The sequence below is a fragment of the Kogia breviceps genome, chromosome 12, assembly GCF_026419965.1.
Source record: "Kogia breviceps isolate mKogBre1 chromosome 12, mKogBre1 haplotype 1, whole genome shotgun sequence".
Classification (NCBI taxonomy): domain Eukaryota; kingdom Metazoa; phylum Chordata; class Mammalia; order Artiodactyla; family Physeteridae; genus Kogia; species Kogia breviceps.
The window spans coordinates 22,915,263-23,159,055 of record NC_081321.1 but is presented as its reverse complement, the minus strand read 5'-3'; the positions used below and the strand labels follow the sequence as shown (position 1 = coordinate 23,159,055).

The 243,793-nt window shown below is 38.7% G+C and overlaps 1 protein-coding gene and 2 pseudogenes across 23 annotated transcripts; all 3 read right to left on the bottom strand.

Annotated features, from left to right (window-relative positions):
• Positions 1-232: 232 nt before the first annotated feature.
• Positions 233-129,087, bottom strand: FAR2 (fatty acyl-CoA reductase 2). Of its 23 annotated transcripts, none has more exons than XM_067008991.1 (15): positions 128,984-129,051; positions 52,398-52,626; positions 43,484-43,720; positions 35,818-35,970; positions 35,288-35,323; positions 30,086-30,261; positions 26,112-26,291; positions 18,726-18,903; positions 16,924-16,968; positions 14,821-14,939; positions 13,555-13,622; positions 10,730-10,901; positions 5,679-5,808; positions 3,055-3,182; positions 233-2,181 (listed from the first exon to the last, which is right to left on the bottom strand). In XM_067008991.1, the coding sequence occupies exons 5-15, from the start codon at positions 35,315-35,317 to the stop codon at positions 2,019-2,021; spliced, it is 1,389 nt and encodes a 462-aa protein (XP_066865092.1). In that variant the 5' UTR covers positions 35,318-35,323; positions 35,818-35,970; positions 43,484-43,720; positions 52,398-52,626; positions 128,984-129,051; the 3' UTR covers positions 233-2,018. The 23 variants fall into 23 exon arrangements, with proteins under 23 accessions (XP_066865092.1, XP_066865091.1, XP_066865093.1 ...); XM_067008990.1 differs by having other exon boundaries at positions 128,930-129,046; XM_067008992.1 differs by lacking the exons at positions 16,924-16,968; positions 128,984-129,051 and adding an exon at positions 128,314-128,608.
• A 37,865-nt stretch (positions 129,088-166,952) lies between these two features.
• LOC136792212 (tigger transposable element-derived protein 1-like) lies at positions 166,953-168,675 on the bottom strand (annotated as a pseudogene).
• A 48,443-nt stretch (positions 168,676-217,118) lies between these two features.
• On the bottom strand, positions 217,119-218,289 carry LOC131766831 (WD repeat-containing protein 82-like; annotated as a pseudogene).
• Positions 218,290-243,793: the final 25,504 nt, after the last annotated feature.

Below are 243,793 nucleotides of genomic sequence, written 5' to 3'. Positions count from 1 at the left end.
GCTAATGTCACGGGTAGAACATGCTTCAACATGTAAAGGTAACCCTATTAATGATGTCTGAAAAAAATGAAGCGTTATGGGTATGTGTTAATTTATATTCAACTGGTAGTTTCTTTAGATTATGTCATTTTTCTAGGGAGGAGGCAGGAGATCAACTGCAGCAGTCAGCAGTTAAACACTAGAAGAGAGGAAACCATTTTTTAATTCAAATTTTCATTTAATCAAGTCAAAATGTGAATACTTGATCAGTGAAATTTATTGAATTGGTGAAACATAAAATAATCAAAAGATAGTAAATTCTTAGAACTATTACGTTTTGTCCAATTTCATTGAATTGTATCTTGATTTCATTTTTATCATTATCTACAGTTTGTATCTTAATCAGTGTAACTCAAACATGTCATACAGACATCTCAAACTGAAGACAACCAGGTACTTTGTTTCAGAACTGGGTTGTCTGCCCTGGGAAGTAGTTCCCAGAACTTAGATGAGATTGGGAAAGACACTGCCCAGAAGAGTTCCCCCCCAAACGCCCTTTATGGGGTTCAGAAAAATCTCAAGTAATATTGGGCTAGAAGTCATCCTCCTGGCCCTAGTATACTTCGGCCACCTAGTGTGCCTTTCTGAGTATTAACCAATTATCTCAGAAAGTGAGCATAAATATAACTGTCATTAACATTTTATGCTCATGTAATTTTCAAGTAGTTGTGATTATTTTTAGTTGCTTAGGCCCTAGGTACTATATTTGAATCATAGTCCATGTTTTTAACATGAAATGCTGCAGTCCAACGTGCACTCGTCTCTCAAATATGAGGAAAGTTGGGATAACAGTTACATTATTAATATAGAATTGAGATTAGTGTTTTACTCACTCATTTGCATTATACATAAAATATTTTTAAACAAAACAACACCTGTTCTCTAAACTTAGAGTCACTTAATGAAGTCTGTCCTCTTCTGCTGCACATTCCACAGGTAACACTCTGCAACTGGAGTGATCAAGATACTAGCAAATCCTGGTGAAAGTAAACTTCCCCACTTATAGAAAAAGCTAAAACTAGCATTTAAAATTTTATTTGAAAGTTTGCTTTCCTCAATGGCAAAGATCAAGGAAATGGGTTTTTACATGATTCTAGCCTAGGACCTTCCTCTAACATTAGTCACTCTAATCTCTAATCGAGGCCTGAGCAATATAAACTTAAATATAAAGGATTTGGAGACTTTAATGAAGAAGAGGGTAACCCTTAGGAGGTTATCAGGAAAACTGGTGATTCAAACGATTTAGAAATAATAGATGTCAAATTCAAGTTACGGGAACTAATTTTTACTTAAAAGCATAATAAACAGTCCCAGTGAAAATACCCTTGAGGCTTCACTTTATACATAATTATTTACACCTCTTGGTTTTATTTAGGTTTCAGAAGTGGGTATAGTTAAGGAAAACGTTAAATGTGAACCCACTTTTCTAATTCCCCCAGCCCTCAACCAGGACTCCATGGTATAACAAAAAGAAAGCAGAAACCTTGGCGGCAAATTATTTCTCTAACAGCATTTGTGAAGATGTTGAGACCTTCCTTTCTCTACTTAGCTTGATTTTAAACCTTTATACTAAGTACACTAGAATGGTTCAAAGGTTAGAACTGCCTTTCTTTAGCATATCTCAGCTTCTACCATGTGTTCTTCCATGTTGATTGAGTTGAAATTAGTCCTCTCAAGGAGGAAAAAGCTAACTGTGGGAAGATGGGTGTACTTTGGTGTTTATATTCAAGAGCATAGAATAGAGTGTTAGGAAACAGGAAACAATTTTTTTCCTAACATGTATGATTATAGGCTAGGATATGACTTTCCTTCTCTCACTGAAATAAAAATGTATAGTTAAGAAATAAGGATGAATACATGACAGCACATTTGACAGGTAATGACTTGGACATATTTGTTACTACCTAATCTTGAGAACCACAGTTACTGTTTTAGAGGTATCTGAGAGGTTCCAAACAAAAGGAGATCGCCAAATGTTGTCAGACCTTGAGTGTGCTGGACGCCCTAAAGTAGGAGAGGAATTTGTAACAGAAGCTCACGATGAAGAACCACACATTCCGAGCCACCTGAGATCTTGCAATGAGAAGGCGCCAGGCGATGAGGAAGAGGGCAGTATTAAAGAGGTAGTGAATATTTCGGAGCCTGGAAACAGACATATATAACCAACGTCAAAACAGTACCAAATACCCAACTATGTTATTTGAAGCATAAATGTATCTTTTCCTGGCTATGACCAGCAAATAACTAAGTGCTTAGGTATGTGGCACTACCTGATGGCCTTCTGATTTTGATATCTTTCATTTCCACCACATGCCTTCTGAGTAATCATTTCTATAGTATTCCCTGACTAGTTTCCCTTTCTCATACCTGCTTTAACCTGTCTTATAAACATGGCTAATGTAATCTTTCTTAAATATACTTTGATATTACTATATATCACAAATCTTCCCTGGTTCTTGTTCACTGGAGGGTAAGTTCTCAACGTTCCTCTCAGTTTGCAATTACTTTTCCCATCCTTATCATCTCTGCATTAAAAGCCCTTCGCTTCTACCAGAATTATGTCAGATTACTATAATTCTTTGTCCCTTAGGGATTAATTATTGAAAAATTGCAGGCAGTCAGAGGTCTTGAAGAGTGGTTAACTGATTTGCCCATGTTAAATAGCACAATCAGGTTTCCTGCCTGTTGGATGTTCTTTCTCTATACCACATTATGACAGGATGCGATAGAAGAAAACTTGGGTTCATATCTGGCTCCTGCACTTACCATGTGTGACTTGCCCACTTACCTTCTTTGAGCTTAAATAGCTCTTTAATAAAAATGGGATAACAGAAATAATACCTGCCTCACAGGGATGTGGTAAAGTCTAAATGAAAGAGTATATTACAGGGTATATAGTATAAAGGCTCAAAAAATATTAATTCCTCTCTTCCCCTGCTCATATTTCATGTCTGGTATAAAATCAGATACACATGGTAATTGCTCAGTAAATATTAACTGACCGATTATATTTACCTTTTTAAGTGTTGCTTTGCTTCTGGGATCCCAGCCATATCCTCTTTCAATAAGTACTTCTTAACTCCTAAAACATAATTTTCAATGTATTCCAACCAATTCAACTGGCGCACATCGAAGTTGAATACCTGAAATGCAAGAAGAGATTATGGATTGTCAGAATTGCACTGCTGGAGGATCACTTTATTCATTTGATGAAGTTTCTTTTACCTAAATGAGTGACATTCAGTTTGGAAGATTTAGGTTGTACCCCTCCAAATGAGATGATTTGAGTTGTTATTTTAAAGGCAGTAACAATATGGATTACCATTTATATATGAATATTTAAACATGGATCAAGCACAAATATTTGACCTTTAGGAAGTCTTGGAAATTTAAAGGAACTGGTATTAGTATGTTGAAGGCTAATTTCATTTCAAGTAAATAGGGATTCATTATTTTTTAAAAGAATAAATATGTTAGTGACCAAAACAAATTATATATGTCTTTTTCTTTTCATTCTTTTTTTTTTTTTTGGTGGTACGCGGGCCTCTCACTGCTGTGGCCTCTCCCGTTGCGGAGCATAGGCTCTGGACGCGCAGGCCCGGCGGCCATGGCTCACGGGCCCAGCCGCTCCGCGGCATGTGGGATCTTCCCAGACCGGGGCACAAACCCATGTCCCCTGCATCAGCAGGCGGACTCTCAACCACTGCGCCACCAGGGAAGCCTCTTTTCATTCTTAAATTTTGGTGTTGTCCCCTTGCCCTAGCACCCTTTCCTGAAATATCACTACTTCATTATGCTGATTAAGGTAAACTTTGGACTTAAGTTTAAACCAAAGGCTTAAATCAAAGCTTTAAGGACTAACTTAGCAGAATTTATATTCTATCTTTGCTTTTGAGATGTTATCCATTATGTTTCTTGGTGTGCCACAAAATGAAGCCCTTCAGAAACATTCAGAGCGGTAAGAAAAGCTTTGCTTCTCTTAGAACACTAGTGTATTTTCTTTTCTTAGACAAAGAATGCCATGAAACTATATTTTCTTTTCACCTTGCCACCAAAAATCTTAAGAACAAATTTCCTGCTTAATTGCAGTGACTTAGTAGGATCTTATAGACTGCATATGAATGTTCTGTTTTTCCGTTCTTACTCTTGATTTCATACTTTAGTACATATTTTTCCTGGTTTGATGTTTTATTTCTGTTTTGTTCTTTTATTACATGTATTTATTGCAAGTTATTCCAAATCTTTGTGAAATAAGTTGGAGTATTAACAAAGAAGGCAAAATGTCAAAAATGAAACTCTAAGCTTATTACCTTTTGAATTATTTAGATGGGTAAATTCCATGGAGAAAATGCAATAAAGATAAGCCTATATAACATTTGATGCTAATTTTAAAAATAATTTCTAATAGCCTGAGGGGTTTTGAAAAATAAGCTGGTTTGATCCATGCATTTTAAACACAGGTGCTTAGAAGAATTTTGTCTATATAGGCATGTAAACATTTCTGAAAAAAAATAAGCTCTATTTCATGTCCATTTTAGAGGTTCACAGCAATGATTTCAGTTAAAGTACCCGTCTAAATCTCAACTGGTATATTTAACATTGTGTCTGACTGCAAGTAACCCTTAGTTTCCATGGTGGGAAGTAATTTTAGGACTTGGATTTGAATCATGCTCTATGTGGCTGGTATGTACGAGCTAGCAGGTGAGGCTAGCTAGCCATCTAACATTTACTTCTCAGCATGACTTGGTTTATTCTACATGCATGACTTGGTTTCTTCTACATGCTGGCAAGCACAAGATAAATCAAGAAATTTCTTTCTTTTAAAAAATTTTTAGCAGAAAATGTCAAGAGTGAAATCTTTAAAGCTTAATTAAAAACTAAGGATATGCTCAAGGAATAAATGACTGAGAAAGTGAAGCTAGGGATGTACAAAGTACAGAAGATTTGTATATTTGTGAATTTCAGGACAACATTTGTGACTGCTAAGAAGCTAATATATAGAAATAAATGGCACTGATCCTGAGCAATTAAAGTGAAGGCCTATCTTGAGAAATAAACGTCTGAATTGTCAAAGAGAAATCATTATAGGGAGGAAGACTGACAATGCTAGAGAGAGGGCGATGCTGCTGACGGGAGGTCTTAGCTGGGCTAGAATGCAGAGGTGGAAGGGTTAGCTTATCTAAAAAGATAAGAAGGAAGGAACTGCAGCTTTGGAGATGCAGAACAATTTTGATTTGACAAGAACAGTGGATGAGAGAGTTCCTGGCCAGTAAAATTATTTTTCATTGCAGTCATATGTTTTGGAGGTTAGGGGGGAAAGATAGAGGTACTGAGGATTTGTTGAAAAGTTAACAGCTATGGAAGTTGATCAAAGGGTTGAAACAAAGTATATGAGACCTGACCTGCAGAACAGCAGTGAGAAGCTAGCCAAAGGCTAAGAACCTAGATCTCTTACCTACATTAAACTTGCTTCCTGAAATTGTGTTGATGGCATTCACTGATTTTCTTAGCCAAAAAAGAAAAAAAAATAATTCTGTGTATATAACAAAAACACCCTTAATTCATCAGCTCTCCAGGTCAAAGAATTCTGAATTCTGAATGGGTAAGGTTTTCCTGTCGGTTGTCAGTGCTGTACTCACTCTTTGGTCTTCAGGACTCAGCTTGGACATCAGCATTTCTGTATTGTATGTGCTCCATTCCCAACTCCGGTTGATGAAATACTCCAGCATGGAAAGGGTTCTTAAAAGCCGATTCATGAGTTTTGTCATCCTGAGGTAAAGATCACATAGGAGCGAATATCAGTGCACCACAGATGCTGCTTCCCTGCTACTCTGTAGGGATATATGACAAATTGTGTTTGAAAAAATATAAAAATGATTTCTTCCCACTTTTTCCAATTCCACATTAAAACTCTTATTTTTTCCCCCTTCCATGTTAACACTCTGTTGCATGAAGGGAAGGGGATGAATCTGAAAGTGCTTGTTCTATCAGGCATTTTAATACCACTAAACTTCTTTTCCTCTTTTCTACCATCTCTTTCTCAAGAGTTGCAAATATTTTAAAAGCCTAGCCAGGTATCCACCCCTGATGACATACTGTTCATTCTTTGAATTCTGAGGTAGACAATAAGAAAACTTATTTCTCTTTCTTATTGTATGTTCTTAGATTTTTTTTAAAAAAACATTGATTCGAGGTCTTATTATATAACTTATTATATAACATTATATAACAGAAGTGGTGACTGTATTAGCGTCCGATGAACCAAAAACAGTTATTAACTGTAATGGAGATTTAAGGGGAAAATAGTTTGTTAATAATTTACTCAGGCATAGTGCTGATACTTTAAAAAAATATTATCTCCACTAATTCCCATAACATCCCTGTTAGGTAGGTATTTATCTGCATTTTTATGTAAAGTAAACTTAAGAAAGATTAAGTGGCTGTGATAATACAATGTGTCAAAGCCAAAATTCCAACTCAGTTTTGATGGACTTCAAAAAGCCTCTGTAAACTCATCCCCTGTATCCCATTGCTTGAGATGGATCACATCTTCTAACCCCATGGTCAGGACCTGCTGTTTGAACTTCCCAACTTTATAACAATTTGTAAAAAAAACTTTTATATGCTTTCTTATTTGATCCTCACAGTATGATTCTGTGAGTTAGTTAGGGTCTATACTGTTTATCTTCATCTTACAGACGGATTAATAGGTTCAAGGTCACATGGCTAATGCTCAAGTCTAGATTTTCTGGTTACAGATCACCTTTTGCCTATAGAACATTCGATTTTTATCTTAATCAGTTAGGCTAATCTTGGTAATAGTTATTACTATAGTTGACCTCATAAAGACTTATGATGCTATTTGGGGAGTTTGGTCTTATTTCTGGTCAAATCCTACTGGCCATGTCCCTGATAACTCATGAGGTACTTCTCTCATGGTATCATGGGAAATTCTTAGGCAAGGAGGTAGAATCAATACAAGCATCATAATACGGTTCCATTTGCTATTGTTATCTAACATCTTGGCTGTAGACTGAATACTTATATCCTCCCACAATTCATCTGTTGAAACCTATTCCTCCTAATAGTGATAGCATTTGGAGAATGAGTCTTTGGCAGATGGGTAATGCCCTTATAAAAGGGACCCCAGAAAGCTCCCTTGGCCCTGCCAGCATATGAGGACACAGAGAACATGGCTCTCTAGGAACCAGGAAGTGGGCCCTCAGTAGATGCCAGATCTACCAGCATCTTGATTTTAGACTTCTTAGTCTCCAGTACTGTGAGGAAATAAATTTCTATTTTTTGCAGGATCTCAGTTCCCTGACCAGGGATTGAACCTGGGCCATTCCAGTGAAAGCCTGGAATCCTAGCTACTAGGCCAACAGGGAACTCCCAAATTTCTATTGTTTATAAGCCACCCAGTATATGATATTGTTATAGCAGCCCAAACAGACTAAGGCAATCTTTATCCATTTTACAACCCTGACGTAATTGATATGATTTCAATAGATTTAATTTTTAAAAAGAATCATTGCACAATGATTATATAGTATATATAATATATATACATTGTATATATAATACTGTATATTATATATACAATGGTGTAACGTATATACAGGACTATATCAACATAATAGTATTTTTTTAGAAAGAAAGAATACATTTTATTACTCTCAGGTAGTAAAGATCTTCTCAATGCATACAAGGCAAAAGCTATAAAGGGAAAGTGATTCATTTTATCACATAAAATGTTTAAACTTCTTTGGTAATAATAGTGACTACTATATTCTATGCAGTCTTAAGTAAAACCCTATGAAATAGGTATGATTACAGTCTCCTTTTTACAAGTTAGGAGTTAGAGAGGTTAAGTAATTTAGGGGTCATTTGGATAAATTGGTGAAGCCAGGATTTAAATATGTAAGTCTGACTCCAAACTCCATGCTCTTAAGACCTGCATTATATACAGCTTCCCTTGTATTAAAAAAGCTTCATAATTAGAACTACAATATAAGAAACTGACTTCAAGTAAATACATGAAATATATATTTACACACACACACAGAGCTTCCATAAATTAATAAGTATAACCCAATAGAAAAAAAGGAGTATTACTCAGCCATAAAAAGGAATGAAATAGGGGCTTCCCTGGTGGCGCAGTTGTTGAGAGTCCGCCTGCCGATGCAGGGGACACGGGTTCGTGCCCTGGTCTGGGAAGGGAGCGGCTGGGCCCGTGAGCCATGGCCACTGAGCACGTGCGTCTGGAGCCTGTGCTCCACAACGGGAGAGGCCACAACAGTGAGAGGCCCGCGTACCACCAAAAAAAAAAAGGAATGAAATACCATTTGTAGCAACATGCATGGACCTAGAGATTATCATATTAAGTGAAGTCAGACAAAGACAAATGTCATATAACTTATATGTGGAATCTAAAGAAAAATGATACAAATGAACTTATACAGAAAAGAAATAAACTCACAGACATAAAAAACAAACTTATGGTTACCAAAGGGGTAAAACAGGGAGGAATAAATTTTAAATTTGGGATTAACAGATACACACTACTATATATAAAATAGATAAACAAGGACCTGAAAAAGAATATATATATGTACATGTGTATATATGCATATATGTATATCTGAATCACTTTGCTGTATAACTGAAACACTGTAAATCAACTATACTTCAATAAAAAAAGAAAAATTAAAAAAACAGGTGAGAAATAGAAGCAAGCAACTCATACCAGAGAAACCACGGAAGTCCAAAACAAATGAAAGCCCAGCCCCTCCAGCAATCAAGGAAAATGCAAATCAAAGTGACAAAGAGATGCTATTCCTTGTCATTAGTTTGACAATTCAAAATATTGATTTTTGCAAAGTATTAATGAGAGTGAGAAAGAACAGACTTGTACTCTCACTTGCTGTTCTGAGGGTGTAAATTGACAGAGCCTTCCTTTAAGGCAACCTGGTGGCAGTCATAAAATCCATATACTCTCCCATCTAGCAATCCCACCCCTAAGCCTCCTCTCCACATCTAGAGGCACATTCTAGAAAAAAGCATGTTTGTTGCCCCATTGTTTGTAATAGCAGGGGAAAAAGACAGCACTAGCAGAATGACCTAGATTTTCATGGAACATGAGTGAAAAAGTTAAAAGTATGTACGATTGCTTTATACATACACAGAGATTTATACATACACTTACCTCAAAGCAAAATTGTATATATGTCCATATATGGTTGTAAATACATAGACGATTACACACAAACACACATGGGGAAGGAAAGGGTCCAGAAGGATTCTAGCATTTTCTGCCATAAAGATTATTCTTAAGATTTCTATCACATAACAAACCTAACCATTTTCCATGAATATTACAATTTAATTTCTTACAAACAAAATACGTAAATATTTCTATTGGGCTCCTTCCTCCTGTGTTTTCCTTTTGTACTTACCGAACTTTGCTCTTCAACCAGGTCTTCTAACTGATGTATTTGAAAGGCTTTAGCGTTTCTGCCAGGAATGTTTGGTTTTCCTTCTATTCCCATCGTTATTTAATAAACCCCTCATACAAATATTTTCCCACAGACACAGTATCCCCTTTTTCACCTTGCTCAAGAAGAAACTGACAATTGAGTTATGGACGCTAAGATCTCTGAAAATTTGGATAAACTCTACATTGCCTAAGTTTCAGTCATTTGCTCTGTTAATAAGGATGGAAATAAAACACGCTGAGAGAGACTTCTTTCTTTAAAAGGAGCTAACATCATGCTTCTGAGGCTTGATGGCAGGGATTGCCTTTGGTAGTTATGATTATGACACATATAGTATTATTCAAGTGAGACAGGGGTACGAAGGGCCATGTCCTAGGTCACACAGCTGGAAGGTGACAGAGCTGCCTCAGCATCAACATACTTTCATTCGACCTTGTTCTCATCTCCAGGTGGCAGTAAATCCAGTTCTGGTTTCTCCAGATCTTTTCTCTGTCACTTCCTTTGAGATTACTTAAAATTCTTCCTTTAGCTTCCATTTCCTCATTTGTAAAATTGGGATGATGAGAATATCCTCCTTGGGATGTTGTGAGAATGAAAATAAGATCATCATGCACCATCCCTTGTGTGTATGTGAGGCTGTTACCATTGTACATTTTTTTTTTTTTTTTTTTTTTTTTGTGGTACTCGGGCCTCTCACTGTTGTGGCCTCTCCCGTTGCGGAGCATAGGCTCCGGACGCGCAGGCTCAGCGGCCATAGCTCACGGGCCCAGCCGCTCCGCGGCATGTGGGATCTTCCCGGACCGGGGCATGAACCTGTGTCCCCTGCATCGGCAGGCGGATTCTCAACCATTGCGCCACCAGGGAAGGGAAGCCCCACCACTGTACATTTTAAGATCATCTAACAATTTAGAAACTCCCAGACACAGAATCGCAGTTGCTTTTCTTTGTAGGTGAATGATTACCTGCTGAATTCATCAAGCAGGGTCCTTAACATATAACTTCCTTTATTATGACAAAGGATCTCTAAGGTAGGCTTTTCACTACTACTGCTTTGGTTGTCCCCTTATATATACAAAACGATAAATATATATGATTCAGTTGTCACCTTTCATCCCCAGGTGACGGGAGGGCTAAGGACTTGGGGCCCTAAACTTCCATGCAGAGACACTTCTAAAGCTACTGTCTCAGCTTCTTACCTGGGCTTCCTTCCCGTGAGCCGCAGATAGAAGTCATAGATAATGGCAGGGGCCCGGTGGCTGACTGCATTCCAGTACTGGGTTGTGACGTTGTTGGTTGTGAAGTCAGCCTTTGGCCTCCTGAAAGCTCTCTCAAGCGGGATTTTTTCAAAGGTTGCCAAGACTTGGATCCCTGGGGGGAAAAAAAAAAACAACAGAATAAGTGCTAAGTCTAGGAGCATATAAACCCACTGTGGTGGATGGCATTTGCAATGGGTCAAAACAATAAATAATAAGGATTTGTTGTGTAGAGTCATGAATCAATTTCTGAGAATAATATTAAGACTTTTATGCCGGTCAAGTGGTCACCTGCAAAATCCAACATTTTGAATAGGTTAAGAATTTGGTCCTTCTCTTGAAATCTTTACTCTAAAACAACTTCTTGGGAAAATAGTTTTAGTCAATACAGTGAAGTATTGCTCAGAAAAACTTAAATCCATCATTCAATTTCAAGGTTATCTAATCTATTCTAAAGCCCAAGACAGAGCCTAAGGGTGTTATTTCCTTGGTTGGATCATTTACTTGAAGGAAAATCAGGAAAGTTTCTTGACATTTTACTTAAACTTTTTTTTTTCAGTACGGGGGCCTCTCACTGCTGTGGCCCCTCCCGTTGCGGAGCACAGGCTCCGGACGCGCAGGCGCAGCGGCCATGGCTCACGGGCCCAGCCGCTCCGTGGCACGTGGGATCCTCCCGGACCGGGGCACGAACCCGCGTCCCCTGCATTGGCAGGCAGACTCTCAACCGCTGTGCCACCAGGGAAGCCCATACTTAAACTTTATAAAGATTTAAGTAAAAGAGAGAATATAAAAGCAGGACTCCTTCGTGTCGGTTCACTTTAAATACCAGTCTTTTACTTTGGTATTCCTTCTACTCTGAAATACTTCAGACTCAATGGTTTTACTCTTGTCTCCAGAGTTTTTAAAAATAATAATCTTAAAAAAATTATTACTTATATAAAACCTAGTTTAAAGCTTTTAGTGTACATTTGTAAATCCAATATGTCTTTTCAAAAGGTATTCATTCATTTGAATTCAATTTTGATTTTATGTAGAATTTTCAAAGAATATGCCTAAGTTCATTACTCAGTTATGTTGAAGCTATCAATTATTATGGTAATATGATTACTGTCCTCCATAAAAGATACTACCTAGAAATCTGTATGAAAAATACATACCCTATACGGAAAATATTATCAAGAAACATCTGATTCCTGGGTCTTTTCCTCCCAGAGGGATTCATATTAACTTTTAGGAATTCCTAGTGGGTGGTCATTACACATTCAGGAGACCTGTCTTCTATCAATACTCCTACATCAGGCTCCAGCTCCCCATATGTACTGAATAAATCATTAACTCTCTCTGGGCCTTGTGTGTCAAATAAAGTGAGCACACTAGATTATTTTTAAGATCACTTTCAAATATTATTATTCCACAAAACAGATAAACATTTTCAGCACTGAAGAAGACTATTTTGAATCTCAGGAATGGATTTTACATGTAGCATCTTTTTATTTAAGAGTTTAAGTATCTTGGGGACTTCCCTGGTGGTGCAGTGGCTAAGGATCTGCCTGCCAATGCAGGGGACATGAGTTCGAGCCCTGGTCCGGGAAGATCCCACATGCTGCGGAGCACGTGCGCCACAACTACTGAGCCTGCGTGCCACAACTACCGAAGCCTGCACACCTAGAGCCTGTGCTCTGCAACAAGAGAAGCCACCCATGAGAAGCCTGCGCACGGCAACGAAGAATAGCCCCTGCTTGCTGCAACTAGAGAAAGCCCGCGCACAGCAACAAAGACCCAACGCAGCCAAAATAAATAAATGTTTTTAAAAAGCTGTTTTTTTAAAAAAGAAAAGTTTAAGTATCTTGGTTGCTTCTATTAATGCCTCTTTTTATAGTGATATCTTAGTTCTGTTACTGAGGTAGAGGAGATTTATTTTTATTTCCGAATATTGTCAGAATTATTTAGCTATATGATCTAAATAACTGGATATATTAGCTAAAGAACTTTGATGGTAGTAGATAATTTCATTTTACTTTTATTGAAGTAATAACTTTGCAAATAGAATAGCAGAGCAGAGTGCACTGAATTGGAAATCAGATTCTAACAAATTAAGCACATTTGATTTTTTTTCAACATCTAGTAGCTAAACAATTAGATGATCTAAAAGTTTCAAATATTTGCAAGAAAATCAACTTTGAAACTGACAAAGGAGAGTACAAGATTGGTTAGCCAATTTTCTATTATATGCAGGATTAATTCAATTCAACAGGATACATTCAAGGTTACACTATGGCTGACAGCATAAATTAATAAAGAGTATCACTGACTCAATAACAGGAGTTAACATTATTGGACTTTTCTAAATCTACTTGGCCATTGATTATGTCACACTCTCAGTGATGTGGCCAGGGTATGAGGACTGTGTTCATGAGAGCAGTGGCTCAGCAGAAGGAGTATTTTATCACTGACATTGCTTATAATTGCTGACTTTTACTTGGCTTTATTTATTTTTTTAAATGTCTATAGCCAATGGGCCCCTTATTGCTTACAATCATGCAGCTATCCCACTGGCCCCTTTCTTTGGTATACCACAGTACATCCTAATTAACTCTTACACATTTACAATTTGCAATTACTTTAATCTCTTTACCTATGTTTTGTCTTTTCCCCATTAGACTCTAAGCTCCATGACACACTTTGTCTATTTCTTTCCATGTGGCAGACCCTAATCGTGAGTGAGCAAACTCTCATAGTTATACAGGTACATCGTTACAGGCACTTACCCATTTTGCCCCAATTACAGGGATTGAGGTTGCCAGATGTACAGTGGTAGATCAATGTTGACTTAGGTCTGGAAAACAAAAGTTAGATAAATACAACAAAATGGAGAACTAATGAAAGAAAGATAAGGGAAAATAACATTTAAACAAGGTTTCTTCAATAATTCCCTTGACTGAGGCACCCCACTCAACACTTCCATCTTTTGTTCCTTCTTTGGGTGAATAAGCAAAATAGAAGAAGAGGAGGAAAAGTGCAAGTGTGTGTGTGTGTGTGTGTGTGTGTGTGTGTGTACATGTGTACAAGGAAAAAATCCCAATAGGTTGACATATTTATGGACCAAATGGAGGTAGCATGACCATGAGAAAGCAGATCATGGTCTGATCTGCAAAATATGGGCAAAAATATGGGCCATGTTTTTTCCTAAATCCAGGGAAGCTCTGCTGGATTGGAAAACATCTGAATATCTAACTTCCAATAATTAATAAAAATTAACTTTGTTTACCTTTTACTAACAAAGGTAAATATACAAACAACCTATTATTTTTTCCTTGTACTAGAAAATCCCGCCCCCCACCTCCCCCTGCTACACACACGGTGATCTGAACTTTTGGCATTTATTAGGGACTGAGGAGTTAAAAAAAATATGCTCTCATTTCATCCACTTTCACCTCCTTTGCCTTAAGAAAGGAAGCTGTATTTTAGACTACTGAATAGAAAGACACGTTTCGGTTATCAAGAATTAGATGGTTAAATGATTTGAAGAATTTATTACTGTATGATCAAGCAGTATTTATAAAGCAAGTTAATGCATATATGATGGCATAATTGGAACTGTGAAATATTGAAATGGACACCCTCTCACATTTGGGGTCTTCCACAATAAAATGCATATATATATATATTTAAATTAATTAATTAATTTATTTATTTATTGGCTGCGTTGGGCCTTCGTTGCTGCGCGCGGGCTTCTCATTGCGGTGGCTTCTCTTGTTGTGGAGCACAGGCTCTAGGCGCACAGGCTTCAGTAGTTGTGGCTCGCGGGCTCTAGAGCTCAGTCTCAGTAGTTGTGGCGCACGGGCTTTGTTGCTCCGTGGCATGTGGGAATCCTCCCGCATCAGGGCTCGAATCCATATCCCCTGCATTAGCAGGTGGATTCTTAACCACTGCACCACCAGGGAAGTTCCAAAATGCATGTATTTTGAAAAGGTGCCTAACACAGTCACCCTCCTTCTCATCAATTCTTTGAAAGCTAGCTTTTGCATCCACACCTGTGAACTGCCGTGTACCATCCTACAGCCAAGGTGAGATTGACGACTATATCTGCTGGAATTAAATCTGCCACAGCCATTGGAGTAGCTCTTATGGACCGAAGAAACCCCTTCCCAGCCTGCACAGGAAAAAGGACATAAAATATATATTTTTAATTTATTTATTTGGTTGCGTCAGGTCTTAGTCGCGGCACACGGGCTTTAGAGCGCAGGCTTAGTTGCCCCACAGCATGTGGGATCTTAGTTTCCCGACCAGGGCTCGAACCCTCATCTGCTGCATTGGAAGGTGGATTCTTAACCACTGGACCACCAGGGAAGTCCCAAGGACAAAAAATATTGAACCAGATCTTAAGTAATAGCCGGGATTAAAGTATACATCAGACAGGTAATACGAATGCTGTTAGTGATAACGGCCAGCACTGATCACTGCTTACTAGGTGCCTGCGCCGAGGCTGACTGCTCTCAGCCCATCCAACCTCCCAGCCGAGTTCATCTTAAGTGTCACCATTGCCAAGAACCGCTAGGGGTCCTCAGGCTCCTTTCAGAGTGAAATTCCTCAAACTTGTGAGAGGTTTAATGTATTTGGTTAATTAATAAAGAATAAGAATTAGGGTTCCCAGATTCCCCATTAATTTAGCTTACCATTTCTTAAATGATGTTGTTTTCTGCTAGTGCCTACTAATTTACAAGCAATAATAGACACTAAAAGTTTAAGATACATTTTTTAAAAATTAATAAAATTCTACTACTTGACAAAACTTTTTTTATCACTTGGGGAAAAAAACCCACCATTATTTACTTTTTGTTCAGTATCTTTGTTTACCTCACAGATCACTGATGTTATACAGATGTAAGAATTGGGAATCGTTCATGTTAATAAATGTTGTGTCAATAAATAAAGAAGTCAGTTAATAAATTAAAAGTCACATTTAGTGACTTTATAAAGTGATTGATTATTTACACCCTGTATGTTTCCAACATCAATTTGCTGTGGTTGGCACTTTCTTGTGTTCCTAATTTCTGTTTTCTTGTAACTGATTTCCCTTCCTTTGGATATAGGCAATCAGTCTGGAAAATTTTAGAAAATTTGAATTAACGTGCAGCTTTGTAAACAATGTAATAAAACTCACTCTTGGATCATGTTAAAATAGTTATGTTCTAAGTTACCAAATGTTCACCCCCATCTAAGCCTCAAGAGTTGAAGGCAGATAGGGAACAGAAAAAGAAAGAAATCAGAAAGAAGTTCATTGTCATTGTGTTTGACAAGTACTTAAAATTCACTGTCTTATATTTGTATTGTAGTTCATGTTGGATCTAGTTCTGAGAATAACAAAGGCACAGTCTGAAACATGAGATCCCTAATAAGATTTAAACTCATTTAAAGAGTTGAAGTCCTGTTCTTTGTCCTAAAGAGTAGAGTCGTGGTTCTGGCCCTAAAATGCTTCACTGTGAACTGGGAAGCACCACAGCTCACTGGATCAGTCTCCACTGCAGGAAGACACACACACAGTGCTGCTGACCCAGAGGAATGACTGATGTTTCTCCTGGTCTGTGACAGTATTATTGCTAAAAAGTGTTTCCTATAGTTATCAGTTTTTATATTTGAAAAATTTGCTCCAATTGGTAGTTTTCTTTCTTGTATCTATTAAGAAATTGATGTTGATATATTTTATGAATTTATATAATTTCTATCCACATGCACATAAATTTAAAAATCGTTGGGGGTATGAGTTCTATTGCATCCCTGATTCAAGCTACGGTTAAAGAGCGAAAAGGGGGAAACACCCCCATCTTGTGTTAACTAAGGGGAAATACAGGCATGGTACTAGATGTTCAAAAGCGTTTCCAAAAATAAAACTCCTAAGTAGTAATTGATGATATCACAGTATTTCTGTTTTCCTGATAATGATATCCACAGATAATTAAAGTAATTTCATTCTGCCTCTATTTTCCAATCAGCAAAATTGAAATAAGTTGCATCAATTGTGGTTAGTAAAGTAACGCTTATGGTTTTGCGTGATGAAGAAGCTAAGCCAACACTAGTATTTTGTTACTATCCCTCCACTACTTTTCAACTAATTATTTCCACACCATTATACATACCGCAACAATGAGCCCAGTAGGTCCATTTATGTTATCAACCCAACCCTAAAAAAAAAAAAAAAAAAGAAAAAAAAAGATCTCTAATTGGTTCCACATGTCAGAAAATCCTAGTATCTTTGGAACATCTGCAGTCTAATCTTAATAAACTTCAAACAAGAGCACTGAGACCCCAGCCGATAGAACTGTCTGATGCAGTATTTCTAAGATTTCAAACAGAGACCAGTGAGAAAGCACTGGATATTTTCTGCACTTGGTTTGTGCAAGAATTAAAATTCTGCCAGCATTTATTTCATAGCAGGAATCATGGATGGTTGCAAGTTGTTTATGACATCTTATGAACTAAACTGGATCACATCTTAAATATCATAATCTGCTAACCAATTCATTTTCCCCACCTGGGCCTGATTTTAACTCCTCAGGGGAACATTTCAAACACAGTTTGTAGGAAATGTCCATTTCTTGACAATTGTAAGAGTCATAGCATCTTTCGTCCTATCTATGTGTGTATGTATCTGTCTGTCTATCCAGCTATGTATCTATCTGTCTAGCCATCTGTATTAGCTTGCCTACAGATGTTAGAGGAAAGATTATATCTAGGAGCAGTTAGAGACAAATGTCTCTTTGAGTTTGTCTCCTAAGCCCTAAGCAAGTCAGTTGACCTCATTATGTCTGTTTCTTTATCTGTGAAAGTCAAAAATGTGTGTGTAAAATGGGAGAGAAGAGAGGAGAAGTTGAAGGGATTAATATTAGTTGAGCCTTTTACTAGGGACCAGGCATTGCACTAAGCACACCTCATACATCGACTCATTTGATCAACCCTCCACAGTGGGTGCGGTCAGCCCAGTTTTACAGATGAGACAGCTCGAAAGCCTGCATGTCAGTAAGTAATGGAGCTTGGATTTATCTGGTGCAAAAGCTTTACAGAATTGCTTCAAAAAAGATGGTATAATTCAAAGTACTTTCTAACAGATATAGCAGTATACAGAGATAAAAATTATTATTCCTAAACTGAGGAAGAGTGTGTGTGTGTGTGTGTGTGTGTGTGTGTGTGTGTGCGCGCGCGCGCGCTAGGCGGGCCTCTCACTGTTGTGGCCTCTCCCGTTGCGGAGCACAGGCTCCAGAAGCGCAGGCTCAGCGGCCATGGCTCACGGGCCCAGCCGCTCCGCAGCACATGGGATCTTCCCGGACCGGGGCACGAACCCGTGTCCCCTGCATCGGCAGGCGGACTCTCAACCACTCCATCACCAGGGAAGCCCCTAAACTTACCTTTTTTTTTTTTTTGGTGGTACGCGGGCCTCTCACTGCTGTGGCCTCTCCCATTGCAGAGCACAGGCTCCGGACGCGCAGGCTCAGCGGCCATGGCTCACGGGCCCAGCCGCTCCGCGGCATGTGGGATCCTCCCGGACCGGGGCACGAACCCGTGTCCCCTGCATCGGCAGGCAGACTCTCAACCACTGCGCCACCAGGGAAGACCCTAAACTGAGGACTTTTCTCTGAGCTTCACGATTCCTATTTAGCCTGGCAATTGTAATACTACCAATTTGGCCAGCAAGAACATTCTGCTATATTTAAACTGTAGTGGGGAAGCCAAGAAATAAAACTATTTCCCATGGCAAGTTTGAGACGAGAGTTAATGGGAAGCTCATCTAAGACGCCACCCAACCCTATCGTGGGTTCACATTTGATTTGCTGTACTTAGCTATACATACTAAAAAGAAAAAAAAAAAAGACATCAGAGAGTAATTGGGCTGGAAGGCTGCTGGTTTGGAAGCAAAGTGTGGAATCCGGGCGAGTGGGCTTACTGGGAAAGGCTCCTGCCAGGTCGCTCCCACGATGGAGGGCCGTATGATGGCGATATTGAGCTTGCCGCTCTCCTGCTGCACCACCATCTCTCCCAGGGCCTTGGTGTAGGTGTACGTATTGGGCCGGTCCCCGATCAGCTTGGGTGTGATCTCATCAATGATAGCGTCGTCTAGCCACCTGAAGGGAGTCAGAGCACAAAGAATTCTAGCAACATACGCTAGACGACAGACCAGAAAAGAAACTGTGAGACACCGACAACCTAACAAAACTTCCCCTTTCTAGCTTGAGCTCTCGAATTAGGAACTGCCAGAGGACACCAAGGCTTGAGTGTATACCTGTCCAAATGATGCATGACGGATGAGTCCTTTGCCCTCCACACTGCTCAGCCCAATATTACTAGTCGAATCCGACGGCCTCCTGCCTCGATAGATTCATCCAAGAGCTATGCAGTCTGCTACTTGATTATATAGACTCAATCTCTATCTTCAATTATTTTCTCTCAGCAGGAATGTACCTATGAAGGCACATTCAGTGAATGCATTGCGGGGGCCAGTTGGGCACCTGGCAGCGGGCTGGCTGCCCTGGTCGTGGGCTTCAGAGTCCGTCCCCCGAGGCTCATCAGTGGCAGCCCCACTCATTCACTGTTGTGCAGTTAGAACCCATGGCACCCATCCTGAAACCTTCAGCTTTGATTTTTTAAAAAATTCTACTCAATGCCTCAAAAAAGAAAAGCAACTACACTTAGCAGACTTACAACATCTCAGCAAATCTATGCACTGTATTTTGAAGGTCTGTTTAGAGTCTATGCTAATAACTTGGTAATCATTTCCAGAGATTTCCAATGAGTTCTGAAGTGCTCTTATAACTACTAACAGTCTGTCAAGTGGAGTGAGAATAGTACTGTGAAGCAGCTTTAATAGAGTGATTATCGAATACCTTCACTTACACGAGACCTGTATCACGAATAAAGACATTAGAACCATTTTGATAATCCCAAAGTCGATCTGATCTTCTCTAAGAAAGCAATCAAATTATTGTCGATTAAATACTGAAAGTTTCTCTTAGCTGGTAGATCTATTTGGTTAAACGTTTGATATAATATAGTTTTTAAAAATTAGGCTATATGTCAGTGTGATTTTTATAATCCATGTGTTTGGTACATTTATTCCTATTTTATCGGACCCAGCGCAATCATACTATTTTGATTGCAGAAAAATCTTATTAGAGGTTATCGTCTTCCTCCCATGACAAATTGTTGAGTATTTAAGATGTGCTTAATGCCAACACTTATTCAGAAACACAACTCTCAATTTCAGTAACTCTCCGATATCGGAGAGGAACATGAGTACTGCCTGGGATGGTTTGGTTTCCCTTGCTTTGCGGCTACCAGTGCCGAGTATTTTCTAGCCTAGTATCAGATGCCTTCTAGTATCAAATGCCTTCTGATTTACACTGAAAACAGAAAGGTTGAGAAGTTCCCAAAATTAAAAACAACTCCAAGTACTTAGAAAAACAGAAGATATTTCAATTATATAGTCACCCGAGTGTTGGGAGAGAGTGAGGGATAATGCAGGCACTTCTCTATCTTTCTAATAATGTTATCTTTACCTCATCTTATTTGTGGGTCAGCAGTGGATTAACTGACCTAAGACCATCTTTTTTTTCCACCTGCAAAAACATACAGGTTACAAAAACGGGGTCAGAAGAAATACAGCCTAATTTTATTAAGGCTGTAAAAAAAACAAAAAACAAATTTAAGACAACATCAGAAGCCAGCAATGCTAGGATTGTATGTCACATGGCTGGTAACATGTGCTGTTATTGCTGTTGGTGTGCATGGAAAGGATAACACCTGGAGGCTTCCCCGAGTTTGGTGAGTTAGCTCGTCTCAGAAAATATTGGTTTCATAGGTTTCTAAGAACACAAAGCAAAAGAAGTTGTCGTGTTCTGTAGATGGTCTGCCTCTACTATTTGTAGCTCCCCCATATTCTACTATATCATCTTCTGTTTCCTCCTTTTTCACTTATGAAAAAATGGCAATAGGGCTTCCCTGGTGGCGCAGTGGTTGAGAGTCCGCCTGCCGATGCAGGGGACACGGGTTCGTGCCCCGGTCCGGGAAGATCCCACTTGCCGCGGAGCGGCTGGGCCCGTGAGCCATGGCCGCTGAGCCTGCGCGTCCGGAGCCTGTGCTCCGCAACGGGAGAGGTCACAACGGTGAGAGGCCCGCGTACCACCAAAAAAAAAAAAAAAAAAAAAAAAAATGGCAATAATTGTATCTGTTCTAAATTTTCAGGTTATATGAGGACAAACAGGAATATTTACAACTACACTTAGAGCTATTTGATAAAACAAAATGAGCCAACAAATCTAACACATTCTTATTTTTAGTAAAACAACCAAGAAGGATATATCTACAAAGGTAATCGTTGGTTTAACAATATCTTTTCGAAAAAACAAACAAACAAAGAAAACAGTATCTTTTCGAATACAGCCAAACAGACCATATCTCATCCAGCCATTTCCCAGGTTTGAAGAAGAGATTAATGTAACAAATATGCACAGCCATTGGTTATGTGATGTCCTTTTCAGGACCCCAAATCAGTTCATGCTCTTTTTTTTTACCAAAGTTTGAGTTGCTGCTGTTGTTTGTTTTCGATCAGTTTTTAAAATAGCGAATAAGTTAGCATGGAAAAAAAGACAGCATATAAACCAAAGAACATTTCTGAAATGAAAGCCAATGTCCTTCAGTGTACTCAAGATGTCTGGACCCATGGGTTCCAAATACTAAACCTGTACTCACATAGCTTCAAAAGAAGCAAAAAGTTATTGAAGACTTCCGAAGGCTGTGTGTGTCACACACACACACGCACACACAATTTCCACTAAGTATTACTTTTTTGGTTTGAAACTTATTTATTCAACCTCCTAATATCATTAATTTCATAATTTACACATTTACTGAATGAAATAGCAAGAGTAATATGTATTTTTCCTCCTAATTTTCTTATGCAATAAGCAGGGCAAGCTAGATATACCTAGAGGTATCTCGGAAAAGGTGTCTGGGAGTAAATACTGGACACACTGCTTCGTGGTAGCCTTTGCTCTCTTTTCTCTCATCTGGATTATGTTCTTCCCTTGATTATCACGCCGTATGTTCTCGCCCATGTGTCTGTTTCCCCACTTTACAATGAGTCCAGGAGGGATTATGTTTTTTACGTCTCTTATCTCTGTGTCCAATCACCTTTCTGCCCCCAGGAACGAGCTACCTTATTCAGTAAATGTGTGTCCTCCCACAAGACAGTCTTGACCGGCCAATTTATGTGCTGGCAAAGGTTTGGGAAGCTGAGATGGATAATGATAGGACAGAATGGGTGAACTCAGAAGGAGGTGGGGTTGTAGGGAGCCCGGACAAGTAAGAGAGGGAATGTCTTTGCAGAGAATGAAGAAAAATTGGAAGTTAATGTCCAGCGGCAGTGGTGAAAAGGCCTGGGAAGCTGAAAGGTTACAGGCTTCAAAGTAAATAGGAACCTTTTATTGGGGAAAAGGGTGTATCTGAGCCTAATGCTGGTGGTGACTTGGCCTCTGTATTACCCTATAGACTTTCGCTGAGCACCTTTTCTGGCTCCAGTGACCTGACAACATGAACATTATTCAGTCTGTTTAAGAAACAATTTAACCCCGCTCTGATTCGCATTAAAGCGTGGTACACAGAAATGACAGTGTTTTTGTCAGCTGCTTAGATGCCATCCTAATGCTGTACAATCCTGACAATAAAAGCCCAAATGCTAAAATCAGCTTCTTCCTTTCCCCTAGAGTAGATAAGCATTCTCAGTGCTAACAATGCACTCTTCAGCATGAAGGCAAAACTACTTTCCGACATTTGACCTCTTTTTGTATTTCCCGAAGGGCCGTTATCGAGGCTGCCGTGACCTCAATTTCCCCGTTTCTCACACTCTCTATCTGCAGCACAAGTGCCATGGCTGACTGCAATTCGTGTTTGATCAAGAAACAACATTTCCCTTTCACCTGGCAGATCAGCTGTGTCTTCTGGTGGCCAAGTAGCTTAAAGTATGATTTTTAATAGGTACAAATCTATCAGGAACTTTGGCTGGATTAGAGCATCTAGGAATTGAAAGACAACACAAAGTGAAGGCAGTGGGAAATTGATCATTTTCCTGTTGTCTAACTCCTGCTTCCTTTTTTTTTTTTTTGGCGGTACGCGGGCCTCTCACTGTTTTTTTTTTTTTTTGCGGTACGGGGGCCTCTCACTGCTGTGGCCTCTCCCATTGCGGAGCACAGGCTCCGGACGCACAGGCTCAGTGGCCATGGCTCACGGGCCCAGCCGCTCCGTGGCACGTGGGATCTTCCCAGACCGGGGCACGAACCCGCGTCCCCTGCATCGGCAGGCGGACCCTCAACCGCTGCGCCACCAGGGAAGCCCCAACTCCTGCTTCCTTTAAAAAAAATGAGGACCACTGCAGTACTAAGAACAATGACAGAACCCCATGGGGTTACTGTTAGTAAAAATTTCCAAGGGAGATAGAAACCTAAAATTCTTGGAAACTAATTTTATTTTAACTACAGTTACTACAATTACAAAACATAGATGAAATCAGAGAAAAATATTTTCTTAAAACACAGCAATCAAACCTGGATTTAGGTGCACTAATGTTTATTAGGAATAACTTTAATGCTATGTGTCATTCTAAAATTTAATGCTATTTGTTATTCAGAAAATTCCATCTGATGCAGGAATTGTTGAAACAGTCGTGAACAATGGTCTAGTTGGTGACGGGCTGCTGGGATTTATTCCAAACTTAACACGTAGGTTTTATTCAAAGTTGAAGAAGAAAAGAAGTGCAATCCGAAAGAGGGATGAGATGTGGGCGTATAGGTATTTTATACACAAGACTTCACATCCCCAAATTTCAGCTTGCTATGGAATTCTGTCATCTATTCTTGCTTTGTCGAAACAAACAAAGAAACAAGAGCAAAAAATACCAGCTGGAGTGGTATGAACAACAGTCATCCAGTTCCATCAAAAAGTGTTCATTCACTCAGCAAATATTTGAGGTCCTACTATGTGCTGGCCCTGGAGAGCAAGAAGGAGCAAGAGCTACTCTCCTCCTTTGAGAAGCTCATTGTTCACTGGGGAATACAGACGAATAACCAGACATGACCAGAGAATGACCTGTGCTAAGTGCAGTGATGAACATGAGAACTCTGGGAGAACCAAGAACGGCCACCTGAGCCCGTGGGCTCCGAGGGGAGAGCTCTGAGGTCTGGATAGGAACTCACCAGGGGAAGCGGAGGTGGAAGCAGTCTCTAGAAACAGAACCAGCTAAGCAAAGGCAGAGAGGTGAGAGAGAGAGAGGGGTGAGTACTTCCGTGTGACTGCAGCACACATGTAAGGGGAGGGCTGAGAGGGATGGGCTGGACAGATGGTCCTTAGTATAAAATTCTGAACAAATAAATTGTAGTAATGATGTTCTCCCTGTTTTTTTTTTTTTTAAAAAAAACCTTTATTTCCTTAATTGCATTCAAAATGAATTCTGTTGAGATAAAATATAATTGTATTCCTAGTTCCATTTGGCTATATATATATATATATATATATATGTTTAAAAATAATTGTTCTCCTCTGAGAGCAGTACAAGACAGACAGACATAAATTTTGTACCCATGTCAATTACAGTTTGATCATCAGTCTTGTAGCCATTACCTGCCTTTACCAGCTGACATACAGTGGGGAGTATGGGAAGTGCCAAATGCCTGACTGTAAATCAACTCCTCCTCTGGGAGGTGAGCTTATTCTTTGAAATCTGGGGTTTTTGAGCATCTGGACACAGTTTGGGAGGGAGGAAGTGGTATGGAATGGGTGAACTGAATCTCCATTTCCTAGCTCTCTTCTCTGGTGACCTCTCAGAGGTCCCTCCTCAAATCGTGCTAAGGTCTGTCAGGGGTTAGGGGGTTAACAGTGCAGTGAGCCTCTGGAATCTCAGTGGCAGGGTCAGGAATCAAAGGGGGCTGTGCTCCTTTCCTGGGCTTATCACATCCATAAACATCACATTTACCCAGAGACAATGCTGTCAGGGGGTGGGTAAATGACAAACAAATCAATTCCATCCTGAAAACATGCCAAGGCTTTAGACATCGACTTTCCTGCACCGACTTTGGCATCAGTGTCTTCTCCAACTATCCTGACAAATTTTGGACTCTGAAACTTTCCCTTCCACCAATTAAGCAAATCATCATTTATTAGCAACTTAAGCAACCTCTGGCTCCTTTAGATGACTTGCATTTTTCTTTGTCCTGGATATTTTAAAATGACAGGTAAAAATATATATTATCAGAGCTGTATGAGATAAAAATGTTTGCCCTGAAGGGAATAAACTCTTGATTTAGCTAAAGCTTCATTTTAAAGAGTATATCTTAAATAGAAGATACAGTATTATAAGAAATTAAAATATGACAAATTTGCCAGGAAACAGTCTATTTTCTCTGCTATAATACTTTTTTTTTTGCTATAATATTTTTTATGCAGAGTCTTTTTAAAAAACAAACAAAACAAGGTAATCTTGGTAAATGGAACAGAAGAATGAACAGGCAGAACGAAAAGCATACTTATTCTGAGACCAGGGCCATGTCCTAAAAAGTGGATCCTGTTAGTTGGCAAAAAGAGAAAAATGCTAGACCTCTGTCTCTCATGCGTAACAGTACAGTAAGAAAAGTGCCTCTCAGCTGAATAGAGCAAGAGACCTACACTTTCTGCCAGATTTGGAAGAAATTTCTCTTCTCTATTTGTTCTTCTTTATTAACCTTTTGATTAACTGCTATTAAACACTCCCTAGCACTGCAATAATTGCTTTATATAACTCATTTTGTCATCACATCTATAAGGACAGGGACTATTATTAGCCCCATTTTACAAATGAAGGAACTAAGGCTCAGAGAGGCCAAAGAACTTGCTCAAGGTCACACAGCTAGTAAGTTGCAGTACCTTTGCCAGTCTGATGCCAAAACCTTTCTTCTGAACGTTTATACTATGTATGATACTTCCCTTATCTAGTAACAATGCTGAGTTCACTGAGAATTGAGAAACCGCTTCCATGTAAAGTACTCTCAAGTACTTCATGCAATCCTAAACTACCCAATACAACTTTTCTGTAGAACCTTTCTACCCCTATCCCTGCTCCATCACCAAGCACTATATTCTCCACCGGGGATGGAGGGAAGAGCAAGGACAGGGAGTTAAAGCTGGCACCTTTTCGAAGCATTTTGCTCCAAGAGTGTCTCACTTTGTTACCTTATAAATGAACGGCTACAAAGAGCCAAAGAGAACAACAGTCTGCCCACCCTTCAACCCCCCATTTAACCCAACTTACTCCATGGAGTCGATGATTTTTTTTGGCTCCACAGGGCATGGATAGATGACTTCATCAATGTGCTTCAGGTTACAATTTGAAAAGGCAGTAGAGATATGTATGAAGGCTTCCAAGTTTGGCATCTGACTGGCCATGAGCAAGAGCTGCTGGGTGGCAGTGACGTTAAGCTGCACGGCATGTCTGGAGAAGATTAGACAGAAGGAAGTGCAGTGAGGCAACTCACATCGCGTTTTGCTGGAACTGCACCCACTCCAGTAACTGGCATATCCATCTGAGTTTTGTGGCTGCATCAAAGGACCAGGAAGAAAAGCACAGGTCATGGCCACAAAGTTATGTGATACTTGGAGTGTGTAATATGTTGATGATGTTTTCTGTGCACATAAATCCTATGGTGAATGTTGCATGTAGAGGTCACGTGGTTCTAAATCAACCGGAAGGAAGAAAAATCGCAATCCTCTGAATTTATAACGGGGCTTCTTAAGCAGCCATTAAAAGAATAAAAAACATAAATTAGAAAATTCAAATAAATTGGAGGAGAGCAACAGTGAATATAGAATGAGAAATATGTTTCTATGGCAAAGGTACAGGTCAGACATCAATAATGATGTCAATAGAGAACAGATGTGGTCGCCAAGGGGGGGTGGGGGAGGGACAGATTGGGAGTCTGCGATTAGCAGATGCAAACTATTATATACAGGACGGATAAACAACAGGTCCTACTGTAGAGCACAGGGAGCTATATTCAATATCTTGTGATAAACCACAATGGAAAAGAATATAGAAAAGAACATATATATATGTATAACTGAATCACTTTGCTATACAGCAGAAATTAGCACACCATTGTAAATCAACTTTACTTCAATTGAAAAAAATTGATGTCAAAATCCTAAATTTTACCTAATAGAATACAAAGCTATACAAACATGTGATGACAATGAACTAGTTCTTTCTAGAAATACATGTTTCATACAAAATCAGGAAACCTATTAATCTAACTCAAAAAGAGAAAAAAATACATGATCATGTATATATATATATATATATTTTTTGAAAAGTTTAAAAACGACATTCAATATCCATTTCCAATTCAATGTTTATAAATTCACTGAAAGAGGAAGAAAATGATTTAAAAATGTATATCTTGATTTGCTAGGCTGTGTCATGCTTAGTGGTGAAAAGTAAGGAGCACTGATTTTAAAGCTGGGCTAAGAAGAATGCCAACGATCACTACTGCTTAACACTGCTCTGAAGTTCCAGACTTATAATTAGAGAGGAAAATAAAATTAATTAATAAGTACAAACACTGCAAAGCAATTCAGAAATGACTATCAGATTATATCATTGTACATCTGGAAAACAAGCAGCTGAAAAAAATGGAAGGAACAATAACATAATTCAGTAAGGTGTCCACTTATACAAGTTATATAAAAAAATCATGTTTTCCTATATAGAAACAAAAATTAGAGACTATAATGGAAGAAAGGCACATATTCAAAAAAGAACATTTAAAACATATATCAAATTAATAATAAATGAATAGGCTCTATACGAAGAAAATGATAAAACTTCATTAAGGGTCATAACAGAAAAACTGAATAAGCTGAGACATATATTGTTCTTGGATAGGAAGAGTTTTAAATATGTTGTTTTTCTAAATCAACCTGCACATTCAAGGTAATCTCAGTCAAACTCCCAACCCTTGAAAAACCTTGGCAAATTTATTCTAAGTTTTATCAAGAGGTGAGAAGAGTCAGGAAAATTCTATAAAAAGAGAAAAATGTGTGTATAGTTGCTTAATCAAATAAAAACCATAGTCATTAAAATACTGTGGTACTGGAAGAGAAAGCCTAATTAATGGAATAAGAGTTCCGAAATAGGAATTTAATATACTATGAGAGTTTCCTTTCAAACAAAAAGTGAAAAGAAATCATCTAATAAATGTTGTTTAAAAAATAACCATCTTTTGGTAATAAAAAATATTGTACATTCACACCTACATCGCTCTTCTTTTTATGGAATTTTCCTATTATTCTTTATAGCTAGATAAATTTTAAATGGGTCAAAGATTTAAGTGTAAAAATAAAACAATAAAAATACTGGAAGAAATTATGAAAAACTGTGTAAATAATAAAATAGAGCTGAGGACAAATGATAAACTGTTAAAAATATTTTGAGCCTTATAAAAGACAGAGTTAATAAGCTAAATCTTTCAAGAAGTCCTAAAACTGACAAGAAAAAAATGTTTCAAGAGAAAAATAGGTGAAGAACATAAACAGGCATTTCACAAAAGAATAAAATGCCAATCGGCATGTAAACATGCAGGCATGTAAACACCTCTGATTATCAAAGAAACAGAAATCAAAATATGCAGTGCTATTTGCATTATAATATTGACAATGATAAAAAGAATTAAATAATTATAATATGGTACTGTTGTGGGTGTTAGAAATGAGCATTTATATGCACAAGAACAGCGTAAATTAATACCACCTTTTTGGAAAGCAACTTAGCATTATATGTCAAAATATCAACTGTTCATAACCTGGATACATCTAGTATGCGTCTAACAATTCTACTTCTGGGAATTTACCCAAAGGGAAAAAAATGTATTCGACACAGATGTTCACTGCAGAGCTGTGTGTAATAGTGAAAAGCTAGAACACTCTAAAAAACATCCACCAATACAGAGCTGGTTGAGTATATTATATACATGTACAATGGAATGTCATGTAGTCGTTACAAGTTATAACAGAATATCAATTGACAATGAAAGATATCTAAAAATAAAATTGAACAGGTTGCAAAAAACATCATTCTCAATGTGATGCCATTGTTTTGGTGAAATTGAACATAAATCTATTCTATTATGGATGCATAAAGAAAAGCTGAGGGACGTCCCTGGTGGCGCAGTGGTTAAGAACCTGCCTGCCATGCAGGGGACAAGAGTTTGATCCCTGGTCCGGGAAGCTCTTAGTTGCCACGGAGCAACTAAGCCTGTGAGCCACAACTACTGAGCCTGCGCTCTAAAGCCCGCAAGCCACAACTACTGAAGCCCGCGCACCTAGAGCTTGTGCTCCGCAAAAAGAGAAGCCACCACAATGAGAAGCCCGCTCGTCACAACAAAGAGTAGCCCCCGCTCGCCGCAACTAAGAAAGCCTGTGCGCAGTAACAAAGACCCAACACAGCCCAAAATAAATAAATATATTTTTTTAAAAAAAGAAGATGAAATGGATGCTCTTCACAATATTAAACGGCTAACTCTGGATGGTAAGATTTTGGAGAAGTTTTACTCCTTTGTATTTTTTTTTTTTCATTGAGAATATCTCTTTAAAAAAAAAAAAATGAGGGCTTCCCTGGTGGCGCAGTGGTTGAGAGTCCGCCTGCCGATGCAGGGGACGCGGGTTTGTGCCCCGGTCCGGGAAGATCCCACATGCCGCGGAGCGGCTGGGCCCGTGAGCCGTGGCCGCTGCGCCTGCGCGTCCGCAGCCTGTGCTCCGCAACGGGAGAGGCCACAACAGTGAGAGGCCCGCGTACCACAAAAAAAAAAAAAAAGAAAGAAAGAAATCATAGGGACTTCCCTGGTGGTCCAGTGGTAAAGAATCTGCCTTCCAATTCAGGGGACATGGGTTCAATCCCTGGTCTGGGAACCAAGATCCCACATGGTACCGGGCAACTAAGCCCATGTGCCACAGCTTCTGAGCCCATGCACTCTGGAGCCCGCATGCCACAACTAGAGAGAAAACGCGTATGCCACAGCTAGAGAAGAGAAATCCCATACACCACAGCTAGAGAGAAGCCCTCGCGCCGCAGCAAAGAGCCCGTGAGCTGCAACTAAGACCCGACGCAGCCAAGAATAAAATAAATAAATAAATATTTTAAAAATAAAATAAAATGGAAATCGTAGAGGAACTTACACACACACGCGTGCACACACATGTATAATACAAGTCATGAGAGGGGAGTGGATGTACCTCAGGTGGTCATCAAAGCGCACAGTAGCCGCGCAGTGGAAGATGATGTTTGTGTAGGAGAGAAGCTCCTGCATGTCTTCCTTGCTGATGGCGAAGTCATTCTGATTGAGATCTGCAGAAATAGCTCGGATCTTCTCGTGCACATTTGGACAAACTTCTTTGACTTTTTCAAACAGCTAAAACATAAATATAAATCATCAAAGATCATCAGCACCATCACACTGTTCTTGTTTTCACCGACTTGTTCCATTATAATTCTCAAAAACTGGTTTTAGTTGTAATAATATGACTCAACCATTTGCCGTATTGCATGCAGTTCAAGGTCCGTTTAGCGTAATTCCTGCTCCTCTGAATTTGATAAAACTTGAAAAAGTCCGTTCCAATAACCCGTAAGGAGTGTAGTTTGAACTTTTCCTGCAGGGTGAAGGAGGGGTAGTAAGTCATCCATATCCTGTGCCGTCCTCTCTTCCCTTCCGGGGCAGCTTCAGGTTTACACGTGATGATTGTTTCCATTTCTGCCTGGGAAATGCTGTTTTCAGGGCAAAATTACCAGCCTTTACACAGCCTTGACAAATTACCAGTAAAATCACCAGCCTTTAACAAGGTCTCATGAGCACAGGTTCAAAACAATTTGGTTAATTGTACCAGATTAACAAGATGTCTTAGAAGCACAAAGATAATTAGAAAAAAACAAATCAAGACAACTTCTAGTGGGTAAAACAAATAAAAATTTTATATAATCTTATTCTAATATAAATGGCAGTTATTGTCTAGTAAGAGGATTACAGGAGCTCATGTACTTTTTATAAGATTTTAATTGATTTTTTAATGTTCTAATTTATTTATACAGGGAAAAGGAAAGAGCACTGGCAGTTTTAGCTTTTATTACAATTATTCAGATGAAACAGAGTCTCTACTTTCCCCTCCACACAGAAGTTCTCAGATTAAATTTTATTTTCCATTTTCTCAGAAAATAACAATTTTAATGAAATGATCTTGGCTCCAACCTACTTTGATAAAATAAAATTTTATTGTAGTATTGGCATGGTATGTTAACAGTGAGGGCGAGAAAAGTAAGGTTACATGTTTAGAAAGGTTAAGAGCAGAGAAATTTAGTCTATGTTTTTAATAGTAATATAGTAGTGGAGACGAACAATCCTTTTCTCCCTTTTAACCCCAAAAGAATGTTTTCATCTGTTGCTTGGTCCTTAGCAGAAGTTTTCTCTTCCCCATTAGAGAGCTACCCAAGGCTTTTCTGTTGGGTAATAAGAAGTTGATCTCAGGTGTTCAGAGAAATCATGTCTCATTTGTATCAGGCAAGACCATGTTCAGAGGCACATGGAAATTTAATGAAGCCAAGTAGGAAAGGGAATGAAATCCATGTACTGACCTGGCAAGATAATATACTTCTGTCTTGCAGCTATGATTTTCCTGCACTATAAGGTTGGCCTTTTTAGTGAGTGTTACTATAATTCTGAAAATAATTCAGAAGTTAGGTCAATCCTCAATGCTTTTTTGACATCTGGGATTGAAAAGTATCTCAGGGACATTCTCAAAAAAGGTCATTCTGGTTCTTGCAGAAAGACAGTTAATAGCTCTCCAGGCATAATGGATCATAAGCATGCTAGTATTTGCTTTTCCAGTCAAATGTTTTCCTTTGTAGTTGGTGTTAATTGTACAACAAACACAGGTAGGATATTTTTGGATAAACTTATGTAACATTTGTACAATTACCCCCCTTTTTAATAACTGCATTTGTAGAAGGCTCTTTTTTGAGTCATGATAGATTTTATTCACAAGAATTCTATTTAAGCTTCTGTGGAGTCTGACTTTGGCCTGTGATGACTTCTGGCTGCTTGAGAGCAAGACGTGGAAAATGACGTGTGTCCATCCTTCTGGCAATGGGGCTTCTCACAGATGATGCAAGCTGCCATACATAGATTTTCTGTTGCCTTTGGTTTTTATGACCTTAAAAGGCAGAGGATATTGTTATACTGTATTGTACTTTCAGACCACCTGTGCAATGTTGAACAGCACCAAGATACACTTACAGCATTACTATTTTAGGAGATAATTACTATTTGGGGAAATAATGTCCCAATCTACATCCTATTTATGGATTTATATTTTCAAATGAGAGGGGATATCTGAGTGAACAGAGTATAATTTAAAGAGAAGTTTAAGTTTTCTGATCTAGTTTGTATTGATTACAATCAGCTGAAATAAATCAATGAATTGGCTGCATTATCTCAAACCACAGTGCTAAATTAGGGTCCCATTTTACTATATTAGCCAGGCTTAATAATATGACTTGCTTTGTCTGGAGTCTCAGCATACAGCTATAGCTTCTAACAAAATAATACTCCTTAAATGTTGGTACATCCTAAATAGAGTGCTAGAGATTATAGCCAACTGCCAGTAACAGGTCAGTGCCTTTCAAAGTGTTATCCCCCAAGTGAACTGCATTGAAATCACTAGTATGCAAGAAGACCCAATGCAGCCATAAATAAATAAATAAATAAATAAATAAAAGAGAAATCACTAGTATGCATCTTAAAAATGTATATTCCTGGACCCCATTCCATAATCACCAAAAAAAGTATATTCCTGGACCCCATTCCCAAATCACCAAGTAAGAAATCACTGGGGCATGCCCAGGAGTTTGCATTTCACATAGTTTCATAGTTGATTTTAACTGAACCCAAGACGAAAACTTCTCTAGTTAGATTGTTAAATAACTGATGAACAATTGTGTATGACTCATTTCCCTTTTTAACTGTCCAGGGCAGTTACAAGACCTCAGTGGTTTTCAAACTGTGCTGGCATAAGAAAAATCTAGGGACCAATCAAAAATGATGTCCTTACTCCACCCTCAGAGATCTTGACTCAGTAGGCTTGATATGTAGCCCAAGAGTTGTATTTCTTAACCATCTCCACAGATAGGTCTGATGGTCCAGGTCCGTAATTAGAGAAACAGTGACTCCAAAAATTCATGTCCATTTTAAAATTCTCATCTTAAATTTCACCCTCTGGCTTGTAAACTCCTTGATTCTCTTATATCTCTTTATGCTTGACAGCACTCAGTTCATTGAAATGACTCAAATTTTGCTTGTTAAATTGAAATTAATTACTGTAAGAATAGTAATAGAACCATAAATGGGAGCTTCATTCCTGAAATTGGTTACCAGCTCTTTTGTATTGGTGGAATAAAAGACAGCAGGTAACTACTGCTAAAAGAAGACACAAAGTGTTCCCTTGGGTCCTCTGTATTAACTGCCAAGGTGGGGGGGGGGCATGGAAAGGCTCAGAGCAGATCCTTTTCTTTTGTAATAATGACAAGACTAAATGATAGATGAAATGATGCAAATGGATCCTCAATAGATACCAGCCCTCCTGAAAATTTTTTGTTTGTTTGTTTTTCTGGATAAGACATTTATTAAAGACAAGAAAAGATACGTGGAATAAAAATGAGTTAAGGGGCTTCCCTGGTGGCACAGTGGTTGAGAGTCTGCCTGCCGATGCAGGGGACGCGGGTTCGTGCCCCGGTCCGGGAGGATCCCACGTGCCGCGGAGCGGCTGGGCCTGTGAGCCGTGGCCGCTGAGCCTGCGCGTCCGGAGCCTGTGCTCCGCAACGGGAGAGGCCACAGCGGTGAGAGGCCCGCGTACCGAAAAAAAAAAAAAAAAAAAGAGTTAAGAAAAAATAAAATTTCAAAAATTTCAGTGAAGGCCCACCAATAAAGAACTTAATATAATTATTTTAGATTCTAAGAGTTTACCATCGTCCTTCTCATATATTATTTAATGGCATAGGACTGAGATGGTAAAGCATTGAATAACTACTTGCTATTTTTGAACACTCAAGACTGCTGCTTTTCCATTTTAGGAAACCATGTTCTTGACAGGAGGAAGACATTTCTGTGGTCACTGAAAGATAACAGCTGGGAGGTGATCTAAGCATTTCAAACTGATAACAAAGCAATACATTTTTCTTGGAAAGTTTAGGAGTGTTCCATTGATTTGACATTATACAGGCAAGTATTTCTCTATCTTTCAATTTATTTTTTAAACATGAGAGACTATTATGGCAATAGTTACTTATAGTTCAGAGGCAAGAGAGAAACTTTAAAAATCCTAAGTAAGAAAATTGACAGAAAGAGAACTTTTTGGATTCAATAAACTCCTTAGGTATGACTTCTGTGGCCAGAGACTAAGACTGCATTTTTATTAGAAGCAGGAATTGGGCAAGGAGTGGAGGGCATGACATTTATATAATGCTTTTGAAACAATGTACAGGCCCTGCACTTGGACTTCTACAGTCAATTTGTTATCCACATGACCTAACTTGGGAGGCATCTAGGAGTCACTACCTCCTGAAGACTATTAAATGTAATCATTCCTTTCTAATCATGTCTTTGATCTTTATTCAGTTTACTGATTCCCTCTCTTCAAATATAATTATATTATTTAGTCACAATAACCCACCAAAATTTGCTTAGTATTTTTATTTTGTGAAAAAAAAAAGTTAGGTCCCTTAAACTAAAGTGCAATCTCTATGGAATATCTGTCATCCCAATGAAAAAGAGAGCCTGTAAGATTTATCATAGAAATTTTAGAGTGCTGAGTAAAAGCAAATCAATGAATTTTGCAAGTTAGCTCTTGAACAAGAAAGACATTAAGAAAGGCTATATATAGTCTAAGTTGAGAAAAATTAAATACAAATAAGTGCATGTAAATTAAGGCAAAAAACCATCATACCTAATGTAAAGATTCACAAACTTCACAAAACATTAGGATTTTGCTAGTTCACTACTAACTTCCGTAAGATATGAAGGAATAACCTAGAAGTTTTTACTGCTTTAGTGAGGACCACTCTATAGGACCATAGGCAGTCTGGTGTAGTACTAGGTTGTCAAATTTTTGCATACAGTAGGGTTGCTTGAGAAGTTGTTTAAAAAGACAAAAAAAAAAAAAAAAAAAAAACCCAAAAACCCAGATGTACTGACCCTAGAGATTCTGACTGAGTTCTGAGTTGAAGCTTGGGCACCTGGAGTTTGTACAAGCTCTATAATGAGTCTGATACACACTGAAGGTGTGAACCATTGGTGTATTAGAAAGATCTCAGGCTCTTTAGAGTCAGAAAGGCCAGGGTTTGAAGCCTAGTTCTACCATTTATTAACTGTGTGACTGGGGTAAGTTACTCACCTCATGGGGCCTCTGTGTCTTCATCTGCATATTTATCTAAAATGTCAAGCAAAGGACTGTCTCATTCTGTGATCTCAGAGAACTAATAATTCAGTACATATTCTGCTGTTCTTTTTTTTCTACTTTTCTTTTTTCCCCCAGTTTTATTGAGAAATAATTGGAATACATTACTGTATAAGTTTAAGAGGTACAGCATGATGGTTTGATTTACATAAATTGTGAAACGATTACCACCATAGGTTCAGCTAACATCCATCTTCTCATATAGACACAATAAAAAGAAAAGAATGAAAAAAAGGAAAAAATGTTCTCCTTGTAATGAGAACCCTTAGGAATTACTCTATTAACAACTTTCCTGTATATCATACATATTCTGCTATTCTTGAAAACAATTTTGCATTTAACAAAATTACAGTTCACTTTACATAAGAATCTATAATAAATGCTAGAGGTGACACAGTTCATCATCTTGTTAAAGCTCTGTTCCCATGCCAAAGGCCTGTTTCACAGAGTTCTTTGAGAATAAGTACCTGGTTAGAGGAAGCAATTTCCTAGGGGCAGCAATGCAATTCAGTGGGGAAAACATGGGCATTGGAGATAAGAGAACTGCATTTACAGTCCGCTTTTTCACTACCTTGGTACTTCCTTGGAGAGGTGACAACTTTCTTGGAGTAATTTCTCGTCTGTGAGGTAGAAATAAGGCATGCCACAGAGCTTTGTGAGGATTAAATAGGGTAATAAAAGTCAGACGCCTAGCATACTGGCTACCACTTAGTATGTTTCTAATAATAGGAAAACTTCCTTTCTGCTTCCACAGAAATAGTCCATTTTCAAAAGCTGCTAATCAGACAGCTATGTGTGTATGTGTGTGTATTTGTGCGTCATCCCAAGGTTTCTGATTATACCATGTGATCCTGATACCTCTGAAAACCGAATATTTTCCAGAGTGTCGACTTAAAAAAAAAAGGCACAAAGTGAGAGTTGTGAGTTAAGTTTTATTTGGGGCAAAATGAGGACTGCAGCCCAGTAGACAGCACCTCAGATAGCTCTGAGAAACTGCTCCAAAGGGGTAGGGGGGAAGGTCAGTATATATGTGATTTTGGTGAAGGGGGAGTACATGCAATCAAGCACATATATATTTTTTAAAATCTTTATTGGAGTATAATTGCTTTACAATGGTGTGTTAGTTTCTGCTTTATAACAAAGTGAATCAGCTATACATATACATATATCCCCATATCTCCTCCCTCTTGCATCTCCCTCCCTCCCACCCTCCCTATCCCACCCCTCTAAGTGGTCACAAAGCACCGAGATGATCTCCCTGTGCTATGCGGCTGCTTCCCACTAGCTATCTATTTTACACTTGGTAGTGTATATATGTCCCTGCCACTCTCTCACTCTGTCCAGGCTTACCCTTCCCCCTCCCCGTATCCTCAAGTCCACCTCTAGTAGGTCTGCATCTTTCTCCCGTCTTGCCCCTAGATTATTCATGACAATTTTTAATTTGTTTTTTAGATTCCATATATATATGTGTGTGTCAGCATACGATATTTGTCTTTCTCTCTCTGACTTAGTTCACTCTGTATGACAAACTCCAGGTCCATCCACCTCACCACAAAAAACTCAATTTCATTTCTTTTTATGGCTGAGTAATATTCCATTGTATATATGTGCCACATCTTCTTTATCCATTCATCTGTCGATGGACACTTAGGTTGCTTCCATGTCCTGGCTATTGTAAATAGAGCTGCAATGAACACTGTGGTACATGACTCTTTCCGAATTATGGTTTTGTCAGGGTATATGCCCAGTAGTGGGATTGCTGGGTCGCATGGTAGTTCCATTTCTACATTTTCAAGGAAACTCCATATCGTTTCCCACAGTGGCTGCATCAATTTACATTCCCACCAACAGTGCAAGACGGAACCCCTTTCTCCACACCCTCTCCAGCATTTACTGTTTGTAGATTTTTTGATGATGGCCATTCTGACAAGTGTGAGATGATATCTCATTGTAGTTTTGATTTGCATTTCTCTAATGATTAATGATGTTGAGCATCCTTTCATGTGTTTCTTGGCAATCTGTATATCTTCTTTGGAAAAATGTCCACCCAGGTCTTCTGTCCATTTTTGGATTGGGGCGTTTGTTCTCCTGATAGTGAGCTGCATGAGCTGCTGGTAAATTTTGGAGATTAATCCCTTGTCAGTTGCTTCATTTGCAAATATTTTCTCCCATTCTGAGGGCTGTCTTTTTGTCTTGTTTATGGATTCCTTTGCTGTGCAGAAGCGTTTAAGTTTCATTAGGTCCCATTTGTTTATTTTTGTTCTTATTGCCATTTCTCTAGGAGGTGGGTCAAAAAGGATCTTGCTGTGATTTATGTCATAGAGTGTTCTGCCTATGTTTTCCTCTAAGAGTTTAATAGTGTCTGGCCTTACATTTAGGTCTTTAATCCATTTTGAGTTTATTTTTGTGTATGTTGTTAGGAAGTGTGCTAATTTCATTCTTTTACATGTAGCTGTCCAGTTTTCCCAGCACCATGTTTTGAAGAGGCTCTCTTTTCTCCACTGTGTTTCCTTCCCTCCTTTATCAAAGATAAGGTGACCATATGTGTGTGGCTTTATCTCTGGGCTTTCTATCCTGTTCCATTGATCTGTATTTCTGTTTTTGTGCCAGTACCATACTGTCATGATTACTGTAGCTTTGTAGTGTAGTCTGAAACCCGGGAGACTGATTCTTCAAGCTCCGTTTTTCTTTCTCAAGATTGCTTTGGCTATTTGGAGTCTTTTATGTTTCCATACAAATTGTGAGATTTCTTTTTGTTCTAGTTCTGTGAAAAATGCCAGTGATAGTTTGATAGGGATTGCACTGAATCTGTAGATTGCTTTGGGTAGTAGAGTCATTTTCAGAATGTTGAGTCTTCCAATCCAAGAACATGGTATATCTCTCCATCTATTTGTACCATCTTTAATTTCTTTCATCAATGTCTTATAATTTTCTGCATACAGATGTTTTGTCTACTTAGGTAAGTTTATTCCTAGATATATTATTCTTTTTGTTGCAATGGTAAATGGGAGTGTTTTCTTAATTTCACCTTCAGATATTTCATCATTAGTGTATAGGAATGCAAGAGATTTCTGTGCATTAATTTTGTATCCTGCTACTTTACCAAATTCATTGATTAGCTCTAGTAGTTTTCTGGTAGCATCTTTAGGATTCTCTATGTATAGTATCATGTCATCTGCAAACAGTGACAGCTTTACTTCCTCTTTTCTGATTTGGATTCATTTTATTTCTTTTTCTTCTCTGATTGCTGTGACTAAAACTTCCAAAACTATGTTGAATAATAGTGGTGAGAGTGGACAACCTTGTCTTTTTCCTGATCTTAGTGGAAATGTTTTCAGTATTTCACCATTGAGGACGATGTTGGCTGTGGGATTTTCATATATGGCCTTTATTATGGTGAGGAAAGTTCCCTCTATGCCTACTTTCTGGAGGGTTTTTATCATAAATGGGTGTTGAATTTTGTCAAAAGCTTTCTCTGCATCTACTGAGATGATCATATGGTTTTTCTCCTTCCGTTTGTTAATACGGTGTATCACATTGATTGATTTGCTTATATTGAAGAATCCTTGCATTCCTGGGATAAACCCCACTTGATCATGGTGTATGATCCTCTTAATGTGTTGTTGGATACTGTTTGCCAGTATTTTGTTGAGGATTTTTGCATCTATGTTCATCAGTGATATTGGCCTGTAGTTTTCTTTCTTTGTGACATCTTTCTCTGGTTTTGGTATCAGGGTGATGGCGGCCTCGTAGAATGAATTTGGGAGTGTTCCTTCCTCTGCTATATTTTGGAAGAATCTGAGAAGGATAGGTATTAGCTCTTCTCTAAATGTTTGATAGAATTCGCATGTGAAGCCATCTGGTCCTGGGCTTTTGTTTGTTGGAAGATTTTTAATCACAGTTTCAATTTCAATGCTTGTGATTGGTCTGTTCATATTTTCTATTTCTTCCTGGTTCAGTCTCAGAAGGTTGTGCATTTCTAAGAATTTGTCCATTTCTTTCAGGTTGTCCATTTTATTGGCATATAGTTGCTTGTAGTAATGTCTCATGATCCTTTGTATTTCTGCAGTGTCAGTTGTTACTTCTCCTTTTTCATTTCTAATTCTATTGATTTGAGTCTTCTCCCTTTTTTTCTTGATGAGTCTGGCTAATGGTTTATCAATTTTGTTTATCTTCTCAAAGAACCAGCTTTTAGTTTTATTGATCTTTGCTATCGTTTCCTTCATTTCTTTTTATTTCTGATCTGATCTTTATGATTTCTTTCCTTCTGCTAACTTTGGGGGTTTTTTGTTCTTCTTTCTCTAATTGCTTTAGGTGTAAGGTTAGGTTGTTTATTTGAGATATTTCTTGTTTCTTAAGGTAGGACTGTATTACTATAAATTTCCTTTTAGAACTGCTTTTGCTGCATCCCATAGGTTTTGAGTGGTCGTGTTTTCATTGTCATTTGTTTCCAGGTATTTTTTGATTTCCTCTTTGATTTCTTCAGTGATCTGTTGTTTATTAAGCAATGTATTGTTTAGCCTCCATGTGTTTCTATTTTCTTCAGATTTTTTTCCTGTAATTGATATCTAGTCTTATAGCATTGTGGTTGGAAAAGACACTTGATATGATTTCAATTTTCTTAAATTTACCAAGGCTTGATTTGTGACCCAAGATATGATCTATCCTGGGGAATGTTCAATGAGCACTTGAGAAGAAAGTGTATTCTGTTGTTTTTGGATGGAATATCCTATAAATATCAATTAAGTTCATCTTGTTTAATGTATCATTTAAAGCTTGTGTGTCCTTATTTATTTTCATTTTGGATGATCTGTCCATTGGTGAAAGTGGGATGTTAAAGTCCCCTACTATGACTGTGTTACTGTCGATTTCCCCTTTTGTGGCTGTCAGTATTTGCCTTATGTATTGAGGTGCTCCTATGTTGGGTGCATAAATATTTACAATTGTTATATCTTCTTCTTGGATTGATCCCTTGATCATTATTTAATGATTTTTTTGTCTCTTGTAATAGTCTGTTTTAAAGTCTATTTTGTCTGATATGAGAATTGCTACTCCAGCTTTCTTTTGATTTCCATTTGCATGGAATATCTTTTTCCATCCCCTCACTTTCAGTCTGTATGTGTCCCTAGGTCTGAAGTGGGTCTCTTGTAGACAGCAAATATACGGGTCTTGTTTTTGTATCCACTCAGGCAGTCTATGTCTTTTGGTTGGAGCATTTAATCCATTTACATTTAAGGTAATTATCGATATATATGCTCCTATTACCATTTTCTTAATGGTTTTGGGTTTGTTATTGTAGGCCTTTTCCTTCTCTTGTGCTCCTGCCTATAGAAGTTCCTTAGCATTTGTTGTAACGCTGGTTTAATGGTGCTGAATTCTCTTAGCTTTTGCTTGTCTGTAAAGGTTTTAATTTCTCTGTCAAATGTGAATTATATCCTTGCTGGGTAGAGTAATTTTGGTTGTAGGTTTTTCCCCTTCATCACTTTAAATATGTCCTGCCACTCCCTTCGAGCTTAGAGAGTTTCAGCTGAAAGATCAGCTGTTAACCTTATGGGGATCCCCTTGTGTGTTATTTGTTGTTTTTCCCTTGCTGCTTTTAATATTTTTTTTCTTTGTATTTAGTTTTTGATAGTTTGATTAATATGTGTCTTGGCATATTTCTCCTTGGATTTATCGTGTATGGAACTCTGTGCTTCCTGGACTTGATTAACTATTTCCTTTCCCATATTAGGGAACTTTTCAACTATAATCTCTTCAAATATTTGCTCAGTCCCTTTGTTTTTTTTCTTCTTCTTCTGGGACCCCTATAATTCGAATGTTGGTGCATTTGTTGTCCCAGAGGTCTCTGAGACTGTCCTCAATTCTTTCCATTCTTTTTTCTTTATTCTGCTGTGCAGTAGTTATTTCCACTATTTTATCTTCCAGGTCACTTATCTGTTCTTCTGCCTCACTTATTCTGCTATTGATCCCTTCTAGAGAATTTTTAATTTCATTTATTGTGTTGTTTATCACTGTTTGTTTGGTCTTTAGTTCTTCTAGGTCCTTGTTAAAAATTTCTTGAATTTTCTCCATTCTATTTCCAAGATTTTGGATCATCTTTACTATCATTATTCTGAATTCTTTTTCAGGTAGACTGCCTATTTCATCTTCAGTTGTTAGGTCTGGTGTGTTTTTATCTTGCTCCTTCACCTGCTGTGTGTTTCTCTGTCTTCTCATTTTGCTTAACTTACTGTGTTTGGGGTCTCCTTTTCGCAGGCTGCAGGTTCATAGTTCCCTTTGCTTTTGGTGTATGCCCCCCATGGCTATGGTTGGTTCAGTGGGTTGTGTAGGCTTCCTGGTGGAGGGGACTAGTGCCTGTGTTTTGGTGGATGAGCCTGGATCTTGTCTTTCTGGTGGGCAGGTCCACGTGTGGTGGTCTGTTTTGGGGTATCTGTGGCCTTATTATTATTTTAGGCAGCCTCTCTGCTAATGGGTGGGATTGTGCTTCTGTCTTGCTAGTTGTTTGGCATAGGGTGTCCAGCACTGGAGCTTGCTGGTCGTTGAGTGGAGCTGGCTCTTGGCATTGAGATGGATATCTTTGGGAGATTTTCGCCGTTTGATAGTATGTGGAGCTGGACCACATAATATTGTTCTTGTGGACATGATATTGGTCACGTGGACCAACGTCCTGAACTTGGCTCTCCCACCTCAGAGGCACAGCCCTGACACCTGGCTGGAGCACCAACAGCCTGTCATCCACACGGCGCACAATAAAAGGGAGAAAAAAAAGAAAGAAGAAGATAAAATAAAATGAAGTTATTAAAATAAAAAATAATTTTAAAAGCTTTTTAAGTAATTTTTAAAAAAGAATAAAGAAGAGAGCAACCAAACCAAAAAACAAATCCACCAATAATAACAAGTGCTAAAAACTATACTAAAAAAAAAAAAAAAGAAAAAAAAAACTGACAGAGAGAACCCTAGGACAAATGGTAAAAGCAAAGCTATACAGACAAAGTCACACACAGAATACACATACACACTCACAAAAAGAGAAAAAGGGAAAAAAATGTATATATCGTTGCTCCCAATGTCCACCTCCTGAATTTGGGATGATTCATTGTCTATTCAGGTATTCCACAGATGCAGGGTACATCAAGTTGATTGTGGAGATTTAATCCGCTGCTCCTGAGGCTGCTGGGAGAGATTTCCCTTTCTCTTCTTTGTTCGCACAACTCCCAGGGTTCAGCTTTGGATTTGGCCACACCTCTGTGTGTAGGTTGCCTGAGGGCGTCTATTCTTCACTCAGACAGGATGGGGTTAAAGGATCAGCTGATTCGGGGGCTCTGGCTTATTCAGGTCATGGGCAGCGAGTGTTATGGAATGTGGGGCAAGCCTGTGGCGGCAGAGGCCGGCGTGATGTTGCACCAGCCTGAGGCATGCCGTGCGTTCTCCCGGGGAAGTTGTCCGTGGATCACGGGACCCTGCAGTGGCGGGCTGCACAGGCTCCCGGGAGGGGAGGTGTGGAGAGTGACCTGTGCTCGCACACAGGCTTCTTGGTGGCGGCAGCAGCAGCCTTAACGTCTCATGCCCATCTCTGGTGTCCGCGCTGACAGCCGCGGCTCGCGCCCATCTCTGGAGCTCCTTTAAGCAGCCCTCTTTATCCCCTCTCCTCGTGCCCCAGGAAGCAAAGAGGAAAGAAAAGGTCTCTTGCCTCTTCGGGAGCTCCAGACTTCTCCCGGACTCCCTCCCGGCTAGCCATGGCGCACTCGACCCCTTCAGGCTGTGTTCACGCCGCCAACCCCAGTCCTCTCCCTGCGATCCAACCTCCGAAGCCCGAGCCTCAGCTCCCAGCCCCGCCCACCCAGGCGGGTGAGCAGACAAGCCTCTCGGGCTGGTGAGTGCTGGTCGGCACCGATCCTCTGTGCGGGAATCTCTCCGCTTTGCCCTGCACACTCTGTTACTGCGCTCTCCTCCGCGGCTCCGGAGCATCCCCCTCCGCCACCCGCAGTCTCCGCCCGCGAAGGGGCTTCTAGTATGTGGAAACCTTTCCTCCTTCACGGCTCCCTCCCACTGGTGCAGGTCCCGTCCCTATTCTTTTGTCTCTGTTTTTCCTTTTTTCTTTTGCCCTACCCAGGTATGTGGGGAGTTTCTTGCCTTTCGGGAGGTCTGAGGTCTTCTGCCAGCGTTCAGTAGGTGTTCTGTAGGGGTTGTTCCACATGTAGATGTATTTCTGCTGTATTTGTGGGGGAAGGTGATCTCTGTGTCTTACTCTTCCACCATCTTGAAGCTCCCCTTCAAGCACATATTTTTTGTAGAAGGTTTCTGCTGGTCTCGTGAAGGTTACGCCAGTCATGAGGAACAGATGTCACCATGAAGAATTTTAGTGTTTTTCTAGATATGAGGAGATACAAGAATTGGGCTCATAAAATCGACTCCTGAAAATATCTAACTATCTGAAGACCTGTTGTGCCAGTTTTTCCCAGAGCACAGAGATCCTCAATTCAGCTCTCCACCCTGAACACCTTTCAGGGAGGTGTTGAAAATCAGCAGCTGCAGCAGCACATGAGTTAATCCTTGTAGAGGTAGCTGGCAAGTGCCAGTGGCGAGTGCCAATTAGTTGACAAGAGTCATGTTGAATCCTGTGGTTTGGTGACTTTTTTGAGTGAAATCAGTACAGGCAATGTGAATTGTTTAAGAAAAAGACTTGATGTGATTGGAAGAAATTTAAAAAGAAGGAAAGAAGTTGGACATGTGAAATCATGCCAGTGATTGAATTAACTAGTGAATGGTATTGTAAAAGAAAACAAGAGATTGAGAAATAAATTGTTTCTGTTTCTGGGACCTTAAAGAATATCCCCAGGACAAAATCAATTTTAAAAGTTTTTTTTTTTTTTTTTTTTTTTTCTTAAAAGGAAGGAAATGGCCCACAGGGGAGAGGCTTAACATGCTTCAACTAATCTGAGTTGAGTATCTGTCAAACTGAGAATGTTATACTCTTTCAAAAGTGTGTGTGTTTGTTAATCATGGGAAATTTTAATTCCTGGCAATATTCCCTCAAGTTGTCTCAAGTTTATAAAAGCCTCTTGCTTTCTGTGGGACCATTAGTTTCTTAGGAAAAATAAAAAGGAGTAATGGAACAAAACTGACTTTGGGAATTTAAAATACAAACTTCTGGTTCTAATTGCCTTTGCCTTATATGGAGATTTAACAGAATCATTAATATCAATCAGAAATTCATCTTCTTTTGGAAGTTGTGGACAAGCAGCTTTTACACAGGGTAGCCTGAACCAAACATGAAAATGCTCTTCTTCTTTATAAAACAGTCTATGAAAATTAACAACGAACTTTTACATAAAATGTAAGTAACTTTTCTGTTGGGTGCTTCTTTTTTTTTTTTCGTGGTACGCGGGCCTCTCACTGTTGTGGCCTCTCCTGTTGCAGAGCACAGGATCCGGACACGCAGGCTCAGCGGCCATGGCTCACGGGCCCAGCCGCTCCGCGGCATGTGGGATCTTCTCGGACCAGGGCACGAACCCGTGTCCCCTCCATCAGCAGGCGGACTCTCAACCACTGTGCCACCAGGGAAGCCCTGTTGGGTGTTTCTAAATACTCCAGTGATGGCAGAGTGTTGGCCTTTTCTTTGCAGATGTTATTTGGTTGGAAGTTAATTTGTTTAAACACATTATTTTTCCTCTTAGGGATCTAATGTCTTCTAAAAACTACCGAACAGTGATAGTGTTGCAAAATGATTCAATAAACTATTTCATAAAATGTTGCTATTGTCTATTGTCTTAAATCTAATCAGTTCTATGAACTGAGGGCCCTGTGTGTGACCCTGCATGATTCATTACCCAAAACTCTCCAGGGTATTTCAAAGTTGATTTATCTCAGGAACAGCTGAGAGCTTATTGAGTAATTCACATTTTTCCAGAGAAGTTGACTTAAAATATCCAGTGCAACCTGCCAAGCTCTGCCTTTGTTTATAAATCTGCTTCCTGGTGACATCATACAGGATGGTCCCTCCCTGGAAGCCTTGAATTTTGCCTGGTCTTCTCAGATGCTGCATTCTAAACCCAGCACAATCTCATTGTAACCCTTTCCTTACCTGATTACTCTAACTTAAGAGGAAATGCCCAACCATTTCTGGTATTCTCTCAATGAAATTTTTTTTTTTTTTTTTTTAGAGTCTGACCTCACTCTTAATTAACTACCTCACTCTTAATATAAATTCAACGACTTGTGGTTTTCAGGTATGGATATAGTCTTCTTGATGTTTTCTTAAAAGAGTTATTCAGAGTAGATTATGACCAACTTAAGAACCTAAATGGATATAAATGGGGCATGACCGCTGTAAAAAGGGGCACATCTTTAAAGCACTGAAGAACCTCAAAATGCTGTCAACACTTTGAGCTTCATAACTGAATGATTTATTTGCAACTAATTATCTCTTGTCGTGGGGAAAAATCAGGTCTTTAAGCAAAGCCACATTCTAGATAGCAAAATAAATATCAATTTCGCCACTGAAAATTGTTCCTGCTACCTGGAAAACTAGTCGGTTCATACTTAAATGAGCACATTTTTCATAATAAGTGACCAAGCAGTCAGCTTGGGATTCCTGGGGACCCACAAGTGGGTCTGCGGTTAGCATGTTCACATGTCAACATGGGAAATTTGACTTATTCTCCTTAGAAACTTCTCAGATTTTGTGAAAGGAATTAGGAGAGTTTTCTTAAAAACGATTTTATAGACTTAGAATCATATTTCTTTTTTTTTTCTTTGAGTCTTACTTTTATTTTTTATTTCATTTTTTTTAACATCTTTATTGGGGTATAATTGCTTTACAATGTTGCATTAGTTTCTGCTGTATAACACAGTATATCAGCTATATGTATACATATATCCCCATATCTCCTCCCTCTTGAGTCTCCCTCCCACCCTCCCTATCCCACCCCTCTAGGTCATCACAAAGCACCAAGCTGATCTCCCTGTGCCATGCAGCAGCTTCCCACTAGCTATCCATTTTACATTTGGTAGTATATATATGTCAATGATACTCTCTCACTTCGGTCAAACTATTTAATTCTGATAAAGTTGCAAAACTAAAAGTAAGCTGAACTTATATCTGATGACATAATTTTGGAAACTTGTGATTGCTTTGCTGTCTTATTTATTTACTATCTTAAAAAATGGGCTTTTTCTCCCACTATAAAAATAAAACATCTTGGGCTTCCCTGGTGGCGCAGTGGTTGAGAATCCGCCTGCTGATGCAGGAGACACGGGTTCGTGCCCTGGTCCGGGAAGGTCCCACATGCCGCGGAGCAGCTGAGCCCGTGAGCCATGGCCGCTGCGCCTGCGCGTCCGGAGCCTGTGCTCCGCAACGGGAGAGGCCACAACAGTGAGAGGCCCGCATACCGGAAAAAAAAAAAAAAAAAAAAAAAACATCTTCATTGTAATTACCTTTAGAAAATTCTTTTGGAAAAACATTATTGTTCTGGTTTTCCACTACAAAAAACAGTGGGTTTTTTCCCTCACGATAAAAGTAAACATGCTCAGTAAACATATTTGCACATTATTTATGTGTCTCTGGTTGTTTTCTTAGAGTGCCACCTTAATTATCTTTGTGAGAAAGTCCTCAAGGATCTGCCATTAATTCAGATACCTTTCCCTCAATTGATATGTTCCTTTAAGTGGTCTGAAAATACTTAAGGATCTTAGTCATATGTGAGGAAACTGATCCTCTGTTCTGATTCTTGAGTCCCAATTCTATGTGGCCAAAGGATTAAAAATAACCTTCTTTCCAAAGTATTTCCTACTTAATTGTCTCTCTCTGAAGGCACGGAAACAGGAAGTGAGAGGTAGTTGCTGTCCGTACTGTGAAAGGAAAGGAATGAAGCTGATGAATGAATTTTGATAGATATCAATAGAACGGATGTTCTCTTGACCATATTTCCTGGGGACACAGTGGGAGTCAAAGGCAAACTGGTAACATTTTTATTCATTATGTTTTAAAGAAAGTTTCCAAGCCTCGCATACCTGATACCATTAATCTACCTTCAAGCACACTGTATTACTTAAGGTGGACTGGAATTCATGCATTGTTTTGTGTGACAGGAGGCAAGTACTGAGTAAAAGTAATACCAGGCCCTTCTTAGGAATAAGGCATGGAGGCATTTAAATCACTCTGTCATGTCAAAATAAAGTTCATTGGCAGAATCTAGACTGGATCTTGATTCATATAAGATATTTAATAAGTATTTGTAGAATCAGAGGCCTTCCAGAAGAAACTCTAACCCAGACAGGAAAGCTCTTCTGAGTAAGAATCTAGGGTGAGAGTGGTCATACAACAGAAGTAAAGACTGGCTTAAAGAACTGGAGTACATTAAACTTGTTCATTGAACAAATTTGGTTGATTACCTACAGAGTGTCAAGCACTGTGTCAGATGTGGAAGACACAGTGGGAACACACAAGAGAAATAAAGAAAAGGCCCTAGTTTAAAAAAATTAAAGGGAAAAAACTGGGATAATAAATGTGTTATTGGTTTCGGCAAATCAAATACTTTTGAGCAAATGGTGTATTATTTGACAAACCTGAGACCCTTCTCACTGAATCTGAAATTAGGAAAGCATAAAAGCAGACAGAATTACTAGGAAACCAAAGATGTCTGGGTATATTCCTTTAAGTATAACCCTGTGTTGGAAAGTTGGTTGTGGGGACCCACATGTTTGGAATAACCGACCTGCAACGTTTCCCTCCAAATTCTAACCGAATCGAGGAAAACTAGACTTCATATGGAATAGTTTCACTTTTTAAAGGATACGTTGCAAAAATATTAAACTATATCATTCTCTTTTTATGAAGAAGCCCAGGCCCTGTCTTTCTATCTGACCACATAAGTCAAAATTTATGGAAGTATAATTAATGCCTTTGCTGCAAAAACCAGAAATAGAGACTAAAGAAGAAATGTCCATATTTCAATGTCTTGAGCATTTTGGTGCTATAGTAATTGTTCCCTTTTAAAATACTCATTTAGACATATCTTCAATAGTGTTACTGTAACAGCAAAGTCTCTTTGAGGCAAAGGAAAGATTTTTAATGACAAAAGAAAAATACTGTTTATTCTGAGGTTGAATTTAGGAGCCCATGTGAAGGAAGGCTTAGCAAAGGGGAAGATAGGTGAGACTGACTGCTCATAGGAAGCTAACTTTGTATGCTGCATTTGATTCTATTAGGGCTTTTTTTTTTTTTTTTTTTTAAACATCTTTGTTGGAGTATAATTGCTTTACAATGGTGTGTTAGTTTCTGCTTTATAACAAAGTGAATCAGCTATACATATACATATATCCCCATATCCCCTCCCTCTTGTGTCTACCTCCCACCCTCTCTATCCGACCCCTCTAGGTGGTCACAAATCACTGAGCTGATCTCCCTGTGCTATGCGGCTGCTTCCCACTAGCTATTGGTTTTACATTTGGTAGTGTATATATGTCCATGCCACTCTCTCACTTGGTCCTAGCTTACCCTTCCCCCTCCCTGTGTCCTCAAGTCCATTCTCTACATCCATGTCTTTATTCCTGTCCTGCCCCTAGGTTCTTCAGAACCATTTTTATTTATTTATTTTTAGATTCCATATATATGTTAGCATATGGTATTTGTTTTTCTCTTTCTGACTTACTTCACTCTGTATGACAGACTCTAGGTCCATCCACCTCACTACAAATAACTCAATTTTGTTTCTTCTTATGGCTGAGTAATATTCCATTGTATATATGTGCCACATCTTCTTTATCCATTCATCTGTCGATGGAGACTTAGGTTGCTTCCATGTCCTGGCTATTGTAAACAGAGCCGCAGTGAACATTGTGGTACATGACTCTTTTTGAATTATGGTTTTCTCAGGGTATATGGCCAGTAGTGGGATTGCTGGGTCATATGGTAGTTCTATTTTTAGTTTTTTGAGGAACCTCCGTACTGTTCTCCATAGTGGCTGTATCAATTTACATTCCCACCAGCAGTGCAAGAGGGTTCTCTTTTCTCCACACCCTCTCCAGCATTTATTGTTTCTAGATTTTTTGATGATGGCCATTCTGACTGGTGTGAGGTGATACCTTATTGTAGTTTTGATTTGCATTTCTCTAATGATTAGTGATGTTGAGCATCCTTTCATGTGTTTGTTATATCTTCTTTGGAGCAATGTCTATTTAGGTCTTCTGCCCATTGAGCTGCCTGAGCTGCTGGTAAATTTTGGAGATTAATCCTTTGTCAGTTGCTTTATTTGCAAATATTTTCTCCCATTCTGAGGGTTGTCTTTTCGTCTTGTTTATGGTATCCTTTGCTGTGCAAAAGCTTTTAAGTTTCATTAGGTCCCATCTGTTTACTTTTATTTTTATTTCCATTTCCCTAGGAGGTGGGTCAAAAAGGATCTTGCTGTGATTTATGTCATAGAGTGTTCTGCCTCTGTTTTCCTCTAAGAGTTTTATAGTGTCTGGCCTTACATTTAGGTCTCTAATCCATTTTGAGTTTATTTTTGTGTATGGTGTTAGGGAGTGTTCTAATTTCATTCTTTTACATGTAGCTGCCCAGTTTTCCCAGCAGGAGAAGAATTTTTAAAACTACAACTGGAGGACAGCTGCTGACTAGAAATGCAAAGTCCTGAGCATCCAGGAATTTAGCAAATGGCTGCTGACTGCAGTTTTCTTGGTTTTAAGATACCACCGAGCTCCAGTTCAGTTATCTCTGCATTGGAGATGACAAATTTATGGGTATGTTTTGGATTAGTTAAAATACAAAGCTGATTATTTTATAGTTTACATTAACAAAACTCAGAGAAATTTTATTTTTCCTTTTTAATGCATATGTCAGCTTGGGTCTCCCTATAAACTTAATTAAATTATGATTGATTATTCCTTAACTTAAGATTCTCTGTAAGATTATTGAGAATTTCCAGGTGGCCAGTGATTGGCTTAGATCTGAAATTTCTGAACAAATCAGTACATGGCATACCTCAGGCCACAGAGGTTGGTTCAGAAGTTGATATATAACCTAACCCAGGCTGATGAGATGTAAGGAAAATTTTGCAGAGGGTATCCAGAAAAGAAGTTTCATCGATCTTGGAAGAGAGCTTCAGGGGGAGCCAGCTCTCCTCATCCAACGATTGCCATAAATGTATGTGAGCAGGATATTATTATCCCATTTTACAGATAAGGAAACTGAGGCTCAGTAGAGTACGTATCTTGCCCACTGTCCCACGGCTAATAATTAGCAGTGCTGAGATTCAAACCCAGGTCAGTCTACCTCTGAAGCCCATGCTCTTAAGCACCATCTGATAGCAACAGATAGTTCCCGGGTGATATTGATGCTGCTGGTTGGAAGACCACAGTTTAAGGACCACTGTTTATAAGAGTCAACAGCTGACCGTTGTAAATAGGCCAATAGTGGAAACAGGTAAAGATTTGCAAGCCAGTTTCACAAATAAGTTATTTATAGTATAATCAAGATTTCCATACCAAAAGAATTGTTGCTGTGTTATCAAATACAATGCATTGAATATAACTATAGGTGAAAATTATGCTGACCACAGGACTCTGGCAAAATATTTATCTAGAAATTCATAAGCTGGCTACAAAGCTAAAGAGGCATGTCTCCTGCATGATGACAACAGTCCATTAGGGATGTATAACTGAGCAAACTGTACGAAGAAGGATCTGAGAGTTTCTTCTCAATTTTGGTTTTATGTCACATCAACCTTTTTTTCTCATTCTTGAGAACCATTAGTTACAATGCAGGCAGTGTAGGGTATAGGCAAGTGCGCTTGCCTTAGAGCCAGACTGGGGGGTGGGTGTCTGAAGTCTGACTCTCTCATTTACTAACTGGGTGACCTTTGGAAAGTTAATACTTCTGGTCTCATTTATCCATCTGTACAATTTGGATATTAATTCTTACTTCACAGGGTTGTTGAAAAATCAACGAGGTAAGGCTCATTTGAATAGTGTCTGCCACGTAACTAAGTACCCAGTAAGTGCCAGCTATTATTATTTGTCCCACTGCTGAGTTAAGCTATGAGATACACGAGAGGCTTTTGTGATTCTCCTGATGATGGTTTATACCAAAATCTCATGCTGGTGCCAGAAGATAAAATGTAATCATCAAGCTTATGGGGTGTCTATAATGTGCTGTGCTATCAGATACACAACTCCACTAGATGTTAGCATGCCTAAACACTGGAAAGGAGACTTTGTAAAAAAAATTTCTTATTTAAATCTTCCTTTTGCCAGCCCTAAGTGACCTTGTACTTTCCAAAGGGGTCTATGAACAAGACACGTACATTTAAATTAATTCCCATGGCAATCCTAGGAGCTCATTGTTGTTATTATTCTAAACATTGCAAGCTGGAGGGTAAGAGGTATAAAGTGACAAAAAACTGATAGTGTGTTTGAGATGAAAGCCTTCAAATTTATAAATCAAGACATGAGATGACATTCATATTTTGGGGGGAGGGGCGTGAGAGAGTTTGATACCCAAATGCTCATTCACACAGGTTTCATTTTCCCTTAGAAGAACTTACAGGATAATAGAAATATAATGGGATAATAGAAATATCAAGTTATCATAGATAGAGTATACAACTTGTGGCTTTTACACAACTGAAAGTATTACTGCATGGCTACTTAGTAATCATATCTGTTTCTAATATGATATGATGTAATAGGTAACAGACTACCCAAAAATTTGGAGGAAAGCTACCTTAAATTTAAATGAAAATTAGGGAAGAGTTTGGATGACCTCGTGATAGATTTCAAGCCTGGCGAGTCCACTCTGCGAGCTTTAGCACTTTGATTCTTACTCGGTAATTTGCAGAATATAGATTACCCGCTCACCTGTTCTGGACAGGGTCTAAGCACTCTTTCCCCTCTTATGGGAAAACACCACAGATTTCCATGAGCTGCTGCTTGCTGTTTTGTCTCCTTTCCTCTACCTGCCCAGATATCCTGGCCCCCACCTGCGGTTTGGGGCTATAAGGGAACACTGTAGTGAGTCAGCACGCCCTAAGGCTCTTCCCATAACGCATACCTTACTATTCAGGATCTGGAAAATCCTCTGCTGCAGGGTCTGGCCAGCCTTGGGCCTCACAAGGATGTAAATGACTCTCAGGTCTGGGCTGGTGCGAAATAGCTTCTCCATCAACACTTTGCCCAAGAAGCCTGTGGCCCCAGTAATGAGAATGGACTTGCCACCATAGAAATCTGCAATCATGGACATGGCTCTTCCCTTTGTCTTTTATAGCTTCGGAAAGAGCTTCCTGCAAAGAAAGAAAAATAACAAAAGATTACATTCGGAGAAGTGCTAAAATGCAGTCATTTAAAATGTTGCTGGTATTTCCAGGAGTTTTGAATACAGGAAAACGTCAGACAGAGCGATAGCATCATCATGGTTTATTGGCAACACAATTCATTTCAATCAATGTTTACTGAGATTACTCTCCATGCTAGACGTTATGCCAGGAACTGTGGACAAGAAATGAGTAAGACATGGTTCCTGCTCTCAAGGAATTGCCTGTAGTCTGATGGAGGAGATAGATACCTAGAGACCGAGAAATATAATATGGTAATGCTAAAACCAAAGAAAGCACAGAGGAAGGGTGCATAGCAGCATCTGGAAATTTCAGGAAGGCCCCTATAGGTGGTGACACCTGCGGTCAAACTTGAAAAGAGATAAGGGCTGGGGTAAGGGCATTCCGGGCCGAAGAAAGAACAAAAGCAAAGGTCCAACGTGTGGTGTGGGATGCTGTACGGGGGAATAATACAAAGAATTCAGTGTTGTAAGAATGTGAATGATAAGGTTGAGAATAGCCCCAAACCTGTGAAACCAAAGATTAGAACAGGATCAAATTTTAAACATTATGATGTAATTAGTATTTCACTTGCAGTTTTATTCGGAGAAAATCATTTCCAAGAGCAAATCTGGTAGTGGGAAGCCAGATGCAGCGCTTGGATGCTGTGACTTCCAAGAAAAAAAAAACACCCCATGCAACATGAAGTGTTTTGTCTTTAAGCCTGGCCTCCAGATTGTTGATTGGAAGCCGCGGAGCTTTGAAGAAGGCAAGGCCATAGTGTGGGAGCAGACTTCCCTTTCTGTCACTGACTTTGCTGCCTGCAGCAAGGCTTGGGCTGTCTGTGTGGATGGGATTTGGGTGGATCTTGCAGAACACAACTCCAGGGACCAGCCCTGACATCAGAGCTTGAAAGAAGAACAACAACAACAAAAAAACAAGTGAAAAAGCCAACACCCTGCCTTTTTCACTCCAGTCAAGTCAACTCCAGTGACTCCTTAACAAAAAATGATTTTTCAAAGTCCTGATGTATAAATTCATTATAATTTATAGTTTAAAATTATAGTCATAATTTATACTTTGAGTATCTTGAGGCTACGTTCTTGGGCAGAACTCTTTGTCTTTGGAGGATTCATTCATTCGTGGATTTACTCAAAAAATAATTCTGTGCACTTGCCATGCCAGATTCTGTGCCAAGTTCTAAAGGTAAACGGTTGAATAAGGCAAACAGATCCTCGCTGTCACTCTAGCAGAGGAGGCCAGTGATACACACAGAAGTAAATACATAACCAAGTTAATTACAACTGTTACAAATGTAAATAAAACAGGGATCAATGACACGAATCACAATTATCAGTGCTATACTCTAGGAAGTACTATGGGTTTCAAATGTTAGCTATTTTCATTGGTTGTTTAAATCCCTTTTATTAAGGGTTGATGTGAGAAACATTATTTTGGAGAACACATTTGGACCTTGTGCAAAAGAGCAATGAAAGATGTTTTTTGTCATGTTACATAATGTTACTCACATTACAATCTATCTAATGATTTTCTCAAGAATTTAGCACTTGGGAAAAGTATTGATTATTTTTGCTTTGCCTGCCTTGAAGCTCAGAAAAGTAGTGTCACCAAGTTTGGAAGGCAGTAAAGTATCCTAGTTTAGCACTCAGATTCTAAGCAAGACTGAAATCAAATACCAGTTCTACCACTTACTAACTCTGTAATCTCAGGCAAATTATTAATCTTTCAATGCTGTAGTTTGTTCATCAGTAAAATGGGGATAACTAAAGTATCCACTTAATAATGCTGTGGTAAGCATTATGTGAGTGAATACATGTAAAACCCTTAAAAATATAACTTACCTATAGTATTGGCTTATTCATATGGTCACTGGTTCCACATTTTTCGTCTTAATGGTTTCTGGCTTTTTCTTTTGACAGTTATTATTTTTTAAATAAATTTGTTTATTTTTGGCTGTGTTGGGTATTTGTTGCTGCACGCAGGCTTTATTTTAAATGTCCTGTCTTATGCATTTTATATACCCTCTTTTGGAAATATGAGGAGATGATTTATAACTGTCATCAAGTCAAATAAAGTGTTTTCCCCAAATGCAACTCTACTCGATGGTAAATCTTTCCAACGTCTTTATATATAAAAATGTTTACGCACCATATACTCCTCTAATAGAATATTAGGCATAAATGACCATGGTTAGCAAGAAAATACAGATGGGAAACTGAGTTTGGATAGGGTGACTTCCCAACTTCATTGGTTCTGAAGATGTCAGATGCTTGTTTTGTAATAACATATGCTTTCCTGGAGTTATATTTTCTAGAACTGCAAAGATACTCTTCAGATTTTTGGGCCCCAGACAATTTTGCAACGTGTGATGAAAAATTTTAGAGAGCAGGTTACATATCTCTAATGAGCCAATTTCTTGTGGGACAAAGGAAGGCTTAACGTGTCCCCAAAGAATGGAATGTGCCTGCTCTGTCCGAGTCCAAGTATTTCTCAAACACAACAGAAACCAGCACAGTACAATGAGTGCTCTGAGAGGAAAGCAAAACATACGCCAGTATCTCCTGGCATTCACTACCCACTGTCGAAAGCAGGTGGCAGGGGGTTGTGGCCAGGACTCTAATTAAGGCAAGTGATTCTGAAAAATGTCAAAGAGAAGTCCTTATCCTCAGATCAAAACTTCATCAGAGATGTGCCTTCAAACTCTTGCTTCTACTCTCAAGACATGGCTCGGTTCCTGGACCCAGAAACTCCCATACGAAATTTGGGCCCCGGAAAACCCATTTCATATGTAATAGATTTGCAAGGTCCAGGAATGGTTCACCCTTAATATAATTCATTAAAACTATTAAATTGTTTCAAAAATTAAAATAATTTTACACTCAGTAATGGAGGATATGCAACTCTAGAAGGAAGAATAGGTTTAGAACAGCTGGCTGGATCACGGCTTACGTTTCATACAGTCTCAGATTACTCATGCAGAGAGCAAAGCCCAGTTACCTATCCCTCATGCTCATAATATGGTCTGTGAGAAGCCTGAACTACTTTGACAATCTCTGAACCATCCTGTACAATGCAGGGTCTCTGAGGCTTGAAGGAAAAAAAGATGGGACCCCTGAGAGTCAGCCAATGTTTTTTTTGTTTTTTGTTTTTTTTGCGGTACGCGGGCCTCTCACTGCTGTGGCCTCTCCCATTGCAGAGCACAGGCTCCGGACGCTCAGGCTCAGCGGCCATGGCTCACGGGCCCACCTGTTCCGCGGCATGTGGGATCGTCCCGGACCGGGGCACGAACCGGTGTCCCCTGCAACGGCAGGCGGACCCTCAATCACTGCGCCACCAGGGAAGCCCAGACTGCCTTTTATTTCAAATGTTCACACGGGAAGGAAAGGAAGGATTTTTTATTTCATACTTTTTTTTGGGAAAAGCAGCTCAGAATACATCAAAGGAAACATTGTCAGGTTGCAATGCAGTCTGCAAAAAAAACACCTCAGCATGTGAAATTAAAAAAAAAAATAAAACAAAAAACAAATATAGAGATTGAGCTGGAGAGATGAGAGGAAAGGGAGACCAGACTTTTTAGACATTTTTTTTTTTCCTGAAGAAAAGGAAGGGAAATTGAGTAGAAATACACACAAAGGTAGAAACCACAATTTGCAGACTACTTGGGTAAAATAAATTTAAAATTTACAGAAATTCCTCCTTCATTTTCTTGAGAAGGTATTTTTAGATTTCTGTCAAATATAAAGAAAAAGTCACAGTAATACTAAAGGACAAAAAAAAGAGAGGTGGAGAAGAGCATTTTAGCACATATTTACATAGATACACACATATCCATATTATACATGCATACACACAGATACACCCATATATGTAGCATATACTTAACTTTTCTTTAGTACAAATTCAGAATGACATTTTTAAAAATGTCCTTTAAAAATACAATAAAATTCCTAGCACTAAAAAAAATGTGTAACTTTCCTCTGTTAATAATTGCACAGTTTAATTATCCTTTTCAGTTATATCACCTCCTCCCCTCCTCCCACCAAAAATAGTATTTGGAATTGGTGCTGGCCCAGATATTATTGGAAACATTTTTAACAGATACAGTCTCTTCTCAGTAAAAGCTTACAAAGAAAAAAAGATAATACTAATAAAATGTAAAGTGATGATATTGTACATAGAGATTTGTAATTCAAAGCTAGGAGGAAGGCAGAAATCCTATTATACAGATCATTTCTTTTTTTGTTCAGGAAAGTATGGGCATGTTTAGTCATGTTTAGTCAGGAGAACCATCACATCTCACCCCCTCCACATGACAGGAAGTATATACACACACACACACGTATATATATATATATGTATATATACACACACACATATAAAGGGAGAGAGAGTATTCCAGAGAGAAAGGAGAGGACCTGACTGCAATGGTGGGAGCTCTCTGAGGAAGAAGGAATGCAAACAAAAATCTGTGCTGTGGATAATGAGGCAGTGAAATAAGTATAATGAAGTAAAATTTTTTAAAAATTCCCATGTTGTGCTGTAATCTCTCTGTGTTACCCCATGCCTTAAGGAAGTGTCCGCTATCTATGTTAGTGGTACTCTTGGTAAAGGGAGCCATGTCTGCCATCAGAAGTGGTATGGAAAGAGCAGTCACAACAGGTGATGAGCAAATAAGCAGAGGAAGGAAGAATCCAGCGGGAACAGGAATTCAGAATGAGAGGTAATCAGGAGAATATATATAAGCCTGCTAGGCATACTTGGAAATCTCTCAAAACGCATGGGATGGGAGGCTAACTTATGTTATTTGCATATTAAGGAAAGGTTGATTCCAGCTAGACACTTGGGATAAAAATATGAAATTTTACTTTGTATAAGCAGTGGTAAAGTGAATTTTAGGAGGTGTCCTGGCTGGAAGCTGGAGTCAGGAATATGAACATTTGTCTTCTTGATAGAGGAGGGGCAATTTTGGATGTTCTTGGAATGATGGAATAGTTGATGGCTAGAAAATTGAGGCAGGAGATATCTCAAATATAGGATAAAAGGAATATTGGAGGTAAGATCGAGACAACTAGCTAGTCATTGTTTGACAAGAACTAATATAGTGAGGCAATAATTCCTAAATAACCTTTTGGTTGAAAGCTACAAAAAGCTATCTGTCCCTCTTTCATAGCAATAATCAATGAAATAGTCAAACTATAATGTGAGACTATTCTGTGTCATTAAAAAACAAGTCAATGGGGGTATATAATAATGATCTATTCAGAAGTGTTTTTCAAAACCTGAACTTGTAAGTATAAAAGATTTGTCAAATTTTACATCATGAGTATATATTGTTGAAGGATAATACTTCTCTGCCTTTGCTCTTTGAAAAGTTATGCTATCTTTGGTTTGGATGGCTTTCGTGGACGTTTTCATCTTGGCCTTCCAGCACCTCTTTCTCCCTTCTACTTTTCAAAACCTCCTTTTGGGGCAGCGCCTCTTTCTCTACTGTGGATAGTCTTTGTGGGACCATCCTTCAATGACTTCATGTCCTTCAAGACTCTCTGCCTCACTTAGCCAAGGGGCAGGATTTTAAACTTTGAGTAACGGTACACAACGTTAAGAAAATATGGAGTTGATTCACCTAGTGATGACATGTTGACTACATAATCTAGTCAACATTTGTCCTCTTGATACAGAAAGCAAGTTTTTGATAGCTTTTAGGAAATGGAAAAGGGCTTCTTGCCCTTTCCAAGGCTGGCGTTTCAGCCATTCCTTTGATTGTGTGGCTACCTCATTTACTTTCAATAAATTCTCTCTTCATTTACATTGCTATGGAAGGCAGAACCCCAAAATGACCCCCAGTGACCCATACCCTTTACATCCCCTCCCCTTGAAAATGGGCAGGTCTTGTAATTTGCTTCTAACCAATAAAATGTGGCAACGGTAATGGCTTACACTCCCATGATTATGTTACCTTATATAACAAAGGTGTAATGAACGTCCTTAATTAAGTGAAAAGGGAGATTATCCACAGTGGGCCTGCTGTATATAAAATACATAAATAAAATTAAAATTTAAAAAAAAAGAGTGACAAGTTCCATGGGTTCTAAAACTGCATGGAAACTGTGAGATGATAATTGCATGTTGTTTTAAGCTGCTAAATTTTGAGTAATTTGTTACACAACAATAGAAAACTAATTCAGTTGCCTTAGTTGACTTCCATTGCCTTCAACCAAAGAACTCTGACTGATGAAATGCTGGATCTCTTTAAAAATGCCTTGGCTGCAATCTGTGAAGCATATTTTAATCAATAAACAACAAAACCAGTTACATTTCTCTTGGGATTAAATGTCACAAAACATATTGGTTTCTCTGTAGCTATAGTTTAGCCTAGGTAGAAGAGTCCTTCTCTCACTAGGATCAGCTAAACCACTTGTTCTCAAACTTTTTTTGTCTCAGGATCTCTTTATACTCTTAAAATTATTGAATATCCCAAAGAGCCTTTATGCGGTTATGCCCACCAATACTTCACATATTTGAAAATAAAACTGAGATTTTAAAATATTTATTTATCATTTAAAACCATGATAAGCACATTAAATGTTAACAGAAATAACATGTTTTTTGAAAAGTGACTATTTTGAATAGTGACTGATATTTTCCAAAATTAAAAAGTCTATATTGTGAAGATTGGCACTGTTCTACATTTTTGCAAACCTCTTTAGTATCTGCCTTAGTAGAAGCAACTAGACTTTCATATCTCTTTCTTTATTCAATCTGTTGTATTATTTTGGTTGAACATATGGAGAAAATCTGGCCTCACACAGATATGTAGTTGGAAAGGGAGGGATATTTTAAAAGCCTTTCTAGATAATTGTGGATTTTTTTTTTTGATATTATACCAAAAACTTGGCAAATTATAGTTTCTTAAAGCTTAGTACAATTTGGAACCTAAAACCATATCAATGAACTTTTCAGATTCTGTTACACTAAGATCCATTGGCCTATCTCACTATCTAGATGGAGCTTTTACTCGTGCATAATTTTATAACATCATGCATTGGTCACCTGGAAAATGACAATTCACTGAGTTACACAGGTCTTACAAATGGTAACACGTTTCATTATATAATATTAAAAAATCATATTTGTTAATATCTAGTCAATCTTATCAGGAAAGTCTTTAAGTACTGAGAAGCTGTCAAGCTGATAGAAGTCTTACAAAACTCTATTTTTCATTTGAAAGCTTCAAGTTCATCATTGGCAAAAACACTGCCAGTTGTTTTCCTAAGCGACAAATTCACTTAGTTTATTTTGAGGGAATGTCTGCCAAATACTCAAATCTGAATAGCCATAGCTTGTCTATGAGTTATTCTTTCAGATAAAACAACATTCCATGAAAAAATCGGCTAGTTCAGCTCACAACTCAATCACACAAGTGCTTGTCTTGGAAACAACTCTGGTAGGGAGCAGTTCTTTATATATTTTACATTTCACCACACAAAATATTAAAGACATGTAAGCAAGGATTGAAATATAATTATTTTTAACTGCTTCCTCAAGGACATTCTTAAATGAAATGGGTTTTTTTCTTTTTAAGCTTTGAATACAATGACTACTAGTAGAGTCTGGGCTCATTGCCTTGATTCGTGCTAAGTTTAATACACTGCATTTATATTTTCATTAGTGCAAATGTTAGCACAGTAAAAAAGGCAAATAACATCTTAAATTTTTTGACCCTGTGGATCCCTGAAAGTATCTTCGAGACCTCAGAGGTCTGCAGACCACATTCTGAGAACAACTGGTCTAAACTATTATTGGAGGGCACGATACCAACCATTTCTGCACTTAGCTCAAAGTGGATTTAATAATACTTCCCAGTTTGGGTTTAGAACTTTTTAGGTATTTTCAAGCTGCAAAGAATTGCTGGTTCTGTTCGTGAGCACAGAAGTCCTTCTCTTTAACTTATTACACAAATGCATTAAAACAAGGTAGGAAAAAGAGTTTCTTTATATTTTAGATTGAGCTAGTAATTAGCAAGTGTTAGAAATATATTCATTCTATCATGACCAATCTAACCAGCTTAGTTAAAGCTAAAGATGATAATATATCACTAGTTTAACATGGTTGATATTCTGTTGCTCTGGTTTTCTTGTTTCAAAAGTTTGGGCATCTTTGATTTGTTGCTTCCCAAACCAGGAACTAAGACCCAAACTTATGAAAGGAGGCAATATCCCTCTTTTTCTTAACTACACGCTGGTTGCTTTTTTTTAGTTCAGGGTGTAATTTGGTATTTCAAGAGGTTAAGGGCAATTCTTTCTGAACATTTAGAGCTTTGGTAACAAAAGCACATCTGTTCTACTAGCTGTCTCTCTCAGTCAGCTGACTGATTCCACAAGAGAAGACTTCTTCTTTTTTTTAAACTCAACCTAGAATTCACTGAAATTATTGGAGAAGCAACATGGTATTGGACTAGCAGCACTTTATTTCCTGACAAAAATATAACCCTTGTCTTATTTGCTCCCATCACCCACCACATTTTTTCCCCCAGAGCTGGACACAGCCGCCGGGATAGCACAATGCTTGGCCCATTGCAGGTACCCAGTGATGCGGGAGGAACCGACTGGTACCTGGGCCAGGGCACACTCAGGAAAGGTAACAAGTGGTGAAAGGTTCTGGCATGGCTTCCAGATTTATTCCGAGAGAAAAAGCCCAACCATTAGTAAAAGTATATTGACTATAGATTTATTTTCTTTCCACTGCTGGACTCCTCAGTGTATATACTCTTGTTTGACCACACACTTCAGGACTTACTGGAGGAAGTGACTCAGTAATAGTCAGTTTTCAAGTGGACGAGTCTTATGGAAAAATACTGAGAGGTGCATAAAGGTGCATTTCCACAATGCAAGGCTTCTAAAATTGCAGCCCCATCATGTTCTACAGGGAAAATATGATGAGATATTCTAACTTGCACTTTAAAAATTCCAACACCTGTCATCCTGACTCAGATCTTTATTTTCATTCTAGTCTACTAATCTTACCCAGCTTCTCTATAAACATCTTTCCTACTGCCTAAATACTGTAGAACTTTGATAGAGAAATCCTAAAGAGAGATGAGAGAATTGCAAATGCAATCCAGAGCCAAGTTCAAGAGTTAACGGAGGTGAGACATATACTAATTTGGTGTAAGTATAGATAAAAGCATGCAGGTACCCTCCTGAAAGGATAAATTGACAGAGTTCCTATTTTAAGGCTTCCATTTCCTTTTGAAATAGGAAGGGAAGTCATGAGCTGAAAATGGCATGTAAAATTGTGGGTTAGAGGGTTTGAGGAGGATGGTAAAGAAGTGAAGGAGCTGTTATAAGAATTCTGAGGAGATGATCAGGGCAGGCAGAGTACTGTTGAGTAAGAATGAGGGTCTAGCCAAAATCGGGAGATCATTACTGCCACCAATCTGCACACATGTACAATTCTTCCACAGCTGTGCCTGGTGGTGCATGAACAGGTGCAAAGAAGTTGGACGTTAGAATTCTTCCAGGACTTGGATTTTGGAGGTAAAGTATGGGAGACAGCAAGAGAATGGAGTGTATGGTTTAAGAAAATGGTTTAGGACAATGGTTAAAAATTACGTAGTCTAGTCTGATTAGGGGTGGAAATGAAGCCTGAAAAGATGTCTGGAGGTATAATGTTTAGGACTTAAAAGAATGCTGAACATCCTTCTGAACATGGGAAAGAATGAACAAAGTATTTGAGATAGCTCCCAATCGGATATTCAAAGTTCAGTTAAAGCAAGGAGGTAAAGATGTAGAGGGCCTCCACAAACATTATTGGAAAGAGTAGGGTGGAGTGCTGCAGGGGAGAGAAAAAACTATGACGAAGGGAAGAAAACACAAGGGAACCTGATGAGAGTTTGGGAAAGGACGGGTGACTGGAAAGGCTTGCAATTTGGATGTTAGCCAAGGGCGAAAAGGATGGGACCAGGCTGAAGCTGGTTCGAGGTCAGTGTAGACCCCTGAAATTGTTGGAAGCTTGATGACATGAACAGTCTGAGTCCTTTCCTCTAGTTTTCAATGAGAAATTGGATGAGATAATGTCTTTGAAGAAATCTTAGCCTAGAACTGCAAACAATTAGTTCAATCCTGGGACCCACGCCTTGTGTTGGAAACAGCATTTGTCTCTTCCCAGGGATAAAACTGCAAAATCTGAATTCTTGGATTCAGGGTCTAAACCCCCTTGAGATATGCCTTTTTACAGCATCATGGGTCATAATATCGTACCCATCTCTTCTCTGACTTGTGAAAAAATCTGTGTCCCCAAAGTGCCAGGGTGTATATCCAGCCACGGCAGTACTCCCATGGCTCTCATAAACTCTCTTCTGTTGCTATACTGTATAATCTCTCCTATTTGACCGAGAGATCCTTGACGGGGAAGGTTGTTTCTTTTTTATTTCTGTATCGCCAGCAATTTGAGCTGTGCGTGGCACATGACAGGTGCACAATGTATGTTTGTCGAGTGAGTGAGGCACACAAATGAATCTTCTTGTATCTGTGCCCATCCTTGTCAATAGAGGGAAAAGCTGCCTCTCTTCCTATACGGGGCTCATCTCTCTATTTGCAGTTGGGGTTCACCTCCTCCACTCTTCTCTGAGAGCTATATTATTGGTTATCCCTTCCCTCTCTTGCACATCAATCTGCCACACTCAAAACTATCCTTCCTTTCAACTTTGGAATATCTCTCACAAGTTAATCTTTCCTGCCTAGACCCCATCCTTGAGATTCAAACACGGTACGCAACAGCTTACTTGACATTTCCACTTGAATATCACAAAGGTACCTTAATCTTAGGATCTTTCCCTTAAAGACTGGCTCTTATTCCAGTTTGTCCTATATTCTTGAATTAAATCACTGTCCATCCTACTGTATAAGCCTGAAGGCTTTGACACTTCCTTCTCTCTCACCTCCATGGGCACTCGTTACCCAGTCCTGACAGTTGTCTTCTGAACTTGTCTAATCGCCTGCCTTTCCACGTCCACCATCACCACATGACCTAAGCTACCAGGACATCTTTTCGGGACTGTTGTGTTTACTAGTAAGTTTCCCTGCATTCACTGTTACCCACATCAATCCCCAACTCCAATAACTTTGCCACACTGCAGTCAGTTTCAGTTTGGAAATGAAAATCGGATGCCCTTAAATATCCCTAAATAACTAATGTCTTCCCATTGCTTTTAGCATGAAGGCTGAAATCTCCAAGGAGACCTTGCAGGTCTGATGTGGCTTGGCCGCAGCCTGCCCCACCAGCACACCAGACGATATGTCTCTTGTACTAGCTTTGTTCACACTCACTGTCTTCTTTCAGTTAATCAAACATGTCAAACTCCACCCACCACAGGACTTGGCACAAGTCTAAGAGCATCCACCTCTCCCAACCTGCTTCTCTCCTAATCTTCTCCATCTCAGTGGATAAAAACTTGATTCTTCGTGTTGCTCAGTGCAAAGACATTGAGGCATCCTTGACTGTCTTTTTCTCACACTCTACATCCAATCCTCAGCAAATCCCATCAGCTCTGTCTATAAAGTATATTCAAGTTCTGACCACTTCTCACCACCTTTGTTTGTATGAAATTGGTTCAAACCATTATCGTAACAGCCTCTAAGTGGTTCTTGCTTCCCTTACCCTTAATCCACTCCACTAACAGTCTATTCTCTATAGATTAGCTTGAGCGATCCTTCTCAAAGGCATGTCAGGTCTATCACACCTAGGCTTAGACTCTCTAAAGGCTGCCTTTCTCATTCACATAAAAGATGCTGAATGACTTGGCCCCATTACCCCTCTGATGGCATCTAACGCACTGCACCCACCTTCCCACCCCACACATTTAGACACAGATCCTTCAGCTCCTAGAGCATGCCCAAGGATGCTCTACCCCAGGCCTCGGCTCTCATCCTTCCCCCTGCCCAGAGAGGCCTCCTCCACCCATAACTGCATGACTTGCTGCCTCGCCTTCCCATTTCAGCTCAAGGTAGCTTAATAGGGAGACCTTCCCCCAGACCCTCCCCTAGAAAATATCCACCTCACCTCCATACCTGCACTCCGTATTCAGCTTACTTTGTATTTTTCTTCTCAGCACTTATAACCTCCTGACAACATTTATATTTATTTTGTCATGTTTATAGTCTGTTTCTGTCCCCAGTCAGCCCCGCGTGGGCAGGGAATTTATTTTGTTCACTGCTGTATGCTCAGCACCAAGAATAGCCCTGACACATAGAATGACCACATGATGAATGCTGTTCACTTTAATGGCATGTTCTCCAGCCCATCTTTGTCTTATCGACCCTCAGTCATCCTTCAGATGTCAGTTCAGTTGCCTCCCCCACTGAAAAGTCTTCCCTGACCTTCCATATTTAATCTAATCTGTAATTTAACTCTTTCCATGTACCTTCCTCTGTTAGCACTTATGACAGCTGTAACTGTACACTTATCTGTAAGATATATTGATTAAAATTGCCCCCGAACTAGGCTTTAAACTCCCTGAGGGCAGAAATGCTACCCGCTTCTGCTCAACGCGGTATCCTTAGAATTTAGTGCAGAGCTCAGCGCTTGGTAGGCACTCAATAAAGATTTCTTGAATGAATGAATGAACAAATGAATATGGTCTCTTTGAAAAGTTTCTGGAGAGGATGTGGAGAAAAGGGAACTCTCTTACACTGCTGGTGGGAATGTAAATTGGTGCAGCCACTATGGAAAACAGTATGGAAGTTCCTCAAAAAACTAAAAATAGAGTTGCCGTATGATCCAGCAATCCCACTCCTGGGCATATACCTGAGAAAACTCTAATTTGAAAAAGATACATGCACCCCAATGTTCACTGCAGCACTATTTACAATAGCAAAGACATGGAAACACCCTAAATATCCATCAGCAGATGAGTGGGTAAAGAAGATGTGATATATATACACACACACACACATACACATACATATAATGGAATACTACTCAGCCATAAAAAAGAATGAAATAATGCTATCTGTAGCAACACGGATGGACCTGGAGATTATCATACTAAGTGAAGTAAGCCAGACAGAGAAAGACAAATATCATGTGATATTGCTAATATGTGGGATTTTAAAAAGATGATACAAATGAACTTATTTACAAAACAGAGATAGACACACAGCCATAGAAAACAAACTTATGGTTACCAAAGGGGAAAGGGGGGGGAGGGATAAATTAGAAGTTTGGGATTAACATATACATGCTACTATATATAAAATAGATAATCAACAAAGACCTACTGTATAGTACAGGGAACTATAGTCAATATTTTGTAATAACCTATAAGGGAAAAAGAATCTGAAAATATATATATATATATACATATATATATGTGTGTGTATGAGTATGACAGAATTGCTCTGCTGTACACCTGAAACTAACACAACATTGTAAATCAACTATACTTCAATTAAAAAGTAAATAAATAAAATGCTCAAAAAATTTTTTTTAAGTTTTGACATCTTTACTTCATTAACCAATTTCTTTTCGTTGCTCAGGACTACTTTATTTTTCATTGTATTTTCTTTAAGTTGAGAGATGTAGCTGTCAGCAGGTACAACATTAATTTATAGTAGGATTGCTAGAATAGTGATACCCATCTGGACCACTTGTAGGACTTGGACCTGAGTTCTTCATTTGAATCTGTAAAAATATGCCAGATACCTCTCAGGAACCTCACACTTTATTTTGTTTCTCATCATTAGAAGAATTAAAAACAAATTACAATTACAAAATATATCAATTATCATACTCAGGTAAACCACAAAGGAAAGCTCAGCATGCCCTACGCAGTGGGGAAGATGGGCTTTAGATTATATTCAATCATGGGTGGAAACGTTTTTAAAAACAACCATTGTTGACCTAACTGCAAAGAATGTCAAAACTAAGTAACTACAGAAAGAACATTGCTGAGTTTCTGCAAATGAAGAAAGAAAACCTTAATAGTCTCTGTGTTTTTGTTCTGCTCAAGATAAAGACATTCTTTTATGAGTTTCACTCTAAGATGCTGCAGATGCCAGCCAGGGATATCCACACACACACACAGGAAAGATTAAGATTTTCTGCCAGAATATGATGGAAAGAAATTGGAATGAATCACTACAAAAATAACCAAATTTTATAGTAAGTTTCTCAAAGTTTTTTGATATTATAATACTTAAAAAATAATAACTTGTTTAAAATTTAAACCTTTAAAGTAAATGTAATCCTGAGAGAGGGTGCCACTTTTCAGAATAAACAAAAAAAACCAGATATCACCCCAATATTTTAAAACTAAAAATCTTGACTATTTTGTTTCATTTGGAAACAAAACAACCAATATCAAAGTTGGAAATGTAGAACTTTTATAATATTTTCTGAGGAGAATGTAAATTAGGTTAGTAAAGGTAATGAGGTTTGAAAAACCCACTCTAAAAGAAAACAAAATGGAAACCAATTTTAATTGACCTTAGCAAAGTATAACAATGAAATATACACAGTTTGTGGCTATTATTCTGTCCTAGTGTTAAGTGTAGAACAGGGCAGATGTTAATTTCCCTGGAAAACTAAATGCACCATAAAAATTCTTAGGAAAAGACATTTTTTCCTGCAGTCAAGAAAATGCCGCTTTTTCAGATGTTTCCTTGGCTGACACTAGAAGTTCTTATTTCATAGTGTTTTTTTTTTTTTTTTTTGCGGTACGCGGGCCTCTCACTGCTGTGGCCTCTCCCGCCGCGGAGCACAGGCTCCGGACCCGCAGGCCCAGCAGCCACGGCTCACGGGCCCAGCTGCTCCACGGCATGTGGGATCCTCCCGGACCGGGGCACGAACCCGCGTCCCCTGCAATGGCAGGTGGACTCTCAACCACTGCGCCACCAGGGAAGCCCTTCATAGTGTTTTTGAAAAAATGTTTGCTTAATAAAGCAATCTGCCCAGATAAAACTGCCTAGAGACAATCAGTTGTAATATCCCTGTGTAAAAGGTAAAAAAACCCAAAAAGGATGATGCAGAAAGCCTGGGGGCAAATGCTACTAATACATAGAGTATCTGCTCAATAGAGAATCAATTACAAAAGAATTTCTACTACTTGTTACTCATACTTTAAAATTATCCTTTCATTGTTCATCAGCCCTGAGAAAGATGAAAAGGAGAATGCATGTTAATTATCAGGAGTTAAACAGATAATAAGAAACCATTGTACTGGAGATACTAGATAAACCATTATCCATTTATATTGACAATGTTTTGTCTCAGAGATCCTCATTATAATGTTTCTATTTTCTTTAATTTAAATTCTCTCCTTAAAATTTTCTATTAACTCCTTTTTAATATTGCCAATCAAAATGTCTTCAACTCTTAGCAACTAAGAGGCCAAATCTGTTGACAAACACCGGAAATCAGATTTTATAACAATTACAGCACACAGGGTGCCCTGAAGGAATCTGGGCACTGCCACGCTCTGAAGATCTTGCATTCCTCACCAAGATAGAAAAAAATAATCTCTTTATAAAGGGGGAAAGTCGCGTTTGCTTTAAATTTTATTTTCTAATCTTATTTTGTAAAGATCTAAGCAAAATAAGTTTTCAAAAATAATTCAGTATGTTCTATGTTCTTTCAAATAAGCTGCCCCATCATGCTTTTTGTATGGAGCTCTGCTTGGTTACCTCTGCCATCTTCCCAGATGGTGCCATTTTTCTCTAAAATAATGTCATAGTGTTCTGTATCATTATTCAAAATATCTGTTTAGAGGAATTTAGAGGCTCCACCCACTGGCTCCAAACCAGAATGGGACTAGGACTAAAATGATTTCAAAGTGGAATGAAAAAAAATGTGAAAATTAGACAGATATCCAAACTCCCTGAAAAGATGGGCAGAAAATATATCTCTATTCCACAACACTAAATTTAAATGACTTTGGATGGATTAGAATTTCATTTTAGAAGAAACTCACCATCATAAACATGTTTGTGAAAAAAAAAAAAAAAACATGTTTGTGTTCCCACAATAATTTGGAAAATTTTAAATCTTTTTCCAGAGGAAGATTTGCATATGAACTTTTGCCAATTAACACCTTACAGCTACTTTAGTAACAAAGAGCTTGTCCCAGTCCTTTCTGAACCTTCACCATTAGAAGTGAAAAGAGCAACCATGTAAATCCTGAAGACAACTCTCAAATCCTGTGCTATTAAATTGATAAATGAAGCAAGTCCAGAGGCTTGTCCATGGGTTTTGAGAATAAGACTTCTAATTTCCCTTTCTCCCAATTCCCTTACTCTGAGTCAACTTAACTCATAGAGGAAACCATGTAATAAAACCAGAATGATCTCGAACATCTGTTAAATTAACTAAACAAGGAGGCCATTAGACTGAGGTGGCTTTAAATGCTTAGTAGCTTACAAAAGCAAAGCAAAACTTCAGCCCTTATTGCCTCGAAGTTAGAAACGCACAACCTAAGGACAACCAGTCACAAACAGCCAACTAGGCTTTCTCAAATAATGCAACGGCTTAAGCTATAGCGTCCAACAGTTCCCTTGCTCTGCTTCCACCTCTTGTCTATCAAAGTCTTTCCCCTACGCGCCAGTTAAAGGAGGGCTTCTAATCACTTATGCTTTGGTGCTGCCTCATTCTACTTGATTTTTGCTCAAATAAACTCTTAAAAGTCTAATATACCTCAGGTTTTTTTAAACACTGCTCAGTGCAAATATCATCCAACCTAAGAAATAACTGGATCACTAACATTTATTGAGACTTACTGTTGCAGAAAACATCCCACGTGCCATGCAATTATTTTTTCAAATAATCCTTACAATAACTACATGAGGTGACAAATGAGGACTCTCATCTCAGGGAGCTTAAGTAACCTGTGCAAGTCTGATAATAGGACAAGAACAGGGATTTGAGCCCAGGAGCTCTGTCTCCAGAGCTTGTTTCCTTCTGCATGAAACTAGTAAGAGGCCCGTGACTACGTTCTCTGGGGTAAAGCATGTGCATCTTCACCTTCTCACATTATTCCGTTTGGAAATAAGGGAAGCTGCAATTATTCTGGGAGTTGACATAAGGTGAGGCCTTCAGGTGCCTGAAAGTGCACGAATGTGACAGTTGCTGAGCAAAGCTGTGATGGCCCCACTCCAGGGAGAGTATGATTGCCTTCATTAACTCTTGCTGCTTATCTTACAATTTCCACCTCAGCATTTGTCCTACATTCCTACTGGGTAGCCAGAAAGGCCAGAGTCCTAGGTGAGTTCCCACTGACATTATTATTATAGAGCATTCCTAGAACCCCTCCGTCCAATTATCCCGCTGGAAAAAATTTATGCTAATTGCTTAGAGTATAATATAACTGGAGCTGTTCTAACAGCCTGCACTTTGCCTAACAATAGCAATAGCAATAATAACGATAGCTAAGACTTTCTGTGCCAAGCCTTCTGGTAAGGGCTCCACAGGTGTTATCCCATTTCATCCTACAACAAGCCTTTGAGGCAGGCGTGATTATTACAGATGAGAAAACCGAGGCTCAAAGAGGGTAAGCAACTTGCCCCAAAGTTTTTTATTTACAGAGTTAACTGATTACTTCTTTTTTTTTTTTTTGGCGGTACGCGGGCCTCTCACTGCTGTGCCCTCTCCCTCCGGATGCGCAGGCTCAGCGGCCACGGCTCACGGGCCCAGCCGCTCTGCGGCACGTGGGATCTTCCCGGACCGGGGCACGAACCCGCGTCCCCTGCATCGGCAGGCGGACTCTCAACCACTGCGCCACCAGGGAAGCCCTGATTACTTCTTAATTAACATTATTTTTATATCCCTTTCCTTCAAAAAAGAACATGAGGCAACTAAGCACTCAGTTGGTGACCCTTCAGTTAGTCATTACAATCATACGTCTCTCATACTATTGTACTAATTCCACTTTGCAATTTAAATATACTATTAATATCCTTTTAAAATGCCACTTAAATCTAATAAATCATTACTTTGGTATGTATACAATTTGAACGTGTCCCACGGAGAAGCCAGTTGAAGCAAAAAAGTTGGTGACATGTTTATAGAATGAAGGCCCCAGTCCAATTCCCCCATACTCAACAGAGTAGAACAAGCAGCCTTTTGAGCACTTTGGAGTTGCTTATTTAATGAAAACACACACGCGCGCGCGCACACACACACGCACACACACACAGATCTATTGTCAGGTATGAGCTGGAATGAATAACCTCTCTGCTCTGAGTCTGCAAATTAAATTTTTTAAATGATTTTTTCCAGGCAAATTCAATAAAGTAATCAAATGCACCTGAAATATCATATTGCTTCCTGGAGCTCTCAAGTTCCCTGCTACTGTAATTTATGTTCGAACCCCATATGAAAACTCTTAGACTATAAACCTGCACCAGATGTGCCAAAGTGACACTTGGTAATGAACACACTCAGGCCAGAAATGAATTTCAGAGACTTGGAAAGCCATCCTCACCCCATCCACCCATCCCCAGCCTCCACAAAAAGTTCAGCATTTCATGCCATGCAGTCATAGTGAAAAGCAATTTTTCTTCATTCAAACGCTTAAATGACTTGCAACAATTGTTTGACTCCTACTTCACAGCCCCAGGTGAACCAAGTACTCAAGTTTAAGCAATGTACAACATTGCAGGCCTATTGATTCTACCTCACAGGAAATTAGCCATTGATTTCTCAGGATAAATGAGTTCTGAGGAGCTAGAGTGGAGACCACAGAAAGTGAAAATGAAATAAAAGAACCAGTCTGTCACCACAAGACTCGTTTAGCTTGTCACTCCTACCAATAACTTTAGCAACATCTGGGACTTCGTTCATTTCTTGTTTTCCTCTTACATTTTTGTCTTATTTCTCTGGCTTCAGGTTTCTCTAGGGCAAGAAGGTATGAGTAAGAGCTGAGCAGGAAATGTGGCAGAAGAATTTAAATCAGGTCTAAAGAGCAATGGTAGATTTCAGGGGGAGATCTAAAACCTCAGGAGAGAAAGGTCCCTTGCACTGTTATATCCATGTGCCTGAGGTCCAGCTCCCCCCAAGCTGACACCGGAAGACTCTGTGGGCTGGGCTCCCATGGACAGCTGCAATCACCTGTGTATTTTGAAATGCAGAAAATGCCTTCTTGTCCTAAAATGTGGCCATGGCAGCCCTAGGTGTGCCAGAGTTTGAGAAACATAAATTTGATTATCTCACTGATAATCAGGAACTGAATATCGTCTAGAAATTTATTCAATCATTGTTCATCCAACAATAAAAATTACCAGTGACCTGCTATGTTAAGCACTGCACTAGGTGGTAGACAGAAAGTGTTCTGAGTGTGAAGACTGCACCAAAGTACATGGACTTCCACAAATATACACCCTTCCACTGCCGCTTCACCCAACACCCAGTTCTCTGTGTTTGCTTGGGGAAAGAGATTTCACAGGAGCAGGAATGCACGGCGGTTAAGAACACCATCTCAAAAGTTATGTTGCTGAGGTTCCAATCGCAACCCTGACATATTTTAATTAAGTAACTTTGGACATGTTTTATAACTGCTTCAGTTTCTCTGCCTGCAGTCCTGCGGTGAGGATAATAATAGTACTTACCTCAGAAGATTGCAGTGAGGATTTACATGATTAATTTACTTAAATATTCCAGGGCAGTGCCTGGTAAATAGCACAATGTAAATATTACAGATATTCTCATCATCCTCTCAGGTTGATCAGATTTCCTACATTTCATTTGGAACAAATTGTCAGTGTGTGGGCGGTTGTGCTAAAAGACTTTGTGCTACAGGGAGATCACCTCTGTGCTTTGTGACCACCTAGAGGGGTGGGATAGGGAGGGTGGGAGAGAGGGTGATGCAAGAGGGAAGAGATATGGGAACATATGTATATGTATAACTGATTCCGTTTGTTGTAAAGGAAAAACTAACACACTATTGTAAAACAATTATACTCCAATAAAGATGTTAAAAAAAAAAAAAAAGACTTTGTGCTAATGAAGACCCTGGTTCCACTCATCTATAATAGCATTATGAATGATAATGGAGCTTATTTTCCAGAGATATAAAAGAACTAGCACAGTATCGGTAGCATTCTAAATTGGGCCTTATTAGTGGGTAAACCCAAATGTAGAAAGGTTATGGTCACAAAGACTCCCTCCTTGACCAAGCCTGACTAAAGTCAGCCTCCTCTGAGCCCTCTTCTTGACCAGGTCTCGACCTTGACCTGCTGAACCCAGTTTTAGAAAAGAATTCTGCTTAACCAGTTTATTGAGAATCCTCCCCACTCTTGAGATCCAATCAAGCTCCTCTTCCTCCACCTTGATATCTAACTAAGTTCCCTTCCTCCTCCCCACCTTAATATATTAACAAGCTCCTCTTAGTAATTTGCCCTCCTCTCCCTCATCCTGTTGCCAGCTATGAAGTCCTACTCATCTCATTTTGTACTTGGAGTTGAGTTCAACCTCTCTACCCTATTGCAAGGCTCTGGAATAAAGTCTTCCTCGCCATTTTTAACAAGTGTCAGGATAACTTCTCTTTAACAATGGAAACAATGAAATATCACTATAGTTGAATTATGATTCAGCCTCTACCCAGGGCAATGGGGAAAAGTTCAAATAGAGTAAAAGAGTTTATGATGATCAGAGACAGGTTTTCTTGACAGTTGGGTGATGCAGGTGAACAGGGGCAGATAATAAAAGCAAACATAGAAAACTTAAAAATACTTCCCTGAGTGTCATCTCTAGTTTTTTTTTCCCCCATTTAAAATAAAAGGTTACTACTCACGTTGATCCTAAAACAAACTCATTTTCTAATATTGGTGGTAACAGTAATGACATATTCTTTATACAGAATAAAGACAGACATATACAGACATATCATTCTTTTTACATATCTTCTAGCCTGACTGTAGGGCTAGACAGGGGAGAAGACTGGCTACAGGTAGACCATAAAGCAGAAACAAAGTGTCTAAAATAATTTGATAGAGTGGAAAGCCAAAATAAGTAAATAAAATAGAAGGGGTATTTAGGGCAGTTAAATTTCAGCTCAGCTTGAATATATTTTGAAGAGATGGAATTAATAGTTAGGATATTTGTATTTTTCTAATTGAAAACAGTCACTTAGTGTTCAAAATATACCAGTCAGTCTCCAGAAATCCTAATTAGGAGATAGGACAGAGGTTAAAGAAAGGAAATATTGATGCATGGAGAAAAAAATGTGCACTTACACTAGTCATAAATGATTTTTTACTTTTTAAATAGGTAAATCACCATTTTCCTGAAGGAAGTACTAATAAATAGTAAAAAGTCCTTGATTTTAAGTTCAAGTTGTAGAGTGCTCTCAAAGTCATCCATTAGATGAATAGAGAAATATAGCAAGTCATTTATGAGAACAAACTCTACCTCCCTTTAGGATTACTGCAAATCTAAAATCTTCCCTATATGCTCAAAGAAATTTACCCGTAGGATTCCTATTACTTTCAGTTTATGGGAAGAAACTAGTCTAAGCTTTCCACTGTTTTCCCCAACAGAATACTGCTCTTGATCTAACTCTATGCCTGACATCCATTAGCAAGGAAAATCTAATAGAGAAAGGGAGAAAGTAAGGGAGACCTTTAAAGAAAAACTGCCAAGGCCAGAGTCCATTAAAAACTAACCTTGAATGTCAAAGAAGAGCCCTGAGTTCTAGCCCTCGCTCTGTTTCCAGTTAGCACTGTAATCTCACTGAGCGCAGTTTGCTCATTTGTAACGTGCAGGCATGACGATCTCTAAGTACCCATCTAGCTCTAAAACTCTCTTGATTTGTAATGAGTAGTAAGTGCCATAATAATAAATGATTTGATCCTAAACATTCCAGACTTCTAGGTTTCTAAATCTGGCTTGAATGTTTAACCCCCCAAAAGGAAAAAAAAAAAAGTTTTCTGTATCTGAATGATAAGAAACACTAAAGCTTTTAGGAAAAGGGGAACCAAATGATGCTATTATATTCTTCCGTGGGGTCTTTTGAAAATCAAAGGACTGATATCTGCACTACAGATATAAGCATTTGCAGAATTATTTATATCTCTGTAAATAACCCAATTTCAAATTTTAAGGATTTAAATGGGTCTAAACTTTACTTATTTGTCCTCTTTTCTTTCTTGTTTACATAGTGGCAACATATACATTACAAACGATTTTCAAGAAGAGATTTTCTCATATCCATGGTGTGAGCTAATTTACAGGTTATGGAGGTACTCTTCTAGGTGCTGAGGTACACAGTGAACTACACAAATTCCCTGTTTTTGTGGAGCATATCTTCCATCAAAATTGTCTTGTTTTAATAATATTAGTAGTGCATGATTATAGAAAAATATGAAGAAGAAAGTAAATGCCACCTGAGTTACAATGTTGTCCCATTTGTTTCAGGCAATTTTTTTCCAAGACAGATTGTAACGATTTACAGTTCCAGCTGCCATGTAGTTTTTACTTTACATAACAAACTCTTATTTAGAATGTACTCTGTGCCAGATACTATTCTAAGTGATTTAGAATATTAACTCATTTAATTCTCATATCAGCCCTATAAGGTAGGTAATAGTGGTACCCATTTTGGATATAAATTCATTGTTTCTGAGGAGTCAGTTGTTATTCTTACTGTGGTTTTCCTGCATGTAACTTTTCCCGCTTCCAGCTGCTTTTTAACATTTTTCTCTTTACCTTTGTTTTATAGAAATTTTCTAGATGTCATTAAAAAAAAATTAATCCTTCTTGGGGATCTGAAAATAGATGAGGGCTGGACACAAATTTGGGGGTCAGCTGCATGTGGAATAGAATAAACAGATAACTTTGCAAGTGACAGCAAAGAAGACATAAGAGAAGAAAGCACCTGAGTAACTCTACGTATAAAAGATAAAAGAATGGGTCAGAGAAAAAGCAGCTGGAGATGTGAAATAGAAACAAAGAGTAGAGGTCACAATCAGAACCTGGGTTTCTGATAAGTCCTAGTTCTCCTATTTCAGTGGACCAAGTAGCAGGGCTCAAGTCCCCACATCACTGAGGTTTGGGCAAAAGACTGCCCTGTCTAGCCTGCGGCTGTTCAATGCTAAGTGGAGTGAGAGTAATGACAGAAACCGAAGCGTCCGGCACAGGTCACAAGTGCCCGTGGTCTTTAAACTTCAATTCAGAGGAAGAAGCACAGGAGGAGGATTCCAGCTGCTTCCAGGATATGTGTGTGTGCATATGTGTGTGTTTTCCCCTATACACCTCATAAACCTGTCCAAAGCTCTTGTTCATCCAAAAAATGCTAAGCTTCTAGCCAGTTTTGAGGCAGTACATTGAATGCTAAAACACAAACTTACTTAAAATTGTCTTTTAAGTTATATGAATAAGCAGAGATTCATGGTTAATGTGCTGTGTTCAAGTTTCTGAATAATTCAGTGGTATAAAATTGATCTTCTCTTAAGATCCAATAGAATTTTATTTGCAAAGAATCTTATTAAACGCCAGCTGGAATCTAACCATTTCCTTCACATGAGGTGGCTTTCTTTAACTAGCTAGCGAGCTAGCTAGGTAGCATCCGCATCTGTGTGATTCAGGAAGTACCAGTGCAGAGTCTCCCCGGGTCCCAGGTGAACAGCATGAGAGCACAGGGTGGTTACCCTGTTGGGGACGCTAGCTTTGCTGCCTCAGGGGTGCCTCCTGCTGGCTGCTACTCAGGGGAATCCCACACTGCAGTGCTTCTCTATGAATCACCACATCCCCATAGGGACAGCCGGAATCCTGTATCTGAGAGAATGAGAAAGTGGTGAAGTATTAGCACGTATCTACACTTAATTTCTCTCAAACTTAAGCTTCCAAGCAGGGCGTGCAAGTGGGAAGAGAGGAGTTATGTGATACGGAGGAATTCTAATATCCTTCTCCAGCTGTGAAAGTCGGGTGTTGCGGCTAAATATACCCGGCTATCCTAGGCCAAATATGTTTCCAAAGTTCCTTGGCCTGGCCCACAAGATTATTTAAAAATCAGATGAAACCTGGCTTTTCTGCCTTCTCTCTTTTTTCTCCTCCGACACGGACTTTTTATTGCAACCAAACAAGCCTTTTCCTTCTCATAGCACCCTCACTCCTCTTTCACACCTGTCCTGGATCTCTCACTTGGCCTTCTTTAAAAACCTCTCCAGATGGCCCTCACATGCAGGAAAGGTTGAGAACCTCCCCAGACGGCCTGCCTGACCAGGAAAGGTTGAGAACGACTGGCCTCTCTTCAAGGTCCCAATCAAATTTGACTTCATCTATGAAGCTGCTCGGGCTACCCTGGGATCCAGGCACATCTCCCTCTACTGAACCCCTCAGCTACAGTTTATGTCAGTCCTTGGCACATAATAATGATTTCCCTTATGTCATTTCATGTTACGATCTTCGTTTATTCTTATTTAGCACTTTTACCGTTCTCTCCCTTCCTTAAAAGTCTGTGTGTCTTAATCCCTCAATTAGAGGTGGAAACAAAGAGGGTTGAATCCCACTGTACTTTCCATTTAGTTAGGGGTCAAGAAATATGTTGACTGCCTGAAAGGGGTCAAAGACACCAAAGCAAGGCCAAACCATTATTTAATCCGTGCAGCCGAAGACGAGTTTTGTAGGAGAGCTGTGTGCCCCTCAGTGCCATGCGGATGCTGCAGCTCTCAGGGTCTGAGCCCTCGTGCCAAGTTGAAAGCAAACCAATGTTTATGACATTGGGCACAGTTTCTCAGTCAGTCTTAGTTCTGATGAGGCAAGAGTCTGTGTTAGGTAAACTTAGGTGTCACTTTTTGAATATAGTGTCTTAATGCTCCGAGTCTCAATCCTTATAGGAACGCTGCGACAATCTGCAAGAGTTCAAAGAAGCTGTGAAAGTTACTGGGATCCAAGACTCAAAATGTGATGAAAGAAAAGCCCTTGGTCCAATTCTGCACAAGGGTGAGGACTGCTGGATCCTTTGGTGATTCTCCCCCAGTTCTTGGGAAACAAGTCAGGCAAACAGGTGGTGTGGGACTGTTCTCATTGGGTAGAGGGAGGTGTTTTCATAAAGCCTGCTTTCCCAGTCATGCCAAGTATCAAAGTGTAAATTTAAAGGAAGCACCGTACAAGAAACTGCATCATTATTAAGCTTCTACTTCCAGAAGATGCTATCATTAAGATACCATCCCTGGGCTTTAATCAAAGCAAAGAGAATTGAGTTTTTTTAAAAAAATAAGCTTTTCATAATGGACATTTAGTAGCCACAAGTCAAAAAATAAAATACATTTTAAAAGACAAATCAAAATAAGAATCAGTAAGTTCTAGAACTCTCTCTACTTACAGCCTCCTTTAATGTTCAGCTATGTGGCATAGCTGTTATTTCCTAGAGACTGAGATTTACAAGAATTTCACGGGTCTCTGAGACCCTTTTAGGCCTAAGGATGCCTTGTGTTCTCCCCTCTATGTGAGACCCTTTGCATTTGGCCAGTATCATTACTTCATTCAGATTTCAAGAATCATATGGGGCTTTTTCTCCATTTCATTGGCCTCCTTTTTCTGGCATCACTTGGCTATTCTTTCTCTACATACTTAACAAAATAGTAAGAGTTTAAAATATGGCATAGATTTTAGTGTCCATATTTCATTCATCTTTTTTTTTTTTTTCTCATCTAGTCATTCAGTAAACACTGTGAAGCAGAAATTTTGTGCCTTCAGATCAGCAGAATAGGTTGGGCAAAGGTTTGAATAACACATCAGTCCACTGAAAATTACCAGGCCTGTTCTTTGCTGAGATCAGGGAAAATAAAATTTCATTCCGATTTTACAGATCTTTCTCCACTACCCCTGAAAATATGTGTAATGATTCCGATCTAGTAGGGGACCAATGAGGAACATTTCCTGAACGTAGTAAATTACATAAACTTTTACTACCACGTCCAATCACAGGTACATGGGATGATTGTCAAAGCCTGAAAGAATGAATACTTCCAAACCATAGGTTTCACTGTATGACCATAATTAAATGGAGAACCTCAAATTTCTCCATGAAAGCAACAATATAACAAATATTTATGATTATTATAATATTATAAAGGAGTCATCAGTAGGATTCTGTCAAGAAAAAAAGATCTTGGGACTTCCCTGGTAGTCCAGTGGTTAAGACTCCATGCTCCCAATGCAGGGGGACTGGGTTCGATCCCTGGTCAGGGAACTAGATCCCACATGCCGCAATGAAGATCCTGCATGTGGCAACGAAACTCCCATGTGCTACAACCAAGACCTAGTGCAGCCAAATAAATAAATAAATATTTTTTTAAAAATGAAAAAAGGTCTTGTGAAAGACTGTAGCAGCTGTGTAGCTACATAAGCTCACCTCATGGCCTTTGCACAGGTTGTTCCCTCTGTGGAGAACACAGTTCACAAAGCTGGTTCCTGCTTTACCCTTCAGGTGTCAGATTAGATGCCACATGCTCAGAAAAACCCTCTTGAACACCCCACATATAGTAAATGAGTCTTTATTTTTCCTTCTCTCGGATTCATGTAAATTTTCTTCATGGAACTTGTGACAATTTTTTCAATTTTTATTTTTTATTTTTTTGCGGTACGCGGGCCTCTCACTGTTGTGGCCTCTCCCGTTGCGGAGCACAGGCTCCGGACGCGCAGGCTCAGCGGCCATGGCTCACGGGCCCAGCCGCTCCGCAGCATGTGGGATCTTCCCGGACCGGGGCACGAACCTGCGTCCCCCGCATCGGCAGGCAGACTCTCAACCACTGCGCCACCAGGGAAGCCCGACAATTTTTAACTGTATCATTTTGTATATACTTTTGTCAGGTATCCCATTGGAATATTAGGTCCACGTGGGCAGGGACCATTTCTTCATTGTCTCTCCAGTGCCAGCCTAGTCCTGGCTTCGAGGAGATATTTAGGAAAAAAACTAGGGGAAAAAGTAAATGACCTGCTTTTATATGAAGAACAAATTCATTTCTTCTTTTACAAATGGATATGTTTCTCATTTGCTGCTATGCCCATGAAACAAACTGCTGTGAGATGACTGTGCTGTTTGTCAAGTCATTGATTACAAAATCAGGATGGGCTTTACCACTTTGATCCTACTGAAAATTACATTTACCTCTGATATATTTTCTATCTAACTCTAAGTCTTCTGAAATTTGTAACATGCTAGTGGTGATCAAGGCCCCACCCATTTATAACCTTCATTCCTGCACTGACACAAACAGTTTTCATGAAGGTAAAACAGTACTGTGGGAATTGAATGGCTTTCATAACCTCAGAGGTGGATGGTCATATACACCTAATACAATTGCCATGACTTAGAGACTTTCTTGGGGCCCAAGCATAAGTATGGAGACCCTTCCCACTAACTAAGATTAACACTAGGAGCTTAACTCTTCGGTGATTCTCCCATGGAAATCTAAAAACTAAGGTTACTTCTCACGTAGGTAATAATTCTTTGCAAAGGAGGGTAGATGTAGAGCAAAAATGTACACCATAAATTTCCCGCAAAAATGATAAAGACATAGTAGGGGATTTTAACACCCCACATTCACCAATGGACAGACCATCCAAATGAAAACAAATAAGGAAACACAAGCTTTAAATGATACACTAAACAATACGGACTTAATTGATATTTATAGGACATTCCAACTAAAAACAGCAGATTACACTTTCTTTTCAAATGCCCATGGAACATTCTCCAGGATAGATCATATCTTAGGTCACAAATCAAGCTTTGGCAAATTTAAGAAAATTGAAAATGTATCAAATATCTTTTGCAACCACACGCTATGAGACTAGATATCAAGTACAGGAAAAAATCTGTAAAAAATACAAACACATAGAGGCTACACAATACACTACTAAACAACCAAGAGATCACTGAAGAAATCAAAGAGGAAATCAAAAAATACCTAGAAAAAAATGACAATGAAAAGAAGACAACCCAAAACCTATGGGATGCAGCAAAAACAGTTCTAAGAGGGAGGTTTATAGCAATACAATTCTACCTCAAGAAACAAGAAACATCTCAAATAAACAACCTAACCTTACACCTAAAGCAATTAGAGAAAGAAGAACAAAAAACCCCCAAAATAAGCAAAAGGAAAGAAATCATAAAGATCAGATCAGAAATAAATGAAAAAGAAATGAAGCAAACAACAGGAAATATCAATAAAACTAAAAGCTGGTTCTTTGAGAAGGTAAACAAAATTGATAAACCATTAGCCAGACTGATCAAGAAAAACACAGAGAAGACTCAAATCAATAGAATTAGAAATGACAGGGCTTCCCTGGTGGAGCAGTGGTTGAGAATCCACCTGCTGATGCAGGGGACACGGGTTCGTGCCCAGTCTGGGAAGATTCCACATGCCGCGGAGCGGCTGGGCCCGTGAGCCATGGCCGCTGAGCCTGCACGTCTGGAGCCTGTGCTCCGCAACGGGAGAGGCCACAACAGTGGGAGGCCTGCGTACTGCAAAAAAAAAAAAAAAAAAAAGAAATGACAAAGGAGAGGTAACAACCTACACTACAGAAATACAGAGCATCATGAGAGATTATGACAAGCAACTCCATGCCAATAAAATGAACAACCTGGAAGAAATGGACAAATTCTTAGTAAAGCACAAATTTCCAAGACTGAGCTAGGAAGAAATAGAAAATATAAACAGAACAATCACAAGCATTGAAATTGAGACTGTGATTAAAAATGTTCCAACAAACAAAAACCCAGGAACAGATGGCTTCACCAGCGAATTCTACCAAACATTTAGAAAAGAGCTAACACCTATCCTTCTCAAACACTTCCAAAATATAGCAGCGGGAGGAACACTCCCAAACTCAGTCTATGAGGCCACCACCACCCTGATACCAAAACCAGACAAGGATGTCACAAAGAAAGGAAACTACAGGCCAATATCACTGATGAACATAGAGGCAAAAATCCTCAACAAAATACTAGCAAACAGAATCCAACAGCACATTAAAAGGATCATACACCATGATCAAGTGGGGTTTATTCCAGGAATGCAAGGATTCTTCAATATACGCAAATCAATCAACGTGATACACCATATCAACAAACTGAAGGAGAAAAACCATATGATCATCTCAATAGATGCAGAGAAAGCTTTTGACAAAATTCAACACCCATTTATGATAAAAACCCTGCAGAAAGTAGGCATAGAGGGAACTTTCCTCAACATAATAAAGGCCATATATGACAAACCCACAGCCAGCATTGTTCTCAATGGTGAAAAACTGAAACCATTTCCGCTAAGATCAGAAAAAAGACAAGGTTGTCCACTCTCACCACTATTATTCAATGTAGTTTTGGAAGTTTTAGCCACAGCAATCAGAGAAGGAAAAGAAATAAAAGGACTCCAAATTGGAAAAGAGGAAGTAAAGCTGTCACTGTTTACAGATGACATGATACTATACATAGAGAATACTAAGGATGCTACCAGAAAACTACTAGAGCTCATCAATGAATTTGATAAAGTAGCAGGATACAAAATTAATGCACAGAAATCTCTTGCATGCCTATATACTAGTGATGAAAAATCTGAAAGTGAAATTAAGAAAGCACTCCCATTTAGCAATGCAACAAAAAGAATAATATATCTAGGAATAAACCTACCTAAGGAGACAAAAGACCCATATGCAGAAAACTATAAGGAAGTGATGAAAGAAATTAAACATGATACAAACAGCTATACCATGTTCTTGGACTGGAAGAATCAACATTGTGAAAATGACTATACTACTCAAAGCAATCAACAGATTCAGCGCAATCCCTATCAAAAGTGCCTATCAAAATGGCACTTTTCACAGAACTAGAAGAAAAAAATTTCACAATTTGTCTGGAAATACAAAAGACCCCAAATAGCCAAAGCAATCTTGAGAAAGAAAAACGGAGCTTGAGGAATCAGGCTCCTTGACTTCAGACTATACTACAAAGCTATAGTAATCAGGAAAGTATGGTACTGGCACAAAAACAGAAATATAGATCAATGGAACAGGATAGAAAGCCCAGAGATAAACCCATGCACATATCGTCACCTTATTTTTGATAAAGGAGGTAAGAGTATACAATGGAGAAAAGACAGCCTCTTCAATAAGTGGTGCTGGGAAAACTGGACAATTACATGTAAAAGAATGAAAGTAGAACATTCCCTAACACCAAACACAAAAATAAACTCAAAATGGATTAGAGACCTAAATGTAAGGCCAGACACTATAAAACTCTTAGAGGAAAACATAGGTAGAACACTCTATGACATAAATCACAGGAAGATCCTTTTGGACCCATCTCCTAGAGAAATGGAAATAAAAACAAAAATAAATGGGACCTAATGAAACTTAAAAGCTTTTGCACAGCAAAGGAAACCATAAGCAAGACCAAAAGACAATCCTCAGAATGGGAGAAAATATTTGCAAATGAAGCAACTGACAAAGGATTAATCTCCAAAATTTACAAGCAGCTCATGCAGCTCAATATCAAAAAAACAAACCACCCAATCCAAAAATGGGCAGAAGACCTAAATAGACATTTCTCCAAAGAAGATATACAGATTGCCAATGAACACATGAAAGGATGCTCAACATCACTAATCATTAGAGAAATGCAAATCAAAACTACAATGAGGTATCACCTCATACCAGTCAGAATGGCCATTATCAAAAAATCTACAAACAATACATGCTGGAGAGGGAGTGGAGAAAAGGGAACCCTCTTGCACTGTTGGTGGGAATGTAAATTGATACAGCCACTATGGAGAACAGTATGGAGGTTCCTTAAAAAACTAAAAATTGAATTACCATACAACCCAGCAATCCCACTATTGGGCATATACCCTGAGAAAACCATAATTCAAAAAGAGTCATGTACCAAAATGTTCATTGCAGCTCTATTTACAATAGCCAGGAAATGGAAGCAACCTAAGTGTCCATCTGGATGAATGGATAAAGAAGATGTGGCACATATATACAATGGAATATTACCCAGCCATAAAAAGAAATGAAATTGAGTTATTTGTAGTGAGGTGGATGGACCTAGAGTCTGTCATACAGAGTGAAGTAAGGCTAACACATATATATGGAATCTAACAAAAAAAAACAAACCCAAAAACATGGTTCTGAAGTACCAGGGGTGGGACAGGAATAAAGACACAGATGTAGAGAATGGACTTGAGGACACGGGTAGTGGGAGGGGTAAGCTGGGACGAAGTGAGAGAGTGACATGGACATATATACACTACTAAATGTAAAATAGATAGCTACTGGGAAGCAGCCGCATAGCAAGGAGATCAGCTTGTTGCTTTGTGACCATGTAGAGGGGTGTGATAGGGAGGGTGGGAGGGAGATGCAGGGGGGAGGAGATATGGGGATGTATGTATATGTATAGCTAATTCACTTTGTTTTAAAGCAGAAGCTAACACACAATTGTAAAGCAATTATACTCCAATAAAGATGTTAAAAAAAATGATAAAGGCAAAACAATTGCACTCTTGTGCAAGAGTTACTATGTTTTCATTTTTTGTGTGTGTGGTTTAAAGAGGAGATTCCTGGCTTGTTAGAATATCACACAAACCAAAGACCACAGCTTTATACCAAACCTTGAACAAAATTAAATTTTGTTATATGTTTCTCTTCTCTGCAGAATACTAAATATCACGTATCAGTTCTTTCTTCAAAAGTCATCTATAAAATGAATTGCAAAATCATTTATACTATCTTGTTTCCATGAATTCTCATTGTCTAATGTATAATTTAACCAAAAGAGCATCCATCTTCTGGAAAAATATCACTGAGATTTATTTCTTTTATGCCTCTCAGCTTTTCCATGAAGATATAACTAGAATGGATTTGGGATCACTGTTCCACTAGAAAGTTACTGATAGCTCCTGCAAGAACTTGTTTTTTGATGGTAAGGAAATAAATTCAACTCTCAAGTTCTTAAAATAGTATGTGACCACCAAAATATTCATCAGCTAAACAAATAAATGTTCATTTGAGAATACAAATAATTTCTTGAAGGGTCTCGAAGGTTCTGTCATTATCTTCTGAGTACACCAAAATGACCATCCTTATTTTACTTGGATAAAAAATGTAACCATGTGGTGATTTTCAGAAGGCATCAAATAGTAGACTTTGGACCAGACAGACCTGAGTTTCAATTTTGATTCTACCATTTGCCCTCTCTTAACCTTATTTTCCTCATTTGTAAAATGACAATGATAACATAGGATTAGTGGAGATTTATTAAGATAGTGAGTATAAAATACTTGGAACACTAAAGATGTTGATTGGAAGTAAGTTCCCTTTCTTAAATTATATCAAACAAAAACCAAACAAAAATCCTCTATGTAATACAATATAAATTGTTTATTATTGCTGAGAGACTCATTTTTTCAAAGTCACCATCAAAAATGGTAAATTAACAGGAACAATCAAACACTATTCTGGAGCACTGTTGTCTAATAGAACTTTTTATGATGTAAGAATGTTCTATACTTGTGCTGTCCAATATGGTAGCCACTAGCAATATGTGGCTACTGTGCACTTAAAATGTGGTTAATATAACTGAGGAACTGAATTTTTATTTTTATTAAATTTTAATGAATTAAATTGTAATTAAATTATTTTTAATTGATCAATTTTTTTCTTCCAGTTTTATTGAGATATAATTGACAAACAGCACTGTATAGGTTTAAGGTGTACAGTATAATGAATTAAATAAATAAATAATTAAATTTTAATAAATAATTAAATTTTAATTTTAAATATCCGATGTGGCTAGTGGTTACTGCATTGGACAATACAGTTCTAGTGGAATAATGAGCTCAAATTTTGCCAAATTGATGTGGACATATCAAAGTCAGCATTCACAATTAAAAAAATGAATACTAGTCTACATGTAATTTATGACTAACCAGTTCATCTTAAGTCTCACTGTGATAGACATTAGAAAGTGGAGTTCTTTTCTTGATGAGTCTATTTCTTGACCTCTGTTTCTGCCCCTAACTCCAGCTTACATATAGATGAAAAGGCAGAAATCCCATTTGACTTTAAGAGGCCAGAAGGTTTGGTATGCCTATCTCAAATCAGGCTGATATGTTTCCTCATGCAAAAAGATGATAGTAAATATAAGACCTCACCCTCCCTTTTATCTCTTGTTCAGAAGACATCTGTATTCAAATATAAATTTGTGCTCACAAATACATCTAAAGGGCCGTAGATGTCTATGAGAATTGTGACCAAAACTGATATATATATATATATATATATATATATATATAGTAAATTGGGATATAGTTGTGTTACAATGTTGTGTTAGTTTCTACTGTACAGCGAAGTGGAGTTCCCTGTGCTATATAGCAGGTTTTCATTAGTTATCTATTTTATACATATTAGTGTATATATGTCAATCCCAATCTCCCAATTCATCCCACACCCCCTTTCACCCCTTGGTGTCCATACATTTGTTCTCTATGTCTGTGTCTCTATTTCTGCCTTGCAAATGAGTTCATCTGTACCATTTTTCTAGATATGTTTTTTTAAAGGGAAACTGAGTGTGCTGGGTAAGGTGGAGGTGAAAGCGGTTGTGAAAGGTAAAAGGAATAAGAACAAAATTAAAATGTATCAAGATCCAAAACAGGAGAAGAGAAAGTTCTCAAAGCAAAAGTGAAAGCATGAGACAGGAAGATAACATGTGGGGTAGGCAGATGGTAGAGAGGGTGGAAGCAGAACAGTGTCTGGGTCAAAGCATCTGCAAGACACAGGAGCGAAAGAACATCCAAATTCAGGAGACTAATCCAGAGCTGAGCACTCCTCGGAACCCATCGTCACTGAGATCAGCTGGCCCATGCTGAAAATTTGCAGACCACATTTACCTGACTTCTGAGTCACGGTTGGTAGGGGTGGTGCTGCCTGCTCTTTAACCTTGAAACTCTGTCCTTGTTTGTTCCATACAATTGATTTCTTCTTATCTGCCTAGAGGCTGCTTCTCCGTCTCCTTCCCAGCTGATTTTTTTTATCTCCACTAAGAATGAGAAGCTCCTCAGTTTGGCCTCTAGCAAGGCAGTACTTCCCTTTGCGGGAGACCCTAGGCCCTTTGCTGTTTTCTTTCTTTTTTTTTTTTTTTTTTTTTTGCGGTACGAGGGCCTCTCACTGTTGTGGCCTCTTCCGTTGTGGAGCACAGGCTCTGGACGCGCAGGCTCAGCGGCCATGGCTCACGGGCCCAGCCGCTCCGCGGCACGTGGGGTCTTCCCAGACCGGGGCACGAACCGGTGTCCCCTGCATCGGCAGGCGGACTCTCAACCACTGCGCCACCAGGGTAAGCCCCTAAACTCACCTTTTTTTTTCTTTTTCTGCGGTACGCGGGCCTCTCACTGCCGCGGCCTCTCCTGTTGCGGAGCACAGGCTCCGGACGCGCAGGCGCAGCGGCCATGGCTCACGGGCCCAGCCGCTCCGCGGCACGTGGGATCTTCCCGGACCGCAGCACGAACCCGCATGCCCTGCATCGGCAGGTGGACTCTCAACCACTGCGCCACCAGGGAAGCCCTGTTTTCATTCTTAATGTAGATACTGATGACCTTATTCATACATACAGCTTCATCCACCACCTATATGGCTCTTAAACCGTTGTATTATCCACAACCAGACTCCGCTCCAGAACCCTAGACGCACCTTCTAATGGGGTTTTTACACAGTTCTACTCAGATATTTCGGTGGCACCAAAAATACAACACATTAAAAAGATGAACTGATCCCCAATCCTGATTAACACCACCAACAACCATCTTGTAACTCAAGCCAGAATGTGAGAATTATCTCTATCTCACTTACTCCCCACAAAACATCAATCTGTAAATCCTGGAGACTCTGCCTCAATTAACTTCTTTCACATCTGTCCCTGCTACATTCTCAGTGCAGTTGTTTGGGGACTCTCAATGGCCCTCTCCAATCACCTGTCATCTTTTCTGTTAATCTGGTGCATTCTGCATCCAGTTTCCAGTGGGATATTTGCATATATTACCATGTCACTCTCTCACTGAAGCTTCTTCAATTGTTATATCTTGCTAATGCAATTCGTGATGAAATCTGAATTCCCAGTTGTGGGATATAACAAGGCACTACAGCTGAGCTGGTCCCGGCATGCTTCTCCATTTTCAACTTCCACCACTTGTCCTGACATATACGACACTGTAGACATACACGTTACCCTTGGCTCCCTTAACAGGCCCAGCTCAACCTCTGAGGCTGGGTCAGTGGTCCTTCCTAGAACTCCAGTGGTATTTAGCAGAGCACATTGCAATAGTTTCCAAATCTGTCTTTCCCATGAGACTGCAAGTACCTTGAGAACAGGGAAATGATTTTATCTTTGTATCTCTAGTACTTGCTACTCAGAATAATTGACAAGTCGATGGGTGAATGCCTAAGTCAAAGAGAAAGGAAAGGGAGGAAATTATAAACTTCAAATTCTTCTGAAAGATCAGGAAAGGTGAGGAGCATAAGGAGGTAAGGTAGGAAAGAAAACAGTGGCTATGATGCAGTCCGTATCTCTAGATTTCAAAATCACTCAGCTTTTTCTAACTGCGTAGGTAGAAGTGTAGCATTGAATGCAGCATTATTTCACAGAGACACCTAACATTTTTATGCTTCATTTAAAAAAAAAAAATCTTTAAAAGGGGCCAAATTACTTCAAAGCAGTAATACCCTATAAAGTCGTTGTCAAAGCTATGGATACTGGTGATAAAGCTTAAAGGAAAGTTGCTATGATATTTAAATGTAAAAGAATAATGGGAGAGAATAGAAATTGCCTTTACACAAAGCTATTTCAAAACAGTAAGCATAAAAGGAAACTCTCAAGCATATTTTTTCTTCTATTCTTTTTTCTTTTAAAAAAGTTTGTTATTTTGAAAGTACATAGATGTTCACAGCTATAAAGAGGCAGCAGTGTCACACCTATTTGAAGTACATTTAATGTCACCATTAGGCTGTATCAATTACTTTGTATATGTAACAAACAACGGAGATGAGTTTTTGGCTTATAAAAATTATCTTGCATTAAGTCTGAGGTTTTATTTTGTTTCAAGTTCAAATATCTGGGGTATATCTATCTGTTTGAACACCATCATCAACAGAGACTTATGATGGAATATATCATTTCCTAAATGAACACCCACAGAGTTTTAGAAGAAGTCAACTCTCCACACCATTAGTTAGAGCTATAATTAAACCATAATGCTGGCAACTACATGTCATAATTTCAAGCACAGACATTTTAAAATGCGGTTAATTTAAAAAATTTTTTTTAGTTTTAAGTTTACTGAGTCTATGTTTTGTTTCATTTGTATCTTCCTTTATAGTATTAGACATTCAAAAGGTGCTCAATAAATACTTAGACAAATTATTAAACCTTCTAAGCCTCATTTTTACTCATCAAAGAGATGGGATGAATACCCATATCATAAAGTCATTGGAGGATTAAATGAGATAGTGCTTTGTACCGTGCCTGGTACATAGTAACCATTCAATCAAAGGTTGCTATTATTATGTGCATGTCTGATCCTTGTAAGTCTGGTTGAGAGGCTGTTTTATCCTCAACACTGTCATCTTATATTTCAGCTCTATAAGTAGGGTAACAGTTGAGTAACAAAGCACAAAGCCAGGTTCAGAGACAAACTGGAAACTCTAAATGTACATAGCCAGCCAATAATGAGACACTGAAGACTAAGTAGCTTATGAAACAAACTTTTACCCTTTGGAATGATTTTTTTTATCTGCCACATAGCATAAAGTTAGTATTGAATAACTTAATGCACATTATAGGTCAAATGCAAATGGTGCTTCACGTGAGTTTTCTCTCCACCAAGGATTTTCATCAATTCTCCACAGGCCTATGACTCCAAGCAGACCGAGAAGCACTGACCTAGACCTTTGCAGGCACGGAAGGTACTCTGTTCTTCTTATAAGCACATTTGGCGGTGCGGTATGCAGGATCTTAGTTCCCTGACCAAGGACCGAACCCGCGCCCCCTGCATTGGCAGCGTGGAGTCTTAACCACTGGACTGCCAGGGAAGTTCTAAAAATAAACTTCTAAAAGAGGGTCTTTTCTGACTCTTCCCCATTTTTGCAGATGTTTTTCAGGTGTTATTCTGAATACTCTCTGTTTCTCTTTGAGTGTATTCTTTTGATCTCTCCTCAGCAGAGACACAGAACTGTTGGCCCCAGTCATTCAGAATTGATCTCAAGTTACTACTTTACTCTTCCTGCATTAAATAGTCATTTTATAGGACTTTTCTCTGCTTTTACCAACATTCCACATTATCCATATTATTTCCCTTTTAAATGATGATATGGGAGAATAAGATCAGTGTTCTACATGCAAGATGAGACTTCATAAACAATAGAAGGAAGATTCACTATCATCCAGTTTAGAAAAAAATTGAAAGTGGTTGTAGATTGTGGACAGTATAATTTCCTTAAAACACTATGAGTTAAAATAGTTTAACTCTACCCACAACAGATTTACTGATCTGAAGAAATCACCAAAAAAGATATGTTGATTCTCAGGCTAAAAAATCAAGAAGGACTTGGGTTGGTCAGAAACCTTACTGAATTCTCTAATATCAAAGAACGTTTCCAGGGAAAATCTCATGAACAGAAGTAAAGAACAAGAATTTGTAGATATTTTTCCCCAATAGTGATCAAAAGATGGGGACATAAAAACCTGACATTCTGGAAGCCCGAGGGGCTTGTGCTGTGGTGAGACAGGATTCTGCTTAGATTTCACTGCCATATTTTGTGTGAGCCATTTCAAGAGTATTCACTGCATGTTGCACTAATTCCATGTTCACTAAACTATCTTTTTTGGACCCAACATAATAGTCTGACTCCATCACTTGGTGTTTGACTACAGACATCTTTTACGCCTTACCCCTCCCTCTTCCCCTTCTGTCTCACATCTGGGCAAGCTGATAAAAACCTAGGTGCTTTGTCACCAACAGCAAGTTCAAATCGTGCACTCAAACCCTCACTCCAGCCTCAGCCCCTAACCACCATAAAAACTCAAAGGGAATCTCCTTTTGTCCTTTCACAGTTCTTTCAAGCCATTTCACGTCAGCTTGAGAGGCCTGTCCTGCTCTCCCCAGAAAGCTTCATTATGGGAATAAAAAACCTTTTCATACATTCTTGGTGTGTGTGTGTGTGTGTGTGTGTGTGTGTGTGTGTGTGTGTGTGTGTGTGTGTTTGTGATGATTAGTTTCGAAATCCAAACCAAATTTTGGGTGGGGAATCCATCCCAACTCTGTGGACTGGACAAAGCACCCAGTCACCAAGATACTGGAAGGACGGTCCCTTGCAATGAAGACATAATAATTTTAGTACCTAGGAAGAAATCTGCATCCAAGAGTAACTTAATAAACTGAGACTCTAGTTCAGGTGTCCACAATCCCCTGGCCGTGGACCGGTATCGGTCTGTGGCCTGTTAGGAACCGGGCCGTGCAGCCTGAGGTGAGTGGCGGGCCAGCCAGCGAAGCTTCCTCCGCCACTCTCCATGGCTCCCCACCGCTCCCCATCGCCCCCCCATGGCCCCCCATGGCTCACATTACCACCTGACCCATCCCACCCAGCCCCCAATCCGTGGAAAAATTGTCTTCAACAAAACTGGTCCCTGGTGCCAAAAAGTTTGGGGACCGCTGCTCTAGTTCATACATCAATTTTTTGTGAGTTCATATACTGGGAATCCATTCCATTGAATCTAATCAATGTTAACATGATGTCAAGATTCAATTTCAGAAACTGAGAAGCTGAAGATTAGTCTTTGGAATTCGGTAACCTTTCCAAGAGATCACACTTCATTTGAAGGAACAGTTCTATTTTATGGAAGGGAAACTTAAATGCCTGCAGGGGGCAGTAGGTAACTTAAATGGAGCAGGCAAGAGAAAATAGACATGCTAAGCTTTGCATTACAACCCAGAATAATCTGGCTCTATTACATTGCCCATTAAAACCCTTAACTGTGCTTTAAAAGGCATTGTGCAGTCAGATTTTGACCCTCTGCTGTAACTGCTAATGTTGAAAAGTTGCATAAATAGAAATAGCAGCATTTTAACCCCTTTGTTATTAAACAAAAACCTCTTGGTATGGGCAATGTAGACACTAACTTACAGGAATGTATATAAACCAGAGAAGAGTGCCACTGAAGGATTCAAGGCTTTTGTTTCAACAATCTCTTGCTTTGCATTTCCACTTTCATTTTTATTTTATTTTGACCAGACCCTTATGCTTCACTAATTGTTATAAAATCTGAGGCTAAATAAATGGACATTACTCCTGAAGTAAATCCAGATGTTGACTTTGGTATTTCCAAACACTTTTTGGAAATACCAAAGTCAATATTTTATGGAATATTTTATGGAAACTTTGAGCTATTTGATAAAAACATAACAAATATTATTCGCTGAACTAGAAATCTGCAAAAACATAAGATGTTTTTATAGAATTCTGGGATTTTGGAATTATCCAGAACTAGGTTCAAATAATGGCTTCACCAGTTACTAACTGTGTGACTGGGGAAAGTTCATTACCCTCAACAGTCCTGTGGAATGTTGTGAGGACTAAATGAGATTGCATACATAAAGCATCCATCATATTGAACAGCACAGGAAGTCCTCCATAAATGTTAACCCCTTTCATTTCCGAGCTAGTCCACGTAAAGTCCTTTTGGGCTTTGGTACTGTGAAACCTTGTAGGGGCTTCATGAGCCTGATGGTTCATATTTACTCACAATATTCAAACCTGCATAATCATAGAGGATAGTTTCATTGATTTAACTTGTGGAGGTACAATAACCAAACAATGGCAGGAATTACTGTGGTGTGTTGACTCATCCATATTTGAACTTGATGTGATAAAGAAGGTGAAAGAATTAATGATGGTTACTTCTCACTTATGGCTACTCACAACTATTGCTTTTCTTCTCTTGCTTTCTGACAAGCCACAGGAAATCTACCTGCTGTGCAGACAAAGTTTTAATCAACGAACACAAATAGCCAAGCAACCGACTTTCTGAAAAATGAGTCCACTATTTACTTTAAAGGAGTAGTCTCCATATGGGAATTCATTGCCTGTCCTCAAAAAGCATGGTTACACACTGATTCTACAGAAGTAAACTCTGACGCCAGGAGTGGATGAGACTCTGAAAGAAATCAAGCTTTCTGCTTTTTCCCTCCCAGAGGATCGTTTCAAGTTAATATCCCTGAAAGCCTAAAACAAAGCCACTTACAGACACAAGGTAAATGCAAAAGCCTGTTAATATAATGTTAGGGTTGAACATGTAAATATATCAAAGGTCAAGTTTCAATTACAGTTCCCATAGCAATTGGAACTTAGCCACTTAACACTTCAACTGTAACAACCCAGAGCATCCACAACCAGAGAAAGCATTTCTGCAGCAGCTCTAGGCCTGTCATTGAAAAGTTTTGGCTATTATGTTGCATTTTGTTTTGGTGTGTTTATTCACATTAGGATTTCAAACGCATTGCATTTAGGGTTTACTACTGAAAGCTCTTCAAACTGGTCTGTTTCACATTAATCCTAAAATTGTCCATTTCAGCCAGTGGTATTATAAATTCGTGCTTACACTTATTATTATTTTTTTTGTCTGCGTCGGGTCTTCGTTGCTGCATGCAGGTTTTCTCTAGTTGCGGCGAGCGGGGGCTACTATTCGTTGCGGTGCGTGGGCTCTAGGAGTGAGGGCTTCAGTGGTTGTGGCTCACGGGCTCTAGAGCGCAGGCTTGGTAGTGTTGGTGCACGGGCTTCGCTGCTCCGTGGCATGTGGGATCTTCCCGGTCCAGGGCTCGAGCCCGTGTCCCCTGCATTGGCAGGCGGATTCTTAACCACTGTGCCACCAGGGAAGCCCCATCCTATACAGAAACATTTATGATAAATCCTCCTTGGAAGGCTGTTTTTATGCTATAGTGTAAGTCAAAAAATTTAAGTGTTCGCCATGCAGCAAATGAATTCAAAGTGCGAAATATGTAAAAATTAAGGGCCCAAAGCCAGGAAGCTTCACCCAAAGCTGAGGGTGAAGTAGTTTTATGGAAACTACTAAAATAAAGCAACAACAATGTAAACTTTGGATAAATTTTGTTTTAAAAGCAGAGGTATAAATGATTTTTATTATACACATAGCAGGAAATAAAGACAACAAATATAGTTTCATAGTCAGATGAGAATTAGTGATCTCTGAACCTGTCTTCTTTGTATTCAAAGCTCAGTGTAACAACTCAACATTATGCCAGAATCATGATGTGAGATCAAATGGCTAGCTTATATAGTCAAAGTAAAGTGAGTAATTCTAGAATATCTAGAACAAGGGCCAACAAACTATAGCCCATAGGCCAAATATAGCCTGAGGTCTATTTTTATAAATAAAGTTTTATTGGAATATAGTCAAACCTATACCTTTATATACTGTCTGTGGCTGCTTTCATGCTACAATGACAGACAGATGGAATGGTTGTGATAGAGACTACTGGGTTGGCAAAGCTTAAAATATTTACAATCTGGAAATCTAGAGAAAATTCACCCAAGAAGCTTAAATAAAAGCAGCCATAAAGATCCACTCCCTGGATAAAGGTCCTACTGTATAGCACAGGGAACTTGTGATAAACCGTAATGGAAAAGAATATGAAAAAGAATGTATGTATACGTATGACTGAATCATGTTGCTGTACAGCAGAAATTAACACAGCATTGTAAATCAGTTATACTTCAATAAAATAAATTTGAAAAAAAAAAAGATCCATTGCCTGAAATACACACCTTTCTGTATTTGGTTGAGAAGTTGACAAAAAAATGCATAGACTAGAAATGAATATTTATTTTGTTCACTTTCAGGCCATAAAGTTACCAAATTCCAACTAAAATGTGGATAAATCAGAGTTTCAGAAAAGTTGATAATTTGCCTCTTTTTCATAATCTAACCATCGATGTACAGACTCGATACATTTAAAAATCTATGTCCTGCTGGATTTAAAGCTTTAAAGTTCAAATGTCCTGCACTTCAAATCCAAATATTAAAAAGTATATTTATGTTTTTTTACTTTAGGGGTATTCTTATTGAAAGTCAAGTAGAAATAGACTACCCCAAGCAAAATACTTATCATTTAATAACCAAGTTTTAGAGAAATGAGGAAGAATGGACAAAATAGTTATACTCGATACAGAATGAAAGAATGCCAGAAGGAACTTAGTGACATGTAAAACTGATCTTGTAAAAAAAATGGGTAAGAAATAGATAGTTTTATTAGCTGGAGGAAACATGGGAATATTTATGGAAGTTTCAGCAAGGGAAATTTAGGCGAACTACTATTAAAAAAAAAGAAAGAAAGGCAGGAGCCATAAGAAAAACCAAGCTATATACAATTCTGACAAGAAGACTGGAAATTCGTGTTCATGTAATATCATGAATAATGAAAGCAATTATGGAAAATGGCAAAAAGATTGCATCTTTTTCAGAAAAAAGTTAAGCCTGGAATTATAAAATGGTCGATTTAGCTTCAAACCTAAAAAAAAAAAAAAAAATACTCAAGTGACTCATCCAGAAATCAATTTTCAACTGCTTAGAAGATCAGGAGGTACAAAATAAGAACCACCACGGCTCTGGCTTTCTGAAAAGCACATTTGGTCACACTGATCTCATTTCTTCCTGTGATACAGTGACCATCTTTCACTCAGTTGCTTATATGACATGCATCTTGTAAGAAAGACAAAGACGGTTTAGAAACACACAGACTGTCCTAGGGCTGCAACATGGAAACCACTAGCTCCAGGTGTGGCCACTCTACACTTGAAATGCAGCTAGTCTGAATTCAGGTATGCTGTTAAGTGTAAATATATGACAGATTTTGAAAACTTAGTACAAAAAACTCATACCGATGATTACATATTGATTATATATTGAAATGATAATGTTTTATGTATTCTGGGTTGAATAAAATATATGATTAAATTAATTTCACCGGTTTTAAAATATTTCCATGTGACTGTTAGCGAATTTAAAATTACACATAGTTTGCATTTGGGCTCAACAATATTTCTACTGGGGAGCACTGTCTGGAATATGGATGCTAAACCCAGTCGATTGTGGAGAATCTTTTGTCTTTTGTGAGCATCATTTTTTCCTATGTAACAGAGGGTGGGAAGGTTGAGAGGCTGGAGGGTAGGATGGGGGCGGGAGAGTTCTTTGTTGGGCTGTTGGACGGTGTGTCCCCTCTGTTGCTGTGTGGCTAGCATTTCTAGGCCCCACCCACTCATGCCTCCCCGTCTCTAGTCATGATGGCCCAAACCATCCTTCCCATGGTTTCCAAAGGCCCCTAGGGTGATATCCCATGTTGAAAACCAGTGGGCTAGGAGATCGCTCATAGGGTCCTTTTCAGCACCGAGTTTTTATGATTCTACAGTGTGATTTTTATAAAACTCCTTTTTTTATTTTGGTTTTATGAAAATTACTTTTTATTGATATATGAACCTACTGTCTAATGACGGCCCACTTGAGGGCTGAACACACGACCATTCTTAGTGTTTACCCTGTACAGTTTTCTAAGTTTGTATGAAGTGTATTCATCTAGCATTCTAGCATAGCACCTGCTGCTTTTTATTTCATTCGTGTACATGTCTTGTGCTCCAAGCGAGATCATAAGCTCTGATGGCAGGAAGTTTCTTATATAAACTTTCTCTCCCATAACAAATGAATAATAGATACCAGTGAAGTAAATGGATCCAGAGGTCAGGATAGCTTTCTGGATTGAGTTAGAATATGGTGTTATTTAATATTTTCAGCAGTGACTATGATGGTTATTCATTTGAAACTTAACCATATGCTGCCTTAGGCAGTATAAAAATTTGATGGTCCAAATTTAATAGAATTCTTTGAGGACAGAGAATTATGTGTTACTCTGGTAATAATAATATTTTAAAATAACTGTGATATCATATTCATTTTCTAATTTAGGAATTGAAAGAACCTTAAAAAGCAGACATTGTTATCGTCTCCATTTTACTGAAGAGGAAATCTTGGTTTAAGGAAGTTGAAAACCTGATGACAGCGGTGCCAGGATTTGAAGATAGAACTTGAATTCAGGTCATCGGATGCTGGACTGATGGTCTTTGGGTCACTCTACAACACTGTAATATTCCTTCCTTGGTATCTGTCCTAGTTTGGTTTTCCATAGAAAAGGATTTGAGTGGAAGTTTGGGGAGGTGCAGGGAAAACCTGAGGAGTAGGGAGGTGAAAAGCATCCAGTAAGGAGTGATATTAAGTCACTATATGCAAATGGGCCTTAACATCTCAGGTAAAACCTGGCCATGGAGATATTTGGAGCATTTGGAGATTGGGCCTTTATAGAGGTGATTAAGCTAAACTGAGCATGTTCGAGTGGGCCCTAATCCAATCTGTCATGTCCTTGTAAGAAGAAGAAATCTGGACACACAAAGAGACATCAGGGATGTGCACACAGAGGAAAGACCACGTGAGGACACGGTGAAAAGGCGGCCACCTGCAAGCCAAGGAGAGAGGCCTCAGAAGAAACCATACTTGCCAACAGCTTGACCTTGGACTTTTACCCTCCAGAACTGTGAGAAAATAAATGTCTATCATTGAAGCCACCCAGTGTGTGGTATTTTGTTATGGCAGCAATTGCAAATGAATACATGATGGCTCAGAAATTTCCCTCCCAAGTAGTAAGGGAGCTGGAATAAATGTTCTTCAGTTTCACACTCTGTACTCACGGGTCTCATATGGTCTCCTTGTCAACTCAAAGCCCCTGGCTAGGGACTCTGACCTGTGAACCACCTGGACTGTCCTCACCTACTTCCTGTTTTTGCCTCCCCACCGCCATCCCTGTTCTGCTATTTTTCCAGTATTGCTCACAACTATGCATAGACAACACACCCACTTCCATCTGAATAGGACATTGGAGAATCAGCCTTCCCAGCTACCACTCAGGTAGATGGGTATTTTGGAAATAGCATTAGAATTCAAAAGGAGTTAGAAGCACTGGAATGAAGTACACAAAGTGAATTTTAATAGCAAACACACATAGAATTAAAAACATTTCAGAGAGACAACAGCCATCAGTTATAGCTAAAGATCTTGAATTCAAACTGAATTCCAATGCAGAATATAGCACAATAACACATTATCAGTGTCATTATTTTAAGTAAAGAGCACAGGGCTGATACAGAGCAAGTGAGGTACGGATGCGAACGCACATTTTAATTCATTGCACCGGTGGTGTTTGATGATATTATTATGTATCTAGAGGACAAGAGGATATGGTGGAAGAAGAAATTAATTTTCCATTACACATCTGGGTAAAAATTATATCTAGTTTGGAACATTATGAAATGATATCTAAAGTGGAAATACTGAAAAGAGGCAGGAAGTGAAAAATAGAGATGGTTTGACATTTGTTTAGAAATCTTTGAGGAAAAGCCTGTGAAATTTGGAAAATGAAGATCAGCAACAATACGGAAGTTTCTGAAGTGGTATCTGGTGGATTCAGATCAGTTATCTATTTAAAAGAGATTTAAAAGAGAAGAAATGGATATTAAAAGATGAAGGAGAGATTTAACTGAGCCTCACAAACCTTGAGGGTCAGAGTAAAATATTAGAAAATGCCACCAAAGGTTAAAAAAATTTCCTCTCCAGGGACCTGTAAGAACAAGGATAATCGATCACACTTTACAATGGATCTTGGGAACCAGGCCACACAATTTATCACAGTGAGAACAAACAATTTGGAAGTATAGCTCTGAGAACAAATAATTTGGAAGTACATTTCTTGGACACTTGAGTGGTATTTAAGAATTCAGTGACAATTTACCTTGCCTACAACCTCTTTATTTAAAGCCTGATCTAATCTCTCTCAGAACTACAGGTTCAAATTGATTTCTGTGGCCTGGATAGACACTTATTCTGGTGGAGTTATGTAAGGTTCTTTTATAAAGGAGGGAGATGAGCCTCTCAGAGATTTTTCTATCTTTGTGTTGATTTTTTTTTATTGAGATGAAATTCACATAACATAAAATAAACCATTTTTAATGCGTTCAATTCAGTGGCATATGATATATTCACACTGGTACAAAACCATCACCTTGATAAAGTTCCAAATTTGTGTTGATATTTGCAGTTAAGACAGTCTTCAGTGTATTTCTTTTTGAGGTTCCCTAATAAAATAACAATGTGGTACAGAATCTAGAAATCTGAGGGGTTTTGGTAAACTTTCATTTGGAATTAAAACAGTCACTTAATACATGAAAGATACATGTTTGTGCTTGATAAATGAATGATAATAAAATAAGTTAGAGTGCTATTAACCAACAAGATAAAATGCTGATTAGAGAGTGTCCTGCTAATTAGCTTCAGGAGAAATATGAAAATGTACTACACCCCAAAAGGCACATTTCAGATAAAATCTGATGATTGTTAGCTGTAGAAAATTCAATCTTTAGTGGGTAAATTTGCGTATGAACTTCAGAAACACTAATAGAAAAGTCTGTCCCTCTGTGTTTGCCAGCTGTTACATGATATAGTGGAAAAATGTTAAGCATAATGGCAAGATAAACACTGGTCACTGAGACAAGTAAAAACATGCAGTATTTTATAGATAAGTACATAGGAATTAATGAACATTTAAGAGTAATAAAACTAGATACAACAGGCTTTGATGATGTAAAAATATATATGCTTAGAAAAGAGAAGGGGTGGCCTTCCCACTCTCACTCCAACAAGGTAGAGCGAAGGTATGTGACAAGCTGATGTTCTTTTTGCACACAGAGGATTAAGACATGAGAGAACCAAATGTTCTCTCAGGAAATCCAGAGATTTCTGGCCCTTTGTATTTTACTTTGTGAGTGGTTTTTAAAGATAGATAATGATAGATAGATGACAGATAGCTAGAGAGCTAGACAGATTCACTGAATAATACATGTAACCTTAGGAAAACACATGTCATTTGAAGAGAGGAAAGATTCCCCAGGCCAAGTACCTCTTCCTAAAAGTCCTCCTTGGGGCCTGAAAACAATCGCAGAAGACAATACAATTTTGGGTTAAACTGTATATATGTGCTCTGAAAGCGGTCACATATCAGATAGTTACAGCATCTCTCCAATTAGCTTAAGAAACTAATTTAGTAGGACCAGTAGTGACTGAATAGATCAGGATGGAAGAATTTCCTCAAGACTAAGGATGTGAGGTTAAGGACTTCATTGGGAGAGGGTAGTTTGGGGGACCTGACCCAGAGCATCATGAGGGCATTGGAAACCCATCCTGAAAGAAGTGAAGAACTCAGAGGCATTCTGAACAGCCTTGACTGTCTTTATGATCTGGTCTATAATTGGTGGTACTGGGCTCTCACAGAGAAGCCTTCTTAATACAGTCAGTATTCATTATTTCTCTGCAGAACATTTAGGGTACAATAAATAACATTTCCTGTATTGGGAAGCGATATCTTTTTTTTTTTTTTTAAATCAAGAAAAGCGATATCTGCAGCTTTACATAAGCATCCTTTTATTTCACCAACAGTGCATCTGCCTGTGGGTTAGTTGCACCTATCACACTTCGCCGGTAACGCTGAGCCTTTGAAGGAAGATTTTGTTGTTTGGTTCTTCTGAAGCTGGCTGATTTCAGTTTTTCTTGACTGATCTTGTAAACTACTTAACTGTCCCCAAATTCCTCTTAAAGAGAAAATTTTCCATTGCAAATATGAGATAAACAACAACATCTTCAATATTAACATTCCTTAGCCCACCTACTTGGAAAGGCATGAGTTTTTCCATCACTCACTTTTCTCTTCTTGGCAGCAGTCATAGCAAAGTTTTAAATTTTATGTGGAAAATGGTCCATTTCATTCCCATCAACAATGCTCCCCGCTGCAAACCTCCATATCTGATTGACCACAGACTAACTGCTTCGGATGACAAATACCTGAAGTAGAGGAGACAGATAGGATGGGTTTGGTTCTCTCTGGGCCTCAGTTTTTCCACTCAAAGCAGGAAAAAGTTCCTGAAATTAGAGCATACAAGTTGGAATGACCATGGTTTGCCTATCAAGGATCTGAGTATACAAGGTGTCACTCCGGTGTCATGAAGAATGAGCAGAAGGGATTCTGAGTCTTATACTCCTCTGCGTAAATGTCCGCTCCAAAAAGCACCTATCACTTCAATTCTGTCTTCTTTTAAGCAGGAATCATGTCTGGCTTGAAGCTTTGTTGTGAGGATTCAAAAGAATGCACATAAAGATCCTGGCATGGGGTAAGTACGCAACAGGTGGCTACAGAGGCATTTAAAGTCTCGGAACTACCTATAGCCTAGTGCTCCACACACAGGAGAAGCATAATAAATGTTGGTTTCCTTCCTCTTTCCCTTTCTTATTATGTATCTCAGCAACGGCCTGGATTTTGGCATCAGGATTCAGATGCAATGCAGTTAAGATGTTGACATGGACTGAATTGTGTCTGCCCCCTCCGCAAATTCATATGTTGAAACCTAACCCCCAGCACCTCAGAATGTGACTGTACTTGGAGATGTCTTTAACTAGGTGATTAAATTAAAATGAGACTTTTTTTTTTTTTTTTTTTTTTTGCGGTACGCGGGCCTCTCACCGCTGTGGCCTCTCCCGTTGCGGAGCACAGGCTCCGGACTCGCAGGCTCAGCGGCCATGGCTCACGGGCCCAGCCGCTCCGCGGCACGTGGGATCTTCCCGGACCGGGGCACGAACCCGCGTCCCCTGCATCGGCAGGCAGACGCTCAACCACTGCGCCACCAGGGAAGCCCCAAAATGAGATCTTTAGGGTATGTCCTAATTAATCTAACTCACGTTCTTATAAGAAAAGGACAGTTAGATACCAGCGCTGTGTGTGTGAGTGCATGTGCACGTGTGAGTGCATGTGCGTGTGCACACGTGTGTGCGCACGGACACAGCAAAGATCATGTGAGGACGCGGCAAGAAGGCAGTCATCTGCCAGCCAAGGAGAGCGGCCTCAGAAGAAACAAAACCGGCTGACACCTTGATCATGGACTTCCAGCCTCCAGACTGTGAGAAATTAAATGTCTGTTGTTTAAACCACCCAGTTTCACTGTTTTGTTATGGCAGCCCTAGCAAACTAACACAGAGGTGAATATATTTCTGAATATGTGCATCTGATGATATGTACAGCTCCCCCCAAATTTTTTAAAAAGTAGAAAGAAAGGAGGGGAGGGGAGGAAAATTCCTGGTGTTAGGACTGAACTGTGTCTCTCCAAATCAAACCCTGAATTCTTAATCCCCAGGACTTCAGAATGTTACTATATTTGGAGACAGTGTCTTTACAGAAGCAGTTAAGCTAAAATCGGGTTATTAGAGTGGACCCTAATCTAATATGATTGATAGTCTTATGAAAATAGGAAATTTGGATGCAGTCAGTGTGAAGACAGAGGGAAGACGGCCATCCACAAGCCAAAGAGAGAGACCTGGAGCAGATCGTTTCCTCACAGCCCTCAGAAAAAGCCAGTCCGGCCAACACCTTGATCTCCGGCATCTCGTCTCCAGAACTGTGTGAGAAAATACATTTCCCTTGTTCAAGACACCCAGCCTGTCTGTGGTGCCTTATTTTGACAGCCCTAGCAAATTCATCAGTGAAATAACATCTGCAAATCCAATAAGCAAGTAAATCAAGCCATACATTGTCAGCAAAGAAAGCTAACTTTTCAATAAGTTTCTAGAATAAAGTTTCTCTAGTTGTTATATCTTATAGTCCAAAAAGCAATATCAAAAAACCTGGGCCTCACACCATGCTAGAAAAACAAAGCTGTCCTTCCATTTTATCCTAAGAAAAACATTTATTTTACAGGCATACTTTTAAAACATTTATAACGATGTAAATTTGAAGAACATAAAAGAGTGGCAGTATTAGAAATCAATGTTATTGAGAATTCTCTTTTATAGTTATTTTTATTGTTGTACTTATGACAGATTGGCATCCATTTAGACCACTATTTCTGAGGGTCATTAATTTTACACTGACCACCAGATGAAAATCATTAGTTTAGCCTCCCTGTAGCAGACCATGAGCAATGTGTCTCACAGATGTCATTGACTGCACTTGAAATTTTGGAGACGAGGTGTGGATTAACCACAGTTTTTGTATTGCCAGATAGCTCCTTCATATCAGCAGTATAGGTAAACTCAACTTTCCTTACTTCTTTTGGCCATGGTTCTTATTCATAAAGGCAATTGGTTTCCTGAACAGAAATATGGTGGCTGAATTTTTCTGGCTTACATTACAATTGCTATTTAATTATAAAGTTAAAGATTACACATAGTCTTGGGGAAATTTGGAGACATAGCTACAAAGTGAGGATAATAATACCTTCTAGAGCCCAGAGCAAGTGCCCACCTGAGCTTTTGTCGAGCACTGAGGTACATGAATGTGTGAATTTGATCACAGCTCAGCTTCTGTGTAATGCCGTTTCAATGCTTTCTTCAACCCAATGCCTATTTTTTTTTTTTTTTTTTTTTTGCGGTATGCGGGCCTCTCACTGTTGTGGCCTCTCCCGTTGCGGAGCACAGGCTCCGGACGCGCAGGCTCAGCGGCCATGGCTCACGGGCTCAGCCGCTCCGCGGCATGTGGGATCCTCCCGGACCGGGGCACGAACCCGTGTCTCCTGCATCGGCAGGCGGATTCTCAACCACTGCGCCACCAGGGAAGCCCCCAATGCCTATTTTTATCATTTGCAAGTATCTTCTTACCTTATCCAACTGTTGGAGAAAACCCTAGGATAGCCCCCCCCCCCCCCATATTAGCCACAGAAGCGTTGGTTATATCCCAGTTTTTGTCTGGAAAGATGCCATCGGGAGGTTAACAGTTTCCCTGGCCGAGTTCTAGTGGCATCATTCTCCCATCCACATTTTTCCACACAAGCATTTATACAATAAGATGTTCTAGTAAAAGCATAAATAGAAGCAGGAAAAAAACCTCCCTTAAAGATCTCTAATCAAGACCACAGCCACAGCTAGCTCTGTTGTTTGCTCTGCAGATTTCTTGGAATTTATGCAACACTCTCAACCTGTATTGTTACCCTGGATCCAATGCAGCCAAAAGGACTGAAATAAGACAGAGGAGATTTGCATCAAGTGTCTGAAGGTCTGGGTGCCCAAGGAAGGCCCTCAAACATTATCTCGAAATGCTCTGGCTCCATTTATTGTTGCGTTAACCATAAACATCCTCAAGCTCTTAGCCTGGGTTATTTTCAAGTGACTCTGCCCTTCGGAAAGCTCTTTGGCTCTCGATAAGGTTGACCACTGCTTCATTTTGTGAGGTCAGTCCTGTGTGTAGGTCTGTCTTGCTTAAGCAAGTTGACGAAGGATAGGAGCCCAGCATGGCTAAATACAGTTCACTGGTCCTTTGTTAAAGAATAACTTAACCTACAGTTTCTACCCCTCCACAACAAAACCTATTACTTTTTCTCTGAAAAAGCATTCTGTTATGTACAATTTCCCTTTTCCATTTTCTATGGCACTGACATAGGTAACAGCCCAAGTGAACATAGAGTGTCTAAGGCAGAATCAAAACAGCCTAAATGATTACACACTGAATTATGATCTGGGGCAAGGGCAACCTATATTTTATATACATAATATTTGTAGCATCATTTCTTTAGCTCTGTTGTAGCAATTACCTATTTCTGACTTTCTGTTCAATTATCACAATTGTTAATATAAAGGTGACCGTTTTAGCTGTATTTCTTATTTCATTTTTCTCTAGATGATCTTTGAATTGCTTTATCTAAACTTCATTTTCTTTAAATTAAGAGTTTTTCAGAAATTACTTTTTCTTTTCTAGGTTAAAGAAAATAATGCAAACTAAATAAAAATGTTCAAAATCCTGTCTCTGCCATCGGCAAATTACCTGTCTGTTTTTGCTGTTCTCATCCAAACTCAGCTGGAATTCCAATAACTGGTATATCAGAGCGCTTAGTGGCAGGCCAGTAGCCCTGATGAGATGATGTACATCAGTCAGTAAACTGACTAAGAAAAACAAATGCACACTTTGCTTTAATAGCAATGATTACCTATTGCAATTATTGAAAAACAAATAGCTTTTATCTATCAGTAATTAAATCTTCACTTTAACAAAGTTGTTGAGCATTTTCCTGAAATTTTCATATGAGGAAAAAGCGAGCTGGGGAGCTTAAAATTAAATTTGATAATAAAAATCATAAAAAATGATCTATACTTAGTGCTTTTGAAAACTTAAGTAACATAGTTTTACAAAACTAAAAGAGTGCAATATTTAAATGTACTATCCTTTAAAAGTTTCATAAACTGAAGTCACCTAGTTTTTACTAACCATGTTAAATTTTGGTATTTTGCTTTATTTCTCAATTTTTACTCGGCATTTTTATAAGATGAATATTATGTTATAATTATTTATAGTTTGAATTACTTTCTATTCATTTCTTTCTGAGCTTCATCTTTAGAAATGAGATTTTGCAGCAACTAGACATGCACTAAATTAGTATCCCTAAGGGTCCTCATCCATCAGCAATCATACCATTCTATACCCCCAGAAATGAGCTGACCAGAAATATCATCAGGGTAACCTGACACTTGCTAACAGTAAAAGGTACCCCATGTCCCCTCACAGCATCATAAATCTCAGTAATTTCTGTCAACAGAGGAGGGCTCATCTAATTGCACACTCTCTCCTTTCATGGAGCAAGAACCAAAGTTCAGCAACTCTCAACTGGTCTCTGGTTTCAAGGTAGGATAAACCATACAGAAAAGGTTTCCCCTGACATCTGTGTTTACTTCTGAGTGACACATTATCAAGAACTCACCCTCTGGTACTTTCTGGAATCATGAGTGCAAAAACGATTTGTAATTCATCTATGAGGATATGCACATTTATTTTGACTGCACTTTTTTTGAGGCACCATTTCTCTAAGAATTTCATCTCAGTAACTGATAACGAGGGGTCTTTATTTCCCCACAATACCCATTACTATCCTTAAAGTTCTCATTTCCTCCATGAGGTCCCACGGTTGGTGCTCTGATACCATTTCCATTCATTGGTTAAAGCAGCAAGTTACATGCACATACTCATCCAAAGCAAACATCCTTACTGAGTAAAGTGAAAGGTCAATACACAAGCAGAAAGTGACTAAATAAAGCACCAAATTAAGTGTCAGAATAATTCATGAACTGTCTTTGATCATAGTATTTACATGACATTCTGGACAGATTACTGAATTAGAACGGCTAGTGTACATTACCTCTGGCAGAAGTTCAGCCATAGGAGGAAAAGTGATGTAGGTGACTGGGTAGCAATAGAAGAAGAGAATGACATAAAAATAAGGATGGGTTGGGGAATTTCATTTGTTGGTGAAATGGGATGTTTGAGAATGTGCAGAATCTGAGAGGAATTAGAAAAGAGAGAATGAAAATAAATGTAACTGAGGCTCTAGAGGAGCTCAGAGGGCATAAAATTAATAGAAAAGATAGAGTTATCAGCACTGAATACAGGAAGGTCATTTCATCCTCTGAAAAGGAGGAAAAGAGGTCGGGGGTGGGGGAGGTAGATAAATGTAGGTTAGAGCAGAACCTGAGATAGATCTTTGGTTATTTCTTTTTTTCTCTAAGGAGTATAAGGCAAGATCATATTTTGCTTATTAAAGAGCTAAAGGAAGGTGCTCCTGGAAAGGAATAAATATTCATAACCACAGCTCTACACGGGAAAGAAAACAGATCAGAAACCAGTGAAGAAGCTGAAGCAGCAGAGTGTCCAGCTGAGATTACAGATGGATTTGTACTACCCCACTTCCTACAAATATTTACCTGCTTTTCTCCAGTAACACTTGAGTGCCCATGGTTGGAGCAGAAAGGATAGATAGGTGGCAAGCTGCAGACTTGGGGGTATAAACAATGGATTTAGGGGAAACAAATGGAAAAGGTCAGGAGTAGAGGAAGCTGGCAAAGGAGTAAAGTAGTGGACCTAGGTGTTCAGAGAGGGAAGTACCTCTCATGAGAGGGAGCTCACGGAATCGGAGAAAGTGTGTGTGTATGATGCGCAGAAGAGCCAAATGACTGGAGGTCCTGCCAAATTGGAACAGTAGCTCTGGTGGGAGAAAGAAAACCAGAGAGCTGGAAGTAAAGAATGTCACTGTCCCAGTGTGAACTGTTAGATTGAGAGATTTTAGATACAGCAGGCTGGAGCAACATCCAAGCCCAGGGATTGGCCTTGGAAGTTGTCTTCTCAAAATAGGGTGCTTTAGTGGGCTTGAAATGAAAGCTGAAGGAGATGTGGGATCAGGGCACTGCACTGCTGTGTGCTCCTCCACACGGATGCTGAAGCTTAGGACACGCTCAGAAGCTGGAAAGGAATGGACATTTGTGAGTTATGTGTTTGACAGACAGAGAAGGATCTGGAGGTGAAAAGTAATAGCAACAAGGACTGGCAGAAGCTGCAGAAATTGTGAAAGAGGAGAGGCTTGCTTTTGGGGAGAAAACAGGGACCTGCATGTGCAACATGGAAAGGTAGGACGACACTTGGCCCAACTCACAGGGCAGGCTCATATGAAGTCATGGATAGAAAAGTCCTCCGTGGGGTGTAAAATATAATTTAAGTTGAAGGTATTATTATTACTATTTTTGTACAAAATTATATATAGACACGGATATTGGAACCTATACAACCCCCCCCACACATACACACAGTTATCAGTCATATGCTATCGTTAACATTTTAGCAACTCTTGTAATATCTTACACCTTATTTTAACAGTTCTGAGAGCATTTCATGTGCACATTTCAGTATTTTCTCACCACAATCCTGGGAGGTAAATAGTAGATACTATTATCCATAGATGTGAAAACTGAAGAACAGAGACAGTGAGTGATTTGGCTACGGCCAACTTTTTTTGGGGGGGGGGATTAAAGAAAGTGAAGTCTTCTAACTCCCATAGGTAATGAGAAAAAAAGCTTTTCACCAGGTGTTCACTTGCTTCCTGCTTTCCCCATATAATAACATCTGGGACACACGTACAAGTGATAACTCTCTGTTCTGTATTTTTTTTCTTAGCCACTGCACATCAGAATATTAAAACTTTAGGGGCTCAAAGGTATTGAATTTGCAAAAGGTGATTCTCTCCTCAACAGCCAGTTTCCTGTCTGAGGCTTCACACATTACCTGTTGGTACAATTATTTTCCAAACTGTCTCTTGATAGTAAAGACAAACCCACAATTCTGTTCCTTAGACACTGTCCATCAAAAATGAATATAGAATCATTTTTCATTGATTTTCAGGAAAATAGGACCCTACTCTCAAAGCAAATATATCTACTATATCCAAACCATGGGTGTTTCAGTACCAAAGGCTTCTTTTGACTCACTCTCAAAATAGATTTTTGAGCTGGAATTGTCTCTCTTAACTGAAGTTATGCTTCAGCAATATTTTTACATTAATGCTTGCCTAATGACTGTATTTTAAATTTTGTGGGTCTCAGTTTCCTCATCTGCAAAATGTATAACCTCCAGGTTTGATGGAATAGGGGTTTTGTAAAGTGCTTAGCACAGTGCCTTGACTTAAACATTCAGTAAAAATAAGGGTGATTTCAATCAGCCATGATTTATTATCCTGCATTTCATTGGTAGGAGAGTATTTCCTTCCTTTGTGTGAATTGTATCATTGCATTGACACCAGCCAGAGGAAATAGACCAATTGCAACCTTGAGTCTGAAACCAGTCTCGCTAAGGAAGAGGTTTACAAACTAATCAGTTAAAAAGCAAAACAGACAGGGAAGGATCTCTTTAAACAAAACACGAAAATCTCGGTAAAAAGAGAAAATGCTTGGTAAATTCACCAACATTAATAGTTAGAACTTCTGTTCTTCAAAACACACCAGAGGGCTTCCCTGGTGGCGCAGTGGTTGAGAATCCGCCTGCCAATGCAGGGGACACGGGTTCGTGCCCCGGTCTGGGAAGATCCCACGTGCCGCGGAGCGGCTGGGCCCGTGAGCCATGGCCGCTGAGCCTGCGCATCCGGAGCCTGTGCCTCGCAACGGGAGAGGCCACAACAGTGAGAGGCCCGCATATCACAAAAAAAAAAAAAAAAAAAAAACACCAGAAAGAAACTAAGAAGACAAGTCACAAATGGGGACTGATATCAATCCCACACCGTGAACCATGGTCAATACACGGGTGACAATGGGCAATGATCATAAACAGTTTTTTAAGGAACTGCAGCTGGTACTGCTTTTACTCAGGAAAGACATGCTTTTCTCTTTCTTTTCAAGAAGAAAATGTTCTTTTTTTTTTCGTTACTCCTCTAGCATCCCTCAGTTACCCCGTCTTTTGGGCCTCCACTCAGGGCCACTCTTAGATGTCCCATGCTCCGTTTTCCCTCCCTGCGGGGCCAGCCTGGTGTCTGTAATGTCAAGGGGCCTCCGAAGGTGGACGGTCTTACACCCTGAGAGAGATGGAAACTGTGCCCATGGATGCCAAGGGCCGGGCTGGGGAGGGAGAGTGTAGTTTGAGAAGAGGGAGAGGAAGCCAGTTGCAACCCAGGAACTTTGAGGTTAAATTTCCCTTTGGAGTAGCAACCAATGCCTGTCTAGATGAAAGCACTGGAAACAAGCAAAATGGCGGCAGGAGCCATCCTGAAAGTGAATACAGCTGTACCTTGGTGGACTAATTGCCTAACCAAGGCCTCACACCTGCCTGAACGTAAGGATTGGAAAGAGGCTTAAACAGTTACATTATGCAATGCGCATTGTTCTTGCCAAATTAAACTTGGTGCAATAAATTTTGAACAAGCAAAAAAAGGTTTAATTATAAGGGAAAGATTTCTATGGCACCTTATCATGTATCGACTGCTGCCTTTATACTGTGGTGCATATGAACTCATTTATTTCTCAGTCCAGCCCCTTAGAAAGTGTCTGTTACTAGGTTGAAGCATGTGAAATTGCCAATGTTCAACCATTTTGATCTACAAATGGCCACTGTGGCTGGTTCAGCCTGCATTTTCTCTGCATTTTACAGATGAAGAAATCTAGGTGCAGAGCACTTATGTAACTTTCCAGAAAGTGTCAAGCCTGGGCCCTGATGATCGAGCTTCTGTTTCTACAGTCATTGTGAACCACTGAAATATACTGCCTCTCTGCTACACTGAATTAAAATGACAGAAATGGTTTCTTCCAACCTAAAATTTCTATGCATGAATCTGTGCTACATCGTTCCCAGTCTCCATACACCAATCTCTTCATGCCTTGCCTATTTCTTTTGAAATGAATCAGCGCTCACCCAGTCACTAGCTGGAAATCTCAGGATAGAATTTTCTTTTTAAATTTCTTTACCACCAGAATCCAAATGATGTTTATTAAGTCCACCTCAGCAGGAGCCACGGAATTATTGGGCATGAGAGCTAGAAGGGATTTCAGAGATAATCCAGTCATTTTTCTAGTACAGACATAGTCACTGAGTGAGCAGGAAGCAGAATCAGGACAAGAGTCTGGACTCCTGGGCCTGTGTCTGCTCTTCTCTCTATACCTCTGTTCTCACGTTGGACTCACATGCTACAGATAATGCCTCTTTGCTTCTCTGCAGGTTCAGGACCCATCGTAACTCTCTAACCCTTGCCCACGACAATAGCTCAACTCACTTTGCCAATCACTCTTCTAAATGTCTTACATGTATTAACTCATGAATCAGCACAACAACTCCATGATATTTACTATTATAAACCCCATTTTACAAATAGGAATCCAAGGTACAGAAAAATTAAAGTGATTTACCCCAGGTCACACAGCTTGTAGACCAGCGCCAGAGGCCATGCCCCCATCATGCAACCATATGCCCTTTGTCCTGCCCTGCCCTTCACTGAGCAAAGCTTACACTCACTTCTTTTGGGAAGCAGTTCTCAATTCTCCCCTCAATCTGTTGAAAATCATATCTGCCAAACTCTCTGAGTCCCCACGCAACACCACCTTATATGGAATTGGCTACTTATTTGTCTGTTTTGTCTGATGGCCTGAAAACCCCTTAAACATAGTGACTGTGTTTTACTCTTCCTAATAGTCACAGGATTTGACACAACACCTGACAAGATGTAGATGTAGAGTATGGACTTGAGGGGGAAGGGGAAACTGGGACGAAGTGAGAGAGTGGCATGGACATATATACACCACCAAGTGTAAAATAGATAGCTAGTGGGAAGCAGCCGCATAGCACAGGGAGATCAGCTCTGTGCTTTGTGACCACCTAGAGGGGTGGGGTAGGGAGGGTGGGAGGGAGATGCAAGAGGGAGGAGATATGGGGATATATGTACATGTATAGCTGATTCACTTTGTTATACAGCAGAAACTAACACACCACTGTAAAGCAATTATACGCCAATAAAGATGTTAAAAAAAACCAGTAAATAAATATTTGTTGACTGAATGCATGAAAGAATGAAGGGCCACCTAAATCTTTCTGTCTTCAATTTCTCCTTATTCCACCTATCTTCCATCCTGAAGTGAGTTGGGGAAACTAGTGAGACATTAGTGTGTAAGTTCCATGGAGGCTGGTAAACCCTTTACCTATCTTCCTTAATAACCAAAGATAAGTCTTTTGATTGTTCTTCCCTAAATGTTTGGTCATGAACTCATCACACTACTAAGACAGGGATTTTCTTCATCCACAGTAACTATATCTGGGGCCCAAATTTGTTTTAAATTTTATACTTTGACTTCCAAGTGTGAAATAAAATAATTTATTTCACTTAATCCATTAGACCAGAAATTAGGATCCTACAAGTAGGTAAAATAAGTATTTTGATCTTAACATGGAAGGACCTAGAACATTCATTCATAGTCACAATGGGCTTCAGAAGTCATTACAGTGAGATATGTTTTAAATGACTTCATGTTTAAATGTGTTAGTTCTAACTGAGGTGTCCAGGTTACTACTGTGTCCCCTGATTTGAAATCATATACATAATTCTCATAAATGATCAACTGGATATCCAGATGGAAATGCAGTTTTTATTTCCCAAATCAAATAAAAAGTTAATTGCACATGGATAGCAGATTTTAGTATGAAAGGCAAAACAATCTAGTCTTTAGAAGAGAACAACTTCCTGATCTGTAAGTAGGCAAAAAGCAATAACAATAAAAGACTAATACTAATAAATTGGGCTCTATTAAAATTAAGAATTTATGTTCATCAAAAGAAAAAATTAAGAGCATAAAAAGGCAAGCCACAGATTGGGAGAAGGCATTCACAATACCTATATCTCAGGATAGATAAAGTATATGCACAAATCACTATGAAAAAAAACAGAAACCCAATAAACAAATGGGCAAAGACTTGGGCACATCTCAAGAAAAGATATCCAAATAGCCCATATACAAAATGGTGCTCCCCTGTCAGTTACCAGAGAAATATAAGCAAAACTACTATGCCACACAACTACTCTCCCACTGAAATGACTAAAATGAAAAGAACAGACAATGAGGAGTGTTGACAAGTGGAATAAGTATAACCTCTTGACTACTGCTTCTGGGAGTATACGCTGTACAAAGTTTCACTTTGGGAAACTCTGGCAGATTTTATTAAAGCTGTCTACATAAATCAGTTCCACATGGAGGTATACTCAACGGTAGTATGCACATATGTTCAACAAAAGACATTCATAAGAAAGTTCTTAGCACTACTATTCCCAAGTTCTTAGTAGCACTTGGTAGCGGAAACTACCTAACTGTTCATCAACAGTAGAACAGATAAATTAAATGTGGTATATTCAAAGTATGGAGTACTAGACGGAAATGAGAATGAATATACAAAAAATTCTTTTCTTTTAACATTTTTATTGGAGTATAATTGCTTTACAATGGTGTGTTAGTTTCTGCTTTATAACAAAGTGAATCAGTTATACATATACATATGTTCCCATATCTCTTCCCTCTTGCGTCTCCCTCCCTCCCACCCTCCCTATCCCACCCCTCTAGGTGGTCACAAACCACTGAGCTGATCTCCCTGTGCCATGCGGCTGCTTCCCACTAGCTATCCATTTTATGTTTGGTAGTGTATGTATGTCCATGCCACTCTCTCACTTTGTCTCAACTTACCCTTCCCCCTCCCCATATCCTCAAGTCCATTCTCTAGTAGGTCTGTGTCTTTATTCCCTTCTTGCCCCTAGGTTCTGCATGACCTTTTTTTCCCCTTAGATTCCATATATATATGTCAGCATACGGTATTTGTTTTTCTCTTTCTGACTTACTTCACTCTGTATGACAGACTCTAGGTCCATCCAACTCACTACAAATAACTCAATTTCGTTTCTTTTTATGGCTGAGTAATATTCCATTGTATATATGTGCCACACATTCTTTATCCATTCACCCGATGATGGACAGTTAGGTTGCTTCCACGTCCTGGCTATTGTAAATAGAGCTCCAATGAACATTTTGGTACATGACTCGTTTTGAATCATGGTTTTCTCAGGGTATATGCCCAGTAGTGGGATTGCTGGGTTGTATGGTAGTTCTATTTTTAGTTTTTTAAGGAACCTCCATACTGTTCTCCATAGTGGCTATATCAATTTACATTCCAACCAGCAGTGCAAGAGTGTTTCTTTTTCTCCACACCCTCTCCAGCAGTTATTGTTTCTAGATTTTTTGATGATGGCCATTCTGACCGGTGTGAGATGATATCTCATTGTAGTTTTGATTTGCATTTCTCTAATGATTAATGATGTTGAGCATCCTTTCATGTGTTTGTTGGCCATCTGTATATCTTCTTTGGAGAAATGTCTATTTAGGTCTTCTACCCATTTTTGGATTGGGTTGTTTGTTTTTGTTATTGAGCTGCATGAGCTGCTTGTATATTTTGGAGATTAATCCCTTGTCAGTTGCTTCATTTGCAAATATTTTCTCCCATTCTGAGGGTTGTCTTTTGGTCTTGCTTACAGTTTCCCTTTGCTGTGCAAAAGCTTTTAAGTTTCATTAGGTCCCATTTGTTTATTTTTGTTTTTATTTCCCTTTCTCTAGGAGGTGGGTCAAAAAGGATCTTCCTGTGATTTATGTCATAGAGTGTTCTGCCTCTGTTTTCCTCTGAGAGTTTTATAGTGTCTGGCCTTACATTTAGGTCTCTAATTCATTTTGAGTTTATTTTTGTGTATGGTGTTAGGGAGTGCTCTAATTTCATACTTTTACATGTACCTGTCCAGTTCTCCTAGCACCACTTATTGAAGAGGCTTTTTCTCCACTGTATATTCTTGCCTCCTTTATCAAAGATAAGGTGACCATATGTGCATGGGTTTATCTCTGGGATTTCTATTCTGTTACATTGATCTATATTTTTGTTTTTGTGCCAGTACCATACTGTCTTGATTACTGTAGCTTTGTAGTATAGTCTGAAGTCAAGGAGCCTGATTCCTCAAGCTCCGTTTTTCTTTCTCAAGATTGCTTTGGCTATTCGGGGTCTTTTGTGTTTCCATACAAATTGTGAAATTTTTTGTTCTAGTTCTGTGAAAAATGCCATTGGTAGTTTGATAGGGATTGCATTGAATCTGTAGATTGCTTTGGGTAGTAGAGTCATTTTCACAATGTTGATTCTTCCAATCCAAGAACATGGTATATCTCTCCATCTATTTGTATCATCTTTAATTTCTTTCATCAGTGTCTTATAATTTTCTGCCTCCAGGTCTTTTATCTCCTTAGGTAAGTTTATTCATAGGTATTTTATTCTTTTTGTTGCAATGGTAAATGGGAGTGTTTTCTTAATTTCACTCTCAGATTTGTCATCAGTAGTGTATAGGAATGTCAGAGATTTCTGTGCATTAATTTTGTATCCTGCTACTTTACCAAATTCATTGATTAGCTCTAGTAGTTTTCTGGTAGCATCTCTAGGATTCTCTGCAATCAGTGACAACTTTACTTCTTTTTATTCTTTATTTCTTTACTTCTTCCTTTTATTTCTTTTTCTTCTCTGATTGCTGTTGCTAAAACTTCCAAAACTATGTTGAATAACAGTGGTGAGAGTGGGCAACCTTATCTTGTTCCTGATCTTAGTGGAAATGATTTCAGTTTTTCACCATTGAGGACGATGTTGGCTGTGGGTTTGTCATATATGGCCTTTATTATGTTGAGGAAAGTTCCCTCTATGCCTACTTTCTGCAGGGTTTTTATCATAAATGGGTGTTGAATTTTGTCGAAAGCTTTCTCTGCATCGATTGAGATGATCATACAGTTTTTCTCCTTCAATTTGTTAATATGGTGTATCACATTGATTGATTTACGTATACTGAAGAATTCTTGCATTCCTGGGATAAACCCCACTTGATCATGGTGTATGATCCTTTTAACGTGCTGTTGGATTCTGTTTGCTAGTATTTTGTTGAGGATTTTTGCATCTATGTTCATCAGTGATATTGGCCTGTAGTTCTCTTTCTTTGTGACATTCTTTGTCTGGTTTTGGTATCAGGGTGATGGTGGCCTTGTAGAATGAGTTTGGGAGCGTTCTTCCCTCTGCTATATTTTGGAAGAGTTTGAGAAGGATAGGTGTTAGCTCTTCTCTAAATGTTTGGTAGAATTCGCCTGTGAAGCCATCTGATCCTGGGCTTTTGTTTGTTGGAAGATTTTTTTTTTTTTTTTTTTAGCATCTTTATTGGAGTATAATTGCTTTACAATGGTGTGTTTGTTAGTTTCTGCTTTATAACAAAGTGAATCAGTTATGTTGGAAGATTTTTAATCATAGTTTCAATATTACTGCTTGTGCTTGGTCTGTTCATATTTTCTATTTCTTCCTGGGTCAGTCTCGGAAGGTTGTGCATTTCTAAGAATTTGTCCATTTCTTCCAGGTTGTCCATTTTATTGGCATATAGTTGCTTGTAGTAATCTCTCATGATCCTTTGTATTTCTGCAGTGTCAGTTGTTACTTCTCCTTTTTCATTTCTAATTCTATTGATTTGAGTCTTCTCCCTTTTTTTCTTGATGAGTCTGGCTAATGGTTTATCAATTTTGTTTACCTTCTCAAAGAACCAGCTTTTAGTTTTATTGATATTTGCTATCGTTTCCTTCATTTCTTTTTATTTCTGATCTGATCTTTATGATTTCTTTCCTTCTGCTAACTTTGGGTGTTTTTTGTTCTTCTTTCTCTAATTGCTTTAGGTGTAAGGTTAGGTTGTTTGAGATGTTTCTTGTTTCTTAAGGTAGGATTGTATTACTATAAACTTCCCTCTTAGAACTGCTTTTGCTGCATCCCATAGGTTTGGGGTCATTGTGTTTTCATTGTCATTTGTTTCTAGGTATTTTTAAATTTCCTCTTTGATTTCTTCAGTGATCTCTTGTTTGTTAAGTAGTGTATTGTTTAGCCTCCATGTGCTTGTAGTTTTTACAGATTTTTTTCCTGTAATTGATATCTAGTCTCATAGTGTTGTGGTCAGAAAACATACTTGATATGATTTCAGTTTTCTTAAATTTACCAAGGCTTGATTTGTGACCCAAGATATGATCTCTCCTGGAGAATGTTCCATGAGCACTTGAGAAGAATGAATACATAAACATTTGAATGAATCTTACGAACATAATGTTGAGTGAAGAAGGTGGATACAAAATAATGCACACTGTATGATTTTACTTACATATAAAACTTCAAAAACCGGCAAAGCTAATCTTTGTTTGAATGACAAGATGGCAGCTTATGGGATGCTGGTAATGTTTTATTATTTTTTTTAAGTCTGGAAGCTGAAATCTGAGAGCTACTTATTATTGTATTTATGATATATTCACTTTTCCACATGTAAGTCATACCTCATAAAAAATAATAAAAAATCACATGGAGAAGAAACTCTTGGTGAAAATAGTTATTACTTATGTTCATTATTAACCTATACCTAAAATTTATAGGTTTTGGTTTTTGTTTGCTTTTTGTGGTTGTTTTGTTTTGTTTTGTTAGAGTAACACTGAAAGCGCCTTGTAGTTTCATCACCATATTCCATTGCGGTAAGGAGGAATCAAGTATTAGTTTCCTGGGGGTTATGGATTGAATTCTGTCCTCCTAAAATTCATATGTTAAAGTCCTCAACTGCAGTATCTCAGAATGTGACCTAATTTGGAAATAAGATTATCGTAGAGGTAACTAATTAAGTTAAGATGAAACCATACTAGAGTAGGGTGGACCCCTAATCCATTATGACTGGTGTCCTTAAAAAAGGGGAAATTTGGACACATAAATATGCGTAGAGGGCAGGGGAGGTAAAGACACAGGGAGAAGATGGCCATCTACATGCTAAGAATAGGCCTAGAACAGATGTTTCTCTAACAGTCTTGGGAAGGAACCAACCCTGCCAACACCTTGATTTTTCTAGTCTCCAGATTTCTGAGATGCAGGAAAGGAGGGTGATGTTAAAAGCTCTTCTGCATTAGGGACCCCCCCACCACACACACACCTACCTCAACTAGCATCTCACACACTTGGCAAGGTTGCTCTAGGAAATGGGGAGCAGTGGAAGGTGTTAGGCAAGGGAACGACATGATCCTTTTTCTGTTTTGGAACAATGGAATGTTCTGAATCATGTGACACACTGAAGATGGATCAGGAAAACCTAAGCATCTCAAACAGTTCTATGATCCTTGGGAAGAATCCTCAGAAGGGATCTTTCCTGGGTCTGGAGGTCTTCAGGGAAGTAAAATAACCACTTGATTGTTCCGAAAACAGTGGTTTGCCATGTTGTTTTGGAAACGACCTCTTTGAAACTCTGTTGAAAGCTATAAATCCTCCCATCAGACAGATACCCATACTCATCCAGATTTAAGAGTACAGGTGAGGATTTTTAAAACAGAGTATTGGTTTTTGATCTCACTTGTAGAAATAAAGATGGATGGCTGAAGATAATGGGGTTTCCACTTGTCATCACATAGGAAGCCAGCAACTAACTATTAGCCCTATGCCGAGACTCAAAGGTACCGTTCTGGAAACTCTGTCACTTTCCCGCGTTGGTTGCTTTTGCTCTTCCCCTATTTCTTTAACCACAATGAATAGCAGTTACTTGAATCACAAAGAGATTGTACATCTATCTTTAAGGGCAGAAAGGAAAGGGGGAAGCATGAAGATTGAACCCAGTCCACAGCCAGGTTTGGGGAAAGAGTGAGTAACTGAGAGGAGGGCGGCACAGGCTAATTTAATCCTCGGGATTTATGGTGAATAAAGGAGAACGTTGTTTCCTTGGGGAGAATTTTCATTATCTTCCCTGTGGACTTTAAGTCATTTAAATTCCATTTCCTATCACACCCTTCTTGGTGTTAACTATTCAGGGTTATGGGAAGCTAAATCACTGACTGGGGCTGGATTGGAGGGGGAAGAATGGGAAATAAAAATATTCGAGTATTTTTTTTTTTTTTCTTTGCGGTATGCGGGCCTCTCCCGTTGCGGAGCGCAGGCTCCGGACGCGCAGGCTCAGCGGCCATGGCTCACGGGCCCAGCCGCTCCGCGGCACGTGGGATCTTCCCGGACCGGGGCACGAACCCGCGTCCCCTGCATCGGCAGGCGGACTCTCAACCACTGCGCCACCAGGGAAGCCCATCGAGTATTTTTGATTTTCACACTGAGGATCTTCGCTGAAAGATTTCACAAACTCCAACGTTTTAACTGGTCAGAAATTGCCCAATGAATAGGGGGCACTAGAGCTTAAGGGGAGGTACTATGACTTGTTCACCACTATATTTGCAGAGCTAAACACCTGGCCTGACACATGGTAGTAAGTTGAATGAATGAATGAATGGAATAAAATGCTCATGGGATTTGCAGTCATAACATTTGGATATTATTCTACACTTAAATAGATAAGTGACAAGTCCCTTTGTGTTTCTGGGACTGACTTTTTCTTTTCTATAAAATAAGGGAATCAGATCAAATATAGATAAGGTACTTGAACATTCTACAATTTAGAATATGAATAGAGTTAGTGAAGGCAAAGCTATTTGCAGTCACCACTATGTGGCGTAGATAAGATGGTGCAATACGTATGTATGTATATAGTATGTCTAAGAGTTTAGGGAAGGCTAATTTGAGAAAGTTTCACTCCGTCCTAAAGGAAACTGAGACCTAAATTTACCTAAAGTGCAACCCTGTGATCAGCAGTGCACTCAGCATCACTTGCATAACCATTGCTTCAGGCAGGACTGGACCAAAATAGTTAAGAAGAAAAGGAGGAAGAAGCAAAGTCACAATTCTACTAAGGAGAGAGGTTTGGCAACTGCAGGTGACCAAGAAAGAAGGAAACTGCTTATTTGGATGAGAACTATTAACTCTTTCAAACTCTCCTGCAGCTTGGAGAATAGTTTTGTAAGTGGATCTTAATGTTCTCCAAGCTTCTTGGTATGAGAACAAGTGTCCATCCTTTAGATCATACACTTATCTCCAGAACAAATAGGTCCTAAACGTCTCACGTAAACAAATACAAAGGAAACGAGTCAATTCAGAATGAGACAACAGTTACAGCATAACAGAAATAAAAATACACAGACTGACATAAAATTGATTTCATTAATATTTATCAGGGTATCTTATTTACACTTATGTTTCATGTGGAATTAAGTGGACAGCTTCTCTTAAGTTTTAGACAAATACTTCTATTTTTATTAAATGAATGCCATCTATCTTTGAGATGCTTTTATTACTGGATAAAACTATGCTGCTACTATCCACACACCTTTTAGTATTAAATATCCTTTCTTGAAAATAATAATAAAAAATCTTTAATACATGCACACACAGTGAATTGTTACACAGAGCTTCTTTTGTTCAGGTTATCAAATTCTTCTGGGCAGATTCTTCCAGTTTCTTGACAATATCGTGCATTGGTGGATCTAACTCTGCTTGAAGCGCTTAAGTCGTTTCAAATATGTTGGGACCAGACACATAATTTAACGATCTTCCTAATTTCCAACTATCCTGCCCTCAAGAATACTGGAGTTTGTGCTGACTTTTGTGGAATGTGTCCTCTCACTGACCTATGATAAATAATGCACCATTTTTCTAAAATGATCTAAAATGTGGAGCATTTTCACAATGACTTTTTCTCATTTCTTGGCTCAGGAAATATTATTCTTCCTGCCTATGGTCATCCTGTTATTCACCAGCGAATGTTACTGACCCAGCACCTCCCAGCTGAGGTGGATGGATGGCTAAGTGGATAGAAGAGGCTGGATTTTTGCCTTTTTTAAAACAGATTCACAAGGAAGAGCTTTCCCTTCTCCTCTTCCCCTCAAGTGCGTGTTTCAACACTTTGGAGCCATCTCTGGAGGAGCCTAGGAAGTTAAAATGAATTAAAAACAAGGTAATAGCATGTCCAAAAGCCAAAGGGGACACATTGTCAACTGCAGCTGGAAAGGGCTTTTGCTGGACTGCAGAGGTTAAGTTTACAAAATTATCTAGGACTTTAAAAATAAACCACAACTAAAGCAAGAGACACATCTATTTTCAGTGTCTGCCAATTAAAGTAAGATGAATTTTTTACACTGTCTACTTAATCATGTTGTTCTCTACAAAAAGAAAGCTATAATATTTTTTGCCTTGATATAGTGTTGACTAAAGCAGAAAAATGGCTATTGAATAAAGATCTCACCTGAAACCAATTTTTTTTTTTTTTTTTTTTTTTACTTAAAGGCAGGTCTCTGAATTAGTCATGGAAAGTCCCCTGATGAATGTGCCTGGCTGGCAATCTGTTCGATTCCCACAGAATACTGTGCCCTGGAGAGATTCTGTGATCACAGCGATAGACCTAAGCACAAGCCTCTGTCTCTCATCTTCTGGTTCTAAGTCCCATGGAAGCACCTACACCAGCTGTCCCCACATTTGTACCTGTGCTGTGCTGGTTATGTATGAAGTACCTGGGGAGTCTTGTACCAAAAATACAGACTCAAGGAGGGTGTGGAGAAAAGGGAACCCTCCTGCACTGTTGGTGGGAATGTAAATTGATACAGCCACTATGGAGAACAGTATGGAGGTTCCTTAAAAAACTAAAAATAGAATTACCATATGAGCCAGTAATCCCACTACTGGGCATATACCCTGAGAAAACCATGATTCAAAAAGAGACATGTACCACAATGTTCATTGCAGCTCTATTTACAATAGCCAGGACATGGAAGCAACCTAAGTGTCCATCGACAGATGAACGGATAAAGAAGATGTGGCACATATATACAATGGAATATTACTCAGCCATAAAAAGAAATGAAACTGAGTTATCTGTAGTGAGCTGGATGGACCTAGAATCTGTCATACAGAGTAATGTAAGTCAGAAAGAGAAAAACAAATACTGTATGCTAATGCATATATATGGAATCTAAAAAAAAAAAAAAAGGTACTGATGAACCTAGGGGCAGGGCAGGAATAAAGATGCAGACGTAGAGAATGGACTTGAGGACACAGGGAGGGGGAAGGGTAAGCTGGGACGAAGTGAGAGAGTAAACTGACATATATACACTACCAAATGTAAAATAGATAGCTAGTGGGAAGCAGCCACATAGCACAGGGAGATCAGCTCGGTGCTTCGTGACCAGCTAGAGGGGTGGGATAGGGAGGGTGGGAGGGAGACGCAAGAGGGAGGGGATATGGGGATATATGTATGCATATGGCTGATTCACTTTGTTGTACAACAGAAACTAACACAGCATTCTGAAGCAATAATACCCCAATAAAGATGTATCAAAAATAATTAGTAAATCAATAAATAAAATACACATGGGGTGGGGATGACAAAAAAATGTATTTGTCACCCCAAACTTAAGACTGTCACCCTTAAACCATCACTCTTCACAAAAAGGATGCATTAATAGAAAATAGATTTGCTTTATTGAAATAAAAATCAGAGGTGACTACTCACAGAGGATCCATGCTTAGAGGTAGCAGACTTCAACAGCTAAGTAATATTGGTGTTAATTACCCCCTCTACCTCTTAGATGCTGGGTATGTTTATCTGAGGCCCCATCCTTTACATATGAATTCAAATGTTTGAATACCTTTCAAAAGCTATCACCTGCAAGACTATCTTCTGCACCTCACATTGGCAGCTAACACTAGCTACACTACTCATCCACAATAAATGGCATTGTCATGACTCCAATGGTAATAACCTTTGAGGAGCTTCTAGACCATCAATTTACCTATTTGTATTTCTACCTTGACATGGACTGCATGTTTGAGTCCTCCCAAAATGTGTATGTTGAAATCTAGTCTCCAATGTGATGGTGTATGGAGGTGGGGCCTCTGGGAGGTGATAAGGTCATGAGGGCAGATCCCTTGTGAATGGGATTAGTGCCCTTATAAAAGAGACTCCTGAGAACTCCCTTGCTCCTTCCACCATGTGAAGTTACAATGGAAAGAAGGACATCTATGAATCAGGAAGTGGTTCTCACCAGACAGCACATCTGCTGGTGCCTTCATCTTGGACCTGCAGCCTCTAGAACTGTAAGAAATACATTTTTGTTGTTTATAAGCCACCCAGTCTCTGGTACTTTGTTACAGCAGCCTGAACTAAGACTACCCCTAATATATAAAACAAATCTATTAAAATTATCTATGGCCAGTGAGTTTAGTAGCCTAGAGCAGGGGCCGGCAAACATTTTATGTTAACGGGCCAGATGGTAAATATATTAGGCTTGGCAAATCACAACTACTCATTACATGGAGCACCAAAGCAGCCATAGACAATAGGATGAAGAGGTGCACGGCACTGGCTGATTTCCAATAAAACTTCACTCATGGATACTGAAATTTGAATTTCATATAATTTTCATTTGCCAGAGAAGATTATTCTTCTTTTGACTTTTTTCAACCACTTAAAAATATAAGCACTGTTCTTAGTCCAAGAGATATACAAAAATAGGCAGGATTCAGATTTGGCCCTCAGGCCATAGTTTGCTAACCCCTAAGCTACAGCACCAGGTGGATGAAGCTGTGGCCAAAGTCCACAGCTGTTTGAACTTGTCTCTTCTGCTCTGCTCTGCTGGTTATTCTTTGGTCATAAATCGCACTTCTGCCTCCATCCCACCACCGTGCAGATGCACTGGGGACCGGTAAAGAAGACGTATGATATTCAGTGCAAAATCATTGCTCCCACAGACGTCCTATGTATTCACACTGTGTTGCCCTGCCGGGGATATACTATGAACATCAAATACGGCTCAGATCTCCCAAGGGACACGAAAGGTCCTGTGAAATCTTCCCCATTGTCTATGCTTCAGCTTTCTCACGTGTGCATCTAGACTTGACAGAATGTACCTCTGAGAGGTCCTGCATAGCCTTGTCAGGGAAGCAGAAGTTAAAATTTTTTAAAAGTTGTTTTTAGTTAGACTGCAGATCTTGCTTGTGAATATCGCTTCATCTATTATCCACATGGTAGAATTGTTTTCATCATCAACTCAGAACTTATTAACAGAGTCAGTTCAATTCCGGTCTTCTGCTTCCTTCCAACTAAGCAGTAGCATGAACGACATGAGAGAAGCTGATGGTTAATAGACAGCTGTGGATGTTAAAAGGTTTAATCTATTAATATAGGGCAGCATTTCCCAAAGCGTGTTATGCTGAATGCTGACTCTGTTAGATGTTCTGCCAAAAAAAGCATTTCAAGGTCAAGTAAGTTTAGGAAATGCAGCATAAAATATCTCTTCTTTCTAGATGATTCTTAAAGTGCATTATTAGTATGTTAGAGGCTTTGAGGATTCCCACAATAAGACTGCTTAACTAGGTTAAATTAAGTGTTTCTCAGGCTTATGTGATGAGGGAAGCTTTTTTTCCTTCACTTGACTGTTATTACTATCCCGAGAAACTAACGGTCCGCAGACTACATGTGGGGACACTGATACAGACAAGGTGGAAGAACGGAAAGCTTCGAAGCAGGGGAGTAACTTATGTTGTAGAGCAATCACTTTGGTGGGGATCAGACTTTTCTCTCCAGGTTTTCGTCATTTTAGGAGATTACCCCCTATGCCCTCAGTGTGCTCAAGTCAGAAAGACAGAAGTCATATTTGTTTTGGTGGTAACCTCTTAAAAATGATAAAGTTCGTGCACAGTTCATTAATCATCTCAACAGCAGAAATGATAATATGAAAAGCATATTATCTTCTACTCTCTCACCTCTATCCCAACAGCCTGGCACACTTTCCAGAGATACCAGGCAGCGTTATCAGTTTCCATGTCACTTTTCAGCTCTTCTGTGGCAACTCTAAACCTTATGCATCAGGAGGCTATGCTTGTGGATTATAAACATACAGCAGTATCTACTGGAGGAATTTATTATCACACTTCTTTGCTTAGCCACTTCTCATCGCCAATCTATCACCAAGGTCTATCAATTCGACTTCTGAAATGCACTTCAAGTCTGCTCACTTCTCTCCATCTTGTCTGTCCGCACCATCACCAACTCTGTCCTACTTCCAACCCCGGATCCAGCTGGTCCAATTCTCCTAATTGCAGCCACAAAGGTCTTAAAATTTAAATTAGTCTCTGGCTTCGAAGTCTTCAAAAGCTTCTCATTAAAATAAAATTCAGAATCTTTATCAAGATCTGTGAGGATCTACATGACCAGGCTCCTGCCTAGCCACCCCCCAACACACACACACACACACACACACACACACACACACACACACACACACACACACGTATGTCCGGCCTCTCAGCAACTCCCTCACCAAAAACACGTGCCTTCTTTCTGTTCCTTGAACACTTCCAGGTTTTTCCTTTCCTTACAGTCTTCCTACTTGCTATTTCCTCTGCCCAGATTGCTTTTCCCTCCATTCTTTTTTTTTTTCTTTTTGCCAAGTTAATCCCTATGCTTCCTTCAAATATCAATTTAAATCTTTCTTTATCAGAGACCTTCACAAACCACCAAATCTGAGTCAACCCCTGGTTTCTTCATTGCACCTGTTATTCTCCATGCTACTTCCAAAATTTTCTTATTCTATGTTTATTTTTTAAATGCCTGTAAGATCCAAAAGGATAGGGGACACATCTGCTTTATTCCACACTAAATGCAGAAAAATTGGCATTGTGTCTGGTCACAGAATGGGCTTAATAATTATGTATTACATGACTGAAGCTAACCAGTGGAAAGTTCTCTCTGTTTTATCTCCTGCCTTTTCCTTACATGAAACTTTAGTTCCTTCCAGATTTTCACCTTTTGCACAATTATCACCCAGAAGGTTCATTCATTCATCTCTATTAGGAGTGGAATTTTAAGGGCCATCTCGTGTAACTCTCCTCTTAAGCTTCTCTAACCATTTCAGTTTATTTTATTCTCTTCTTGGGAACTCATTGCACTTATTTTCTGTACCATTCATTTGGTGCCTAATCTTACATTGCCTCTCAACAATGTATCTGTTACGTTAATCAACACCTTATATTTACATATTTCGTCTTGCCAATGACGTCATAAATCTACCGAGTACAGGACTTGGTACTTCATACCCTAAAGCTCACAGCACGTCTCTGCACAGAGTTAGCTGCATGAAAGGAGTCTCCATCCACCTTCTCTGGTGCCCCTATTTTAAGACTTTGATACGGAAGTTTGACCCATTTCCTTTTACTCTGTTTTCTTCCTCAACCCTTCCGAGTGTGTTGCCATCATACTGAGAATGAAAGCTGTGGAAAGGATAAGTTCTGAGGTCAGAGAGAAGCAATAAAGGGAGGAGTGTGGGGAAAGAGGACTGGAGCAAGGTTTCTAAGTTCCTCCCCCAATGGTACAGCAGGTGAAGACAATTTGGCAGGGGACTAGGTGTACTTTATATTGCCAGGTATCTCCCAGAAGATTTGAAAGAGTGCCTTGCTCAAGGTTTTGAAAGTATGGATATTTAAAAGTTAAACGAGGCAAAAAGGATACCTTCTCAAAAATTTCAATCAATGACTCAGGTTTTCACTGTTCAATTTTGCATGAACTCCACCGAAACATCAATTTCATTCAGGAAGTATCTTTGGGATACAGGAAGGTATTCTGTACTTTTAGTTGCCAGTTCCAATCTTGACCAAATAAAGACTTTTAAGGAATATTTAAAATACCACAAACCGTAGCTACTTTTTGTTTTTTCTCCCACCAAAATACACGAGTTATAAAGGTTCTGCAACCCTTTTAATGTACTTAACCGGCCTTCCTCAAGCTACTTCTGAAACATGGATTAGAAAAGTTAAGCCTGTGACAATACTGTCTTTGTTAGTATAGTACTGTTCAAGGTAAGTCCACAGTTTTACAATTATTAGCTCTTTTTACCTCCCTGTCTTCACAACGACTCTTTAAGATGAATAGAGCAGTAGATATTGTCTGTTATCTTTATTTTGTCAATGAGGAAATAGGGCGTAGAAGGACTTAATACCAGAAGCATGCAGCAGCTAACTTTCTGTTTGTGTCAGAGAATTCACCTGCAGTGTAGGATGCCTGAGATGGGGTTGTTATTCAGGAAGTGACAGAACAGGCTTGTGAACCTGGCCTCAGGACTGGCTACGGAATTTGCAGGGTCTAGTATAAAATGAAACTTTGGAGCTCCTTGTTTGAAAATTACAAAGACAGCTGACAATGACAGTAGTACATTAAACCAAGTGCAGGGCCTTCCTCTAAGTATTGGGCCCTGTGAGCTGGCCCTGCCTGAGCCTCTTAACCTCTAACATCTGGGTGATTAAGTATCAAGGAGGCTGTGAGCGCCTGAAACTGTAGGCAGAATTCTGTTAATATGTATATGCTTATTTTTCATGTTCCATAGCTTTTATCAGATCCTTAAGTGGTGTGTTAACAAAATAAAGCATTAAGAATGCTTCTTCAAGAGTAATAAATGTTCTCAAAGAGACTAAACACAGAGTCACAAGAGACTGGCAGGGACAGCATGTGCATGTTCCTTCAGAGACTATTTGTACATGCGTGAGTTTTCATGGGTGCACAAGTATTAATGCAAAGACAAAGAATTCTTAAGGCTGCCCAGATGTTGCCAGAAAGAAATAACATCTGAATGTACCTTCAGAAGATATAGGAAAGGGAATGGTGAGACATTCAAGAAGATGATGTTCTTCACAAACCCCAAAGTGATACCCAAGTATGAGCTATTTTATTTACTTTTACTCCCTTAAAGGGAGCTTCTCCCTCTTCTTCTGTAATTAGATGTCACGCTCCCTCTTTTAAGTTAAGGAGAAATGTAAGATTTATCAACTCGTGCTGATTTATATCAATTTTATAGACAATTATAACCCAACGTTAGAAATAGGAGTAAAGTAGGAATTCGTTAACAAAGCAGGTACAGAAGATGCCCTCAGAAACAGGGAAAGAGTGCTCTGAAGACCCGCATCCCGAGAAATACTACAGAAGAAATGCTGCAACTCTTGAGTCTGGCTGGTAAAACCCCACGGCCATCTCCTAGAAGTCTCACACACAAATATCCCTAATAGCGGATTCTGCTGAAAGCCCTGCTCCTTCATCTGAGTGGCTGCCTTAAAATTTTATTTAGTCTCTTTGCCCTTTTAGACTAAATATGCTCCTCAGCCAAATCTCCAACTCATATGAATGGGGATACAGAGAGATGGGTAATTGAAACAGCAGGGAAATTCTCAAATTTCCATTTGCACAGAGTGTCAAACTTCTCTTGATGCAGCCTCTAACAAGTAGAAAAGCACGATTCACTTGAGTTTCCCGGTCAGTCTGCTGTCCCCACTCTGGTCCCTGTTCATGGCACAATGGGGCAAATCTACATGATTCAACCAGCCGCCGAAGCTCTGGCAGATCCAGAGAGAACCTTGATTGCTCACACCTGGTAACTCATCCCTCGAAGAATAAGTGTTCGTAATTCTACCCATCCCACCAGGTGAAAAGTAGGAGGTTTCTAGGATGAAGTCGGTCATTAATTCTTTTAATTGAATGGTATTGCCCCGTGGGTAATCGCCAGGGGTGCCAGCAGCCTTCCCGCAAGCCATCTACACCAGCTGGAATCTGGTACCTGCACCCCTGCTACCTCCAAGACGCCCAGGGCCCTCAGGAAGAGGTGGAAAACTTCGGACGGGGACAGACCCCGCCCCGGCCGCCCCGGCCCTTTTCAGCCTGCGGCTCGGTACCCGGCGAGGCCCGGGTGGGAGGGTCCGGGCGTACACAGCCCGGGGTGGGACTAGGGGCCGGAAAGCTCGCCCCGACAATCCAGGGCGCATGGAGGGCGGCCGCCGCGCCCCACGTGGCCCTGCTCTCTCCTGGAACAACCCCGGGGGCCGAGGAGGCCTCCGCCAGACCCGGCCGGCGCCTCTGTCTCCCCGGGCCCGCGGCCCCCAAGTTAGCCCGTCTGCCCCTTCCCGACGCGCGCGCCCTTCCCGCCCCCACGCGCCCCACCTTGGCGGGCGGTGCCGGCGCCCAGCGCGCCTAAGCCGCGGCCGGATGGCCGGGGGGCGGCCGGGGGCAGCTCCGGGGCAGAGCCGCGGAAACCGCGCGTCTCCCCGCCGGGGCCCGAGCCCACCCTGCCGCGGGGCCCCGCGGCTGCCTCGCCCTCTCTGCAGACCCCGCCGAGCCCTGCCTCCCGGCCACGCCGGCCGGCTCCTCGCCGGCTCCTCGCCGGCGGAGGCATGGGCGCTCGCGCGGCCCGGCTGCGACCCCGAGTACCTGCTCCTCCGGCGCGGGCGGGCTCAACTAGTGGTCCTCTAAATCCCGGTCCTTCCCCGGGGCTCCGGGAAGTGCTCCGGCCACGAGGAAGCTGCTCTCGTCTTTCGGCTCCCAAACGTGACACTCTATATATCCGGCTCGGAGACTGGGTGTGGGGCGGGAGGAAACCACCCTCCCTCCGACCTTCCCCTCGGCCGCCGCGGCCTCGGCGTCGGGCGCGGAGCTGGCGGCGGCCTCTGCCCGGGGCGGGAGGAGGGCGAGGGGCTGGCGAGGGCCCTACAGGCCGCGAGCGGACCGCATCGTGGGCGGGGTCGCCGTCCGCGCAGGCCCGCCCCGCAGCTTCCATTCATTCAGCTCCGAGCAGATCCCCTCGCTATTACTCCCGGCTTGGATTTTTTCCCCCATTTAAAAAAAAAACAGTGGGTGAGGGGCAAGGGAACAGAAAAGGCGCCCCTCTCTGGTTTGGAAAAGGAGAGCTCCTACACCTTGAGAGAGAGAGGGAGGGAGAGAGAGAGAGAGAGAGAGAGAAGGGGAGAGAAAGAGAGACAGAGAGAGATGGGGGGCAGGGGGGAGACAGAGGGTCACAGGTTCTACCGTGAACGCTTGGAGGACACACCTTTCCCCACCCACCCTAGCAGAAAAGGCAGCCAAAAATCCGAGTTTACTCAGCTCGTCCGTACTGCACGCCCAGTGGGAGGGATGCTCTGGTGTCTGCTCCAGACTGCGGAGGCGTCTGGCAGTGACCGGCCAGGGCAGTGTCCTTTTAGAAATCCAGGAGGGGCTGGAGGCGCGGTTTACTCAAGTCCAGGGTGTGGAGGGCAGAAATCAGCCTCTGTCTGCGTCGGGTGGGAGTGGGTAGGTGGCTAGGAAACTAGAAAGGATCAGAGATGCGGCTGCAAGAACGCAGCCGGCCAGCTTTGCTCATCAGAGCTTCTCATCAGATTAAAAAACAAACAAAAAAAAAACCCAGGCAAACAAAAACCACCACCACCAACAACAAAAACGTTTTGTTTATAGGCCTGGTAGCTCAGCTTTGGGGGGATTTGCTTTGGTCAGTGTTACATTTTAAACGGGAAAACTGGACCGTCGTCAGGGAAGACTTGTAGAGGGACAGAGAGGCACGTGAATGGAGCTGTCACAGTCCTCAGCCAGGACGTGCTGAAAAACGGCCAACGCCCAACCTAATTTCTTGCACAAGGTGGAAGGTAAATTCCCAAATAAACATGCTATGTTAAGAAAAGCCAAAAAAGGAACATTGCCCTATAAGTTGTCTTCATTCTCCTCATTACAACAATCGACATACAAAGAAATAAAATTTAATTCATGCAAGTTGGAGTTAATATGAGACATTTTTTGCATTAAAAAAAAATTCACACCCATCTTGAATTCTCTTCTGTTGGACTCTCTTCAATTGAATGTATTAAGCAACGTGTAGCCTAAAGTCACGGTGGCTAATTTTCTCCGGTGATTACCTGAAAGCAGAAAAAGTTAGGACCACATAAATATACTCTTCGTTATCCCTCCTCCCCCTCGAGAATAAGTCTGAATGTGTTCCCCAAACAACGTGTATGTCAGCACTTGAAATGATACTGTCAAATGGTGGTGAGATTGAAGTCACTGCTATGTGATGAGTGTTGAAATCACTCATCACATAGGGGAAAAGGTAAATTGTTACAACTCTTTGAAAAACAATTGGCAACAAGTTTCCAAGGCTTAAAATGTTGAGTCGCTCAAAAATATTTTTATTGTTCTGAATCTTTTGATATAGGATTCTCATTTCTTAGAATATATCCAAAGAAAGTAATTCACAAAAGAGAAATGTCTTATGGACAAAGTTCATGTTTATTACAACACTATTTATAAAATAGAAAACATACTGTCAGTGGAGTGTTGATAGATAAAATGCAACATTATTATAGGTGACAAAACCATAATTTTATTTTCACCGTTTAAAATAATATTTATGTATGGATAATGTATTCATTTGCTGGAACTGCCTTATCAAAGTACACAGACTGGGTGGCTTAAACAGAAATGTATTATCTCACAGTTCTAGAGGCCAGAAGTCCAAAAATCAAAGTGCTGGCAGGATTCTTCCTCTGAAGGCTGTGAGGGAGAATCAGTTTCATGCCTCCTACCTAGCTTCTAGTGGTTTGCTGGCAATTTTTTTTTTTTTTTTTTGGCTTTTCTTAGTTTCCAGAAGTATAACCTTGATCATTAGTCATATCAAATTAGGGCTCACCCTAGTGGCCTCATCTGAATTTATGACATTTGCAACAGTCCTATTTCCATATAAGGTCACATTCTGAGGTATTGAGGGTTAGGACTTCAACATCTGAATTTGGGGAGGGGGGATGTGGAGGAAGGCACAAATCAACCCATAAACATATAATAGCAAAAAGAGGCAGTGTAGTTGTTACCAAGTCCAAGTTCATACTACTTACTCTGAGACAGGCTAATAAATCAAGAGAGGAGTTGGTGGGGAAAGGAACAGTGACTTTATTTGGAAAGCTGGCAGACCATGAAGATGGTGGGCTTGTGTCCCAAAGAACCATCTTGCCTGAGTTAGAATGCAGCCTCTTTTATACTAAAAGGGGAGGGAGTAAAGTCAGTCATTTCCTGGTTTCAGTCAGCCTCCAGAGGAGATGTGTTAATTTCATTCTTCCTGCAGTCATTCAAATGTGGGCCTGGTCAGGATGTTTTCTGTGAGCCAGACAAAGTTATTTTAGCTTAATGCTCATTACCTGGAGGCAGGGTTCCCAGAGATGGACCATTATGTATAATTTATGTTTATAGACAACATCCCTTTAGTGATTAACTTGTCATAGAATACAAAGTTTCTTCCCTATTACATAGTGGGTTGAATAGTGGCTCCCAAAAGATACATCCTGGTGCAAATCCCTGGAACCTACGAATGTTACCTGATTTGGATGAAAGAGTCTCTTTATATGCAATGAAGTTAAAGGTCTTCAGAGGAGATCTTCCTGGTTTATCCAGGTGGGCCCTAAATCTAATGGCAATTGCCTTTGTAAGAGAAAGCCAGAGGGAGATTTGAGACATGTACATGTTGGTTAAAGTGATTTGAAGACAAGGCAGAAATTGGAGCAAAGTGGCAAAGAAGAAAAAGAAAAACAAACAAAGAAAAAAACTCAGGAAAGCCAAGGAGTGCACATGGCCTGCCAGAAGCCGGTAGAGAAGGAAGGATTCTTGCCTAGAGCCTCCAAAGGTTAAGGAGCATGGCCTTAACCTTGAGATCAGACTTCTAGCCTCCAGAGCTCTGAGTGTATAAAATTCTGTTGCTTAAGCCACCCAGTAATTTATTATCACAGACTTAGGAAACCAAATCAGGCAGTTTGGGGTGGAATTCTATGCATTTACGTTTTGGTTTTTTCTTGAAAGAGTGATAAATGATTCAAAACCATTTCAAGTGAGTATTTTACTAGAAATCTTAAAATTCTCATCCACTTTTGAAGGGATGGGCGGAAGACATGCTGATGATTTTATCGTTTTGCAAAATAAACTCTCCACTAGGCACAAATGCTGATAAAGCTGCAGGGGGTTCTGATCCTGTGAAACGGGTCAGGTGGTTCTGCATCCTCACACATGGTGTACATGTGACTCTTGTTGAGACAAATTCCGCTCCGTGCCAATTTGATTAGAGAATAGTCTCCAGGGTTGTGTCTTAAAACCATGGTTGCTCATGGTCAATATTGAGAAATAGATTATTATAATTACTGACCTCTACTTTGAAAGTCTTCTCTCCCTCACTATTGCTCAGTGACTTACCATTTTATTCAACCCCATAAAATAAATGTTTCTCTGTCAATCTGCCTGGAAGTTTTTCATTTAATATGCAAAATACTTTAAAATATGCCATATCTAAAATAATATGTCAGATCATTCTAAAGACACCTTAAATTTGGAGCTTGTGAATACACTCAGGGTTCCCAAAGAGCACTGTCATTGCCCAGTGCTGCTGAAACAACCCCTGTTTCTGTTGACTGAGAGGAGAATCATAAAAATACAGTGTTCTAGAACTCAAAAGCTCGCCCTTTGGGCCCACTATCTTACTTGATAGTGGTGAAGACTAGGCTTTATATCTTGTCTAAGGTCACTGAATTAGTTTTCTGTTGTTGCATAACCAATTACTATAACCTCAGTGTTTTAAAACAATACCTATTTTTTATTATCAAGTTCTGTAGGTCAGTCATCAGACATGGAGTAATGGGTCCCTTCCTCAGGGTTTCACAAGGCTAAAAATCATAAAGTCAGCCCAGGCTCCGATCTCACCTGTGGCTTGGGGGTCCTCTTCTGAGCTCTTTCTTGTTTGTCAGCAGGATTTAGTTCCTTGCAGCTACAGGACTCAGGGCTTCATACTCTTATTGACTGTTGGCCAGAGTTTGCTTCCAGCCCCTACAGGCCATCCTCTGGTGGGTGCTAAGCATGGTTGTGTGCTTCCTTAAAGTCAGCAGAAGAAAATACCTCTTTCTCTCTTCAAATCCCTGACCCTTTTTAAGGGCTGCAACCCAATTATATGAGGGCCACCTAGGAATAACTCAAAATCAACTGATTTGGTACCTTCACTTTCTAGAGAAATGAAGTTACAGGGCAAACTGCTGCCACCAAAACTGGAGAAACAGACAAGTGGATGCAGAAAATCACAACTGACAGGAGCAGAAACCCATAGCAGAAACCTTCAAGTTATCAGTGTCACAGTAAAAAACACCCTGAACTGTAATAGACGAATCGCTGGAGCCTCAGTGTGGACAACTTTGAGAGTTACAAATTCCAGGAGGACAGAGCAATGGGGCAGGAGTGGGGCACACTTTTTTGAGTTTTACTTCCAGGTCTTCTGCAAGGTCCTCACAGTGAAAAATCCCCAGGTACTTCCATCAGGAGAGGGGGAAAAAGAGCCATTTGAAATAAGCCAGAACATTCTGTTCTTCTTAACAAGGCTTGATGTCAAGACAACCTATTTTACTAGCTCCTAACCTGTTGGGGTTTTATCAGAGCCCAACATAACTGCAGAAGGGGAAACACCTGACTCCAGCCCCCTCTTCCATCTCATTCCACCTAAGGGGGGAAAACTAAGAAGAACATTTGAAGTTCACAGGCCAGGGCCATAGGCTCACCAAAAGACTGAGACATAATCGTAGGACTAGACAATGCTTCCCTTCTTCACACCTAACCATTACATTACTAAATGCCTATTTATTGTAGTTACTTTTACCCAGCACTCATGTCAGCTTTCAACAACAACAAAATTACAATGTATACTAAAGGCAAAAAACACATTTTGAAGACACTGAACAAGTATCAAAATCAGAGTCAGATATGGAAGGAATGTTGAAATTATCAGACCAAGAATTTCTTAAAAACTATAATTAAGATGCTATGGATTTTAGTGGAAAAAGTGGACAATATGCAAGAACAGATGGGTAATATAAGCAGAGAGATGTAAATTCTAAGAATGAATAAAATGTAAATGCTAGAGATCAAAAACATTGTAGCAGAAATGAAGAATGCCTTTTGGGCTCATTCATAGACTGGGCATCACTGAGGAAAGAATCTCTGAACTTGAGGGTATGACAATAGAAACTTCCAAAGCTGAAAAACAAAGAAAAAAAAGACAGAAAAAAATGAACAGAATATCAAAAGCTTGTGGGACAACGACAAAAGATGTATGCAAAATGAGAATACCAGAAGAAAAAGAAAGAGAGAAAGAAACAGAGCAATATTTGAAGCAATAATCATTGAGAATTTACCCACATTCATTTTAGACACCAAACCACAGATCCAGAAATCTCAGAAAAACAAGCAGGATAAATGAAAAACACAAAAATAGAAACCAAAAACTACAAAACCCAACCCCCAAACCCACACCAATCTACAAATGTACACCTAGGCATTTCATATTCAAACTTCAGAAAATCAAAGATAAAGAAAAAATCATGAAAGAAGTCAGAGTAAAAATACACCTTACCTATAGAGGAACAAAACTCAGAATTACACTGAACTTCTCCTCAGAAAATGTGCAAACAAGAAAAGCATGAAGTGAAATATTTAGTGTTGAGAGAAAAAAAAGACCAACAACCTAGAATTCTGTACCATGTAAAATTACCCTTCAAAAGTAAAAGAGAAATAAAGACTTTCTCAGACAAATTAAATTTGAGGGAGTTTGTTGCCATTAGAACTGCCTTGCAAAAATGTTGAAAGAAGTTCTTCAGAGAGAAAGAAAATAATACAAGTCAGAAATTTGTATCTTTGTAGAGAAAGGAAGATTACCAGTGAATGAATAATTTAAAGTAAAATAAAATCTTTTATTTTTCATATTCTTAATTGATCTAAAATATTATTCAAAATAATAGTAACAATATATTATATGTGCTTGCATATATCTAAGTATATCTATATATACATGTAGATGAATGACAGAAATGATACAAGATTTGGAAGGGAGGGAAATTTTGTTATTATACTTTGGGAATATTTTGTTATTAAAAGGGAATATTTTAGGGCTTCCCTGGTGGCGCAGCGGTTGAGAGTCCGCCTGCCGATGCAGGAGACACGGGTTCGTGCCCTGGTCCGGGAAGATCCCACATGCCGCGGAGCAGCTAAGCCTGTGAGCCATGGCCGCTGAGCCTGCGCGTCCGGAGCCTGTGCTCCGCAATGGGAGAGGCCACAACAGTGAGAGGCCCGCATACCGCAAAAAAAAAAAAAAAAAAAAAAAGGGGAATATTTTATTATTATAAGGTACTTATGTTACCTGTGAAATCGTATAGTGTTATTTGAAAGTGAACTTGGATCAGTTATAAATGTATATTCCAAACTCTAGGGCAATCCTTAAAAAAGTAAAAGAAGAAAGTATGATTTCTGTGATAAGAAATGAGAGAAAATGGAATCTCATAAAATGCTTAATTAAAAGCACGAAAGACGGAAGGGGACCTTCAAGATGGCAGAGGAGTAAGATGTGGAGATCAACTTCCTCCCCACAAAAAAATACATCAGAAACACGTGGAACAACTCCTATAGAACACCTACTGAAAGCTGGCAGAAGACCTCAGACTTCCTAAAAGGCAAGAAACTGCCCATGTACCTGGGTAGGGCAAAAGAAAAAAGAAAAAATGGAGACAAAAGAATAGGGACGAGACCTGCACCTCTGGGAGGGAGCTGTGAAGGAGGAAAAGTTCCCACATACTAGGAAGCCCTTTCACTGGTGGAGACAGGGGAGTGGCGGGGGTGGGGGAAGCTTTGGAGCCACTGAGGAGAGCGCAGTAACAGGGGTGCTGAGGGCAAAGCGGAGAGACTTCCACACAGAGGATCGGCGCCGACCAGCACTCACCAGCCCGAGAGGCTTGTCTGCTCACCTGCGGGGCGGGCGGGGGCTGGGAGCTGAGGCTCTGGCTTCAGAGGTCAGATCCCAAGGAGAGGACTGGGGTTGGCTGAGTGAACACAGCCTGAAGGGGGCTACTGCACCACAGCTAGCTGGGAGGGAGTCCAGGAAAAAGACTGGACCTGCCTAAGAGACGAGACCATTGTTTCAGGGTGTGCGAGGAGAGGGGATTCAGAGCACCTCCTAAACGAGCTCCAGAGATGGGAGTGAGCCACAGCTATCAGCCCGGACACAAGAGAGGGGCATGAAATGCTAAAGCCGCTGCTGCAGCCACCAAAAAGACTGTGTGTGAGCACAGGTCACTCTCCACACCTCCCCTCCCGGGAACCTGTGCAGCCCGCCACTGCCAGGGTCCCATGATCAAGATACAACATCCCTGGGAGAACACATGGCATGCCTCAGGCTGTTGCAATGTCATGCAGGCATCTGCCACTGCAGGCTCGTCCCTTATTCTATACCCCTCCCTCCCTGGCCTGAGTGAGCCAGAGCCCCATAATCAGCTGCTCCTTTAACACTGTATTGTTTGGTGGCAAACAGACATCCTCAGACGACCTACATGCAGAGGCAGGGCCAAATCCAAAGCTGAGCCCCAGGAGCTGTGCCAACAAAGAAGAGAAAGGGAAATTTCTCCCAGCAGCCTCAGGAGCAGTGGCTTAAATCAGCTTGATGTAACCTGCAACTCTGGAAAACCTGAATAGCCAACAAATCATTCCAAATTTGAGGCGGTGGACTTTGGTAGCAACTGCAGACTTGGGGTTTGCTTTCTGCATCTAATTTGTTTCTGGTTTTATGTTTAACTTAATTTAGCATTTAGAGCTTATCATCAATGGTAGATTTGTTTATTGATTTGATCGCTCTCTTTCTTTTTTTAATGTATATATATTTTTTCGTATTCTCTTTTTGTGAGTGTGTATGTGTATGCTTCTTTGTATGATTTTCTCTGTATAGCTTTGCTTTTGCCATTTGTCCTAGGGTTTTGTCTGACCTTTTTTTTTTTTTGTATACTTTTTAGTGGTTGTTATCATTGGTGGATTTGTTTATTGGTTTGTTACTCTCTTCTTTCTATCTTTTTAAATTATTTTTATTTTTAATAATTGTTTTATTTTTTAATAACTTTATTTATTATTTCTTTTAAATTTTTTCTTTCTTTCTTTTTTCTCCCTTTTCTTCTGAGCCATGTAGCTCACAGGGTCTTGGTGTTCCATCTGGGTGTCAGGTCTCAGCCTCTGAGGTGGGAGAGCCAAGTTCAGGACATTAGTCCACCAGAGACCTCCAGGCCCCACTTAATATCAAACAGCGAAAGCTCTCCCAGAGATTTCCATTTCAGTGCTAAGACCCAGCTCCACTCAACGACCAGCAATCTCCAGTGTGGGACACCCTATGCCAAACAACTAGCAAGACAGGAACACAAACCCACCCATTAGCAAAGAGGCTGCTTAAAATCATAATAAGGTCACAGATACCCTAAAACACACCACCGGATGCGGCCCTGCCCACCAGAAAGATAAGATCCAGCCCCACCCACCAGAACACAGGCACCAGTCTCCTCCACCAGGAAGCCTACAAAAGCCACTGAACCAACCTTACCCACTGGGGGCAGACACCAAAAACAACAGGAACTATGAACCTGCAGCCTGTAAAAAGGAAACCCAAACACAGTAAGTTAATCAAAATGAGAAGACAGAGAAACACACAGCAGATGAAGGAGCAAGGTAAAAACCCATGCTCATGGAACAGTCTCCAGGATAGATCATATCTTGGGTTACAAATCAAGCCTTGGCAAATTTAAGAAAATTGAAATCGTATCAAGTCTCTATTCTGATCACAATGCTATGAGACTAGATATCAATTACAGGAAAAATACAAACACATGGAGGCTAAACAATACACGACTTAATAAACAAGAGATCACTGAAGAAATCATAACAAAATAAAAAAAAAATGCCTAGAAACAAATGACAGTGAAAACACAACGACCCAAAACCTATGGGATGCAGCAAAAGCTGTTCTAAGAGGGAAGTTTATGGAGATAAAATTTTACCTCAATAAACAAGAAACATCTCAAATAAACAACCTAACTTTACACCTAAATCACTTAGAGAAAGAAGAATGAAAAAAAACCCAAAGTTAGCAGAAGGAAAGAAATCAAAAAGATCAGATCAGAAATAACTGAAAAAGAAAAGAAGAAAACAATAGCAAAGATCAATAAAACTAAAAGCTGGTTCTTTGTGAAGATAAACAAAATTGATAAACCATTAGCCAGACTCATCAAGGAAAAACGGGAGAAGATTCAAATCAGTAGAATTAGAAATGAAAAAGGAGAAGTAACAAGTGACACTGCAGAAATATGAAGGACCATAAGATATTACTGCAAGCAACTATATGCTAATAAAATGGAAAACCTGGAAGAAATGGACAAATTCTTAGAAAAGCACAACCTTCTGAGACTGAGCCAGGAAGAAATGGAAAATATAAACAGAACAATCACAAGCACTGACATTGAGACTGTGATAAAAAATCTTCCAACAAACAAAAGCCCAGGACCTGATGGCTTCACAAGCAAATTCTATCAAACATTTAGAGAAGAGATAACACGTATCGTTCTCAAGTTCTCCCAAAATATAGCAGAGGGAGGAACACTCCAAAACTCATTCTATGAGGCCACCATCACCCAGACACCAAAATCAGACATGATGTCACAAAGAAAGAAAACTACAGGCCTATATCACTGATGAACATAGATGCAAAAATCCTCAACAAAATACTAGCAAACAGCATCCAACAGCACATTAAAAGGATCATACATAATGATCAAGTGGGGTTTATTCCAGGAATGCAAGGATTCTTCAATATATGCAAATCAATCAATGTGATAAACCATATTAACAATTTGAAGGAGAAAAAAACACATGATCATCTCAATAGATGCAGAAAAAGCTTTTAACAAAATTCATTACCCATATATGTTAAAAAGCCTCCAGAAAGTAGGCATAGAGGGAACTTTCCTCAACATAATAAAGGCCATATATGACAAACCCACAGCCAGCATCGTTCTCAATGGTGAAAAACTGAAACCATTTCCTCCAAGGTTAGGAACAAGACAAGATTGCCCACTCTCACCACTATTATTCAACATAGTTTGGAAGTTTTAGACACAGGAATCAGAGAAGAAAAATAAATAAAAGGAATCCAAATCAGAAATGAAGAAGTAAACCTGTCACTGTTGCAGATGACATGATGCTATACATAGAGAATCCTAAAGATTCTACCAGAAAACTACTAAAGCTAATCAATGAATTTGGTAAAGTAGCAGTATACAAAATTAATGCACAGAAATCGCTTGCATTCCTATACACTCATGATGAAAAATCTGAAAGAAAAATTAAGGAAATACTCCCATTTACCATTGCAACAAAAAGAATAAAATACCTAAGAATAAACCTACCTAAGGAGACAAAAGACCTGTATGCAGAAAACTATAAGACACTGATGAAAGAAATTAAAGATACTAATACATGGAGAGACATACCATGTTCTTGGATTGGAAGAATCAATATTGTGAAAATGACTATATTATCCAAAACAATGTACAGATTCAGTGCCATCCCCATCAAATTACCAATGGCATTTTTTACAGAAGTAGAACAAAAAAATTTTAAAATCTGTATGGAGACACAAAAGACCTGAAATAGCCACAGCAATCTTGAGAAAAAAAATGGAGCTGGAGGAATCAGGCTCCCAGACTTCAGACTATACTACAAAGCCTCAGTAATCAAGACAGTATGGTACTGGCACAAAAACAGAAATATAGATCAATGGAACAGAATAGAAAGCCCAGAGATAAACCCACACGCATATAGTTACCTTATCGTTGATAAAACAGACAAGAATATACAATGGAGAAAAGACAGCCTCTTCAATAAGTGGTGCTGGGAAAACTGGGCAGCTACATGTAAAAGAATGAAATTAGAACACTCCCTAACACCATACACAAAAATAAACACAAAATGGATTAAAGACGTAAATGTAAGGCCAGACACTATAAAACTCTTAGGGGAAAACATAGGCAGAACACTCTATGACACAAATCACATCACAGCAAGATCTTTCTTGACCCACCTCCTGGAGAAATGGAAATAAAAACAAAAATAAACAAATGGGACCTAATGAAACTTAAAAGCTTTTGCACAGCAAATGAAACCATAAGCAAGATGAAAAGACAACCCTCAGAATGGGAGAAAATATTTGCAAATGAAGCAACTGACAAAGGACTGATCTCCAAAATTTAGAAGCAGCTCATGCAGCTCAATATCCTAAAAACAAAAAACCCAATCCAAAAATGGGCAGAAGACCTAAATAGACATTTCTCCACAGAAGACACAGATTGCCAACAAACACATGAAAGAATGCTCAACATCACTAATCATTAGAGAAATGCAAATCAAAACTACAATGATGTATCACCTCACACCAGTCAGAATGGCTATCATCAAAAAATCTACAAACAATAAATGCTGGAGAGGGTGTGGAGAAAAGGGAACCCTCTTGCACTGTTGATGGGAATGTAAACTAATACAGCCACTATGGAGAACAGTATGGAGGTTCCTTAAAAAACTAAAAATAGAACTGCCCTATGACCCAGCAATCCCATTACTGGGCATATATCCTGAGAAAACCATAATTGAAATAGAGTCATGTAGCACAATGTTCATTGCAGCTCTATTTACAATAGCCAGGACATGGAAACAACCTAAGTGTCTATCGACAGATGAATGGATAAAGAAGATGTGGCACATATATACAATGGAATGTTACTCAGCCATAAAAAGAAACAAAATTGAGTTATTTGTAGTGAGGTGGATGGACCTAGAGTCTGTCACACAGAGTGAAGTAAGTCAGAAAGAGAAAAACAAATACCTTATGCTAACACATATATATGGAATCTAAAAAAAAAAAAGAAAGTTTTTGAAGACCCTATGGACAGGACAGGAATTAAGACACAGATGTAGAGAATGGACTTGAGGACACCTTGGGGAGGAAGGGTAAGGTGGGACGTAGTGAGAGAGTGGTATGGACATTGTGTACCGGATTTAGACACTTTGAATATAGAGACACATAGAGATGAAAAATAAAGGGATGGAGAAAGATATACCATGCTAACACTAAACAAAAGAAAGTAGAATTACCTATATTAATTTCAGAGTAATCAGACTTCAGAGCAAGGGAAGTTATTAGGGGTAAAGCGGGGCATTAGTTAAAGATAAAGAGATGAATATCTGAAGAAGGTATAATAATCTTTAACCCTTAGGGTCAATCTTCTAAGAAGACATAGTAATCTAACAACAGAGTGTCAAAACACTTGAGGTGAATCCTGGTAGTACTACGTGGAGCAATAGATCAATACTCTGTTACAGGTGGAGACTTTAACATCTCTGTATCATATATGGACAGATACAGTAGGCAGAAAATCAGCAATTGACATCTACATGCTACTTCATCCAACAACAGCAGAATACATATTCTTCTTAAGCTCACATGTAGCATTCACCAAGATGGACCACATTCTTGGACATAAAACACACTTAACAAATTTAAAAGAATAGAAACCACACAATTTCTCCTCTCATACACCAGTGGAATTAAAGTAGAAATCAATAACAGAAAGAGATCTGAGAAACCTTAATATACTTGGAGATTAAACAACCCACTTCTAAATAGCACATAAGTCAAAGAAGAAATTTCAAGAGATACTAAAATTATTTTTTACTAAATGAAAATACATCCTATCAAAATTTGTGGGATGCAGCAAAAGTAGTGCTTAGGGGAGGTTTTATAACATTGAATACTATTTTTAGAATATAAGAAAGCTCTAAAATGAATTAAGCTTCTCCCTTAGGAAACTAAAAAAAGAGGGTAAATTAAATTCAAATTAAGTAGAGAAAAGTAATAATAGAAAATAAGCATAAATCAATGAAATTGCAAACAGAAAATCAATAGGAATAATTTTAAGAATCTTTGAAAAGATTAATAAAATTGATAAAATTTTAGCCAGGTTAACTAGGAATAGAGAAGTCACAAATTACTAATATTGGAAATAAAAAATGGATATCACAGCAGGTCTCATGGACATAAAAAGGATAATAAAAAGATATTATGAATATCTCTAAGCTCACAAATTTGATAACCTAGATGAAATGGACCAATTCCTTGAAAGACACAATCAGCCAAAACTCACAAAGAAAAATAGGCAATCTGAATATGCCTATATCTAAAGGCATATTAGATATGGAATCAATAATTAATGACCTTCCAAAACAGAAATCACCAGGCTTAGATGGGTTCCCAGATGAATTGTACCAAATATTTAAGGGAGAAATTATACCAATTCTTTAGAATCTCTTCCAGGAGATAAAAGTAGAGGGCATACTTCCTTAATCATTTTCTGAGGCCAGCATTACCCTACAACCAAAAAACAAGGTAAAGCCATAAGAAGAAGAAGAAGGAGAAGGAGAAGGAGAAGGAGAAGGAGAAGGAGAAGGAGAAGAAGAAGAAGAAGAAGAAGAAGAAGAAGAAGAAGAAGAAGAAGAAGAAGAAGAAGAAACCCCACAGACCAGTATCCCTCATGAATGTAGATGCAAAAATCCTCAATAAAATATTAACAAGTTGAATCCAACAATATACAACCAAGTAGGATTTATCCCAGGTGTGAAAGGCTGGTTCAACATGCAGAAATCAATTAATGTACTCTATCACACCAACAGGCTAAAGAAGAAAAATCTTATGGTCATATCAATAGATACAGAAAAATCATTTGACGAAATTCAACATCTATTCATGATTTTAAAAAAAACTCTCAGCAAACTATGTATATAGGGACACCTCCTCAACTTGATAAAAGAACATCTACAAACAACCTACAGTTAACATTATACTTAATGGTGAAAAACTCAAAGCTTTCCCTCCCAGATCAGAAACAGGCAAGGATGTCCCCTCTCACCACTGTTAACATTGTACTGGAAGTCCTAGCTAATGCAACAAGACAAGAAAAGGAAATAAAAGGTATTCAAATTGAAAAGGAAGAAATGAAATTGTCTTTGTAGAAGACATAATTATCTAGGTAGAAAATCCAAAAGAATCAACAAAAAATTCCTGGACAAATAAATGATCAGGGTTGCAAGATACAAGGTTAATATACAAAAGTGAAACCCTTTTTTACATAGCAGCAATAAACACGTGGAATTTGAAATTAAAAACACTTTTCCATTTATATTAGCATCTCCCCTCCCCAATTAAATACTTAGTTAGGTATAAATTCAATAAAATATGTATAAGATCTGTATGAGATCTATATGATCTACAAAACTCTGATGAAAGATATTAAAGAAGAACTAAATAAATGGAGAGAGATTCTATGTTCATGATTATGATAACTCAATATTGTCAACATGTCAGTTTTTTCCAACTTGATTGTATATTCAACAAAATCTCAACCAAAATTTCAGCAAAGTATTTTTGTGGATATTGACAAACTGATTCCAAAGCCAAGTCAATGTTGAGAAAAACAAAGTTGGAGGATTGACACTGTCCAACTTCAAAACTGACTATGATGCCACAGTAATCAAGACAGTGTGATATTGGTGAAATAATTAACAGACAGATCAATGGAAAAAAATGGAGAGCCTAGAAATAGACCCACATAAACACAGAGTATAGTCAACTGATCTTCGACAAAGAAGCAGAGGAAATGGAGCAAAGATAATCTTTTTAACAAATGTTGGTGGAACAACTGGACATTAAAAAAAAGAATCTAGACAAAGATATTATTCACTTCAAAGAAATTAACTCAAAATGAATTATAGACCTTAATGTAAAACTCAGAACTATAAAACTCCTAGAAAATAAATAGGAGAAAAACCTAGCTGATCTTAGGTTTGGCAATGACTTTTTAGGTACAACACCAAAGGCACAATCCATTAAAGAAATAATTGATAAGCTGGACTTCATTAAAATTAAACTTCTGCTTTGCAAAAGACAATGTCAAGAGAATGAGGAGTCAAGCCATAGACTGGGAGAAATATTTGTAAAAGACACATCTGGTAAAGGAGTGTTATCCAAAATATACAAAGAACACTTAAAACTCAACAGTAACAAAATGAACAGCCCAGTTAAAAAATGAGCCAAAGACCTAGACAGCCACCTCACCAAAGCACATATGCAAATAGCAAGTAAGCATATAAAAAGATACTCAACATCATACGTCTTTAGGGAATTCCCAAGTAAAACAATATGATACCATGACACACCAATTAGAATGGCCAAAATCCAAAATACTAACAATACCAAATGCTGGTGAAGATATGGATCAATAGAAACACTCATTAATTGCTGAAGAGATGGCACAGCCACTTTGGAAGACAGTTTGGCAGTTTCTTACAAAACTAAATACCCTCTTACCATGCAATCTAGGAATCATGCTCCTTGGTATTTACCCAAAGGAGCTGAAAACTTATATCCATACAAAAACCGAACATGGATGTTTATAGCAGCTTTATTCATAATTGCCAAAACCTGGAGGCAACCAAGATGTTCTTCAATAGGTGAATAGATAAATAAACTTGTACACTCCATCAGCCAATGAATACTATTTAGTGATAAAAACAAATGAGATACCAAGCCAGGGAAAGACACAGAAGAAACCAAATAAATATTACTTCATGAAAGAAGCCAATCTGAAAAGGTTACATACACTATATGATTCCAACTATATGACATTCTGGAAAAGGTAAATCTGTGAAGATAGTAAAAAGTTCAGTGGTTCCTAGACATTGTGTGGGAGCAAGGGATGAGCACAGAAGATTTTTACGAGAGTGAAGCTACTATGTATGATATTACAGTGGTAGACACATGTCATTATACACTTGGCCAAACCCATAGAATATAAAACACCAAGAGTGGACCTAATGTGAACTATAGACTTTGGGTGATAATGATGAGTCAATGCAGGTCCATTGATTGTAACAAATGTACCACTCTGATGCAGGATGTTGATAGTGGGGTAGGTTGTGCATCTGTGAGGGCCGGGGGTAGATGGGAAATCTCTGTACTTCCCACTTAGTTTTTCTGTGAACGTAAAACTGCTTGAAAAGTAATGTTTCTTGATTGAAAAAGAGAATGCTGGTGGACTGGCAGCAGGTATGAAGAAGATGAGTATGTTTAGTTGTCAAGTGTAAAGTGAAATCAAAGATAGGTGTGGAAAGTCATGCGCTCTGGGGACGAACAAAAAAAGTATAACTGCAGAATCTTGAAGCAAGAAGATTGGTGGCTCATCTTTTATTTTATCCTCCTCAGATAAAGAAATTGCTTTAGAGTCTAGGAGAAAGACTTTGTAATAGTAGCTAGAATCAGATGGTTATGGGGTCACTGAAGGAAGCTGCCTTCATGTCACGGGACAAAAGAGTGTGCAAATTACTGTACCTCAAAGAACAAATAATTATGTACATGGTACTTTGTCTCTGTGCAACTTTAAATCAACTTAGCTTCCATGTGACCACACTGTACACAAATATAGCACTGACCAGTAGGGCAGGTCTCTCCCCAATATTGAATCATGATTCTGTGAGTTTTTATCTTGTTCCCATGGTTTGTCCGAATCTGCTAGCAAGGCTTACAGCCAGTTCTGTAATTAGAGAATCAGAGAGTAACAGAGGAAAACAAGTAATGAGAAGAGAGAGGTTATAAAGAGGAAATCATAAATGCTACTCTGCCTCTAATATTAAGAGACCTGTTGCAAGAGTCAAATGGAGTTTGACTGAATATTGACTAACTTCTACAGTCTAGATATTTAAATCACAGACCAAACGAACACATTGTTATATATCTTCTAACCTTCTATCTTGACAAATATAGCTTCAAATGACAAAATAATGACATGTGTGTAAAGCCAGGACTTTTAGGACTAAAAGTTGCCAAAGTATCAAGATGACTCAATATAATTATTGCATATACGTGAATGTACATTTGATGGGCTGACAGTGCTAGGGTGAGTAATAAAGATGTACATAATTCACAAATTATTTCTTATTTATTCCCAGAAATGATTTTTCTTGCCTGCATTTTAAGAAATCGCAAATTATAATATTAATACCAAGACAATAGCACAATTTGTATTGATTTTAGATTAAAATTGATTAAAGAATCAAGTGAGATTATATTTAAAAGAGATAAAGTTTACATTTTTAAAAAATGGGGATTAAATTAAATGCAAAGTTTGAAAATAATAAAAGTATTTTTAATGTTGTTTACTAAAACATTTAAATGATCTATTAACACCAAAAGTCAAACTACAAATTAAATTATTGAATATCAAAGTTTTCAATAAAAATTAAATTGTTTTGAAAAAAATCTAAAATATCATATTAAGAATTTTTATACAAATAAAATTGTTTTCAATTCTAGTGTTCAGGCTTCCTCTAGTTGCCAATGTAAGAAAAACAAAAAAAATCAAGCCGGTAACATGTTTCATAGTATTACATTGAGATCTACATATATACAAGTTAAAGAGTAATATGAATTGTTTGCTGTGGCAAAAGGGTCCTGAGCCCTGAAAAGCAACTGTTTCAAATACTGCACTAATTTGGAATCAGATTGAAAAGAACACAAAGAGAAACAAGACACTTGACTTTCAGCATTACTAGGAAAAGGCACTTTATCATGCAGGAGTTTATTGCATTCATAGTATCTGAGAAGCAGGATTTCAGGTTAATTATTTTGCCTTTTCTGTTACCTATGTGCTTCTGTCACTCCAATCCTCCTCATACACCAAAGCAGCCTCCCTCTCTGACATTAGCAATGGCACAACCCCAAACATTCATGGCATTCAGATGCAGTCATGTTGTGTTTTTAGGATAAATGGCAAGAGAGACAGCGTTTCCTGGGACATGATTGGTATTAATGATGAGAGTGGATGTTCGGTATGGTGCATTATGTTACCACTAAGGAGTGACAGAAACATCCTTGCATACATTTGTGTGTGTGTGTGTGTGTGTGTGTGTGTGTGTGTGTGTGTGTGTGTGTGTGTGTGATATGTGGACCCCTCTGGAGAGCAGATCCAAGGGTGATCACCTGACTTTAGCTAGATCAATCAGATTTTCCCTTCCAGGAATTTGGAATTGTTGACTGAAAAGACACAGGCTCTGAAAGTTTCTCGAAGCTCAGTAACTCTAGACTGCATTCTAGAAAATCCGTGAATTTCTGCTACTGGGTACTCAGAGCTTCCTAAATTCCTGTACTTTCCAAGACCCTTTTACTCTCTCCTGGATTCTGATAAATATTTCAGTATTCCCATAAAGTTATTTATAATTATTATTTTGCTCAAGTTAAGTAGACTTCATTTACTTTTATTTCAAAAACAAAACAAACAAAAAAATCCCTTAACTAATGTAATTTATCAGTTGATAATTTTCTGCAGTGGCTATTCTTCTATTTTGTTAGTGCTTTTAGAAGGCTAAACTAAAGAATAAATATAGAAGAAAGATGAGTTGAGAGGATAATAATTTTAATGGTATTTCTGATCACCATTTTTGCTTTGTTGAACAAAGAAGCTTTGAAGCTTTTTTCACGGAGCTTACTGGGTAAAAGAGACACTCTTCTCAACTGATAAACTTAGATCCTTAAAAAACAAGGATAACGCTCAACTAAATCTGGGAAGTTAAAGAAAAATGTTAGAAATTAGATAACTTTTCCTTTTCCCCTTTTTGTTGCTTCAGTGAGATTTCTGGTTGTAACAGAACAGTGGCATTGTCAAAAGTTCTGAGTGTTTTTAAACAAGGAGACACATGTCCCAGAAAGACTCTCCATTAAACCTTAAATCAACAGGCTCCAAATTGTTAGAGCTAAGTCACGTTAAAACGCAGCACTAAATCTTTGCTCTTTGGCAGTCCTGTACTCTCATTCTTGGAAGATTTGGGGAGTCTGGTGGGAAGGAAAGACATCACAAACCAGGCATTTACCAGGGGTAAGCAGAGTGGATATTCTCTGGGAGGTTCTTAGAAGACAAGGGCCTTGGGAATTCCCTGGCAGTCCAATGGTGTTAACACTCTGAGCTCTCACTGCTGAGGGTCCCCGTTCAATCCCTGGTTAGGGAACAAAAAAATCCCACAAGCCGTGTGGTGCAGCCAAAAGAAAAAAAAAAAACAGACTAGGGCCTGAAATCAAAAGAAATTTAAAATTCAAAACAAAGCACTGCATTATCCCAATTATTTCATTGTTAATGTGGAATTCATCATTTATGAAAATGTGGGCAAAAAACTATTTACAATGTAATATGATCTTCTGGATTCAATATTATAAGAGAAGCAAACATTTCTAGTTTCTCTTTTTCTCCTTCTCTCTTGCTTGCTTGCTTTTGTTTTCCTCCTTGTTCTCATTCTCTCTCTGTAATTACATGTTAAGTGGGGATGATATTGCTAAACTTATAAGCTTGCAATGAGAATTTAATGAGAAAAATGTATATAACAGTGAAGAGGATAGTACGTAAACCATAGTAGCTTCTCAATGAAAATTTCTTTCTTTTCTTTCTGGTCAATTGAAAACTGTATGAAATAAATTGCATATATATCAATTAGAAGAATTACTTTAGGATCAGAAATTGCACATCTTATAGAAAAAAATCAAAGCTGATGCTTATTATCAAACAGAAGATTAGCCTTTGGAAATAAAGGACATACACAGCAACTGATTTTGTTAATAGTTGTTTCTTCACTTTGAAAGATGTTCTTTTACTGTTGATTGGTGGCCTTATTAGGGACTACACCAGAACAAGATGATATTTTCCTCCCTACAAGTAACCTTAAAAACTAAATATCCAGGGCTTCCCTGGTGGCGCAGTGGTTGAGAATCCGCCTGCCGATGCAGGGGACACGGGTTCGTGTCACGGTCCGGGAAGAGCCCACACGCCGCGGAGCGGCTGGGCCCGTGAGCCATGGCCGCTGCGCCTGCGCGTCCGGAGCCTGCGCTCCGCAACGGGAGAGGCCACAACAGTAAGAGGCCCGCGTACCGCAAAGGAAAAAAAAAAAAGAAGGTGAGATTAGGGGCTTCCCTGGTGGCGCAGTGGTTGAGAGTCCGCCTGCCGATGCAGGGGACGCGGGTTCGTGCCCCGGTCCGGGAAGATCCCACGTGCCGCGGAGCGGCTGGGCCCGTGAGCCGTGGCCGCTGCGCCTGCGCGTCCGCAGCCTGTGCTCCGCAACGGGAGAGGCCACAACAGTGAGAGGCCCGCGTACCACAAAAAAACCCAGAAAACAAAAAAAACCCTCTAAATATCCAGTGTAGACACAACTGCTCATTCCCACAGATTCACTGGGGAATGTATGTCCTAGCAGTCCTGGGTAAAATTGTTAAATAAACCAAACTGAGAAAACTTAACCCCAAGCTTAATCGAGCAATTTGCTGGTCTTGGTGTATATCTGGCAATTGGTTAACTTTAGTTGTGATATGTATCATAAGCTACACAATATCTAAGAAGGGAGAAATGGGCTGATACCAGTCAATTTTTTAAAAAAGTAAATAGTTTATTTTTAACAGCCATCTGAATAATGTTTACTATCTTGCTGGTTGTAAGGACATCACACATTTAATTCATTTAGTCCTCATCACAGCCCCGTATGCCAAAGGTACCAAGGTTACCCCCATTCTGCAGATTAGGAAAACGAGGCACAGAGAAGGGATTTGGCCAGGCCACTGCTGAATGAATTTTGTTGGGGCTCCTTGTTAGGCTCCTCATTGTCAGTCTGCAGGATCTGATTCCTGTGCTGGCTCACGATTCAGTTTTGTTCCTGGAATTTGTCTATGTTCGAACCTCCTTGGCTCTGTGCCTCTGGTTTCTGATACAACCTTGTCCTTGGGCTTCCCTGGTGGCGCAGTGGTTGAGAGTCCGCCTGCCGATGCAGGGGACACGGGTTCGTGCCCTGGTCCGGGAAGATCCCACATGCCGCGGAGCAACTAAGCCCGTGAGCCATGGCCGCCAGGCCTGCGCGTCCGGAGCCTGTGCTCCGCAACGGGAGAGGCCACAACAGTGAGAGGCCCGCGTACCGCAAAAAAAAAAAAAAAAAAAAAAAAACCTTGTCCTCACGCTTTGGTCTTCTGGCTACCCCAGTGAAACGGGCCTTACCTCACCTATAGCCTTTTAGGTTGTATGGAAAAGACCTGCTCATGTTATATGAAATGGCAGGGGCTTGTAGGGATTACCAAAAAGTGAGAAAGCAACAAAACCCATCTTAGCTGCTGCAGGTTTAGGCTGAGTCCCAGGGATTCCGAGGCCAGAGGGTACTGACAGCAGGTCTGAGGGAGAACTGTCGACAGCTCATTGTTAAACAAGATACAACAGCTCCCCAAGTGATTCGGTCATCTTATTGTTACCTCAGAACAGGCAGCTATGAATCCCTGCTGCTTTTGGACTAAGGGCATCTGATCACCTTCCCACACAAAGAGTGGACTTGGGGACCCAATCACTTCTCTGCTAGTTGACCTCCTTCACTAGAATCCATAGCTGCTTTTGACCTGGGCACCAATTCCTGGTTCCTTCAGTCATGACTAGAGGGACAGGCTTTGCAACTTTACAACGACTCACCGATGAGCTTTTCTCTGAGGGGAGCGCTGGGCATGGAGGATGCTCAGAGGTTCACACACTCCTGTACGATGCACATCTCCACAGCCTCATGTTGATTTCATTGCCCAGCGGGCTCCTCCAAAACAAAGGACTGAGTTTGGTGCCTGGCCACATAGTCTATCGTTCCAATGGATTTTTGGAATCTCTCCTCATGATTGTAACAATCCTGTGATGATGCTTCCATTTATACCTCTACCCAAACTCCAGATTTCCTGGGCCCACACTAACCTCAACATCATCTTCCCCCAGACCTACCCTTCCTCCTGTGTGACCCATATAGGCGAATAGCATCACCATTTTTCTAGCAGAGAAGGGAGAGAAACTTTTAGGTTAATTATTTTCAATGTTTATTCAGCATTCCCTCCATCTTCTAAATGGCTGTCAAGCCAGGCCCTCCTGCTCTGCTCCCACTGTCTTCTCCATAGTTCATGTCACCATACTTTCTAGCCTGTGATTACAGTAGCCTCTTAAATACCTCAGTCTTGTCTCTTCCAAGAGTTACTTTTCCTCAAACAAAAATGTTTGAGGAAAACGTTGCTAATGATGCATCTCTAGAATTTTAGTTATTTTAGGCTTGTACAGAACAATTCGTCAACGTCTGGCCTTACATGGCTTTTCTGGACCCTTCTCCTGCTTTTCTTCCTCCTGCCTTCTTTGTGCCAGCCCCGTGGAGCCCCGTGGAGCCATTTGCTGTGAGGATAGCATTCCATGCCTGCCCCTAGGGCCTTCACAAATGCTTTTTCCCTTACCGGAACGTGTCCTCTAACAGCTGGGTCTCCTTCACCTTGATATCTTCTCATCAGAGGGTAAGGCACTCATCTCAGGCACAAAATCTAAGTTTAAAAAATCCAGAATAAACAAAATATTAAAACTTGAAATAAAGACAGAAATTGATCCTGCATTTCCACGACCCTGCCTTACCTCACCCAAATGCAGCCCCTGTTCCAATAAAACTTTATACAAATAAGCAGTCAACCTGCAGGCTGCAGTTTGCCAATTCAACTTTTTAAAGCATTGCATTAAAATATTATTTCTGTTAGTTATTGAGTATTTTGGCCCCCTTTAAATTTTGTGCCTGAGGCGAGTGCGTCGCTGTATCACCCTAGGCCTGGCCCTGTTGTAGACACTGTTTCCCATGAAGATTAAGCTCAGGGCTTCCCTGGTGGCGCAGTGGTGGAGAGTCCGCCAGCCGATGCGGGAGACGCGGGTTCGTGCCCCGGTCCGGGAGGATCCCACATGCCGCGGAGGGGCTGCACCCGTGAGCCATGGCCGTTGCGCCTGCGCGTCCGGAGCCTGTGCTCCGCAACGGGAGAGGCCACAGCAGTGAGAGGCCCGCGTACCGCAAAAAAAAAAAAAACAACAAAAACGGTGAGTTTAAGGGCTTCCCTGGTGGCGCAGTGGTTGAGAATCCGCCTGCCCATGCAGGCGACGCGGGTTCGTGCCCCGGTCCGGGAAGATCCCACATGCCGCGGAGCGGCTGGGCCCGTGAGCCATGGCTGCTGCGCCTGCGCGTCTGGAGCCTGTGCTCCGCAACGGGAGAGGCCACAGCGGTAAGAGGCCCGCGTACCGCAAAAAAAAAAAAAAAAAAAAAAGATTCAGCTCAAGCAACACTTCACTTAGGAAACCTGTCCCCCCCTCAATCTGATGTGCTCCTACAACTCTACCTCTGTTAGAGCATTTTTTACACTACGTGTAACTGTTAGCTTACTTGTCTGCCTCCCAGCTAATTGGTGTGTTCCTGAAGTGTAGAAACACCTGTCTATGTTGGATTACCTCCCCAATTTAACAATAATAACAGCTATTTTTAATTGTTGAACACCTTATATGTATCATACACTGCACTAAGCACTTTGAAATTTCACCTCTAATCCTTACAATGCACAGGGTAGAATTCTTACTCTCATTCAGTAATTTGGGAAATGAAACACACAGTGATTAACTAATATGCAGCTAATAATTGATGGAGCCAGCTTCCAAACTGCCCACCTCCAGTTCTCATGTATTTCCCGTTAAACAATGTTGCTCAGTGTATCTGTTCAGAGGGGCAACAGCATAAAGGTTCTACAGATGATGGGGGCTTGCAGACACACCTCAAGGTCTGTCCTCAAAATTTTACCCCAGAAAATTTTTGTGCCATAATGGAGCTGATTGTCTAAGAGTAAGATGGTATCGCTGCCCGGTGGGGACAGTCCTCACGCTGAGCTGGCAAGCCCCTAAAGAAGGTTGTCAGATGACAGAGGCCACTTTGAAGGCACATGGGGGCAGGAGCTACAGTGTGTGAGCCGAAATACAGGTTTGCCCAGGGAGCAGAATCCCCGCAGCTTTCACTTTCGTTATTTTTTTCATTGCTCTTGAGAAACTCTTTTTTTAATCACCAAAGTCAAATATTCTCGTTTGAAAAACTTAGCAAATACATTTCGACAAAGGAAACCCCACCAGGGGTTGACCCCACCACCCTGAGATAAATTCTGTGAACATTTGCTCCATGCCCATCTCAACATCTCTCTGTTGCTAAGCTTGGCGCTGCTGTCAGGATACTGGCTCTGCCCTTGTCCCCTCACCAGGACTGCTTGCTTCTCCTTCTTACCTGCAGTGTTTCAGCCTGAGACTTGCGCTTGTATGACAGCAGCCCCTTTCTGTCCTGGGCACACTGCTAGGCTCTGTTTCTGCCAGCTTCCATGACACAGGATGCAACAAGGATTTTGATGCACAATCACATTTTATTCTTTTGTGTGTGGGTATTGTGGTATGAAACAGGTACTATTAAGAGAATCTAACATGTTAAAATTTCATATAGTTCAGGCGATTTCAGCATGTTGAAAAGCACTCAGTGACCCCACTGGGGGTGCTGGGGCAGCTCAGATACTATGATTTAAGCAATTTCTCCTGCTCTCCCCTCCCTTGTGTTTCTAAGGTAGGCCCTGCTCTCAGCCTGTTCTTAGCCTGTGTGAGTTCAGATCACTATCTCACATTCTCCATGTCTGCATTCTACCTGTTGTCGACAGGTTCTGACCTTCTTCCACTCCTCAGTTTTCTGTCACCTACCTCTTTTTTCTCCTTTTTGATACTTTTCTATTTCCATCCTATGGTACCACTTCTACATATCTCTGCCTAGCTAATTAGGTCCAGTTCCTCTCCCTTTCCCTTGTTCTATACTCCGTCATCTCTTGGTCTATTCCCCAACCTCTATTTCCTCTGTAGGCCTCCAATTAGCTTAATTGAGTCTAGGTCACTTATGCTTTAGAATACCATCTTCATAGTACACACATTCATTTTCAAAGCAACACAAAGAGACTTTTGCCACTTCCAAAAATAACTGACTGCTTCTCACACACACTTAAAATTCACCCTAGACAACTCTAACATTCTTGCATAATCATCTTTTTATGGAGATGAGTTTTTTTTATAGTACTCGTACTCCTATTTGTGACTGGTAAGTTTGGTTTGGTTTCTTACAGCTCGTGCTTTCATGCCACCTGAATTGTGGACATAAATTAGAGGAAATGTCTGACTTCTACAAATAACATAGCTTTGGGATGAATAATAATAGCTAACCCTTAGATAGCGCCTACTATGCACCACATCACTGTAAGTGCTTTTTATATATATGTTCGTTCAATTCACACAACCACCCTAAGAAGTCGGCACTATTATTATCCCACTTTACAGCTGAAACAACTGAAAAATTAATCAGAGTAAATTACATTTAGGAAAAACTTCAAAATTGATGACAGTGGAGAATGGTAGTAGTATATTAACCTGAAATTGTATCTCTCTGTGTGTGTATGTGTGTGTATAAATGTGAGCAAAACTGTATTTCTATATCCATGGCTGTGACATACTTGTTCTTTTGGAAAATGGTGTAACAACTTTTCTATTTTTTTTTGTCTTTTTTTTTTTTTAACATCTTTATGGGAGTATAACTGTTTTACAATAGTGTGTTAGTTTTTCCTTTACAACAAAGTGAATCAGTTATACATACACATATGTTCCCATATCTCTTCCCTCTTGCATCACCCTCCCTCCCACCCTCCCTATCCCACCCCTCTAGGTGGTCACAAAGCACAGAGGTGATCTCCCTGTGCTATGTGGCAGCTTCCCACTAGCTATCTTTTTGTTGTTGTTGTTGTTGTTCAGTATTTTTTTTTTTTAATCTTTATTGGAGTATAATTGTTTTACAATAGTGTATTAGTTTTTCCTTTACAACAAACTGAATCAGTTATACATATACATATGTTCCCATATCTCTTCCCTCTTGCATCACCCTCTCTCCCACCCTCCCTATCCCACCCCTCTAGGTGGTCACAAAGCACAGAGGTGATCTCCCTGTGCTATGCAGCAGCTTCCCACTAGCTATCTAATTTACATTTGGTAATGTGTATATGTCCCTGCCACTCTCTCACTTCGTCACAGCTTACCCTTCCCCCTCCCCATATCCTCAAGTCCATGCTCTAGTAGGTCTGTGTTTTATTCCCATCCTACCACTAATCTCTTCATGACATTTTTTTTTCTTAGAGTCCATATATATGTGTTAGCATACGGTATTTGTTTTTCTCCTTCTGACTTACTTCACTGTGTATGACAGACTCCAGGTCTATCCACCTCATTACAAATAACTCAGTTTCATTTCTTTTTATGGCTGAGTAATAGTCCATTGTATATATGTGCCACATCTTCTTTATCCATTCATCTGTTGATGGACACTTAGGTTGCTTCCATGCCCTGGCTATCATAAATAGAGATGCAATGAACATTTTGGTACATGACTCTTTTTGAATTATGGTTTTCTCAGGGTATATGCCCAGTTGTGGGATTGCTAGGTCGTATGGTAGTTCTATTTTTAGTTTTTTAAGGAACCCCCATACTGTTCTCCATAGTGGCTGTATCAATTTACATTCCCACCAGCAGTGCAAGAGGGTTCCCTTTTCTCCACACCCTCTCCAGCATTTATTGTTTATACAGTTTTTGATGATGGCCAATCTGACCGGTGAGAGATGATATCTCATTGTAGTTTTGATTTGCATTTCTCTAATGATTAATGATGTTGAGCATTCTTTCATGTGTTTGGCAATCTGTGTATCTTCTTTGGAGAAATGTCTATTTAGTTCTTCTGACCATTTTTGGATTGGGTTGTGTTTTTTTTGTTATTGAGCTGCATGAGTTGCTTATAAATTTTGGAGATTAATCCTTTGTCAGTTGCTTCATTTGCAAATATTTTCTCCCATTCTGAGGGTTGTCTTTTGGTCTTGTTTATGATATCCTTTGATGTGCAAAAGCTTTTAAGTTTCATTAGGTCCCATTTGTTTATTTTTGTTTTTATTTCCCTTTCTCTAGGAGATGGGTCAAAAAGGATCTTGCTGTGATTTATATCATAGAGTGTTCTGTCTATGTTTTCCTCTAAGAGTTTGATAGTGTCTGGCCTTACATGTAGGTCTTTAACCCATTTTGAGTTTATTTTTGTGTGTGGTGTTAGGGAGTGTTCTAATTTCATACTTCTACAGGCAGCTGTCCAGTTTTCCCAGCACCACTTATTGAAGAGGCTGTCTTTTCTCCACTGTATATCCTTCCCTCCTTCATCAAAGATAAGGTGACCATATGTGTGTGGGTTTATCTCTGGGCTTTCTATCCTGTTCCATTGATCTATATTTCTGTTCTTGTGCCAGTACCATACTGTCTTGATTACTGTGGCCTTGTAGTATAGTCTGAAGTCAGGGAGCCTGATTCCTCCAGCTCCATTTTTCATTCTCATGATTGCTTTGGCTATTTGGGGTCTTTTGTGTTTCCATACAAATTGTGAAATTTTTTGTTCTAGTTCTGTAAAAAATGCCAGTGGTAATTTGATAGGGATTACATTGAATCTGTAGATGGCTTTGGGTAATAGAGTCATTTTCACAATGTTGATTCTTCCAATCCAAGAACATGGTATATTTCTCCACCTATTTGTATCATCTTTAATTTCTTTCATCAGTGTCTTATAGTTTTCTGCATACAAGTCTTTTGTCTCCTTAGGTAGGTTTATTCCTAGATATTTTATTCTTTTTGTTGCAATGGTAAATGGGAGTGTTTTCTTAATTTCACTCTCAGATTTGTCATCATTAGTGTTTAAGAATGCCAGAGATTTCTGTGCATTAATTTTGTATCCTGCTACTTTACCAAATTATTGATTAGTTCTAGTAGTTGTCTGGTAGCATCCTTAGTATTCTCTATGTATAGTATCATGTCATCTGCAAACAGTGACAGCTTTACTTCTTTTCCTATTTGGATTCCTTTTATTTCTTTTTTTTCTCTGATTGCTGTGGCTAGAACTTCCAAAACTAGGTTGAATAAGAGTGGTGAGAGTGGGCAACCTTGTCTTGTTCCTGATCTTAGTGGAAATGGTTTCAGTTTTTCACCATTGAGAACAATGTTGGCTGTGGGTTTGTCATATATGGCCTTTATTATGTTGAGGAAACTTCCCTCTATGCCTACTTTTTGGAGGGTTTTTATCATAAATGGGTGTTGAATTTTGTTGAAAGCTTTCTCTGCATATATTGAGATGATCATATGGTTTTTCTCCTTCAATTTGTTAATATGGTGTATCACGTTGATTGATTTGTGTATATTGAAGAATCCTTGCATTCCTGGGATAAACCCCACTTGATCATAATGTATGATCCTTTTAATGTGCTGTTGGGTTCTGTTTGCTAGTATTTTGTTGAGGATTTTTGCATCTATGTTCATCAGTGATATTGGCCTGTAGTTTTCTTTCTTTGTGACGTCTTTGTCTGGTTTTGGTATCAGGATGATGGTGGCCTCATAAAATGAGTTTTGGAGTGTTCCTCCCTCTGCTATCTTTTGGAAGAGTTTGAGAAGGATAGGTGTTAGCTCTTCTCTAAATGTTTGATAGAATTCACCTGTGAAGCCATCTGGTCCTGGGCTTTTGTTTGTTGGAAGATTTTGAATCACAGTTTCAATTTCAGTGCTTGTGATTGGTCTGTTCATATTTTCTATTTCTTCCTGGTTCAGTCTCAGAAGGTTGTGCATTTCTAAGAATCTGTCCATTTCTTCCAGGTTGTCCATTTTATTGGCATAGAGTTGCTTGTAGTAATCTCTAATAATCTTTTGTATTTCTGCAGTGTCAGTTGTTACATCTCCTTTTTCATTTCTAATTCTATTGATTTGAGTCTTCTCCCTTTTTTTCTTGATGAGTCTGGCTAATGGTTTATCAATTTTATTTATCTTCTCAAAGAACCAGCTTTTACTTTTATTGATCTTTGCTATTGTTTCCTTCATTTCTTTTTTTTTTTTTTTTTTTTTTTTTTTGCGGCATGCGGGCCTCTCACCGCTGTGGCCTCTCCCGCTGCGGAGCACAGGCTCCGGACGCGCAGGCCCGGCGGCCATGGCTCACGGGCTTAGCCGCTCCGCGGCATGTGGGATCTTCCTGGACCAGGGCACGAACCCGTGTCTCCTGCATCGGCAGGCGGACTCTCAACCACTGCGCCACCAGGGAAGCCCCCTTCATTTCTTTTTCATTTATTTCTGATCTGGTCTTTATGATTTCTTTCCGTCTGCTAAATTTGGTTTTTTTTTTGTTCTTCCTTCTCTAATTGCTTTAGGTGCAAAGTTAGGTTGTTTATTCGAGATGCTTCCTGTTTCTTAAGGTATGATTGTATTGCTATAAACTTCCCTCTTAGAACTGCTTTTGCTGTATCCCATAGGTTTTGGGTCGTCATGTCTCCATTGTCATTTGTTTCTAAGTATTTTTTGATTTCCTCTTTGATTTCTTCAGTGATCACTTCGTTATTAAGTAGTGTATTGTTTAGCCTCCATGTGTTTGTATTTTTTACAGATCTTTTCCTGTAATTGATATCTAGTCTCATAGCGTTGTTGTCAGAAAAGATACTTGATATGATTTCAATGTTCTTAAATTTGCCAAGGCTAGATTTGTGACCCAAGATATGATCTATCCTGGAGAATGTTCCATGAGGACTTGAGAAAAATGTGTATTCTGTTGTTTTTGGATGGAATGTCCTATAAATATCAATTAAGTCCATCTTGTGTAATGTATCATTTAAAGCGTGTGTTTCCTTATTTATTTCCATTTTGGATGATCTGTCCATTGGTGACAGTGGGGTGTTAAAGTCCCCTACTATGATTGTGTTACTGTCGATTTCCCCTTTTATGGCTGTTAGTATTTGCCTTATGTATTGAGGTGCTCCTATGTTGGGTGCGTAAATATTTACAATTGTTATATCTTCTTCATGGATCAATCCCTTGATCATTATGTAGTGTCCTTCTTTGTCTCTTGTAATAGTTTTTATTTTAAAGTCTATTTTGTCTGATATGAGAATTGCTACTCCAGCTTTCTTCTGATTTCCATTTGCATGGAATATCTTTTTCCATCCCCTCACTTTCAGCCTGTAAGTGTCCCTAGGTCTGAAGTGGGTCTCTTGTAGACAGCATATATATGGGTCTTGTTTTTGTATCCATTCAGCCAGTCTGTGTCTTTTGGTGGGAGCATTTAATCCATTTACATTTAAGATAATTATTGATATGTATGTTCCTATTACCATTTACTTAATTGTTTCGGGTTGTTCTTGTAGGTCTTTTCCTTCTCTTGTGTTTCTTGCCTAGAGAAGTTCCTTTAGCATTCGTTGTAGAGCCAGTTTGGTGGTGCTGAACTCTCAGCTTTTGCTTGTCTGTAAAGGTTTTAATTTCTCCATCAAATCTGAATGAGATCCTTGCTGGGTAGAGTAATCTTGGTTGTAGGTTTTTCTCCTTCATCACTTTAAATATGTCCTGCCACTCCCTTCTGGCTTGTAGAGTTTCTGCTGAAAGATCAGATGTTAACCTTATGGGGATTCCCTTGTGTAGTATTTGTTGTTTTTCCCTTGCTGCTTTTAATATGTTTTCTTTGTATTTAATCTTTGACAGTTTGATTATTATGTGTCTTGGTGTGTTTATCCTTGGGTTTATCCTGTATGGGACTCTCTGTGCTTCCTGGACTTGACTGACTATTTCTTTTCCTCTATTAGGGAAGTTTTCAACTATAATCTCTTGAAATATTTTCTCAGTCCCTTTCTTTTTCTCTTCCTCTTCTGGGACCCCTATGATTCGAATGTTTCTGCATTTAATGTTGTCCCAGAGGTCTCTGAGACCGTCCTCAGTTCTTTTCATTTTTTTTTCTTTATTCTGCTCTGCAGTAGTTATTTCCACTATTTTATCTTCCAGGTCACTTATCCGTCCTTCTGCCTCAGTTATTATGCTGTTGACCCCATCTAGAGCATTTTTCATTTCATTTATTGTGTTGCTCATCCTTGCTTGCTTCCTCTTTATTTCTTCTAGGTCCTTGTTAAATGTTTCTTGCAATTTGTCTATTCTATTTCCAAGATTTTGAATCATCTTTACTATCATTATTCTGAATTCTTTTCAGGTAGACTGCCTATTTCCTCTTCATTTGTTAGGTCTGGTGTGTTTTTATCTTGTTCCTTCATCTGCTGTGTGTTTTTCTGTCTTCTCAGTTCGCTTATCTTATTGTGTTTGGGGTCTCCTTTTTGCAGGCTGCAGGTTCGTAGTTCCCGTTGTTTTTGGTGGCTGTCCCCAGTGGCTAAGGTTGGTTCAGTGGGTTGAGTAGGTTTCCTGGTTGGGGGGACTAGTGCCTCTCTTCTGGAGGATGAGCCTGGATCTTGTCTTTCTGGTGGGCAGGTCCACGTCTGGTGATGTGTTTGGGGATGTTGGTAGCCTTATTATGATTTTAGGCAGCCTCTCTGCTAATGGATGGGGCTGTAGACCTGTCTTGCTCTTTGTTGGGGATAGGGTGTCCAGCACTGTCCGTTGCTGGTCCTTGAGTGAAGCTGGGTCTTGGTGTTGAGATGGAGATCTCTGGGAGATTTTCGCCATTTGATATTGCGTGGAGCTGGGAGGTCTCTTGTGGACCAGTGTCCTGAGGTTGGTTCTTCCACCTCAGAGACACAGCCCTGGTGCCTGGCGCCAAGAGCCTTTAATCCACATGGCTCAAAATAAAAGGGAGAAAAAATAGAAAGGAAATAAAAGGAAGGAAGGAAGGAGGGAGGGAGGGAAGGAGGGAAGAAAGGAAGGAAGAAAGGAAGAAAGAAAGGGAGAAGACAAAATAAAGTAGCATAAAGTATAGTTATTAAAATAAAAAATAATTATTATGAAGAAAAATTTCTATTTAAAAAAAATAAAGAAAAACGGGTCGGTCTAACCCTAGGACAAATGGTGAATGCAAAGCTATACAGACAAAATCTCACACAGCAGCACACACATACACACTCACAAAAAGAAAAAAGGGGAAAATAATAGTATATCTTGCTCCCAAAGTCCACTTCCTCAATTTGGGATGATTCGTTGTGTATTCAGGTTTTCCACAGATGCAGGCACTTCAAGTTGATTGTGGAGCTTTAATCTGCCGCTTCTGAGGCTGCTGGGAGAGACCGCCCCCTCTCCTCTTTGTTCGCACAGTTCCAGGTGTTCAGCTTTAGACTTGGCCCCGCCTCTGCGCGTAGGTCGTCCGAGGGCGTCTCCTCTACGCTCAGACAGGACAGGGTTAAAGGAGCAGCTGATTCGGTGGCTCTGGCATAGGCCGTGGGGTGGGAGGGGCACGCATGCTGGGCGAGCCTGCGACGTCAGAGGCCGGCGTGACGCCGCACCGGCCCGAGGCGCTCCGTGCGTTCTCCTGGGGAAGCAGTCACTGGATCCCGGGACCCCGGCAGTGGCGGGCTGCACGGGCTCCCGTAAGGGGCGGTGTGGAGAGTGACCTGTGCTCGCATACAGGCCTCTTGGTGGCGGCAGCAGCAACCCTAGCGTCCCACACCCGTCTCTTGTCCGTGCTGACAGCCGCAGCTCGCGCCCGTTTCTGGAGCTCCTTTAAGCGGCGCGCATAAACCCCTCTCCTCGCGCCCCAGAAAGCAAAGAGGGAAGAAAAGGTCTCTTGCCTCTTCGGCAGCTCCAGACTTCTCCTGGACTCCCTCCCGCCCAGCCGTGGCGCACTAACCCCCTTCAGGCTGTGTTCACGCCGCCAACCCCAGGCCTCTCTCTGGGATCTGACTGAAGCCCGAGCCTCAGCTCCCGGCCTCCGCCCGCCCCGCAGGTGAGCAGACAAGCCTCTCGGGCTGGTGAGTGCTGGTCGGCACCGAGCCTCTGTGCGGGAATCTCTCTGCTTTGCCCTTCGCACCCTGTTGCTGCGCTCTCCTCTGCGGCTCCGAAGCTTCCACCCAGCCACCCATAGTCTCCACCCGCGAAGGGGCTTCTAGTGTGTGGGAACCTTTCCTCCTTCACGGCTCCCTCCCACTGGTGCAGGTCCCGTCCCTATTCTTTGTCTCTGTTTTTTCTTTTGTCCTACCCAGGTACGTGGGGAGTTTCTTGCCTTTTGGGAGGTCTGAGGTCTTCTGCCTGCGTTTGGTGGGTGTTCCATAGGAGAAGTTCCATGTGTAGATGTATTTCTGATGTATCTGTGGGGAGGAAGGAGATCTCCGCGTCTTACTCTTCCGCCATCTTGAAGCTCCTACCTCCCATTATCCCAAGTTTTCTAATTTCACAAACAGGAGATGAGAGAGATGGGTAATCTAACAGAGTAATTAGTTTAAGATCAATTTGTTTAAAAATCAGGCTTTTAAATACCTTCTTCCACTGATGTTATCTATGACTACATTTTACATTTGGGATTTCACTGTGACAAAATAATGAAAACGCTTACTAAACAGCCTGGCCTTCTCTTGCTATGAGATCTTTGGCATGAGCTCAGGGAAGACCTGGGTTCCAGATTTCAGTATCTTGAGGACGGCTGAGTTAGTCTGGTCCTTATTTCCCTTTCTAGTTATATTCTACTGTGTTCTGTGATTTTTTTTTCCTCTCTAGAGGGTTGATTTTTTTCCCCCCTGATTGATGGAAAGGAAGATGAGCAAACACTTTAGTTCTAAGAATTCTCTTCATTCAATATAGATCAGGAGTTTTTCATGTCAACACACTTAGGAGATTATTTAGCAAGATCCTTGACAACAAACCTTTCAATGTATTTTAAAGTAATATTATAAATGTGGGACTCAGTACTTGCTTGTCAAATGAATGAATTGAAATTAAAGTCAGCTGGGTTAATGTCAATAGCATGATTTGGCATCAACACCTGCAAAGAACTTACAATAGCAGGGCTTTACCTTTTAAAATCACTTTCTTAGGCTTTATTTTGAAGTTATCAAGACAGTTCTATTACGGGCAGCCTTCCGAGAAAAATGACACCCTAAAGCAAGTGCCTTGTAAGACCAAGAAACAAATGAGCACTGTTAGGTTTGCAAAAAAGGAGAGAGTGGCATGAGATCACCCTTCATGCTAAAAATAATTGGGGGGAGAAAAATAACTCTATCTTACAAAACACGACGACTTTGTTCTTCACTAGACTGCTTTGAATCAGAACAGGAAGGCTGCTGTGTTACGGTTTATGGCTTGGCAGTTATGTGCAAAGGCATGATGTGAAATAAAACATGGGCATTTTCAGTTAAAATGTTTCTAAAGAAGCTATGACGCAACTGGGGAGTTTCACTAACACTGACTCAGCACCTGGATCCCTGTGTTCCCTAGCCTCTGGTCCTATTTTGAGGCAGAACACTCAGCTTTAACGTACTTGATGCAACTCCTTTTAGGCTCTGTCCCATCTACAGCAAAACTGCTCAGGAACTGAAAACACAAAAGAGGCTTGGTGAGCTCCCAGGAGCTGCAAGCCTCAGACTAGGCTCAGGTACGAAGCAGAGCTAATGGGCTTCCCTCTCTCCACTCCTGAGTTTTCTTAGTAGTAATGACTCCATTCAAAAGTACCCGAACCAGTAAATGATAATGGAGAATTATTTAAGGGCCAGGACTAACCACTGGATCACTCTTTCACCTTCCATCATCGGTTTCATTTTTTCATTATATAATATTTATATATGAATAAAAGGGAATGAGGTCTATTCTGCCTTCAGTGAACCGGTAGTCTAAAGGGAAAGGCTGACCCCTGTATTATGACTCTACTGCAGCAACATAAGTAAAATTCTAGGGGACATTCTACTAGTGCAGAGGAGGGCACATCCCCCAGTGAGGTGTGTGGGGTTCAGAGGAGGGTTTGGTATGGGAAGGATTCTTGGAGACGGGTAGGTGTTTCGCTGATGGAACGAGGCTTTAGTGTAGCATGGAGGAAGAACTGCCCGTGTAGTTGTGTGCTTCAGAAACTAAATAAGAGATTATGGAGTGTGTGTGAGAAACCACAGACCGTTCCTGTTGCTGCAGTGTCAGTGTGGGAAGGGGGTATGGAAGTTATGAAGCAGAGACCTGCTCATGCAGAGGCTCCTGGATATTGTGCTAAGGGACCTAGGTCTTGTTTTACAGGAGGATGTGGAAGCTTTGAAGGGTGTGAGGCAGGAAATAACATGAGTAGGTTTCATTTTTGGTAAACCACAGTGGTAGCTGTGTATGGGATCAGTTTGAGAGGATCAAGTCTGAAAGCAAGAAACCAGTTGGAGATCTGGAATCATCTGGAGATCTTAGAAAAAGTCACTGAGTTTCAGTTTTGTTATACTCCTAAGAAAACATTGCAAGGAGGAAGTGTAGGGCAGGGCTCTGGAGTCAGGGGGCCTGGTCTGACCCACTGCTATGTGATCTCAGGCAAGTTATTCATCTCCAAGCCTCATTTCCTTCATGTGTAAAGTGGGGATAACAATAAAGATCTCTTATCAATTACTATGAAAATTAAACAAGATAATCAATGCAAATTGCATCGCGCAGTGTCTAGTATTATACAGTACTCTATAAATGTTAGTTATAATCATCACTTAATAAAAAGAAAAATGAAAAATAAGTAAGGTGGTGAAGAATATCAATAATATATCCAGACAATCTAACCATTTTTGCCAACCTAAAACCATAAATATATATTTTTATTCAAGGCAGGGATACAGGGAAAAACTCCAACAGAATAGAAGAGTAAAGGGAATTTAGATGTTTTCTGCAAAAGACAAAATCCTAGCCTTATTCACATGCATCCCAGTTTTCAGGATGCAAAGTTGTATAGTTGGCATGGCCTTGTGTTAAGTTAGATACAGAAAAAAAAAAAATCAAAGAATGGCATCAGTATTTCTGTAGTGCATTCACTGATGATGAGAAGTATTTGATATCATCAGTAACTACAGATTCTATCAACACTGGAAAGGTGTCACTGCCCAGAGATGTTTAATAAAATCTAAGTTCTTTCTGTCTGGCTTCATCAAATTTCACAATATCTTTCCTTGTCTGTCTGATGATAATGGAGGTAAATATGGCCTTGAGGAGTTCATTTTATTCACTTTATTTTTTACATATTTAATTTACTTAGTTTTAGTCTTTTCATATATTTAAATTTTCTAATTTTATTTTTCTGAATTTAAAATTGAATTATTTACAAATGTTTCAAAATATAAAAAGTATTATTGAGAATTTAAAATAACATCAAAGGAAAATAATCACCCGTATTTCCACAGAGCCCTAACTTAACTCTTTAATGACTGCCTTGGGCACCAGCCTATGAAATGCTTGGACTCAGAAACCTTTTCTTGCTGTGGCTTCCCCTCTACCTTCCCTGCTCACATTTTCTTGCCCAAATCTGGTCTGTGCTAGCCTTGAAAATGGAACCTGGACAAGTACAGACTCCTTGGTTGAGCCAGTCCTTTAGTTGTGCTAAAGATGATTAAAATTATAGGCCAAGTTTTACCAGGAAGCACTTCATTATTATTATAAAGATAATAGTTCTCTGTAATTCTACAGTTCCTCTGCAGTCTTTTTTTTAATGCAAGCAATTAACACAAAGAAAATAGTTGCAAGGAAAAATACTCATTTTTTACAGACTTATAGACTGAGACAATCTAAATCCATGAAAGAAAGTAAAAAATAGCCAGAAAACCAGGTCAGAATACATTTTTTGCTGGAAATTTTCAGATGTTAGGACAAACCTAGCAGGAAATATTACTTTAAAAACTGAAGTATTAAAAACAAAATTATAAAGCTCATAGATGGTAACATAGAAGAAAGTCAGGGTGAACTTGGTTTAGCTGTGAGTTTTTAGATACAACACTGGAAGTGCACAATCTATTTTAAAAAATGGTAAGTTGGGCTTCATTAAAATGAAAACCTACCGCTTTGCAAAAGGCACTGTTTGGCGAATGAGAAGAAAGCCCACAGACAGGGAAAGCACTTTTGCAAAAGACAGAATCTGATAATAATAACTATTATGTCTGATAATAAACTTTTATGCAAAGTATACAAAGAACTCTTAAAATACAACAATAAGAAAATAGACAACCCAAGTAAAAATGGGCCAAAAACCAGAACCTCACCAAAGAAGATATACAGATGGCAAATAGAATATGAAAAGATGGTCAATACCATATGTTATTAAGGAACTGCAAAGTAAGACAGCAATGAGATACTACTACACACCTATTAGAATGTCCAAAATCCAAAACGCTGACAATACCAAATGCTGGTGAAGATGTGGAGCAAAAGGAACTCTCACTCACTGCTGGTAGGCATGCAAGATGGTACAGCCACTTTGGAAAACAGTTTGGCAGTGTATTACAAAGCAGAACCACTCTTAGCATACAGTCATGCTCCTTGGTATTTACCCAAATGAATTGAAAACCTACATCCACACAAAAACCTGCCTAAGGATGTTTATAGCAACTTCCTTCACAATTGCCAAAACTTGAACAATCCAATTGTCCTGCAATAGGTGAATATATGTATAAACTGCTATAGCCATACAGTGGAATATTATTCAGTGCTAAAAATAAATGAGCTATCAGGTCACAAAAAGATATAAAGGAAACTTAATTGCATATTGCTAAGTGAAAGAAGCCAATCTGAAAAGGTTCCATACTGAATAATTCTAACTACATGACATTCTGGAAAAGGCAAAACGTTGGAGACAGTAAAAAGTTCAGTGGCTGCCAGAGGATAAGGGGAGGGAGGGATGAGTAGGTAGGTAGAGCACAGAGGATACTCAGGGCAGTGAAACTCTAGGATACTGTAATTGTGCATACATGCCATTATACATTTCATCAAAACGCACTGAATGTACAACACTAAGAGTGAAACCTAATGTAAACTATGGGCTTTAGTTAATAATAATGTACAGGCATACCTCAGAGATTTTGTGGGTTCAGTTCCAGACCACCACAATAAAGCAAATATTGCAATGAAGTGAGTCTCACAATTTTTTTTGTTTTCCAGTGCATCTAAAAGTTATATTTATACTGTACTGTAATGTATTGTGTACAAAGCATTATGTGTAAAAAACAAAACAAAACCAATGTACATACCTTAGTTAAAAATATTTTATTGCTAAAAAATACTAACCATGGGCTTCCCTGGTGGTGCAGTGGTTGAGAATCTGCCTGCCAATGCAGGGGACACGGGTTCGTGCCCCGGTCCGGGAAGATCCCACATGCCGCGGAGCCTGCACGTCCGGAGCCTGTGCTCCGCAACCGGAGAGGCCACAACAGTGAGAGGCCCGCGTAATGCAAAAAAAAAAAAAAAAAAAAAAAAAAACCCCAAAAAACTAACCATCATCTGAGCCTTTAGCAGTCATAATCTTTTTGCAGATAGAGGGTTTTGGTTTGATGTTGATGGCTGCTGACTGATTAGGGTGGTGGGTGGTGAAGGCTGCGTGGCTGTGGCATTTTCTTAAAATAAGACAACAATGAAGTCTGCCACATTGATTGACTCTTCCTTTTACAAGCAATTTCTCTGTAGCATGCAATGCTATTTGATAGTATTTTAACCACAGTAGAACGTCTTCCAAATTTGGAGTCAAGCCTCCCAAACCCTGCCTCTACTTTATTAACTTAGTTTATGGAATAGTCTCAATACTTTGTTGTCATTTCAACGATCTTTACAGTGTCTTCACCAGGAGTAGATTCCATCTCAAGAAACTATTTTCTTCATCCATAAAAGGCAACTCCTCATCCATTAAACTTTTATCATGAGATTGTAGCAATTCAGTCACATCTTCAGGCACCACTTCTAATTCTAGTTCTCCTGCTATATCCACCACATCTGCAGTGACTTCCTCCACTGACGTAATGAATCCTTCAAAGTCATCCATGAAGGTTGGAATCAACTTTGTCCAAACTCCTGTGAATGTTGATATTTTGACCTCTTCCCATGAATCACAAATATTCCTCATGACACCTAGAATGGTAAATCCGTTCCAGAAGGATCTGTCAGATCCTTCAGAGGAATCATTATCTATGGCAGCTTTAGTTTTATGAAATATATTTCTTAAAGAATAAGATTTGAAAGACAAAATTATTCCTCAACCCATTAGCTTTAGAACAGGTGTTGCATTAGCAGGCATGAAAACAGCATGAATCTCATTTTACATCCCCATCAGAGCTCTTGTGTGACCAGGTGCATTGTCAGTGAGCAGTACTATTTTGAAAGGAATCTTTTTTTCTGAGCAGTGGGCTTAAAATATTCAGTAATCCTTGTTGTCAATAGATGTGCTGTCATCTAGGCTTTGATGTTCCCTTTATAGAGCACAGGCACATAGATTAAGCATAATTCGGAAGTGTCCTAGGATTTTCAGAATGGTAAATGAGCACTGGCTTCAACTTAAAGTCACCAGCTGCTTTAATCTCTAACAAGAGAGTCAGCTTGTCCTTTGAAGCTTTGAAGTCAGGTATCGACTTCCTCTCTCTAGCTATGAAAGTCCTAGATGGCATCTTCTTCCAATAGAATGTTGTTTCATTTACATTGAAATCCTGTTGTTAGTGTAGCCATCTTCATTAATTATCTGAGCTAGATCTTCTGGATAACTTGCTGCAGCTTCTACATCAGTACTTGCTGCTTCTCCTTGAACTTTGATGTTATGGAGCTGGCTTCTTTCCTTAAACTTCATGAACCAACCTCTGCTAGCTTCCAACTTTTCTTCTGCAGCTTCCTCACCTCTCTCCACCTTGATAGAATTGAAGAGAGTTAGGACCATGCTCTGGATGAGGCTTTGGCTTAAGAGAATGTTGTGGCTGGTTTGATCTTCTATCCAGACCACAAAAACTTTCTCCATATCAACAATAAGGCTGTTTCTCTTTCTTATCATTCATGTGTTCACTGGAGTAGCACCTTTAATCTCCTTTAAGAACTTTTCCTTTGCATTTCTAACTTAGCTAACTGTTTGGTGCAAGAGTCATAGTTTTTGGCCTATCTTGGCTTTAGGCATGCCTTCCTCACTGAGCTTAATCATTTCTACCTTTTGATTTAAAGTGAGAGACATGTGATTCTTCCTTTTGCTTTAATATTTAGAGGTCATTGTAGGGTTATTAATTGGCCTAATTTCAATATTGTTGTGTCTCAGGGAATAGGAAGGCCTGAGGAGAGGGAAAGGGACAGAGAATGGTTGGTCAGTGGAGCAGTCAGAACACACACATTTATTGGTTAAGTTCACTGTCTTATATGGATGCAATTCATGGCCCACTGAACAGTTACAATAGTAACATCAAAGATCACTGGTCACAGATGATAACAAACATAATAATAATTAAAAAGTTGGAAATATTGTGAGAATTACCAAAATGTGACACAGAGCCACAAAGTGAGCAAATGCTGTTGGGAAGAATGGAGTCAACAGACTCGCTTAACGCAGGATTGCCACAAACCTTCAACTTATAAGAAAACACAGTATCTGTGAAGCACAATAGAGTGAAATGCAATAAAATGAAGTATGCCTGTATCAATATCAGCTCATCAATTGTAACAAATATACCACACTAATACAAGAAAGTTAGAGGGAGGTGGGAAGTAAATGGGAACTCTTATTTTTTGCTGATTTTTTCCTTCAAACCTAAAACTGCTCAAAAATAAAGTCCATTAATTTAAAGAAATCATGTAGTTTTCTTACTTTAAATACGTATCTAGGGATTGCCCAGATTTCCATGTGACCTTTTATGCACTGGCACAACCTAAATAAGGATGTTGGGTATCTAGGCATTTTACAATGGCATCCTTAAGGAGAAGTCTGTGGGAGAAAAAGTTGAGTAAACGTTGTAGGTATCACCTTGGTCAACAGGTCAGTGATAGCACTAGTTAGACGCACATATTTAGTGATTTCATACACATAGACAAATAATTCCATGCTTTAGTTCACCAAGATCCTGCAGTGTGTGATAGGTAAGTCAGAACCATCCAGTCTGTTTGTTCTATCATCTGTCTCTGGTTAAAAGATAAATTTGTGGGCTTCCCTGGTGGCGCAGTGGTTGAGAATCCGCCTGCCGATGCAGGGGACGCAGGTTCGTGCCCCGGTCCGGGAAGATCCCACGTGCCGCGGAGCGGCTGGGCCCGTGAGCCGTGGCCGCTGGGCCTGCGCGTCCGGAGCCTGTGCTCCGCAATGGGAGAGGCCACAACGGTGAGAGGCCCGCAAAAAAAAAAAAAAAAAGATAAATTTGTATACCCATATATACTCTACTTCCCCTCACCAAGTTGGGGGGAGCCAGGCAGGATAGAAGAGAATGTCAGGCATAAGATTGCACTAATGCTGAGCAAGGGAAGGGACGTGTAAAGTTTAGGACTAGAGAAAACCATAAATTGTTTTTTTGTTCATTATCATGTCTTTTAACTTTAAAACAAAAATTCATGTACAAGAAGTTATAATGTTGTCATAAGGACCATAATGGAGATATTTACAAAATCTGTAATGATTCAGGGCGTGAACTTTGAAATTAGACCCTGCTTCTGATCTCCACTCTGCCACTGTCTACTGATCTCAGGCAAATTGCCTAACATCCTTTAAGCCTCAGGTTCTTCGCCTGGAGAAAGTCTATAGCAATATTTACCTAAGAGGATCCTTGTGAGAAGCAAATGTGATATTTCTTTTTTACCCCCACTTTTACTGAGATTTAATTAACAAATAAAATTTTAATATACTTAAAGTGTACAGTGTGATGATTTAATATACATATACATTGTGAAAGGATTCCCACCATCAAGTTAATTAACACATTCCTCACCACATATTTAACTCTTTTTTAAAATGAGAATACTTCAATTCTACTCTCTTAGCAAATTTCAATTGTATAATACAGTATTATAAACTATGGTCACCATGTTATACATATATTCTAAGACTTTATTCATCTTATAACTGCAAGTTTGTACCCTTTGACCAGTCTCTCCCTGTGTCCCAAACCCCCCAGCCCCTGGCAACGATCATTCTCCTCTCTGTTTCTATAAGTTTGACCTTCTTTTGTTCCACATAAATATGATACCATAGGAGTACTTGTCTTTCTGTGTTTGGTTTATTTCACTTGCAAAATGGTGTCTGGGTTCTTTCATGTTGATCCAAATGGTAGGATTTCCTACTTTTTAAGGCTGAATCATTCCTTAATGTACATATAACACATTTTCTTTTTCCTTTCATCAGTCAACTGACACATAGGTTGTTTCTCATATCTTGGCTACTGTGAATAATGCTGCAACAAACATGAGAGGGAAGATATATCTTTGAGACAGTGGTTTTATTTCCTTCAGATATATACCCAGGAGTGGGATTGCTGAATTATATGCTAGTCCTATTTTTAACTTCTTGAGGAAACTGCATACTGTTTTCCATAGTGACTGTAGCAATTTATATTCCCACTAACAGTATACAAGGATTCCATTCTCTACAACTTTTCCAACAGTTGTCATCTTTTGACTCTTTGATAATAGCCATCCTAACAGGTGTCAGGTGATATCTCATGATTTTGATATTCATTATTCTAAAGATTAGTGATGTTGAGTATCTTTTCATGTGCCTGTTGGCCATCTGTGTGTTTTCTTTGGAAAATGCCTATTCAGGTCATTGTGGGACTAGAACCGCTTTTTCCTTAGGGAGGATAACTGAGCCTGTGACATCTCCCTCCTCTTCTGGGTTACTTGTCAGGGTTTATAGGACTTGACTAGATTATTTCTCCTCCCCTCCTACCAGTCTCCATATGGTTCTTTTTTTCTAATATTGGTTGGAGAAGAGCCTTTCTGCTAGCTTTCACATCATTCTCAGAGACACCTTCTCTATGTGAGATGTAGTTTTGATGTGTTCATAGGGAGAGGTGAGCTCAGGGTCTTTTTATTCTGCCATCTTGATTCCCTGATCCCCTGAAGTTTGTACCTTTTGATGCCCTTAACCCATTTCACCTGCTCCTCACCCATCTCTGGCAACCACTGTTTTCTGTATTTATGACCTTTCTTTCTTCCTTCCTTCCTTCCTTCCTTCCTTCCTTCCTTCCTTCCTTCCTTCCTTCCTTTCTTTCCTTCTTTCCTTCTTTCCTTCTTTCCTTCATTTCCAGATATAAGTGAGATTATATAGTATTTGTCTTTCTCTGTCTGACTTATTTAACTTAGCATAATGCCCTCAAGGTCCAGCCATATTGTTGCAAATGGCAAGATTTTATTCTTTTTAATGGCTGAATAATATTTCATTGTGTATATGTATACCACATCTTCTTTATCCATGCATTCATTGATGGACATTTAGGCTATTTCCATATCTTGGTTATTGTAAAGAAGCTGCAATAAACATGGGGGTACATATATCTTTTCAAATTAGTGTTTTCATTTTCTTCAGGTAGACACCCAGAAGTGGAATTGCTGGATCATATGGTAGTGCTATTTTTAATTTTTTAAGGAACCTCCATACTGCCTTCCATAGCTGTACCAACTACCATTCCCACTAACAGTGCACAAGGATTCCCTTTTCTCCACATTTTCTCCAACCTTGTTATTTCCTGTCTTTTTGATAATAGCCATTCTGGCAGGTGTGAGGTAGTATTTCATTGTGGTTTTGACTTGCATTTCCCTGATGATTGGTGACAGAGCATCTTTTCATGTGCCTGTTGACCATCTGCCTATCTTCTTTGGAAAAAATGTCTATTCAGATCCTTTGTCCACTTTTCAAATCAGGTTATTTGTTTTGTTTTGCGATTGAATTGTATTAATTCTTTATATATTTTGGATATTAACCCCTTGTCATATATCTAATTTGCAAATAGTTTCTCCCATCTAGTAAATTTTCTTTTCATTTTGCTTATGACTTCATTTGCCGTGTAGAAGCTTTTTAGTTTGATGTAGTCTCACTTGTTTATTTTTGCTTTTATTGCCCTTGCTTTTGAAGTCACATCCAGAATATCATCACTAAGACCGGTGTCAAGGAACTCACTGCCTCTGTTTTCTTCTACGAGTTTTATTCAAGCCTTGATGAATTGACTCCTTTATCATTTTACATAAAGACCCACTAGCTTTCAGAGCCATATGTTTTGGGTGCCCATCCCTTGGGTAGGAGCCTTAAAAGTTGGGCATTAATAAATGTGGTCCAAATCCTTCCCATCTCATATATAAGCTGGAAGTTGGGCAATACCTTCCCATTGTAGTGCTGTGTGGGTGTTGGATTTATGGTAAGAGTATGTCTCAGTCTTTCCTATTTATTTATTTATTTAATTTATTTATTTTTTGCAGTACGCGGGCCTCTCACTGTTGTGGCATCTCCCATTGCGGAGCACAGGCTCCGGACGCAGCGGCCATGGCTCACAGGCCCAGCTGCTCCGCGGCATGTGGGATCTTCTCGGACCGGGGCACAAACCCGTGTCCCCTGCATCGGCAGGCAGACTCTCAACCACTGCGCCACCAGGGAAGCCCTCCTATTCATTTTGATGTGAGTATTTTCTCATTCACCTGTGTGAATGAGTAACATCTAGTTTCTAGATTTCTCTCATAGGGAATTGCTCCAAGTGTAGGTGTACCTTTGGTGCATTCAAGGGGGAAGGGAAATTCGGGAGCTTGCTATGTTACCATCTTGGTCTGGAGTCGCTGGAGTAAATGTGACATTTCTAAAATGTTTACTATAGTGCCAGTCATACAATAAGAACATAATAAATAATGGTAAATAATCTGTGCTCTATATTCTCAGCCTATAACTAATATCTTGAATGTACCTAAAATTACTTTTGAATGCCATATTTGTATACTTAGAGGCTGTACAGAATTGGAGGGAAAGATGCACCAATTTTTAGGCAAAATATGTAAATGCTACTTCAGCTAGTTCTGTTTGCACTGGTTTTTCCACCTCTGAAGAAAGTATGGAAACATGTTTTGTTTTGTTTTGTTTTTAATTCAAAGACAAAGCAAAATTTCTATAACACTAATGGTTCAACACTTTAGAACCTCAAGAAAAAGGGGGCTGGCTAATACATTTCGATGGTCCAAATTATTTGTATTTTTGGAGGACAGGTGAATTTTTAATGTGTCAGAACAAAGAAAGAAGTTCTAGTTTGAGGAATAGCAGATAACAAGATATTATCCATAAGTTAGTATAACCTTATCCCTAGTCTTATAAATATTACTGTGAACTCAATTCTCCCAGGACCAACATGAACTCTGTCACATAGTATGATGTGTTTGAATTTTCTAGCTTTAAGCTGTGAAGTGTGTCAAGAGAGTTACGGGTTGTCCAGTGATGGAAGGCATTTCATGTAGAATCTTAGGCCTTTGAACAAAGAAGACTAAGAGAAAAAGAAAATCAAATTATTTGCCAAATCTTAAGTCAGATAAAACCATAATTCTTGTGCACAAGGATCATTCATATAATTGCTCAACTTGGTTGTGACTTAACTTCATTGGAAACTCAGATAAATCTAAAAAATATGTAAGCAAAGATTTTCCTTCCTTTGCTTTTTTAAAATTGTGATCAAATATACATAACCCAAACTTTACCATTTAAAAAAAATTTAAATGTACAAATCATTGTTAAGTACTTTCACATTGCTATGCAATCATCACCACTACGTACCTCCAGAATTTTTATATATTCTCAAACTGAAATTCTGTATATATTAAATAACAATTTCCTATTTCCCCCAACCCCTGGTAATTACTACTGCATTTTCTGTCTCTATGAACTTGTTTATTCTAGGTACTTTGTAGAGTGGAATCATACATTATTTGTCCTTTTGTCTGGCTTATTTCATAGAGCATAATGTTTTCAATACACCCGTCAACAGGTAGGCATAGAGATTGGATTAAATTTGTTTATGATCTGAATATGAAGCATGTGTTTTATATCTAGAATCAGAAGAGTTATGACATTTCCACATACTGTTTTCTAAAAATAAAAATATAAGTATGCTTAAGCAATATAATTAAACTTTATATTATAAATATCATTCTTGTCAGATCTTTGACTATTATCTTAGTCTATGGTCAAAGGTTTACCTTCAATAAATGCTTGAGAGCCTTATGCCTTTATTGCTAACTTCTTTTCAACTCTTAAAGAATATATATTTCTTATACAATTTGTTCCGTATTATAGAAAAAGATGAAAATATGAACCAATTAAGCTGAGTATAAATCTGGTACCAAAAACTAACAAAGATGGTCCACAATGGGATGTCTTATTTATGAGCATAAATGAGAGGTATAGGATTAAATACTCAGCAAATGAAGGTAAAGTAAAGGAATAGTGCACCATGATCAAGTGGACTTTATCTTAGGAATGGTTTAATGTGAGAAAATAATTACGGTGATGTGTCACATTTGTAGGTCAACTCACGAAACAGTCTTTTCGATAGCTGCTAAAAAAAAGCTTATGATAAAATTCAATATCCATTCTTCGTTTAAAAACTTTTTTTTAGTAGATCGGAATTTAATTTCCTCAATCTAAAAAAGAATATTTGCTACAGATCAATAGCTAAAATAATATTTAAGAGTGAAGTATTACAAACAGCCCTATTAAAACCAAGGAATAATTAAGTATGAAGACTACTTCGGTTAAAACTCTATTTAATTTAAACAAAAAGAAAATTGGTTAGAAAATTCTTAAGGGGTTTACAGATTTGTTGACAGGCTGGAAGACCAGGCTTAGAAACAACAGAATTAGAGGAACCCACAAAGGTCAGGAAACAGGATACAAGGCAGGGCCAGTATCTGGTCAGAAGAAGTCCTGGAGCGGCTCCTCCACCAGGTCTGCCTTGGTTGCAGTGATTATCACCTCTGGCAGTGTGCACATTGGTGACTGGCTCAAGACGCAAAGTCCCAGGAGAGGGTCACTTGCTTAACTCTAAGTGGAGGACTTCTCCCAACAAAATTGCAATACTGCATATACTGGGAGTGTTCTCCAAATTGAGGTGGGATGCTAATAGGAAGAGAAGATTGGAATGCTGGACAACCTTAAATGATACATACTTACTACCTTACTATCATTATTATTATTTATTAGCATTGTTTGCAGATTAAATTATGTTAGGTCTAAAACATCCATAGTAAGCAACTGAAACTAATAGCAGAAGTTAAGAGCTTTCTGGGAAATCTGGATTTTAAAAAATGCACAAAAAACTATAATTTTCCTATATAACACCAATAACAAATTAGAGAATACAATGAAAGGAAATATTACTTTTAAAGTGGCAAAAATACAAAATTTCTAGAAATTATCATAGCATCATAATAATTGTAAAATGTTGCATTCCATTCCAGAAAATGTATGGATACCCTGAGGCTTCCCAATGGATAATTCTAGGGAAGACTTTCTTAATCTTTTTACCCTTGAGGAATCCTTGCAGTAGTGATCAGATCTCAGGAACTCCTGCGTAAACTTTGTATTTATAGTTAGTTCATGGTCCATTAATGTGATCAGTAAGTTGTAGATATAAGAAACCAATTATCATTGTTAATGCTCTAATGAGTAAAGAATGGTATTTTTGTCATGATCTGTTTCTTCTGGCCAACGAATTAGCTTACTTTTATTGTGACTTTCCCCTCCCCACAAAGAATGTCATCTTTAACGTAAGTCAGTAGTATAGATGGTGTAAACCACATTTGTTTTCTTCTTGATTTTTTTACCTACCAAGGAGGTCTTATAACACATTTTTACCCTGCAATATGCTAATGAGGTATGGTATGTGGTATATGTAGTAGATGGTAAATGTAAAAGGGTTTTTTTGTAACTAAAACAAAAAAATGACATTTTCCCCTAACATTCTTGAAAAAGAACTAGAAAACTAAACTTTGCTTACTTTTCCCACAATTAATCTTTCTTTGATTTTTATAAATTTAAAAATTCACAAGGCAAATATAGTAAATTTCTGGTAAATTACTACCTTAAGCCAAAATGCAGTTTCAATTTAATAAAGATGGTTTTGTTAGATTTTTTAAAAATAATGCTTATTAATTTAACTAATGCTATTTACAACATTAAAATTTATTGACAGTGTTGAACAGTAAAACTACTAAAGCTATAAACTGAAGCTACGTGAGTAAAAATATAACACAAGACACAATTTTATACTGTTTTTACTTTGAAAGACAGTTTCCTACATGATCAGGCTCATAGATGTAGGTGTTTCAAAATGATTATACAAGCACTTTGATCTTTTTATAGAAATGTGTAAAGATGCTATTTTTGACATGAAAAGTGAATAATGAAATTCTCCTCTTTATTGTGAAACCTAACCTTGATTTTTGCTACACAAATAATTTTTGGTTACACTTGAGTTAAGCATGCAGACACATTTCATTTTTAACTGAAATGAGATTTCTGTTCTTGTTCTAATGCTTGATTAAACAAGAAGAGTCTTGATCATACATGTTAAGAAATTAAAAACTGCAGCAGAGTGTTTATTGCATTCCTGTGACTTGTGTGATACTCTCCTTACACAGAAATTCAGAACATATCTAGGAGAAGATTAGTAAATCTCACTTTAAGTGTAGCTCATAAAGTTCTTCTGTCAAAGTCACGTTTTCAGGCTGAGCAGAAGATTCAGAGAAAAGGGATTGAAAATTTCTTTCTCTTCTAATCTGCAGTTCTTCTGGCTGGTTTTCAACAATACTTGAAACTTTATATACTTTCTCACTCTCAAGTCCAAGCAGCAGTGGAATCATTTAAAGATTTCATTTTGCAACATGATTTTCCCAAAGATTGAGGGGTTTTTTGGGTCCAGGAATTGTGTCGTGGGAGTTAAAACATTTTCTCTGGGCTTTGCAGGGACTTGTTCAACGGGTTGTCACGATAAAAATGTTTTCCAGTGAGCCTAGTTTCTTCAACTATTCTTCATCTATCAGTCATGAAGCAAAATCTATACTAGTAGTTTCTAGAAATTACTTCTGAATTTATCTTCCAACTCATACAACTTGCTAAGAATGTTTCATAAGTTAAGCCACCAGATTTCTGTGTGTAGCAGGAGATTTATGTGCTCTTAGTCTAGATTTTCACACCAGTCTTTGCTTGAGCAAAGTGGTCTTTGTTTAATAAAGCTAACCATTTAGCATTATCTGTATAGTTTTTCATTTCATTTCCAAGAATATTTGACACCAAAATGCCTCTGTGGAGAAAGACATATGTTGTGACAAAGTCAAAATTTTCACATTTTTTTACGAGAGGTGAAATCTTTCATGCACATAATTAATTTTACAAATGCCAACACAGATTTTTTTTTCCTAGGTATGATGACAAAACATTAAATATATCTTGGGCTTTACTTGTTTTGAGCAGCTTTTGCAGCAGACATAATTTCTTGAATTTCACCAGCATGTAATATTTTTTACAAATGCTATATACCATGACTTTTATTAAGTTAAATCTGTTCATATCAAATTGGATAGTGAAGCTGTTATTCTTCAGTTTATTACACAAGGCCTCTTGAGACTCATGTGATAAGTTATCAGTAGGTTGGCTCATCATACTATTGGAGAAATGAACGTTTTCAATTTCTCATATTGTATCTTTTTAAAAAAATAAATTTATTTATTTATTCATATTTGGCTGTGTTGGGTCCTCGTTGCGGTGCGTGGGCCTCCCATTGCGGAGCACAGGCTCTAGGCGCACGGGCCTCAGCAGCTGTGGCGCACGGGCTCCACTGCTCCGCGGCATGTGGGATCCTCCCGGCCCAGGGATCACATCTGAGTCCCCTGCATTGGCAGGTGGACTCTCAACCACTGCGCCACCAGGGAAGCCCCTCACATTGTATCTTATCCAAGCATTTTACTCACTATAATTTTACATGCTGGCATTATTTGTAACCACCATGTGAGTTTTCCTTCTTGTGGCAACAAGTTCTGTTATGAAAGAATTTGATTCATGAGACTTTCACTGATTTTTCTCCAGCTTTATTGAGGCATGATTGACTAATAAAAATTATGTATGTTTAAGGAACACAATGTATTATTTTCAAATATGTGTACCTTGTGAATGATTACCACAATCAAGCCAATTAACATATTTACCACCACACATAATTACCTTTTTTTTGTGGTGAGAACTTTTGAGATCTATTCTCTTAGCAAATTTCAAGTGCATAATACATTATCATTAACTATAGTCACCATGTTGTATAATAGGCCTCAGAAAAGTATTCAGTCTTATAACTGAAAGTTTGAACACTTTAGTATCTCCCCTTTTTTCCCACCTCTGAGCCTCTGGTAACCACCATTCTACTGTGTTACTTAAAATTTGACTGTTTATTTTTTTTAAGATTCCACATATGAATGAGATAATGTGATATTTGCCGTTCTGTGTCTAACATATTTCACTTAGCATAATATCATTCAGGGCCATCTATATTGTTGCAAATGGCAGAATTTCCTTCTTTTAAAAAGCTGAATAATATCCCAGTGTGTGTGTGTGTGTGTGTGTGTGTGTGAGTGTGTGTGTATCAGATTTTCTTTATCCATCCGTTGATGGACACTTAGCTTGTTTCCATATCTTGGCTGTTGTGAATAATTCTGCAATAAACATGGAGGTGGAGATATATCATGGAGATAATGATTCTGTTTCCTTGAGATTTGCCCAGAAGTGGGATTACTGGATCATATGGCAGTCATATTTCCACGATGGCTGTATAAATTGATATTCCCATGAACAGCACACAAGAGTTCCCTTTTCTCCACATTCTCACCAATGCTTGTTATCTTTTTACTTTTTGAAAATGTCTGATTCATTTTATACATAGTAGGTTGTGCATCTCAATTCCCCACCTCTACCTTGCCCCTCTGCCACCCCTCTTTCCACTGGTAACCACCAGTTTGTTCTCTGTATCTGTGGGTCTGTTTCTGTGTTATCACATACATTTGTTTGTTTTGGTTTTTAGATTCCACATATAAGTGACAATATACAGTATTTGTCTTTATCTGTCTGACATTTCACTAAGCATGATACCCTACATGTCTATCCATGTTGTTGCAAATGGTAAAATTTCATTCATTTTTATGCTTGAGTAATATTCCATTATATATCTCACAGCTTCTTTATACATTCATTTGTTGATGGACTCTTAGGTTGCTTCACATCTTGGCTTTTGTAAATGATGACACTATGAACATTGAGGTGCATGTATCTTTTCAAATTAGCATTTTCATTTTCTCCAGATATATACCCAGGAGTGGAATTGCTGGATTATATGGTAATTCTATTTTTAGTTTTTTTGAGGAACCTCCATAATGTTTTCCATAGTATCTGCACCAATCCCACCAACAGTGTACGAGGGGTCCCTTTTCTTCACATCTTTGCCAAATTTTTATTTGTGGTCCATTATTATTATTTGTGGGCCATTCAGACAGGTATGAAGTGCTATCTTATTGTGATTTTGATTTGCATTTCCCTGATGATTGGTGATGTTGAGCTGCTTTTAATGTGCCTTTGGCTATTTGTGTATCTTCTTTGGAAAAACTTCTTTTCACGTCTTCTGCCCATTGGAAAATTAGGTTGTCTGTTTTTTACTTTTTCTTTTTGATATTGAGTTGAATGAGCTGTTTACATATTTTGGATATAAATCCCTTATTAGACATATCACTTGCAAATATATTCTCCCATTCAGTAGGTTGCCTTTTCTTTGTATTGATGGTTTTTTTTTTTTGCTGTGCTAAAGCTTTTAAATTTAATTAGGTCCCATTGTTTATTTTCATTTTTATTTCCCTTGTCTGAGTAGACAGATCTGAAAATTATTGCTAAGACTTATGTCAAAGAGTGTCATGCTTATGTTTTCTTCTAGGAGTTTTATGGTTTCCAGTATTACATTTAGGTCTTTAATCCAGTTTAAGTTTATTTCTGTGTATGGTGTGAGAAAATGTTCTAATTTCATTCTTTTATGTATAGCTGTCTAGTTTTCCTAACACCACTTGTCGAGGAGACTATCTTTCACCCTTTTCCTTCTTTTTTCATAGATTAATTGACCATATGTGCATGGGTTTGTTTCTGGGCTCTCTGTTCTGTTCCATTGATCTATATGTCTGCTTTTATGTGCCAGTACTATACTGTTTTGATTACAGTAGATTTATAGTATAATCTGCAGTCAAGGAGCATGATACCTCCAGCTTTTTTCTTTTTTCTCAAGATTGCTTTGGCTCTTCATGGTCTTTTGTGGTTCCACATGAATTTTAGGATTATTTGTTCTAGCTCTGTGAAAAATGTCATGTTCATCATGACAGGAATTGCATTAAATCTGTAGACTGTTTTGTGTGGTATGAACATTTTAACAATATTAAATTTTCAATCCAAGAGCATGAGACATTCTTCAATTTTGTTGTATCAGCTTCATTTCCTTCATCAATATCTTATAGTTCTCAGAGTTTGGGTCTTAGTTAAATTTATTCCTAGATATTTTATTCTTTTTGATGTGATTTTAAACAGGATTGTTTTCTTGCTTTCTTGTTTTCTTTTCTTTTTGATAGTTCTTTATCAGTGTATAGAAAAGCAAAAGATTTTTGTACATTAATTATGTTAATTAATTATGTTGAGATATGCTCCCTCTATGCCAACTTTGATAGGAGTTTTTATCATGAATGGTTGTTGAATTTTGTCAAATGTTCAATCTGCATCCATTGGGATGATCATGTGATATTTATCCTTCATTTTTTTTGTGTGTTGTATCATGTTGATTAATTTGTGGATATTGAACCATCCTTGCATGCCTGGAATAAATCCCACTTGATCATGGTGTATGATTCTTTTTACATATTGTTGAATTTGGTTTGCTAGTATTTTGTTGAGGATTTTTGCATTTATGTTCATTGGAGACACTGGCCTCTCGAATACTTTTTTTTTTTTTTTTTTTTGGTAGTTTGTCTGATTTTGGTATTAGGGTAATGGTGGCCTTGTAGAATGAATTTGGGAGTGTTCCCTCCTGTTCAATTTTTTGGAATAGTTTGAGAAGGATAGGTATTAACTCTTCTTTGTATGTTTGGTAAAATTTCCTTGTGGAGCTATCTGGATCTGAACATTTGTTTGTTGGGAGTTTTTTTATTACTGATTAAATTTTAATACTAGTATTTTGTCAATTCAGATTATCAATTTCATCCTGATTCAGCCTGGAAGATTGTACCTTTAGAAATTTATCTATTTCTTCTAGATTGTCCAATTCATTGGCATATTATTGTTCATGGTATTCTCTTATGATTTTTGTATCTCTGTGACATCAGTTGTAATTTCTCCTCTTTCATTCTTATTTATTTGTATCCTCTTTTTTCTTAATAAGCCCAGTTAAAACTTATCAATTTTATTTATTTTTTAAAGAAAACAGCTCTTGGTTTCATTGATATTTTCTGTTGTTTTCAGTTTCTATTTATTTCTGCTCTGATCTTTATTATTTCCTTCCTTCTGATGACTTTGGGCTTTGTTTATTCTTCTTTTTCTAATGACAAGTTAAGGTGTTTATTTAAGGATTTTCATTTCTGCTGAGGTAGGCCTGTATCTCTGTAAACTTTTCTCTTATAACTGCTTTTGCTGCATTCCATAGATTTTGGAAAGTTGTGTTGCTGTTTTTAAATTTTTTTGTCTCAAGATATTTTCTTTGATTTATTTGTTGAAATCAAACAATGTTTTTAGTAGCATGTTGTTTACTATCCATGTGTTTGTGTTTTTCCCAGTTTTCTTTCTTAATTAATTTCTAGTTTTTTATTGTTGTGGTTAGAAATAAAGCTTGATATAATTTCTATACTCTTAAAGTAGTTGAGACTTGTTTTATGGGCTAGTATATGATCTATCCTGGAGAAAGTTCCACATGCACCTGAAAAGAATGCATATTCTGCTGTTTAGTTTTTTTATATTTTCATTGATTTTTTTCTTATTAGTCATCCATTTTATACACATCAGCGTATACATGTCAATCCCAATCTCCCAATTCATCACACCACAACCCCCACCCCCTGCCACTTTCCACCCTTGGTGTCCATACATTTTTTTCTCTACTTCTGTGTTGCAATTTCTGCTCTGCAAACCATTTCCTCTGTACCATTTTCTAGGTTCCACATATATGCCTTAATATACAATATTTGTTTTTCTCTTTCTGACTTACTTCACTCTGTATGACAGTCTTTAGATGCATCCACGTCTCTACAAATGACCCAATTTCGTTCCTTTTTATGGCTGAGTAATATTCCATTGTATATATGTACCACATCTTCTTTACCCATTCATCTGTTGATGGGCATTTAGGTTGCTTCCATGACCTGGCTATTGTAAATAGTGCTGCAATGAACATTGGGGTGCATGTGTCTTTTTGAATTATGTTTTTCTCTGGGTATATACCCAGTAGTGGGAATGCTGGGTCATATGGTAATTCTATTTTTAGTTCTTTAAGGAACCTCCATACTGTTCTCTATAGTGTCTGTATCAATTTACAGTCCCACTAACAGTGCAAGAGGGTTCCCTTTTCTCCACAACTTCTCCAGCATTTGTTGTTTGTAGATTGTCTGATGATGCCCATTCTAACTGGTGCCAGGTGATACCTTGCTGTAGTTTTGATTTGCATTTCTCTAATAATTAGTGATGTTGAGCAGCTTTTCGGGTGCTTCATAGCCATCTGTATGTCTTCTTTGCAGAAATGTCTATTTAGGTCTTCTGCCCAATTTTGGATTGGGTTGTTTGTTTTTTTAATATTGAGCTGCATGATCTGTTTTTACATTTTGGAGATTAATCCTCTGATGATTCATCTGCAAATATTTTCTCCCATTCTGAGAGTTGTCTTTTGGTCTTGTTTATGGTTTCCTTTGCTGTGCAAAAGCTTTTAAGTTTCATTAGGTCCCATTTGTTTATTTTTGTTTTTATTTCCATTACTCTAGGAGATGGATCAAAAAATAACTTGCTGTGATTTATGTCAAAGAGTGTTCTTCCTATGTTTTCCTCTATGAGTTTTATAGTGCCTGGTCTTACATTTAGGCCTCTAATCCATTTTGAGTTTACATTTGTGGATGGTGTTAGGGAGTGTTCTCATTTCATTCTTTTACATGTAGCTGTCCAGTTTTCCCAGCACCACTTATTGAAGAGACTGTCTTTTCTCCATTGTATATCCTTGCCTCCTTTGTCATAGATTAGTTGTCCATAGGTGCGTGGGATTATCTCTGGGCTTTCTATCCTGTTCCATTGATCTATATTTCTGTTTTTGTGTCAGTACCATATTGTCTTGATTACTGTAGCTGTGTAGTATAGTCTGAAGTCAGGGAGTCTGATTCCTCCGGCTCTGTTTTTTTCCCTCAAGACTGCTTTGGCTATTTGGGGTCTTTTGTGTCTTCATACAAATTTTAAGATTTTTTTCTAGTTCTGTAAAAAATGCCATTGGTAATTTGATGGGGATGGCATTGAATCTGTAGATTGCTTTGGGTAGTATAGTCATTTTCACAATATTGATTCTTCCAATCCAAGGACATGGTATATCTCTCCATCTGTTGGTATCATCTTTAATTTCTTTCATCAGTGTGTTATAGTTTTCTACATACAGGTCTTTTGTCTGCCTAGGTAGGTTTATTCCTAGGTATTTTATTCTTTTTTTGCAATGGTAAATGGGAGTGCTTCCTTAATTTCACTTTCAGATTTTTCATCATTAGTGTATAGGAATGCAAGAGATTTCTTGCATTAACTTTGTAACCTGCAACTTTACCAAATTCATTGATTAGCTCTAGTGCTTTTCTGGTGGCATCTTTAGGATTCTCTATGTATAGTATCATGTCATCTGCAAACAGTGACAGTTTTACTTCTTTTTCAATTTGTATTCCTTTTATTTCTTTTTCCTCTCTGATTGCCATGGCTAGGACTTCCAAAACTATGTTGAATAATAGTGGTGAGAGTGATCATCCTTGTCTTGTTCCTGATCTTAGTGGAAATGGTTTCAGTTTTTCACTATTGAGAATGATGTTTGCTGTGGGTTTGTCATATATGGCTTTTATTATGTTGAAGTAGGTTCCCTATGTGCCCTCTTTCTGGAGAGTTTTTATCATAAATGGGTGTTGAATTTTGTCAAAAGCTTTTTCTGCATGTATTGAGATGATCATATGGTTTTTATTCTTCAATTTGTTAATATGGTGTATCACATTGATTTATTAGTGTATATTGAAGAATCCTTGCATCTCTGGGACACATCCTACTTGATCATGGTGTATGATGTTTTTAATGTGTTGTTGGAATCTGTTTGCTAGGATTTTGTTGAGGATTTTTGCATCTATATTTATCAGTGATATTCATCTGTAATTTTTTTTTTTTTTTGGTAGTATCTTTGTCTGGTTTTGGTATCAGGGTGATGGTGGCCTCACACAATGAGTTTGGGAGTTTTCCTTCCTCTGCAATGTTTTGGAAGAGTTTGAGAAGGATGGGTGTTAGCTCTTCTCTAAATGTTTGATAGAATTCACCTGTGAAGCCATCTGGTCCTGGACTTTTGTTTGTTGCAAGATTTTAAATCACAGTTTCAATTTCATTACTTGTGATTGGTCTGTTCATATTTTCTATTTCTTCCTGGTTCAGTCTTGGAAGGTTATACCTTTCTAAGAATTTGTCCATTTCTTCCAGGTTGTCCATTTTGTTGGCATAGAGTTGCTTGTAGTAGTCTCTTGGGATGCTTTGTATTCCTGCCATGTCTGTTGTAACTATTCCATTTTCATTTCTTATTTTATTGATTTGAGTCCTCTCCCTCTTTTTCTTGATGAGTCTGGCTAATGGTTTATCAATTTTATCTTCTCAAAGAACCAGCATTTAGTTTTATTAATCTTTTCTATTGTTTCTATTTCATTTATTTTTGCTCTGATCTTTATGATTTCTTTCCTTCTGCTAAATTTGGGTTTTGTTTGTTCTTCTTTCTCTAGTTCCTTTAGGTATAATGTTAGATTGTTTATTTGAGATTTTTCTTGTTTCTTGAGGTAGATTTGTATAGCTATAAACTTTCTTCTTAGAACTGCTTTTGCTGCATCCCATAGGTTTTGGATCATCGTGTTTTCATTGTCATTTGTCTCCAGGTGTTTTTTGATTTCCTCTTTGATTTCTTCAGTGATCTCTTAGTTATTTATTAATGTATTGTTTAGCCTCCATGTGTTTGTGTTTTTTACGTTTTTTTCCCCATAAGTGATTTTTTTTTTTTTTTTTTGGTGGTACACAGGCCTCTCACTGTTGTGGCCTCTCCCATTGTGGAGCACAGGTTCTGGATGTGCAGGCTCAGCGGCCATGGCTCACGGGCCCAGCCGCTCTGTGACATGTGGAATCTTCCTGCACTGGGGCATGAACCCGTGTCCTCTGCATTGGCAGGCGGACTCTCAACCACTGTGCCACTAGGGAAGCCCCCCATAATTGATTTCGAATCTCATAGCGTTGTGGTCAGAAAAGATGCTTGATATGATTTCAATTTTCTTAAATTTACTGAGGCTTGATTTGTGACCCAAGGTGTGATCTATCCTGGAGAATGTTCTGTGCACACTTGAGAAGAAAGTGTAATCTGCTGTTTTGGGATGGAATGTCCTATAAATATCAATTAAATCTATCTGGTCTATTGTGTCATTTACAGCTTCTGCTTCCGTACTAATTTTCTGTCTGAATGATCTGTCCATTGGTGTAAGTGAGGTGTTAAAGTCCCCCACTATTGTTGTGTTACTGTTGATTTCCTCTTTTAGAGCTGTTAGCAGTTTCCTTATGTATTGAGGTCCTCCTATGTTTGGTGCATATATATTTATAATTGTTATATATTCTTCTTGGATTGATCCCTTGATCATTACATAGTGTCCTTCCTTGTATCTTGTAATATTTTTTATTTTAAAGTCTGTTTTATTGGATATGAGTATTTGTACTCCATCTTTCTTTTGATTTCCATTTGCTTGGAATATCTTTTTCCATCTACTCACTTTCAGTCTGTTTGTGTACCTAGGTCTGAAGTGGGTCTCTTGTAGACAGCATATAGATGGGTCTTGTTTTTGTATCCATTCAGCAAGCCTGTGTCTTTTGGTTGGAGCATTTAATCCATTCACGTTTATGGTTATTATCAATATGTTTGTTACTATTACCATTTACTTAATTGTTTTGGGTTTGCTTTCGTAGGTCCATTTTTTTCTCTTGTGTTTCCCTCTTAGAGAAGTTCCTTTAGCATTTGTTTTAGAGCTGGTTTGGTGGTGCTGAATTCTCTTGGCTTTTGCTTGTCTGTCAAGCTTTTCATTTCTCCATCAAATCTGAATGAGATCCTTGCTGGGTAGAGTAATCTTGGTTGTAGGTTCTTCCCTTTCATCACTTTAAATATGTCCTACCACTCCCTTCTGGCTTGTAGAGTTTCTGCTGAGAAATCAGCTGTTAACCTTATGGGAGTTCCGTTCTATGTTATTTGTCATTTTTCCCTTGCTGCTTTCAATAATTTTTCTTTGTCTTTAATTTTTGCCAATTTGATTACTACGTGTCTAGGCATGTTTCTCCTTGGGGTTATCCTGTATGGGACTCTCTGCATTTCCTGGACTTGGGTGACTCTTTCGTTTCCCATGTTAAGGAAGTTTTTGGCTATAACCTCTTCAAATATTTTCTCAAGTCCTTTCTCTCTCTCTCTCTTCTCCTTCTGGGACCCCTATAACGCAAATGTTTTTGCATTTAATGTTGTCCCAGAGATCTCTTAGGCTGTCTTCATTTCTTTTCATTCTTTTTTCTTTTTTCTGTTCCGCAGCAGTGAATTCCACCATTCTGTCTTCCAAGTCACTTATCCGTTCTTCTGCCTCAGTTATTCTGCTATTGATTCCTTCAAGTGTATTTTTTATTTCAGTTATTGTATTGTTCATCTCTCTTTGTTTGTTCTTTAATTCTTCTAGATCTTTTTTAAACATTTGTTGCATCTTCTCGATCTTTGCCTCCATGGTTTTTCCAAGGTCCTGGATCATCTTCACTATCATTATTCTGAAGTTTTTTTCTGAAAGATTGCCTATCTCCATTTCATTTAGTGTTTTTTTCTGGGGTTTTATCTTGTTCCTTCATCTGGTACATAGCCATCTGCCTTTCCATCTTATCTATCTTTCTGTGAATGTGGTTTTTTCCCTGCTGTTTTTGAATGGAATGTCTTGTAGGTGTCTATTAAGTTCAGCAGGTCTAATGTGTCATTTAAGGCCACTCTTTCCTTATTGATTTTCTCTCTGGGTGATCTGTCCTTTGATGTAAGTGGGGTATTAATGTTGCCTGCTATTATTGTATTATCATCAATTTCTCCCATTATATCTGTTAATATTTGCTTAATATATGTAGGTGATCCTATTTTAGGGGTGTATATGTTTATAAATGTTATATCTTCTTCCTATATTCATCTCTTTATCATTATATAATCTGCTTCTTTATCTTTTGTTATAGATTTTATTTTATAATATTTGTCTGAGTACTGCTACCCCTGCTTTCTTGTTGTCGTTTGCATGGAATGACTTTTTCCATCCTTTCTCTTTTAGTCTGTGTGTGTCTCTATCTCTGAAGTAAGTCTCTTGTAGGCACCAGAAAAATAGGTCTTATTTTTTATCCATTCAGCTACCCCATGTCTTTTGATTGGAACATTTAGTCCATTGACATTTAAAGTGATTATTGATAGGTATGTACTTATTCCCAGGTCAGACCCCAGGGCCAGTGTGCCTCATATGTGGTTCAAATGGCTCACTCCCCTGGGAAGATTGCTGAGCCCATGAAATCCCCCTCTTCTTCTGTGTCCCATGCTAGGGGTGCAGATCCTTACCAGATCACTTCTCTTCCCTTCCTATCAGTCTCTGTGTGGATCTTTCTTTGCAGCCTTGGTTGTAGAAGAGGCTTTCTGCTGGTCTCCAGGTTGTTTTCAGTGAGAGTTGCTCCACATGTAGTTGCATTTTTGATGTGTTCATGGGGGTGTTGAGCTCAGCATTCTCCTACTCCATCATATTGATCTCCACTCTCACATGATTTTTTTTTTAACAAAAGATTTCCTTTGTTTGGAGATTCCAATAGTCATTTAAAATAATCAGCATTTTTACATGTTAAATGTTTATGAAATACAGATGAGAGCCTTTTGAACTCAAAAAGTCAGCCTTATTACTTATAATTTAAATACAGTAAAATCTTGTGATTTTTAATGTCAAATTTGATGAATTTTAACAAATACAGCTGTGTAATGACAACTACAACTAATCACGATGTATAGAACATTTCTTTTGCCCCCAAAAGTTTTCTTATGCCCTTTTGTAGTAAATCTCTCTCTCTCATTCCAGGTCCCTGGCAATCAATGATCTGTTTTCTGTCACTCTAGATTTGCTTTTCACCATTTCATATTAGTGGAATCATACAGTATTCAGTCTTTTATGTCTGGCTTCTTTCATTGAGCATAAGGCTTTTGCAATTCACTCATCCATGTTATTGTGCATATAGTAGTACATTTCTTTTTATTGTGGTGTTTCATTTTATGAATGTACCATACTTTGCTTATCCATTTACTAGTTGATTGACATTTGGGTTATTTCCAGTTTTTGTTCTCCATGTTGCCATGTACATTTTGTGGACATGTCCATTTTTGTTTCCTCTGGGTAAATACTTAGGTATAGATTTCAGTGATTTATTGGAGTTGCATGTATACACTTTAGAAAGCTTCCAAGTAGTTTTTTAAAGTGTCTTTATCATTCTTGCCTACCGAGGTCCAGCCCCGGCAGAACCAGGGGTCCCTGAGATGGAGGCAACGGCGTCGGCGAGAAAAATAAATAAATAAACGGGGCAAGGGGGTAGGTGCAGGAGCTTCTGTTAAGCTTCTGACAGCTTTATTTTTGACATATCATTTCTTATATAGGATTTTCTAAATAATAGCATCAGCATTTTCTACGTAACTCCTATTTTTGGCTCATTACCTCATTTCTACACCTATACACAGAAACATTAGCAAGCATTGTTCCGTCTTAAGATCTTTTCGCGCAAACAGGATGTTTAGGTCTAGAAAGCTAATTATTCTTTTCTACTTCAGCTAGCAACATATATTGGCCTGTGTCCCAGTATTCTCAGTACCTTGTTCAAAACACATTGTGCAAAAATACAATTCTATTTTCTACGTAAGGCAATCAATTTTAACTTTCATAGTTACATATAATTCATTCGTAAAATATTTACAGTAAATTCCTTCCGCTTCTCTCTTTTTCCTCCAATATACCGGAGAGGGGGCATACCACATAATCCACCATTTGGGGGCATCCTGTACATAATACCCCACTATTTGCTCCCCTTCTTTATCCCTTATTCCTTCTTTGGGCCATAGCTCATCTAATTCTTCCTTTAAACTTCTACTCCTTAATTGAAACATTCCTTTGTTGCCTGACCAAGGGACTTTTTTCCAAAGTAAATTATTTACAGTGGGTATAGCTACTGTTGTGGTTACAGGGGTTGTTGTGGTCTCGTACCGAGGGGGATTTGCTTTGTAATACTTCCATCTTCTTGGCCTAAACCCTCCAGAAGCCCCCTCAATTATTAGCAAGAATTTTCCTAGAATCAGAAGAGATGCTTTACGCCGCCCACCAGGAGAGGAGCTTTGCTTCCTCATGCCATAACTTCTCGCTGAGCTTTGCTCAGGCAACAGTTGGCAATGCTGGACGGCTTCCGGCACTTGCCAATGCTTGGTGTTATTAATCTATTTATTTTTGACATTTTGGTGGATATATAGTGATATCTCATTGTAGTTTTAATTTGAATTTCCCTAAAAATGATGCTGAGTTTTTTCACAGGTACTTATCTGCTATGTCTTTATGTCTTTGCTGAAGTGTCTTTTAAAATATTTGCCTATCAAAACTTAATTTGTTTGTCTTTTTATTATTGAGAAATAAGGGTATTTTATATTTTCTTTATACTAGTCCATTTTCATATAAATGAATTGCAGTATTTTCTCCAAATCTGGTGCCCTCTCTACATTTTTGTAATATTATTTGAAGGGCATACATTTTAATTTAAATAAGGTATATTTTATCAACTTTTAAAACATCTTTATTGGAGTATAACTGCTTTATAATGGTGTGTTAGTTTCTGCTATATAACAAAGTGAATCAGCTATACATATACATATATCCCTATATCTCCTCCCTCTTGCATCTCCCTCCCACCCTCCCTATCCTACCCCTCTAGGTGATCACAAAGCACTGAGCTGATCTCCCTGTGCTATGCGGCTGCTTCCCACTAGCTATCTATTTTACATTTGGTAGTATATACAAGTCCATGCCACTCTTTCACTTCTTCCCAGCTTACCCTTCTCCTTCCCTGTGTCCTCAAGTCCATTCTCTACATCTGTGTCTTTATTCCTGTCCTGCCCCTACGTTCTTCAGAACCTTTTTTTTTTTTTTTTAGATTCCATATAAATGTGTTAGCATAAGGTATTTGTTTTTCTCTTTCTGACTTACTTCACTCTGTACGACAGACTCTAGGTCCATCCACCTCACTATAAATAACTAAATTTCGTTTCTTTATATGGCTGAGTAATATTCCATTGTATATGTGTGCCACATCTTCTTTATCCATTCATCTCTCAGTGGACACTTAGGTTGCTTCCATATCCTGGCTATTGTAAATAGAGCTGCAATTAACATTGTGGTACATGACTCTTTTTCAATTATGGTTTTCTCAGGGTATATGCCCAGTAGTGGAATTGCTAGGTCGTATGGTAGTTGTATTTGTAGTGTTTTAAGGAACCTCCATACTGTTCTCCATAGTGGCTGTATCAAATTACATTCCCACCAACAATGCAAGAGGGTTCCCTTTTCTCCACACCCTCTCCAGCATTTATTATTTGTAGATTTTTTGATGATGGCCGTTCTGACTGGTGTGAGGTGATGCCTCATTGTAGTTTTGATTTGCATTTCTCTAATGATTAGTGATGTTGAGCATTCTTTCATATGTTTGTTGGCAATCTGTATATCTTCTTTGGAGAAATGTCTATTTAGTCAATTTTTAAAAAATTTGTGTGTGTGTGTGTGTGTGTGTGTGTGTGTATGGTTTATTTAAGAAATCCATTTCAAGATTGGTGATCTGGCCTATTCCAAGTTCATAAAGACTTTTTGCCCCTGTGTTTTCTTCTAGAAGTTTTATAGTACTAGTTCTTACATAAGTTGTGTGATCTAATTCAAATTGACTTTTGTGTTTGGTGCAAGGTTAGGGTTGAGGTTCATTTGATTATATATGTATATCAATCATTCTTAATATGTTGAAAAGATTATTCTTTTCCTCATTGAATTCCTTGACACTTTTGTAAAAATCCATTTATTATATACACGTGATTTTATTTGTGGACTCTGTTGTGTTGCATGATTTATATCTCTATGGTATGATATCACTGTGTTATTTACTGTAGCTTTATAGTAAATATTGAAGTTAGTTCATGTAAGTCTTCCAATTTTGTTGGGTAATTTCAATAAAAAAGCCCTTGGAAATTTTGTTTGGAATTCTGTTACATCTATAGACTAATTTAGGAAGAACTGATTTATTTACATTATTGAACCTTCTAATCCATGTATATAGCATATCTTTACATTTTTATAGGCTTCTTTAATTCCTGTCAGCAATGCTAGTCTTCAGTGTACAAGTCTTAAACATACAATTGACACTTGAACAATGGAGGGTTAGGGATGCTGCCCCCACCCCCACTCCCCACAGTAGAAAATCCATGTGTAACTTAACAGTTGGCCCTCCATATCCTGAGTTCTGCCTCCATGGATTCAACCAAAAAATGGATCATGTAGTACTGTAGTACTTATTTATTTAAAGTCCGTGTATAAGTGGATCCACACAGTTCAAACACATGTTGTTCAAGGTTCAACGGTATTTTCTTTAATTTATTTCTATTTTATATGGTTTGATGATGTTGCAAATGATATTGCTTTTCCAATTTCAATTTCCAAATGTTGATTTCCAGTATATAGAAAAACAATCGATTTATGCCTATGAACTTTGTATCCCTTGACTTTAGTAAACTCACTTATTAATTGTTGTAGCTTTTTCACACGTTTCTTAGCATTTTTGTACATGGGTGATCATGTCATCTGTAAATAAAAACAAGAGATGAAAAGAAAGAAAAGGAAGAAATAAACAGAAAACGTTACAGAGCAACCAAAATTTTAATAAACCTACTGAAAGAGGAAACCTCACAAAATTAATTGGAAAAGAACCAGAATATAAACATTGATAAATATGGAAGATGATAAGGAGATCCAACTTCCATATTAGTACTCTTCAAGAAGAGGCAGAACAAAGAAATGGAACAGAAAAAGACTTACATAGTTTACTATGCTTCACTTATATCTACTTAATTTATGTTCTTACATTGTCTAAATGATCTTTTGCAGAAGAAACTCTAGCTGCTGTTTAAGTATAGCTTTGGAGTTAGATTCACTTGGTTTAAATTATTCCTCAATTTGTCACTAACTCTGTGACTTTGAGAACATTATTTATCTCATCTGGGTCACTCAGTTATCTCATTTACAAAGTGGAGATAATAATAGTACCTATCATGTAGGCCTGCTCTGATGTTTATATAAGATACTTCACATAAAATGCTTAGTATTGTGCCTGGCACAAAACAAGCAATCAATAAATGTTATCTATTACTATTAATGATCTTTTCTTGATCTCCTGTGCTTCAGTTAGAAATGTTTCTAAACAGGTAGTAATAACTGACTCGAATGGCTTAAATTATACAGAGAAATTGCTTGAATCTTGAAGAGACCAGGGAGTGAGATTATCCAGGATTAAAACTACATGCTCAGGACAGAATTTCTTTCTTTCCCTCTTTCCCTCTCTCTCTCTCTCAACTCCCAAAATCAGCTTTGTTGGTGTTGGTTTCATTCTTAGGAAAGAGCTCCCCTTATGGTAATAAGATGGCTACCAGCAGCTTTCAAAACTTGTTTTTTATTCACATGGAAATAAAACAGTAAAAAGCTTTTTTTACATTTAAATGTTGCACATAAATAATAGCTTCATTGTGAGTTGACCAATTTAGGTCACAGGTCCATTCCTGAACCAATCACTATGGCTGAACTATTATCCCTAGATATGAAGATGGGGTCATTTTTCTTTCAAAGAACTTTGGTTGCATGAGGGCTAGGTGGATACTATTATTAAAAGAAGGGGAAGTAGATGCCAGGAAGCAAAACCAGCAAATATCTATGACAAATACTATCTCATTCATGTTGTCTTTTCTAAACAGAGACCACAGTGTTGCATGTGGAGAACTACTCTTTCTTTAGTTTCTTGGGTAATTCTTCTATTTCCTTTGGGAGGAGTATGCTCTTTATTTGTCTTTTGCTTATGTGCCTCCCCCTTCTCTCTCTCTCTCTCTCTTTCTCTCTCCCTCTCTCTCTCTGGCAAAGTTTTTATGTATTAGCTCATGCTGCCTTCTTACCCATCTTCAAATGGAAGCCAGCCACTTATAATTAATTATTTAATTATTAAAATAATAAATACTGTGGTTAGGAGTGGTTGAGGATTCCAGCAAATTCTTTTAATCCCCAAGCTCTGTTGCAATGTGGTTATAACAGCTTCTCCCTCTTTCACCCCTCTTCACCTCCAGAGGTCCCCCTTAGCTATAACAGTACATTGTGAATCTTTTCCCTTCCCTCCCTTCCCATCCCCTCCCCTCTCCTTCTGTTCTGTTCTGTTCTCTGACACACAGAACGCTCCCCCCACACACACATCTACCCTTCGCTCACACCTCACAGCACGCACATGGTGGGTCAGCATGATTTGTCCTACTGCACCTTCCCTGCATTCTGAGACGTCCTCCTGGATCTCTGTGAGGATATACCTCCTTTCTTACGGACTCCTGTTAAAAAACAAAATTCAGTTCAGTAAATTTGAAATCTAATTGGCTTTATTTAGTGATTCATGACTCAGGCAGTATTCCATCCAGCAAGTAGAAATGTGCTCTGAGGAGCTATACAAAATGGGAGGTTTTTATAAGCAGAAACAGGGTGTGACAAGGAGGTTATTAGCAAATAAAAAATTGTTTTAGGCAAGGTCATCTTTCGTCAAGTCACAGGTCTCATCAACTAGTGTTGACAAGGAAATTCCTGGCAGACTGGTTTAAAATTCCACTCCTGGGGAAGGCTGAAACTGCAAATAGTTAGGTATTAAGTCTTCATTTCGCTCTCATGGGGTTTAGCACAAATGACTCCATTTTGGGCCTGATGTTTCCTTTTTTAATTTTATTTTTTTGTTTTTTAACATTCCTTATACCCATAGAGCTCAACATGCTATCAAAGGAGTTTTTAGGGTGTTGGTGACTTGAAATTAGTTATCCTGGTCTAGATACTAGGAAGCAGTGTTGGCTTTCTGGGCTCTCTTCTCTCATCTTAGTCTAGACATCAAGTATTTGGCAGATTTGTCCCGTTTGTGGCTTGTGGTCGTATCCTTTTCCATGTTTCATTGAAGATCGATTATTTTCTCTCTAATTTTTTCATTTGTTTTCGGTGGGGTATGAGGGAGTAGAGAAGAGTAAAAATGCTGCTGCTACTTTCTTCTTTAACCAGAAATCTTCTTCAGAATGATTTTAGTCTATTTGATATTTTCACTTGGACCTCCATCAGATACATCAAAATTAACATTTTAAAAAGTGAAAACATTCATTGTACCACAATTCTTTTCCTTCTTCAGTTTTTCCTACCTCAGGAAGAGGCACCATCATGTCCAGTTGCCTTGACTCTGGAACTCTGGATCTTCTAGACATCTCCCTCTCTTTCACCCAAAACATGAAATGGCTGCCAAATTTTGTACGTTTTATTTCTTTTATACCTTTCGAATCCATCTCCTTTTCTCAGTGCCCATGACCACTGTCTGAGTTCCAGATACCATTGATTCTTACCTATTCTACCTCAACAGCCTTCGATCTGGTCTCCTTGTCTTAATTAATACTTAGTCTCTTCTTATCCAAATAGGAATGTTGAAGCCAGGCAAAATAGTGTGGCTTAACCAATAGCCATTTGAGATGATTTTCAACCAGTTCCAATGTCTCCCTCCAAGCATATGCATAACATCAAGAGATGTGACTTAGCCATTCCTTTCCAAGAGGTCTCCACTTGGTAGTTTCTTTCTTTTCTTCAGGGCCGACCTTGATGTTGTTTGGACCATTTTTCTGCTGTGTTATGGTGCTAGAGAATAGAGATGGGAGATGAGGGAGGTATAGAGAATAAACTGTCTCTTCCAAATCTGTCTTTAAACAGCTCTCAGATGAATCATCAACCAGTCTCTGGTGCTGGGTTAATCTTTGTAGTGTGATAAATGCTACACTTGTGTTCCTGAGAAGAATGATCTATTTAACAATGTTTTTCAAAATAAAAAACAAACAGTTTTCATTTTTCCAATGAATCTGTCTGTGTTTTAGCAATGACGGCAGGAGGGTGGAGTCCTGGTCCAAATTTTGGTGAGTTCAGCCAGCACAGCTAAAGGAATGCATGGACAGGGAAAAATAGTTTCAGTCTGTCTTGCAGCAGCTCAGTGAAAATTAGCAGCAGAGGACACCTAGTGGTGCTTTGTGGAAATTCACTGATGCTAACTAATAGTACACATGAATATTAATAGTCTTCACTGTGCCAGGATCTTGTAGCCAAATATAACCCAGGCTCAATAAGACAGTAAAGTACAAACCACACCTGACATGAAGTCTAACTGTATTGGTTAGTATAGGCTAACTGCTGTAACAAATAACCTCCAAATTCTTAGTGACCTGATGGAAATTTATCTTACACCATCAAAACAGCACAGATGCTCAGGGGGTGACCTTCCATGTAAGGACACAAAAAGTGATTTGGGCACATGGAAAAACATACTTTATGCTTGGATATGAAAATTCAACAACAGAAGGATATCACTTCCCAAAACAAAATAAAGTAAATAAATCAGAACACAACATTGCATGTTGAAATGGGCATGGCTGTATAAAATCTTTAAGACTCATCAGGCTGAGCATTTAAGATCTATGCATGTCACTATATATAAATTATACATCAATTTAGAAAAGAATAACAACAACAAAAAAAGTTGGAAAGTTGGAAAAGGAACAATAAAAGGGAGAAGGGAGATATCTTAACCTTAAAACTCATAAAATTTCAATAATTAAAAGAGAGTGGTCCTACAATTTAAAAAACCCACAAATTTTAAAAAGAGAGTGGTGCGGATAGATGAGTAGATTAATGAAATAGAATAGAAAACCCAGAAGTATATCCATGTGCATACAGAAATTTCATAAAAGATAAAGTAGCCATTAGAAATCCAATTAACTAATCAGTGAATGTTTTGGGGATAAATGTAAATATATGTATTCTTTTTAAAAAAGTTTATTCATTTTATTTAATTTTTTAATTTTTGGCTGCATTGGGTCTGCGTTGCTGCGTGCAGGCTTTCTCTAGTTGCGGCTAGCGGCGGCTACTCTTCGTTGCGGTGGGCAGGCTTCTCATTGCGGTGGCTTCTCTTGTTGCGGAGCACGGGCTCTAGACACACGGGCCTCAGTAGTGACACACGGGCTTAGTTGCTCCGTGGCAAGTGGGATCTTCCTGGGCCAGGACTTGAACCCATGTCCCCTACATTGGCAGGCGTATTCTTAACCACTTGCTGACTCTCCTGGTTGCCTTCTGCAAGGTTATATACAGGTCCTGACATCACAGAAGAACTGCTTATTTCCTCAGTTGTCCAGGTCTTGGAATAGAATAATAGAATATGGAGCATCTTTCCACCTGGCTCCATCTTTGAGAGTGTGTCCTGCCAGTGAGTGTCATCTGTCACATGGGTTGTGAAGAGAAGGTTGAGAGCTGCTCCTCCAGAGGGAGCCAGAGTGTTCCCCTTCCCCAGAACACATCCTAAGTTACCTGCTAGTGTTGGAGGGTCTCCTGCAGAGGCAGGGGGCAGCTGTGGCTCACCGTGGGGACAAGGACACTGGCAGCAGAAGTTCTGGGAAGGACTCCTTGGCGTGAGGCCTCCCAGAGTCTGCCATTAGCCCCACCAAAGAGCAGGGTAGGCTCCAGTCTTGGGTCTCCTCAGGCCAAACAACCAACCTAAATATATGTATTCTTGTTTGGAGAAAGAATGGAAGGAAAGCAGGAAGGGTAAAGTTAATTCATGAACTTTATATCATGAAGAAAAATAACTTTGGGCATTGCATTAGTCTGGATTCTCAGAGAAACAGAACCAGTAGGATATATATATATATATGTGTGTGTACGTGTGTGTGTGTTTACTTATGTATGTATGCATTCATGTATTTATTATGAGGAACAGCTCGCACACTTATGGAGCCTAAAATGTCTCAAGATCTTCAAGGTGAATTGGCAGGCTGGAGATGTAGGAGCACCTACGGTGAGTTCCGATTCTAGTCTAAAGGCCTGAGAACCAGGATAGCTGATGGTGCAGTTCTAGTCCAAAGGCCAGGAGGCTTGGGACCCAGGAAGAGCTGATGCTTTAGTTCAAGTCTGAAGGCAGGAAACAGTCGATGTTCCAATTCAAAGCCAGTCAGGCAGGAGAAATTCTCTTTACTCAGAGAAGGACCAGCCTTTTTGTTCCATCCATGCTTCAGCTGATTGGAAGAGGTCCACCCACATTAGGAAGAGCAATTTACTGTACTCAGTCTACCAACTTAAATGTTAATCTCATCCAGAACACTCTCAGAGGCACGTCCAGAATAAGGTTTGACCATCTGGGCACCTCATGACCCAGTTAAGTTGACATAAAAAATTAACCATCACAGGCCTCATAAAAGATTTACATTCTCTGATGGCTTATTCAGCTTTCCTGAAATCTTGATGTCACAAAGGATCATGATATTTTGTTTGAAATGGATCACAGAAGAGACACTTATTGAAGAACTCTTTAGCTGTATTTCCAATATGTGTACAGAATTTCCCCTTCTTGGCAGTCCTCTACTTCTTACTGAGTATGGGTGTGCTTCAAATCTACAACAAAATATTTTTTTAATGAATAAATAGAGAAACTCTGGCTTTTTTAATATGGTGGAAAGGCATAGGATCATGTCACTTCTGGTTGCCCAGTAAAGTAAAATGGTGACTTGCCACTGATTTTTACATATAAGTATGGCAATCACTGCCCCTGACAAATAAGGGAATACACTCCTTATTCTCCTCTATTTTTCTTTAATGGCTCTGAATTTGTTACATGTTTTGGGTGATCATTGGTGGTTTACACTATTCTGCTGTTTGCATGTATTTCAGTGAATGTAACTTAAATCACCCCAAGGCATCTGAAAGAGTGGAATAGTAACAATATTGTTGAGTATAACAGCGTTCATGTTTGGATCCTGTATGGTCCAGAATTATCCAAGTTATCTCACAATTTGAAAGAATCATAACATGGCAGAATTTGGAGAGAAGCCTTTCTGAGTGTCCCAATCAGTGTCACTTTTAATCACAAGGGCACCTTTTTTGCAGAGCTTTTCATCCCTGGGAAAGGAAGCACTGAACTGCAAACAGAGATCATCGTTGCATAGTTTGTCGTCAATAGCTCGCATGATTTTCTTATTTTGCATCTGTTTTTTCTTTGCAGCAATTCAAAACCATGTCCTTTGGTATCTCAACTGAATCAATCTATGAGAAAGTCTTTCTGGCTTTGGGGGAAAAAATTCAATAGCCAACATTAAGTGTTCAGTTAAGGTACATTGCCTTCTTTATATGTCATAATGGGAATACTGAGACAGGCTGGGACCTGGGACCTGGGACCGTATGCTGCAGTGCTTGTACCTGGGCAAACGTCTCCTCAAGAAACAAAATACAAAGAAATTATAAGGGACTAAACATAACTGTGTGCATGTGCAGCTGGGGACAAATTCTGAACAAGAAGATACAAAAAGACCAAAAAAAAAAAAAAAAAAACCAAACCCCAACTGCCACTTCTGAAGAGTCAGGAGCAAAAACAGGGTGTCAGGAGCAAAAGCTGTGCATGCACTCAACACCACCAAAGGGCTGGGCAAAACACCTAAGCCACCCCTCTGGCCTGAGCCCTGGATGCACCCCTACCCCCACCCCATATAAGGAACCAGCCCCCCCTCCCCTGCCCCAGGGAGCGAACAAGGGAAACTGTTACTTGTTTTCACCCCTTCCTGCAGGAGCAGAAGCCCCAACAAAGATTTGCCCCAATTTCTTGACTGGCCTCTTATCAATTTCTATTGATTGGGGAAGGCCAAGAACACTGGTTGGTATAAATACTTTATTAATAAATGTAACAAGAATTAATCTTTTAAGTGACAAATGGCCTTGCAATGTTGTCTCAGTTACCATGAATAGGACATGAGCCTATTGTACCAGCATTCTCTGTTCTTCCCTCAGTGCAAATCATGTGTGTCTCTATGTGTAACTGGAAGAAGTCACCACTGCCTTTCTTCACTTGCAACTGTTTTCTCTGCCTCCTCCTCCCCCTATAAAAGATTAAAAAAATGATCTGAATCCTTACAAGAGTACTGAAACTGAAGTCCCTCTTGGGTTTACCAAGGAAGTGGCTGCTGAAAGATAATGTGGTTCCTCTGTTTTCAGATGGAAGAGAACAGAACTGAACTCTGCATAAATTTTAGAGAAACAAGTACATCTGTCTACAAAGGAATATGCATCAGGATGTTTTTTGAAACACTGTTTATGGGAGTGGGAATTGGAGGCAACCTAATTTTCCATCATAGGAGAAGGGAAAAATAAAATGTTAAAAGACATTATGTATTATGGTGTGGCTGAGGCCACAATTACAGGCATATTCAAAAACATAGAGCTTCATAGATATCAGAGATAATTAATAAAAAATCCCAACAGAATGACACTCAGCTTAGCATCACTTATGTAAGTTAAAAAAAAATAATGCCCAAAATAATGGTATAACTTTTGAAATATATATGTGTATATATATATCTCCCTACACATATACCAAGGACATTAGAGTAGGTTTATTTAGTGATGGTAGTGGGGAGAATGAAAGAATCAAAAAATGCAACAATGTAATAAAACAGGAGAATTGTTTTACATGATGACAGCATAGGATTATAACTGAATCACTTTTTGTTTCACTTGAGGTCCAGAAGAATTAAAAAACAGAAAATTAATAAAAGGATATTGGATAATTTATAAATTCCTTGGAGAAACAGAGAACCATGCTTAGTGGTTATGTGATCTGGAAAAATACCCCAAACCATGTCACAGAACTGGTCCAGTGAAGAAGCTGCAGCAATGTCCACTGTGCACAAGACACTTCAGCTTGTTTCAACCCTGCCATCACTGGATGCAGGATGCTGCCACCAGGACCTCTGCACCGTGGGCCCATGAACTGTCTTCCTGTTTCAGGGAGAATCCTTTTCATTGCTTAAGTAGCTCTCAGTTCAAAGTTGGGGTGAGAGTATCAATTTTTGGTGCCTATTTCACATATCATAAAATAAATGACAGTTGTCCACCGTAGATTTTAAAACACTGAGCTCATTTTGCAAACAATCAGTCATTCAACCATGGAACGGGAACAAGAAAAGATGTCTTTACCCTCTTTGCAGACGGAGGTCATGTGAATGATGGTGAAAAGATCTTGCCCAGATTTCTTCTTGAGATTTCAAGAAGAATATGTTGATATTGGGAATAAAAATAAGATAAAGAGGTGGCTTGTGAATCTGTGCCTTTACCACATTATGTTAAATACCATAATCCTGTGTGATTTAGTCTTGGAGATGAATAATGGCAACTGTAGCTGGCACATGAAGACATTTCTTAATTCTTTTCTTTTTCTATAATATGTCATGAAATAAGCATCTTTAAATTAATTATAAATTAATATTTCAATTTTGTCATGCTCACTCTCATGTTCATGTGTCCTGTCATGAATAGAAATGATGTAACCTGGGGGTATGGGAACTTAATATAAAGAGACAGGGGAAAAGGCACACTAGAGACATGGGTAGACAGGACAGGTGGTTACCATACTTTATAGATGAGTCATTTGCCTTGAATGTGAATGTTCTATGTCGTGGCATCTGTGGGTATGTGCGTGTGCATGTGTTTGGGAGCTAGTGTATGTTCATCAGCCAGGGAACTGGCAATAAGCAGAATTAATTCAGTTGTCTCAAATGAAAGACTTTAATAGGCAGGAAGATTGGCCAGGACAAACAAGGCATGGTACGGCATATAGATGAGCGTCAATGAGAAGCCATTATTCCTTAAGACGTGAGGAAGAAATAGTGTGACCAGAGCCTGTTGGGATCTGTGATTGAGAAGGACACAACTTGCCAGCGGAGATAATGGTACCAGGCAGGGAGAGATCAGGGAATAAATACCACAAAATTTCTCTTCTCTGCCTTCCAATCATCTGCTGTTTCTCCCCTTGGCAAGATCCTACTAAAAGCCAGTAATGAGGGGAGGTTTAGTGATGTAATTCATAAGGGTCATCCTCCTTGACACAAGAAGGGCAGAAAAGGTGGAGACTGCGTATGAGTGATTAAATGGTCAGAGGCTGGTGCCTTCCCTGGTTTTGCCATGTAGCATACATTTTTGCCCTTTTTAGATGAAGAAACTATCATCACAAACACCGAAGAGACGCAGAGTTCCACCAACTACAATATAGTGATGGAATGATGCCATTCAGTCATAACTGTAATATTCAACATTACCACAACTTCTCATTCATACAGGAAAAGGGGAGAAAAATAATCAATAAGCACAAAATATGAATACTTGCAACAGTTCCTGACCCTGTATCTGGTTACCAGGCCAAAGATTACCATCATAATTTTTTCTTCCACTATCCAGACCACATTTCCCTTACTCTCTGGTATATTTTTAGTTGGATGGATGTGGTATCACAAATCTCTATTCCTGAAATATTTGAGATCATAATCCAGTCTTTATTGGGTTGTTGCAATTTCCTATTGAGAAAATGGCTTGCACTCAGGTAGTATAATTGAGAAGTGATCACAGGTAGCAATAGTGAGAAATAATGGGAGTAAATAGGAAAAGGATGAAAGCAATGTAGACTGGGAGGTGCATTATCAAGTCAGTTATCCTATGAATGACTGCAGGTGTTCAATCCTGCAGGTCCATCTGAAGAGCCTCTGGAAATGCATCTTAAACTGGCTTTCCAGGGTATAAAATGGCAAGAATGCATTCTTTGGTGCTCCTCCCCAGTTGGTCAAAGGATAGTCACATGTGTGTTAACTTCTATGAGTTGATGTGTATGAGTACTGAGCGGATACCCAGAGGTGACCCACGCCTGTGTCAAAGAAACCTCAGGACAAGAAGCAAGAGGTACACAGCAAAGGCATGAAGTAAATTTGCAATTGCACAAAGCTAGTCCGTGACTTACAGAAGTAGCCACAACAACAGTGGCTGGAGTAAGAGCTCTATCTTATGTGTTATACAAGGTAATGCAAGTACCAAGAACAGAGGTAACAAAGTAATGGCTAATAGTTCGGGGGTGGAGTCCAAGAAACCATTAGAGGGATGTTTAACCTGAATATGATTTTGAAAGAAAATTATCAGGTTTGGAAGGAATTTTAGAGGGATCTGCTTGGGCAAAGGTCCATAGGAGTGAAACCATGTACTATGTGAGAACATAAACAGAAGTGCTAATTTTCTCAACATCTCTTATCTAACTGTTCTTTTCATTTAATGGTATTTTAATTGTATTTTAAGATATTTGGAAGATAAACATATCCTCAGACTAGGTGATACTGGGCAAGCCTCTAAATATTATTTGGCTTCCATTTCCTCAGCTATACACAAAGCCTGTTGGACCTTGTAACCTCTAAGTTCTTTCCTGGCTTTCAGTGCTGTGCCTCTGTACATCATTTTGGACATATTTACAGGATTTTACATGAGTAGGTAAAATTAGTAGATGCTATGAATCAGTTTATGTACATGTGTAAACAATTTGTTTGCACAATGATAGTGACATATAGATGGTCTAGAAATGGATTCTGGAAGAATAAATGTGGAAAAATGTGGGGACTAAATTCATCCTTTTGCTTACCCACTCACTATCACTGACTAGAGAAAATTCTCCACTTGTAATGTGTCAGGAGTATCGATTGCTCATGTAGCATCATAAATATAACCTGTACTAAAATTTTTTGTTTTAAAATTTTCTTCCCTTAAAATATGGTTTGCTTGGTCAGGTAGAGGTTGGATTGGTAAGAATCATTTAAAGCAGAAATGTTGGATAGTTTTTTAAGATTCTATTACCCCCTGCTAACTAGTGCTCTTGTTATGGAGAGAATGGTATGAGAAATAAGCTGGCTTACCCATAGGAATTGAATATTTTACATACTGAAAAATTAAAATTTCATGTTTATAAGCTTTTTAAAAGCATTATAATTAATAGAAATTGTTTTGGATAATGGTAAGGAGTGTAAAATGTATAAATATCATATATTTATATGATATATAGGTGAAATAAGTTAGGTACCACTTGTGCTGAAATTCTGTAAAACTTTGTGCTCTACTTCATTCTTTCTCAGATCCATTATATTTACCATATAAAACAATTTCTTTGTATTTGGAAACACTTTTTAATCATTTCCAAATTTGTCAGCTATTGATTGATGCAATTCTTTACTCATGGGGATCATATGATCATTGACAGGTATTATAATTCATGTCAAAATATCTCCTAAATTCATCTTTAGAGCTTTGAAAACTTAATCTGCAAAGAAATCTGTAGAATAAGACCGTATTTACTGGACATACGTGCACCTAAAGCAAAGGCAGTCTGTTGTGGTTTCTGGTGCTGCAGCCCAAATATCAGTGAATTTGTTAAGTGCCATTAATAAAAGTCTTCAAAATATTATTGTATCAGCAATGAACAAGTGGAATTTAAAATTACATTATCACCAAGGAAAAAAACACTTAAATATTAACTAAATAAAATATGTGCAAGATCTATATGAGAAAAACCATACAACTCTGAAGAAAGATATAAAAGAAGAGCTAAGTAAGTGGAGAGATATTCCATGTTCATAGTTAGGAAGACTCAGTATTGTCAAGATGTCAGTTCTTTCCAACTTGATCTACAGAGAGGCAAAAGACCCACAATAGTTAATTCAGTATTGGAGAACAAAGTTGGAGGACTGACATTATCCAACTTCAAGACTGTGAAGACAAGACTGTGAAGCTACAGTAATCAAGGTAGTGTGGTATTGATGAAAGGATAGACAAATATATCAATGGAACAGAATAGAGAGCCCAGAAATAGACTCATATAAATAGAGTCAACTGATCTTTGACAATGCAGCAAAGGCAATACAATGGAGCAAAGATAGTCATTTCTACAAATGGTGCTGGAACAAGTGGACATCCACATATAAAAAGGTAAATCTATTTTCAACAAACAAACGCTGAGGGAGTACATCACCACTAGATCTTCCTTACAAGAAATGCTAAAAAGAAATCTTCAAGATGAAATAAAAGGATACTAAGTAACAACACAAAACATGTGAAAGTATAAAACTCACTGATAAACGTAAATATCTAGTCAAATTCATAATACTCTTAATAATATAATGGTGGTTCATAAATCACTTTAATCTCTAGTATAAAAGTTAAAAGACAAAAATATTTTTAAAAACCCATGGGTAAAATAATTTGTTAATAGGTACACAATTAAAAATGATATAAAGTATGCATCAATAGCATTAAGTGTGGGAGTGGGGAAGAAGTAAAAATGTAGAGTTTTGGTATGAGAGTAAAGTTAAGTTGCCTAAAGTAGACAACAATAAGATGTTTTATAAAAACTTAATAATAACCACAAAGAAGAAACTCTAGTATATATGCAAAAGATAAAGAGCAAGGAATCAAAGCACACTGCCACAAAAAAGCCAACAAATTACAAAGGAAGACTGCAAGAGAGAAAGACAGGAACAAAGAAACTATAGAACAGCAAGAAAACCATAAAAAAGATGACAACTATAAATCTTAATCTATCAAATATTACTTTAAATGTATATGAATTAAATTCTCTACTCAAGGATAGAGTGGCTGAATGAATAAAAAACAAGATCCAACTATACATTGCCTACAAGAGACTCACTTTGGCTTTAAGGATTTATATAGGCTAAAAGTGAAGGGGTGGAAAAAGATATCCCACTAAAATGATAATCAGAAGAGACCAGGGCTGACTATATTGATATCAGACAAATAAACTTTCAGTCAGAATCCATTGTCAGAGACAAAGAAGGTCACTACATAAAGATAAATGGATCAATTCATCAAAAGTGTATAACAATTGTAAATATATATGCATCCAATATTGAGGCACCTAAGTAAATAAAGAAAATATTAACAAAAAAAGAGAGAAATAGACAATACCATAATAGTAGGGGATTTTGATATCCCACTTTCATCAATGGATAAATCATCTGGAGAGAAAATCAATAAGGAAACAGTAGACTTGAATAACATTATAGACCAAATTTATCTAACAGACATACACAAAACATTCCATCCAACAGCAGCAGAATCACATTCTTCTTAATGGTACATGGAATATTCTCCAGAGTAGCTTATGTGCTGAATCACAAAACTAGTAGTAACAAACTTAAGAATATTGAAATCATATCAAGTATCTTTTCCTGGCATAATAGTATAAAACTAGAAATCAATTACAGTAGGAAAATGGAAAATTTAACAAATATGTGAAGTCAAACAACAAACTTCTGAACAACTAATGGGTCAAAGAGGAAATCAAAAAGTATCTTGAGACAAATGTAAATAGAAACACAATACACCAAAACTTATGGGATGCAGCAAAAGCAGTGGGAAGTTTATAGCTAGAAGTGCCTACAAGAAGAAAAAAGAAAGACCTCAAATAAATAATTTATTTTTATATTCTTTTAACCTAACATTATCAGGGAGAAAGAAGAACAAACTAGGTCCAAAGTTAGCAGAAAGAAGGAAATAATAAATAGTAGAGCATAAATAAATAGAGAATAGAAATACAACAGAAAAGATTAATGAAACTAAGAGTTGGTATTTTGAAAAGATAAACAAGACTGACAAACATTTACCTAAACTAAGAAAAAGGATACAAATATATAAACTTATAGGTGAAAGAGGAGACAACCGATACCACAGAAAGATAAAATATGAACAATTTTATGCCAACAAATTGGATAACCTAGCAGAAATTGATAGATTCCTAAAAACATACAACCTAACAAGACTGAATCATAAAGAAATAGAAAAATCTGAACAGACCAACAATGAGTATGGAGATTAAAAAAGCAATTAATGCCTCCCAACAAAGAAAAGCCCAGGACCACCTGGCTTCACTGGTGAATTCTACCAAATATTTAAAGAATTAACACCGATCTTTCTCAAACTCTTCCAAAACACTGAAGAGGAGGGAATCCTTCCAAACTTATTTTATGCAGCCAGCATGACCCTCATACCAAAGACAGCTAAGGACACTACAAAAAATGAAAATTACAGGTCAATATTCCAGATGAACGTTGATGGAAAAATCCTCAACATACTACTAGTGAACTTACTAGTGAACTTAATTCAACAGTACATTAAAAGGATCATACACAATAATTAAGTGGGATTTATTTCTGGGAGACAAGGATGTTTCAACATATGCAAATAAAACAATGTGATACATCACATTAACATAATGAAAGATAAAATAGTATCTTCTCAGTAGAAGAAAAAACATTTGATAAATTCAACATTTTTTCATGAACAAAAACAATTAAAATTTAGTTATAGAAGGAATATACCTCAACATAATAAACGCCACATATGACAAGTCACAGCTAGTAACATGTTGAACAGTGAAAAGTTGAAAGGTTTTACTCTAAGATCAGGAAAAAGACTAGAGTGCCCACTCTCACTACTTCTATTCAACATAATACTGGAAGTCCTAGCCAGAGAAATTAGGCAAGAAAGGAAATAAAAGTCATCCAGATTGGAAAGGAAGAAGTTAAACTGTGTTTATAGATAACATGATCTTATATAGAGAAAACCCTGAAGACTCCACCAAAAATTGTTAGAACAATATTTAGAATAAACAAATTCAGTAAAGTTTAAAGATAAAAAATAAGCCTGCAAAAATTATTTGCATTTCTATGCACTAGCAATGTTATTAAAAAAAGAAAATTAAAAAAATCTCAGTTACAATAGTATCAAAAAGAATAAGATACTTAGGAATAAATTTAACCAAGGAGGTGAAAGATATGTATGCTGAAAACAATGAGACATTGATGAAAAAAACTGAAGTAGAAACAAACAAAAGGAAAGATATTTCATGCTGCTGGATTGGAAGAATTGATATTGTTAGAATATCCATAATACTCAAAGTGATCTACAGATTCAATACAATCCCTATCAATATTTCAATGGTACTCTTTACAGAAATAGAAAAAAATCCTAAAATTTTGTATGGAACCACAAAAGACATCAATAATCAAAACAATGTTGAGAAAGAAGTACAAAACTAGGGCAGCAATCTGACTTTAAACTATATTACAAAGCTATAATAATCAAAACAGTATGGTACTGGCATAATAACAGACATAGAGACCAGTACAACAGAATAGAGAGCCCAGAAATAAACCCACACATATATGAGCAACTAATCTTTTGCAAGGACACCAAGAATACACAATGGCTTTAGGATAGTTTCTTCAATAAATGGTATTGGGAAAACTAGATATCCACATTCAAAAACAAATGGACTTTTAAAATCTTACACCATACTCAAAAGTTAACTCAAATTGATTAAAGAGTATATCTAAGACCTGAATCCATAAATCTCCTAGAAAAAATAGAGAACAAGCTCTTTGACGTCAATCTGGGAATGATTTTCTGAATATGATACCAAAAGCATAGGCAACAAAACTAAAAATCAACAAGTGGGACTACATCAAACTAAAAACTCTGCACAACAAAAGAAAAATAAACAAAATGAAAGGGCAACCTATGGAGTGGGAGAAAATTATTCACAAACCATATGTCTGATAAGAGGTTAATATCCATTTTATATAAGAAACTCATGCAACTCAAGAGCAAAAAGATCATCCCAATTAAATAATGGGCAAAGGACCTGAATAGACATTTTTTGAAAGAAAACATACAAATGGCCAAGAGGTACATAAAAAGATGCTCAACATCACTGACCATCAGGAAACTCAAAGTACAATATGATCTCATACCTGTTAGGATAACTCTTATCAAAAAGACAAGTGTTGGTGAGGGTGTAGTGTAAAGGGAACTCTTGTACATTGTTAGTGGAAATGTGAATTGGTACAGCCATTATGGAAAGCAGTATGGAGTTTCCGCAAAAGATTAAAGGTAGAACTACCATATGATCCATCAATTTAACTTCCAGGTATATATCCAAAAGAAATGAAATTAGCATCTCTAAGATATCTGTATTCCCACGTTCATTGCAACATTATTGACAATAGCCAAGATATGGAACAACCTAACTGTCTATCAATAGGTGAATAAAGAAAATGTAATCTATATCTGTATCTATATCTGTATATATTTATACACATATGTAACTCAACCATAAAAAAAGAGATTCTGACATTTTTACAACCTGGAGGACATTATGCTAAGTGAAATTAACCAACACAAAAAGATAAATACTGTATAAATATCACTTACATGTGGAATTTAAAACAATGAGCTCATAGAATCAGAGAATGAATCATAGAATCAGAGTGGTGGTTGCCAGAAGTTGGTTGAGGAACTGGGAAGATGTTGGTTGAAGGGTTCAAATTTCAATTAAAATATGAATAAGTTTTGAGGACCTAATATACATCATGATTATTGTAGTTTGTAATACAGTTGATCCTTGAAAAACATGGGTTTGAATTGCATAGGTCCAATTATACATGGATTTTTTTCAATAAATATCTACTACAGTACTACACATACAAGGTTGGTTAAATCTGCAGATGCAAAACCATGGTACAAAGGGTCGACTATAAAGTTACATGTGGATTTTAGACTGTGTATACTAGAGCTAATCAATGAATTTGGTAAAGTTGCAGGATACAAAATTAATGCACAGAAATCCTTGTATTCCTATACACTAACAATGAAAGATCAGAAAGATAAATTAAGGAAACCCTCTCATTCACCATTGCAACAAAAAGAATAAAATACCTAGGAATAAACCTACCTAAGGTTGTAAAAGAACTGTACGTAGAAAACTATAAGACACTGATGAAAGAAATCAAAGATGACACAAACAGATGGAGAGATATACCATGTTCTTGGATTGGAAGAATCACTATTGTGAAAATGACTATAGTACCCAAAGCAGTCTACAGATTTAGTGTAACCCTTATCAAATTATCAGTGACATTTTTTACAGAACTAGAAAAAAAAGTCTTAAAATTTGTATGAAGACAAAAACAACCCTGAATAGACAAAGCAGTCTTGAGGGAAAAAACAAAGCTACAGTAATCAAGACAATATGATACTGGCTCAAAAACAGAAATATAGATCAATGGAACAGGAGAGAAAGCCCAGAGATAAACCCACGCACCTATGGTCAACTAATCTATGACAAAAGAAGCAAGAATATACAGTGGAGAAAAGACAGCCTCTTCAATAAGTAGTGCCGGGAAAACTGGACAGCTACATGTAAAAGAGTGAAATTAGAACACTCCCTACCACCATACACAAAAATGAACTCAAAATGGATTAAAGACCTAAATATAAGACTGGACACTATAAAACTCTTAGGGGAAAACATAGGAAGAACACTCTTTGACATAAATCACAGCAAGATCTTTTTTGACCCACCTCTTAGAGAAATGGAAATAAAAACAAAAATAAACAAATGGGACCTAATGAAACTTAAAAGCTTTTGCACAGCAAAGGATACCATAAACAAGACAAAAAGACAACCCTCAGAATGGGAAAAAATATTTACAAATGAATCAATCAAGGACTAGTCTCCACAATATATAAACAGCTTATGTAACTCAATATTAAAAAAAACAAAAAACCCAATCAAAAAATGGGCAGAAGGCTTAAATAGACATTTCTCCAAAGAAGACATACATAGGCCAAGCAGCACATGAAAAGCTCAACATCACTAATTATTAGAGAAATGCAGATCAAAACTACAATGAGGTATGACCTCACACTGGTTAGAAAGGGCATAATCAGAAAATCTACAAACATCAAATTCTGGAGAGGGTGTGGAGAAAATGGAGCCCTGTTGCACTCTTGGTGGGAATGTAAATTGATACAGACACTATGGAGAACAGTATGGAGGTTCCTTAGAAAACTAAAAATAGAATTATATATGACCCAGCAATCCCACTACTGGGCATGTACCCTGAGAAAACCATAATTCAAAAAGACACATGCACCCCAATATTCATTGCAGCACTATTTACAATAGCCAGGTAATGGAAGCAACCTAAATGCCCATTGACAGATGAATGGATAAAGAAGATGTGGTACATATATACAATGGAATATTACTCAGCCATAAAAAGGAAAGAAATTGGGTCATTTGTAGAGACATGGATGGACCTAGAGACTGTCATACAGAGTGAAGTAAGTCAGAAAAGAGAAAAACAAATATTGTATATTAACATATTTATATGTGGAATCCAGAAAAGTGGTACAGATGAACCGGTTTGCAGAAATAGAGACACAGATGTAGAGAACAAATGTATGGACACCAAGAGGGGAAAGTGGCAGGGGGTGGTGGTGGTGGGATGAATTGGGAGATTGGGATTGACATATATGCACTAATATGTATAAAACAGATAACTAATAAGAACCTGCAGTATAAAAAAATAAAATAAAATTCAAAAAAAGAATAAAAGAAAACAAAGAGGTTGGTAACTTCAGAGGGAATGTATTTGATTTTAGCAAGGACATGGAAATCAAAACAAAACAAAACTAGGTTTTCAAATGACTACATTTTCTCTAAGCTTTACTAGGTATGGAATTCTCTTTAAGTAACTCTTCTAAGAAAACATTTAAGAAAATAGTTTTTGTTCTCAAACCCAAATCCATCATGGAATTGCTCAAATCGCAGGCTTTTCTGGAACTTGCTAAATATTGGCAAGTTTTATTTCTTCAAACCTTTTCAAACTGGCTGGATCATTCATTCGGAAGCAACTAGACCCAGGATTCGTCTTCACCACATTGAAATATTTGTCATCTTTCCGTCAATGTGCGGCAAGACACAGTTGTTATGGCTGTCCTGCCAGTTAAGCCCATTTAAGGTTTTCTAACTGAAGCTTCAAACAGTGGCATCTGTTCTTCATCATCTTAATCTGTGGTCATTTTCCTGAAAGGCCAAAGATGGCCAATTCATCCTTCCACTGGAAATCAATATGCCTCTAACCTCATGTGGCCCAGATTTTATAAATAACATCCATGGTTTCATTCAGAAATGTTCCACCTTCCTTTGAATCTTGGAAAAATAGAGATCACTCTGTACTCCGCTTTCCAGATAGTTCTGTCTTCAGCCATCATTCAGCAATGAACCAGAAGGCTGTTTATTAGAAAAGTCCTAGGGAAACGCTCTCACTGGTGCAGTGACAGGGATCATAGCTTTCTCATCAGATACCACTGCAAATGGAGATTCTGACAGGTTAAGCAAAGACAGGCATTTCCTGGGTTGCACAGACTTGAAAGATTTTCCATTAAAGAAAGATTTTGATAATAAGTTGATCGAACATTTCTGATGCTGGTTTATATTCAGGTTAGACTCATGGGATGCCGCCCCCACTCGTAGATTCTACAATCAGCATCATAGTATCTTTACTGCATGTTCATCCATCTATTTATTCTACTCTTCATCTATCAATTCATCTTATTTTTTGATGCATTTCAAAGTAAATAGCAGACACGCATATATTTCTCCCTAAATACTTTAGCATGCTTACTTTAACTAAAGTTAAGCATTTGTTTACAGTATTTTTTCTTTCATGACATAATTTATAAACAAGAAAATTTGCAAATTTTACATGAATGTTTGTTAAGTTTGGACAAATGAATATATCTATGTAACCCAAACCTCTATCAAGATGTAGAACTTTACCCTTACCCTAGAAACTTCTCTCATGTCTCCTACCGGTTAATTTCCACCTCTGTTCCATTTACAACAGTTCTGATTATTTTCCACAATGATTTTTTTTTCCACAACGGTAGTTTTGACCTGTTCTATGATTTCATTAGAATGGAATCATACAATATGTATTCTCATGTAAGGTTTCTTTTATTCAATATAATGTTTTTTGAGATTCAGCTGTTATTTTATGTGTCAATATTTCATTCCTTTTTTATTTTTGAGTTACACTCTATTGTATAAATAAGTCACATTTTGTTGATTCATTCTCCTACTGATGGACACCTGGTCTATTTCCAATTTCTGGCTAATATGAATAGAGCTGCTATAAATATTCTTATACAAGTCTTTTAAAAGATTAGTCTTTGCTATCTCTGGTAACATCTGAAAGTAAAATTTTGGGGTCACAGATAGCTGTGTCTTTAGTTTTATAATAAACTTTCAGACCTCTTTTTTTTCCGGAGTAATTGTACAGCAATGTAAGAGTTTAAGAAAATTCCAGTTGCTCCATGTCTTCACCAACACTTAATATTGTCAGTCTTTTTAATTTTGGCTTTTCTGGTAGCTCTATTCATTGTGACTTTAATTTACATTGCTTTCCTGGCTAATAATGTCAAGCACTTCTGATATGTGCTAATTGGTCATTCATATACATTATTAGTATAGTGTCTGTTCAAAAGTTTTCCCCATTTTTTAAATTGGACTGCTTGTCCTTCTACTATAAAGTTGTATAGTTTCTTTATATTCTAAATGCCAACCTTGTGAATATTTTCTCTAGGCTAGCCTACTCATTTTTGTAGTGGCATCTTTTGTTGTATATCAGTTTTACATTTTGGTAAAATCTAAGTTATCTATCTTACATTATTGAGTCACTGCTTTCTGTGTTCTTTCTGAGAAACCATTGCTTAAACGAAAGTAATAAATATGTTCTTCTGTTTTCCTTTTAAATTCTAATTAATTTTGGGTGTGGTGTGAGAAAGCAGTCAAGATTTTTTTCCTGCATATGGAATCAGTTGTTCCAGCACTATTTGTTAAAAATCCACACTTTGTTCCATGGAATTTCTTTGGCAACTTTGTGGAAAATTGAATATCTACATAAGTGTGGGTTTAGTTTGGAGCATTATATTTTATTTGTTGATCTATCTCTTTATAGTTTGGCCAATACCATACCGTTTTTATTACTGCACATTGTAGTAAGTCTTGAAATCAGATAATGTATATTGTATAATTTTGTTCTTTTTCAGGCTTGCTTTGAATATTCCAGGTCCATTGCAGTGCCATGTATATTTTTTTATAACCAGTTTTTAAGTGTCTACAAAAACCCTGACTGGGATTGTGTTGACTCTATAGATTAACTTGAAGAGAATTAATATCTTTATGATATTGAGTATTCTAATCTATGAACATGATAGCTCTCCATTTATTTTGGTCTCCTTTTTATTCTTTTGGCAATATTGTGTTATTTTCAGTGATAACATTCTGCATGACTTTTGTTAAATTTATTCTTAAAGCCTTTCTGTTATTTGATGTTACTGTAAATGATATACTACTTTCACTTTCAGTTATTTTATCTTGATATATAAAAAATAATATTGGTTTTTATTTTATTTATTTCTGTTTAAGACAGATAACATGGAAAAAACATTTATATGTTAAGTACAAAAAGGACATAAAATTGTATACACAGTAGAATAACAACTATGTAAACACACCAAAAATCTATGCACAGAAATGTCTAGAGGAACACCAAACACCAAAAGATTAGCAGTGGTAACATTTGGGTGGCAAACTGATTCTTTTTAAAATTCCCAGATTTTTCTTAATAAGCATTAATTATGATTGCAATGGTTTTGTTCTTAAAAAACAAAACAAAACAAATACCCCACTGGCTGGTGGTCAAGCAGTGCAGCGTCAGTGTCGCATGTAAATCAGAGGCTTTGGCCCCGACTCTTGAGAGCGTGGTGCGCCCCCCACCCCCAGGAGGCCTTAAGCACCTCTGGCTCCCACTTAGGGTGTCCTTGCAGCCCTGGTGCTCCTCAGCCTCTCTGACCCACAGTCTCTTTTCTCCCTTAATTCTGCCTTTTCCCACTACCACATCATCTTCGGTCGCTTCCAGCTGCATCTTTCCCTCTCCTTCCCAACTCAGGAGCCAGCTCTTCAGCCACAGGTCGCCGTAATTAGAAGCGGTGCGGTGCATAATTTCAAAGGTCATGGTGCCTCAGCTTTGGACACACAGGAACTCAATACAAATCATTTTCCTGCTGATAGACAAGTCATGCGTGGTGGCTGCTCTGGGTACAGATATGTTAATTATGCAGGCTTTCTTGTTAACCTACGGTTCCAAGTACTTTCTCTGAACAGTTATTCCTACCGTGAATTTTCTACCCTGGAAAGCCAGGGGTGGGCAGTAATAGCTCAGATCACTTGGTTTCTAAAAGTCCCTCCACTCTGAGAATGTAGAGCTATACAGTGTGTGGCACCTCAGAAGCTGCAGATGCCAGCCTATGTCTGGGAAAGATGTATGCCCCTTGCTTTTAAGGTTGAGGAACAAGCCAAAAAAGCAAAACAAAACAGTAATTGCTAGCAATTCACAGCCTATTCCTGTTGCTGAACAGAGGCAGTAATGGCTTGCTTTCCCCGCGAGCAGCTAGGTACTCTTGGGCAAGTCAAACATAACCTTGTTGAGCCTGTTTCTGGATCTGCAGGGAATGTGTTACTCACTTAAGACGTTTGGGAACTTAGTGAAATAACATGCCACTTGTCCTGCTCTTAGAAGGCCATGCAGGGGAAAAGGCAATGAGCTACCTGCAGCTCATCTCAACCCCAATAAGGAATCCTCCCTCAAGAGAAGGCAAGGAAAAGAAGTAAGAAAGCAGACATACCAGGTAAACAGGAGCGACCTATAACTGGCAAAGAAGCCTCAGACAAGCTGAAAATGCTCTGGTTCCAGCATCTTGTCCCCAGATGCTGGGAGGCAGACACAAAAGTCATGCAAATGACTGTCACATACATACAGGCACAGACAGAGCACCGCTGGGCAACAAGGGGGCTAATACTGCAGAGAAGACCCCAACGTGTGGCTTGAGGAACACGAGGGAGTCATTCCAAGACCCTCACGTAGCTGCCTTGGGGACAGCGAACACTCAAAAGCTTTGCTTTTGTTCAGTCTCCCAAAGGGAAAAAGGTGATAAGGAAGACTGTCACTTGTGGCAAACACTATTAGCAAGGATGCAGTCTTTCTTCTGGGGCGTGGGACTCCATCTCCTTCAGCTGAACTCTGACACTTAAAAAAAAAAAAAAAAAAAAAAAATATATATATATATATATATATACACACAGACACATGCATACATATATGTATATATGTATGCACACACACATATACGTATATGTCTATGCACATTCACGATATATTTAAATGAAGGTGTACACACACTGTGCTAAAATACAAACAACAGAAATCCCAAGTCATATATAAAAAGGCTAACTATAGCATATAACACAAGCCTAGAGCCAGCTCTTGGCTGGGAACTGGGGAAGGAGTGGTATCATCTGGAGGCTATGTACACAACTTGTGGTCGGCAGGGAAGGCATCAGTATAGACTCACTCCACAATACTGGCCCACAGGAAAGCGCGATGTAGCTCACATACCAAAACAGATGCCCACCTTGCTTTTGTCTACAACCAAACTTGGCAGGCACCCAGAAGGACTGTGGGTTTGTTTTGATGACAGGGCACCACATCAAGCTGCTGTTAAACCTCCCAGCCCTAGGAACTCACCTGCTACCCCTCCTCCCTCCCTTTCAGACTCTTGGCCCTTTTTCCCACCCAACACCCAGAGCCTGAGGCACACCCAGATCACCCACCCTCATGTGACTTACTTGCAAGGCTTCCTGGCAAGCAAGGTCCTTCTGTATCTGTCCCTTTCTGATCCTAAGATATATGGAGACATTTCTGTAAATGTTTGGCACCTGTGTAACATGACGGTCGTGGATAACGCCACAATGACACAGAGAGACCCAGTAACAAGACAGGCAGGGTGAGGGCAAGGGGCACCGCGCTGCCCTAGCATCTCAAAACCAGAACTGCGGCTTCCTATGCATTTATGGGGGTGGGAGAAGGAATGTGCAGAATTAACTTCACCGACTCCTCAGCAGCAAATACATTCAAAACTGAAGGTGTCTTGAGGGCCCCACTATACCCTAATCACGAGTCTGGTCACTCCTCTGGAGGAGCTCGGTGCAGTGACAGCTGGAAAATTGAGTGCCGATTGAATCTTCCGCATCAAGAGTCCTTTTGAAGACGCTTGGCAAAGTAATTGTTTTCTTTTGAGCAAATGTGCATCACGTCCTTGGGAAGGCCATGTGGAAGGCTGCTCTCCAGCCCAGTCAAATGATCTAATCTCACTATTATCTTAGTTCCCTCTGAGTTTCTTTCTTACCGGCCACCTCGCTGTACAGAAAACAGCCAAGCACCATGCAGGTCAGTCATCGATGGTGGGCAAGCAGAGGCCATGTTGGAACAAGCACTGGCAAAAGTCATGAACTTGGGGTTGACCTGCAAACAGGTGATGGGGCCCGTGTGTTTGCCATCCAACACAACTACTTTTTTTTTTTTTTTTTTTTTTCTTTTTTGCGGTACGCAGGCCTCTCACTGCTGTGGCCTCTCCCGTTGCGGAGCACAGGCTCCGGACGCGCAGGCTCAGCGGCCATGGCTCACAGGCCCAGCCGCTCCGCAGCATGTGGGATCTTCCCGGACCGGGACACGAACCGGCGTCCCTTGCGTCGGCGGGCCGACTCTCAACCACAGCGCCACCAGGGAAGCACCCAACACAGCTACTTTTATACGACTCTCTCCATTCCAGACATGGATCTTGCCATCCTCTGTATCAGTCATAATAAACTGCGAGTCTGGAGTAAACGAGGCCTCCAGTGTGACGGCTTTGCTGCTGGCATAACCCCCAAACGTGTGCATCACCGCTCGCTTGAGTGCATTGATCAGACGGACGAAGCTGCCGTTGGTGGAGATGAGGATGAGTTTGCCGTCATTGCTGAACTTAACTCCTGTCCACTCGCAAGTCCGATCATACTGCGTCTTAAATGTCGCAAAGGGCCCCTTATCGAAAGAGCGAAGATGGTAAAGTTTGACCATTTCAGAACTGACACCTTCAGTAAAAATGAATCCTTCTGGATCAAAAGAACAAACTGGTTTGCCTGTAGATGCATGAGACCCTGGCAGTTAGGAGACTGGAGATCCCAGAGCCGAATGGTCTTATGAAGAGACCCAGAAATGAAAGTGTCATCCACAGTTGACATGGACAAGGCCACCACCCTTTTGCTATGTCCAGGAAAGTATCTGATGTATTTGTTGTCATGAAAGGACAGGTAACTGGTAGGATCGTCTGTTTTTTTAGGGCTGTAAACGACTGTGTTTGCTGCATGAGAGCATCTGAGGAGGTCCACGCCATAGTTCTTACTCTACAGGGTTCTCTTTGGTTTGCCCTCCTGGCAGTCACAGAGCACGAGGGAATTGTCACTGCTTGAGATGACCGTCTCGCCGTTGGGGCTGAAGTCGAAGCAGTTAATCTTGTCCAAGTTCTCGCGGAACACCTTGGCGACATGGAAGTTCCACAGCACGCTGTCGCTCGGCTTCATGGCGGCGAATGCTGGAGGTGGCGGCGGCTAAAATGGATTTTTATATTTTAACCTTTGTTCTATGATCTTTCTATTTTTAAAAATTAATATTTATTTATTTATGGCTGCACTGGGTCTTAGTTGCAGTGTGCGGGATCTTCATTGCGATATGTGGGATCTTGCACTGTGGGGTGTAGGGTTCTTCGTTGGGGAGCATGGACTTCTCTCTAGTTGTGGCATGCGGGTTCTCTAGTTGTGGCTTTTGTGCTCAGTAGTTGTGGTGTGTGGGCTTAGTTGCCCTGCGGCATGTGGGATCTTAGTTCCCCGACCAGGGATTGAACCTGCATCCCCTGCATTGGAAAGCAAATTCTTAACCACTGGATCACCAGGGAAGTCCCTATTCTAAGACCTTTCTGAATCCATTTACTAGTTGTAGAAATTATTTTGTAGGTTCCTTAGGATTTTCTGTATGCCCAATGATGTCTGAAAATAGTATGAGTTTTGTTTCTTCTTTTCCAGTCTACATGCCTGATTTCTCTTATTCTTCTATTACAACTTTAGAATTACATTTCAAAAAATACTCAGTGAGTGGTGATGGAGTGGACATCCTGATCTTAGGGGTAAAGAATTAACTTTACGATTATGTGTAATGTGAGTTGTACAGTTTTTGTAGTTGTCCTTCATTAGATTGAGGAGTTTCTTTTTAATACTTGTTTGCTGAGAGCTTTTTTCATGAGTAGCTGCTGAACTCATTAGCTAATTTTTCTGCAACTATTGAAATGACGTTTTTTTCTCCTTTATTGTGTTAATATGGTGAACTCCACTGATTGATTTTCAGAGATTCAACCAATCTTGCATTTGTGGGATAAACCCTACTAGGACCTTATGTATTATTCCTTTTATATATTACTGGATTTACTTGTGAAATATTTTGTTAAGAAATTTTGTGTCTAAATGTAAAATAGATAGCTAGTGGGAAGCAGCCACATAGCACAGGGAGATCAGCTCGGTGCTTTGTGACCACCTAGAGGGGTGGGATAGGGAGGGTGGGAGATGCAAGAAGGAGGAGATATGGGGATATATGTATATGTATAGCTGATTCACTTTGCTATACAGCAGAAACTAACACACCATTGTAAAGCAATTATACTCCAATAAAGATGTTTTTAAAAAAAGAAATTTTGTGTCTATATTAAGAAAGTATATTGTTTCTTCCTTCACCTTTTTGGAAATATCTTCAGTTATAATAAGATTTTACTAGCAGATTTATTCCCTCAGCAGATGTCCTCTCGAGAATCAATGGTCAGAATTGTATCCTATGTTCACCCCATATCAACTAGTGACAAAGGGATGGTTAGCTATCTCTGTAGTACCCTCCACGACAAATTTCACATTATAGGCACTTCATTTTTAATCTATTTGTTTAGTTTTCATTTTATTTGTAAAATAAATATAGAATAAATTTGTAGCCTAAATTAACAAATGGAGTAATACTGTGCCTTGAAAAATCACTGACCTGAACAAACTGAAAATTTCCTAAATCCCTTCTAGTACCATCACCAAATGGTATGTATATGTTTTTGGGAGAATAGCTCACTTTTGACATTTTGTGTTTGAGTTGTTGCTATTATTATATTTTAGAGATCTCATGGAAAATAATAAATGAAGGACAGTATTCTAGATAGGAAACAAGAAGTCTGAGCATTGGGCACTAAAACATATGATGGCCAGTAATTTATTTCATTAACTTTCTCAGAGAGCTAAATTGCTAATCTTGGTTACTTGCTATGACTGATGTTTGTTGGTTTTATTGTAGCAACTCTTCCATTTGTTGATGGCCAGTAGTTAAATTGGATTCTTCTTTCTTTGCCCAAAGAGTAGATGACTTAATAAAAGTGTGGTGTTTCTATATAATATTAATAATATCTCCTGGGTTTTTTTTTTTTTTGGTATGTCATTTGTTCCAACCAAGAAGACTCATAGTTAGTGTTGCCTGTCCTTCACTGAAAATTAAGTCAAAAAAGATCCACCCTAAATGGAAGAGCCACTCTGTCAAAAGACAAGAGGTGACCATGGATCAGAGGACTATTTGTAGTTCAATGGTTTTGAGATTAATACAAAGACATGTTATTCTTGAGTCCTGTTGAAGTCTAAAGACATTGCCAATATACTAAATTGGAGACAGTCTGATAAAATAATTATGAACAAAATATCACTGGGAGGCTATCAATTTTTTTTAAAAAATTAATACAAATACATGGTAATTTTCAATTTTCACTCCCTTTGGAGCATATATATCCTGACACTTTAAAATTTCAAGTGACTTAGGCTTTGCATTTAAAAAAATAGATTCCTTTTTGTTATGTCTCTGATGTAGTTATTTCTCACCCACAGAACCTAGAATTCGATGATTTTCAGGAGCTAGGAATAAAATAATTGCTAAAGATTCTACCAAGGTCCAAAATTGTTCTTGAATTAAAGGGATGCTAAGCCTAACTAAAGTGAAGAAGAATTTCCATCCAATAAATTTCAGAAGTGTAGGGCTTCTAATTTACCGCTCTGCAATTGACAGTTCTTTGAGACTGTGTGAGCCCCCAAAAAGAAGGCTGGAAAAAGCCAAATTAAAGGGCAGACGTCTTAGATCACTCCAAGAATCCAAAATGAAACTGCCTTCTGTAGCTCCACCCAACAAATGGAGATTTTCCAGTTACAAAATTTCATCCAATCTCTTTTCAAAATCCTAACCTACACATTTTGTATTTCACTTCTTCCCCTTGTACAGGCTTAGATTTCCCTCAGCTCTGTGATTCTGTCTTTATTTCAAAAACTCAGGATTCCTTACTTTCTGAAGACTGATTTAATGATTTGCGAATGCTCTTCTTTTGCCAGGGTGTCAACAAATTGTCCAAGCCTGTGTTCCTGAAATAGCTGAAATCATTTTCAGGCCAAACTCCATAGACATTACATTTTATTATCCTAGAAGGAACTGCAAGACGTTAGTCACTGCTAGTTGCATTCCTATGTTATGAAAGACTTTTATTACTTCTGTTTCTATATTTACAAGAGTGCCCCAGTTTTCCCAACATTATTTAGATAACAAATCAGCATGCCCCTATACTCTCATCCGTTCTGTACCCAAAAGACTCTGATTAGTAAGGTAGACATTTCAGAAGTGCCTAGTTCTGAGTCAGCTGAAGCTTCATGCATTCATTACCTCGCACTTGTGGTTGTGGCCAGGACAAAATGTTTTAGTTCCTTAATCTCAGGGGCTTGTGACTCTGGAAATCCACCAGCAATGACCCTCGGCTCAGTCTTCTATAAGTGATCATTCCTGTGAACAATCTCCTTCCATTTCATCACAGTCTTCTTGGAAGGTCCTCAACAATACCTTCAAGCCTGTAGTGAAAAACATATATACCACTTTACTCATCTGAAATGAAGACTCAATAAAAGTATATGCACTTTTCTGCTCTGCCTTTTCACACTTGCATTTATACTGTGATCATTTTTATTATCCTTATACTTTTAAAATATGAGTTGAGTAGTATGTAATATTTTAAAATGTGGCTATAGAACAATTAAACATCTCTGTTTGGTATTATAGGGTTTAAAATGTTTTTAACATAGAATTACACTGTGTATCTTCTTTTTTAAAAAAAAATTGGGGTATATTTGCTTTACAATGTTGTGTTAGTTTCTGCTGTACAACAAAGTGAATCAACTATAAGTATACATATATCCCCTCCCTCTTGGACCTCCCTCCCACCCAACCATATCCCACCCATCTAGGTTACCACATAGCACTGAGCTGATTTCCCTGTGCTATACAACATGTTCATACTAGCTATTTGTTTTACACATGGTAGTGTGTAAAATACTAGCTATACTAGCTATTTGTTTTACACATGGTAGTGTATATATGTCAATCCCAATCTCCTAATTCTTCACCCCTTCCCCCACCCTGTGTGTCCTCATGTCTGTCCTCTATGTCTGCATCTCTATGCCTGCCCTGCAAATATGTTCATCTGTGCCATTATTCTAGATTCCACATGCATAGACAGATGAATGCATAAAGAAGATGTGGTACATATATACAATGGAATATTACTCAGCCATAAAAAGGAACGAATTGAGTCATTTGTAGAGACGTGGATGGACCTAGAATCTGTCATACAGAGTGAAGTAAGTCAGAAAGAGAAAAACAAATATCATATATTAACACATATATGTGGAATGTGTATCTTATTCTTAATGATTTTTTGGTTGTTTTTGACCTTACCTTGGGTATGTATATCAAGGTGATAACAGAGGTTCTTTAATTTTCTCTTTATCTCATCTCATATTTATCCTGTGGCTCTTTGGGAGTAGAATTGAAATAAAATAGAAGCAGGAGCTTAGCAGGTTTTCTAAGCAGCAGTTTAATGGTTCTATAGCATAAAAGAGGAGAAAGGCTGTAGGCATTGATTTACAGGGCTGGCTCTCTTGGCACTGGCTGAGCAGAGTTCCTCTGGGCTATAGGACAGGCCTGAGCATATATGGCACATATGGCTTCATGGAGACAGTTGAGAGAATAGTAGGCACTCCTCACTTTTACAGGCACTCACACTTTTAGTGCAGTAGTTCCATAGGTACTCTTAGTGTGGTACTCACTCTTTTCACTTTCTGCTCCAGGGCTTTCTTTAACTCTGCACGAGCCTATAAAATGAGCTTGGTCCATGCACAAGCTCAGTCCAGAAATTCAGAGTAGTTAATACTCAAAAACAAATATGGGATGTGAGCTGGTATGTAAGGATTATAACCTCCCATTCTTGATACCATTAAGTGACAGTTCTAGTAAATATTTTGAATGCGTCCCTTGACATCTCCTTACCCACAGTAGAGACTTTGATAATGCTGTCATATTTTCTCCTCCTTCCTTGTCTCACTCTCCCCATTACTTTACTCTCGTATCCTGGGATTGTATCTTAAATGAAATATCCTTGTCCAAGTCTTTGTCTCAGCCTCTGCTTTCAGGGAGCCCAAAGTAAGAGAGTTGGCACAGAAGTGGTCCTTAAAAGACAATTCTCAGAATTGGATTATAGAAATGGTTCACTCACCAGTGAGAAGCAATTATAGATGGCATTGCTGATGATAGAGGTGATAATCTCTAGGGTGGTTATAACTGCTGGCAAGTTATAGCATTACAAGTACTAAGATGCCCACCTGTGTTGGATTCAGAGGAGGTACAGATATGAGTAGAAGGAATGGTATATAGCAGGGGTTGGCCTGCTGTAAGCTGTTCGCTAATGCTGATCTACTGCCTAATTTTGTTCATAAAGGGTTATTGAAACACAGTCATGTGCATTTATTTACATGTTGTTGGTGGCTTTTTTAATGCTATGTTTAGTATTTGCAACAGAGACCATATGTCTAACAAAGCCTAAAATATTTATTCTCTGACTTCGTACCAAAAAAGTTGGCTGATTTCTAGTGTATAGCATGGGTTAATCTCAGCTAGACTGGATTGCATGCTATTGATTGCATGTCTGTCTCTAGAGTTGCCCGAAGAATAGTACTGATCCTTGACCAAAGCCACAGAATCTACTAATTGAGATGAATTGTACTTTGCAAACATGAGTCTGTGAGTTGTTTGAGGACAGGGTATAATTATTTGTTAGCATTGTATAATAATAATATTTGGATTTACCAATTATGACTTTGCAGCTGATTTTAGTAAAACATGGTGGGGGGGGCGGTTTCAATGTTTGAGGCTGGTCACATGGCTGGAATGTGGTTACATAAATAACTTAATAAATAAGATCCTGTGAGCATAAGCTAGTGCCGTAAGTGTCAGGAGTGGAATGACTGAAAAGATCTTTGACTAACCTTTATCTTGGACTTCTCAGTCTTCTGAACTATGAAAATAAATTTCTGTTGTTTAAGCCACTCAGTGTGGTACTTTGTTCTAGCAGCCTGAGCGGACTAATACAGACGAGAAAAGAGATGAAAAAGCACTTTTTGTGTCTGAAATGGTTACTAAGTCATCCTTGGTTTGAAGTGGTAAAGACATTGTGCTATGTGATGGGGGAAAACTTATCAGTGGTACTTAAGGATGATAGATATGGAGCCTAGGAAAATAGGAAGATGGATTAAAAGGGATGTATAGATTGACAGCAAAGTGTCAAAGAGTTTTGTTGATCATTTCATTGCTAGTGAAGAGACACCAGAAATTAAGTTTATTTTTGCACTTTGGTCAGAAAGTGAAGCTCCAACCAAGGGAGTCTGAGTGACTGTGATACTTGAGACGAAAGCTGCTCCTGTTTGACCTCTAGTTACAAAAAACATGGTTTACATGGGAAATGTTGTAGGGCAGGAGAACATGGGGACCAGAGGATATACAGTTAAGAAGTTGAATCACTTTATTGATGGGTATAAGCAGTTCCCTGGGGAATCATTGTTAATCTGTTACTTGGAATTATTTACCACCCCGTCAGCTGGGGTGGATTCCCCAGCTCTGGACTCTGCTGAATGGAAAATATGTTTTGGTTAATACCAGAACTACAATTAGCAGCCATTTTTGCAGAGATGAAAACCTCACAGGAGGGACAAACATTCAACCTGCTGTATTGGACTAAAGGAGGAGCACAACATACGTGTAAGGAAGAGTCAAGCTACCACACCCCATCTGGCTAAACTTGGTCACATAGCAGCAAATGACTTACTACTGAATGCATAAGAGAGTCCCATGTCTACCTTTCAAATCCCACCCCATATAAATGAGAATGGGCGAGGAATCAGGCACTATCAAGACGACTATTGCTTCCAGAAATATGGGTCAGATAGTGTAATTACTTAGGGACAAAGACAGTTGATTTAAAATAAATGAAAGTTGGAAGGTAAAATGATTGCAGCCACTAAGTTTTGGAGTATTTTGTCGTGCAGTAATATGCAGCACTTATATAATGAATACAGTATCCCATCCTGGATTAAAATGTGGGGTTTTGGGCAGGCTTCAGTATGAGACTCACAGTTTTTACCTCTAGAGATCTGGAAGAAGGTTATGTTTTCTCTGGCAGAGAATTCCCCATCATTTGAGAAGCAGGTCCTTGTGTTGTACTGGACCCTAGAAAAGACCAAGTTTCATGTCATAGGGCACCAAGCAAGTTACCATAAACCCAAGATGCCCACTGTGACCTGGATAGTATCAGACCCATGAGGTTACAAGACTCGATGGACACAGCAGCAATGTATTGTACATATCTGAGATTGGGCCTGGACAGATCTAGGAGGTGCCAGTAAATTCTTTGAATTGGTAACCTGGGCTCTCATGACACCCACATTTATTGTAGAAATACTTCTTCCTCAACTCATAGTATGCCTCACAGAAGGTTTCCTAGGGCCAACTGGTAGAAGTGGGAGAAACTGGGAACTAGTTCACAGATGGGTTTATAAACATAGTCTGGCTTTAATTGGAATGCTTCAGAACTTTAGCCCCACTCAGAGATGTCCTGAAAGATAGTGGTGGGATCATCCACCAAATGGGAAAATCTTTGAGTGGTACACTTGGCATCCTCTTTGTGTAGCTCATGGTAAGGATGCAAATGGAATGCTGACCAGTGGCCAGTAGCTTGGAAGGAGCAAGATCCAGGACAAGGAGATCTGAGGAAGCAGCATGAAGATGGATTTTTTTGGGGGGAATGGACACTTTTTGTGAGGACTTTGTATTAACATTAGTGCCCACAGAGAGAATCCACTACAGAGAAGGCAATCAACAGGCCGAATAATACAGTAGATTTCAGCTAGTTTCTATTCTCAGGCTCCTCATCATTGCACAGAGGATCCATTAAGGTAGCTATGGTGGCAGTGATGAGGGTTATGCATGGGTAAAGCACAGGATCCCTCTAATTAAGAGTGATTTAGCTATTGCCATGGCTGAATGTCCAATCTGCCAGTGAAGAGGCCAACACTGGGCTCCTAATATGGTACAACCAACCATCTACTTGAAAGCAAATTGATTACATCAGATGCCTTCTACCCTAAAAAGTGCACTGATTTATCTCTAACAAAATTATCTAGTCTGGATTTGGATTTGCCTTATCTACCCATAATACCTTGGCCGGCACCACCATTTGAGAGCTTATAGAATAAGTCATCTATTAGCATGATACCCTACACATGTTGTTTCGGGCCAAATGATCTGTTTTATGACAAAAGAGGTTCAACACTGGGTGCATGGCAATGAACTCTACTCATCTTACCCATACGTATCTCAGCAGGCTGATGCCGATGACATATTAGAATGGTGGAATGTCCAGTTAAAAGCTCAACTAAGGTGCCAGCTTGGGGCTAACACTGGCCGATCATTGGCTTGGGGTGCTGTCCTCTAGGATACAGTATTATATTGAATCAACAGTATATATGTGGGAGCTATATCCTCAACAGGTAGACTATATGGGTCGAACAACCAAGAAATGGTAGTAGGGTTAGGCCCTCTCACCATCACTTTCAGATGCAACTTGTGGAATTTGGGCTATCTTCATAACACTAATTTCTGCTTGATCAGAGGTTCTAGTTCCTAGGGAGAAAAAGCTTTTACCAGAGAACAGAGTAAGAATTCCATTGGTTCTACATGCCATCGGGACAGCAGGCACAAAATGAAATGACTAAAAAGGTGGCAGTGATTAGTCTGATTTCTAGGGAGAGCCAAGGTTGTTTCTAGTTAAGTTGAGGATGATGTCTGGAACTCAGGGAAATCTCTGGGTGCATCTCTTGCTATTTCCATGCCCGGTGTTAATAATGAATGACAATTACAGCATTCGCTTCCTGATAAGAGGGAGACAACTAAGGGCTTAGATGTCTCAGGGATGATGATCTACATGTCTTCTCCAAGACGTATTGATCAGCTGGAGTACTGACAAAAAAAAAGTGAGAAATATCTAAAATGGATAGTGGGGGAGGGAGATAATGAATATTACTTCTTGCTTTGGGATCAGTTGTAACAACAAGGATGTCAGTTTTTTCACCTAATCTCCTTTTCTTAAGACTTTGCTGATACTGCAGCTGGTCACACCTTTGAAGCAGACCGTGTGATATATTGGATTTAATGGAGAGCTTGAGCAGATTGGAGGGATGTGGGAGGTGGGTTGTATCAGACAACTCATGTACAATTTCGTATATTCTAAGCCTACATTTTGCACCAGCCATTATAGTAGCAACCATATCTGCTCAGATTTTGATAAGCTTCATGAAATGGAGACTTGACCATGCCTCATCTTGAGCTTCATGGTATGTACCTTTTGCTTTCTGCTCCATGGTTTCTCTGAAGTCAGAGTATGGGATATCTATGGGTATTAGTTCAACACCCACAGTAAGCAATTAGAAACTGCAGGAGAGTTAGGTTGGTGGGGCCACACTTGACCAGTGGAATATGGGAGCTAATGTATAACTTTTTCTTTTGTCTCCTGGGCAGTTAGCTCTGAGACATATTTCATAAGGTTCTTTGGACAGTACCATAATATCGAACAACAATTGCCTGAAGCAGTGGCCAACTTTATAATAAATGCTTCAGTTGTTTTTGCTCTTGCCCTGTTGAGTTCCCCATCCCTCACACCTGTTTCCTGGTTTACATTATCAGATAAACCACCTGCATGTAAGGCTTTATCTCAAAGTCAGCTTTCAGAGAGAAATACGTGCTAGACTTATTTCTCTATATGCCTTTCTCCGTAATGCACTGTAAGTTTCTTGAGGGTAGGGACCACCAGGTGCTCAACTGATGTTTCTTGAATTAATTGAATCAAGAAAAATCCAACATACATAAATATTTTCCAAATATGGCCTTGGTCTGATTTATTCTTTCAACAGAGTAAAACATAAATATCCAAGGAAATTGAAGTTATTTTAAAAGGGAAGATTACTTGTTAGAACAAATTTGGCTGTCTTTACTATGGTCAACTGTCAAGTCTATGAGGCAAGGGACAGTTAGATTGGTCAGTAGAAGATGGAATATCTGAAAACTGGCTGCCATGATGTGGCTTCACTTAAGAAATAATTAAGCATCATAAAATAATTAAAATGGAAAGAAAACTACCAGTCACTAGAGTTAGGTGGTCTAATTACAATAATATATGCCATTTATTGAGAACCAAGTATTGATAGGCACTTTTCTCAGTATTCTCCATGTATTCTCTCAGTTAATTCTCGTAATCTCATACAATAGAGACTTACGGGTCTTATATATGTGAAAACTGAGGTATAGAAATATTAAGTAACTTGCCCAAGTTCACACACAGGAAAAATGAGTTAAGACATGACCTCAGACTCTCTACTCTAGGACATCACCACTGTAGTATAGCTTGAAGACACGTGAGTTGTCTATTCAATCTTCACGTGGGCTCAAGGCCATATCTAAAAAGCTGATTTAGTATCACTTTTAAATTTCTGGCCCAAGATTCCTGACTCTATATGCCAGATCAAGCAAAAACAATATTGCATACAAATTAAAAGGTAATAAGAGTGAACCTAGATATGGGATACAGAGAAGCCCTAGTGCATGCTTTATTTTTTACTAGGACATCTAAGAGTAAAGGTACAAATGAAGTAGTACGCGAAAGGTTTGTACTTAGGTCTGTCTGTGTTCTGAGTTTGTGCTTTGGTGCAGTCTACCACATGAGTATAATTCAATAGGAAATATATAGCCATGAATACTTTAAACAAATTTAGCCTTCTGTGCTTTAGTTTTCTTCAGTTGTCATGTGTTTACCTGCTCTCCATTTAGCAAAGAGTTCTTACAAGGTTAAAAAGAATGTGATTTGAGAAGGCTGAAAGTCCTATTTAAGTGTTTAGCGCTATTAATCATTACTTTCCATCATTAAATTTCTTACGCATCTGCTATATGACCCCACACTGACCACTGTATAAGATCATCTTTCCTATAATTAAAATAGTCCTCAAACCAAAAATGTTATTGTTTGAGGATATGTTATTATGACCCTTTGGATTAATGCAATATTTTCAGAGATGACACAATGAAAGAATGCTTAAACCTCTGAGAATGCATAAATGTTTTCTTTTCCTAGCTTTTGATATTAAAGAAGCTATTGAGTGCTCTGGACAAACGCTCCTTTTGGGTGAGGTTCATAGCTTTATTGGTTCAGTTTCTCTTCTCTTGGAAACTTTGTGATGGTTTGTGTAACCAGAATCTTTAGACCACTTGTTCATGATGTAAGAACAAGGTCAAGTGTAGCTCTTGGTCGAATTCCTATTTGTGTTCCAACCCAATTTAGCTGCCATAAAATGGTCAGGCTACTCTCAAACTGAAACATGGGCAATCTCCATACAAATGCTACAGAAGGATACTGTGCCTCTGTGTTCCCTTCACACCAGGGAAGAATGGCGAAAGGGAAGAAATCACTTCAGTGGGGAGAGAAATAGATTTTTATTAGACTTATTGAAAATCAAATTGAGGCTAAATCATAAGAGGAGTGTGAACTCTAAAGGGCAGGATTGGATTTTCTTTATTTCTTTAATCCAAGGACGCAGAAAGGCACATTGTAAGCATTTTAGTAAATAATTTTAAAGAAAATAATAAATTGACATTTAGCCTAAGAAAACCCATTCCTTTTACTCAATAAAGGGAATAATTGTAAGGGTGAAGTTAGAAAAATCAGGATTCAAGTCTGGCTTCTTCCCCTTATAATTTTTATTTATCAAATAAAAAATTATTCTGTGTGTTTACTGAACTTCTAAACCTAAAACTTCTCATCTGTAAAATGGAGAAGAAACTAGCTTCTATATGAGTGACAGAGAAATCTATTTAAAATGCAAATCTGACCAAGACATTCTTGCTTTAAAACTTACTGTCTCCAGGATGAAGTATAGGCTCCCTAGTGAATCACAAAACCCCTTGATGATCTGGCCTTTGGCTTTCTTCTGGACAAAGAAACTCTTATAGTTGCTACTGGTGGATTTATAAGCCATAAGAGGTTGTTGAAAAGAAGTGATGAAAACGTAAGACAGACTAGTTCTTATAATATCAGGTCAGCAGTGGAGTTCCAGAGATTGGAAAGGCGTCCCTTGCAAATAATAGAAAACCCTACTACAGTGATTGAAATAGATGGGAAGAAATGTCAAGTGTAAAAGCCCTGAGGAGGGAAGCAGGTTGGCACGTTCCAGGAAAAAAAGCAACCAGTCAGGGATGCAAAACAACACCGAAGAAGAAGGCAAGGGTCAGATCAAATCACCAACAGCTTTGAATGCTCATATTAACCAGTATGAATTTTATGCTGCATGTAATGGGATAAGGTTGAAAGGTGTTAGGCAAGTCAGAATAAATATGAGGTGAGAGACAGAGTGAAATCTAGGGATTGGTTTCAAAACCAGTTGAATGGCAGTGTCATTTATTACAAGGGGAAGACGAGAGAGGTGGACGTTGTCGGTTGTGGAAGCAAAGGGCAGAAAATCAATAGCTTTATTTAGACATGTTTGAGATGCCTCTTAGACATTGCTGTAATTTGGTTTAGTAAATATTGTGTGGATTTCAGGAGTGAGACATAGGCTGGAGAAAGCCTTGCTTTCCTCAGAGTTGGGGGCCTCCTTCCAGGATTTACCTTGGAGAATTTCAAACTCTTCTCCTGCAGTCGTAGGGTTTGCAGGAAATACCACGGGGGCAACTCAACAAACTGAGGGACAGCCAAGGGGATGGAGCTCCTTCAACAGAGCAGGTCTTGTGTATTTGCTTGTTCTTTAAATGTGTTTTCTACATATAGATTCCACATAATATTTCATTTTAAAAAATTTGAAAGTTACAGCATCATAATAACTAGGATGTACATGGTGCTTATAATGTGCTAGACACTGTTCTAGTTTATATATATATAAATATATATACACTCATTAGATATATATTACTATATATATCAGACATAAGTACTAATTTAAATATCACAACAAAAACCTTGTACAGGAGGCACAATTATTAGGCCTATTTTATGATGGGGAAACTGATGTGGAGAGCCTAAGTGACTTGCCTAAGTTTCAAAGCTAGGAAGAGATGGAGTCAGAGTTCTGTTGGATGCCTCACCACTACCACAGAATAATACTGAAACTTTCTAACAGAATACACAAAACTTTAACCTACTTTGATGCCTCATGGCTTATAAAAATATCCCAAGCAGCTGATGCCCCAACTAGCCTGAACTGTGACCATTTCTCCAAGCCATTCATACTCTTGCCTCTGTACCCTTTTTGTTCTAGCCTTCAAAACCCAGCTAAATATGTTTTCATAAAGGCTTGCTTGAGTCCTCACCTTCTGAGGGCAGAGTGGGTCACGACCTCCTCTGAGCTTTCAGAATGTTCTGTTCACAGCCCACATCCATCAATCATGATTTTTTTTCTTGTGCGTTGCCCATTCTCTACCTTTCACACCCCCACATAGAGACTGTGAAAGCCTTAAGGACCACAGTACACCTCCCTTATTTACCAGAGCTTCATAAGGTCTCTTCACTTCTGGAACTAATGATCTAGAACAAATGTAGACACAGAAGCAACTAAAACCCAGTAAACGACTGCTCTAAAGAACTGGCATTTCATAGATTCTTGAATCGAACTTAAGTTCAAATCCTGGCTTTGCCACTTGCTTCCTAAACTTAGAGGAGTTATTTAACCTCCATTTGCCTCAGTCTGTGTATCTGTAATGTGCAAATAATAGTACCTACTTCATAATGTTGTTATAAGGATTAAACAAGTCATGCAACACACTTGAAACAGTAACTGGCATGCAGAATTTGATAAAGGTTTGTTATTATTTATTGTTTATTGTTATTGTTATTTACTTTATTGAGCTACCTTTACTATAGAAACATATTCCAATGTGTCCCAGATGATTATATTTTGTATTTCAAGTACTTAAAAATGTAAGTGACATTACATATTTTTTGAATGAGTGACTCAATTAATGGATAGACTATATCCATTGAATCATCCATTAGTACAACAAATATTTACTGTGTATCTGCAATGTTCTACTGCTGTGCTAGTTTCTGGGGTTGTATTGGTGAACCATATAAATAAGGTTTCTGTCCTCTCATCTCACCCAGATGCGGCATAGGTGGCCATCACAAAATATATCACAAGATATAAAAAGCACTATGAGAATAGAGGAAAGAGCTCTTCACATACTTGGGAAGTCTAAATGTTACCTGAATTAAGACAGGTAGCCAACCAGGTCAGTGGATCAGGAGAAAAGAGAATACAAGACTGGTGTTTAAGCAGAGAACATACAGAAAGTTTTGGAAGCCAGGGAGAGCACGGTATTGGAAGAACTTCAGTGTGATTAGATACAAGACAGCAGAAAGCAACAGGCTCAGATCACGAAAGATCTTATGGCCATTTTAGTCAGTTTGGACTTCATTCTTATTGCAGCGGTTAGTTATTGAAGGTCTTAATTAGAAGAGTAACTTGATCAGAATTGTGTTTTAACAATATCATTCTGGCTTCAGTGTACAGAGTAAATTGGACAAGTCCAAGACTGAATATAGGGAGACCATTGTGGGGCTTTTGTAAAAGTCCAAGAGAGTAAGAGACTGGCCTAAGTGAGTGGAAGTGATAATAAAGACGTGAGGACTGGCGCTAAAGCATCAAGGTCTGGGAATAGATTGGAAATGAGGATTGGTGGAGAGGTGGACACGTCTAATGTAATGTTTCGCTTTCTGAGAGAAAACTGAATAGGTAGGGTACCGGATGTGCGGATATCATGAGGATAACACGGGCTAGAGTTGGTGAGAGGGTGATGAGTTCGCTTTTGGAGACACTCAGTTTCAGCTGCTCATGACATTCAAAAGTATAAAGCAGCTATAGCTGAATTAACCCAGGGCTTGGGTTTTTTGAGGCAGTGATTAAATGAATAAGCAGCAAGGTGACTGAGAATATTGCAAGAAGTTAATAAAAGTGATAGTTTATGGAATCTAACTGGATAGAGAAAGAAAAGAAAAGGATAGAGAAAGTCTGAATAAACAGAGAGAAAGCAGATGAGGAAAAAAATACAGAGATACTGTTAAAGTGCAGGCACATTGACAGCAAGTAAGCAGGAGGAATAGAAGAACAGAAGTTATTGTTAAATTATTGGAACTGATGATTTCAGGGATGGACTCCTCCAGAGTGATGCAGAGGATCAAACTGTAATCATGAGAGTGGGAAATAAATGGAGTAAAGGCAAAAGTCAACAAAAATAAGTAAATCCAAACACCAAGGGATTAGTGTACTGTTTGTGTCATAGAAGTGCATTTCACATCATTCAGAATGGTGGCAGAACTTGGGATGGAGAGAAAGACTTTAAAATGGGAACAAAAATCTTTGGTCAATATGATAAACCACCTGAATTGACACCAGGGAGGGGGTGTTGAAAGGAATTATAGAGAGCAGTCTGGGCTTTATACTTTCAGGGAGTCTATACAGGTGCTTAGATACCCCTTAAATTTAAAATACCATTTTGCACAGAATATGAGTTGGGCATATAATCATGCTGCACAGTTCAGCTCACTGGTGAGCTTTGTTCCCAGAAACTGAGTCAACGCAGACTCTTCATTATCAGCATCAGCAGGCTGGGGCCACCTGGGAACATCCACCATCTCATGCAATTTATTTCTTCCCTGGCTTTGAAAACTTGGCACCTAAGGTAGAGAACAGTGAATACAAAACCCCGCGACCCTGGAAACTCCTGGTAAGAACTTATTCTTTCTGAAAGGCTATTTTTAAAACTAGAATTTTTCATTTTTTAAGAAAAAAATGGTTCAAGTACCACCCGCTTCTTCAGAATCTGGGTGGAAGGAAATACAAAAGCAAATCAGTAAAAAGAACTGGAAATTCTCCACTCCCTTGTTGTGTTCCAGTGTAAATATAGTGGGAGATGTGGAAAACTCCACAAGGCAACATTTCAGAGGATCATAGAATTTTTGAGCTGGAAGGGACCTGGATGAAATGGACCAGTGCTTTGTTTTAAATGAAGATACCCTGAAGAGGCCAGCAGAGTGGAAAGTAGTCAGGCTGGAACATTGCTGATGAGGAAAGTCATTGCAGATCTCTCACAAAATGATCTACTTCAATTTCATTGAAAAAGAACTGATAATTCTAATAGTTTAAAAAAGAGAATCCTAGATAAATTTTATTATGCAAATGTAACCCTAATCGGAAGCTTAACAAAAATTCTATTGCTAACAAGACCTTGTTCATTAATAGTTCATATAAATCTGTTATATAATCTTGACTCTGAAATGTTAAAAAAAAAAAGCACTGTAACTCAGTGGGGTGACAAATACTCTTCAAGGTAAAGCTGTTCCTCTGTTAATGCAACTGGGAAATCAGAATTAATCCTAATTGGGAACATTACTCCATTAATGTTCTAACCTACTATTTTTCTCACAGTAATTACACAATAGTTTAGATTTTCCTTTTTTCACTTCGTCCACATATACCTAAAGATGCCTAATACAATAAATTAGAGAGAAGAAAGGGACACCTCCTTGTCACTTACCATGACTATAGGAAGTCAGGAAATCTAACGTCTTCTTCTCTTTACCATCTGATACTTGGGCATCATTTGTTAAATATATCTCCAAGCATATCTCATTTTGGCTTTGTTATGGTATCCTAAGCATCTACAATTGCTTTTTTTTTTAATTAGCAGAACTCTTTATTTAAATGAAATCTTACCAACTATGTAAAATAGATAACAGCCAAAGTTCCAATTGAAATAGTGATGGCATAAAGCCCACATCTCAGCGCACATACACTTCTGCTCCTTACATGTCCCTTTCCCATAGCTTGAAAGGATTTTGTGGAGCTGAGGTTGAAAACCAGTGCCATACGGGGATTTATAAAATGCCTAGTCAAATAAATATCCTTGGACTATTTATTTACACTCACATACACCCCCATGTATATTCATATATATATTCTTATATTGATATATATGTATATATACACAGAATACATATACATGAAAATTTATGCATAAAGTGAGACCTGGCTATTTAGAAAAAGTTAGCAATGTAGAAACCAAATAGAAAACATATTCTAAGCATTTGGAAAGGTTAATGGAGAATGGATTTCAATAGTTTACAAGGGTTTATGGTACACCGCATGGTCTGGTCTACACCAATTGACACTGGCTTCTTTTGACCAAGAGCTGGATTTTCTTTATATTCTGGTTGGAACATTTGACTCATATGATCAGACACCCACACAATCTGCTTAACTTAAAGAACAACAATAGCAAGAGCAAAAAACACCCACGTGAAGAAGGTAACGTGTTGCAGTCTCCTTTGTGGATTGTGGTTAGTGTAACAGGATCATGAACAAAAGGGTCACAAAACCACATGGTTTGGACAGAGAACAGTTCAAAGCAGCAGTTGCCTTCAAACTGAAATGGTTTATAAAGGGAAATTGGGCATATGTTTATTTAGTGCCCTAAGATGACTTGGGTGAGGACTGGATCCATGAGAAAGGTGAAGGGTGTTAAAAGAAAGATATCATCTTTGGCGAAACACCTACTGTGTGTCAGAGGCTTTATATGCATAGTCCCCTTTTATCCATAGTATCAATACAAAGTAGGCTATCTCCTGGTTACAAAGGAGGACACCACAGTTAGGAGAGGTTGATTAATTTGTCCAAGACTATACAACCTGTGTTTGTTTGATCATATTACATATCTCCTTGCTCTTCCACAAGCTAGCCAAGCATGCTTCTAACACAAGGCCTCTGATATTTGCTATTCCATCTGCCTACAGTTCCCTTCCAAGAGACATCCTCATATCTCACTTATTTCACACAGGTCTCTCCTTAAGTGTATGTTTTTAGTGAGGCCTTCTCTGATCACCTTTCATAAGATATCACTCGTCATTCTCTATTCACTTACTCCGTCTTATTTATTTATTACTATCTGACTTTATATTACATAAGCACTTGGTCTTTGATTTATCATTGTCTTTCACACTAGAATATAAACTCATTAGGATCGGGACCTCATCTGTATAGATTACTGCTCTAGCCTCAGACCTGGCACAGCATGTGTCTGGCACATGATAGATGATCAATAAATATTTGCTGATGAATGAATGAATGTGTACCAAGAAATTAAGTAATACTAATTAAATTAAATAAGAATTAAATAATAGGCAGAGGAGTTGGAGATTTTGTTCCAATTTTAGTCCTTTGGGAATTTAACATGTTAACTGTGTCCTAGGTTAATCCTTTGTTAATACCCTATACACGTCACTTGACCTTTCAGGACAAAAACTGTCATATGTAAGATCCTGATTAAAGGTTGGGTGGTATAGTGGACAGCTGTAGGAGATACTAGTGTGTAAACCATTTTTTTCATGGCCATTGCACCAGAATATTCTTTGGGGGAACTACCTCTTTCACTCTCTTAGCAAATTGATTTGAGTGGATTCTTCTTACCCTCAGCAATATGGATGGGTCTTGTCTGGCTTAAGTCAGTTTGTGAAGACCATAATTCTGGTCAATGTAATTGGCTCAGGGGTGGTCACATGTTCTGATACAGGACAATGAGATCCAGGAGACTTTTTCTGGTAACTTCTTGGAAAAAAGCAATCTTATACTTCTGAAGGAATTATTAACAGAGATGATATTTTCTTTTTGGAGGCATGAACAAGTGATTGGGAACAGGTTAGCCAGGAAAATTCTGAGTTGTGGTTAGGGTTTATTCAACTAATATTGAGTCTCTAATAGGTGTCATATACTGTTTTAGACACTGGGAATATAGTGGTTAATAAGAGAGAAAAGGTCTTTGTTTTATGGAGATTAAATTTTATGGAGGAGACAAAATAAGTAATCCAATAAACTTACAACTTCAGCTAGTGATACATGGTATGAAGACAAAGTACATTATATAATGGAGAATAAATGAAGGGCTTTCATGTTGAGATAACAAGTAAGGCCTCTCTGGAGACAGCTGTCAGGTATTCATATAATTGCCCCTTTTGTCCAAAGTAAATACATATTACATCTTGGTAATAAATCGATTACATTATTTTGAGTGATTTTTGACATAATCAAACAAACATAATCAAGCAAAATTTAATGTAAAATTGTAAAATATATAAAAATTGTAATATGTGTTGTGGTCAATAACAGTATCATACTACCATCTTGTATCTTTTAAAACTTGGTAACTATCTTTATCAAGTATGTCAGAAAATGTCTTTTCTCATCTCAGTGACCTGTACTGAGTGAATGTGACCCAGCTCTAAACCGACAACCTTGTCCAGGGTTATGGACTTTGCTAATTGGCTTATGCCCGCAGAGACTTGAGGGTAGGGTCAATCCTACCAAACTGGCCAACCAATTGATGGCAGTAAAGGAGGTTGTAAATGGTTATAGAGGAGGTATCATGAGAATAGCCAGAAAAATGGTGAATCAAAATAAAATGGACCGTGGAACATACAACTTCTTCTCCCCACCCCATGCTACAAACACATTGAACATATGAATAAGCATAACTCTAAGAAAAAATTGAGGTATCCTTAGGTGTCAAAACTTAGAGGAAATTCAAGGCAAAAGAACAATAGGAGCTGATAGACAGCAGTACAAAAGAGCACAAATCCCAGGCCTGGGATATGGGAGAGAAGACATGGTCTTTAGTTCACACAAGGAGGAATGCTGAAACTAACCTACTGCATAAATTTGGAAGCTTTTAAGCCCCACCTATCCATGGAAAAAGAACTAGAACAGCTCTACCAACAGCAAAAATGCTTGTCATCCACCTGAAAATGTGCATAGGGAAAAAAAAAAGTCACCTCTAGCCATCCGCAATCTGTCAGAAGAAGTTAAAACTTTAGGGGTCTTTTGAGGAATAAAATGCACAGACATTCTGAAGGGAGCACTTTCACAACCTAGGTCACGGAGGACTTTACAAGAGGAGAAGAACGTAAAGAAGAGCTGACAGTCCAAGTTTAAGTTCCAGACAAGGAGATGTACCACTTTGAGGGAACATCACTGAAGTCAGAGATCATTTAAAAATGACAGTGACAAAACAAACCTGGATTTTCTAAGGGACAGGGCCTGGATATTTATGGCCAGGAGCTGAGCTGGGAATACTTGGAAGCCGGACCAGTGTGGAATGAAGTCAGAGCTCCAGAGGCTTGGAGCAATGGCTGGAGAGGCTGAGTGAGAATTACTAAACCAGAGTGGCAGAGACGCTGTCTGGGCCAACAGGCAGTGAGAATTTCCCTAAAGCCAGCCAGATTCCTATAGCCTCAGAGTCAAGGGGATATCAGTTTTCAAAAAGGCAGAGAGAGGGAAAGCTACGTTTGAGATACCTGCTTGGAGCCAAAATAATTGAAGAGTGTGAGATTGTCCCTGTCTAGGGGATCATCTGGCTGACAACAATTTCGAAATTTGCTCAGAATTGGCTCAGAATAGGAATCTCAAAGACAGAAATAAGGATGACTTCAGAAACAAGATTGCCAAAAATTGCGAAGTCGAGTGGTCTTAGTGAATGCTTCTCAACAGAAACAGGACACAAAACATGTAAGTACCAAAAGACTGACAATATTAGAATTGGCAGATACAGGATGCAGAAAAACTATGAAAAGGTTTTACATATTATAATAAAGCATGAATTTATAATGACGAGTATACCAAAAATATCAAGAATGAATACAGACTTTTCAAAAATAGGAATTCTAGGAATAAAAACTATTGTGTGTATGTTTCAAGTGACAATATAAGAAGTTAAAAAAAAAACAGACAGAATACATTCTTTGTGGTTAAACCCATTAGGGAAGCATACTTTTCTCAGGGGAGAAGTGGTGAAGGAGCTTGGGAAATGCCTAGTTTTCCAGCTACTCTGTCTCCAGTCAAGCACTTCAGGAGGGAGTAGGAAGCATGTTTTTTTCTTTTACTCTTCATGTTCGCCAATCTAGTATTACCAGTAATAAAGCTGATATTTGGATCCTTAATGAGACTCTTGTACATATTTTTGAGATTTACTTTTTATCTTTAATGTGCTTTGAATTTATATTTTAGTATTTCATTTTGAAAATCTTTAACCTACAAAAAGCTTCAAGCATAAGGCAATGAATACCTATATACGTTTCATCTCGATTCAGTAATCATTAACATTGTATACATATACTTTATCTCTCTCCATAAATATGTGCATATTAATGTAATGATTACTTTTTCAGAACAATTTAAAAGTTGATGATATCATAAATCATCACTCCTAATGCTTCAGTATATATATACTAAGAACACAGACTTTCTCCTACATAATTACAGTTATCAAATTCAAGAAATTTAGAATTGACACAATACTGTTACCTAATACACAGTCCATATTCAAATTTTACCAGTTGCTCCAGAAATGTTCTTTATAACAGTTGTCTTTCCTGATCCACGTTCTAATCCCAGATTCACATTGCATTTGTGTCTTTTGTCTCCTTTAACCTGGAACAGCTCCTCAGCGTTTCTTTGACTGACATTATTGAAGAGCACAATTCAGTGTTTTTATGAATGCTCTCTGAACTTGGGCTAGCTGATGGGTTTCTCACGATTAGATTTAGGTTTTGTATCTTTGTCAGGAATACTATATGTATAGATGATCAGTCCTTCTCAGTTTTTCACATCAGAAGGCATATGATGTCAGTTTGTCCCATTCAAGATGATGTTAACTTTGATCACTTGATTAGTATAATTTTGCCAAAATAAACCATTTTTTCTTTTGTAATTGATATGCAATCTATATGTAGACAGTTTGATCCCATTCAACAATGGGATCTTGGATGTACTGGTTGTAACTTCCACTGATGATTATTAACTAAATCAACTATTGCTGTTGGTGGCCAAAAATTGTGTGTCTTTCTATTTTAACTGGATCAGAATCTGGAATGACAAGGAATTGAATTGTCTCTCATAAATCTAATGCATGGTATTTTAGCCTGGTGACCTTGAGAATCAACATACAGGGTAGACTAGGGAGAAAACATGTCTTGGGGCGGTTTGGGTGGATGGCTTTAAACATAGGCCTTTCTAGTCTTTGAATTTGTGGGCAGTATAAGTTTATATTGTGGCTAGTATTTCCAGGCTTGTGATTGTTTTTAGAAAGCACTGCCAGATTTGGAGGATTAACCCAATTTTTTGTAAGGTGTCTTCAAGTCTGGATCCCTATCTGGGTTTAGTAAATAAAAGGATTCGGTTTAAAGATTAAGGTAATTAGGGCCTTCAACTGAGTAAGTAAATTCTGAATTTAGGATGAGATTGAGATTTCTTTCCATCAGTCAGAAAACTCTCTTGACTCTGGAGAACAAGCTTATCTCTTGACAATTTCAAAATCCCTTGGGGAGAAGAGACACCCTTGCAGAGCTAGAACATGCTCATCTGAAATGAAGTAGTGCTTCCTTTGTAGCATCTCTGCCAGGACTGTGAGGGCACAGAGCTGCAGTAGGCACTCCAATCTCTACTGCTCATTATTTTCAGAATACTGAGCATGAAGACATGAGAATGTAATTGATTTTTCCTTTTAACTCCCCACGTCCACCCTACTGATCATGTTCCTCAACTTGTGCTAAGAAACAGGCCTTTACAGAAAGTCAGGTTCTGCTGCAAAGGGTGATAGGTGGTAGGAATAATATTTATTCAGGAAATAAAGTTATTTAATGTTTGAAGATTAAAAGCTGGAAAATACAGATCTGTTAATGTAAAGGAAATATTAGCAGACATAAAGGGAGAAATGGACAGTAATACAGTAATAGTAGGGGACTTTAACACCCCACTTCCACTTCTATCCATGAATAGATCATCCAGACAAAAAACCAATAAGGCAACAGTGGTCTTTTTTTAAAAAATTGAATTATCAGTGATTTACAATATTTTGTTAGTTTCTGGTATACAGCAAAGTGATTCAATTATATATATATATATGTGTATATATATATATATACTTTTTCAGATCCTTTTCCCTTATAGATTATTAGAAGATATTGAGTATTATTCCCTTTGCTATACAGCAGGTCCTTGTTGGTTATCTATTTTATACATAGTAGTTTGTGTCTGCTAATTCCAAACTCCTAATTTATCCCTTCACCACCCCCTTTCCCCCTTGATAACGATGTTTGTTTTCTACATCTGTGAGTCTGTTTCTGTTTTGTAAATAAATTCATTTGTATTATATTTTAATTCCACACGTAAGTGATATCATATGATAGTTGTCTTTCTCTTTCTAAATCCAGTGCCTTAGATCACTCAGCCAAGCTACCTCCCTTGCCTTTCTCTTTCTGACTTACTTCACTTGTTATGATAATCTCTAGGTCCATCCTTGCTGCTGCAGATGGCATTAATTCATTCTTTTTTATGACGGAGTAGTATTCCATTATATATATATATATATATATATATATATATTATACATATATTTTATATATATTTATATATCTCACATCTTCATCTATTCATCTGTCCATGGACATTTAGGTCACTTCTATGTCTTGGCTAATGTAAATAGTGCTTCTGTGAACATTGGGGTGCATGTATCTTTTCTAATTAGAGTTTTCTGTAGATATATTCCCAGCAGTGGGATTGCAGGATCATATGGCAACTCTATTTTTAATTTTTTAAGGAACCTCCATACCTCCATATTCCATGTTTTCCATAGTGGCGGCACCAATTTACATTCCCACAGAGGTATAAGAGGGTTCCCTTTTCTCCACACCCTCTCTAGTATTTATTATTTGTAGACATTGCTATTTTGCAATTATCCCAGATCAGACAAAATCTATTTATCCCTTCCACTCTGATCCAAGCCATCCCTGGATAATTGTAATCAGAGAGGAAAATGTACTAGAATGTTTACCATTTGATACAAGAGAAGTAAAGATTATTCTTTCCCTTTAAATTCAATAATTTTCTCAACAACAAATGAATAATAGAATTAGAATGTTACCATTTGGCAGTCCTCAATAATTAGTCATTAAATGTCTACAACTAATAACATCACAAAAAGAAAGTCAAGCAGAAATTGCGTAACTCTTGAAGGAAGAACATATCACTACCTGTGTTGCTAAAGAAATTAACAGGCATCTGATCAAGCATCTAGAACTAACAATCAATTTACAAGACATACAGAGGAGAGAAGAACATGTTAATTGACATAATGTGGATGAAATCAACAAAATTTTGACTGTGGGAAACTCATAGGACAAACAATCTCGTTTCTTCAATATAGAATTTCAAGGTTAGTGATGGAGTGGAAACCTATAGATTAAAAGAGACTTAAAAGACAAAATAATAAATCATTATGTGGTTCTTATTTGGTTAAGAATAGAAACAAGCTGTAACAAAGAAAAAGTTCATTTATTACGTATGCACACATGTGCACATACATCCTTATTTCAGCAACCTAGGCAAAGAATATTACTTTGCCCAGTCAATAGCCTCAAAATAGAACCACTATTCTTACCTCTATCCTTGAACTTTTGATAAATGGAAAGATACAATATGAACTCTTATGTGTATAGTTTCTTTGCTTAAAATTATATGTTGGATTCAGCCATATTTCTGCCAGGTAGCAGTAGTTCAGTTAAAACAGTATATCTTAAAAAGATGTGTGAGTATAAGATGTTTCCCATTATGGGAATGATTTATTTGGCATTTTGAAAAGCATTCAGCACATATATAACATAACTTATAAGTCTTTGAGAGAATCAATCAGTGTAGCTGCCATGGGTAGAATTTATGAAAACAAAGGAATTTGGGCTGGATCTTGGAAGAAGGAGAACTGCAAAGAAGCATAAGAAAAGGACAGTCCATGTGGAAGAATAGTAAACAAAACCTTTCAGGAATTTTGGAAAAGTGATTAAATCAACATAACTGGGCTGATGGTGGTATTTGTAGGATGTAACCCAAACTTTATTGAGGCAAATTTCATATAAAATAAATTATACATACTTAAAGTGGTACAATTTGATTTTTGATATATATATATATATATGTATATATATAACTGTGAAATCTTCACCACAATTAAGTTAATGAAACTATCACTATTAAAAGTTTCCTCATGCTCTATTGCTCCCTTACTCCCATTCTTTCCCCATCTTGCTTGCTTTGCTACGCAGTGACTTTGAGATGCATATGTGTTGCTGTGCATATCAATTGTTTTTGATTTTTATTGCTAACTACTGTTACTACTTATGGATATACAACAATTTGCTTATCCATTAATCTGTGGATGAACATTTAGGTAGTTTCTGGTTTTTTGGATAATGCAAGCAAGTAGTCACTATGAACATTCTATGTGCAAGTCTTTGTATAGAAATATCTTTTCATTTCCCTTGGGTAAATATTACAAAGTGGAGTTGAGGGGGGAGATAGATAGGCCCTTGGGCTGGAAAGCTGGTGTTTGTCAAGTGGAGTGAAACTGAAGCTTTGTTCTCACTCAGAAACTCCAATGACAAAGCTAGTAGCAGAAGCTGAGCTCTGCTGGAATAAAGAGATAAGATGACCACTCCTGTGGTCAAGGAAAACTTCCCTG

Bases quoted from the DNA above. Each gene is read 5' to 3' on its own strand.
- FAR2 (XM_067008974.1), bottom strand. From the start codon at position 52,586: ATGTCCATGATTGCAGATTTCTATGGTGGCAAGTCCATTCTCATTACT. The intron at 13,623-14,820 runs GTGTGGATGCAA...TTTGTTTTCCAG, and splicing joins TGGTACACGGCAGTTCACAG to ACCTAAGTCAACATTGATCT. The intron at 10,902-13,554 runs GTAAGTGCCTGT...TTTTCCCCCCAG, and splicing joins CTGTAATTGGGGCAAAATGG to GGATCCAAGTCTTGGCAACC.